The sequence below is a fragment of the Girardinichthys multiradiatus genome, chromosome 13, assembly GCF_021462225.1.
Source record: "Girardinichthys multiradiatus isolate DD_20200921_A chromosome 13, DD_fGirMul_XY1, whole genome shotgun sequence".
NCBI lineage: Eukaryota > Metazoa > Chordata > Actinopteri > Cyprinodontiformes > Goodeidae > Girardinichthys > Girardinichthys multiradiatus.
In genome coordinates, this window is record NC_061806.1 from 23,154,092 (window position 1) to 23,442,449 (window position 288,358).

Consider the following 288,358-nt stretch of genomic DNA (forward strand, 5'->3'; position numbering starts at 1 on the left):
TCTGTGGGATATTGTGAAGAGAACGTTGAGAGACTCAAGACCCAACACTCTGGATGAGCTAAAGGCCGCTATCGAAGCATCCTGGGCCTCCATAAGACCTCAGCAGTGCCACAGGCTGATTGCCTCCATGCCACGCCGCATTGAAGCAGTCATTTCTGCAAAAGGATTCCCGACCAAGTATTGAGTACACAACTGTACATAATTATTTGAAGGTTGACGTTTTTTGTATTAAAAACACTTTTCTTTTATTGGTCGGATGAAATATGCTAATTTTGTGAGATAGGAATTTTGGGTTTTCATGAGCTGTATGCCAAAATCATCCGTATTAAGACAATAAAAGGCTTGAAATATTTCAGTTAGTGTGCAATGAATCTAAAATATGACTGTTAAATTTTCATCATGACATTATGGAAAATAATGAACTTTATGACAATATGCTAATATTTTGAGAAGGACCTGTATATCTGGCCCTGTGGAATATGAGTAGATTTTGGTTTGAGGTGTTTCTGGCTTTAGCAGTTTGGTTAAATAGAAGGAGTTTTAAACACGCTGAGCCCTGAAAGTCTGGATGTTAAAATGAATTCTAAAATTAACAGGCAACCTTTGCAAAGATATTACCACAGTATTGGTGAGAGCTCTTCTGTTTCTTCCAGTTAAGAGTCTTGTTGCAGAGTTTTTTGTTGATAAATGTGAAAAGAGCATCACAATAGTCTAGATGACAAGGAATAAAAGCATGAATAACCATCTCAAGATCCTGTTTTGACACTAACTTATAGTTTGGAATTATTTTTGGCACTAAAGTAATTCAGACATTTTAAAGAACTGAGCATTTTGAAGGGGAGTACAGCTGAAATCTGCATAAATGTGATAAGAGATTTTATGAAATTAATTAATGCTCTGACCAGGGGGGGTGTATACACAGTCAAAAAGAAAGTGGGCCCAAAACAGAGCCTTGGGCTACCACACATATGAGATCAGTAGAACTTGTCATGACATGGTTTATACAGCTTCTGTTTGAATTTTAAGATCTGAATCATTCAAACCAATTTCAGATATCCACACCAAACAATGAAGTCTATTAATTATGATGGTGTGCCTGACTGTGCCAGAGATGACAAAAAGTGTAACAAAACTTCTATGTATGTGGCCATGATGATGCCACACATGCATAACCTTAACATGTCTACCTGATGTACACTACCGGTCAAAGGTTTTAAAAACACTTTAACTTGATGGGTCTCTTTAACTTCATGACTTTTTACATTCTAGATTCTCACCAAAGGCAAGAAAACTATGAATGAGCTCACATGGAATTATGTAGTAAACAAAAAGTGTGAAATAACTCTAAACATTTTTATATTTAACATTTTTCAAAATAGCCACCCAATGCTTTGATTACTGCTTTGCACCCTTAGCCTTCTCTCCATGAGCTTCATGAGGTGGTCATCAGAAATGGTTTTCCAAAGAGTCTAGAAAGAACTTCCCAGAGGTACACTTGGAGGTACACACAGTCATAGTGGGCACATTAAACAACATTTATATATTTTATTTTTACACCACCTCAAGGCATTGGAAATGGTAAGAGACTTATCTAATGCAGGTAAGATATTTGTTGATCATGTTTTCCCACTTCAAAAATCTGAAATAGCCTTTACAATACAGAATTATCCAATAATTGCTGTTCCAAATTTACTTCCACAAGGAACAGTCTTTGTCCAATACCATGATGCAAATCTTTTATTGCTGATAAAGTTATTGGTAGCAGTATTGTGCAACTTAAAAACCCTCACCAACAATGGAAAAAAATTCTGTCAGAATTTTAAGTCTGAGGAAACAATCTTTTTCTGCACTAAGAACTGCACAATAATACAACATTTTGGCAGTTAATTAAAGATATTTGATTTTTTAAAATTATATATCATAGATTGCTCCTCTAGATAAATATCTGCTTTTGATATTTTAAATAGTATGAGTAAGGGGTTCTCACAACAAACGTATTGTCCATGTTTTTTTTATTATTATCTCAGTTTCTGGAAGTTGGCAGCCACAGTGAAGAGCTTATTGCCATTGGGATGTCAAAGAGTTTCCATGGTGCTTCCTCTGTTCTTCCCAAATATGAATCACTACATTGATGAAGAATGTATTAAAAACTACCTTTTGAAGACTAATTCTTATTCCACTTGCATGGGAGGAAAACTGTGGGCGCCTGAACATTTGCATGTCACTTTACGTATGATGTCACTTACATCATTAGTGTTTAAAGAAACTAATGATGTGAGTGTGGATTGCATGAGTGTGGATTGCATAAGCTGTGGATTGCATGAAGGAGTGATTGCAGATGGTTTCCATTTTGCCTTATTTCAGATATAAAACCTTTCATTGATTAAGGTGACTTCAGAATAAATCAGATGCTCCAACATGTCCCATTCACTGAAAAGACTAAAATAAAACTGTATCCACATAAACAGTGGCACATCTTGCTTGTCAAAGGGAAATAGGCCTCTTTAAAAAGAGCTGGAATAAATATTGCTCCATTTTTTTTTTTTTTCTGCCATGTGTTCACCTAAAACATTGCCAGAAAAGTTGATGGGCTAAGACCCTGTTAAAAATTGCCTCCTTCAAAACACATAAATTGTTGCATTTTGACTCACACTTAAATACAGTTTATCCTCTCTTGTTTTTACAAGTATGCAAGAAATCTCTTGTTTTTGGTTTGTTTTCAAGTATTTTCCCTAAAAAACAAAAGGACCTATTCAAGTTCAATAGACTGAAAGCTCCTTCGTATGCATGCTCCTAAAGCTACGCTCTCTGCAATAAATCACTGCTGGAATGTTCTTCATGTTAATGGTTGTCTTTCTGATGACACTTACGCCACCGTAGCTCTAAGCAATGTTTTAGTATATTTTAAGAAAAAGTCACTTTGAACGCAGTTGTGTGAGACTGATGAGCTTGTACAAGCTCCAGGTCTTCACAAGCAGGATGTGGGCCTCTGGGCTAGAGACAGTTTTGGTGCCCTACCCAAATACATTTATTTTACACATGCAAAATCATCTAGACTGATATGAAGTACACATCCCATGTAGGTCTTTAGAATCAATCAATTATTTTGAATAGAGCCAGTCCAACCTGTGTGGCAACAGGAAGAAGGGTATAACATCTGAAAAAGCAACATATCATGCCCTGATCTAAAGAAATTCAAGGACAGATGAGAAAAATTCATTCACATCTAAGCCTTCGGGATCCCAGCAACCAAAGTGACAACCATTATCCACAAATAGAGAAACCATGATGGCCGGCAAAATTATTCCAAAAGCAGATTGAGGACTCTTCCAGGAGGTCACAAAATAACCAAGAACAACAACTAAAGCACTGCAGCCTCATTGTCCTCGGTTAAGGTCAGCGTTCATGATTCAACAATAAGAGACTGGGCAAAAATGGCATCCATGGGAGAAATCCCAGGTTAAAACCACTGATGACCAAAGAAAATGCAAAGACCAGACTCACCTTAGCTGAATGACCTACATGGTGGTGGTGATGCTTTGGGGCTGCTTTTCTCTCTACTAGAAAATCCTGAAGGAGAATGTCCAGCCATCAGACAATATCTTAAGCTCAGGGGACATAAACATAGCAGTAAGTCCACTTCTGACTGACTAAGAACAAATAAATTAAGTTTTTGGAAGAGCCTGTTGAAATCCAAACACAAATGCAATTGAGAAGCTGTTATTTGACCCCAAAGAGGCTTTTCATGCCAAAAATACTCCAATGTGGCTGTCAAGAAGAGGCTGCCAAAAACCTATTCACACTGATATAAAGGACGCTTTATGGTAGTTGTTTTAAACACGGGTGGCGCAAAAAGTCATTAGGTTTAAGCAATTATTTTGTTAGCATGGGGACAGACTGGTTTGGATAGTTCTTTGGTTAATAAATGAAATCATACATTAAAACCAACTTTCTGTTTATACATGAAAATCCAATAAAGCTACACATATCACCTGACATGGGTATGTGAGTTTCTCTGGAAACCTTTAAAATGCAGTCACTCTTAAATAATTAGAAAATAAAAAGAACCCAAAAAAGGGCCCATAAACCTTGTGGTTACTTCCCCTTTAAGCCCTTTCTAAAGTCTGGCCCAGATAAGCACTGACCTGAAATGTGTGTGTGACAGCTGATAGTGTACCTACTTTAAATAATGGTACGCTATTCCTTTTCAGAGGTCAGAGGCTAGGTCACTGCTGCTCTCTCAACTTCCCATGACCCTCTTACTCTTTCTGCTTGTTTTTGTCTTTCAGCAGTTAAGTGAAGCCAAACTGGATGAATGAGCTCCATAGTATTTACTTCTGTGCTGCAGACACTCCAAAGTAAACGCCTCTGCCTAGTTATGGTCCACCCAGTCACTGCCTCCTGATTCTGCCAGCTGTCACAGCGGTCATTGTTATGATAATGAATTATGTTGCTTGATAGTTGTGAACATCTGTGTGTGGGATGTTCAATTCTCCTCAGGCTGCTGGAATTCAGACCTCCGCTGGCCCCTTAACTCCTTGGCTCCTTGGCTTCCCAGCACTTCACTCCCTCTTCTCTTGCAACTTTTGTCATCTTTCTCCTGTTAGCTCACAATACATCTTTGCTCTGCTCTCCACTCTATCTCTCATCGCATCATCAAATTCATGGCAGAGGAACATACAGGTATGAACATGTGTCAGCATTACAGAAGCTCAGCCTGGCATCCAGAGAATTTTTCTGCCTCTGCTTCACCTGGAGAGACAACAAAGGCAGACTGACCTGCATTTTGCCGTGCAAAAGTGAAACTTTGCTTGCTGCTCACTTTTAAAAGGATTGTAATAAGCTCCTAGCCTGAGCAGGCAGGATTTTTGACTTCTACATGCTGTATTTTATTCCAGATCGTAAAGCAAGCGTGATCATTGTTGAATTCAGCGAGTGACAGAAGTGAATGATGGAAAAAAGGATCTCAATAAACTAAAGGACAGAGTGAGTTGAAAACATAACTGCAGCAACCATGTGTTGGTTATTGTTTTCCACACATTAAAAGGTGCAGCTGCCATAAAGTTCCAATAACAAGAAAATAATTGTCATGCTTTGGCTTAATGTGAATTTAACAGTAATTATTGATCACTGTACATATGCAAATGTCTATTTATACATTTATATTTTGAAAAGACTAAAAGAAAATCCTACATTAGAAGCTTTCGGAGATGTACAGTTCAAAGCATTCATCCGAGGGAAACAAAACTGCACAAAGGTTGGCATTTCACCAGCTGAGCCAACATCTGTGCTGCTGCCTAAGGCTTCAGTACAAACATTATCTGTCCAGGGCAAGACATTTCAAAGCACCTAAGTAAGCCAAATTTAAAATTGTAAACACTCAGTTTCTTACTAAAGCACAGGTATTTATTGCTCCTACAGCACCAGACGGGATTTGTTATGACCCTGTGAGGTTTTCCAGCGCTGCAGGAGGCCACTGCATTGAGCATGGCATGGAGCAACAGATCAGTAAAAGAGAGGGGGGGAAGTTGGCTGTGAAGTAAATGGCACAGCAGGGTATTTAAGAGCAAACCGGAAGGCATAATGGCCATGCTGCTACCCACAGAGACACAATTGTGTTTCTGGAGCTCAGTGCTGCTGTCACTCTGGCTGAAACGGATATGATGGCTAACATGGGCTCCTTCGCTTAGATTTGTAACACTGTGTCTTGAAAAGCCTCCGTCTTTACAGTACACCCGTAGCAGAGATACATTCAGAGGTAGTTGAGAGATAATTACAGTGCCTTGCAAAAGTATTTGTACTCCTGCAACAATTCCACAGTTTGGCACATTACAGTGGTAAACCTAAATGTATTTTATTGGAATTGGATAGAATTTCCTCTAATTACCTCTAAAAAACACCACTATGTAACCAACTGCCTTCAAATGTCACCTAATTAGCAAACAGAAATGAATTTGTGGATAAACATCTAAAACAGGGTTAAATTGTAGAACAAAATCCTAAGTCTTCAACACCTCACAGAACATTGTTCAATCCATCATCAGACAAAGGAAAGAGTATGGCACCACTGTGAAAGTACCAAATCATGATCTACCTTCTAAATTGGCAGGCCTGTTAAGGAGAGCATTAATTACAGAAGCAGCCAAGAGGCCTATGGTAACTCTGGAGAAGCTGCTGAGATCCACAGCTCAGCTGGGAGAACTTGTTCAAAGGACAACTATTAGCTTTGTACTCCACAAATTTGGCCTATAGGTGGTAAGAAGAAAGCCGTTGTTGAAAGAAAGTCATAAGAACTCCTGTTTATAGTTTCCCACAAGATATTTTGGGGGTGTCTATGAATATGTGGAAGAAGATGCTCTGGTCAGATGAGAGCAAAATGTTTAGGAATACCTGCAAACAGCTATGTCTATTAAAAAACGATCACTGCACATCCCACCTGAACAAAACGTCGCCACAGTGAACATGGTGGTGCAGCATGGTATGGCAATGCTTTTCTTCAGCAGAGACAGGGAATCTTATTAATAATGATTGGAAGATGGACAGAGCTAAATCCTGGGCGATGCTGTGGGAAAATATCATGGACGCTTCAAAAGACTTCAGACTGGGGTGAGGTTTATCTTCATGAACTTACAGGCATAGCTGCAATTAAATATTTTACATCAAAGCATAATCATGTGTAAGAATGGTCTAGTCAAAGTAAAGATCTAAATCAAATTAGCGCTCTGTGACAATACTGGAGCCTGAGCTATTTTGCAAAGAAGAATAAGCAGAAATCTCAGCCTATATATCTGCAACGGCTGTTGAGACTTACCCCAAAAGCATCACAGTTGTATTTGCTTCAAAAGTGGTTTTACAAAGTATTCACTCAGCTGCCTCAATACAAATACCAAGTACAAATGTATAATATTTCATGTGTTCTCTTAAAAATTGTTGTAGGAGCTTTGGTCACAACACAGCCTTCTGCACTGAAATTTTCAATTAATATAAGGGCCATAAAACCAACTGTAACCTGGTTTACTGGGCTTTTTTCTGCCTCAGAGTTGTGTTTAAGGGCTGATCACACAGTCTGTTATGATTCCATTACCACATGTTGTAAGAGCACATTTTATATATTTAAAAAAGCTGTGTATAAAGCTGTGTATATTAGGCCTCAGTGGAAATGGCCACAGATTACAGCAAATAAGCTTTTTATTATTAAAAATAGCAAACTGACCATTTAAATGTGCCAGGACAGAGGTGTGAGCTAAAAAATCTGAGTGAGAGGAGCCCAGTTTCTGACATAATTGCATCACATAAATATAGTAAGCACAGTCACACTGTAAAAACTGAACTATAGTCATGAAATGTGGTGGTTTTCTTTTTGTGCCCTAATGTCTCCTGCTGCTTCAGAGCTCACTCTATTTCCCCGTTAATGAACTACTCCTTTCCCTTACCTGTGATAATACATTTTTCTCTAGGCAGCTGACATGTGGATGGCAAGGAAGTGGCATGAAATGACTGTGTGATGATGGATTTGTCCATTAAAGCAAGCTGAGCAAGAACCAGTGAAGTTCCTCTGGCTCTGCATCTCTATATGTACCTTTCCTTTTCACTTTTTCTCGTTCTCTTTTAAACAGTCTCACAAAACCATGCATGAAAAGCTCTATTCCATATTTCCCCTGCTGTGGCAGAACAGCTGTGACATTTGCAGGCTTTCAGCAAGAATATTACCTTTTAAGTAAACAAGAGTGATATTATTGTTAAAACAGTACATCATTTCAGGTTTGTATGGGCACTTTGTAACAGAATACTCACTTAGTCACCATGCCCACTCTAAAATCCCACACCTGTTGCTAAAAGCCCACATATGTTACAAGTTCTCATTGCTTCTTTGGGTCTTAATAATGCTTTGCTGCTGCAAATCCTTTAATGAGCTAAGAGGAAATAGTCCTAGTAAGAACATGTATACAGAGCATGAAACACAGAAATAACTGTCAGTATGCTGCACACCAGGGTCACAGCTGAGACACTCTGCTGAAGTCATATGTTTTCAATGGGCAGCACTGTAGCTTATTCAAACTCCTCTGTAAGCCAGACAGTGACGGTGATTCTTCCAGAAGTAACGTCAAAATGTCACTTTTTAAGAACAAAGTACAATCTGACCGTATTAGAGATTTTCCAGTTGGATTTCTTTTGTTTTTGTTTTTTTTTGCATCCGATGTTGCTTCAAGTCATTTAAGATTCAGCATTTGCCCACCTCAAGTCCCAGTCCAAAACTGTCCTGTCAACAACACTGTCCATAGGCTGTCTGGGTGTTTTCCCTTCCCATTCTGTCGCGGAGCGTGACCGGCAGGGGCAGCCTCCTGAGCTGCAGCTCATTATGCTCATCAGGAAGGCCTTCAAATGGAAAGCCAGAGCAGGAGAAAGACGCCAAAATCGTTGGCAGTAATCAGGAGCAGTAATCAGGCTCATTCTCACTTGCTTCCAGTTCTGTGATCCTCCTTCTCGTCTTTCCTTTGAACCTGATGTTTCCCCAGAGAACTCTCACTCAGAGATTGATCGGATCTTCCTCTGCTCCCAAGCATCTGAACTCCACCTGGATCCTCTCCCTTGCTTTCCTGGAGTAACCTTACCTGAACGGCTTTCTACCTGCTGCCCACCTACCTGTCCTCCCTCGCTTGCTCTGCATCTCCCCAGACTCCTCCTGGACGTAAAGGAACAGAACCTTCTTCATCAAGGTCTTGTTGTGCCTGCTCAAGGGTTTCATTGAAACCATCAAGACAAAAACTACACACAGTGAATGAAATCAATTCTGTGCATATGCATGAAATCTCTGTAGATCTGATATACAATAAAAAAACACCATATGTTTTTTTGTTTTACATAGTCTACATTGGTATGGTAATTGTGTGCCACACCCAACCCACTGACCAATGATGTTCAGGACGTCATTGTCTGTTTTTCATGACAGTAACAGAGCTAGTTCTGCTGAATTCCTATCATTAACCAGGAATTATCGTTTCTTTCTGTCATCATTTATTTAGAGGGAGGAACTGGCTAGCATATTTCATGCAATGTTTTGAGGTGAAAAACCTGAAAACAAGAACGGTACACGGCCTGCACTTGTATAACGCTTTAACAAGTTTGAGGACCCAAATAGCTTGACAAATCAGTCAAGACAAAAGAAAAACAACATATTACATAAGAAACACTGTGTAGAATACACATATTTGTTGTGTAAATATGTTAACGCATTCAGTCCTCAGTAATCTCAATAAATCATTAATTATTTACTGTACAGCAATAAACATAAATCCGAAATTATGGCATATCTTTAAAATCTTTCACGTGCTTCATAAGAATCTGTTTCCTTTTTTAACTGAAACAGAAAATTGTTCAGAAGAAATTCAATTCAAACTCAAATTCAAAAATACTTTATTAATCCCAAATGGATCCCTTTGGGATTAATAAAATAATTAATTAAAATCCTAAAAGGAAATGGAAAATTGAACCATTTAGAATAAGACTTAAACCAGTATTTCTAGTGAAAACAGACAAATTAAAAGCATTAATCACACTCCTAACCCTTTTCAAAACCAAGCAGTGCATGGTAATAATTATTTATCAGAATGGTATGGACTACCCCCTACTAGGCAATTATTCTGTGTATTAGCTGTGGCCATATACAGGAAACAATGTCCAGAACAGAATGTTATTTTTTAAGCTTGCTGGCTGCCTATATTTATAGGTGTTTCTTAGTTTTGCACAGATTCAGATATGATGAACTGGTACATGTTCCTCATAGACTGCTAAAGCTCATCACCTTTCTAGTCCCTGCACCAAAAGGTCATCACAGGGACAAACATGAGATTAACTCAGTAAAGAATGCTAATATATTGCAGCCTGAAATGTGTGTTACTTTATTTGTTTTTAAACATATACAGTCAGTTTTGATAAAGTTAATTTGTCTAATTAAAAGTACATATTAAAAATGACAACTCTTAAGCAGGTATTAAAAATGCTTTTTAAGCCCAAATTTCTGTATTAAAAATGTTGTTTATTGGTTGGAAGTAATATTCTAATCTTCAATGTTGTGTTTTCATTAGCTGCAAGCAGAAAACCACTATTATTAACAGAAATAAAAGCTTGAAAACATCAGTCTGTGTGTAATAAATCTATACAATGTGTTTCACTTAGTGAATTGTGTTACAGAAATCAATAAACATTAGCATGCTTACTCTTTGCTTTGATAATACTTGTTGATATTTCGGCTAGTAGCGTTTTGGTTTTTTTTCCAGCTAATCACATGTGGACTAAACTTCATTCGCTTTGAACACCATAAAATGTATTGACTAGACTTTCAGCCCTCGTGGACAGCTAACTGAGCTGAGCAAGTACAACAGGTCACATGACACAGAATGAAACAGTCATACATGGTCACTCTTTAATTCAGAATCTCATTGTAAAGGAGGAAAAACTGTTTTGATCAACAACATAACATGCTGAACCTTTTATAAATGTTTTGCAAGCCACACTTACTTAAATAGGCGATGAATTTCAAATATTTTGTGCACAGACTCCGGCTTAGCGGCTCACCGGCTAACATAAAAGGAACCTGACAAAGAATCACAGACACTGGAGCAACAACAGGTAGTTCAATCATGGACTCAGCTAATCATTGAAATCAAATCAGGACACCTCTACTGTATATTTCTCAAATAAAGTTCTGATATACAGTTCTGTAATCTTGTAACTGTAACAAGCAAATAATTTTTACAGGTAGACCAATTTTAATACAGTTGAATATTTTGGGATTTACAGGGTCATAAAAAAGTTTTTGTTTCTCATAAATTGCTTTTGTTTTACCTACCTGAGTAAATGCAAACTGCACTTTCAAATGATGATGTCTGTTTGTAAAGGAAAAAGCTATTCAAAACAACCTGGCATGCTTTGAAAAAGTAAGTAAGTGCTCCCTTGGTGGAAACAACTGCCACTAAGAATTTGCAAAACCTGGGAATGAGCGTTTTACAGCCCTGTGGAGGCCCATACTTCTTTGCAGAATTGTTGTATTTCAGCCACGGTGGTGGGTTTTTGAGCATGGACGGCCTTTTTAAGGTCTAACCACCACACCTCGATCAGATTTAAGAGGTTGACTTAGAGTGTTAAAGATCATTGTCTGGCATAACCCAAGATCACATGGGCTTAAAGTTACAAACTGGTGGCCATCTTCTTCTTCATTTCTTTCTTTCATTATCATTTTAGAGAGCAAATTTCATTATGCAACTAATCTAGATCCTGAAGCAGCCAAACAGCCCCAGACTTTCACAACACCCACACAAAGTTTGAAAAAGCCTACCCATATTTCCTGTTTTCATACTGCCAGCAAGTCATTATGTAATTTATATGTGTGTCTTTGGTTGTATGTTTCACTGTGATCGGTTGTAGTAAGGGATAGTACAGGAAAGCCCACCACTCCACACCCCTTGTGTGTATAAACATGAAGCACAAAGGGCATTCTTTATCTTCAAAAACAAGACAGAAACACGCAGCAAGACACTGTATGACTATAAGACTGTGTATCAGTCACTGTAAGACACGTCTTACAGTGACTGATACACTGGCTCACTAGCAGTGAATCTAATATGTCACATAAACAGAGTAATTGCACCCTCTGCTCAAAGGCTTTAATCACATTCTATGCTCTTCTGGTACCTACAGAGCATGGGCGAAAAATGACATTTTCTTACATATTTTAGACATATTTTAAGGACAATGGGGAAATAATAACTAGCTGTTCCCTCTCTTAATGTTTTATTACCCCTGTCTTTCTTTTTCATTTTATTTTCTTTGTATTCTTCAGTTAATTCTTTATACGAGTTGTACTGACCATAGTCTGTTTTATTGTCTTATATGTCTATTTAAAACAAGAAGACCTCTTGTCTAAAATAGATTTACCTGTATAACTAAAGGTGAAATAAAAAAAGAATGCTATTGTTAATACTGCTACAAAAATTACAATAGCAATACCAGTAAGACTGTGTTATTACCTAAGTGTTACAGGAAACATTTCTCCCCTGTTTGGTAAAGTATGACTTACGCCTGAGAAATCCTTTTTATGCATATCACAAGACCAACAGAATAAAATAAACACACACACTTTACTGCATTTACATTAAATTGGCACCACCAGGTATGTGGAGATTTTTCAAATATGGGAGGGGGAGAAGACCCTGGCTGGCTGGGGGAGATTATGCAAACTTCATGAACCTTCTAGGTGAGCTAACCACCCTGGACTGGCATGCTGCCCAGCCCAAGTTTAAATGAGCAACAATAAAATGCACTGCAGTAAAACAAAATTTAGCATGTACAGTAAAAAAATTATGTGGGTTAGACGTTTGTAATTGGAAATTCCAGACTTTCATATAAAATTTACTGTAAATTTCAGTCGATAATCTAATTCTATAAATAGCTGGAACATGCTGTTTTACATTTAAACAAAGAAGAAATGCATGTTATATAACTGTTGAGTAGAGAATGGTGTTAAACATATTTGACCATATTTGACATCTTACCAAATCTGACCTTTTTGTTTATACAAAAAGAAAAATAATAAAAACTGGAATAAATATCACGGTGCCAGTCAACTGGTATGGACATGCTCTTTGATGCTTATGCACACTGGAAACGTAGCTGTTGGGAAATGCAAAAAGAGTGCAACTTTTTTTTGTGCCTTGCCAGAAGCAAGTCATGCCATGTTTGACTTTTACTTTTGAATTCAAAGAAATCTCAGACCATTTTGCATTGTAAGGTAATGCAATATTTACATAATGTTTACTGAGCTAAAGCTTAGATAGGATTCGGTAATTGATGCTTATAAACTGGGGATGACTTTAATAGGAAAAGCCGTGTAAACACATGAACACACAGGGATTGATGATTTAGGCTGGCTGTCAAAAGCAGGACAGGAATGTAAATTTTTAAAGAGAGTTTCAAAAGACAAACTAGGGAAATTAAAATACCCTTTCATCTAGACAGTGTAATCTTAGCCTGAACGGGCCTCGAGAGGTTTAGAAAAATCTCAAGGAACATGACTGAAAATGCTGCCTGTCAGTGGGCTCCAAGATAAACACAGTTATCTGCACTCTACACAGCACTCTACAGAGTAACTCTTATCTACAGAACTCAATTATAAATATTAATTTTGGTGGGTCAGAGTGAGCCTGAACCTAGATGAGCGTCAACCCAATTAGCATTTTTATAGATATCTACTCATAATCTACAATCTTTAAGATTATTACGCCCTCAGTTCCTGGAAGTGCATAAGTCCTGTGTGGTTTGTTTGCTTCGTTGATAGACAGGAAAGGGTGGTAAAGGGATAAATTGAGACACCCAGAATTATAATTAGATAATTTAATTGCAGAGCGGTTGTGCAATTTTTAGATTCAAACAAATAGGGAATACTAAGTAAAAGATGGTTATGGAAGCCAATATTTGCCACTTAAAAGAAAAATAATAAAGTCATTATTATGAGAATTAAAAACAAATAAAAAGTCATACCTTTGACTTTTTAACCTCATAATTATGACGTTCATAATCTTTTGAGTCATATATCTTTGAATGTCATAAAAATGACTGAACTCATTATGACAAACGCTTGCAGTCTTGAAATCGAAATTATGACATGAAAATAAACATTATTACTTTGAATTTCAAAATTTTAGCTTTCACAATCAAAATTATTCCTTTTAATCTCATAATTATTGTTTTTAGTCGTATAATAATGACTTTAAAAGTCAAATTTCTGACTTTGAAAATCAACTTTACTATTTCGAATTTCATAACTTAAAATACTGAATTTAAAAGTCAAAATTCTACTTTAAAATGTGAAAATTTCGAGTTTCTCACTCAGAATTATGACTTTAAAAGTCAGATATAGCCATGCAAAGATTAACGGGGGACGGGAGTTAAATGGGTATGTGCGATTTCAAGGGGGGAAATTGACTTCCAGACAAGGATGGGGTTCATTTTTCTGACATTAGCGACATCTAGCGAACAATCCATTCACCTCAAGGGAGGAAGTTACGTCATGTCAAATTCCACCAATCAGCAGTCGCGGCTCTCAATTCGAACGCTAACCTTCCGAAGAAGTTAAAACAGTTGTTCTTTTGCTGCCTTGTTTTCCTAATTTAGTCAAGTACTTCATTGTAGAGAAAGAAAGTAAAAATTATCGTGAATTATATGCTCTGGTAGGTTCAACGTGGCTTTCTTTCATACATAAATATTGCCAGGCCGCTCATGCTAACACTAGCCTTGGATTTTAGTAAACGGCAATGATTACTGAGCTCGGTTTTTAAGCTAGCGGGGCCTCTAGCCCCGAGTTATCATTATGTTTAACTGCTAAGGACTTAACTAAAATGACTGTACTTTGAAAATTCATATTAGATCTTGAGCCATGAGAGAGCGAGAGAGAGTCCAGAAGAAGTCCTTCCAGGAGAGTCTGGAGGACATCAAGGAGAGGATGAAGGAGAAGAGGAACAAACGGCTGGCTAATGCTGCAGCTCCAAGCAGGGGGCGGTCAAGAATTATAAACAAAACCACCGGTAAGTGTTTGAACTTCAATATTCAATAATACTTAGATTTTCATATGCTGAAGGGATTTATTAAAGCTTCCTGTTGTATAAAATCACGACATGGACAGATAGAGAAGTGCAGGGGGCGTGGAACTGATAAATTGTTTTGTTTATGATAAACAAATCCATACACGAAAGTGGAAATGCAGACAAAGAAGTTGTAAAAATATCTAACTTAAAATATAAATACACTAAATGTACACGTGATAAACTAAGATTTCAATATCACAGTTCCTATAAAATATTAGTTTTAAATGTAGCTTTATCAGCCATTAATAATAGCTTTAGCTCTGTGTTGTATTTCTCTAGTCCAACCGCTTAAGTTGCATTATTCGCTCCATATTCCCATTCAACAAGGTTGTTTTTAAAAAGTTGTTCCATAAATAAAAAGAAATACATTTACATTAAGGATACTTTCTGTTCTGTCTAATCCTGTTGCTTCAAAAGAAACAGAATTTCCCTTTGTGGTTTTAATGCTCTTTACTTTAGGGGTCATCATATGATCCATTCTACCACTGATTTGAATAAGAATAATAAAGCGTTTCTAAAAGAAGGATCTACTAAATCAAACCACCATTTCCTGTTTGTTTTGTACCTCTTTATAAATCAACTTTCTGACCCAAATCCTGTCGAGGACCAAAATTCCTACATTAGATAAATAAAAAACTTAAAATATTAATGTGTAAATGATTTATTGCATAAACTGTTAAACACTTTATTAATGAATAGAATAAATACAAACTTTAGTTTCTTATGTGTTGAATATATGTTGAATAATTAATTTAGCAGAGTATTTATTTTTTTTATTGAATTGTGGTCCTTTTGCTGCTTGATAAAATCCAACCAGTGGGATTACTCAGGATATGTGCAAACAATGATTAGCTAAATCTAAAAAATAATTAAAACCAGTCAGACAGAAGCAAAACAAACATTTAACAAAACTGATTCTGTTTTTTCCATCATAAAGTTTAGTCAATCATGATTCATTACAACAAAAACACTAAAATGGCCATTGGCCACTAATTAGTCGTACTAGATGCCAAATGTCATTTAATGGTAAGCACCTTTTTTGTTTTTTTGTTCGAAGATTTAGATTCAAGTTGCATTTAAATTGCACTTTTAGTTAGATATTTGTGAGGTCTTGTTCAGCTGGTCTGTGCTCTGATTTCCAGTTATCATTGTCACTACCTTTTTTTTCTCTTGATTGTTTACTTCATACAAATGTATAAAGTAAGTACCTTCGTTGTTAATACGGTTTCTCAAAGTTTCTCAGTTTAGTGGAGCTACAGTTGTGTTTTTCAAAAGCGTTTGAGATTCATGAGATGCAATTTTTTTTTTATTTCTCTGTTCTATTTAGTTTGAATATCTGTTTTATGTCTTGGTTTTGTATCTTTTGTTTATCTTATTTTTGTACAGCACTTATGGCATACTTGCTGCTTTTAAAAAAAAAAAGTTCTTTATACATTAATTGGATTTGAACAAATATATTTTTTGTTAAAGTTGTACCCAAACTTTCCCCCAGCACCCAGTTCTGCACAAACCATCCTTAAAGGTGTGCAGCAGAACAATAAGGCGCTAGCCGTGGCCCTGCAAACTGAGAAGGAGAAAGTGAGGCAGGCCAACGCAGTGATCCTGCAGCTGAAGAGGGAGCAGCAAGCCATGTTCCTTCACCTGCTTCTGCTCAAGAGGAAGCTCAAAGAACAGGAAGCCTTAGCAATAAGTGCTTCACAGGTACACTGTCACATTCTGACGCCTGATCCCTGTTTTTCAACCACAGTGTCCAGATATTACAGTACATCCTATATGTTTAAATTATTACATTATTTGTTTGCAATGCTGCATTTATTTGTGTGTTCATCTAGACTAAACCAGCAGGGATCCAAGAGGAAACCCCAAACGTTCAGAATTTACCAAGGTGAATTTGAAAGAAATAGGTTTTGCTTGATCTGTCGATCAGCAGACGTTAACTTCTCAATCACTTGTTTATGGATTGTTGTATCGCTTGACATCATTTATCCTGTGTTTATTTTTGGTATTTGTTTCATTTTGATTCCCAGGAGGAAGGGAAGCAGCCATCAGCTCATTACGTGTGATGCTTCACCAATTTGTGCAGGTAATTTATTTGTTGTCATTGCCGATATTGATTGTTTATCAGTAGTCCAAATATTGTACAGTTATTACAGGTATAAATATTTTTTCTTTATATATTTTTGTGTTGTGTTTGGACTTTTGATATTGAGAACAAAGGGAAAATATAGATGAAACACCTGCTAAATCTAGTGCTTGTTGTGTAGAATATTTGATATTTTTGCAATTTTATTCTTTAAAGAGTAACACAAGTATAGTGTAAGTGATATTAGCTGGTAAATTAGTCCAGATCACCAGCCTTCCGTCACCTGTAGTTTTAAAACAGTTTCTTTAGAGTGTTGAAAGATGCTTCTTTAGTTTTGACACTATGACTACTATTGTTTTTAGTAACCAAAAATATTAGTCTTTCTTGCAAGTTAGTTAAAAGTGTGGTAACTTTCTATCAGCTTGCTGACTGCCAGTACACAGCAAGAGGTGGAGGGGAAGTAAGAGTACAGTGTTACCAACAGCTCCATACAGCCTGAAGTGTCTCCAGTGGAACAGTATGACAGAAATTATTATTATTGATAATTATAATTAGAAAATTGAGTAGGTTTGGAACTGTAGGTTTTTAAAACTGTGGGATACCTTCATAGAAACTGGGCCATGCCTATGATGATTAAAGTCAGTTTGTTTATCTGGTCATTTTTTAGAATTAGAAGAAATATGATCTCTGAGGCTAAATTAAGTTGAATTTTAACGTTTGGCAAAATATCACCAATGTTATCTTAGTTAACTTATTTTTTTTTACATATTTAACAAAAATTTGCCATGATCAAAAGTAAAACCTTATATTAAGCACAACAATAGCTGTATTTTTATCTAAAATTATGTTACCGGCACAGAAATGGCTATTAATAAAAAAATAACACAACATGAATGTTAATATTTCTACCTCTAAAACTAGTCTGTTAGTCAGATCTTCATTGGCTTTTTATGGCGGCAGTTGTTTTCCATATTAGTTAAAGTAGCTGATAATCCAACTATCATAACTAGTTGTATTTATTTTTAAACGGTTTCTCCGTAGATTCCCCCCATTTTAAAAAGAATGGACTCATTCACTGTGACGAAGAGGTTATTTTGCCATCCACGGTGGGTGTGAGGCGTCGGAACGCCGACAGAAGAAGCAGGAGGCAGCCTGAGCGTGTGCAAGAACAACGGTTGTTGAGCAACGCAGACCCAGTTGCTGTTCTCAGAGCTATAATACCAAGCCCTATTCGCAGTGACAGTGGAGATCCGAATCAAAACCACCAAGGAGCTGAACCAGAGGCAGGAGATGTCAGTGACACCGAGGAGTTGCACCACTCTACTCCTGAGCCAGTCCGTCCTAAAAAAACACAACCGCAGCCTGGTAGGAAACAAACCCAGCCACAGCCTCGCTCCAATCGAGAACCAGCTTCACGGAAACCCGACAGAGGCCGCAAACCCGATCGTGTCCTGTTAAAGAAACCCTGGGAGAATCCCAAACCCAGAGCCCGCTCCAAGAGTCGGGACCGCTCGGCCACACGGAGCAAAGCAGCTCCTCCTCCGCAGAGCAACAAGCTTAACACCTCGCTGGGATTCAATGACACGTTTGACTTTGACTGTGAAGAAACGGTCCACATTACGCCGTTTAAGGCAAAAGCTGAGGAGAATCAGCCTGCCACATCCATTAATGAAGAGAACCAAGCAGAAGTCTCTGGGGCTGTTCCCAAACAGAGCAAATCCAGCTCATCATCACCATCCTCAGAATCAGAGGACAGCTTGTATGTCCCTCAGAAGACGAGGCGGAGACGGTCTTCTCCCGTTAAAACCAAAGTCATCGCCACTCGCAGAGGTCGGCATTCACAGGTTGTCAGGAAAAAGGAAAACATTCCTCCAACTCCAGAGATCTCTGGTGAGTTTTTACAGTCAATATCAAGTGGTTTCCTCCTTGCTTCATTGGTGCGACTTAAAACATTTCATATACAACTTTTGTATTGTTTAGTCTTCAGGGATGAAGAGTCGAACTTCAAGGTGGCAGATTCTGGAAAGGGTGAACATAGTCTTCATCTATCTCCTGGTTCTAGCTTTTCAAACTGTCAAGACCCTGTTGGGCTGGAAAATCACGTTCATCTATACGTTCGTTTTCAATAAACGTAGCCAGGGTTTCTTCTAGTGTGGAAAAATGGTGAAGAGTCTAATTGACTGGAATATTCTCCATGCCTGGATGTGTATGGAAACAATAAATTAGAGTTATAAGTCGTAACATTCTCTCCACCCATCCTTTCTTCTCACCTTCTTCTTCCTCTTAGTCTGTGCTTTTTTTTTGGTTCTGTATTCAAAGTTTGACCTCTATAAAAATGTGTGCTTTCATTTCTTACGGCATCTTTGCATTTTTAGTAAAAAAATGAGCTGGGAAAAAAACAAAAAACTGGACTTTTGACCCAAACTTGTGGAGGGATCCTGGAGGAGCACATGCATTTATTCTGATCTGATCTACATTTTAGCTGTTGAGCATTTTACATCATAACATTTCTACTCCAGCCAGTTAATCTAATACATTTTATATTTTTAACCTTATTTACTTGATGTTTATTGTTTTACATGTAGTTTATGGGGCAGATTGTGCGGATTATACCAATCTAAACATTGTTTCTTTCAGATCCTCCGAGGGACGACATTGAGGGTTTCCCTACTGTGAGCCCTCTGTTTGAGGCCGAGATGATGAGAATAGACACCGTCCTGTCCAATTTTGGAGAACCCTCTTGTGAAGGTTCTTCTCTTTCATCAAGCCAAAAACTAAGTCTTAAAACATGCCAGAAACGTAAGTCATAATCAGTTCTCTCTGGAAAATAAAAATAAAATCACCTTTTTTTTTCTATTTTCTTTGGCAGCATTTGCCATTGAAACTGTCATCATGTCACATAATTTGCACTTTTCTGTGGGTTTATTGAGCTCTGGGCTTTTGTTTCTGCACCATTTTATTTATTTTTTCCTTTCCTGTGCATCACACCTTTCCTCACATTTCTACAGGTGGGGCTGGTGTAAGGTCAGCAGGGCGGGGCTTGAGTCTGTGTGATGTGACCAATATGTCCCCCGCAGCCTACCGTAATTTCTCCTGCAGTGGTCCACGCCGCTCTGATGCTAACGCTCGCAAACGCCGCTGCACCATGACGGTAGACTATAAGGAGCCCTCATTAAATGCGTAAGTTCACTAATCATTTGTCTTATTATGTTACTAAAACAATATGAAACAGTGGCGTTTTTTATTACTTCCTTACAGAAAACTTCGCCGCGGGGACAAGTTTACAGACCTGCAGTTCCTCCGCTCTCCTGTTTTCAAACAGAAGTCTGGCAGGAGGTCTGTGCAGAAATCCAGGAAGTCTTGCAGCCAGCAGCCGTTTGAGAAATATAATGAGTCTTTTGTTGGATGCCACTGAAAGCATCTTGTTTGACATTTGTTTCCTTAGAGGATCCTCATTTTTAAATCTCTGAAGGAGAGGAAGTGTGATGGAATTTTTTATTGTAAATTTCTCTTTTCTTGTATTTGTCTCGCCTTAAATGTATTTGGATATTCTCCAAAGATGGTGAGATTATCATCATTTTAATCTATAATTAGATCCAACATCAGTGTAACGTTAATTTTTAATTGTGCTCTATGTGACAATAAACTTTTAAAATTAATTTTCTTTGCTACTTAATTAGTTTGACTAAACAAAAAGGCACAAAACAAAAACTTAGCCTCACATTGGTTTTATTTAGTCTACAAAATAGGCTAATTCTAGGTCAATAAAACCAATTGTACAAAGGGCATGAAATATATATTTTTACAGACATTTTACAAAATGTTATTTTTCCTAAAGATTGGAAAGTACAAACACCTTTTTTACAAAACAGAAAAACTACATCGTATTGCACAATCGTCATTTATCTCCAAAGTATAAAGTTATCAATCTCCATCTGTGGGACAAAAATAAGATAATAAATTAAGACCTTGTCTTAAACATAAACATTCTGAATTAAAGCACATAAATAAGAATAAACTCTAGATGATTAAAGTATTTCTGAGTTGACAGTGTAATCTATAGGAATTAAGAAAGAAAAGAGGCTAAAATTCATGTTAATACTTGGGGGTGGGGGGGGGTGCGTTTGATAGTCAAACTGCCCTTTGTAGGTTAATGGGGAAAATGTACTCTAGGTATACTTATTTAAAATATACATTGGGCGTAAGTGCTTCTAAATGATTAAAATATGTACAAAATTTAAAAGTTATATTCCTCTTTTGGCAGGATGAACTCCTCAGAGACTTGAACCTCTGCGCGGTACATGCTCATAACTACAGAGTTAGACAGGAAAGCTTCAGCTTGTTTTACTCACAGGTGACACTTTTTATAAAGACTCAATCCATCGAACATTTGGCTCCTTCACATGACAAACCGAGTCAAATGGGAGGAAAAGGCAGTGTGGAAAAACGGAGGAGATAAGGTTAGATCTGTGGTAAAATATTCAATCAGCTGTCTAAGTTTGATAATTTCCTAGAACGACTAGCGGAAACTTGCAGTTTTTTGGGATGGACAAAGAAATTAAGAGACACCATTCTTTTTTTTTTTTTTTTTGTCTCAATTCTTCAGTGTCACTTTGGGCCAATCTTCAGGATGCGGTCCAGTATGCATTAAACATAAGATATGGTTCTGAAACGAACTCCACAATCAATAATCCTTTTTCTTGTCATTACCAGCTAACTGAACCTTTGCCAGGTTCCTTGAAAGGAAAACCTCTCATCTTACATCTACTTCTCGATGAGGCCTGCCTCTTTGATCTTGGTGTAGAAGAATTTCTCCAGTATGTTGGCACACTTGAAGTATTCGCTCTCCGGAGCGTTGTATTCCCGGCAGTTGGTGAAAATCCGCTGCATGTCGGCCATGAAAAGCTTCCGTGTCGTGTAGTACCTGCTCTTCAGGCGCTCGCTCATTGTCTTAAGATCTGTGGGTAAAAACAAAATGAAACAAGCGCCACACAGCTTACAGATCGCCTTGTATCGTTGTTGAATAACAGCACCAGTAAAGGTCTTTTTGAAAGTAAGACCAAAATCTGTTTATGTACAAAGCCTAAAGAACTACCTCTTACATATTTCAGATCATCAAGTTACACGAAAATAACCTGAGCAAATACAAAACAGCCGGTTCCAAATAATTTGGTTTATAGAGTGAAAAAAAGAGCTATCCATACCAACCTAGCGTTGAGTGAAATAGTAATTCTCCCCAAGTCAAAAAATGGATTAAAATGCGATTAACTACATTTTTGGAAAGCTGAGTTCAGATTAACTAGCCACACCCCAGGCCTAATTACTGCCAGACCAGTGGATTAAAGTAATCACTCAAACAGAACCTGTCTGACCACATAAGCTGGAGCAAAATATCTCAAAAAGCAACACATCACACTCCGATCTAAAGAAATTTAAGAACAGATGATAAAGACACTGGCATGTAGCAGCCCAAAAAGGGTTACAAATCCATTTCTAAGGCTTTGGGACTCTAACAAACTACATAGAAAGCTATTATTCACATATTGAGAAAACATGTAACAGTGGTGAACCTTTCTAGTATTCGCCAGTTTACCCAAATCACTTCATGAGCACATTTCCAACTTGTCAAGGAGGTCAAAAAAGCCTCGAACAAAATGTAAAGCACTGCAGGTTTTAAGGGGTCGCTGTGGATAGCTGGAACAGCAGTCATCTGGATAAGCAGTCATCAGAGGCTTTTGGCTTGGATTCTAGCTACCTCCACTTATGTCAGTACCCCTTTGGGCGAGGCACTTAAGCCCAAGTTGCCTTCTGAGCTGCACAATGTTGTACAAATGTGCTTGTGTGTGTAGCTGGGCGAAAGCTGAAAGCTTATTTATAGTCTTATGACTTGAAAAGCACTATATAAGTTGAGTTTATATACCACTTGCTGAGGATCCTAAAGGTTCTTGGAAAACTTTTCTGTGGACTGATAGGACAAAAAATAAACTTTTTGAAAGTGTGTATTGCATTACGTCTGGCATCGAAATTAACACAGCATTTCAGAAAATCAAACAAAACATATCTATATTCATGGTGGTGGTAGTGTGATGGTCTGGGGCTGCTTTGCTTCTTCGGGACCTGGAGAGCTTGATGGATGAAACCATGATTCTGCTCTCTACCAGAAAATCCTGAAGGAATGTTTGACCAGTTTGTGACTTTAAGCTTAAGCTTAAAGCACACTTGTTATGCAGCAGGGTAATTACCTGAAAAAACACCACCTCTAAATGCCTCAAAAAGAGAAGGTGGTTTTGGAGTGGCCAGGTCAAAGTCCAGACTTAAATCTGACAGAGATCTGATGGTGTGACAGAGCATTCATGCTTGAAATACTACAAATGGTTGAAATCAAGAAGCTCTCCAAAGAAGAATGAGTCAAAATCTCCCCACAGTCAAAGATTCATTGTCAGTTGTTGGAGATTTTTTATGGCAGTTGTTGCTGAGATGGGTACCAAAGCCAGTCATTAGGTTTAGGGAGTGATTACTTTGTCACAGGAAGCCAGATTGCTTAGCATAGCTTCTGCCCTTACTAAATTAAATCATCATTTGGAAACAGCTTTTTGTGTTTGCGGAGGTTATCTCCGTCAGATATTAAAATCTGTTTCATGGTTTGAAACATTTAAGTGTGAAAAAAGCAAAAACAGGGTTAGAGGGAAAAACATCCTAATGTGACTGCACACCACTTAACTTTAAACAAACTTATCAAGATCATACACACCCATGGGGAATCGAATGACTTGGTAGTAACCGGGTGCTTCGGTTTTCTTCACAGGCTCCATGAAAGGCCAGGCGTTCTGGTGACTCTAAAACACACACAGAACAATAATAGGTTTTCTTTGCATCCTTCTGATCATTCCTAAGTAAAACCCAGACTTTTCATGTAAATATTTTCTGTGCTCTTCTCATGTATCTTTTGCTAACACTTCTCGTCCAAAGTAATATGTATTATGCTTACGTTAAGAGTTGCATACATGCAGAATCAAAAGATTTTGTTTTCCAAAACCCACATAATTCCCAGATTTAGATTGAATCTTCAATCACATGGAGACAACATGGATGGAGCAAAACAAAGAGGTGTTTAAACCATCTCTGGTCTTGGTCATCAATGGGAAATGAGATTGCATTTATACTTTGAAATGAGCTGAAAAATGAAATTTGAGGTTAGAACAGTGTAGGAACCATGCTGCAGGCCCACCTTCACATGCTGCAGGATGGTTTTCAGAGAGCTGTAAAGTTGGTCGGGGTCCTTCAATTCCTTCCTACAGCAACAAAATAAAAAGAGAGCACAAATAGAACGAAGTGTTTCTTCTATCTTTGTTTAGTTATGTTTTAACCTATTTATGCAAACTGCAAACCAAAGACAAGACCAGACTAAGTTGTTTCATGTATTTTTGTTCTAGATCAAAAGTCCTCCATCTAACAAATCATTAGTTGAAGGAGTAAAAAGGTGAAATCTTAGACTCCTACCCCTTGCCTGCAGGCTTCCAGCCAGTGTCACCTGTTGATACAACCAGAAAACATTCAGAGTCATCAAAGCAATCAGAACCGATCAGTACGAGCTTGTTTTTTCTATGACGCGTGCTGTGTAGTTTACAGTAACGTACGTATGCCGGGAATGCTCTCGATGGGAATCTGCCGGACCCCGTCCTTAAAACAGGACAGCCCCGGGTAGACCTTTCGGATCTGGGCCTGCTTCCTTTCTATCAGTTTCTTGATGATCTGACGGAGACACAGGGGACGCTGAGTGTGCAGACAGGAAGCGAGGCATGCAAAACTTCCATTAAAAATGCACCCGGGTACCTCCTTCTGCTTTTTGATGATAACGGAGAACTCTGTGTAGGGGATGCTGGGGTTGAGTTCGCAGCCCATCAGCGTTGCTCCCTCGTAGTCCTTGATGTAGCCCACATACTTGGTCTTGGGAACCTTAATGTCCTTTGAGAAACCCTGAGGAGGATAATAGTAATAAAACCAATTCTAATTAAAGTAGAAAGATTTATGTTGTATAATTAAAGCTAATTTAATGCCATTCGCATCTATTCACCCAGACAGACTCTTACTTGTTTCTTGAAGTACCCAATTGCATACTCATCAGCATAAGTGAGGAAGTTGAGTATTTCGTGTTTTATGTGATATTCCTTTAGGTGGTTCATTAAATGAGTTCCATAACCCTGCAACCAACAGGCAAAGATCAGAATCAGATGTAACAGCAGTGGTGTGAAAAAGGATTCTTGTTCAGATTTTCTGTTTTTATTCTTTTGCCACACTTGAATGTTTAGATTATCAAACAGATGTTAAAATCAGAAAAGATAACCTGAGTAAATACAAAAAGCAGTTTTAGATTGATAATTTCATTTTTTAATGGAAGAAAACTATTCAAACAGCCCTGTGTGATATGATAACTGCCCCCTAAACCAAAAATTGGTTGACCACCCTTGGCAGCAACAACTTCCCTCAAGCATTTGTAATAATTGATGTTTTACATCACGGTGGAGGACATTTGGGCCACTTTTCTATATGAAATAGTTTTAATGCAGGCACATTGGAGGGTTTGTAAGCATAACATCATACCACAGCACTTTTTAATCAGATTTAAGTCTGGACTTTGACTAGGCTAAAACCTTTCCTTTGTTATTTTATTTTTTTGAGGCTTTAGATGTTGATCTGGGTTAGTTGTCTGAGGTGGGTAGTAACGAGCTACATTTACTGACTAGAGTAATATTTTAGGGAAAACAAGTACTGTAAGAGTAGTTTTACTGCACCAAACGTTTTACTTTACTTACTACCTTAGTAATATTTGAAGTCCTACTCTTATATGATATGTCCAAACAAAAACAGACAAACAGTTTATGGTAAAACCGGACTTTTCTGAAGAAGACATATATATAAACAAGCTGTCTTGTTCTAGTGTTATCTTTTATCTGCTGAGCCTGCTGTGCCATTCGGAGGTCAAGTAAAGTTTCAAATGCTTCATGTTGTGACAAAATTGGATTTGATTTTTTTTTTTTTTTTTTGCTTTAATTTGTCAATTTAGGAAAACATAAAATTTATTTTTCTTAATTTGTAATTTTATTATTTGAAAATACTAGAATTCCACATAATTATATATGTGTGCCTGTATGATTACATCGTTTCTTAAAAATAAAACAAATCAGACATTAAAGGTGTTACTCACCACTTGAGATACCTTTTTACTCTTGCGAATTTCCTTATCACTACTTTTTTCTTATTTTTATATTATTTTTGAAGTAACACTATTCTTACTTGAGTACAAATGTCTGGCTAATCTACCCACCTCCATTTGTTTGTGACCCCCTGGAAGAGTCGCTGAAGTGCTGCTGGAGTAATTTCAGTAGTTTGGCCGCTCCTGGGAAGCTTCACGGTTCCATGTTTAATTCATTTGTGGAAAATGCTTCTCACTGTGGTTTGCGAGAGTCCCAAACCTTAGAACTGGCTTGGTAACCCTTCCAGCCGGTCAATTGACTGTTTCTCATCTATTCTTGAATGTCATTATATTGGTGCAGAGTGTGTTGCTTTTTAGAACTTTTAGACTACTTCATGTTAAGAAACAGGTTCTATAATAGTGATTTATTTATCTTACAGGCCAGGCATAGTAAATGAAACTATCACTTAAAAACCTTATAATGTATTTATTCAGGTTATCTTTGTCTGATATTAAAATTACTTTGATGATCTACGAAATTTGAGTGAGACCAAAACGCAGAAATAGAAAAACATCTACACGGGAGCGCATACTTTTTAATAGCACTTTAAGTACACGCCAGCCAGTGAAATAAGGGACTGTTCCCACCTTGACTTGCTCGTTGGATGTGACCGCACAAAATACGATCTCTGTGAAGCCCTGTGATGGGAACATTCTGAAACAGATCCCTCCAATGACGCGACCATCTTTTATCAAAGACAGCGTTTTATGTTTCCTGCCAGAAAACGGACACTGGTGTCCTGATTGTGCCTTGTACATTTCTGAACAGTGGTAAGGATAATAAAGCACAGTTAGAAGTACTCACGGGTCAAAGACCAGTCGGGTGATGTATTCCTTGGGCATCCGGGGAAGCTGGTGGGAGAAGACGTTCTGAAGGCCGACGAGCCACATCAAGATCCTCTTGTTTGGCTTCTGATTGAGCGAATTCCCGATGACGTGGAATTCGATCACCCCTCTCCGCTCTTCGAGGCGTGCGGCTTCATCACGCGCAGAATGAGCAGACAGCAGACTGGTCTGACCAGGAAAGATGCGTGTAAAATATTAGTAATCATCCCGTTATCATAAACTCTTCAAATGTTTTAAATGACTGTTCCTTTTGATTAAGGACAAAACACACCTTAACATTATCATATGATGCTTTAAACTAGTTCATAGAGGAGCCCTAAAGGAACTGACATGTGAGGCAAATACAGGTATTTGTACCCCAGGGAAAGATGAGTATAAGGAAAAAGTTAAAAATAAATGTATCTGTGATTGATGTAGCAAATCCCACTAAACATACTGAAGTGATCGGCTCATAAAGCAGAAAAGCTTCAGCTCAGTCTGTTCCTCGTTACATTTTACTGGGTACAACAAGAACCTAAGAAGTGTGAAGGAGGCAGATACATCATCACATTTTAAGACAATGCTGAACTGAAGACCCTCTTTAAAAATGTAAATAAAGCTAAGTTTTTTATAAGGGCAAATGTATACAAGCTGGGATTTCTGTAATATTAGGAACAATACATTTAAAGCACAGCAGAAAGCAGTATCAAGTCTAGAGTATTATGATGAAAAATTATTAAGATTTTCCTCATGTTTAATCTAAACACCAGCTGTGAATTATTAAATACTCTATAATATTTTTTTTTAAAATAAATCCTCTGTGTTTTACATAATGTATTTAAAGGTTACCTCTGGAATGGTGGCTGGGTCACTGATGGTCGCCATGACTTCATTGATGAGGTCCATGGGGATGTCGCCCACCACCCTGGGTCTCTTGTTCTCTTCATGGTGAAGTGGCTCTGAGGCTTTACGCTTTTCTCCAACTGTGAAACCAGTTCGAACACAGTACCACAGTCCAAATTTTACTTTATTATTGTTTTCTTCACAGAAAACATCAACCAGCTTTTAAAGACAGCTGACTGGGAGCTCGGCTTCAGCAGCCATTTTATATTATTTGCTTGGTTTTTTCCCATGTTTTGTCACCCTGAAGCAACTGACCACCACTCGAATACGTAAAGTGAGCAAAATGTTCAGTTTATGGGAATCCATTTGTATGTAATCAGCAACTTCTTTTTATTATATGGCTTTAAAGTCGGCAGAGGGAGACAGTCATAGCAATTATTGGCATTAAGTTGATGTTTTATTATTTAAAGTTACAACTTAAGTAATTGCAGGTTTAACTGTGATACCTGGGTTTGACTCCAGAACAGAGGCAGGTTTCCTGGCAGGGCTGACACTACCGCAGGTGGACGGGTCCACTGACACAGGACTGGTGCTGTAGTATATGGGCCTGGCTACTGGGGGAGCACTTATCACTGAAAAGACAAAGTCAAGACATTAATAGGGTAAAACTTAACATATATATTGTGCTGTATTATGCCACGTTTTTCCAGATACCACATACATTAGTATTATATTAGTAACAAATGTGTGAGGGTTTTCGTTACCTGTGTGGATAGGAATCTGACCTCCTGTTGCTCCCACCAAGAAGTCTTGGCTCCAGATGGGAGAGCTGTGACTGTAAACTTCCTCTTCCAGCATCGACAAGAATCTGAGAGAGGAAAACACAACTAGAACAATTAATTATAATTACTATATTTAGAATATAAATCAAATGTTGAACTGTGAAAGTATTTCTAAATTGCATCAGATAAAATCGTTTTTGTTGCTTTTATTTTTTTTATGCGGATTTTTTAAATGCAATTCTGTTTACCACTAGACAAAATCATTGACTGAGATATTTCAGACCTCTGTTTAATTGTGTCTCTTTCTTGGAAGAAGCCATTCACAGAGCTATTCCGGACATTGACTTTAAGTGCTCTCTTTATTTTGCTTTTACTTAGAAACTACTCCTGCCTAGTACAGCAGTAAAAAGCTGTTTCATTCCTTAACAAACCATTGGTGTGTTCTTTGTCTCTCTTTCCATTTAAAGTAGTTCTAATCCAGTGGGTCTGTGTTTTTTTTCTTTGTTTTGGTCTTGTCCTCCAAACCTCAGGTTGGTTGCGGCAGACGGTTGCTTGTACCGTCCCAGGTTAAGCTAAAGAAGGCTGGAGGTTGCTTTATGTTAAAAGTGAGAGGTTTCTTGCCACTATTTCACACGCTTACTCAGGAAGAGGGATTGTCAGTCAGCTGCATTGATTCAACAAATCAATGCAGCTGACTGGGGTTCCCTAAGATACAGTGCCTTGCGAAAGTACTCGGCCCCCTTGAACTGGTCAACTTCTTGCCACATTTCAGGCTTCAAACATAAAGATATAAAATTCTGAGTTTTTGTGAAGAATCAACAACAAGTGGGACACAATCGTGAAGTGGAATGACATTTATTGGATGTGTCAAACTTGTTTAACAAATAAAAAACTGAAAAGTGGGGCATGCAATATTATTCGGCAACTTTACTTTCAGTGCAGCAAACTCACTCCAGAAGTTCAGTGAGGATCTCTGAATGATCCAATGTTGTCCCAAATGACTGATGATGATAAATAGAATCCACCTGTGTGTAATCAAGTCTCCGTATAAATGCACCTGCTCTGTGATAGTCTCAGGGTTCTGTTCAAAGCGCAGAGAGCATCATGAAGACCAAGGAACACACCAGGCAGGTCCGAGATACTGTTGTGGAGAAGTTTAAAACCGGATTTGGATACAAAAAGATTTCCCAAGCTTTAAACATCCCAAGGAGCACTGTGCAAGCAATCATATTGAAATGGAAGGAGTATCAGAACACTGCAAATCTACCAAGACCCGGCCGTCCCTCTAAACTTTCATCTCGAACAAGAAGAAAACTGATCAGAGATGCAGCCAAGAGGCCCATGATCACTCTGGATGAACTGCAGAGATCTACAGCTGAGGTGTGATAGTCTGTCCATAGGACAACAATCAGTCGTACACTGCACAAATCTGGCCTTTATGGAAGAGTGGCAAGAAGAAAACCATTTCTCAAAGATATCCATAAAAAGTCTTGTTTAAAGTTTGCCACAAGCCACCTGGGAGACACACCAAACATGTGGAAGAAGGTGCTCTGGTCAGATGAAATCAAAATCCAACTGTTTGGCCACAATGCAAAACAATATGTTTGGTGTAAAAGCAACACAGCTCATCACCCTGAACACACCATCCCCACTGTCAAACATGGTGGTGGCAGCATCATGGTTTGGGCCTGCTTTTCATCAGCACGGACAGGGAAGATGGTCAAAATTGATGGGAAGATGGATGGGGCCAAATACAGGACCATTCTGGAAGACAACCTGTTGGAGTCTGCAAGAGACCTGAGACTGGGATGGAGATTTATCTTCTAACAAGACAATGATCCAAAACATAAAGCCAAATCTACAATGGAATGGTTCACAAATAAACGTATCCAGGTGTTGGAATGGCCAAGTCAAAGTCCAGACCTGAATCCAATCGAGAATCTGTGGGAAGAGCTGAAGACTGCTGTTCATGAATGCTATCCATCCAACCTCACTGAGCTCCAGCTGTTTTGCAAGGAAGAAGGGGCAAGAATTTCAGTCTCTCGATGTGCAAAACTGATAGAGACAAACCCCAAGCGACTTGGAGCTGTAATTGCAGCAAAGGGAGGCGCTACAAAGTATTAACGCAAGGAGGCTGAATAATATTGCACGCCCCACTTTTCAGTTTTTTATTAGTTAAAAAAGTTTGACACATCCAATAAATTTCATTCCACTTCAAGATTGTGTCCCACTTGTTGTTGATTCTTCACAAAAAATTAGAATTTTATATCTTTATGTTTGAAGCCTGAAATGTGGCAAGAGGTTGACCAGTTCAAGGGGGCCGAATACTTTTGCAAGGCACTGTATATTTCTTTTACCATTGACCACTGGATTTCACTGTACTGTACTACACTACAGGACTGGATTCAAGGGCGGTGCCCTAAGCGCATGCTTTGTGATGCCCAAATAAAGTAAGATGAATGAAGTTGACTTATTTTTTAAGACTTATTTTAACAGCACTTTATAGGATGTTATTAGAATAAGACTTTTTGTGCTGTATTTGTTTGATGGAAACCCCTTAAAAGATCCAACAGGTCTGACATTAAAGAGGAAACTGACCAGTATGATCATAACAAGTTTTGTCTTCCTGACTCTCCGACTTTTTAAGAAACGGGACAAACAGCTTAAACAGAAAACAAAATAACGTTCAAACTACAGCGCAAACAAGGCCTAAAAAGTAACGAAGCATGTGCGTCAATTGTGCATTAAAACTAATTAACGGCGACTCTTGATGCCTTTTCGAGGCCATCTCCAAACACAGTACTGAGGCATAATCGAACAACCCACTGGGAGGTGGGGAAGGGGGGCACCATAGGAGAGACTGTGGTCCATCACCATGACTGTTATTTTTCTGTGTGCGCTCTCAGATATTTTTACTTACTTGGGAAAGTGTGTGAGAATGAGAGTGCGTTTCTCCGGAGGAAGCTTGTCCTTCTCCTGTCTGGCCTGCTCCAGCAGTTGCTTTCTCATCACAGTGAACACGGAGCGCAGCAATGTCCTGCCGAAGATCTGCGTGGTCTCGTAGCGGGGTAAGGTGTCGCAGAACTGCGGCACATTGCAGTAGCAGAGCCATCTACAAAGTGCATACGAAAATATTTTAGAATGTGCCTAGTGCATTGCTCTGAGACAGGTTCAATTTATATCTGCTTGGCTCAACCTGGTGTAGTTGACTTTGTAACCGACCACATCATCACTGGGCACCCTTTGGCGTCTCTGAGAGGGCGTTTCCAGCTGCCAGTAGTTGATCTGGTTCAGGAACATCTCGGCCAGTTCCATGATAGTTTGTCGTTCCTTTGATGGTAGGTGGCTGAATTTGTACTGGACAAAATTGTTTACTCCCTTTTCAGTAAACACAGAATGAGAGATCAATGTGGTGACGCCACAGTGCAAATAAAATGCTGGGGTTTTTTTTTTCCAGTTAGAGACGTAATTTACCTGTTCAATGCTGGGCTTTTCAAACGGAGGACTCTCTTGTGCCTCTAACATTGGCTTACCCATCTGTAGGATAGATTTTCTCAACAGCTGTAGGGAGACAGATAATGTATTTGCCTCTGTGCAATGAAATCCTGAAAATCATGTGTTCAAAGGATGAAGGAGGCAGGAGATTACTTTAAAGAGGGAGAAGTAGACTTGTTTGGTGTCAGCATCCTCCTCTTTGTGAACACAGGTGTATAGATACTCCACATCCAAAACGATGCCGAGTAGTCTGTTCATTTCCTCCTCTGAAACATTTTCAAGATGGGTCACATGATCACCTGGGAGAAACAAAAGCTATTAGCAATGAACAACCTGAATCTTACATCAACACATATCTACTGAGTGCTGTAAATATTTTTTTTTAGTACCTAAAGTGTGAGAACAGCTCCGACAAGGCTCCTGCAGGTTTACTGTGTTGGACTGCTGGTCTGTTTGAGGAGGTGTTGGAGGTGGGTTCTGATTTTTCCAACCATTACACTTACAGGCTCCTTCAGCCTACAGAAAACATGGCTGAAATTAGGACGAGCAGGGACAGATACAGAAGCAGGAATCAGGTACATTTATATAAATGACAGAAATCATTCATTCTTATGCTTTTTTTCTGTATTTTAATTTAAAAAAAGCGAAACTTGTATATTACATAGTTTCATTACACTGTGAGATTAATGTGGCATCTATTTCTATTACTTTTTATGGTTTACAGCTTATGAAAATTCTGTTTCTCAAAAAAACCTGAATGTTATATGAAAATATCACAGAAATATCAGCCTTGTGAAAAGTATGTCCATTTACTGTAAGCATCCAGCATTTGGCCAGGGCTCTTTTTGCATGAATCCCTGCATCAGTGCAGAGTGCATGAAGGCCATCGGCATAGAAAGCTCTGCTGAAGAGTTAAGGAAGAGTAGGGTGCTTGAACAGCGGCTTTCAGCTCATCTTCTTCTCGACAATAAACCATAGAGGGGTTTAGGTCAGGTCACTTTAATGGCCAATCAAACGCAGTGGTACCATAGTCATTAAACATGCTGGATATTTTCCTGCTGGAAAATTAAATCCAAAGCATCTCCATAAAGCTAGTCGACAAAAGGGAGCATAAAGTGCTCTAATATTTCCTGGACGGCTGTGTTTTGGATTTGGCTTTGGCAATACTGCCTGTGGAAACATCATACTGGACCTAAGGCAACTCTGATCCACTTCATCCAAACCAGGGTTTGCCAGATGTGCCGCTTCATAACTTTGCTCAAAAACGATATAGAACTGAGCAGTGTTTTTAAATATTAATGTAATTTTTTATTTTTTGAAGTTTTTATTTAATTTCACTGGTATTTTACCATGCATTGACTCCTTCCAATTTTCTGAGTAACTTAACTTTGTGTTTTCATTAGCTGCAAGCCGTAATCATCAAAACTAACCAATATGTCGCTGTGTGAGATGAATCTGTATAATATATGAGTTTCACTTTATAAACATAATCACTTCTTATTCTCATTCACTGAGACGCACCTGTACACTGAAACATAAACTTGCTATGACTCTATTGGCACGGAAACACAGGGCTGTGCAGTCGAGGAATCTCACAACGTTCAGCTGGGTTGGGCTGTTCTGAGCATGCGCTCTGGAACGACAACAAACTCCGCCCACCCCAGCAGCTGTCACCCTGTCAAAACAAAGACCCCAGTCCGTCTTTGCGGATCATAGCTGCATAAACCTGACAAACTCCTGTGTATAACTACAGATCTACCCTGACAGACGGCCGTGGCTCGGTGAAATGCCCCGGTGAAAGCGAACAACGCCTCTGCTCAGTCAGCGACTCCAAAAAAGCAGCGCTGAGCCAGTGTTTACGCTCACCCACCCCCCACCTTGACAGAAACAGGGTAGCGCTGTAAAAACACGTAGGTTGCAGCTACAGGGCCGCTGACGAAGAACCCGAGTGCAATATTTACACTTCATTATATAGCATAGGTCGTTTTATAAACTGCTTTGTGCATGCACATTAAGAAAAGACAGAAACAACTGATGCGGCAATGGCTTCCTTTGCTGCGCTTGCATTTAAGAAACTATTGCAACCAACCCAAACACGCTCTTCATAAGGACCAAACAGTAAAAACTGCAGTGCTTTCAAAGTCTACCGTCTGTAAACTGTGCATACTTTGCAGGATGAATACACCCCGAGTTTTTCCAGTTTCTTCGGCCGAGGTGAGGAGCGGAGTTGCGCCTTCTTCGCGGCAATACGTGCAGATCCTCCAGCGGCGCCGGAGCCCTCCGTCCCCGCGGCTCCAGGAGCAGCCGGAATCAGACCAGCGGCTCCGACGGCCGGTGAACCTAGTTGAATCCCCGTGCTGTCGGCCATAACTGTACATCGAAACCCCGAAGGGACCGCAGGCCCGGGGAACACGATCGCTCCGCTCTATTCCACAGGCGGAGGATCAGACATGGCGCTCATCCTTATGCTCAAGTTCTCGCTGTAGGCCCATTTTCCTCCGCTAGGGGACTCAGAGTGGAAGGGCCAGCTGAACCGGCTGCAACTTTGAGAGGAGAGGTCACTAAACGCAGGTAATCATGGGGAAATTTCAAGGTCAAATCTGGTGGAAGGGAAAACGAATGTGGAGCTAGATCACAGGTATCCAAAGCAGCTGAAAAGATGAACAAAATCCTCCCAATTCAATTACAAGGACCATTAAATTATTTAGCAATTTGTTCATGGAAACTATTACAGTGCCTTCGACTGTATTACTACCCTGGACGTTTTTCATATTTTCACTCAAAATACTTGTGAAATAAAAATAAAATGATACATGGTTTAAAATTTTTGACAAATGAAAATCAGATAATTGTTGTCCCTTCTTTACACCGCTACCCCTAAATAAAAGCCAGTGCAACAAATAACCTTCCAAAGTCACCTAATTAATACACACAAACATCCTCATCTAGACCAATGAACATGCAAGACAGGTCTGGGGAAAGGTTGTGAAGGTGTTGAAAACAGTTATAAAACAAGAAACATGGTAGAGACAAGGGAGACAAATGCTTTTCTTCAGCAGGAACAGGAAAATTACAGTTGATGGAAAGATGAAAAGAGACCTGGGAAAAAAATAACCTGTTAGAGGGTGCTAAAGACTTAAGACTGGGCCTGAAGGTCACCTTGCAGCTGGAAATACAGCCTCAGCTACAATGAAAAGATTTAGTTCAAAGCATATTCATGTGTAAGAATATCCTAGTCAAAGTCCAGACCTAAACCCAATTAAGAATCTGTAACTATCAAATCTCAATGAGCTTGAGGTATATTGTAAAGGAAAAAATGGCAGAAATTTAAGTCTGTAGATCTAGAATGTGAAAAAAGGTTAAAACAGCACATCATCTTTTTTTGCTCTTCACAATTATGCACTAATGTGAGTGGGTCTGTCACATAAAATACATAAATGTTTGTGGTTGTAGCCTGACAAAATTGGACAACAGCTTAATATGATGACAAGATATGTATATATTCTCATTACACCCCATATAAAGCTCTCAGAAACTGCAACTAAGAACATGCAGACACAAACTACAATGACAAATGACCAAATTTATTTCAGTATTTCATCATAACAGTACTGTAAAATGCTTGCATTTAAATGTGTTCTCTTGCAAAGAAGTGCTGACAAAAAAAAAAAAAAAACTGAAAACACCATTTATCTATTAAAGTTACCCGACATCTGTTCCATCATTTCTGCATTACTGGAACAATGCTAGTTGAGATGTTGTGGATTGTCAGACCATCTAATTAATCAGATTTTAAATTTTGCAACCAGTGCCTCTGGATGTGGAAGTTTGAGTCTAGTGTGGACCTTAAGGAACCATACAAACAAACAAAAAAGCAACCACAAAAGGCAACAAAAAGGTAGACTTAAAAAACCATAATATAATATACTTGGGTAAAACATTTTAGAAGTGTAAATAACTGCAATTTTATTTTTTCCTTTTGTTAACAACACTACATACATTATTACAGACCACCACTGATTATAGTTTACCGTAATCATTTTTGTGATAAGCAACAGCAAAACTCCAAACCTAAACTGTAACTGTTTGCCTGCCATCTGTACATCTTCTTTATTACACCTAATGATTATCCAGATAACTCCCTAGCAAGCATTAGTCACTAGAAAAATCAGGAAAAAAGTAGACTACACCGCAACACCATATTTACAGTATATTATTTATATATTTATATTATGTATATATTTATAACACACTGACTGAAATTAGGACAAGATAAATTCATGAGCATCATTAGTGCAAGGCATGAGTAAGACAAACCAGTAAAAAGTTATTGACAAGAAATAGTCTATATAACGAATGTGTCTGTGCAAATGTGTGTATGTAACAACATGTGGGGGGGACATAGAAAAACACAAATAATGTGCTTAACATTGGTGTGGATGAGGTGCAACAGACTGTCTGTGGGCTGATCTGGTGTTTGTGGGAACGTGTGCTTCATTGTGCTAATGTGTGTAATGTGCATGTGAGTCCACAGATGAAATCAGTCACCAGCCAGCCAACCCAGGCAAAGTTCGAATATACCGACACATCAATGTGTCTAAAGCACTTCCTAATCAAAATGTGAAATAATTAGAATTCCACTATGAACATGAAGAGACCTTACATATTGCAGCACCCCACTTACAACAACCACTACCTTTGTTTTTTTTTTGTTTTTTTTACCCTGTGCAAACCCTGCAAGCAACACTGACATAATGGGGAAAAAAAAGTATTTGCATAAACTAAATCATCCAACCCTAGTTTGAGCAGGATGGCCGACACAGGATTCTTGAAGGGATGCAACGTTTAGGAGATGAATGGTTGCTGATGCGTACCTTAGAGGCCACTGTGTCTTGCTGAGGGGAGGGAAGGGGCTTCTGCAATGTTGCAATGGTTCTTGCAGATACTCAAATCATTGAGGAATACTGCAAAAATGTGACACAATGCCACTATGGACAAAAACGAGCGGGCGCAAGTCCTTAGAGGTCGGAAACATATACACATGCTCTAATTTTAATTCAATAAAGGGAAAGCCGGGACACAGATCTCAGGGTTCCTCTTTGACTTTCTAACCTCTTCTCAAAGCCACAAGAAATGGCTCTTCTCATCGTTGCTTTGTTTGTGCTACTATAGACCGTTTTTGATTTTCTTCTTTTTTTTACCCACGTAAATACACATTTTCGGGCATCTGTAATTGAAACAAAATGTTGTAAATAATAAACCAAAAATATTCAAAAGCAAAAGAATGGTGAAAATAAGAGCAGTAGTTCCCAGAAAATAGAAGTGATCCCTTCCTCAAAATGAAACTCCTATCAAAGATGTTAGATGGGAGGTGAAGCTGATGTATCTAATATCTGTGATCACTGATCCATCAAAAACAAGTGACCGATATAATCAGCTGGATGTAAAACAGAGTTGTTAGGAGGCTTCTTCAGGTACCAGCAGAACCTTAATGGAAGAGGCAAAGCCCCCACCCCAAAAAAAAAATCATCAGTGAGATGGCACTGACTTTGCTACCGTGATAAACAAAAACAAGAGCGAGGGAGGATACAGGGCATCTTGTTTTGTTTCAAACAGAGGGGGACACGTTGCATTAGTAGCTGCGGTGGCATCTGGGGGCGTCGGCCAACATTAGGTACTAGTTTACAGGTCAGGGAGGGAAAATTGTGTTCTTCATTTTAGGTAGAGCAGCACGGAGCCTTGGCTGGCTGAGCAGCTTCTGTCAGGTCCACTCCCCGGGTCCGACCGCTGTTGGCTCCTGGAGCTTGAGGCTCATTTTTTGGCAATTTCTTTGCTAAAGAGAAAAAACAAACACACAAAAGAAAAAAAAACAGTAAATTCCCATTTTTAGGCACTGAAGTCATTAGCGATGAAATATTTTTTTTCATAAATCATTTTATATTTTAATTAACAGCACTTAAGAAGCTGAGTCACATTATCAGTGTACAAATCAATAGGTAAAACGTCCAGAATCACTTACCAATAGCCATAAACATCTCGTTCACATTCATAGATGTCTTGGCTGATGTCTCCATAAAAAGTAGGCTGTTGTCATCTGCGTATGACTGAGCCTCCTGTTAACATAAAGTAAACAACATGAATATTCAACGCATTTTGAGAAATTTCAGAAAAGGACAGAACATTGCAGTGGACCCGTCGGGTCCAAACTCTTTGCCACGAGGGCCACAGTTGTCAAGTGGAAAGCACTTGGGAGCCACAAACATTCCTATGCCCAGGACGGCTTTGAGTAGATGCTGTTGGGTGTTTGTGGTTCTATTTACCATGTAGTTAAGATGAATGTAGAAACTTGGCAAACGAATGACAAACATTTGTTTTTCTGAAAATGTCGCCCTAAAACTAGAAGTCATATCCTGGAGAGAAAGTATTTATACGCCGTGAACTGAACTTTTTCTCATGTCGTAACCACAAACTTTAAGTTAATTTATTATCATGCAATAAGTAGGCCTGTACAATATATCATTAATTCAATATCAATGTACACAAAACACATATCACAAATAAATGTGTGCCAATTATTTAAGTACCATGCATTAATGCCCTTTATGCCTGTAATATATTTATTGACACTTGTTTTTTTATTGCAGCATAAAAGGTTTTGGAGGGTAAAGAGGGGGTAAAATGCGTAAGTCAAAAAGAACTTCAATGCCACAAAGGCAGATGCCAGCAAGATGCAACTTTTTCAATAAAAACTCGCTGAGATAGAAACTTTCAATTTTAAGTTTTTTTTCCCCAGCACGACTCATTATATAGGGTCTCTGCTTGCTATGAACATAAGTAGAAAGATATTAACACTTTTCAACTGTTTATTCATTACAAGCCGTAGTGCTATGGTGGCATTCACCAATATTATCATGTCACATGCTTTCTATTATCATGCAGCCCTAGATAAAAACCAACACAAACTGGTGGATAACTCGTGTGAAAAGAAAATATTTATAAATAAAAATCTGAAATGTGTGGAGTACATTTATTCCCTAATTCAATACTGTTGGGACAACATTACAACATTAAAGGCCAGTAAGAACTTTTCTGGAACTTTCAAAATAAATCACATTAACCTACTTCCAGCACAGCCAGGAACAGGGAATAAAAGCGGACGTCCCGTGACGTTGGAATAAAAAACCCTGCTTTTGCAACAAACTGACCTCTTCCACGCAGGTCCCGAGCAGAACTGGACGGAGGGACACAGCGCGCTAATGTCTCTTTGCTGGCAAACAGACATAACTCTTCAAACGGGATCCAAGAGTGTCATACGATCATGCGATCATATGTGCTAAGTAGGAATAAATTGCTGTTTGTGTATCCGGTATTCATTCATGAACAGGGTAATTAACGTACAAGCGTTGCTTGACTTTTCTCTCTGAAGTCGACAGAAGCAAACTGTGTTCCAGAGAGTTCCCAGCAGAGACCCTGTCTCTACGACGCCGAGTGGAGCAGTTTTCCCGGTCTGAAGGAAGGACAACGGGACCACATCACCGTGGTTACAGCAGTAACGTGCAGTTCAGCCGGCCTGGCAGAACGAGCTGCCCCACCCCACAGCTACGGAGGTTAGCAAGTTAACTCTTTGTTCACTGTGGAAGCTTTCCTCAACTTTGCCGCCCCGGACAACTTTTCCTCAGCATGGTTCACGTAAGAAGTTGTGTTTTGGGCAGAGAGAAGTAGTTTAGAAGGAAATAATCTAAACATTTTTCGTTTTATGACATTTGGTTTTGTTTGTGTTGAAAACTCAGCCATCTTAGTGCTAGCAGATTATCTGTTCAGCACATGTGCTCAGTTTATGTGTTCTGTGTTTGTTTTTAAAGTTAAGACAAACTTTATTTAAAGGGTGATTTTAAACACAGAAGATCAACTATAACGCACCATCTATGCTTTTGCATTTTAACCCTTTTATTAATGGTATTTTAAAGGTATGTCTTTGATTCTGATGATAAGCTATAAGCTTCTTTTGTTAGCTTCAACCGCTAACAGCTAAGAACTTGTGCTCGCCTGCTAAAGATCATTTACCCAAAAAGGTTGTTAGTTTTCAATCTAGTAAAATAATATTTCTCTAAATATTGTTTTACTAAACTTAATAACTAAGTTACACAATTAAGCCCCATTTAACAAAGATTTGGTTCTTATTTAAAATATTTCCTTAAATATTTTACTATTTCCTTAATATTTTCTATTATTTTAATAAATAAAGGCAGCTAATTAAACACCGTTGAGAATTGGTCATCCAGAAGGTTGGTTTTATTCAGCAAATCATTCTTAAAACATTATTTTATTAAAATAATATTTTATCTGATCTTGCATTGTGAAGGGTTATCTAAATGTTTGCTGATTATTGCCTAAGGTAAGGTAAGGTAAGGTAAGTTTATTTATGTAGCGTTTTCAGTAACGAGACACTGAAAGCGCTGTACATACAATTACAATACAATCACAAAGAACACAGAAAAACAAATCAAATGCTAAGAAATCTAAAAATCTATGAATCCTTCTGAGAAATCTAAAAATCTCTGGTCAATATTAAAATGATACAGATAACATTAATAATCCTTTGGGTTTTACTGGTAAGAGCTGGTTCTAAACCAATCTTTCTAAAGAGGTAATTATATCATTAAGTCCTCTATGTAGGGGAAAGCATCTTGTGCTAAGAAGTCTCATCATTCCACTAAATTATAACTAGTGAAGCTGAGTCACTGGTACAAAACAGCTTTAATCCACATTTTCAGGTGCTAATAATATATTGCTTTTACTGGTGCTGTTGAACTAAGTAATCTAATTAAGAAAGCTGGGTCATTGGTGTAAGAGCAGCTAAAGTACAAGTTACTAATAATGTTTGGTTTTCGCTGGTAAAATCTATAAAAAGTAATAAAATCACACATTTAGGTAAAGTAAGATAGGAGGAAAAAAAAAATCTTATTTCAGTGTGAAACAGTACAAAAAACCCCCCACAAAACTCAGCAGGGGTGAGCAACACACACATAAGTAAAGATTCAGCAAGGGTACGGTGGAATCTTGAGGGTGTGAATATATAAGTCTGAGTGTGTTTGCAAGAATTAGACTGTCAACACTGATAGAAGCACCATTGTCCTTGAGAAGAAAGGTGGAAGTTTTATCTATCGGCCGCATAGTCCTATCAGCACACAGCTGGTAGGGGAGTGCTGGGGAAGAGCGTCGTGTTTATATAACATCCAGGAGATATTTTGTCGATAGCCAGTTAGCAGAAGTTGCCAAGGCCACATTGGGGAGCCAGATTTAGAAAAACAGTAAATGTTGTGGTTCAGGCAGTTGTGAATTTCCAACTACCTTAAGAGTTTTACTGGTATGTCTCAATTGTGAGTTCCAAGACTAACTTAACTTAATTTCCAGATTCTTCAAGATAATCCTTGGTTCTCAAACATAAACATTGAATGGTAATGTTGCATCACTCTTTCAGTCATGGTTTTCAACCATCTTTAATCAACTTGTTTATATTGTACATAGCCCATTAGTCTTTCTTATTCTTTCATTCTGCTTGGTAGTTTAGTTGGATTGTTTTAGCATAGTAAAGAGTTTGTTGATTGAAATATGTTTGACTTTGAGTTGACTTATTTTTGTTAATGAATTCTTGTATTTTTAGAAATTGTGTGAATTCATTCCATGTGTGTGCAGAGTTTTTGCTGTTCAATAATTTCACAGCTTGGCTCATCCCTTTCAATTTTGTCCTAATACCATCGTCTTACTGGGCTGGTTTTCACAGGACAACCCTTAACAGGGTTGGGTCCCACCCTGGAGCCAGGCCTGGGGTTGGGACTCGTTGGAGAGCGCCTAGTGGCTGGATTGCTCCTCGCGGGACCTGGCCGGGCCAAGCCCGAACGAGAGACGTGAGGCCATCCCCCAGTGGGCCCACCACCCGCAGGGGGAACCGTGAGGGACCGCTGCAAAGAGGATTGGGCGGCGGACGAAGTTGGAGACCTCGGCGGCCCAATCCCCGGATGCTTAGGCTGGCTCTACGGACGTGGAATGTCACCTCGCTGGGGGGGAAGGAGCCTGACCTTGTGCGGGAGGTCGAGAGATATCGACTAGAAATAGTCGGGCTCGCCTCCACGCACAGCGTGGGCTCTGGAACCCATCTCCTCGAGAGGTGCTGGACTCTCTTCTACTCTGGAGTGGCCCACGGGGATAGGTGGGGCGCTGGGGTGGGTTTGCTTGTCGCCCCCAGCTCAGCCGTCTAGTGTTGGGATTTACCCCAGTGGATGAGAGGGTCGCATCCCTGCGCCTTCGGGTTGGGGAGAGGTCTCTGACTATCATTTCAGCCTACGGGCCGAGTGGTAGTGCGGAGTACCCGGCCTTCTTGACGTCCCTGTCAGGGGTGATGGATAGTGCCCCCCATGTGGACTCCATTATTCTGCTGGGGGACTTCAACGCCCACGTGGGAAACGACAGTGACACCTAGAGAGGCGTGATCGGGAGGAATGGCCTCCCCAAACTGAATCCGAGCAGTGTTTTGTTATTGGACTTCTGTGCTAGTCACGGATTGTCCATAATGAACACCATGTTCAAACATAAGGGTGTCCATCAGTGCACTTGGCACCAGGACACCTTAGGCAGGAGGTCAATGATCGACTTTGTTGTCGTATCATCAGACCTTCGGCCGCATGTTTTGGACACTCGGGTGCAGAGAGGGGCTGAGCTGTGCACTGATCACCACCTGGTGGTGAGTTGGATCTGTTGAGGGAGGAGGAAGCCAGACAGACTTGGCAGGCCCAAACGCATAGTGAGGGTCTGCTGGGAACGTCTGGCGGACCCCTTGGCCAGGGATGTATTCAACTCTCACCTCCGGGAGAGCTTTGACCACATTCCAAGGGATGTTGGAGACATAGAGTGTGAGTGGACCACGTTCTCCGCATCGTTGCTGCCGCCCGTAGCTGCGGCCGTAAGGTCTGCGGTGCCTGTCGCAGCGGCAATCCCCGAACCCGGTGGTGGACACCGGCAGTAAGGGACGCTGTCAAGCTGAAGGAGTCCTATCGGCTGTGGTTGGCTTGTGGGACTCCGAGGCGGCTGACGGGTACCGTGGGGCCAAGCGTGCCGCGGCCCGGGCGGTGGCAGAGGCAAAAACCCGGACCTGGGAGGAGTTCGGTGAGGCCATGGAGAAGGACTACCGGTTGGCCCCGAAGCGATTCTGGCAAACTGTCCGGCGACTCGGGAGGGGGAAGCAGTGCTTCGCCAACACTGTTTACAGTGGGGTGGGGAGCTGCTGACCTCGACTGGGGACATTATCGGGTGGTGGAAGGAGTACTTCGAGGATCTCCTCAATCCTGCCATCACGCATTCCCTGGTGGAAACAGAGGCTGGGGACTCGGGGTTGGACTCTTTCATCACCCGGGCTGAAGTCACCGAGGTGGTTAAAAAGCTCCGCGTGGCAGGGCTTCGGGGTTGGATGAGTACCTCAAGTCTTTGGATGTTGTGGGGCTGTCATGGTTGACACGCCTCTTCAACATTGCGTGGCGGACGGGGACAGTGCCTTTGGATTGGCAGACTGGGGTGGTGGTCCCCCTTGATAAGAAGGGTGACCAGAGGGTGTGTTCCAACTACAGGGGGATCACACTCCTCAGCCTCCTTGGTAAGGCCAACGCCAGGGTATTGGAGAGGAGAGTCCAGCCGATAGTCGAACCCCGTCTTCAGGAGGAGAAGTGTGGTTTTCATCCGGCCGTGGAACACTGGACCGTACTCGAGGGCTCATGGGAGTTTGCCCAACCGGTCCACATGTGTTTTGTGGACCTGGTGAAAGCATTTGACTGTGTCCCTCGTGATGCCTTGTGGGGGGTTCTCCAGGAGTATGGAATTGGGGGCCCTTTACTAGGGGCCATCCGGTCTCTGTACAAGCGGAGCAGGAATTTGGTTCGCATTGCCAGCACTAAGTCAGACCTGTTCCCGGTGCATGTTGGACTCCGGCAGGGCTGCCCTTTGTCACCGGTCCTGTTAATAACTTTTATGGACAGGACTTCTAGGCGCAGCCAAGGGCCGGAGGGGGTCTGGTTTGGGGGCCAGAGGATTTTGACTCTTCTTTTTGCAGATGAGGTGGTCCTGCTGGCCCCATCTAGCCAAGACCTACAGCATGCACTGGGGCGGTTCGCAGCCGAGTGTGAAGCGGCTGGGGTGAAGATCAGCTCCTCCAAGTCCGAGGCCATAGTTCTCGACCGGAAAAGGGTGGCTTGTCCTCTTCAGGTTGGTGGGGAGTTCCTGCCTCAAATGGAGGACTTTAAATATCTCGGGGTCTTGTTCACAAGTGAGGGAAGAATGGAGCGGGAGATCGACAGACGGATCGGTGCGGCTGCCACAGTAATGGGGGCGCTGTGCTGGTCCGTTGTGGTGAAGAGATAGCTGAGCCGAAAAGCGAAGCTCTCGATTTACCGGTCGGTCTACGTTCCTACCCTCACCTATGGCCATGAACTTTGGGTCGTGACCGAAAGAACAAGATCCCAGATACAAGCGGCTGAAATGAGCTTCCTCCGTAGGGTGGCCGGGCACTCCCTTAGAGAAAGGGTGAGGAGCTCGGCCATTCGGGAGGGGCTCGGAGTAGAGCCGCTGCTCCTCCACATCGAGAGGAGCCAGTTGAGGTGGCTCGGGCATCTATACCAGATGCCTCCTGGACGCATTCCTCGGGAGGTGTTCCAGGCACGTCCCACCGGGAGGAGGCCCAGGGGACGGCCCAGGACACGCTGGAGGGACTATGTCTCTCGGCTGGCCCGGGAACGCCTTGGGCTCCCCCTGGAGGAGCTGGAGGAGGTGTCTGGAGAGAGGGACATCTGGGCGTCTGCTGAGTCTGCTGCCCCCGCGACCCGGTCCCGGATAAAGCGGAAGACGACGAACCATCGCCTTACTGGGCTGGTATTCACAGAACAACCCTTAACAGACCGGAATATTATTTAATAAAGTTTTAATGTATTAATATTATATATTAACGAATATATTCGTAATTACAACAATACTTTGTAGAAACTCCACCTTACCATCTGCTCTAACGAGTTTTCCTGTCCCCGCTAAAGAAAAGCATTCCTAAAGCATTATGTTGCCAAACTTCCATACAGGACAGATTTGTAAAGTAGCTAATAGAATATAAAACCCCATCCTCTGTCTCTAGTTGTCTGCTTCTAATGGGTCTTCTTCCAGCAATGCCCTGTATTTAACTCCGTACACCTTCCCATCATCTCTGACCAGGTTCCCTGTGCCGGCTGAAGAAATGGTTTAACTGGTTTTGGTCTATCAGATAATTTCCTATTTAAACACCTTGGTGTGAGGTTGTGAATCGAATCAAAACAAAACAAAAACCAGACAACTGAATGCAGAACTGTTAAATGGGTAACAGTGTGACCTGGAAATCCACAGCTCTCTTGTTGGCCAGGTCGGCTTTATTTCCTGACAGAGCGATGACTATATTAGGACTAGCTTGTCTCTGTAGCTCCTTCACCCAGTTCTTTGCCCGCGCAAAGGACTCCTGCAAAACACAGACAATGTGCCACATATTAATACTATTGTTTTACTTCATGCCGCAACTTATTAAACAAGTGATCTGCTTGCATCTTGCCCTCCTGAATACATGCAAGTATCATTAGTGCAACTTTTTAAACTGACCTATGTAAGATAACAGCAATAGAAATGTTGTGACTGACATATGTACCTCGTTTGTGATGTCGTAGACCACAATGGCGGCTTGTGCTCCTCTGTAATACATGGGCGCCAAACTGTGGTACCGCTCCTGACCTGCAGTGTCCCAGATTTCAAACTTCACCGTTGTGTCATCTAGACACACTGTCTGGGTGAGAAAAGCCGCTGAGAGGATAGAATAAGGTGAGAGGCTCAGTCAACATTACATGATCAAAATCCAAAACACACAACCATCACTCCTAAGCTGTATACACAAACATGGTCACGCCTCCTGAATGCCAAACCTTAGAATAGTTGGTTTGCATGTACCCTTAATCACTAACCTCCTATTGTGCTTTCTTGGAATTCATGGAACTGGCCTTTTACGAAGCGAAGCACTAAGCTGGACTTCCCAACGGCCGATTCCCCCAACAGCACCAGCTTAAACTGACAGATCTTGTTCCCTGCGTTGGGTCCATTGGGTCTTGTAGCTCCTCCTCTGTTGGCCATGGCCTAATCAGATCCTCTGCTATTCTGCGGGCCAAACGTTACGACTTGGGCGTCTGCTGCAGGAAACAAGAACACAGATGCTTCTTTACTGCAGAGTAATAAACATACTGAGACGCACCTGTACACCATACAGTTATACTATAGAACTGATTGCATCTCCATCTATTTTATATCAAGAAGAGGCTAAATAAGAAAAATTAACTGATCCCAGTCCAGTCATCAAAAGAAGGCCCTATGTAAAGTGTAGCATCCTCACTCAACGGTCCAACCACCAGGTACTGTCACTAGAGCCCAAATAAACTTTTTGTACCTTTTTAGTTTTGGGCATTTCGTACTCAGCTTTTTTGTGCATGAAACTGGGCCGTTTACCACAGGACCAATTAGTACCTTTCACAACTGATTTAAGGAAAAGTTTCTATATTCCATGTGTGGTCTTTACCACTTAAATACATTACATGACTAATATCTATATCAACGGAGGGGTCAATTATAGTTATTTTCAATTAAGCATAATCATTTTTCACGAGTCAACAGGCAAAAGACAGATCAGCACCGGAATTCATGGATATGGGGTATAAAATAAAGATTATACAAAATAATACAAAACTAAATAATAGATTCAACATTTTTATTACCGTATTTTCCGTACTATAAGGCGCACTTAAAAACCTTTAATTTTTTCAAAAAATGACAGTGTGCCTTGTAATCTGGAGCGCCTTAAATATGGATCAATTGGTTAATTGGTTGATCCATACTGGTTGTACACGGTGCTCTGTCAAAATGTTTCAGTACGACTGGTAAACTACAAAGCCGCACCGCTTGCAGCATTACGGCTACCGTAGTCAGGGGCGTCGCCGAAGTAATAGCGGTAAACACCTGTACTGTGCTTACTCCTAGTCCAACACCACTTGTGTGTGTATAATGTTTGAATGTACTGTTGCAGGAATTGCCTGAACTATATGTGATTAGAAGCTCAGTGTGTGGGGTGTATGTTTCGTGTGTGTGTATGGAAGATGTTGACATTACTCCTCCGGACAGAAGTGGCGCTGTGTGCTGCCGTAGCTGAGAATCAAGAGTGAAGGAGTGACGTCGGTATTATTGTGTGTGTGGGGTGGGTAGAGACGGCGTCCGGAGCAGCGGTGTATGAGTCTGTAAGCCCTGTGTTTTTACGTGCTGCAAAGTCATTAAAAAGAACCCCGAATCTCGTCAACAACTCAGTGTTTTGATGCTGTTTCTTCATGCTCAACTCAGCAACGTATGAGTGAGGGAGTTAACCTCGAGGAAACTAGTAACTTCGGCCCTGGAGAAAGCGTCTCCCCTGTGTCATCAGACTACGGTCAGGGGACAGAAACAGGAAAGGTTAACAGCACTAACGTTTGATTTAGTGCATCAAACTGTTTCTTTTACATGTTTACTGAATCAGGGAAAAGTTCCCTTTCACGTTTTAACTAACGTTTGATTTCAACTTCAACTTCATAGACTCCAATGCATTCCTAACGTGCGGTTGGTTCTATTCAATAGAATTCTATGTAGAGGAGACCTTAACATGAGAGTGAATGGAGTTATCAGAACGCTGGTTTGTAGTGTATTAATAAAGTTTGACTGACTGACTTATCTGACTGTTTTGTTGACATTCTCGTTAGCTCCATCTAGTGGATGCATAACGCAACCCCAGTCAAACGTTTGACTGCAGTAGCTTCTATTCTATGCGCCTTATAATCCGATGCGCCCTATATATGAAAAAAGTTCTAAAATAGGCCATTCATTGAAGGTGCGCCTTATAATCCGGTGCGCCTTATAGTGCAGAAAATATGGTAATATGCATCTACACATCATTTTAGAAATACCTCACAAAAACAATAAGCCAACTTAGAATGGTTTAAGACCCACATTTACCACAATCAGCAACAACTACCTACAGTATATATTGTTTTTTATTATTTATAAGTAGTTTTTTTACAGCATCAATATCATTTTACAATAAAACTTTTTTGTTACTTTGTTTTTATGTCTGAAGTGAACCTCAATACCTTACACTTGATTTTTCATATGGAGACCCCAATCTAATGATTCATAAATATGTTTCAAAGCCTCTGTCATCAAACTGCATCACAAGGTGGAGCTGGAGTGATACCGGATAGCTGTGTGGACTTCACCTAAACAAATTAATGTGTTTTTTGGATAATTGGTACAGGCACACAAATCACTAATGTTATGACAATTTCTTCTGTCTGCATGTCTGACATTCCTCTCAAAGCAGAGAATGTTGCATTTCACTTGACCTCCCCATTAACCTCTCCTAACTCTATTAAGATCCCTAAAGAATTGAACACCAAATAAGCACCTAGTGGTAAACAGCAGCAAGTACAGCCCCTTGGGTTGACAGAAACTTTGTTTTTCAAACCTGCCTTATTTATTGTGCTTGTTGACCAACTTAAATCTTTGAGTTGCCTTTCAATGCAGCATGAGTGGAAATGAGACATTTAGAGAAAGAAAAGTTATTAATGGAACAGTTGCAAGATGAAAGTTAAATTCATACAACAAAATAACTCACTAAACGTACACAGAGCCCTATAACAAGCTGGATCAGTGTCAAATTTTATGTTAAAGTTCATTTTCAGCTACATTTGCACTGAATGAAAAGAAAAGCTTTAGGTTATATTTTAGCATAATTTCACTGATTGGCATCTAGACATCGTCTGTTTATAAATCCATCTCTCAAAAGTCTCTTAAAACAGCAAAATAAGAAAAAAAGCAAACAAATAAACACAGACGTAGGTGCCTCTCCAGAGAAACGGGCGTTGATTTTTTAAACATGTTTTACCTGTTCATATCTCATTGACTCATAAGCTCATAAACTGAAATCAAAGCTGCAAGAAGCAAAGTCTTGCCAACTGTCAAGAATTTAAGTCACAATCAAAGTAGAGAGGAAAGCTAATCACAACCAGATTGGAGCAACAGAAAGCAACGCAAGTCCTGTAATGAAACACAGCCATATTTTATAACCGGACAGAAAGAGGAGGAGAACATCCCACCCACAATATTTAAGCCTGTTTCCACTCTGAGAGCTACTGTTTAGATGCATACCATGCATTACTGACTAACTTATTTAGGGATAAATGTGGAACACGTGGCTGTTGTCAGGAAGGAAGTCGTGTTTGAGCAACATGCAGAGCACAGTTTTTGACCTCTTTTGTAATCGTACAGGGGAAAATATGGTCAGTATTCATTTATTTATATGAGCATTTTTTTAAATCACAGGAAATGTTCCAAGAATATTATTCACTGGCTAAAGAAACCTTTAGATTTCGACAACTTAAGAATGGAGTTCAAGAACTTCAAAAATCGACTGACCACAGAATGTGGTCGAAATATAATATAATATAATATATGTATGTAAAATATACATACAGCAACAATCACTGTGATAAACTGGCCATTTTTCGTCTGTACACATACACTTTTATCTTTTGGGAATTTACCTTTAAATTAAAATAAGGTTTTAAGAAGTGTATTTCAAGCCTTCAGTAATAAACAGACATGTCTTTTTGTGTTACATTTTTTTCTTTAAGGGCGACTGTTCTATGCAGGGAAATTAGGATACAAATCATCGTAATTTTTCTGTTAAAAATGGTCATAGGATATTTTTGTCCGTGAAGTGAACTACAACCTGATTTTTACTTTATATTTTACTATACTATCATGGGTGGATCAGAATCTTGTGGCCGATTGTCGATTTGCAGTTTTTGTAAAGCTTTGACCCATGGATATCGATTTTAGACAATTCCGGTTTTCTCTTAAGAATAATAGAAAAATATAAGACCAGTATTCAACATATTTTTGCTAGACTTCCTTCCATGATCAGTCATTAATTATTTATGTTAGGAGCTGCTGGGTGTAGGAGTGCAGTCGCTAAAAAACAGACTTTTACTATTACTCTAAAAAACAAAGACAAAATGATTGAGTCAAGACTGGCTTTATACTAAAAATTTGTGAAAAAACAGCTAGGGCCGCAACTAACGATTATTTGGCAAACCGATTAATCCGCCCACTTTTTTTTTTGATTAATCGATTAATGATCAGATAGCCACAAGGTGCTCAAAAGGCTAAAACTATGCCACTTAAGGAGTTCAAGATGGAGCATATTTACAGAAAAATTGGGTTTTTTCATCTTAAATGCAAAATGTTTTGTACAATTTGGCATAATTACTGCTCTGAGTGGCTTGTTCTTTCAGTCTCTTTGTGTATTCCCTAGAGAGTGTAAATTGTTACCCTAACTCTGAATTTTCAGAAAGGTTGTCAACATTTCCAACTCCAGCACGTTTCATGAGAGAGGCTGAAATATAAAAAATGATAAAACAGAGCAGCTTTGCTGTATTCTGTTGACCTTCCTGTTATCTGCTGAAAGTCTTGGTTTCTTCTGCCACAATGAATGAACTGCAGCCATTTCTTGACATGTCGTGTAGCTTTTAGTCACTGCTTGATTTCTTGACACATTTCTATAAAAATACCACAGCTTATTGTCTTTTATGCTGTATTTATAGGAAATATTAAAATGACAAAGATTTTATTCTTAGGCAAAGCCAAATTCAGCTATTATGGGATTGTGAACCGTTGTTTTTAGTAGCTTTGTTTTCTAATGAATAAAACTAGAAGATATTGGCATATTTCGTCACTTAAAAGACATTCAGTAAGAGTCCTGATTTGGAGGTCAGAATTAAAAGTCAGAATGGCCAACAAACAGAGAGATCATGCTTCAGTATTTTCATACACAGCCTCATTATCTGTGGGAATATGTTCAAAGGGAATTTAAGGTTCATTTTCAAAGAGCAATTTTAGGACTGTTGGCAAACACAGGCATGGGACAACATTAACACACATGAAGCAGCAGCAAGAACAGACTCTGTTTATCCAGACCTTATGACAGGGTCAGTAAACAGACACTGCACGGCTGCAGTGCTCACACATTATACAAATTTAGCTGTCATTCGTTGACTATAAACACTCCGTCTCATGCTAGCAGCGACCCTGAGTCTGTTTTGATATTGGATAGGGACGCCTTCCCCAAACGCAGAATGGTTGTGTAGCTGGTTAGCTTAGTGCTCTGAATGCTAACTGGACAATTTTTTTTTTTACTTCTGACAACTGTAAAAAATATGCAAAAACCTACATAAGAGTAATAACAAAATGCTAATTTTAAAATAATATTATGTAAACTAGACAGCTAAAGCTGTTATTACACTTAAAAGGGAGTTGCCAAACCCCTAGCACTAGCATGTTAGCACTTGTCCACCCACCTGGACAGTTTGCCTTAAAACTAACTAAACAACGCTTCTGTAGTCCTTTACGAAGGCACCAGACAATGACACACGATGAGCAACAACGCTCAGTGGAAACTGACAAAGGTTTACAACTCTATATGCCCCGTGGATATCAAACATTACATATCTTTAGCTGGGGTCGGCTAATGGAGGCACTGGCACAACAGAGAGAACGTTAGCGCTAATCACACTCAACCAGCAGCTACCGACGTGCCTGCTACCTGAGAGCCAGACGATGGGGAGGACTTTTACTTCCACCACGTCGGTGTGTATTCACACAGGATCCGGGGCACTGCGGTGAGATTGGTATGGGGAGCCGAGAAAAACGATTTCAACAATCCCGTCACGTCTCCTCCTTTCTTTCTTCTCGCAACTTCCCCTTAGAACCAAAACACACAACGATGTCTTCCGCTCTGCGCCACGTCACACGGTGCGTCCGCCCAGCGACACCAGCAAAAACCACTCATACAGCCAGGGACACATTTTATCTGAGAAAAATTACTATTGTACAACCGTATTATATTGTTAAAATATAGGCTTTATACAGTTTTTTAGACATACAAACTGCTGTTTAATTTTTCATCTATAATGCATTTGTTGTTTTTTAGGCAAAATATTCTGCTTATCTGTTTTTAAAGAGCTCAGCGCCGATATTATTAATTTAAGACATAAAATGTGCATAACTGAAAGGATGGGCGAGCAAAAATCTAAATTGCACCTTAAGTCACTTTACTTCTAACAGCCTGTCACAAAAAAACAGCAGTGTTACAAGAAACATCACTGTACATAGTGCCATTCAAGGTAAAAATCTACAAAAAGCCTTAAACAAATTTCTTCCATTAAAATTGCATCACAATTTATACAAGTTATCTTTTTGTATTTATATACAATTTAATAATGATGATGACAGTTATAACAACAAAATATTTCTTCTTCTTCTTCTATTATTATTAGTATTATTGCTATATTATTATTAAACAGATCCATTAAAAAGACAAATTAAAAGTATGTATGGCTCTATATTTCCAGAACCACATGTTTACTCTTAAATAAATAAAAAATAATCTTTTTTTTAAAGCATGCATTCCTATCTTATGGTATTGAAATCGTTTCTGAATGTTTATGCAGCCAATACATGAAAACATTTAACGTGAAGCTCTTTTTTTTTTAAAGAAAAAACGATGAAAATATTAGTTGCAAGTCTGCAACGTGCTTTTAAGGACCCATTCATCAAACATCTTTATGGGATATGAATTAAATGTCACATCTGGTTGTTTGAGGCTGAATGCGCAGTACATGATACAGCCAACAGATGGCGGTTTAACTACACTTTTTGTTTTTGCCAAACAGAAGAAGAATTCTGACGCCCATCTTCATAATAGCTTCCGTAGGGCCCATTGTACCATGTTTTATTCGTCATTGGCTGGCTACTTTTTAAACCTTTTGACTGTAATGGGTTTTATATCATAAGAAGGACATTTTAATTTGTGCGGTGGGGTTCTTACATTTAATGAAACCCTACTGAACCAGCTGAACAGCAGCGGAAACCTTCTTAAGACAGGCATGGAGGAGACACCAGAGGAGCTACTGATTAAGCAGCACCGTAAAGAGAAGAAAGACCTGCAGGGTATTAACACTCACCTGCTGTTATCTTGCTGCATCAACGATCTGATAATGCGGTGTATCTGGGTTTGCGTTTTCTGTGATTTAGAACACTAAAAAGTGTAGTTTGTTTTTAATTTGTATCCAACTAACGTCTCACAGTAGAAAACAACAGACACACGTAGCTTCCACCTGAAAAGAAGCATGTTCTGAACAGGCTTAGTTCTTTTTAACGTACAGTGGCGTTCAAAGGCTTTACGCATCTATTTCAAAATGTCAGGTTTGGATAAAGGATTTCCGATTTTTCTTCCATATTCTGTCTCCTGTACAAATTTTAACTTGGCAAATTCAGAGTGCGATCGTTTACAAAAGGATAGAAGCGGATAAAAAGACCGAAAACCACAAAATGACATAAAATATGTCCCAAACTGAATAAAGAGCAGCAAACAAAAATACTCCCACGAGGATATGAAAGTAATCAATAAAGCTATATAAATAACTAGATAGACAATTGCAAGGAGACAAGACTGCGACAAAAAACACAGGAGAGACAAAAGCCTGCAGTTGGTTGCTAAATGTCATGAAAGCACACAATCAAGCCGACCAATAGAAGGCATAAAAAATAACCTAATAACTCAGAAAACATTGAGCCTGAGGTAAAACTAGTGAAGACACAGAAAGATACAAGAGAAAATGGGAATCTAGAGGCTCAAAACAATTCCGAAGGGAGTCAAAATACATCAAGATAAGTAGACAGTATAGTATAATGGTGTTTTCTTCATTGCTATCTATACTCTGGTCTCAAAAAATTAGATTTTTACCCGTTTCTATTCACTGATCGCCAGCTTTGTATCGCTGCAATCTCCATCTGGATGCTTCTTTCTGATTTTTGTTAGCCACTCCTATAAATATTTTATGTTACTTGGTGCAACTTGTATGTCATAAAGTGATATATAAATAAAATTGACATAATTTATATTTAGTTTAAACTCCTAACAACTGTGTGCTTCATTTTCAGCCAAGATCCAGGGTATGAAAAATGCTGTTCCCAAAAACGATAAGAAAAGGAGGAAACAGCTGACGGAGGAGGTTGCGAAATTAGAGTCAGATCTTAGTCGGAAGCATGAGGAGGAACTCAAGCAGCTGAAATCTGCAGATGAAGAAAAGGTGACTGCTTTTATTCACAATAACTGGCTTATCAAAAACTGTTGAAATGTGCTCTGAATATTGTAATATATCTCGGACATGACTTTTTTAAAAATATTCTCTTTCTTATAGAAATAATCAGTAAATTTCCTTTTACAACTTCTAAATGTGAGGTCTTAACATAATATTTGAACACACAAAAAATAAAGTAATTCAGGTTATAGTGTCACACTGAAATATAAACACACCTGTTGTTTTGGAGGACAAATACTCATCACTTGCATCGTTTCTGTGAAACAGAGGACACTAATAAAATGTACCAGTGACCGACCTCAATAAAATCACGTTTGCTACCCTTCTTCACTCTTACTAGGTGGAGGAGGTGGTGAACGGAGTGGAGACCCTAAAGGTGGAAGGTGGAGAACAAGAAGAAGCCAAACAGGCACGAGTAACTAAAGCACAGAAGAGAAGGGTGAGACGCATTTTATAATGCTTTCAACTATTACTGTGTTATAACCGACATATGACTGGTATACAGGGATGTTTACACTATATGCAAATCAATTTTGCAACCCAATGTACTAAACTCCAATTCATCTTTAATTTGAAAAACACTTAAGCTCTCACTACCTTGAATACTTATTTATTTCTTATGTTTGAACTATAGCTGGCAATAAATCCATTGTTATTAAATGAACAATACTCTCCAGGACAAGAAGGCTGCACAGGAGAAGGAGAGGGAGAGCAGGATAGCAGAGGCAGAGGTGCAGAACCTGCAGGGCGTGAGGCACCAGGAGGGCCTAAAGCTGGCTCAGAAACTTGCCCAGCAACACCTTCAGATAAAGGAGATTTCATCTGATGGACACTGCATGTACCGCGCCATTGAAGACCAACTAGCACAGCGATTAAAGGTGGCTTATTTTACTAGAGCATTGTAATCTTTTTGAAAATCTGCAACCCTAATTCCAATGAAGTCTAAAATGTAAATAAAAACAGAATACAATGATTTGCAAATTCTGTTCAACTTATATGCAATTGAATACACCACAAAGACAAGATAGTTAATGTTCAAATTGATAAACTGTATTGTTTTTCTTGCCAGCATCTGTGATGGTATGGGGTTGTGTTAGTGCCCATGGCATGGGTAACTTGCACATCTGTGAGGGCACCATTAATACTGAAAGGTACATACAAGTTTTGGAGGAACATCTGCTGCCATCCAAGCAATGTCTTTTCTAGGGTAGTTCCTGCTTTTTTCAGCAAGACAATCCCATCTACGTCTCTGCATGTGTTGCAACAGCGTGGCTTCGTAGTAAAAGAGTGTGGGTAGTAGACTGGCCTGTCTGCAGTCCAGACTGGTCTCCCATTGAAAATGTGTGGCGCATTATGAAGAACAACGGAGACCCTGGACTGTTGAGCCACTGAAGTTGTTCATCAAGCAAGAATAGGAAAGAATTCCACCAACAAAGCTTCAGCAATTAGTCCTCAGCTCCTAAACGTTTATTGAGTGTTGTTAAAAGGAAAGGTGATGAAACACAGTGGTAAACATGCCCCTGTCCCAGCTTTTTAGGAACGTGTTGCCAGCTTCAAATTTAGAATAAGTGAATATTTAAAAACAAATAAACAATAAAGCTGATCATTTTGAACATTAAAAATCTTGTCTTTGTAGTATATCCAATTGCATTTAGGTTGAACAGGATTTGCAAATCATTGTAATCTTTTTTTTGTTAAGTTTTATACAATGTTCCGACTTCATTGTAAGTGGGGTTGTAAACAGAAATGCGATAAATGAAACTTTTTTTTTTTTTTACGTGTTTTAATAGAAAAATGGATTTGCTCAGAGCACATATTCTTCTGTGTTCTCTCTTAGCTTGGGTCAAACATGAGTGTGAAGCAGCTCCGGTCCCGCACTGCTGAGCACATGAGAAACAATGCTGACGACTTCCTGCCTTTTCTCACCAACCCCGACACAGGGGACATGTTCACAACAGGTAAAACTGACTTTGTTTTGGGTTTACATGAACTAACTGGCATAGCAACAGGTAAACAACTGAGTTGATGTTTTACAATATGTTACTGAATTGTGAATAAACATGACACAGTGTGCATGTGTGTGCGTGCGCACATATGTTTATTTGTATTTGTTTGCAGTTGAGTTTGAAAAATACTGCAATGACGTGGAGCACACAGCAGCTTGGGGTGGACAGTTGGAAGTGAGTTGCTTTCTCTGCAACGTTATCTGTCAATTATTAGGAATATATATGTATTTACTGAAGTTTTTTTTCCTTTTTTCAGTAATTATTATGTTACTTTGGTTCACAGCTTAGAGCTTTGACTAAGGTGCTAAATTTGCCAATAGAAGTGATCCAGGCTGACTCCCCAACAATCAGGATTGGAGAGGAATATGATGGTGAACACCTCACTCTTGTGTAAGATCATTGCTTTATACTTTTATAAGGGAAACGTTAAATTGGAGATGTCAGTGTGGTCAGAAATGCTTCATGTATATTTAAAACAGTGCGACTGGATTTGAATCCGTTGTTGGTAAGGCCTTCATTAAAGGTCTCAAGTCTTTTCAATGTAATCTTTTTATGCAAAACTAGTCTTTATGATAATGTTTAGCTATAGTGATATTCCAACAGTGTGCTTTTGTTGTTGCCATTGGATGATTCACCTGGATGTAAATGTGAAAAACTGATAGCATAATGATTATCTAATAGTCTGTTAAGCATGTGAAGGCAATAAAGCTATACAACTGATCTTTTCAGTCAAAGAATATATTTTGTTTTGTTTACAGATATATGCGTCATGCCTATGGTCTAGGAGAGCACTACAACAGTGTGGAGCGGCTAAAGGATCCGACCACTGTTGAAGACAACTGAGATACAGTCTCACCTCTGTGACAGAAATAAATGTCTTTATTGAAGAGAGAGCAAAACAAAATGCCTCTTACATAAAGTTGGCATTATTGCATGTCTATATGGAGGTTGTACATGTGGAGTACAACCTCCATAAGACATAGATTTAAAAAACATTTTCTTTTTTTTTTAAACTAAAAGTTTAAAAGGTAAAAAACTAAAAATCATAGATTTTTCTTTCACAGTTTAAAAAAGAGAGAAGGAAGCACTAAATTACGGTCCAATTTCTCAATTATTAGATACAGAATCACTGTGTTCTTAAAAAGCAGCAAAGAAAGAAAACAAAAGAGCTGTTGAGTTTTACATCAAACGCCTTTTGAGCTGTCCTGATGACCCCTATGTTTCCTCTGTTTTATTACTGGGCATAAATCTATGTGAAAAGCGAAGAGTGTGGACAACCTGTTAAATAGTTGTGAATAATAATCAAAACTTGTGAATCACTGGTCTCAGCAAAGAATTTCAATAAATTACTATTAAACAAATACATTTTATTGACTTTTATAATTCCATACATAAGCTCCCACACATATCACACTCACACCTAAGAGCAATTTAACCAATTAACGTAACATGCATGATTTTGGACGGTGGGAAGAAGCTGTAGTACCTTGGAGATGAGCCGTGCATGCACAAGGAGAACATGCAAACTCCATGCAGAAAGGACATCGCCAGGATTTTGTTGCCAGGCACCTGTGGTAATAACTCCACTACAATACAACCTAGTCCTAAATTGCAAAAAATACATTCTTTTATTAAAATCACATAGAGCATAAAAATTAAAACAAGAATCCTGAATTCCAGTGTTCCAAAATGATTTGCTGGTAATGTGCATTCTACCACGCCCTGATCATTTCTTTTTGTTTGTTTTTTGATAAGCGTTGTTGTGGCAGCAGAAGGAATCTATGCAATATCACCCAAAATGATATGGCTTTTTGTGTATCTTTTGTGGAACATCTGATTACAGTCTGAGCCAGTACACAGTATAGTCAACTTTAAAATGTCAGTTCTGTGCACAAGCTACATTTGAATAAAATAGTTTGCTCCACAATGCTCAAAAAGACATGGACAAATAAAGACGTAAAAAAAGAAGACAAGAAAATATGAAAATACATCTCAATATGGGGAATATGGAACGTAAGAACATATTGGAGGTATATGGATGTGAGGACTGCACAGAATGTAACAGGTTAAGGTAATTTAAAAATGTCAAATATGGGGGGGGGGGGGGCGGTGGCTCAGGCGCCCGCTCTGTCCATCTCAGTCATTGTGTCCTTGGGCAAGATACTTCACTGCCTTGCCTGCTGATTGTGGTCAGAAGGCTCGGTGGCGCCGAGTGTATGGCAGCCTCACTTCTGTCAGTCTGCCCCAGGGCAGCTGTAGCTATAATGTAGCCCACCACTCTCAGTATGTGAATGTATGAATGGTTGTACTGTAAAACATTTTAGAGTCCTCTGAGCTGTTAAGGCACTATATAGTGCAGGTAATTTACCATTTTATGGTGTGCATTTTGGTTATAAAACAAAAACTAGTACACTAGGTGACAAAAGTTAGAGCTATCCATGAGTTGTGGATAAGAATTCAAGTAATCAGCATAATGTATACTATTAATACTATCAGTATCTATATTCCTTGGCTACATTTGTAGAGAATGGATACACACTTAAATGGTGGCTCACTAAATGTAGCAATTGACAAGGCTACCTAATTATATTTATATAAAATCTCAGATTTTAACCCAGTTGACCCAGGTTTACTTAATCTGACTAGATTAGTTCGGATGGTGCCGTTCTGTTAGTGGGACATCCTATCATCCCATCGATCCTGTCTCTGTTCTTCTGACTCAACACTAGCACACACTCAATCACCCCATCATGATGTCTTCAGGTAAAGAGCACAAAAAGAGTATGTTTGTAGCACATTACAATGCCTTACATTTCAGAAAAAAAGGGTTCCAAAACAAAGCCTACATAAGAATATCATCGCCTGGAAGTAGCATCTATTTTAAGTATTAAACATGGACGAAGAGCAGAATGAGATTAGTCACCCCAAAAGTACTATTTGTCATGTTTTACATGCATCTAAACATATTAATTATTAAAGCGTAGTTTAAAAGTTGCAAAGTTATAAACATTGCATTTGGATGCAGTTTAATTCAACTCAAAACTACTTAAATAATCCCAAAGAAAATATAAATGTGCTAATAATTCAAACAATCCACGTTTTTTCAAGTTATTGCAGTTTGTTATGGCTGTGGCCAGGAAGGATCTCTTGAGTGATCTGTACTGAAATTTATTTGAAGAAGCCTGACTGAAAAACCCTACTGTTGTATTGATGTTCTGGGTTGTCCATTATGTTCATTTAATGAAACATCTTTATTTGCAGATGCATTAACAATTACAGGATCATATTGCAAAGAAGGAATAATGATGATCTTCAATGACGACAATCGAATATTGCATGATCATCATCTACAGGATGAAAGGTTTTTCTAGCTCATCTTAATGTCATGGTCAAGATATCTCTTATGATACTCTGTCTTAAACAGTGTTCATCCAGAACAAGCTTTTGGGATTTAAACAGCTGCTAGCAATGATCCGTGTGCACAGAATCTGGTTTCATTTCTCAGCACTCTAAATTTAACTCAGGTTTTGAATTAATAGATATTATTTGCATTTATGGAGTTTGCATGTTCTCCCCATGCATGCGTGGGTTCTCACCAGGTACTCTGGCTTCCTCCCACAGTCCAAAGACATGCCTGTTAGGTTAATTGGTAACTCTAAATTGCCCTTAGGTTTATGAATGAGTGTGTGCATGGTTGTTTGTGTGTTGCCCTGCGATGGACTGGCGATCTGTCCAGGGTGTACCCTGCCTCTCGCCCATAGACTGCTGGAGATAGGCACCAGCTCCCCCGTGACCCACTATGGAATAAGCGGTAGAAAATGACTGACTTTATTTGCATTTAGTTAAAGTTTGAAAACATCAGAAGCTACCTCTGGCAGGAGGCTTAGAGATATTAAGTTATTTGCATGCTATGTTTGATAACTATAATTGAAGCCGATAAAGTTAAAATGACACTGCCTAATTCGTTACATATTCTGAGTCTCAGCATGTGAGTATATAACTCTGTCTAATGATTGTACTCCTTTATGAGAGAACCTGATTTAACTTTGTAAAGACATCTTATTTCTTGATTGCAGAAATTATTACTGAGATGAGTTACAATACCTTGACTTTATATTTTTTAACCAAATTTAAAACAGACACATGTATATCTTTATTTGATAACATGGCATCACTAAAAGTGGGGTTTTCTACTGCATAGAAGGAAAACATGGAGCTCTTGATTTCTCTTTGCTGGATGCTGTCTGTGGAATCAATGATGGTGAGAGCGAAATTTTATATCTTTGTTAATGAACGTTGATCAGGGTCCGTATTTATCAAACTTCTTAGAAATACTCTTTCTGTTATTAATGGACTTAAGTGTAAAAGCTGTCCTTAAAAGTTAGTTATCAAGCATCGGCGTCTCACTTAAAGCGTAGTGCAAGACCAAATCTTAAGTGTCAGTCTCAGACCTGATGTATGACATGTTGCTGATCAGATGATGTATTTAGAAAACCCCAGGCCAGGACCAATCACTGAATTGGTTTTCTTAACCTCTTAAACCCAAAGAGGTTTTGTGAAGTTTGAGTTTTAAATAATGTACAAATCTAACAGAATTTACCTGAGAATTAACATACTTTATCTAAACAATCATCATGTTAATTATGTTTTTCAAATGGGAATTATAACTCTGGCCATCCTTTGCTGCTGGTAGAGTAAAACCTGGGTGGATTGCAACAAAATGTATTTTTTGGAATCTGTGAGCTATCTGTCTACAGCAGACATACTGGTTGTGAGTGTAGACGCTGTGTGGTGAGCAGCTGAGACCGAGTTTTGCGGTTACGTCATTTTGTGGAGTTTGTTTATTTTCTGATTCAACTGCCTTTAGTTTTAACTGTTTTTGGTGTTTGTAGAAATGGTTTATATCAGCTTATAGACAAGATTCTACTATTTCTGTGGATACCACATATGTTTATGTTTAACTGATGGAACTTGCATTAAACAAGGTAGAAGAAAACAAAAGTTAAATTCTGCCCCGAGTACTGGGGGTTGGGCTTAGAATGTTCTCAGAGAAAAGCAAGAATAAATTGTGAAAATCTAAGTTAAGTTCACATTCAACACAATAACAATTTATTTATTTTATTTTTTCGTATGAAGAATGTCTGAAATAATCCAATATAGCCATGTAGTAAATTAAGACAAGCAGATTCCTATTTGTTCTGATCATTTCTTGGTGACAAAACAGGTGGTGGTTGACTGAGTTGTGTATATACACCCTAAATCTGATGAATGTTATAACTGCATTTGTGGATTCTAAGACGTAACCTAACTGGAAAGAGGATTAACATTTTCAAATAATTTCATCCTTCCTGGAAGGTTTGCTCTGTATTCCCAGTGCTATTACAGTTGTCTAGTGGCAGCTCGTAACCACTTGAGAAACATCTGGAGCTGTCTTAAATAACCAGGAGAGTGGGAATGCTTCTTAGCCTTAAGAATTTTGATAACTTGCATTTACACTTAAGTCTGAAAGTAGGAGTACATTTCTGAATTTCTGAACACTTAACACTAATATTCAACTTTGAGAAGTTTGATAAATATGGGCCCAGTTTTTTTTTTCTAAATGTGTTATTTCAAACTTCAAGTCAAACACTAATTGAGAAAATGAATTATTTTAGCTTATTTTTTGTGGTCATGTATGGGCATTTTGTATGGCATCTTGATAAAATGTGATTCCTATCTTTTCTTTAAATTACAGATTTAGTATATTTGCTCACATTTTATCTCCTTGCCATTTTTGTGTGTCATGCTGTTATTTTCTTTGTTTAATTGCTTAAGTTTGATTTAGCATCAACTTAAAGTTCTTTGGTAAGCTTGCTTGACCAAAAGTATGACAACCACTGATAAATATGGTGTATAAAATGCAAATTAAAATGTAATTGCAAACATGATCGCAATTAAATTAGATTGCCAGTGTTATGGCATTAAAACACCCAAACTACTTAATTTCAATAACCCTTAAATGTCTGTTCAATATATTAAACTACTCAATTCTTGTAAAACAAAAAAATCTAAACTATGTCAGTTAGGGAGTTTTTTTCCTTTTACTTTCATATTCTTAAGCTGCAGATTTATAGATTATTTACATAGGATTTTCAAATTTGACTTGTGATCTGAATCCGTATTCTGACTCACCCAGAGGAACATATTTTTAAGCAGACACAACCCATATTAAACACAAATGTTAAAAGTGTGTCTTTAAAACCCTTTGTTGAAATGTGTCTCTAACTTTGTCAATTTTTTAGGTGACTTTCGCTGACCAGGCTATGGCTGAAGATTCAGTTGATGACATGTATTTTGGCTGTGAGAACAAAATGAAACAAATTCTCGACCAGAGGTTTTCCAAAGAACTACAGAGTCAGAACTGGAATTGTAATCCATTCTCTTTTTGGAAGAAACTCCTGCAATATTTTAAAATTTTTGACTGTCTGACAAATGATCACATTAAAGCCATCTGCGTATACACTGATAATAGTCTGTACAAAGAATTTAATCAACAAGTGAGAGAAAATGGCACAAACTATGGAAAATCATTCCAGTTCCATCATTTACATTTCCTACTGACATAGGCCCTACAGGTCATAAAAAGCTCTGAAGGTTGTCAAACTACCTACAGATGCACCAATGTTAAATTTATTGGCAATGTCAATGACAGAATTCGACTAGGTTCCTTTGCCTCCAGCTCTAAAAAAGTGACCTGAAAGCCGCTGGTTTAGAATGCTAAGTAATTTTTCATGTCTTGTCTTACTGTTTTGTAATCAGAATTTTCAGAATACAGCAGAATAATATACAATGCAAGGTTCTGATGATCTAAAACAGTGTTTTTCAACCCTGGTCCTCAAGGCACACTGCCCTGCATGTTTTAGAGGTAAGTTTGCTTCCTTTTCCTCAAGTAACAGTACAACCCCAATTCCAATGATGGGATGTTGTGTAAAACATAAATATAAACAGGCTACAGTGATTTACAAATCTTGTTCAACCTACAGGGGTTGGACAATGAAACTGAAACACCTGGTTTTAGACCACAATAATTTATTAGTATGGTGTAGGGCCTCCTTTTGCGGCCAATACAGCGTCAATTCATCTTGGGAATGACATATACAAGTCCTGCACAGTGGTCAGAGGGATTTTAAGCCATTCTTCTTGCAGGATAGAGGCCGGGTCACTACGTGATACTGGTGGAGGAAAACGTTTCGTGACTCGCTCCTCCAAAACACCCCAAAGTGGCTCAATAATATTTAGATCTGGTGACTGTGCAGGCCATGGGAGATGTTCAACTTCACTTTCATGCTCATCAAACCAATCTTTCACCAGTCTTGCTGTGTGTATTGGTGCATTGTCATCCTGATACACGGCACCACCTTAAGGATACAATGTTTGAACCATTGGATGCACATGGTCCTCAAGAATGGTTCGGTAGTCCTTGGCAGTGACGCGCCCATGTAGCACAAGTATTGGGCCAAGGGAATGCCATGATATGGCAGCCCAAACCATCACTGATCCACCCCCATGCTTCACTCTGGGCATGCAACAGTCTGGGTGGTACGCTTCTTTGGGGCTTCTCCACACCGTAACTCTCCTGGATGTGGGGAAAACAGTAAAGGTGGACTCATCAGAGAACAATACATGTTTCACATTGTCCACAGCCCAAGATTTGCGCTCCTTGCACCATTGAAACCGACGTTTGGCATTGGCATGAATGACCAAAGGTTTGGTTATAGCAGCCCGGCCGTGTATATTGACCCTGTGGAGCTCCTGACGGACAGTTCTGGTGGAAACAGGAGAGTTGAGGTGCACATTTAATTCTGCTGTGATTTGGGCAGCCGTGGTTTTATGTTTTTTAGATACAATCCGGGTTAGCACCCAAACATCCCTTTCAGACAGCTTCCTCTTGCGTCCACAGTTAATCCTGTTGGATGTGGTTCGTCCTTCTTGGTGGTATGCTGACATTACCCTTGATACTGTGGCTCTTGATACATCACAAAGACTTGCTGTCTTGGTCACAGATGTGCCAGCAAGACGTGCACCAACAATTTGTCCTCTTTTGAACTCTGGTATGTCACCCATAATGTTGTGTGCATTTCAATATTTTTTTTGCAAAACTGTGCTCTTACCCTGCTAATTGAACCTTCACACTCTGCTCTTACTGGTGCAATGTGCAATCAATGAAGACTGGCTACCAGGCTGGTCCAATTTAGCCATGAAACCTCCCACACTAAAATGACAGGTGTTTCAGTTTCATTGTCCAACCCCTGTATATGTAATTGAATGCACTACAAAGGCAAGATATTTAATGTTCAAATGGTTAAACTTTATTGTTTTTTGCAAATATTCAATCATTTTGAATGTTATGCTTGGAACATGATCCTAAAAAGCTGGGACAGGGGCATGTTTATCACTGTGTTTCAGCACCTTTCCTTTTAACAACACTTAATAAAAGTTTGGGAGCTGAGGACTAATTGTTGAAGCTTGTAGGTAGAATTCTTTCCCATTCTTGCTTGATGAACAACTTTAGTTGTTCAACAGTCCAGGTTCTCCATCGTGTTTAGCGCTTCATAATGCGCCACAGATTTTAAATGGGAAACAGGTCTGGACGGCAGGCAGGCCAGTCTAGTACATGCACTCTTTTACTAGGAAGGCACGCTGTTGTAAAACATGCAGAATGTGGCTTGGTATTGTCTTGCTGAAATAAGAGGGAAGTCCCTGAAAAAGACATTGCTTGGATGGCAGCATATGTTGCTCCAAAACCTGTTTGTACCTTTCAGCATTCTGGGTATTGTTGATTTATGGCCTCTGTTTTACATGGTAGAGTTTAACTTGCACTTCTAATGGCATTTATGTGGAGCATGTGATCTGTACGTGATCGTATTTATATGTGGAGTCTCTTAATAGGCTCGTGTGGGCTGGGCAACAAAGGTGCACGACACTTAAATAAAACAAACAAACAATCAATCAATCAATCAATCAATCAATCAATCAATCGACTGCAGAAAAGAAAAGTGGAGTTTCAGATATGTATAATATACACTGCTCAAAAAAATAATGGGAACACTTAAACAACACAATATAACTCCAAGTAAATCAAACTTCTGTGAAATCAAACTGTCCACTTAGGAAGCAACACTGATTGACAATCAATTTCACATCCTGTTGTTCAAATGAAATAGACAACAGGGGGAAATCTTTGGCGATTAGCAACACACTCAATAAAGGAGTGGTTCTGCAGGTGGGGACCACAGACCACTTCACAGTACCTATGCTTTCTGGCTGATTTTTTGGTCACTTTTGAATGTTGGTGTTGCTTTCACACTCGTGGTAGCATGAGACGGACTCTACAACCCACACAAGTGGCTCAGGTAGTGCAGCTCATCCAGGATGGCACATCAATGCGAGCTGTGGCAAGAAGGTTTGCTGTGTCTGTCAGCGTAGTGTCCAGAGCCTGGAGGCGCTACCAAGAGACAGGCCAGTACACCAGGAGACGTGGAGGAAGCCGTAGGAGGGCAACAACCCAGCAGCAGGACCGCTACCTCCGTCTTTGTGCGAGGAGGAACAGGAGGAGCACTGCCAGAGCCCTGCAAAATGACCTCCAGCAGGCCACAAATGTGCATGTGTCTGCACAAATGGTTAGAAACCGACTCCATGAGGATGGTATGAGGGGCAGACGTCCACAAATGGGTGTTGTGCTCACAGCCCAACACCGTGCAGGACGCTTGGCATTTGCCAAAGAACACCAGGATTGGAAAATTCGGCATTGGCGCCCTGTGCTCTTCACAGATGAAAGCAGGTTCACACTGAGCACATGTGACAGACGTGACACAGTCTGGAGACACCGTGGAGAGTGATCTGCTGCCTGCAACATCCTTCAGCATGACCGGTTTGACAGTGGGTCAGTAATGGTGTGGGGTGGCATTTCTTTGGAGGGCTGCATGGCCCTCCATGAGCTCTCCAGAGGTAGCCTGACTGCCATTAGGTACCGAGATGAGATCCTCAGACCCTTTGTGAGACCATATGTTGGTGCTGTTGGCCCTGGGTTCCTCCTAATGCAGGACAATGCTAGACCTCATGTGGTTGGAGTGTGTCAGAAGTTCCTGGAAGATGAAGACATTGAAGCTATGGACTGGCCCGCCCGTTCCCCAGACCTGAATCCAATTGAGCACATCTGGGACATCATGTCTCGCTCCATCCACCAACGTCACGTTGCACCACAGACTGTCCAGGAGTTGACGGATGCTTTAGTCCAGGTCTGGGAGGAGATCCCTCAGGAGACCATCCACCATCTCATCAGGAGCATGCCCAGGTGTTGTAGGGAGGTCATACAGGCAGGTGGAGGCCACACACAATACTGAGCCTCATTTTGACTTGTTTTAAGGAAATTACATCAAAGTTGGATCAGCCTGTAGTGTGTTTTTCCACTTTAATTTTGTGTGTGACTCCAAATCCAGGCCTCCATTGGTTAATAAATTTGATTTCCATTGATGATTTTTGTGTGATTTTGTTATCAGCACATTCAACTTTGTACAGAACAAAGTATTCAATGAGAATATTTCATTCATTCAGATCTAGGATGTGTTATTTGAGTGTTCCCTTTATTCTTCTGAGCAATAGAGAGAGAGAGGTAAGGAAACCGAAAACTTGCTATATCGAACTTTGACCACTAGAGGTCGCACTATTTTAAAGCCAAAGCTTCACTCAGCTATATGTCACCATGGAAACTCAACCAGCCTGACGTCAATATGTGTGCTAAGGAGAATGGCTTATAGATCTTTAACAATCAGAGGAGCCAAGGCCAGAGCTTTAAATGGCAAAAGAACCTCTTTAAATCTGAATTCGAAGAAACTAAACAGTGTTCCTGAGTTTGTCTCCAGATTCCCAAACCTCTCAGCCCTTCTGTTGTGCAACAACTCCATCACTGTCCTTCCAACCCAACTCCAGTCTCTACAACAAGTAGGTCTTTACTGTAAGCCTTTAATCTGCATAAAAAATCATAAAGATTTCAATTAAACATGCTATTTCTGTATTATCTGCAAGCTGGTAGAGCTGAATTTGGGAAATAATGCCTTGAAAGAGGTTCCTGTAGTTCTCAGCCGACTGGAGTCACTGAGAAAACTGTACCTCTACAGCAACAACATTGATGTTGTGCCACCTGATGTGATAGGTAGGTCTGTACTGTTTGGGGAAAGTATCACTGATTGTAAATCAACTCAGTCACTGTGTCATTATGTTTCAAAGGTTGCTTAAGAAACCTTGTTGTCCTCAATCTCAACCACAACAACATTCAAAGGTTACCACCAGAGATCGGAAGGTAAATAAATCTCCCCACACTGGCTAAAATTGGTCGTTTTTTCTTTACTTGTAGTGTTCTACACATTTATCTGCATATGTGTAAAAAGCCTTTCAACGAATGTCTTTTCTTAGTGTAGAATCATCTCTCAGTAAACAACATGGAAAAATTCAACCTTTGATCTGAGTACAGTTAGTACTTTCACCCCTCTGCTGTTATTACTTTATACAATCCTACTTTTACCAATGGAGCAGCCCTTGTTCTTCTTTAACATTTTAAGAGGTTGGGGCACACGGAGATTGCCTCTCTTGATTGCCTGATTCTCTTTTATGCTCTCTTCTCTTCAGCTCACTCCACAGGTTTTAAAAAGGATTTAGGTCTGGTTACTGGGATGGCCATGGAATAAAGTTGGTTTTGGCTCTGGTGAATCACTTCTTAGTTGATTTGGACATACAGTATGTCTTGGTTGGTTAAATGATGAAAGCCCAAAACATGAACATTTCTCAGTTTTCTGACTGACGCAACCAGATTTTTTTATAAATAAATAATTTTCCCCCTTTAACCACCTCACTATAAGTCATGGAAGATAAAACTGATTTTATCCGGTTGTTTTAAAAGGTTTCTTGTTTTCCCTACTGATTAAATGTACTCAGATTTAAAGTTTGAATTTGCAATAATTTTCAGTGTGAGATTATGCAATCTGAAATAGGAGAGGAAATTATTTCAAGGCATTAAACACATTTATCAGCAGCCACTGATATTATGTTAGTGCTCAAAAGCTACTTAAATGATACATTTATTTTGTCATCAGTGTAGTGAGATGAGAATATGAGAAATAATGTCTTTCTATGTCAGAGACTATGAAAATCTGTTTATTCACACAGGTTGAGGAAGCTTCAACACCTCAGTGTGTTGGACAACAAGCTGGAGGAGCTTCCTGATGAAATTGGTTATCTTACAGAACTTTCTGAGATCAACCTTACCTTCAACGAGCTGTCATGGCTACCTCAGCAGCTGTACCAATGCAGAGAGCTCAAAACGCTGCATGCAGCCAGAAACAGGCTGACAAGTCTGCCAGAGGTAGGTGTGCAACTAATTATTTTGTCAAAGCATGCATAATTCATCACAGCTTGTAACTTGTAACAGCTGGAGCTACCAAATTGAACTCTGCCTCCTTTTAAAAGTACATGGTGACAAAAACTTTACCCCTCTGGCATCTCCTGCAGGGAATAACGGCTCTTTCTAAACTTCGAGTTCTGGATGTGGCTGGGAACATGTTGTCCATGTTTCCTGTTGGGGTACATTGTACAGTTATATCCACAATAATAAAGTGTCATTGAAAAATCCAAAAATGTCATCACATATGTGTATATTGGTGATGTTTAGTTCCACCTGCTGCCCCTAAATGAACTGTACTGTGAGGGGAACGGACTGATTCAGTGTAAGCCAGTGCCACTGCTGCATAACACTGAGATCCTTTCACTAAAGGTCAAGTTATTTTTCATATATTCTCATTATTTGCTCCTCAAACTGTTGTTTTGGTATAACTGTGACTCAGGTGTGTCTCTATAGGAGCTGGTTGGCAGGTTTGTTTTGCTAGAAGACAGAAAGAAGTTCTCTCTGATCCACCTGATACTTCCACTCTACCCAGACCTGAGGAACCTGTTGGCCAGCAGCAGCTGTTGTTCAGTTTGCCAGGGTCCTTTCCTCACAACGTGGCTGGAGTGCGTGCATTTTATAAGCCTGAAGAAGGTCAGAATGCTCCTTTATAAAACATATTAAGTATCTTCTTGTATGTTATGTGATGTGATGAAAACCACAACAATGGCAGATTATTTATCCTCTTTGTTCTTCACCAAACATTTAACCTAAAATATACATTTTTGAATGCCTGTAAAAATTGGCAGAGGACCAAGCACATTAGACAAAGATCTGATTTTAAATTCTTGATTAATTAGTTATTGAGTAAAATGTTAAACTTGTTCAACAGAAGCTTTGTCTCTATAAATCAGCCCTACAGGAAGAGGAATTTCAGTTTATAATTTAATGATAACCAGCTTCAGCTGTGTAGATGTTTGTGGGTTTCTATCTTCAGACTCATCTTCGATTTTGAGTTAAATCATTCTTTGGGCTGTTGCACATGTCTTCCGAATTTAACATCGGATCTATATTATTTATATTTTACAATTTGTAAAACGTCCTTTAGATTGTCTGTATCTTTTTATTTTTAAAAAGTGAGACTCATACTGATCTACAATTTTATGAAATCAGACACCATCAAGCACACTGTAAAGGTGAAAGTATTTGATGCAATAGTAAAATGTTGTTTGTCTGTTTTAGGACATGAACATGAGGAGTTTGCTCACTGTTCCAGTTCGGGCTCTTCTGTGTTCATACAGCTGCTTCAGATCAGATGGACGCTCCTACTATGGTGTTGCAACAAAATAAATAGAAGCGTTAAAGGGTGCTTGACTCTGTGGCCACTAGGTGGCAGCAAATGAGCATTGTATTTTTTTTAACACTCCCCAGTTTCATTGGCAGATCTGAGTTTAAACAGAAAGTTTTTGTGTCTGTGTCACCTATAGTTTTCATACAACTCAGATCAAGCAGACAAACATTAGAGTTAATAGATGAAGGAGGGTTTGTCCTGTAACCGGTGGGTTGCCGGTTCAAACCCCCACTCTGTCTGCCTCAGTCTTTGTGTCCTTGGGCAAGACACTTCACCCGCCTTGCCTGCTGATGGTGGTCAAATGGCTCAGTGGCACCAGTTGTATGCGTCACTAGCAGCTGTGGCTACAATGTAGCTCACCACTGACAGTGTGTGAATCTGTGTTTGAATGGGTGGATGACTGATTGTAGTGTAAAGCGCTTTGGGGTCTCTGGGGACTTGATAAAGCGATATACAAGTACGAGCCATTTACCATTTATACATGTATGCAGCTTATTTACTGGACATGGGTTGATTTTTTTTCTCTGCTCGAAATATAAGCCCCTTGTTCAGAGGCAACCTGTAATAAAGAGGACTGTGAGAAAATGGTCACAGGAAGCTGAAGAAGCTCTGCAAGGTTGCTTTGAGGCTACAGACTGGGCCACATGAAGAGGACAACAATGCCATGACTGACTGTGTAACCGACTATATAAACTTCTGTGTGGATAACATCATCCCCACCAGAACCGTGAGATGCTTCCCCAATAACAAACCTTGGATCACCAGTGACCTGAGGGACCTGCTTAACAAGAAAAAAGAGCCTTCAGAGAGGGAGACAGATAATTATTAAGGAGTTTACAGAAGCAACTTAAAGTCAAGATAAGAGACAGCAAGGAGGTGTACAAGAAGAAGATGTGTGGACAGGAATGAAAAAGATCACAGGCTTCAGGCAGAGGGATGATCAGACCAATGAAGGTCTGGACAGAACCAATGAACTGAACACATTCTTCAATAGGTTCAGTTCAGAAACAAGCTTCGCATCCTCCTCTCCTGCTCACAGCCAAACAGACATTCCATCTTCCTTTGACCCACAGGACCCACAGCTGTCCAGTAACACCTCAAATGTTTTATCTTCCACCTCAGCCCTAGACCCTTCTGCTTCTACATGTTTGCCTTCAACCATATCAGAAGATGCTGATGCTTCCTTTGCTTCCCCCTTCCACCTGTGTGTCTCAAGAAGTCAAGTGAAGATGCAACTGGAGAGACTGAATCGGAATAAGGCCGCAGGTCCAGATCATGTCAGCCCTAGAGTTCTGAAAGCCTGTGCAGAGCAGCTCTGTGGGATTCTGCAGCACCTCTTCAACCTTAGCCTGGCCCAGAAGAAGGTTCCGGTGTTGTGGAAGACCTCCTGTCTTGTTCCGGTACCAAAGAAAACTCACCCATCAGTCCTCAATGACTATAGACCTGTTGCCCTGACATCTCACATCATGAAGGTCCTAGAGAGACTCCTGTTTGCCCACCTGAGTAAGCAAACAGTAAACCATCAGGACCCCCTTCAGTTTGCTTATCGCTGTGGAGTTGGAGTTGAAGATGCCATCATACACCTGCTTCAACAAACCCACTGTCATCTGGACAAAGCCAGCAGCACTGTGAGGATCATGTTCTTTGATTTCTCCAGTGCATTTAATACAATCCAACCTGATTTACTTTGTCAGAAACTCCAGAAGACTCAGGTGGAGGCCTCAACAATCTCCTTGATCAAAGACTACTTGACAAACAGACCACAGTTTGTGAGACTGAAGGGTTGTGAGTCTAACCAGGTAGTCAGCAGCACAGGAGCACCACAGGGGACTGTACTCTCACCATTCCTTTTCACTCTGTACACCTCAGACTTCCAGTACAAGACAGACTCCTGTCATCTGCAGAAATACTCGGATGATTCTGCAGTCGTGAGGTGGATCAGAGATGGACAAGAAGCTGAGTACAGGAAGGTGGTGGACCGCTTTGTGGCATGGTGTGGAAACAATCATCTCATTTTGAACGTGACTAAAACAAAGGAGATGATTGTAGATTTTAAGAGAAACAGGAATAAGTCAAAAACTATTTCTATCATGGGAGAAGAAGTGGAGGTGGTGGAGGAGTACAAATACCTCGGTGTTCACCTGGACAACAGACTAGAGTGGAGATGCAACTGCGAAGCCATCTACAAGAAGGGACAGAGCAGACTGTACTTCTTGAGGAAGCTTAGGGCCTTTGGTGTTTGCAGCAAGATGCTGCATATCTTCTATAAGTCTCATGTGGAAAGTGTGATCTCTTCTACCATCATCTCCTGGGGAAGCAGCATCAGAGCCAAGGAGTTAAAGCTCAACAAGCTGATAAAGAAGGCTGGCTCTGTTCTGGGGACTCCTCTGGAACTTCTGGAGATCATTGTGGAAAGACGGATTCTTCATAAAATGAAGAACATTATGGAGAACCCTGAGCATCCTCTTCATGAGACTGTCCTACAACAACAGAGTGTCTTCAGTCAGAGGCTTCTTCAGATCTGCTGTAAGACGGAGCGCTACAGGAGATCCTTCCTGCCCACAGCCATCAGCATCTACATTGGCTCTTTGAAGAAACCCTCATAGTATAAGCTACAACAACATTTAATTTCCCTTTGGGATTAATAAAGTATTTTTGAATTTGAATTTGTGTATTTAAATGACCTCATATGTTTATGAAGGCCAATAAATATATAAGAGGCTATTCGTTTGACAATAGAGTGTCTTCCCCCTTACCTTGTCTTAGTAGAGATCTCCCATTTCTATCTCCATCTCCTCCTGGTGGCATCTGTTTCAACCTGCCAGACTGGAGAAAGCTAGAGAGAGAAAGAAAGGGATGGAGAGAACTTCACTGCAAGCAAATTAATTTCTCATCCACGCCTCCAGAGCCTAGCAGCCTGTTCACTTGATGCCGCGGTTGCCGCTGCTGCTGCTGAACGTGTGTCTGCTGAGTTGGAGCCTCATACATAATGCATCAGGTTTAATTGCAAACCCAGAAACTAATGACTTTGGACTGGTTAACAGCAGGGGAGCCATACATCTCGAGCAAACTGAATGAAAAATCAGCTCAGAGGAAAGAAAAAAAGGAGCCTAGCCCTTAATTGATGAATAATTGAAGCGGCGAGCTACAGGGCGTAATTGTGACATTTTGTTTCAATCAATTTCCAAGTGGTGTGGGCGAAAGTGCACTTAAAGCGAAAAGGCAGTGACAATGAATGTGAAAGAAAGGGAGAGATAGATAGAGAAAAGAATGGATGGTGATGGAAATGAACGTGTCTTCAGTCACTGAAATGACATTTGGTGGAGCTAAAGATGGGAACAAATGACTTTCCACCACGTCTACCTCTTAATTCTGCTCAAACTCTTTTTAAACTTACTATTGAGTCACTTTTTTCTTTCTGCTAGTAGATGTATTTTATGCTTTTTTTTAAAAGAAATTCACAAAGCTACTAACATTTTAATTGGTAATTCCCAACATCTTTCCAAATTTCCTTTAAGACTTTACATTATCCATTAATTAACACACTGGCTGATTTTAATACATTGATCTTCAATGTACAAAACATGTTAAAGTTTCCATAAAAAAGGGGGATTAATATGCATTTACCATTCTAAATCATTTTGAGCACTGAACATGGCTGATATATTAGTCATTCCATTATGCTGGCCACATACTAAGAGGTAAAGGGCCAACAGAAAGTCCTTTCTTGCAGGCAATAGATGTTGGGGTCTGCCACACCAGCTTACCTATGGAGAAGTCACTAGTTTGTTGTAAAGTTTTATGTGTGGAGTCAAAAATAGACTTCAACACACTGCAGAAGAGTAAACACACTATGCTTAAATTAGTGCTCATTTTATGTTACAACTACTAACTTCTTTGTTATTTTCTTAATATTTGCATAATGGTGAAGTGGAAGAAAAAATTATACTGAGTATGCTAATTATATTTTTTATCAATACTAATAATTTTTTTTTACAAGTGAAAAATCTGGTAAGTGTGGCTTGCATTTGTTTTCAAATGTCAGTACTTCACTTACCACTTTCCCCATTTCGCATCGACCATCATCATGATAAATATGCCCCTACTGCTCTGTTCTTATTATGTTGCCTCAGTACTCTCGTATTAGCCACACCCCTTTGCATATGCATTCACATTTTCTGTTTTCCTGCTAGATTGTTTTGTGCAGAATGCATTTTAAAACCACCCAGGGTGATTGACATCTATGGAAATAGGAAGGCTCCATCGTCAAAAGAGACACCATATGGATGGGAGCTCCAAAACGACGAAAGGCCCCCACAAAAAAGCCGCTTGTAAATTCCTGACATGCCTAACGTATGTTAATGAGCCTCTCTACCACTCTGATATAATTACTGTGAGGGGCATATTGCCTTTGGTGAAAATGTCTGTCTCGTGTGCCATGGGTACCTCATGGGGGGTGAGGGTGAGAGTAAAGAATGATAAAGTGGTGGATACATAAATTCTCATTTACAATGGTTAGAGGTAAAAGAGAGTGAAGTTGGCAAATTCACTCAGCATGATGTATTTATGCAAAGGCAGCTTGGGTTCATTATAATCCTCTTTTGTTCAAGTGCTTTCTGTGGTTTTGTATTGTTTCTGAGGGGATGTTTAGTTTGCCTTGTCAGTTAAAGCACTTCCACAACAACAAAGCAAAAGGTGCCTGTGGCTTCCTGAGCTCAGAAAGCATCCTAGGACTGTTCATTGTAACAACTCAGTTTTATCTCTACACTCTCCAAAACTTGATATCTTTTGCCTGTTTTTGTCAAATCTTAAGTATGGTGATGGTTATTTAAGCTTTTCAATATTTGTACTTTTGTACTGCAGTTTTGCTGTTTTTAGGCCCCGAGAAAATGAGCTTTTTATCTGCTTGTACTTTACATACATGCCGGGGTGGTTTTTGATCTGGGCAACATGGGCAGTTGCTCAGGGCGGCCTTAAGTGGGGGGACTTTAGCACTAGATTAAACTAGAGCCTATTTAGCTTTCAGTTGTGCAGTCAATGGGGAGTTGGCCCCTCTTGTGTTGAAGGACTGGGCTGCCTAGCATTTCAATCCTCCCCACACCTGAGAGAATTTCTTGGATTTTGATTGGTTTTCAGAAGGCATGGAGTCAATCAAACAAAAGAAGGAACTAGCAAAGAGTACTATTAATGCAGGAATTGCTGCTTAATCTCCTTGGGAATGTTTCATACCTGATTTGACAATCAAAAAGTAATTTTCTACAATCTACTCAAAGTCAGTTAAATGCAGGAGAAGGGCATTCAGAGCTACTCTGGTTTGATCAGGGATCATAAAAGATTATGTTTAAACAAGGATGAGACCCATAATTACTGGAAATAGGGATTGATTTGAAATCCTTAGAAAATAATGTACTGGTAAATCAGATTGTAATTGAGGTACAAGCATTTAGAATTATTTGTTTGTATTATAAATTTACCAAATACATTTTTCTTGATAGTTTATCGTTTTATTACAGGTGCGACATTGAAGTAGGTTATTTGGAAATGGCAATGTTTGGGTACCAAAATGGGGTACAAACTTGCAAAGGGGCGACATGACCTGAAGTCTCTCATTTAAATTGGCTCTTAGGTGCAAAACAAAGACAATAAATTCACAGAAAATGTTCAAAATGCAAAGAGAAAACAAAAAATAAAACAATGAAATAACAATTAAACAGAAACTGTAACAACTGTGTCATTTTAGATGTTTACTTGAAATGTCTAAATTTTTTCTTGTGAATTGACACATGCATTGTTTCATTAACGTATTTTATCTTTGCTTCAATATGTTTTCTTTTTTGCTTTGTTTTTTATTGGCTTGTGATCCTCAGTTGGATTTAGGTCTAGACTTTGAACCAGAAACTTCTTTTACAAAACAGTTCTGTCATAAATCCACGAAGACGAGTCACCTCTGAGCCCCTTCTGACCATTCATAAGTCTCAAGTGAAGAAAGAATTACCCCACACAGCTGTGAATTTTCAAAAAATATACCCAGCAGTGTGGGGCGACTGGACGGTACGGTATGTTGACATCTGTACTACGCATTAAATCTGCATCAGGAGTCTCCCCATACCAATTTTTTTAAAAACAATAATGGTGAATGGACTCAGTGCAGCAGTCCTGTGGTCAAGTGAGCAAATTTAAATTCTATTTCTCACCTTCTTTCTCTCCTCATCACAAATGATTTCTGAGTCTTGTTTTTGTTTGGAAATCCCGCTTCTGGTTGATCTCCGAAACCATACATAATCACTTCATCACTTCCTTGACCTGTGAAGCCTGCTTGCCCTGTGACTCAGGGGTGTAACAGAGGTGGGCTGACTTCCACGCACCTCGTTGCATCGGTCCTTTCACAAAACACGTGGTGACAGTGAAAAGGTGCCTTCCTGCTTGAAGTGTTTTGTGAAAGGGGCTAGTCTAACATGTGAATTTGTTCCTCTTTATATGTGTTTGTATGTTTAGAGTCGTTTTCCTGCTGGAAGGTAAACCTCCTTCCCAGTCTCAAGTATTTTGCAGCCTCAAAAAGGTTTCATTCCAGGCTTTTCCTGTATTTTCAGTAAACCAAAAATTATTCTTACCCCTGCCAGATTTAGATTTAGAATAATTTCTTATTCTCTTATGTTTTTGTCTCTTTACTTAATTCCACATCTAATGACACTTTAAACATATTGCAATATGGCCCCAATTTCAAATATGGTTCAATCTGACTAAATAACCCTCTTCTCTTTGTGGATCAGCAGCAGAGATTCCATTAAAACGAGTCCCATCGATTGCTAAAGTACAAGTTCTGTGACGGCAGTGAATGAGAGAGCAGTCTTATAGCCAGGATCAGAAGCACTGGTGCCCATGGCAGATTCTGGTATGGTGCAACTGGCAGACCACCAGGGTATTGTCTGCCTGAAAGCTGCACAATCAATTCTAATTTGTTGTTAATCACAATAGCCACTAGGGGGCAGTGTGATTCTCTGCTGGTTAAGCAGATGAATTGAGACGGACTGATACACAGCAAATTGATGAATCTAGGAGATTAAGCTGCTAATAAAAGCGAGAACAATAAGCTGTTATTAAAGTCAAAGCTTAATTGAAATCCAAGCATTAGTTCAAAGCTTTTCTAAGACTTGTTTGACTTTTGAATCTAATAAACGAGAGCGAAGATTTCTCGGTTTAAAAAAAATGGGAAGTTTTCTTGCAGTCATTGTTGCATATAAATTAAAAATAAGATGGGGAAAAGCACCAGGCATGTAAGACTGTGCGTCAGAATCAAAACAATGCAACAAAAGATTCTCCTCAACAGAAATTAGAAAGTTAAAAGAAACAATCCAGACAAGCTTAAATTAAAAGTGCGCCCAGCTATGCAGCAAAACAAAGCCACCCAGATGCAATAACCTAGCTTTCTCAACAGACCTTTTTGCTCTTGTTCGCATCACCACATATAAATAAAAAACAGTCTGAGTCCTTTGAGGTTATAAGGAAGTGATTCCATTACAGAAACATTCCTCGTTAGGGGAGTTCTGAGACAAGAGTGCGGTCGTCAGGCCTGCCCCCCTCCCTCTCTGGCAGTTCTGGGTCACCACCAACCACAATGCAAAAAAAAAAATACCATTACCACAGTGTATTTGCTGCAGAAATATGACAAAACGCTGCAGTAACTTCAAAAGAACAAATAAATCTTTCATCTTGGGTTGTCTTTGAATCACTTGGAAAGTTTCCCCGGGTTTGGTTATAACAGGGACCTTAGAGGGACGAGGATGAGAGTAGCTATTTATTTATTTGGGGAGCAGAACTGAAAGGCAGGAATGTCGAAGCTAGTTTTTGATGTGCCTTCATCGAGCTCGCTTAATTTGGTGTAATGTACAGGTTCATCTCCATAAATTAGAATATCATAGAAAAGTTAATTTATTTCAGTAATTTAATTTAAAAAAGTGAAACTCTCATTATGCACAGAGATATATATTTCATGACTTTATTTATGGTCATTTTAATTATTCTGGCGTACAGCCGGAAAACCCCCAAATTAAGTCTCTTAGATATTTTAATCATAACACAAGACCACTAAAAAAGGATTTAAATACAGAAATTTGTGTCACCTACAAAGTATGTCCATGTACTCTACGATACATACACCTAATTTCCACATATGTGGACAACAAAAATTAACTTAATGAATTCCTGCATCTGCCTGTGGTTCTGCTGAGGTGTTTAGGAAGTTTTTGATTGTGCTCCATAGATTCTGTATGGGGTTTAGGGTAGTTAAGCACAGCACAGTGATACCATGACACCAGATATTGATGCTTTTGGCAGAATGGGCAGGGGCAGGTCCTACTGGAAAATTATATTAGCATCTCCATAAAGCTTGTCAGCAGAGGGAAGTGAGCTGCACTGACTTTGGACTTGATAAAACACAGTGGACCAATACCAGCAGATGACATGACTGGTCAAATCATCATTGACTCTGGGAACTTCACATTGGACCTCAAGTAGCTTGAATTATTGGCCTCTCCACTCTCCTTACAGACTCTGAGCTTATTTTGAAATGAAACGCAATGTTTTTTTTGATCTGAGACACAATCTAGTCACTTTTATCTTCGGCCCAGGTAAGATGCTTCTTAACTCTCTGCTTCAGTGTCTTAACACACGGAATGCAACGGTTGTGACCAATGTCCTTAACTGGGTCTGTGTGTGTTGGCACGGACTTCAACTCCAGTTGAGTCTCGTGAATCTCCACAAAACTCTTGAATAGGCTTTGCTTCCTCTCAGAGCAGTCCTATTGCATGTGCACCTTCTTCTACCACATTTTTTCCTTCCACTCAATTTTCTATCAACATATTGTGGATACTGCAGTTTGTGAACAGCCAGCTCCTTTAGCAATGATTTTTTGTGGGCATAACATAGCAGTTGTGTATTCAAAAAATCATTTTGTATTGATCTTATTTAAAATTAATATTTTCTGAGAAATTGTAAGACATAATCTTCATAAATAAAAGTAAACACTTGAAATATATCATTCTGTGTGTCCTGAATCGTTGGATTAGATTTACAGTTTGAATTGAATTACTAAAATAAAAGACCTTTTTTATGATGTATGTAACTTTATGAGCTGAACCTGATATATTTTCCTTAATAAATTAATAGACTAGGAAATAATCAGATTTGCAGTAAATAACAGATTTGACTATATATAGTCCTCCAGTTTCAGTTCCATAATACTCTGTCATTTGTGACTGACAGCACACCATCCTGTAACCTGGTTTTGAGGTCATGCGATGGCCACTGGAGCATGTCGGCTATAGCTGCGCGCGGCAGGCGGGTGGGACACCAGGTAGCAGCATCTGGCCTGGGTTTTTCTAGAACACATGCTGCCTGTGGCGCTGCAGAACATCTGTCTATAGCATGCAGGCCGGCTGGATGAGCAGACCTACAACCCAGCCAACCAGCCGAGTGAACGTCCTGCACACATGGATGTCCTTCAGGAATATGTGGGTTAATGTCTCTGTTATCACAGCCAGACTTTACTCGCTCCTGTCAGCAATAGAGTTCTTCTCCCAAACTGTCGTCAGTGGAAATCCTTCAAGATAAAGACAGTGTTCTTCAAACGTATATTTTTGTTCATGCTTCTTTTCATGCAAGGAAATGTTATTCTTTCAACATAACTATTAAAAGTATTAGTCTGGTTAACCTGCCTGTTTTTCATGTTTGAGCTAATTTTTTTCCTTTTTTTACAGTAAGGTGCCACAATTTTTTTTATTAATCGGGAATTTTAAGAGGTCCTAAAAATCAGAGTTTGGCACCTAAGGTTTGTTCCAGCCTTCCTAACATGTTTATCTGTTACAACAAACTTGGTGGATAAAGATCTGTTTTTTACCTCAATGTGTACTTGAGTGACCTCTTGACTCATGTAGAAATGTGCAGAGATTTTAAATGTGTTATTGTTGCACGTTCATTTCGATTATATTCATTCTTGTCCAGATAAACGCTTATCAGTGTCATTTCTTTTTAAATCTGTCTGCAAGTTTACAGTTGTTATGCTCTTATCTAATTATGTACTGATAACATCCTTGCATGACACACAGTAGTATATGAGGATGACACAATGAGGTTCCCGAGCTAACAATCTCATGTCACTATCACTACCTGACATTGTTAACTTTAGGTTTTCTTAGATTGAAGGACACACTGTGATTGTTTGCAATGCCATAGGTTCTAAAGTTTTTTAAATAATGTTTTATGCATTAAAAAGGCAGCATAGAGATCTCTGGTTTTCCACTGAGAAGCATCATGTCAGAAACTAGGAGCCCTATGAGCTTTTGGGATTTGTTTTCCATCCTTACCCTGCTCTGGTGGGAAGATAATCTTAGGTCATCCTCCAACATTTCTTTTTGCCACAGTTTCAGTTGTTTTCAATTTTTTCAATTATTGCCCTGGCTTTAGATGTGGGTAGTAGGGGAGATAGGGCAGTAACTATCTCTGAGCTGTTTTCAGATTTATGAACGCCAGAAATCATCTGCCTTACAGGTCCTTCTAAAAAAATTAGCATATTGTGATAAAGTTCATTATTTTCTATAATGTAATGATGAAAATTTAATATTCATATATTTTAGATTCATTGCACACTAACTGAAATATTTCAGGTCTTTTATTGTCTTAATACGGATGATTGTGGCATACAGCTCATGAAAACCCAAAATTCCTATCTCACAAAATTAGCATATTTCATCCGACCAATAAAAGAAAAGTGTTTTTAATACAAAAAACGTCAACCTTCAAATAATCATGTACAGTTATGCACTCAATACTTGGTCGGGAATCCTTTTGCAGAAATGACTGCTTCAATGCGGCGTGGCATGGAGGCAATCAGTCTGTGGCACTGCTGAGGTCTTATGGAGGCCCAGGATGCTTCGATAGCGGCCTTTAGCTCATCCAGAGTGTTGGGTCTTGAGTCTCTCAACGTTCTCTTCACAATATCCCACAGATTCTCTATGGGGTTCAGGTCAGGAGAGTTGGCAGGCCAATTGAGCACAGTGATACCATGGTCAGTAAACCATTTACCAGTGGTTTTGGCACTGTGAGCAGGTGCCAGGTCGTGCTGAAAAATGAAATCTTCATCTCCATAAAGCTTTTCAGCAGATGGAAGCATGAAGTGCTCCAAAATCTCCTGATAGCTAGCTGCATTGACCCTGCCCTTGATAAAACACAGTGGACCAACACCAGCAGCTGACACGGCACCCCAGACCATCACTGACTGTGGGTACTTGACACTGGACTTCTGGCATTTTGGCATTTCCTTCTCCCCAGTCTTCCTCCAGACTCTGGCACCTTGATTTCCGAATGACATGCAGAATTTGCTTTCATCCGAAAAAAGTACTTTGGACCACTGAGCAACAGTCCAGTGCTGCTTCTCTGTAGCCCAGGTCTGGGGAATGCGGCACCTGTAGCCCATTTCCTGCACACGCCTGTGCACGGTGGCTCTGGATGTTTCTACTCCAGACTCAGTCCACTGCTTCCGCAGGTCCCCCAAGGTCTGGAATCGGCCCTTCTCCACAATCTTCCTCAGGGTCCGGTCACCTCTTCTCGTTGTGCAGCGTTTTCTGCCACACTTTTTCCTTCCCACAGACTTCCCACTGAGGTGCCTTGATACAGCACTCTGGGAACAGCCTATTCGTTCAGAAATTTCTTTCTGTGTCTTACCCTCTTGCTTGAGGGTGTCAATAGTGGCCTTCTGGACAGCAGTCAGGTCGGCAGTCTTACCCATGATTGGGGTTTTGAGTGATGAACCAGGCTGGGAGTTTTAAAGGCCTCAGGAATCTTTTGCAGGTGTTTAGAGTTAACTCGTTGATTCAGATGATTAGGTTCATAGCTCGTTTAGAGACCCTTTTAATGATATGCTAATTTTGTGAGATAGGAATTTTGGGTTTTCATGAGCTGTATGACAAAATCATCCGTATTAAGACAATAAAAGACCTGAAATATTTCAGTTAGTGTGCAATGAATCTAAAATATATGAATGTTACATTTTCATCATGACATTATGGAAAATAATGAACTTTATAACAATATGCTAATTTTTTTAGAAGGACCTGTACGTTCTCTTGTCCTTCCCATTTGAATAGTGGCAAGGAGAAATGAGCATCTGTGTCACATCATATTTATACCATAAGTGAACAGGATTTTCCTCCCACTTAAAAAAAGGTTTTTGTCTTTTTCACCTTATTCAGTGTGAGACTGTGCTACTGCAATAAAGATGCACTTATTTAAAACTTACCAAGGGAGCCAATTACTGTGATGGGAATTGCATCTTTAGAAAGCCTGGACTGTTTTAATCAGTTCTTACCTTTCTTCTACTTAAGGACGTTTACTTATTTTGGAGTGCCAGACTGATGCTGACACCAACATGACCTAGTGCATTACCAGAACAACAAGAACAACTCAGATTAAATGGAGGAAGCTGACTATTCTTGTTTATTTCAAGCACAACTCGTCTGACCTCCATATTTTTACACAGAAAAAAGGAGTTGGCTGCTAAATACACAGCTAAAGGTTTAAACGAACAAATAACAGACATTTAACCAGATTAAGAATAAAAAAAAGATTTGTAAAACATTTCTTTGATTTTTGTTTTTGTGATTGTGGCATTGTGTTGAAGTTTGACAAAGCAGTGATCCCTGATCTTCACAGACTCGGTATATATATTAAAAAAGATAATTTGATGGTTCTAGTTCTATATTATGCGATATTATAATTGATCGGATTGGGGTTGTTGGTAAGAAGCAGCACAACAATGTCAGCATCGAAGCGTTATTTGCTTTGTTTTTATTTTCAACCTTATAATTTCTTGCAAATACATAAATCAACTGTTTTAGTTCTAAAACAGTAAAAGTGAACTTTCCCGTTACCTGTATGACTACATAACAAAAAGATACATTGATACATGAGGATGCTTGTGCAATTATTTTGTTTTATTCATGATATTCATTTATCATTTTATTATCTTCTCAGGTGGTAGGGGTTTGTCCTGTAAACGTTGACGTCCTGTATCCTGCCTGCTGATGGTGGTCAGAGGGGCCGGTGGCACTGATTGTATGGCAGCCCCATTTCTGTCAGTCTGCCCCAGGGCAGCTGTGGCTACAATGTAGCTTACCACTGTCAGTGTATCGGTGCACTATACAAGTGCAGGACATTTACCATTTACACACAGGAGTTTGATCTGTGCAGTGTTTATATTGAAACATTTAAGTCTTTTTGACCACTTGTCCATTAAGCTACCGAAGTCAGCATACTAGCATACTAGTACAGCATACTAACACATGCTGATTAGTATATAGGACTTTAAATTATCACAAAAAGACTTAATATGTGGTAGGTTAGGCAGGAATAAAACACTTTTCTGATCGCCCTATGATCCTTCCTCTTTATGAGCCAGAGTCAGTGCCAATTAACCAATTAGCCATGATTTTTCAAAGAATCTTTAAGAAAGATGTTTTATAATCTATTATAATATATTCATTAATGCATTCATGCATGTTTTATTGTAAGGTGACTGACAACTTATAGGGAACACCTTTTAAAATTAATCTAACTTAGTTTTTTACAGAAATAAAACTAATTGATTTTAGAAACTAAATGTAAAAGTTAAAGATTTACATTTTCTGCACTCAAAATGCATTAGCGTGCTCTTTAACAAGTGATAGCATTATGAACACAGACAACTGAAGAAACCTTTCATAGATCATGTCTGTGCTGTCAGCCTGTAAGAAAAAAGCCTAAATGAGCCCAAAATCATTGGAAAAAGAATTTAGTCTGTGGACTTATTTTAATGAATACAAAACAGGATTTTTCCTATGTTTAACTATCTCGTTTATTAATACTTTGTGTGAAAACCCGCTGCTTTTTGTTTTGCATTAACAACAATGCAGTTTATTTACTGATTTCCACCATAAAATGTGCACATTTTTATTATATATGGAATTTAACACCGACTGAACAAAAACAGTTGAACACAACACCTCACACATCTCAGACCAACAGAAAAGAGCAGCGTGATGCATCGCACCCACTTGCCCCCTTCCAATCCATCCTAGCCAGTACCAGATGGCCGCCTCTCCCACAACGAAGCGCCGCCACAGATGTCAACAGAAGAGGTGACAAACACTCCGCAGGTGTCTGTCCCCTCTGTGTCCGCTGTGTGTGTCTGTGTTTGTGTTTGTGAGTGTGTACAACAGGGGGACAAAGAGCACCTTTCTTGCAGGGAGAGGAGTGTGTAATTGATAGCAGAGGACAACCTGCAGGAAGGAAGTGCCATCATATGGTAAATTGATAGAATGGTGCAGTCTGGCACAAACTGTAGGAACAGATGCAGAAAGAGACAAACTCTGCTCATTATGGATATTCAGATTTTTTAGAGCTATTAAAAGAGAAAATTTACTTCAAAAGCACAGAGAGCTATGGTGTGAAATTCACATGGCTGTAAATTTATCTCAAATATAAACATAAAAGACAATAGGAAATTCCTATTTCTCCATTCCAAGCAGGACCGCTTTTGAGTCTGCTGCATAATCCCTTTCCTTTCCATGCGTGCCAGCTTGGCCAGGTGCGCTTGTTGGCAGCGGCTTTCACAGCCAGGTGAGCAAACTGCTGGCCAGATGCCCTCCAGAGCTCACTCAACTGACCACATACCATGTGGTTTTGGAGCCAAGCATGCAGGCGAGTATCCACACCTGAGAACAACCACATTTAGTCGTAGTAGTAACAGAGTTTCTCACTAAAACGTCCTATGCACACACTGATATAAACACGACTGTGTGCAATAAAAATGAAAACATTTGGAAACATTGCAGCCCCCCAGTGAGTTCCAAAGTGAAAAGCTTAATGTGTTTTTACTGTATTTCTCTCCCAGCGGCCATAGTAGAACACATGCACAGTGCACATATACAACATTCTCCTAATTGGAGATCACATAAATGTCGTTCATACACTCAAGCTGGACAATAAACGATGAATTTCTACGTTTTCCTGTTTTAAACATAGCTCATACGCACTTTGCAAAGTACTCCTACCCCTTCATCTTCTACACAATTTGTCTAACCACAAACAACATTTTTTATTTGATTTCAATTTCACAAGAAAGACCAACATAAATTAGCACATAAGCTTTTTAGCCTTAGGTGTGGCAGAAAATTATGACTGGAGATCACCCTGAACAAAGCATCCCCAAGATGAAACACGGTGGTGGCAGAATCAGGCAGTTGGGATGCTTGACTTCAGCAGGGAAAGAGAACTGGTGAAAGTTGATGGGAACATGGATACAGCTAAAAACACTGTGATCCTGGGAGAAAACCTTTTGTGGCTGCTGAAGACTTGAGACTTGGGCGGAGGTTCACCTTTAAGCAGAAGAATGGCCTTAAAGATACAACCACAGCTCAATGTAATGGTTTAGATTAAAACATATGAATGTGTTAGAAAGGCCCAATCAAAGTCCAGATCTACATCCAACTAAGAATCTCTAGCAACAGTTAAATATTGCTGTTCACAGATGCTCCCAACTCAATCTGGCTAATCTGAGTTTGAGCTAATTTGCAAAGAGCTATTTACTGTTTTGAGTCTGTAACGTGACAAAATGTGAAAAAAGTTTAAAGGAATACTTTGGACTATATGAATCAAGCTGAAATGGGACTGTGTACACAGAGCAATACACCAGAAAGTATGATTTGATTGGGATTTGTGTTGTCTTTACACTCTCTTTACTGTATATACAGATTTATCCACAAATTAAGTCTTCAGCCTTATTGAACATTTATTCTGCATCTATGAAATAAAATTTCCATTAGTTTTAATGACATGACAGCTTTTTAAGAGGCTTTGGGGCTCCCCCATTTGGCTCCAGCATCAATAATGAACAGCATAAGGAAGAAAGGAAAGATATGACAGAGGAAGGAAGGAAGGAATGCTTTGTCTTCCACTAAATACAGCAAACATTCCTCACATCTCACATGCATCTCAACATCTTCTGAAGTCCACTAATTGTATTCTGATCTACTTCAGACAATCCATTAACCAATTACCCTGTCTTCACTCCTTTAACAAAACTTACATTATTATTATTTTTACTATTACTAATGTTGCATTAATCGATACTGCAGAGGCATCTTTCCTATCCTTAGCTTTATGATTCCAACGAGTTTAGGCTTTAGAGTTGCATATTTAAAACCTACAAACATGACATTATAGTTTATAAGATCTGTCAAATGTAATTTCTTATTCTTATTCGTCTGCGTTTTGCTTGAGGGCTACATTTTTGCTGGCTTTTATTAATGTTTAAAGCTTACAACTTTGCATACTTGTGCAAGTTCACACCACTGAAAGAATGTAAATAAACTCAGAATAAATTCCATTCACCACCTCTCATCTGATTGCATTCAGCCAGGCCTGAGGAGTTGTACTACATGAGGTGTATAAGATCAAGGCTCTGTAAGGAAACAATGACGGATGTATCTTTCGCGTTTACTGACGGTTCATAAATCATTCTCGCGGGCTCGGCATGGACAAGACGGATTGGCCATCTGTAAATATTTATTCAGCATCTCTATAATTAAACAGAGCAAATGCCTCATGTAAGCCAAACATCTCTAGTGGTGATATCGTCTCACTCACAGAGCTGAGTTGTACATTGAGGAAAAGCTTAGTCAAACATTCGCTGTTCAGTGAGGTGATGAACATTAGAAAAATGCAACATTGCATGCTGGATTGATAAATGCAAGACCTCTATTCAGTAGATGAAATCATAAATACTTACAGAGAAGAAAAAGGTTGGAAGGAAAAGTTTCATGGAGGTCCAGTTATTGCTCTATGTGGAGCAAAGTTGAAATGGACTGATGTGATCTGAAATAAAGATAAAACCATGAAAGAAGTGAACTTTAAAGAGTTTATTTTATGGCATTGTTTTTTGGAAGCATACTCCTTGGTTAGGTTTTACTTGTCTCTGAGATTTTGAGTCGTTCTTTGAAAAGATGAAGTACTATTTTCTTCTTGGTCTTCGAATTATGTTGTCTAATTGTTTGCCCAATAAGATTCTCAGTAATGACTTATTTTGAAGTAAATGGCCAGAGGTGTATTTCCTTGTAAACAGTAAAAATGTTATTTAAAAAAAAAAAAAACTACAGAATCCAAAAAATATACCAAAATACAAAGATTTTATAAAGCACCTGTATGATTTGTTGGCTTAAATTTATGCTATGCTAGACTTGGATTCTGGAGTGTTTTCATCCAGGCAGACGGACTTTGTCCCAGACAGAGCGTCCCAGCTGCAGGGAGTTCAGTCTTATATGATTAAGCAACAATATGACCACGACAATCCATAAGCCATGGTAGATGCTAGTATGGATGTAGAGGCTGAAGGAAGTGGTGAGGAGGGGAGGGTAATGAAAGTCTTCACGAGTTAAACTGATAAAAATCATGTTTTATTCCTAATTAATGTTCCTCATTCATAAACATTCTGCCTCAATTATGTGACCTGTCACAACAGCATTTATACTGCAGTAAAACAAATCCACTGTTATATACGTTAAACTCAAAGTGCATAAACAGAGCAGAGGAATTAAGACGTGGTGCATAACTGAATCAGGTGCAGCATTGTAAATATTCCTCTATTCAGTTGCAACAATGTGCCTTGTTCATGTTAATGAAAACAGACCTTGGATTATGCTTCATGTACAGGCATGGTGGGACCAACTAGTTGCACTGATTCCCAACCTTTTGCTGCATTTTTTCTAACCTTCTCTTATTCCCCGTTTTCTAAATACTGTGAATAGAGGTAACTAGAGCAAAATGTCTTTATAAAATAAGTAATATGTTCAGAGCTACATGGACAAGCATTAACAAATTAGCAAAGTGAATCGAAGAACTGACTGGGTAATGTTTTAGAGGTGATGGACTACAGTGAGTGGAATTTTCAGACTGTTTTCTTTTCCAAACATTTTGATAACATTTAATATTTTAGGAACCTTGTGTGATGCAGAAGCTTCATCAGATACCTAGCACCCAACCTATTACACCAAAAGATAGATTTTTCTATTTTATTGCATCAACAGTGCTGTTTCCCAGAGCGTATTCCTCCAATAGGTGTCTGTGCAGTTTGTTTATTAGTATGCTGCTTGTGTCTGGATTCAAATCCACCAGGGAGCTGCCATTTCTGTTCCGAGACGTTTCACGCAGATATAGGAGAATGTTGCAACCTTTCCTGGTCCCCTGACAGCTAGCCCAAGACAATCTTTATCCATCTTCCTTCACTCTAAAAAATAAATTTACTTTGTGCACCATGGGAGAGGACATGTATATTTCACCATTCTCACTCTGCCAATCAGCTTTGTGATGTTAAAGTGTAACATTTAATATGAATTAAACATCTTTTTGCATTTTTTAACAAATGTCAATGCTAGGACTTATTGGTCTGCTGAGACATCGTTTTACTAAAATTAAGGGACTGTCCATCTTCCTACAAACAGTGGCTGAATCCAGCCCTTTCTGTCTTTACAATTGTTAACTATGTTACTACCTTTTAATGTGTTCAGGATTTTTGAACATTTTTTTAAGACAATCAGCTTAAACATGAGTAAAATACCTCATGTAAGATTAATTTAACAGCATGCAATCACTGAAATATGCAGTTTTGCACAGAGTTTTTATAAGTGGGTTTGCCATGTGATACACACTTTAAAAGTAATCTCCTTGTAGAATTTGAATTAATATGCTCAACCTTATGCAAGTTCACTCTCCTCACAAACTGTATTTTATGATAGCTGGATTCCCAAAACAGCATTATTCACAAACATTATTTAATTAGACCACATTTGTAACCGTTGTCCCTTTTAATCACCTCATTACCATCAAGTCAGAGCAAATGGGATTTGGAATTACTTTTTTTTCCCCCTTAAACTCCTATTGCATAGTCAAAAGCCCATATTAATAGTGCAAAACTGACAAATACTGAAAGCTGAGGTTGTCATGGACAACAGCAATCCCTCGTTGCACATTTTCTTGATAATTCTTTAGCCATAAACCAAGGAAAATGTCATGGTAAATTTAACCGCTTTGACCCACATGCAGATAACACTCAGACAGGAAAAGGATTAACAGTTTATTTTCCTTTAACAGATAACTTCAGGTAACAGACCTAGGACTGGAAGCACACCAGCTGTATGGAGAGGGAGAACAGGTAAGTGGATGAGGGGTTCAGAGGTGAATTTAGAAGTTTGAAGATCTTGTTTGCTTACGGAGTGGAGCTGAAGGAAGTCTTCAGAGAGGGGAAAAGATGAAGTGGAGCATGGGAGGTTGGTGGATGTCTGTTGCACAGGTAGGACTTGAAATCCTCAGATGAATGGTTTGGAGGAACACATACTTGGATTGCCTTTCCAGGATAGACGACACCAGAGTGAGGTGAGTGCACTTGGTGGTGGATTCTGTACTCATGTTGGAGGGTAGAGTAGGTTCACTTGCAGGTTGTTTGGAGGTTTGGAGCTTGTAGTCAGCCAGCTGGAGCTTAGTAAGCGAGGGAGCTTGAAGTCAGGAATACTTGGGATCTTACCAGAGGAACGACACCTAGACTGGAGGTCAGGAAGACCTGAGGAAGAGTAGACACAAAAGGTAAGTTCTTGGGAGACAAAAAAAACAACTCAGTTTTAAGCAAGCTTAACTTGGCCAGTAAGTTACCACTATTTGCAAACACTAAGGCAATAAATTCTTCTTCTTCTTCTGTGTTGTTTTTTGGCAGTTGGCAAATAACTTGAAGATGTGCATTACCGCCACCAACTGGTATGGAGTGTGGTTCTTCATGGTTTTAAATCTTATTTACTATTACAACAATCAAATTTTATTTATTAATTTAGTGCTTTTGAAAAATCTAATTATAATTTGAATATGTTTGCTACCTAAACTTCTTTGCAAAGTATCTCTCAATATAAAATTTTCTTTAATACCTACAAATTCTCTCCTTAAAATTGTTCTTTCTTGTTCATATTTCTGACACTTCAATATTACATGTTCTATTGTTTCCTCCTCTCCACAATGATCACATTTTCCTGTATTATGTTTCTTTATCTTGAACAATGTAGAATTAAGTCCTGTATGTCCTAGTCTTAATCTTGTAATTAATCTTTCCTCTTTTCTACTCCTTCTTCCTGTTCTTACTTCTCCTACTATCTTGTTGATTCTGTAAAACCATCTTCCTTTCTTTTCTTCATCCCACCTTTTTTGCCACTCTTTCCTGATTCTCTGTTTAATTATATTTCTTGCCTCTGACCTACTAATATTTATTATAAAGCTAATGTTGTTTTGTGTTGCCTTCTTTGCTATCCTGTCCGCCTTCTCATTCCCTCCAACTCCTACATGTGCCGGTACCCATAAAAACACTAATATTAATCCCATTCTTTGTATTCTAAATAAAGTAAGTTTTATTTCCAACAAAATGTCTGGTCTACCCTCTGAATGATTATGTTTTAAACTTAATAATGCTGAACTTGAGTCTGAACAAATGATTGTTTTTAATGGTTTTATATCCTCCACCCACTGCACTGCTAACAATATTGCTAATAATTCTCCTGAATATACTGATAATCCATCTGTAATTCTTTTTCCTACTTTTATTTTAAATTCTGGTATTACAAATGCTACTCCTATTTTTTCATCTGTTTTTGATGCGTCTGTGTAAATCTGGACATAATGATAGTAATTGTTTATATATTCTTGTATTATACTTGAATCTAATCTACATTTTGGATCCTTTTTCTTTTCCATCAACGCCATATCCACCACTGCTTCTGGTAACAGCCACGGTGGTACTACTGGCAAAGGCAACATTAAACTTATTTCTTTTTCATATATTTGAAATTTTTCTGCTATATTATTGATAATCCAACCAAAACTCTTAACTTGTTTTTTTTCTTTTTCCCAGCATGGTTTTAAAATATCACGTGTGGGATGATCCGGATTATTGCTTTGTAAGTTTATCCAGTAATTTATTGCTAACTGTTTCCTTCTTAAATCTAATGGCATCTCTCCCATCTCTACCTGAAGTGCTGCTATTGGACTGGTTCTGATTGCTCCTGTACAAATTCTTAAAGCTTGATGTTGTATATTGTCTAATTTTATAAGATGAGTGTTTGCTGCTGATCCATAAATTATACTTCCATAATCAATATTTGATCTAATTAATCCTGTATAAATTCTTTTTAATGATGTTTGATCTGCTCCCCAATCAATACCAGCCATACATCTCATAATGTTTAATATTCTTTTGCATTTATCTATGATTTTTTCTATATGTACTTTCCATATAATTTTTTCATCAAACCATATACCTAAAAATTTTATATTTTTTACTTGTTCTAAAACTTGATTGTATAATTTTAGTTTGATATTTTCTCTTTTCCTTTTCTGTGTAAACACCATTACTTTTGTTTTTTCCACTGAGAATTTAAATCCCCATTGATTTGCCCATTGTTCTATTCTAATAATCTCATCCTGTATTTTCTTTTCAATAAATTTGATATTACGACCCCTTTTCCATATAGCTCCATCATCTGCAAATAGTGAGCAACCGACGTCCTTACCAATATTTTTAAATACATCATTTATCATTATAGAAAACAATAACGGACTTATAATACTTCCTTGAGGAGTACCATTATCTATTATATATTTATCTGACAATTCTTGACCAATTCTTACTTGTATTGTTCTTTTTGTTAAAAAATCTTTAATCCAGTTAAACATTTTTCCAGTAATACCCATTTTATTTAATTTAATTAATAATCCTTCAACCCACATCATGTCATATGCTTTTTCTATATCAAAAAATACAGCTACTACATTTTCTTTGTTTATTTGTGCTCTCCTAATTTCATATTCTAAACATAATGCAGAGTCATTTGTGCTTCTCCCTTTTCTAAACCCATTTTGATTTCTAGATATATATCCATTAATATTTAAATAATATGTTAATCTATTATTAATCATTTTTTCCATTATTTTACAAATATTTGATGTTAATGCGATTGGTCTATAATTTTCTGGTTTTGTGTTATCTTTTCCTGGTTTAGCTATTGGAATAATTATTGCTTCCTTCCAGCTCTGTGGCAGCTCTCCCTCCTCCCAGACTTTATTGTATAATTCTAATATTTTGTCTTTTGCTTTGTCATTAAGATGTTCTATCATCGTATAGTAAATTTGATCTTTTCCAGGTGATGTATTTTTTGTTTTCCTGGTTACAAAGTTCAATTCTCCTTGTGTAAATGGTTCATTTATTAATTTATTTGTATCTACATTATTTTGCATTAATTCTTCATATTTCATCTTTGTGATTTCCCTACCTTTCTTTCCCTCTTCACTAATATTATTTGAACTATGAATTTTACTAAATGTTTTAGCTAATATTTCTGCTTTTTCTTTATCTTCCGTTACAGTTATATTATCTATTTTTAATATAGGATATCCATATTCTTTTCTAATACCCTTCATTCTTTTAATCGTTTTCCAAATTTGATCAATTTTTGTTTCTCTCCCTACGGTATTACAAAAGTTTCTCCAATATTCTCTTTTTGTATGTTTAATGATCTTTCTTACCTTTGCCTGCTTTCTTTTGTACTCAATTAAATTCTGATAAATTGGGTTACTTTTTAACATTTTAAATGCTTTATTTCTTAATTTTATTACTTCACTACATTCTTTTGTCCACCATGGCACAATTTTTTTATCGTTCTTTCTTCCTCCTTTTTTTATTGATTCTTCTGCAGCCTGTAATATTTTTTTACAGATATTTATATTTAAACTATTTATATCAATTGACTCATCTATTTCTTCCAATTTCTTTTGACTTAAATATTTAAATTTTTCCCAATCAGCCTTATTAAAGTTCCATCTTTTATATAATCCTGTATTCCTGTTATTTATTAATATTCCTGTTATGATTTAAGGCAATAAATTGCTGACTGCTCGCTCCTTTTAAACCTCTGGACCTGATTGATGATGAGCGACACCTGTTGCACACCTCCACAAGGAGCTCCGGCGCCATCTGGTGAGTAAGCACAGTAAGCACCAGGCAACAAGTTTCCCAGACCCCGACAGAAAATGATGGTTCCCTATTTGTAATTTTGCTGGTAAGGGAGTTAACCCACTATAATGTTCCTCTTTAGTAAACTCTCAGTTCTGTTTAAGAACATTGCCTGACACTATCTTAAATTTATTAAATTAAACACCTCTCTGTTGCTCCATCTCTGTTTTTGCGCCATCTCTCTTTCTCTATGAACAACAAAAATGGGTTGCAAAAAACCTCTCAGTGTAACCTCATAGTTTTAAGACCTAGAGCTTAAACCTCCAGTTAATATCCTCACCTATAAAGCACAGCTGAAGGCAGCATAGTCAACTTTAGAGCGAAGTAAGATGCGCAGGCCTAAATAACCAATATAGCTGCCAACAAAACTGGTAGGTCTCTGTTGTCAACACACACACAGACACATCAGACAGGGGAATGCTGCAGCTCTTTCTCTGTGAAATATCCATGTTTTTTCAAGGTGCTCTCAGTGGATGTCGTGGTTAGTTAAGTTCTCTTGACCTTCCTCATGTAAAAAAACAGCACCTTTCAGTTCAAAGATCTCATAAATGTGAACTCCAGCGTTCATGCACAAATACTGAATTTACTTATGTAGGAGTCTTTATTGAATTTAAAAGTTTTAACTTATTAAACATTATTTTAATGGTTTTAACAAAGGAAATCAGATAATGCATTTATTTGAAACGCTCTTTGACAAATCCCATAAATAAATTCTGTTTAGAAATCAATGACTTTTTGTCTTCCTGACTAAAAAGGAGAGAATATGTTTTTTTTTTGTGAAGCACTTTGTGGCTTTTGACCTAGGGAGGTCTTACTTAATGACTCTGGTTCGGCATTGTCTTACTGAGATGGGCAAGGCCTCAACTGAGGGAAACTATCCCACAGTATGATGCAACCACTGCCATTTTTTACACCAAGCACGGTGTGTTCAGGGTGATGTGCAGGTTTATTGTTTTGCATGTGGGCTAAAACATTCTAATTTGATCTCATCTGACCAGAGCACCTTCATTCGTTTTTGCTGTGTCCCCTACATGGCTTGTGACAAACTGCCAAAGGGATTTCTTGTGGGTTTCTTTTAACAATTACTTTTTTCTTGCCTTTCTTCCATAAAAGCCAGATTTGTGAGGTGACATACTAGTAGCTCTTGCGTTTACTACAGCAGTTTGCTATTTCTGACCCTAACAAGCTAATAAATGAAGAGGTGATGAAAACATGTTGAAATGTTTAAACATTGCGTTGGTGTCAGGTTAAGAGAGAGCACACAAAAAAGCTGTGCTTTGTCAACTCCTAAATTTGTCATCTTGTATTTTTGAACAGCATAAGGGTTTGAAATGTATGCAAGTTATTGGGTTTCACATTTATACAGCCTCCAAACTCAGTTGTTTTTAAAAGCTAGGTTGCAATTCCCTGTGAAGCAGTCCTTGGTGGCTAACATTCTTGGGTGTCAAAACTTGTTAGTAGAAATTTCAGAGCTCTCTAACAAGATTATTGGATTTAAGACATAAAAAAGGCACTGGTCAATAAAGATTTATTCACCAGCATACAGCATTTGCTATGCTGGGTTAATATTTGAATCAATTTATCTCCATCTTTTGTTCACGTCAGCCCTCCCCCCTCTGGGACTGAAGGTAGGATTGAATCCTTTTTTGGGATTATCCTTCTGTTTCAGCAGATTGCTCATATTCAGAGGAACATGACATATAGTTTGTATTAAGGACCACCAATAAATGTAATGTGACCATCAAACAACACCAAACTAAAGCCCTGTCAGTTAGTTTTATCCACATCCCAACTCCACATGTCTTCAGTTGAAGCTCCAGGAACCCCCAGCACACACCTTTAGTCCACATGTGCTCGCTCAAGGAGATGGATGGCCTGTGTCTTTGTCTCTTTCCCATGCCAGCATCCAGGTGCATAACAGCTGGGGAGGGGGGCTGCTGTGGAAGAGGGGGAAGGGAGACAATGGACCAGCAATGAGAGGATGGAAGTAGGGCCAGATGATATAAAGGATGGTCAAAAACAAGCCATAAATTTCCTCAGGTGGTCTCTGGGTGCTTATGGTTTCTCCTGGTCTGTTCAGATGACATATCTAATATATGATGTTGCATCACAGATACATTTCAATAAGTTACAATTCTGAGCCCAGACACTGTTATTTGATGCTCATTGACCCTATTGATAGATATCAGTTGAAAAGATGAAGAGCTAACGCTCTAATGCTCTTGATATTGATAAAAAAAATAATTACTTTAGGAGCTATTGGCAACTGCTTTGGGATTATTACAATTGCAATGGTTGGGCAAATAGGAAATAGGGAGAGAAGGAAAAAAGAATTGAGGAGAAAAAAAGGAGAGAAGAAAATACAAGATAACACCCTAGAAGACTGCTTCTACACCTTCAGAAAGGCAAAAATATAACAACAGCAATGTTACTGAGAAGTGCACGGTACTAATGACTGCAAGATGTATTTAGTGGCAACTGCAGCTTAATACAGAACATATTTGTATCTGTTTTTACCTGAATCCAGTGTCACATAAACACACTAACATCCAACGTTAAGAGACGCAACAATGGACGTCGTACACTCACTCGCACTCCCCATACACAATCTATACTCCCAGGTCCAGGTATCGATACCCCAGAGGGGCAACCAGCCCCCTGGATCCAGGAGGTGGTTCCCGTTCCTTCCGGGGTGGAGACAGGTAGACCGCCCCAGCACCAGACCAGACTAGTGCTGGCACCGCCCAAACCCAAACGACCCCGGCCCAGACCCCGACCCCCAGCTCAAAACCCTAAGCTTCAACAACCCCTGTCCCCATTCAGAGAGAGGGCCACGAACAAAAGAGGAGTCCACATGGTCCAAACGAGCCAGGCAAACAGAGCTGTCCCAGGACGAAACAGTCCCAACCCCTCAGTGAATTCCGATCTCAACCCCATGAGCCTGCCACCCTCGACGAACCCCAACATGAATTTCCCCACAGGGCCACCCCCAACCAGGACACAGAGGTAAAACAAAGAACAACCCAACAGGGCAAGAACCAAAACAAAAACAGAGTTCAGGAGGACGACCGGAAGGACATCCCGGTGAAACCCAGAGTTCAGGAGGATGGCCAGGAGGACGTCCCGTGAAGACACAAAGTTCAGGCGGACGGCCTGGAGGTCGTCCCGTGAAGACCCAGAGTCCAGAAGGACGATGGCGGGACCAGAAACACTCCCGACCAATCTTGTCTGGAGGCCGGCCCAGCCGTGTAGAAGACCCTCGGAGGCAGTCTGGAGGACGGCCATGAGGACGCCGTTGGTGGAGCTCTGGAGACCTGGAACCACGGTGGATCCCTGGAGAGCGGTGCAGAAACCGCTGGGACCCTTGGCGAGGCCGTGAAGATCTGCGGCTGAGCCCTGTAGACCTGCGGCGGGGCTGTGGATATCTGTGGTAGAGCTGCTGAGGCACAGCAGATGGAGGAAGTGCGTCCTCTCACCCCTCATGGACAGGGACAGGAAGTGGAGGCAGCTCATCCTCAAGCTCCTCCAGAACAGCAACAGGGAGTGGAGGCAGCTCGTCCACGAACTCCTCCAGAACAGGAACAGGAAGTGGAGGCAGCTCATCCACGAACTTCTCCGGAGCGGGAACCAGAGATAGAGGGAGTTTGTCCTCGGAGCCCTCCAGGACAAGACCAGGAACAGGAACCGGATTTGGAAGCGGGGGCAGCTTGCTCTCAAACTCCTCCGACACAGGAACCGGAAGTTGAGGTAGTTCCGTCCCTGAACCCCTTACGGGCAGAAACAGGAAGTGATGGCAGTTCGTCTTCGGATCCCTCCAGAACAAGACCAGAAACGGGAACAGGAAGTGAAGGCAGTTCGTCTTCGAACCCCTCACGGACAGGAACAGAATGTGAAGGCTGTTCATCCACGGACCCCACCGGAACAGGACCATGAATAGGATCTGGATCAGGGAGTGAAGGCGGTTCATCCCTGAACCCCTCCAGAACAGGATCGGGAGCCGGCAGCAGCGACAATGGCTGAACAGGAACAAAGCCATGAGCCGAAACGTCATGCCGACCTTCAGTGGAGAGAGTAGTAGAGGAGGGAGCAGGAAGTCTCCGCATGGAAGCGACAATCTGTTCCAGAGCTTTCTGAGGCTCTCTTTTGATGGTATCGTGGGTCAGAGGATCATGGGAGAAAAGGCTGCCCTATTCCTCCAACCAGTCCTTCAGTCTATTTGTAGCCTCAAATCTCCACCATGGAGAACTGGTTGAAGTTAGGAGGTGCAAAAACAGTCTTGCAGTTACTTTACCTTTTTAAACTCCTTCTGTAACCTCTTCGCTTAGTCCATAGGGCTGATTCCTTCTGTCATGATTGCTGTTTTGAGGTAGGACCAAAGTGCTGAGAAGGACGCTGGGGGCCAGACGAATGAAAGTAAGTTGAGTTTTAATTCCTCTCACTCACAGTACTTGGACTAGGAGACCAGGAGTATGACATGCTCCAACCAGACCAGACTACTGAACACCAGACATCAGGGTAGGTTACATAGTACCAGACACGACAGAATGACAAGGAAGACAGGACTAGCAGAAGGAACCAGCGAGGAACAATGGAAACTAAAGAGCTTAAATACAAACAGGGAAAGCAGGATGGACGAATAGAGGGAGCAGGTAATCAGGGGAACTAGGAACTGGTGTGGGTCAGACTGCAGGGAGACAGAGGGAGTGAAACCAAAAACACAGAACTAAGGGTAAACTAAGAACCAGACCAGGAGAAATAAACAAAAACACAAACTCAAAACACAGTCACTGGCTGGTCACTTTGATAGGGACATACAGTGCTTAGCAAAATTATTCAGATGCATTTTTGACATTTTGCCATGTCACAACAACAAACTTCAATGTATTTTATGGGTATTTTTATGTGACAGAGTATTCCAAAGTAGCACATAATTGTGACATTGATTGAAAATGGTAAAGAGTTTTGTTTGTTGGAGAATATTAGGGAACAAATTGCATTATTAGAGTTGCTGCAGAGATCCACAGCTCAGGTGGGAGAATCTGTCAGCAGGACAACTATTAAGCATGCACTCAACAGATCTGACCTTTATGGAAAAGTGGCAAGAAGAAAGCCATTGTAGGAAGAATGTCTTGATTGCAGTTTACTGGATGTCATGTAAAACACACAGCAACCACATGGGACAAGGTGCCTCGGTAAGATAAGACTAAAATATGATGCCTTGGTTAGCAAGAATAATGCTATGTGTCCACAAAAAAACATGACGATGGAGGCAGTATCATGCTGTGGGAATGTGTTTATGCATTTCGTTCCTTAAATTACCTTAACAAATATTTGCTTTGCAGTTTCATACATCGGCTTCTGCTGTATTTGCTAACAAAGGAGCCTTGCTCTTGGTCACTATGCTGCATAGCGCCAAAGAAAAATGCTAAATTATTGTATTTATAATTAACTTATAATGTATTTATGGCAAATACATTACAAAAATATATATATTTCTCAAATTATTTTGTTTCCTTGGATACTTCAACTGATTATTAAAGGTTATTATACTCCATTAAGGTCATGTCATCACTGATCAGATGATCAGCCTTAGAGGGTAAAGCACAGTTTCCCAGCTATCCATATGCTGTGGAGTTTAAACGAGGCTTCTTGCTGTGACTATAGGAAAAGTTTGTGGGATATTTGGAAGGTGTGGGAGCGATCCAATAAGCAGGAAGACAGTTAGGTTCAAGGTGACTGATGGACTGGGATTTCCTGCTGTGAGTTATATCACAGCTTTCTTTGGAAGTGATTTGGCTTGATAGTGGTATAAATGTCTTACAGTGATACTTTCAGTCAAATTACACAAGGAAGGATACAACCCTGACCCCCCCCCACACACACATTTAAAACAGTATGGTGTGTATGTGTGTGGGCAGTGTTTCTCAGTACATCATCCATCATGCAGTAAAGCCACAGTAGGCAGAGCGCTGTGCGTTTGGCCTCGGCTCCTCGCTCAGGCCTCGTTAGCCATCAATCACTTCCTCCTTCCTGGCCGCCTGCTTGGGAAGAGACCTACTATCTTCAGATCTGAGCAAGATGTTCACTTTTGGCACTTCACCTACACACAAATGCACTTCCTCCGATGGCAAGACGTAATAAGACGTACTTACTTGCCCCATGACGTCGATGTCAAACGTGTTGCTTCAGAGAAACGCTTATGCTCTGAGAGGTTAGTCGCTGTGCAGGATACGAAGCTGCTAAACAGAGGTCTGCCAGTTCTTAAAGTTAAAAATCTATTCTTTTATCCTGAACAGCGCAATAGGGATTTTGAAATGCCATAGAGTTCTTAGTCAAAGCTGTAAGCATTACTAAAGGGCAATAGTTTCCATTTTAAAAGGATTTTTGAGCTACTTTAGATAAAGAGAGCTGTAGAGTGCAATCTGTCCACAAAAGTAATTATCTGCATTGTGAGATTTGAGTGTTAGTTTGAGCATTTGTCTGCACTTGAACGTTTCTGTATCTCCATGTGAACTTGAGTCCATGTGCTAAAGGATGCTGCCTATGCTAAAGGAGAAAGGTGGACTTATGCATAAAGAAAATGAGAAAGCCTTTTTCCGATGAATTCTTTTGCAGAGTTTTAGCTCTCTTTGTGTGGCTTAAAGCACCTTTCTGTGTCTGTGTGTTTCTTGTTTTCCATGTTACCTGATGGGCAGTGAAAAGAGCCCTCTGCTTGACACTGATTGCTGCACTGGATATTGTGTGTGGCTGGTACGATATGTCACAACTAAGTTTACTGTGTTGCTTCTAAGATAACATCACTTCTCACTGCAGATGAAACAAATTCACCAAGCAGAACTAAATATTACCTCTAATTATTATACCAACATGGACAATACTAGTATTGTTTCTTATTTTGTTCAACTCATTGCCATTTCATCCCTTTCCTCCTCAATTCAGTAGCTTAAACCATAAAGTATCAGTTTAATTTTAGTTGTAGATGAAGAGTTTCCTAAAATATTAGCATTAACTATCAGAAAAATGTTTAGCTCTCACATATAATTTATATCAATAGTATATTATTATTTTTGAAAACTTTTATTACATTCTATTCCCATTTTAATCCTAATCTTCATTTGGACAAGTTGACTTTAACAAAACATGACAGATTAGGACCTCAGATCAAACCATGATGTCTCCTGCTGCAGGAAGATTTTATTTTCTTGAAGTCATAAAATCTAATTTCTTTACAGTAGACAGTTGGTAGATTATAACTAATTACTTTAAATTATTAGTTGTCAAATCAGGTACAAAATGTTCCATTTTGTTGGCACAAATTGAATTATTGTTAGCATTAAATGTTTTCCGAGGTAGACAGCACCATTTCATACCCATAAAAGCTTTGGAGGAAACAAAGAAAACAAAATATACAAAAAGGTGAAGTGGCCAATTGACCAGACCTGATAATGTCATTTCTCAAAGCCAGTGGCATAACATTATGACCACCTCTCTAATAGTGTGTTGCCAAAATAGCCCTGGCCCTTAAAGCATGGATTCTTAGAAATCACTGAAGCTGTGCTGTTGTATCTGGCATCAAAGGTCCTTTAACTCCCAGAAGTTATAAGGTGGAGCCTCCATGGATTGGACTTGTTCGTCCAGCACATTCACACATTGATTGGACTTGCTGAGGGGGCCTATACATGTTCTGAATGAGCTGGTGAGTGTTGCAGAAAAGGGGGATGTCTGGGTTTCCATACTAGAAATGTTATCTTAATAAATCAATCAAGATGGATGGCTGGACAGATGGATTAAATGAGTGTTTAAACTTTATTTCCTTGTACGCTTGAGTTCTTTCTTGTTGCTCTATTTTGCTGGTTCTTTATCTCCCATCTCCCTGTAAAGTTCTTCAGCCCGTGTCCCTTTTTCAACATTTCTCTTGCTCTTTCCTGTTTTGCTCTGTGCCTCTAAAAAAAGAGGAAGAAAGAGCCAGAGAGACAGGGAGAGAGAAAGCCCTGACACATCGGCCCAGTTCCTTAATAATGTCATCCGTTGTGAACGCTATTAGAAGATTACTCTCGGCCCAGGGCAGCCTAACCATGTGCAGGAACTAGATAACCTTGTGTTCTATAATTTAATATCAACACTTCCCCTCTTCTTGCCATGCTTTACAACACACAAATACCCTCCTTGTCCCCTCTGGTCCTAAATGTCTTAAAGAGGAAAGTAAGAAGAGAGCAGGCTGTAAGAAGGGTGTGGGGATTACAAGATAGTAATGTCTTGAAGATGTCTTTCCTCTACCAGGTACTGTAGTACAGTGCTTCTTGTCAGTGAATGTGAGAAGTACATAAACAGGCTTCTTGTTAAGTTTTAATCACACTTAATGCAATAATTTTCCCTCAGTGCAACATCAAAGGAACCAACCTGTTTTTTTATTTAAGATCGAGTAATGTCATGCTCCTTCTGCCAGTTTTTCTTCTTGCGGGCTATCATAGATTGCATTTCGCAAGGGAAAAATCTCCTGTCACACAGTTTTATTATGAGCGGATGAAAGAGGCAGGGACAGACTGAAAAGGATTGAGACAGAGGGAGAAAGTGATATTTTACTTAAAGGAGCAAGCAGTTACAAAAGCAAATCCTACACTCTATTCCTCAGAAGATAAATCACAATCCTGAATTAGCCGCTGTATCGCGCTCCAACCTGCTACTGCAGCTCTTTCCCCTGAACGCCGTGAGCCAGGCGATGGTGACGTGAGGGCCAGGCGACGCAGCCCCTATCGCCCACCAGCACCCACTCACATAGCCATTACCACGCCTTTATCTCATCTCCAGCAGCCTGCCATGGACAGCCGCCTCTCGGTCCTCCAGGCTACTTTACTAATAACCTGCTCCTTATCAGCCACTGTGCACCTCTGCCTGTGATCAAAGAGCCAATTAATGGAGCAGGGAAAGGTGAAGCATTCAAATAATGGAGACAGCTGTTTTTCTCTGTTTGAGAAAATCCATTTTGTATTGTTATCAGCTTCATACAGCTCGCCCACCCTCTCTTTAAACTAGTGCCTAATTCAAGTCGGTGTCTGCTTCTGCCTGGCTTGATAAGAAAAAGAGAGAGGGAGAAAAGAAGGTAGAGCAAAAAGAAGATGAGGGTGAGAGGAAGAAAAGACCCTTGGTCACAATGAACTTTATGTAAAAGAATGTGGCAGGAATATCACAGCAGTCCAACTCATCCCCAGGCTTTATCAGCTCCAAAGTGGTTCAACACAGAGATAAGGATAGAGGAAGGAGGTCATATAAGGGGCTGCGCTTCCGCAGCTGACAAGCTGCTTTGTGGCCTTGCTGTCGCAGGTTCTGAAAAGGGAGCTGCTGATTCCAGCCCTTTGAGCTCCATTACAATCTTGTCAGGCAAAAAAGGTTATTTAGGAGGGTAATTGTTGTGGTCTCAGAACAGCACATAACTAGCTCCATCAAAGGCTCATATCTTTACTCCTTTGTTGCCATGTGTCACTGTTTAATTTTAGTTTTTGTCACTCTGTTTGGTAGCATGATTGCATAAGCTTAAATTGTTTCTTAAAATGCATCAGTAACCACAACAATCTTCAGGAGATATACATAAATAATGGGATGGTAAAATTACTTTGCCTCACCTTTGTCTTATAATAATATAATATTCTAATAAATTAGAATATGATGAAAAAATTACAGAAATGTAGGTCAGTAATTCAATTCAAAAGTAAGACATGTTTTGTTTTATTTGTTTCAAGCATGTTAATGTGGATGATTATATTATAGCTTACAGAAAATGAAAAGCAAAAATTTATTTTCCCTGCAAATTAAATTACGTAAGACAATAAAACATATTTTTATAAACAAATGTCTTCCTACTGAAATGTATGTCTATACTAGGTCAGTGCTCCTTTTACATGAATCACCACATTAAGATGGTTAACCCTTGGGTGACAACCCTTGACTAAACTGTAGAAGGAACGAGTTGTTCCTGCACAAGGTCCCTGGAAAATCCTCCAAGGTCCTTAATCACTTTAAAAGGAAACTGTAAAATACCTAAATATCAAGATAATGGTGTGTATAATCTAAGAAGGCATACAAAGGCTAAGGACATCCTGTTGTTTTAAAGGGATGATTAAGATATTTTGGGATTATTATTTTGCGTCAGTATCATGCCGGTTATAAACAATCCAGTTCAGTTAAATAGATTATTTTTTATTCAAGAGTTAAGCTAACTGTTAAAAAAGTAATATACCAACTTAGTGATGGCTACTGCAGCTAAGATCCTTAATGCTGAAAACCTTTCTCCAGAACCACACTTCTAAAAATCTGAACAATTATTTTTAACATTAAAACATAGAAATTTCGAATGCTTTTTGACTGTGTTTTCAATGCAAGCTACTTCATCCAATCAAAGAACACAAAGAAGTCTCAAGTCTATGGGCAAGAATTAACATATTTATTACACTGTAAAGAGAACAACAATACCAGAATTATACTGCAAAGTTTCACAGACTGACAGACCATAGTTCACAGCCCAAAAAAGAAACAAAATTAAGAAACCAAAAGAAATAAATCAACAAGAAACCACAGTTCTGACATAGTAGACTGGAAAGCTCTCTAGAAGAAGCTGACTAAGTGATGTAAAGACCACTCTGTGTCAGCCTACCACTAACCTGTGGTTTTTATATCTTAATAAAGTATTGCACAACAACTTCAAATTATTTGAACTTTTTTTTTCTTTTTACGGTTTGCCAACAGACCAGAAAAACCCTACCCCCCTTGAAGTCCAACTCATTGCCTCTGGTTAATGCTACGCAGTTTGCTGTTAGCCACTGCAATTTTTCTGTGTTTCCTAATATCTAGGAAATTTAAATGTTATGCAAGTCTAAATCAATGGCCTTTATTTTTTGTTTTGATTTATTTTATTTTTTACAAGATTTGCTTATTTGTATATATATCCCAGCTGACAGGTAGACAAGCACATCTGCATGTCTTCACAACAGACAAAAAGGAAAAAAGAGGGAAGAAAAACAAACAAGAGAGAAATTTCTCATCTGTGATCTTAATTTGTATCATAAACATAAGAAACATTTTTCTTTAAAATTTGCACACATTTTTAGATTTATTCAAACATTTGAAACTCTTGGTGTACTCATAGGCTTACAGGAACATAACAAAAGCTTTTTTCTGTTTTTTTTCATATTTCTATTCATTAATGTTTCATTTATTTATGAGGTCTGCATTGTTACCAAGTAGTGATATGGTTTTGCAGCTGTATGAGCTTCGACTTTGGGTTTTATTTTTCCTGTTCTCTTGTGCCCATTTGGTTTAGACTAGACCAGTATCAGCGCCACAACTGATGCTCTTATCGTGCTCTAAGAGGTAGAGTGAGACAAACTTTTTTGCCACCTAGAAATGTGTAGCAAAGCACAGCTAGAGAAGGGAATACAGGTAAAACAGAGCTTCTCTAAGAATTGTTGACTGATAGTTTATCTTAATTTTTTCTTTCTTATTTAACTCAGATTTTGCCCTGATAGAAAAATGAACACATTTGTTATTTGTTGTATTATTTTACATACAGTTGTGTTCCAACAGCTTGGCTGTCTCGTCAGCTTCTGAAAAGCCGGGAGGTGTCGGACACCTTTTTGGACTGTGTGACCCTTCAAATCCAAGAGTGCAGGTGTGAGTTTTTAATTCGGCATGAGGAAAGAAACAAGGAAGTCTACAGGGAGCAAAGTGCCCCAAACATTTGTGGGCCTCCTCTTGTTTCTTGAGGTCAGAATTTATTTATGTAACACGCTTCTGTATAGCACCAAGGTGTTTGGGGTGAGGAGCCTTTGAATATGTCAGGGTAAGTGCTCTCTAAATGCAAATGAGAGGTTTGTTTCATTTATATGGGGAAAACTGCAAATGATATTGGTCAAAACGTCAAGCTTGAAATTCACATTGGGGAAATTAAAAACATTAAAGCTGACATGGACAGTAAATCTAGAGATGCACCGAGAAATAGCCTGAAAATCAACTAGATTGGTCCCGTCTGCTGAATTTCTAAGAGCTGATCTCTTTCCCACTCACTGAATGCAACGAATCTGAACACTACCAGGTTTTGCCAATAAAAAACCCTCTTCGGTGTAGATGTCGTAACTGAGGAAAGAAGACTCAAAAATAGCTATTTTAAGTATCAGTAAGGTTAACAATGAAACAATGAAGTTATCGGAAGCACAGCTACAGTATTTAAAAGGAAACTGCATATTCTTCAACTAGTCATGACGTATCTGCAGTTCGTCCAGGCTTCAAGAGAATGAGAGGGAGCAAGGCATTCAGCAGATAACAAGAAGGCTCGACAGAATACAGAAAATTTTCTCCCCTTTTCAACTTTGAACCTTTGGCTATCCTTTGACATGCTGGATTTGGAAAGCCATTTAGAAATGTTAGTTTAGGTTTGGAGCTAACCATGCTATTCACTAATATAAGTTGCTGAATCCAGCTTAAAATGTGAGCTGCGTAATCACTTTATAGTCATTGGTAGGAAAGCTAGAAAAACTATTTTAAAAGCTGCTTATATTGTATTCTTGAAGAGAGATTGGAATTGGCTAAAATCAGTATTGGTACGTCAAAATTTGACAAAGACTAGAGAAATTAGCCAAGAGAATTCTGATCAGTGCATCTCTAACTAAATCTGACATTTGTGAGATGGGAAATGAAAAAACAAATAAAAAAACATGAAAAATAAAATGTTTACCATGCCCCTTTCTGTATTATTGCTCCAGGTAAAATGTAATACTGCAGTTTTTTGTTGTATTTCCAAATTTTTTTCTCTCATAATGGATATAGTTGAGATCCACAAAGGATTCAAATAAATGAAGTTTTTGACATTGAAATAAGTTTTGGTCTTGACAGCATGAACCAAACCTGTGAAAAAAAATCAAACATTTAAGTGGACAAACCTCTTGTTAAAACATGTTTACATCAGGATTTTGGTCCTTGGTGTCAGTCTTTGGCTGTTTTTGGTGTTTCATGTTACACTAGTGTAGTAAAACTGTGTGTGTGTGTGCATGTGTATGTGTGAGAGAGACCTGGTGCTTTGCAGTGTTAAAGCTGTCAATCGAAGTCTACACCTCTGCATTTGGAAAATCACTTTGTTAGAGTACTTTTTTTGTATTTTGTTTTTTTTTTTGGTTGTTTTGCAGTTTTTTTCTAAAAAACAAATATTTAACAAATTTTCAGTAATGTACATGCACAGCGTGTAGCTATTTAAATAAAAACATTTTGGGTGCTATTCTTAGAATGCTAAGTAGGAAAATGATTTTGATGTGTTTATGTTTTAAAACTGCATCAGTTCAAAATAATATAAAAAGCAATGATGATGCTAATACAGTATACAACATTGCTGATGGATTATGGCTCCAAGAAGGTTGAAAAGAAGCATGCCAAAAGAACTTTCATGACAGTGCAAATACATATATGTACAGTGCTGAGAAAAAGTGTTTGTCCCCTTACAGATTTCTCCAGTTTTTGCTTTTTTGTTTCTTTAAAATATTTCAGAACACCAAATACTAATACCAGACAAAGATATCCTGAGTAAATACAAAATGCAGTTTTTGGGAAATCTGAATTCTATCTCTATAGCCATTCCTAGGCCTGATTACTGCCAGACCAGGAATCACAAAAAGTACCTGTCTGACAACATGAAGTAGGCAAAAAGATCTCAAAAAGCAACCCATCATGATCTGAAACATTTAGATGTGACAAAAAACAAAACTGTAGAAATTCTTGTGGGGCAAATACCTTTCCCCAGCATTGTATGTCCCTTGTACAAAACATTTATCTTAGCATTCCACGCAACATGCTAGTTTTCAGAGGAGATCTGGGTCGAAATTAAGCAGCAGTGTCTTTTCTTGGGGTGAGGGGATAAAACTCATGAAGCTACGGAGAATCTACCACCTACACACAGAATAGAAAAGCAGCTTAAAAAAGGTAACGCTTCTTTTTTTTAATCTCTTTTTGCTCCAGTTAGAGATGGAATTATGAAGAGATTGAACTGTGACTTATTTCCAGCTACTATGCATTGTCACAAGTGTCCAACACATATTCAATAAATAACCATTGGTGACACCACAGGACAGAAAGCTTAACAGCATGACATCTACAGAAAATGAATAAAAAGCATGAAGAAAAGTTTAGAGAGGAGGAGAATGTCTGCACACTGTTGGCTTCCAGGTCTGAGCTGCCCAGCAGCTGCCATTGAAGATGTCTGACAGTCTCACCGGCAAGATGATAACCTAATTTTCTGGTTGTTAAAGCGCTATGTAACCCAGCAAGCATGCACGCGAGATGTTTCGCAGTACATCCTCCATGTGTGTGTGCATGCTGTAGGCAAAGTTTTTGCATTCTGTCCAAGAAGTCTTCCTTTTACGTCCTTTGGGGGTACTCGGATTCGGATTTCACAGCCCACTGACCTGGATATTATGACAAGTGAGAGGGAAATAATGCCGGCTGAACAGCTGGTTCTGCTTGCAATCTGCCACACATCTGCCCGTTTGTTGGCGGCTGGGTCTGCGAGCCAGAGGTTCAGTCCATTCCTTATTTATTCATCAGCCTGTATTGAAAACTAATCTCTTTATTTGCAGTGAGCATTGACCACTTCAGTCATTCTGCTTTGTACGTAAAGTTAACTTATTTGTAAGGTCTGGAACGGAGAGGAAATAAACCTTAGATGAAAGGTGAAAAATAAAACATTTGTAAAGTGGAGGTCTTGCGTTCCTCTGATCAGTCTTTTTATATTTACAAAGGAAAGTAAGATAAGCTACAATGACAACATTGACGACGACAGGAACAACAAATACACAAGAGTAGAGAAGTGTAACAATAAACTGATGTCAATTTTCAGTTCATTCATTCAAAACAAAGAATATCTTTGCGTTTCTTTAAAGTCATGGCAAGTCAATATGACCTGATTATGGACCTCGTCTTCCTCCTTCGACCACGTTGCAAGACAGACAAAAGCATTGCTGTCCCTATCCGTTAGTCTTGTTTTCTTGGAATCTTTGCAAGGCAATGTCAAGCTGGGGACAGTCATGCTGTTTGTGGGTTTTAGTGTTGCTTGTCGCACATAGGAAGCTTTTCTAGCGAGGTGTGACTTCGAGGGCAGATGAGGACGGGGTGCTGGGGGTGGACGAGCGTGGAGTAGCGGCAGGTGGGGTTGCCGCTGGGCTCCCAGTGCCACTGCTTGGAGTGCAGGCTGAGGAGCTGATGGGAGCAGGAGTCTCTGATCCCGGAACTCCTCCTTGCTGCTGGCTTGACTGCTGCTGCTGCTGCTGGGCCTGGAGGGTCTGACCACAGACATGGTGGTGCTTCTCCCAGTCCTTGTGCTGGCAGAAGGAGCCGCAGTAACGCGCAGTGTTACAGCCGCTGCACGTCTCGCTAGCCTTACGGCCACAGTTCCAGCAGCTCTGATAGACATATAGAGAAGACAGATAGCATTTTATCAGATACTCCTTATGTTCGGCACCCTGAATATACATTATTAAACTCAGGAAGAAGGCACAGAGTTTTCCTCTGTAAACACAACGGGTACAAACTTTCATCATCTGTTAAGCTCATTAATAAGTGTAAGATGAATAAACAGCCAGGAAACCAGTAAAGTCACACAGATAATTAATTCTTCAATAAGCAGTTTGGTTCTGTGATCGTGTAAGTAAGGGCGTAGGAGGAGCATGAGTTGCTTTAGCTTTCTTTTAACCAGGAGGACACTAATCTTGGCCCTTTTTTACAGTTTTTAATTTATCTTTTTAACCAACTGTTTTTAATGAAGTGTTTCAGTGATTTTTAATGAATTGCTGCTTTTTCGTAAGGAATAGTTTTATTTATTTATCTATGTGAAGTTACAGATGAGTGCAATGTGTGCTGCTGCAGTAAACCCCTCAGTCCAAAGGGAGAAAAATAAGGATACTACTTGAACAAAAATAACTAGCTGTTTTAAACATTTACAGTGATTTGCCAAAGTATTCCTAAACTTTTAACATTTTGTCACGTTACAGCCACAAACTTTGTGTGATAGACCAACAAAAACAATGAAATAATTGAAACAGTTATAAGCAACCTCTAAACGTTTTTGCCTGAGATGCTTCGCTTTCACAAGCATTACGCCACCAATTATCGTGAGATGTGAGCCATAATTCCCTCTCACTTAACTGATTAAAACCTCAAGGTCTCCAATGGTCATTAGCAAATGAGGGTCATTCTCCTTATTTCCTCTCAACTAATTTAGAAACACCCTCCTTTACATTCTGGCTACTGCGTATAAAACAAAGAAGCTACAGGGAACAGAAAGCAGTAGATACTTAAGTGTCCTTGCTTTTTTACTGTATTTCCTGCCTGCAAAGTAAGACATTTAAAAATGGGCATATTTTACCTTTGCAAAGAGGTTTCATTAAAGTATAGCAATAGAACCATGCAGGAAATTATTTATCTGTACCTAAGAACATCATGTTAGCCATCTCATTTGAAAGTCTCTAGAACAGCTATAGAAATGCATTGAAGCAGAATGCAATGCCATATCCACCAACAGCAGAAAGTAATGAAAGGCTTAGAGATGCTTTCATGATCTTACCTCGCTGGAGTCCTCCTGCTGGTTGATAATGGAGAGTGCATCCTCAGCTGCCTGACGTTTGGCCTCAGCTACAGTGCGCTCCATCTTTGCCCGCTCGCTGCTGATCATCTCATGGGCCTTTCGCTCTGCCTCTGACACAGCTTTCTGCAGCTCAGACATGGCCTGTCGCTTGACCTCATTCACCGCCTCTTCTGGAGGGAGTTTAGAAACAGAGAATGTCAACCCTCACATGCGTTTCATCCCACCATCTTTGGAGTTTTACTTTAAAAATTAAGGTGTGAGATAATAAAAATTGCAATTTATTAATGTTATCTACAGATTGCTGCAAAATGTTTCCTCTACTCAGTCTGTAAGTTACCTGGAAGAAATAATGCCGCCCATGTTTATTAGAAACTCTGGTAAAGATGCGAAAAAAGCCTTCAAATATCTAAATAACATCCCAACAGCACAATCTGAAACCTAAAATAAATCTAGAGAAACACATCACTTAAAATAGGATACCTGCAGCATTTCTTTCAAACCAGACAATGTCCTTCTGTGAGGCAAACTGCTTTTATTGTTTTTTTTTTACCTATTCTTGTGGTGTAGTTAAAGATGGACAGCTCATTCTAAAAGCAAACTAAACATGCGTCTTTTATGTTAAGGTGAAAAAAAACATGCCAAAGACAAAAGAATGCGTCATTTCATTCCAGATAATAACACAGTGCATTCAAGCTTCCAGTGTGTTATTTTACACTTGTTTAGAGCAAAGAATGACCTTGCGTGTGGATATTAAACGGCAGAATCATGTCAAAGCAAAAGGAGGGCTTTTTGTGTTTGCTCCCGTCATGCCTGTAACTTGACTAATTGTGTATGCAAATCGGCCAATTTACATTTAAATTATGTATTTCCATTGTGATCCCAGAGGCCCACGCGGTGAGGGGAAGTGGGAGAAGCAGTAGGAAATTGTGCAAGGTGCTTGAATATTTATCACCAACTGTAAACATTTTGCCCGTTTCAAACAGACGTATTCACGGCTGCTCTCTATTGTATTAAAAATCCTGTTTTGCAATCCTCCCTGGGTCACATTTCTATCAGTTTTTTTTCTCAGAAAAGCAGTGAATAAAAAACAACAAGCCTTGTTTTCTTTATACAGACCACAAATAAAAACAACTTTAAGTGTAATAAATTGGTTGACCGCCGTTTTTGTATACATTACAGCTATTATGTGTGCAAAACACGTCCTCTGTATGAGACAAAATGTGCGCTTTTCAAAGACATTTTTCTCCATTCTGACTGAGCAAAATATTTAAACCAGGGTGGTTTTGTCTCTAACCTACTGCGCTGACTGAAGCCATGGAAATTGCTCTGGTGCTTTGAGATAAAAGCCTTGTGCATTGGATTGTGATTACACGCTGTATGTCTGAGATGGAAGATCGATCAAAGCTGGAGAAGGAAAGGGAGAGTACTAGAGAGCAGTCGAGGCTCCAATGGTTTTACTCAATTCAATTTAAATGCATATTACTTGTTCTGAGTATCACACACATCATGCATGGTCAAGCAAGGGGGCAATTTCTTTTCTCTGGCAACTTTAAGAGGCACATATAATCTATCACTGACATTGAATACCAAGTGGATTCCTTCAGGACTGGACTCCTTCCACATCCTTAGGGCAGCCATACCTGTGAGTGTAAATACACTGACAGGTTTCAATTAGATACACCTTTATTACGTTTTTCCCCACAAGATGACACAATTTTGTCTATTTAGACCAAGTACAATATCCCATTGTTAAAATAAAGAAAATATTCTTGTACTACAGTTCTCCTCCTTAACCTCTCATTAGAGCAAATTTCTTTACTGTCAGTTTTATAGGATATAGTGACAGAAAAAACTTCATTTTACACTGCAACTTATCTATTTCTTATACTCATTCACCAGCTCTTTATTAGTATGACCAGTTCTATTGTTTACTAACTCAAATAGCGAATCAGCCAATCACATGCCAGCACCTCAAGGCATTTGGGCATCAAGTTGTGGCAAAAAGGTGTGGCAAAAACTGAGCACCAGAATGTGGAAGAAACAGATTTAAGGGAATCTGAACGCGGCAATGTTGCTGGTGTCAGACAGGCGTGGTCTGAGGATATCAGAAATGGTCCAAAAAAGAGAAAATATCCAATAGAAAAAAGTGCTTTGAGCAAAGTTCAAAGTTCAAAGGAAAATAAGCAGACTGTTTCAAGATGACTGAAAGGCAACAGTAGCTCAAATAACCACTCATCTGTCAAATACTTCCTCTGAACAAAGGACATGTTTAACCTTGAGGCAGATGAACTACAGCAGCAGACGACCACACTGGTTGCCACTGCTGTCACCTGATGACAACAAACATCCAAATTCCAACAAGTTGTTCTAGTTTTAGCTGACTTGTACACTAACCTCACAGAATCTATTTCTATACTTTTGTATGTTCACAAATACCATACAGACAAACTGCCTTAAGTATTCTAAGAACTTAAACCTCAAGAGTAATAATAATAAAATGCTTCACTGTCAATTTCATTGCCTCAGCTAACCTAATTCTGAATATTTTGTTTCATTTTTTATGTTGGCTAATTAAAATGTATTTGTCTTGGTCAACCTCCTATCACACTGGCATCATATTTAACAAATAATAGTAGAATAACAGACTGACAGTATATTATCAGATTCCTTAACTGAGATACTGAACATTACACAAAGTAATGGTTGAGCACTATCATTTCTGATTGAATGCGCAAATAGAACAAAGACAGGTATACACACAATTAGGGGAAATGGGAAACTGTTTTAAACCTTTCCACCAAAAAGGAAAATGCAAAAATGCACGTAGTAAAGACCAGAACTCTTTAAAGTGGAACTTAATCTGATATACAGACAGATTTAAAAAAGAGGCCACCAAAGTGGGCGTTGCCAAGAGACACAGAGATGCATAGCCTAGTGCAGGGATGAGAGGAGAGGGTTAAGCGGGGGTGTGGTCACATATTGGTGTTTTGAGGTGGAGGACCTTTCACCCCCCTTGTCATCGGATTTCGAGGAAGGCTTTGTGGAGCCCAGCGGGCCTGAGACTTATCAGTTCGAGCCGCTGGCTCAAGGCGCTGACTCAGCAATGCCCAAAGTCGGTGCTGCGCGGCAGTGGAGGAGAGAATGGGTCCAGTTTATGAGTTGTAAAGTGATGTTAGCAGCATCATTGCTAACATGGGCTAACGTTCAAAGCAGTTCCAAACCTTTAGAAAGTTTACATTACATGTAGATTTATATTATCTCAAATAAAACATATAAAGGTACAAAGTATAAAACACTATGATCAATGCTTGCAATACCAACTCCTGACTCGCTACGTGTGTCTGAGTGAGATGGTTTTATACCTGAACGCGGGAATGTGATGTAAACATGTACCAGGCTGTACTATTTGAGCCAATAGGAAATTCAACTGCAGTAGCCACCGTTTAACCCAAAGAGGGCAGCACTAAGACGGTTTTAGGACAAATATTGCAGAATTAAACGAGGTTACATGAAAATGTAAAAAAATGCACAGTAACATAAAGACAACACCCTCAAGGCCCAATTTATACAGTTGATCTGCAAAATAGCTGATTTGGGGCTTAGTTCCACTTTAAGATGTGATGTGTTAAAGAAATTAGAATATAAGTCTGTCGACCCATGTACTTATTATCTCCTTGAGCATTTGTAGATCTGGTACTGGCCAGTTCAATACATGGTTTGCAAAGAACCGTTGTCATACATACGGATAATTTCAGACTATCCATGGCTGAAGTGCAAATAAAGAAAATGTGAGTAGTATAATGCTGGTCAGCTTAGTTTTAACTTTTGATCTGTAAAGTTCTCTTCAAAGCTCTCATTATAGATTAAGGAACAATTTCTGGGAATGCAAGCATCTCTGAAGACACGTGCTCTGTGAAAGAAGAGCTAAATCTGACCACGTGCCTTCCGAATTCACTTGCAAAAAACATTACATGAAAAACAGGTCATATAACAAATGTAAGGAATGGTTTGGGTCAGTGATTCTTGTGCTTTGACCAATGCACATCACAGATATCCTCTTAAGAATTCAGGAATTTTGCTTAACTTGCATCAAAGAACACAAGTATGCTATATTTGAAGAACACAAGTATTGTCAGGACTGCTTGGACATTTAAAGCAACCGATATTATCAACCTCTATCCACTAGGCATTAAAATGGAAAAGAGACAGCCTTGATTTTGTCCAGTCCAAAGGTCTTGTAAAGGGTAATGAGTTATGCATAAGTGATGATCAGAGGGATGAAAATGCTGCTCACCTGCTTTTTTCCAGATCTCTTCGGGTACGTAACCGGACACAGGCCGGTGCAGCAGCTCCCTGTGAATTTCTGCAGAAGAAACAATGGAGATCGGCATGTTTTTTTAAACTTACATACTGCGAAAAAATTCAACAAACAAGCACAATATGGAGACATGTGGTTTTTGTTGTGGTCCTTCCACGCTTTGTTGCTCGATATTTAGTTGTTGACACAGGTTACAAACCAGATATGAAAAGATACCACTTTACCATCCACCTTACAAGACTGTCGATATATACAAAAGTTAAGACAAGTAGCTATTTTCTTGTAGATTTTTTGGAATCTTGTAAACATGATATATAATCTTACCTGACAAGCATGTTCTCTTTCCCATTTTGTAAAATAGGAAAGAGAAATGGGCCTCTGTCATGTCAAATTCATGTTTCTTACATTGGATTTATTGTGCTGAAATTAATCATGAGTTTGTTCAAGTGTGAGATTTTGCTACTGCAATGAAAGATTAATTCATTTCAGGAGGGCTGCTAATAAATGTAGATAGGTGATGTAAATTCCATTATGTTCATGGATTTAAGTAAACCAAAGTAGTTAGGTAAACAATTATAAGAGCTGCTGTGGGATTATTAAATTAATATAGCCTTGCGGATTAATGGAATAAGAGTGAGATTATTCCTGGAAATATGAAGGTTAAATAAAACACAAATACATACCTAAGATCATATGTAGTAAAGCAAGAAGAGCATGCGTTTGATGTAAAAGCACACGTAATGAGTAGCTTTGGTATCTGTGTTTCCTCAAAGATTTAGAACTCATGATTTTTTTACCTGAGGTTGCATTTTCCTGTGCCGCAGGGCTCTGCTGCCTCGACTGCCCACTAGAAGCCCCCTTCTTCAGCTCCTCAGCGTCGCTGTAACGCCTAATCCAGTAGTTGAGCTCCTCGCGGTCGGCCTCCTGGCACCTCCGCAGCACAGTCAGCGAGCGCCTCGTTTTCTCCACCATGTCCATGATGCAGTTCAGCAGCTGGGCGGGACACAAGGCAAGACACAGCGCTGGGTTAACACATAGAAACAAAGGTGTGGTTCATTTAAATTCAGCTAGGCCATAGTTTTGGAAAGGTACTTATGTTATGCTGTTTTATTATGTCATTGCGATGTGTGGTTGTGGAAATTAGGGTCCATATTTCACCGTATGTCAGGGTAGTTTTGCAGGTTTCCATGATGGACTGCAAAGTGTATCACAATGTCCAAAGCTTGGTATATTGTTTTGTAATCTAATACAAAAGTATAATAAATAAATAAATACATATTTACTATTTACTGCCTATGTAAATAGTTTGTGTTAGTCTGTCACATAAAATGTTTGAAATCTGTGATAATAATGTGACAATACATGAAAAAGTATTAGAAGTATCAACGTGTTTGCAAAACACTACATTAACAGGGATTATCAGCATATTTTCAGTACTTTTTAAAAATTTTCTGCTGGTTGCACTGCAAGAAAATAAACTAACATGATGAAATATAAACAATGTACACTATTTGCAAGCTGCAAATCTGCTTTATGAATCTGGACGCACCTGTAAAATCAATACTTTGCGTTGTCATTAGCAAACAAAAATATATTCACGACTCTTTTAAAGAATCTTTAGATGACTCTTTCATCAAAGGTTCCTAAATAATATTCCACTTTAATGCTCTGCATATTACATCTATCTGTTTTGAAGTGTTCCCTCATCAAAAGTGGCCAGTTTGTTTCGATTCGTTATCTATTTGCTCAAACGGTTAAACACGCACCAGACCTGTATTCAGGTAACATCTTTATCTTTACTTAAAAGAAGTAAAACCAACCAAAGAGGCATTTCAGACTGCTTAGAAATAATATAACAACCTAAACTGCAGTACAGTGGGATACATGCTTTACTATGACATGGCAAATACAATCAAATGTTTATTACAGAGAAAGAATAGTAATAAAAATGTTATTACTTTTCTTACATGGTCAAGGTGCTTCCACTCCTCAGCCCATTCCCTATCTGTCAGTCTGTGGTCGATCACCTCCTCCTGCCTGCTCCCTGCATGCATACCTGCAGTAAAAAGATGAAAAACAATGGAAACATAGAGAGAACGAATGAGGATGACACAGAGCAACAATTGATATCACGTTACCTCATCATTCTCTTACTATATCATTTCTCTATTTTTCATTTTGTCCCTCTTTTATGTCCCTGACTCTCCATCCATTTTCCATCTCTGCCCTCTTTCCTTTGCGGGCTCCATATCTCTCAAGCACCCTGAGGGCAAATGACTGAACTTCTCGTCCAGTTAACATCCATCACAGGGTGAGACATGGTAAGTGTCTCTTCTATATTTAGAAAAGAGCCCTTATAGCTTCATCACAACTTGGTATACGCAAACAAATGTCTCTCATATTAAAACACTATGCTAAAATGTCATATTAGTGGCTGCAGCAGTTTTTGTTCTCTAATAGACACAGTCTGAACATCTAGGATGTTTTTACATTCACTTTTCTGTTTTTGTTATCAAAGTATTAAAAAACTTTAAATGATGTGTATTTTGTTGTAAACACAGATGAAAACATGGCAAAGAAAGTGGCTTTACATAATGTATAAAGGAAGTACCACAACCTGGTTTCGAGATATTATTGATGACACAATTAAAGCTTTTATATGCACGTATTACAGTTATAAAATCCTGGACAGAAAGACTGTGAATGCTCTTTCAGACATCTACCAGACTTTCCCTTTCAAAGCTGGTTTTTCCCAGTTTATGCTCTTAAGCAGATCACGTGTTTTCTGTCTTTTTTATTCATGTCCTACTTCTTAGTGGAATAAAATTAGCAAAATTAGCTTAGGCATGAGATCATTAAGATATAGTCCAACAGGGCTAAAACTGGGGTCCCTAACCCTAGTCTTCAGGACCCGCTGTCCTGCATGTCTTTTAGAGATTTCCCTTTTAAATTTAAATTAAACCAAAACGGGTCAATAAGAGGTGTCTGCAGAGCATGATGGGATGCTGAGCAGGATGTGCAATCATTTGACTTGAGCAGGACACATATATAACATACAGGACAGTAAACCCTGAGGAACAGTAACATCTATTGCAGCCACCTTAAACCTTTTGGACCTGTCTGCTTGGATTTGTCCATTCATCAATTCTGTATTATCCATTCAAATTGTTCTTGCTTTATGGTAGAACAGTCTAGACAATTTTCTAAATTCTTTATAATTTTGTATTTAGATAACTTAACTTCTTAGGTAAATCAAAGGCCTTTTACAAAGCTCCGTAAAAAGCTTTCTAAACAGAGAAGAAATATATTTTATTTATGGTTTTTCAAAGCAGCAAAAACCTTGCTGTGTAAGGCTGTGGGAAACTTTAAAGAACAAAAACAAGAGGTGGTTTTTAAAACTATTTTGATCAGCACTAAAAATTTCTTCAAATTCATGATGTGTTGAGTCTAAAAATCTTCCAACGTCTAAATCCAATTACAGTTGTTTGATCAACACCCAGACACCCAGACAGTTGACCAGCGGAAAAGATGAGTCAACAGGGCATAAGAAGACAAGTGTGTGCAATCCACGTCAGACTTACTAAGGCCTCGGGTATACCTTTGTGTCCCTTTGATTCTTTTCCCCTCGCTTAAGGAGCACAGCATTCACTTCAGTTTCTATTTTATACAGTGGATGTCACTGAAGATCAAATCTGTCTGTATTCAATAATTGGTAGCAGAAGAAGAGTCTGTAGAGGAGGTGCACACAGTTTGACCTCATAAGTGTAACTTGTTAGCTGTTTTTTGAAGCCTATGTAACATTTGACAATAGTTATTTACTATTTGTGTGTATTCAACCATCCTAAAAACAAGTATGCTGTCAGACTACACCTTGCAGCTGAGCACCATTCACGCCCGATGTGGAAAGTTACAAAATAGGGATGTGAATGACTGCCCAAAAAAATAAAAATATGTCCCCTACTGACATTGTGCACTTGTGTGCTTCTGTCGTGAGCCGCAGTTGACAAGGGCATAAATGGCAGGTAAAAATCAAGTTTAACGGGTGACTTGGACCCCTTTAGTAACATTTTTGCAGTTTTAGTGAGATCCTAAATGTCCTGATGATCATGTTTTACATAAAACCCAGTGTCCTGGAAGCAGGAAAATAGCTGCACATGCAAAATTATCCAATAAACAACTTTATACACTGAATTGAATCTCTGTACATGACTGGATTGAATATACTATAGATTTATATTTATACATTGGAACTTTTTGGATCTGTTTATAGATGACTTCAGATGACATCTGTTGTCCAACAAACAGTGTCGTGAAAGACGATCACTTGTGGCGTATCAATGTACAGGTCCTTCTCAAAATATTAGCATATTGTGATAAAGTTCATTATTTTCCATAATGTCATGATGAAAATTTAACATTCATATATTTTAGATTCATTGCACACAACTGAAATATTTCAGGTCTTTTATTGTCTTAATACGGATGATTGTGTCATACAGCTCATGAAAACCCAAAATTCCTATCTCACAAAATTACCATATTTCATCCGACCAATAAAAGAAAAGTGTTTTTAATACAAAAAACATCAACCTTCAAATAATCATGTACAGTTATGCACTCAATACTTGGTCGGGAATCCTTTTGCAGAAATGACTGCTTCAATGCGGCGTGGCATGGAGGCAATCAGCCTGTGGCACTGCTGAGGTCTTATGGAGGCCCAGGATGCTTCGATAGCGGCCTTTAGCTCATCCAGAGTGTTGGGTCTTGAGTCTCTCAACGTTCTCTTCACAATATCCCACAGATTCTCTATGGGGTTCAGGTCAGGAGAGTTGGCAGGCCAATTGAGCACAGTGATACCATGGTCAGTAAACCATTTACCAGTGGTTTTGGCACTGTGAGCAGGTGCCAGGTCGTGCTGAAAAATGAAATCTTCATCTCCATAAAGCTTTTCAGCAGATGGAAGCATGAAGTGCTCCAAAATCTCCTGATAGCTAGCTGCATTGACCCTGCCCTTGATAAAACACAGTGGACCAACACCAGCAGCTGACACGGCACCCCAGACCATCACTGACTGTGGGTACTTGACACTGGACTTCTGGCATTTTGGCATTTCCTTCTCCCCAGTCTTCCTCCAGACTCTGGCACCTTGATTTCCGAATGACATGCAGAATTTGCTTTCATCCGAAAAAAGTACTTTGGACCACTGAGCAACAGTCCAGTGCTGCTTCTCTGTAGCCCAGGTCAGGCGCTTCTGCCGCTGTTTCTGGTTCAAAAGTGACTTGACCTGGGGAATGCGGCACCTGTAGCCCATTTCCTGCACACGCCTGTGCACGGTGGCTCTGGATGTTTCTACTCCAGACTAAGTCCACTGCTTCCGCAGGTCCACCAAGGTCTGGAATCGGCCCTTCTCCACAATCTTCCTCAGGGTCCGGTCACCTCTTCTCATTGTGCAGCGTTTTCTGCCACACTTTTTCCTTCCCACAGACTTCCCACTGAGGTGCCTTGATACAGCACTCTGGGAACAGCCTATTCGTTCAGAAATGTCTTTCTGTGTCTTACCCTCTTGCCTGAGGGTGTCAATAGTGGCCTTCTGGACAGCAGTCAGGTCTGCAGTCTTACCCATGATTGGGGTTTTGAGTGATGAACCAGGCTGGGAGTTTTAAAGGCCTCAGGAATCTTTTGCAGGTGTTTAGAGTTAACTTGTTGATTCAGATGATTAGGTTCATAGCTCGTTTAGAGACCCTTTTAATGATATGCTAATTTTGTGAGATTGGAATTTTGGGTTTTCATGAGCTGTATGCCAAATCATCCGTATTAAGACAATAAAAGACCTGAAATATTTCAGTTAGTGTGCAATGAATCTAAAATATATGAATGTTAAATTTTCATCATGACATTATGGAAAATAATGAACTTTATCACAATATGCTAATATTTTGAGAAGGACCTGTATATATCTATAATATAAAGTTCCATAACAAAAGAAAAAAAAAAATCTTCTAGAACAAATATCCTTACCAATTGGCCTGGCTCGCTCTCGGACTTCCCTGTGATTGGAGGCTGGGTGTCTGTATGTGTCACGGTAATGATGGGCGATGGCCATGTCATCTAGCCTATAGTGCTGTGCAGGGAGGGGACCTGGATGGGGCAGCCCATTGGGTTGGTAGGAGAGCCCATTAGATGGACTGAAACGCTGGGCGGGGCTCATGGTGCAAGGCCGTTTGCTTGGGTGGACATCTGGATGGATGGCACCGTCTCGCTCAAAGCCGTTCTCTTTGGTTCTGCGCAGAAACACAGTACAATGAACTTTAAGTCTTTTGGGTCTTGAAAATGCATCTGGAAAATAATGATAATTGGACTTGAAGAAAGAAAATTAGATAAAATATGTCTTCATTCTCCTGTACCAGAAAATAAGAGATGTTTTAAGTCACAATACATCAGGAGAGCTGAGATAATGATACAGGTACAAATGATGTTAAAATCGCACCACATTTGTGAAAATATGTGGTACAACACCTGCTTGTTAAATTTATTCTATAAAGGAGTGTAACAACTGGTGCATGCACTAGAGCTGTTGTTTCAGTATAAGTGCAACCTCCTACCAGATAAAGTAATTGCTATGAAAGGTTGTGTTACCAGGAATCATCAAGGGATTTTATTCCATTGAAAACAAGTCAATTTATACACAAACAATTAAACCTTGCTCACAAAAAGTAACACACACACACTCACAGAAGTAGTTTCTAGGGGATCAGGTGGATTTTTGTTTGTCTGCTTCTGAAGATTAATGTGGCCAGGTGTATTTGTGTGTGTGTGCATGCTTGCACATATGTGCCTACAATATGTTTTTGTGTGTGTTCTCAGCTTTGTCAGTTCGCAGTGAAAACCTGCCAACCTCCCCTGCTATCTATGGTCCCCTGGTTTCCTCTCTCCCCCTCTGTCTCGCTACTCTTCCTTCCCATTTCTCTCTCCCATGAACAGATTGAACTTCTTAATGAGCTGTTTTTATGGGCTCCTAATGCTCATCCACAGCTCTCCATATGCTCTTTTCTTCTATCCGTCCATCTCTCTGTCTCCCTCGACTCATCCATCCACCTCCTCCCACGTGCATCTCTCCGGCTTTCCTGCTGAAGCAATGTTTGTATCTTACAGACACCAGAGCATACACATGCAGCCACAGCCACACTGATGCACAGTTTACTCATGCAAGCAAGCACATCATTGTTTATAACTAAAAACGAGACATTTTTAATTGAGACGCACAGAGAAATTGGCTGGTGACTAGAGTCATATATTTTATCTTGACCATCCTTGGTCGGTGATGGGAAGGTCGGAAACTAAAAATAAAATTTATTTTCTTATCAGTAAGCACAGCATATCTTAGTATTAGCAGGGCCACATTGTTACTGATAGAAGAGGACTCAAACTTAACAGTTTTCTGTATCAGTGAGGTGCCAAAAATGAAGCCAGAGGAAGCACAAAATGTGTAACTAAACTGTATTTTCTTTGGAAGAATGATGGCTTTACATTCAAACTACTTTTAACCAGAGAACAAGATGTCAGCAGATACAAGTAAGGCTTAAGTTTTTGCAGCTAAGATGCTCTCTTTTGTCCTTTTTAATAGTCCATTTCTGTCACTGAACATGCTGGATTTGTAAATGTTGGGAGTTGTTTGGACATCTGAGATAAGGGTCTACTTACTATTCAGCAGGGGTCTCAAATTCCACATCTCAGGGGTTACTGCAGCTTTTAGATGCATCCTTGGTGCAATTGCATCTGACTGGTTGAATTACTTTCTCAGTATTCAGTCACATTCTACACAGTGATTCAGGCATGTTAAGGCTAATGCTGGCGCTAAATCGTAATAATGCTAAGTGTGCTAATCATTTATCATTGTTTTGAAATAATTAAGAGATCCTGTTTAACAGAGGAGCTTTGTGAATGCAAGGGTTCTCACGCACATAGAGAGATGTTGCCTCTGGTACTGATGAAAATAATTAATGATTGTTCACAACAGCAAGGCTGCCTAAGGTTCCCCTATAGTTACAGTGAGTGAATGCTGTAACAGTCTGACATAGTGGTGTTTCCCTTGTTGTAATTATGAATATGAATATATTATTTAATATTTCATGTTAATATTTTAATATTTTATAAAATAATATTTTGGTCTGTCAAGTGTTGTCCTGAGAATCCAGCCCAATAAGGCGGTGGTATTAGCCCAACCTCTTATGTGAACCGTAAGTTGTCCGGGCAACAAAGTTGGAGGAAGCATCCACAGTGAACAAAGGGTTAACTGCAGCTGAGCTCCGTAGGTGTGGGGTGGGGCGGCTCGCTCTGTCAACCGGCCAAACTGCACGTTACTGCTGTAACCATGGTGATGTGGTCCCGTTGTCCTTCCTTCAGACCGGGAAAACTGCTCCACTCGGCGTCGTAGAGACAGGGTCTCTGCTGGGAACTCTCTAGAACACAGTTTGCTTCTGTAGACCTCAGAGTGAAAGTCAAGCAACGCTTGTACCTTAATTACCCAGTTCATGAATGAATACCGGATACACAAACAGCAATTAATTCCTACTTAACTTAGTGCATATGATCGCATGATCGTATGACACTCTTGGATCCAGTTTGAAGAGTTATGTCTGTTTGCCAGCAAAGAGACATTAGCGCGCTGTGTCCCTCCGTCCAGTTCCTCTGGGAACCTGCGTGGAAGAGGTCAGTTTGTTGCAAAAGCGAGGTTTTTATTTGGACAGTGACGTCACGGGAAGTTAGATGTTACCCCGTTTCTGGCTGTGCTTGAAGTAGGTTAATGCGATTTATTTTGAAAGTTCCAGAAAAGCTCGTACTGGCACATCAAGTTATACCCATTGCTGGGGTCCCTTGTTGCCACAGTCCTGACTTAAATGAATGGTTTCTTAACAGGGTTCCGCAGCACAGGTAATACAATCAGTTGAATAGGGTGTTCTAGGGTGTATTCACACCAGGAGAGTCCTTTTTTCCGCTTGTTTGGTCCGGACAAAAAGCGAACTTTATTTTTTTCATTTGGTGCGGTTTGTTTTCACATTGTACTTTTTGAAAGTGAACTATTACTTGTAAACAAAGCCACGCGGGTGACGATCATTGTTCCCATTGGACAGATATGACGGGGGCGGGACAGAGCACAGACCCGGAAATTTAGGAAAACATCTGTAGACGTGCTGCGTGCAGCTCTTCTGTTCTGCATATTTGTGACGTTATTACAGCTGCAATATTATTGTGAGGGTGAAGAGCAGCTCATTCAACACAGACTCTGAGATGTTCCATTTATAATGTTGGAACCCCGTCCGAGAATGTGTGCTGAACGCCGACGTCCTCTACGTTCCTTGTCCCACAGCAAGCCAGTAGCGTTGCTAAGCAACACACAGCTTATCAGGTATGATTACCTTACAACACACACCTTTGCTACCGGCTACGGTGCCTTTTTATGTCCAAAGAGACGTACGCTTTTTGTAGTTGGTTCGGATCGAGGCCGGTTAGTATTCAGACCATAAACGAACCGCACCAGAGTCCTTTTGGAAGCGGACCGAGACCACCTCAAAAAGTGGGTCTCGGTCCGGTTGCTTGGTCCGGACCAGGGTTCGCTTGAGTGTATTCACACCTGCACAAAAGGTCTGGACCAAGGAGGGAAACGAATTCTGGTCCGTTTAAAGCGGACCAAAAGTGGCAAGTGTGAATACACCCCTAGAAAGAGACACCTCTAACAAAATGCAGGACAGCAGGCCCGGAGGACCAGGGTTTAGGACCACTGATCTTACACATTACAGCAAATAAGAGCTTTTTTCTCAAATATTAGCTTTGATACCACAGTCATTTATTTTTATTGATCTTGTCGTGGAACATCTAATGCCTTTTGATGCAGTGCACTTCAAAATTTTGAGGTGTTCAAAAAAGTTAGTGTGGTCCAATATCTCTTGTAAAGAAATAAATGTGATATGCTGTAATGGTTAGAAGTTAGAGTTATCAAGAAAGTAAAAACTGTATTTTGACTATTCTTCTTGCAGAGAAATTGGAATTGGCTAAAATTGGTATCGGTAGGTCAGAGCTTTACAAAATCGGTGATTGGAAATCAAGTACACAAATATCTGATTGGAGCATATATAATTTTAATACTCCATCTGTTTTTGTTTTGCATAAAACAGTGAACATTTGAATGGTGTCAGATTAGTCAAAAAATTCACTTAATGCACATAGGAATCAGCTTTCAGTAATTAGTTTTAGTTTTGATTTGTGGTGATTTGAATACACCGACATGCATAGAGTTTCTCCATCTGTAATCTGTCACTAAAAATATGTCAAACATTTTAACTAAGTTTACAGATGCATGCAAATAACATATCTTTAATGTTTTATGGATGATAGATTATTGTAATTATCATTATAAAGTTTAAAAATAACAAAACACTCAGCTCCCTGAATGGACAGTACACAGCCACTCTCCTTTTGGCAAGTATCACAGCTTGTCACAGCTTTTTCAACAGCTAAAAGTCCCTTAGTTTTCATTTGAGGGATTCACTTGTTCTTCCAGCAAAAGCACTAAAAACCTTTGAGGCTCAGTGTGGTACTTATGCCAGCTTGCATGCTTCGTGTCCAAAGATTTCTGGTGATGCTTAGATTAAAAGCCTTCAAGAGGAATGGTAAAACCTTCACCTTACATGATGATCATATGAAGATCTTCTTTGTATCTGCAGCCACTTGCTTGTACCAACTGTGTGGTGTGTGCTTCCAGAACTTTTATAATAATTTTACCTACAAGCAGACACGCTGGTTACTGTGTCATGACATTTAAACAAAATCTGATTTAAGTTTATCTTGCCACATCTAGGCCCGATTACTGGCAGATCTTTAGAATCAATAAATCAATTAAAAAGAACCTGTCTGACATAACATTGATCAGGAACAGAATTATCTATCAGACTGGAAAGGGCCAATTCTAAGGTTCTGGTACACCAGCAAACCACAAGAAGATAAAAATTGCAAGGCAACTGCTTATGAGTCCACAGGTTCAGATAGTTAGTGAAATATTTTAGGCATTATACTATTTTTAAGATTTGAAATTTCCATCACTCAAGCTATAGTTCTAGCTAGAGATAGAAAATATCCTATTGTTTACTTTATGCTGGGAGAGAAAAAGATAATTAGTCATTCCACGATGATAACAGCAAACACTGTTAACCCCAAAACCGAGGGTATAATTGGGATTGTTACTTTTACTCTTCAGACAACTTTTCAACTGGTAATTTTGTGAAACCATCAATATGTTTATGTTCCAAGATGTAACTGAATGTAGTTATTGCATAATGTTTAGCACCACACCTGTACTACTGAATGCAACTGGTGTAATAAAGTACTTTCTTTTGAGCAATATTTGTGTTAGGGAGGCTCTGACTGTTTGCAGAGATTGATTTCTTGCCAAAAAGGCTGAAAAGTTCTAAATCCATTCTACTAACCCCTTGTTAAAAGAAGTCAACAAGTCCAAGATGCTAGTAAAAGTTTGGTGTGAGGTCACAAATCAAAATCAATGTCTTCAAGTCTGACATGAATGCATTTTTTCCTGTTTCTTAAAGACAGATATTATTCATGTGGTGTAAATAGGTGTTTTAGACATTGCATTGTGTATTTTCCTCCACATGTCCACTTTTTCCAACTTTTTTTTACTATGTGTTGTCCGGCAGAGTAGCACTCAGAATTGTTTTCAAGAAGAAGTGCCAAGACGAAGCCCAACAGATTAACTTTCACAAGTGGAGCATTATGGCTAACACTATAACGCTAGGTTTGATATTTATAAAAGAAACTTTTTCAGAGACTGCTTTGGGATTATTTCAATTGCAATGGACCCGGAGATGGAAACGAAAAGGAAAAAAAAGACACAAGAAAGAGAGAGAGGTGGAGCAAAAAAGAGTGCACGGTACTAATTAATGCAAGATGTATTTAGTGGTAACTGCAGCTCAATATATAATATCTGTGTATGTATTGACACCTGAATCTAAACACCTGTGGGTGTAAGTGTGGGCCCTCTTGTGTATATAACATTTCTTTGTAAAAATATGCAATAGGGAGTGTGAGGAGCCACAGACTTGCCCCCCTGGACCCGAGACAGACACCGAGGAGATTTGAGCCACAGACAGCCAAAGGACCTCCAGAGCATGGGAACCCCGGGAGGACCACCGCCGGGACTACCGCAACCCCCTAGAGGATAGCAGAAAGTGTTGGCACCCTGAACCTGAGCGATCCCAGCCAAGACCCCGAATCCCTGCTCCTACCCCAGCCCCCAACGACCCCTGTCCCCATCTGGAGAGGGGGGCAAGTACAAAAGAGGAGTCTACCTGGTCCAAACGAGCCTGTCAACCAGAGCTGCCCCAGGATGAAACAGTCCCAACCCCCCAATAAATTCCGATCTTAACCCCATGAGCCCCCCACCCACCCCAAACCAATACACAGACATCGAGCACATGCCCCCGAACCCAAACGCCATAAACCTCCGCATCCTGCCCTCCAGCACACAACGCCATGACGTCCAGGCAAGGGCTCTGCACAACGCCACCCCAGCCTCCGCCCACAAGTGCAACAGAGCAGATACCACTGAGCACCGTGCTCACACCAATTGACCCTCAAGACCTGCCTCCCAACCCCAGCCCAGATCCCGACCAGAAGACGGCCTTCTTAATTTTTCCAACATAAAGCACAACATGACACCATAACCATATACAAGGGCTGGGCAGAAACTTTGTAAAAAAACCCCAAAAAAAACAAAAAACAAGAACCCAAAGAAGTATTAAGTCAGAATGCCTAAAGAACTAATAATCAAGATAACTTTAAACGATCCCTGCAATGGACTGGCAACCTGTCCAGGGTGTACCCCGCCTCTCGCCCGTAGACTGCTGGAGATAGGCACCAGCTCCCCCGTGACCCACTATGGAATAAGCGGTAGAAAATGACTGACTGACTGACTTTAAACGATCTTAAGAAAGTCTTGTAAAGAAATGTAAATGTAAAAAAATAAGGAATGTTTGGAGACCTTTACAAACAGCTCTATATTGACAATGGAAAAATCTGATTGACATCAATCACTTAACAAGCGAGAACAGTATTTAGTTACAACAAGAGGTTTACAGGAATAGACTGTTATGCTGTAACAACAACGAATGTCACAGATTCTCTGTTTCTAAATTAAACTGAGTTTGATTGGTTCAATCACTGAACCACTTTTGGCTTTTTCTAAAAAGTAAAATTACAATATCCTTCTGAGTACCCAGGACAATGTTTTTTGTTGTATGCATAAATTATATTCCTGATCTGATTTCTACATATTGTTACTGTTTTTGAAACTTTTCAGTTGTTATTTACCATAAAAACACAGACAAATATGAAGGGTGGACAACCCAAAAATGTAAATAAAAAATGCAATTCAAGGTTTTTGCCTGACAGAGATAGTATCATTTTATAATCAGTATAGTATTGACAGAGCAGTTTTCAAAATTAAGAAATTCCACTGAAATTCCAATACTCAAATTCCGGCTTCTGGGAAGGCAGAGTAAAGGTAAGCAGAAACTAGAGGTGCTTAGCCAGCCATAATAGTGCTGGAGCCTCATCTGTATGTGTTATCAGCCCATCTCCCCAGGCTCTCACACACATGTCTCAACTCACACTTTCACATTGGATATATACCCTCGCACACACACATTCACACACAGACACTGTTTGTTTCTCACTAAACACAGATACCGCCTTACTTTTTCACTCCTCTCATATTTTCACCTATTGCATTTACGAACACACCTTTTCTCCTAACCCCATTCCCCTGTGTGCCAGACGGCCTTGCAAATATGCAGGAGTTACAGGGAAAAAAAAAAAATCAGAGTATCCTGGTATTGAAGAGGGTTGGGGTGAATTTGGATGGGGAGGTGAGAATTTTTAATAACACATTCAGCAGTTTTGGCCCTCAGCAGATATAATATGCACATTTTCCTTTCACCTAGCCTGTCTCAATGTTTTTTTGGCCACTGGGACTTCATTTTAACATACAATGCTTACATTGTACTTGCAGCCTAGACAGAAATTTACAACAAACCACAATTCTATTCAAACCTATATCCAGAAACTTAAAAAAAATGCTTAATAATGACAAATGCAAGAACTTGTGCATGCGGCAGTATGCTTCTGTCTTGCTTCTGTTTTTATTCTAAGAAACACATCTCCATTCTACTACCAGCACCTTAACTTTATAAAGCTATTTAAATCTAAAATCACTATTTGCCTTAATAGGTTCAGTACCTTTCTTGTTTTTTTTATTTTTTCCAAGAGGTGAAGGCAATATTGAGTCACTTTTAAAGGCCAGCACAAGTGATGATACAACCTGTGTGCGATAGGTGGGTTCAATTTATTCTAAAAGAGAAACACACATCCCATTTGTACATACATGCATGGAAATAATTATGTCTGGAATTGGGGTTGCATTAAAATACAACCCATTTTCCAATAAAGTTGGGATTGGGGTTGTAATATCTTTTTTTTGTAGTGTATTCAATAGCATATACAGTGCCTTGCCAAAGTACTCGGCCTCCTTGAACTGGTCAACCTCTTGCCAGATTTCAGGCATCAAACATCAGTCAGTCAGTCAGACTTCGAACATAAAGATATAAAATTCAAATTTTCGCGGGTGCAGCAGACTCAGCAGAGACGTCCCTCTCCCCAGACACCTCTTTCAGCTCCTCCGGGGGGAGCCCAAGGCATTCCCAGGCCAGCCGAGAGACTTAGTCCCTCCAGCATGTCCTGGGCCGTCCCCTGGGCCTCCTCCCGGTGGGACGTGCCTGGAACACCTCCCGAGGAAGGCGTCCAGGAGGCATCCGGTATAGATGCCCAAGCCACCTCAACTGGCTCCTCTCAATGTGGAGAAGCAGCGGCTCTACTCCGAGCCCCTCCCGGATGGCGGAGCTCCTCACCCTATCTCTAAGGGAGTGCCCGGCCACCCTACGGAGGAAGCTCATTTCAGTCGCTTGTATCCGGGATCTCGTTCTTTCGGTCATGACCCAAAGTTCATGGCCATAGGTGAGGGTAGGAACGTAGACCGACCGGTAAATCGAGAGCTTCGCTTTTCGGCTCAGCTCTCTCTTCACCACAACGGACCGGCACAGCGCCCCCATTACTGTGGCAGCCGCACCGATCCGTCTGTCGATCTCCCGCTCCATTCTTCCTTCACTCGTGAACAAGACCCCGAGATACTTAAACTCCTCCACTTGAGGCAGGAACTCCCCTCTAACCTGAAGAGGACAAGCCACCCTTTTGCGGTCGAGAACCATGGCCTCGAACTTGGAGGAGCTGGTCTTCATCCCAGCTGCTTCCCACTCGGCTGCGAACCGCCCCAGTGCATGCTGTAGGTCTTGGCTAGAGGGTGCCAGCAGGACCACGTCATCTGCAAAAAGAAGAGACGAAATCCTCTGGTCCCCAAACCAGACCTCCTCCGGCCCTTGGCTATGCCTAGAAATCCTGTCCATAAAAGTTATGAACAGGACCGGTGACAAAGGGCAGCCCTGCCGGAGTCCAACATGCACCGGGAACAGGTCCGACTTAGTGCTGGATATGCGAACCAAACTCCTGCTCCGCTTGTACAGAGACTGGATGGCCCCTAGTAAAGAGCCACCGATTCCATACTCCTGGAGCACCCCCCACAGGGCATCATGAGGGACACAGTCGAATGCTTTCTCCAGGTCCACAAAACACATGTGGACCGGTTGGGCAAACTCTCATGAACCCTCGAGTACCCTGTAGAAGGTATAGAGCTGGTCCAGTGTCCCGCGGCCTGGACGAAAACCACACTGCTCCTCCTGAAGCCGGGGTTCGACTATCGGCCGGACTCTCCTCTTCAATACCCTGGCGTAGGCCTAACCAGGGAGGCTGAGGAGTGTGATCCCCCTGTAGTTGGAGCACACCCTCCGGTCACCCAGCCTGGGTGATGAAAGAGTCCAACCCCGAGTCCCCAGCCACTGTTTCCACCAGGGAATGCGTGATGGCAGGATTGAGGAGATCCTCGAAGTACTCCTTCCACCGGCCGATAATGTCCCCAGTCGAGGTCAGCAGCTCCCCACCCCCACTGTAAACAGTGTTGGCGAAGCACTGCTTCCCCCTCCTGAGGCGCCAGACGGTTTGCCAGAATCGCTTCGGGGCCAACCGGTAGTCCTTCTCCATGGCCTCACCGAACTCCTCCCGGGTCCGAGTTTTTGCCTCTGCCACCGCCCGGGCCGCGGCACGCTTGGCCCCACGGTACCCGTCAGCCGCCTCAGGAGTCCCACAAGCCAACCACAGTCGATAGGACTCCTTCTTCAGCTTGACAGTGTCCCTTACTACCGGTGTCCACCACCGGGTTCGGGGATTGCCGCCGTGACAGGCACCGCAGACCTTACGGCCGCAGCTATAGATGTGGAGAACATGGTCCATTCGGACTCTATGTCTCCAACATCCCTCGTAATCTGGTCAAAGCTCTCCCGGAGGTGAGAGTTGAATACATCCCTGGCCGAGGGCTCTGCCAGACGTTCCCAGCAGACCCTCACTATGCGCTTGGGCCTGCCAAGTCTGTCCGGCTTTCTCCTCCTCCAGCGGATCCAACTTACCACCAGGTGGTGATCAGTGGACAGCTCAGCCCCTCTCTTCACCCGAGTGTCCAAAACATGCGGCCAAAGGTCTGAAGATACGACAACAAAGTCGATCATTGACCTCCTACCTAGGGTATCCTGGTGCCAAGTGCAGTGATGGACACCCTTATGTTTGAACATGGTGTTCATTATGGACAATCCGTGACTAGCACAGAAGTCCAATAACAAAACACCGCTTGGATTCAGATCGGGGAGGCCATTCCTCCCAATCACGCCTCTCCAGGTGTCACTGTCGTTTCCCACGTGGGCGTTGAAGTCCCCCAGCAGAATAATGGAGTCCCCAAGAGAGGCACTATCCAGCACCCTCGACAGGGACGCCAAGAAGGCTGGGTACTCCGCACTACCACTCGGCCCGTAGGCCGAAATGATAGTCAGAGACCTCTCCCCAACCCGAAGGCGCAGAGATGCGACCCTCTCATCCACTGAGGTAAACACCAACACGAGACTGCTGAGCTGGGGGGCAACAAGCAAACCCACACCAGCCCGCCGCCTCTCCCCACGGGCCACTCCAGAGTAGAAGAGAGTCCAGCCCCTCTCAAGGAGATGGGTTCCAGAGCCCACGCTGTGCGTGGAGGCGAGCCCGACTATTTCTAGTCGATATCTCTTGACCTCCCGCACCAGCTCAGGTTCCTTCCCGCCCAGCCAGGTGACATTCCACGTCCCTAGAGCCAGCCTAAGCATCCGGGGATCGGGCCGCCGAGGTCTCCACCTTTGTCCGCCGCCCAATCCTCTTTGCACCGGTCCCTCATGGTTCCCCCTGCAGGTGGTGGGCCCACTGGCGGATGGCCTTTATGGAAGAGTGGCAAGAAGAAACCATTTCTCAAAGTTATCCATAAAAAGTCTTGTTTAAAGTTTGCCACAAGCCACCTGGGAGACACACCAAACATGTGGAAGAAGGTGCTTTGGTCAGATGAAACCAAAATCGAACTGTTTGGCCACAATGCAAAATGATATGTTTGGCGTAAAAGCAACACAGCTCATCACCCTGAACACACCATCCCCACTGTCAAACATGGCGGTGGCAGCATCATGGTTTGGGCCTGCTTTTCATCACCAGGGACAGGGAAGATGGTCAAAATTGATGGGAAGATGGATGGGGCCAAATACAGGACTATTCTGGAAGAAAACCTGTTGGAGTCTGCAAGAGACCTGAGACTGGGACGGAGATTTATCTTCCAACAAGACAATGATCCAAAACATAAAGACAAATCTACAATGGAATGGTTCACAAATAAACGTATCCAGGTGTTGGAATGGCCAAGTCAAAGTCCAGACCTGAATCCAATCGAGAATCTGTGGAAAGAGCTGAAGACTGCTGTTCACAAACGCTCTCCATCCAACCTCACTGAGCTCGAGCGGTTTTGCAAGGAAGAATGGGCCAGAATTTCAGTCTCTGCAAAACTGATAGAGACATACCCCAAGCGACTTGCAGCTCTAATTGCAGCAAAGGGTGGCGCTACAAAGTATTAACGCAAGGGGGCCGAATAATATTGCACGCCCCACTTTTCAAGTTTTACACATCCAATAAATTTGCCTGAAATGTGGCAAGAGGTTGACCAGTTCAAGGGGGCCGAGTACTTTCGCAAGGCACTGTAGGTTGAACAGGATTTGCAGATAAATGATTTTGTTTTTATTCACTTTTTACACAACGTCCCAACTTCATTGAAATTGGGGTTGTACATGTTATCTCTTGTTTAAGTGAAGTCTGACTTCCAGAGGGCTTTCTAGTTGCCATTAGCAGGTGTGGTAAGGTAAATTTAAAGCAGGGCTACCCAACTCCAATCCTCGATGAGCTACTATTGTGCAACTTTTGGATTCATTCCTGTTCCGACACACCTGAATCAAATGCCTGAATTCCCTCACTGACTTTTTATTCATCTCTGCAGAGGCCTGATAATGAGCCATTCGTTTGATAATACTTTAAATCCCTGGTTTACGGTGTTATTTTAAGCCTTGGATATGAAGATGCTTTAAGATTGGCAGTCCATATTTCTGTTAGAGACTCATTTTGAAGCAAGACAAAAAGTAGTTCTTGATTTGCCCTGCTTTGTTAACAGAATCAGCTAATAAAACATTCTTGTTGGGCTAGCTGACAATAGTCGGTTGCAGTGGCATTGAAGGAGCCTCCACCACCCACTTTGGGTACCTGGTAGCAAAATTAAACGACAGATACGTTTCACAGTATTTTTAAGCATTGTAAAAACACTGTGACTGGCTAACTGTAACAAGTTTGCATGTGCTTCATAGTTTCCTACCCGTGGCACACAGTGTTTTTTTTTTTACATTTTAATTAATCAGTAATGCATTTCAGTATCTCAATTCTTTTTAGCCAAATAATTTAGAGTTAGACATCAATAAAACCAGAAATAAATGGACAAGTCAAACTTGTACTCTACTGTGCCGATTTATTACAGATTCTTTCATCTGTAATCGGTTTGCGATTTATGAAACATTTTTGTGCGGAAACAAAATCATTTGGTTTGTTGGGTTTCCCAAAACATATTGTTAAAACTCCTATTGTCTCGTGAACCCAGTATGGTGTATCTTTTTACCTCCTTATGGCCTGGAAATAATGTCAAGGTATCAAAACCATACATATTTGAAGGATTCATCCAACTTCTGTTATCGTTTTGTATAAGTGTGTGTCTTGGTACAGCCAAGTGTAGGTTATTGGCTTCCTCTCCGCAGTTCCTGCTTATTAAAAGCAACAGTGAGAAGCCAAGACATCCAACGGAGCACATCAAGAAACGCAGTGGTGCACTTACAAACCCTTCCCATACATACACTTACACATCACACTATTGCCTTGTGTTGGCTCAGCCTGTGTTTGGGGAGTAATGCAACAGCTCATGGGGATGCAGAAAGCCTCAAAGGGATTTATACATGAGCTCAAATAATAGAGAGAGGAAAAGAAAGTATTGCCAGCTTTCAGAGATGAGCCTTGGCATTAAATCCTGAAATCATTTAACAGTCCTCTCACAAATGTTGGTGTTCAGAAAAACCACAAGAAAAACCACAAGACCCAGAGTGATTATTTATTATTTTTGATAAGCCCACCTGTCTGGCGTCCTTCTCTTGCCGTTCTCGTTGACGTCAAGCAACAGCTCGGAGGAGTCCACCGGGGATGTGGTGCTGGTATCCAGCAGTAGCTGCTCATGCTGGGCCAGATACTGAGCTGGGTTCTGCTTAGCAAGCCTGGCACAGTGCAGCAGCTCCCTCTGAAGCAATGGCAGGTTGGCCTAAAGAAAAATTATGTAAAAATATTAACAGCCTTGAAGCAGGAAATATTTTTTAGGGATTTTCCACCTGGGTGGATGCAGTTCTACTGCCAGAGCTGTAGGTAGAGCCAGTTCTTTACTGAACTGGTTCAAACAGAAGACGCAGTTTTGTTTCCACACCTGATATTACCCTAGAAGTCTTTTCATTATGTTACTTATATGACCTCTTGTTTGTTATATTTTAATCCTCCATTGTATTCAACATTTCTGTGGAGGGATGCAGTTTAGGGAGACAAGAAATTTACAAGAAACACTGTTTTAAACTGATGTTTTTTAATATTATCACTATCAAATAACACTCTTAGTTATGCTGCTAACTGTGGGTTAGATCTCTGATTGGTATTTGTAACGGCACGCCAAACAAGAGTTACACCTGTGATTTCAAAAGCTATTTAAAGAGAATGCTTGTTAACTGAAAGACAGCTGAACAAGGAGATGGTGAACACAGGTCTATGAGCTGATGGAGATAAGCTACAATGTTATTTAAGTGTTAGTATATGACTTTTTATTAATGCTAAAGCTTGGTGTTTTTTATTTTTTGTCCTAAATTATGAAAAAAGCTAAATTAACTTTTGAGATTAAAAGCAAAACACTCAGGATGTTTTATTTACTCGTTTTTCTTTATGAGTTTACCTTCAGCTCCAAATTAAAGTGTTTTATTACTCTAGTCATGAAAAGGGTTGGTGCCAATACATCTTTATAATTTTTTTCCTGTAATAAGGCGGTAGATACAGAAACATAAACCAACCGCCAAATAAAGATTGCATTTGTGTCTTTTGATTATTTTATATTTTTTTGGATTTTTATCTTGGAAGACGCTATTTCTTTGTTTTCTTACTGGTTCTGCTACCAGGAAAGAGAACTGTTGTCCCACTCATACATGTCAAGTCACTCTTATCATTCTAAGTTAGACTGCCCACAGATATTAAAAGCGTATAAAAAGAGGCGATATGTCACGTTATGTGTTGGTGTAGCACCCAAATGCAGGCACGAGATAGGCAGAATCACCAGGAAAATGAGGATTTAGTAAATTAAAGAGCCCAAAACCCACGTTAGCAAGATACAAAAGTGGCTAAGGAATCCAAATTAATAACCACAGGACCACGACTGGAAACAAAAGGATAATACTGTTAGGGTAAATGAAAGACACGTCTATGAAATGACACATAGTCTATGTAAACATTAAAAAGGAACACAGCAGAAACTATCTGAACAAGATGAGCACAGGAAAACAGTGTATTAGTAAAGTAATCATTAAACAGGACTTGAATAAATACAGGAATCTACTATATGCAAAATAAACTCAAAATGATACAGAACTCTTATCCAAAGGGACAGTACAGAACCAAAAACCAACAGTTTGTGATACACGTTTGACTGGAACTTAAAACACAGTTTTAAAAATTAAAGCACATAACAAGCTTCATCACATTAGTATGTTGATATACACAAAGCAGTGCTCACATATTTTCTTAAAACAAAATTATATTACATTTCTAACATTTTATTTTATTAGAGGGACAAATAATACAATTAAGTTTCCTAACAAAGTTAGTAAGTGGAAGACAGCAAGCTGTTGGAAGTTTATAAATTGTCTCTGCATCCATCTCCAAGATCAGAAAACATAAAGGTCCCAGTCTTTGACTCAAAACACTGATGACTAAACCTGTCTAGCTTTATATTACCACTTAACCATCACTGCTCTCTGTGACCCTGAGCACATTTACACCCATTCTCTGTGACGCATTCATTTTAAAAAATAAGAATACAACCTCTTTTCAATCTCGCTTTGCCCCACTGTAACAGAGGGAGTCTGCTTTCTTGTGAACTTACAGGGACATTCAGGTATGTGAGCATCCACTTCAAAGACATCAGATGATATGTGTTTTGAAGCAAGAAGATGAAAGCGTTGCGTCAGGAGGGTTCAGAACAAGAGCGGTGCTGCTTTAGCTGGGTGCATCACGCCTTAGGTGAGTTAATCTTTGGTTTGTCCTCAGAAAGTAAAATATTTCAGTCTTTTTCTTTTTTATAATTTTCTCCTCATCTAGCTTTAAAAAACCCAGCCATGATTTGTTTCACAGCAATGATGTTAAATCTATGAAAACCTCGTTCATGCAGTAAAAGAAAAACCAGGAGCCACACTTTGCTTTACCTCCCAGAGGTATTGGTTTGGTAATAGTCCACTGTCATAATTATCCTCAAATGAAAAAAAAGAGGCTAAAATAAATATCTCTGACCCCGGTGAATTGATCTTTTATTAATTAGATGTCATCCTAATTGCCAGTGAGATGTAGGAGGCATTAACAAGGAGTCAAAAAATGTACTGCTCTAAGAAGCTGAATAATTTTTTAAGTGCAATTATTTGCTTCTGTACAGCTGCCTGACATTTACACAAACACAAATACAAGAAACACAAAAAATTGTCAAGGAGTATTCTGCAACTGAAGCTTAAAATATGTTTGAAATTATTATATTTTTCTTTTGTTTAAATGACGATAAAGATGATGCCACAACAAATTTGGATAAGGTGCACTTTCAATTCAGTACAATTTACAATTGGAAGTAAAAAGTGACTTAAAGCGCCTTGCAAAGTATGAATAGGACACATTTGAAGGTATTCAATGTTTTTTTCACATAAAAACATACTTTAATGTTTTTAATGAGATTTCATGTGATAGACCAACACAAAATGCCTTTAACAAGTTATTTTCCATGATTCCCCTGATTTAGCTCCATCCATCTTCCCATAAGTTCTGATTTTCATTTCTGTCCTGCTGAAGAAAAGTCTCCCATCACCCTGATACTGCCACTCATTTTTCAGTTCTACTTTAATATGTGTTTGTCTATCACATACAGTCCCAATAAAGACATTAAATTATGTGGTTATGTGAAAAAAAACATTGAATACCTTCGCAAGACTATTGTAGCTTTGGATGTCTTTATTATTCCATTTCAATTATTTCCTCTTGTGGCCTATTCTCACTAGCAACTGTGTTTGTTCCTCTATGTCACGGCCTTGACACACGGAAAGTTTGACTGCAAGAGCACAATATAAACTCACTAAAACAAAGAAATGCTGTGGCAAACCTGTGGCAGGCACCTAGTTAGCATATCACATCACAGGCATTGTGTGGTTTTTGACGGCCACTTTCCAGTAAGAGCTCCAAACCAATTTGTGGTTTTAGCATTAAGAAAAGGGTACAATGAGTTCAGCGGGTTTGAGATGGAGCGTTCAACTTAATGTATGTCATAAGTGTAATGAAAAACCGCGATCCCTGATGCACACCTATAATCCCCCCCCCTCCACCCCACAGACAAACAAACCTCCAATGGCTCCATGATACCATATGGTAGCTAGCATTGAATGCCCAGCAGCATGAAAACGCTAAAATTAGACTGGAGAGAGACAGAGAGAGAGAGAAAGAGAGACATGCAGGAAAAAAGAAGAAAGTTGTATCTTTGATTCCTCAGCCATCCCAGCAATATACTCACCATCTGGCAAGGAGAGGAAAAGGGAATTGGGAGGATGGATGGATGGAGGTAGAACAGTAGCGTAAGGTCAAAAAGAACAGAAGGTGAAGAGATGAGATAAAAATGGGAAAATGCAAAAAAAGGAGAATATTGGGGAAAAGAATGTAAAAGCCATGCAAACATAGTGCAAAAGAGTGTGACAGAAACAAGTGAGCTTTACATTAAATGTTTCGCCTGTCCCTGCTCTTTCAATATGAAACTGATATTGATCTCATCTTCACGCAGACACCAGAACATGAGCTGGACTGCGACTGCACAGTGGATCCCTCAGAATAAACCCCAGACCCATTTTTCATGTTTGACTATCACAACAAATCATAGCACCGCTACCACCACAAACTTTCCCTCCAGCTCTGCAAACTGCAGAACGCCAGCATATGCAGCTATGTGACGCTAAATGCACCTAAATGACCACAACTCCGCTTGTAGACACAAACACAAGAAAAGCCATCACTCTTCATTTTTATGTGGTAAGCTGGAACAGAGATGGGGGGGGATGCTTAAAGGGACAGTTCAGGATTTCTAAAGCGAGGTTCTCTTACAAGGTTTAAAAGCATTTCACAGTTAACATTACCTGCAGTTGATAACTCTGGATTTATACTAAATAAAGTGGCTAACAGAGGTATCTACTGCAGATAATAACTGCTTAGAAGCTTTTAAAAGAACCCTTCTGAACCCTCCATTTAAGAAAGAGTCCATTCCTGGAGTTAATACAATACTAATAAATTAAACTGGGACATACCTACTAAACATGTACCTGGTGAAAAAATAGAAATGATGAAAAAAAAATAGAATAAGATGAAAAGTAGAAGTTTGGAGAGATATTCATAAGATAAAACTTTGTTTGTCTCCCACCTGAAGGCCAAAATACTCTCAGCAAATGATTGCTAGCTTTTAGAAAATCATCTTTCATGCTGAAATGACTTGTGCACAATTGAACCGGAGAAAAAATACAATAAGAAAGAAACAGTGCAAAGTAAGACAATTTGTGTTAAACAGCAGGAAATCAAGTAAGAAACAGGAATAAATCTGCGGAAAAATAGAGCATAATATATATGTAGAAAATGGGGATGAATATTTTGAACTCAAGTGGGCACATCTGTATCTCGAATGCCTAAATGCTTTCCAGATTCTGGTTTTGGAGACGTACAGGCAAGCAACCCCTTTGTAGTGATTATATATTTGAATATCTACCTTCAAAAAGGGGACGACAAAAGGTCGCAGGGGGAAGTTGGTGGCTTCTTGGAGCTTGGAGTGGAATTCCTCGATGGTTAAAGTGGAATTCTGTGGGAGGAGAAGAGAGAAAGAGAGGAAAAACACATGACTCCATGTGGAAGGCATTACGTGATAATATTACTTATTGGAAGCTAAGCTGTATCCTGGCCTGGAGTGAGTGTTTTGGCCTTTGTAATAGGAAGCATATGTGGTGGACCACAGTGAAAAGAACCTCACAAAACAAAGACACAAGCAGAAATCTCAAAATGTTTTTAGACATAGGCAGTAAAATTTTATGATTTACAGGCACATTTTAAAAGCATACTATATGTTTCTTCAAGGTGTAAGACTGTTCATATCATCCTTTGCACTCATTCATTTATTTAGCAGACTAGCAGCACAACATCTGTAACTTATTTTCACAGAACACTTAAGCTGATAGGTGCAACTTGTATTTATGTGCACAGTTAGGTGAAATTGTTTTTCAGTTTATTTTTATTTTACCGCAAGCCTCTCAAAACAATATGTGTATTTGAAATGACATCAATGGACAGAGCATGACTTTAACAGTGGGGACTATGCTGATTTACATGAAGAATCTAAGAAATAAATAAATTATAGTACTACAGATATTTTTTAGGAATCTCTCATAAGGGTTAGGGTTATGTCGTTAATGCCGCTTTAGTTTTTTTTTTTTTACAAACCTCCAGATCACACTGGCAGCACATATCACTTTATTATACTGGCTATAGTGCACACACACCTCAGATTATCTCCAGGTACTTTCAATTGTCCTTGCTGGACCACAGGTCTGGTTAAAATCACTTCTTATTTTTCTGGTAGTGCCCTGAAACATTGAAAACTAGCATATTTACAGTTTAGCCTTGCTGTTATACTATATCCTATTTAACCAGTTAATAACACATTTCATGCCCACAACTAACTCCCATCGCTTGATCAGGATGCTGCTTTACTGTGCAACTAAGAAGAACAGACAGAAGGCTATGAGCTCAAGTGTGGTGTTTATAGAGATGTTAAAAAATGAGCGCAACTGATCTCATTCAGGGCTTTTCCATTAAGTTAACAATAAAATCAAACGAATTACGAAAACAAGCAAGTGCAAATATGCCTGTAGTGGAAAACAATGACAGACAAGAAAGTGATATGAAGGCTCCTGTAGTTTAGCTCTCTATAAACCAGTTTGTATTTTTTGTCTTTAGCAAAATAAAAAATTAACAACTTATTTCTGAATAAACCTTTGTGTGTATTTAAGTGCCAAAAAACGTTTGGCCATTTAGATGTTTTATTATTTTTTCTAGCATTTTCTTCGACATCAGGTCCATCACAACACATTATCTGCATAAACATGCATACAAATCACTACCAGATATAAAGAGATTCGCCAGAGTAGCTTGAAATGCACAAGCAAGCACAAAAAGCTTTACACTCTGTTCAAATTTATCCAAAGTTGCAGTTCTCTTTTCTACTCCATTCACCTCTTTAATTCCTTGAATCCATCCATCCTTAATATCTGCTTATCCTTGTTTACTGCCAGTGGTCAGTGAGCGAGAGATGGGGAATTAAAATAAAGTTTCAAATTTTTTATATTTACATGATTTTCCCCTTACATTTTCCCACAAACTTTGGCCAATCAAGGAGTGTCTAATAGGTAAGGAAATCATTTATCAACTTTTAGAAACAGCCATAACCATTTTGTTAGCATCTCTGTTTATAAAAACAGTATTTCTTGTGGCTGCTTTATGTTTTAGAGGTTGCAGTTGCAGTTTCTGTTTTGTTCAGTTATTATGTACACTGACTGGAGCCCCTACAGCCTCCTACTGCAGAGCTGATCCTGTATGTCTAAAAAAATAAATGTGTAGCTTGCAGTGAAATTGAGTTTATATTATTAGGCATGTCCTTCTGTTTCATCACAGCTGCTAAATTCTTGTTCTTGTTCTTTCTTTTGCTTTGTATTGTTTAAAAGGTCTCAAATTCTCTCTTTAAACGTTTGTACTTGCATTGTTTTTGTAGTCTTACATGAGCAATCATACTGTATGTAACCCCCTTCAAGGCAACGCCTTAATATCAGTACAAATTCTGTATTTTATCTTCTTTTGTTCCCATATTAATGACTGATGATGCTCCTTTAAATTTTTGCATCAATTACAAAGTAGTCAAAGGACCTGAACATGCACACTGGAGAGTGCAAAATAGCAGTCAAACAAGGGAGAAGAAAACAAAATCAAGCAAGACAGAAAATGTCAAAAAAGCAGGCAATATTATTTTTCCTCCTCGCACGCTGAATTATTTCCCAGACCTGAGTTTTGTTACATTCAGCCTTACATCTGTTCGCCCAGATTGTGTCGGGGCTGTTCTTGACAGCTAGTGAAACCTCCTGAGCCTCCGTCTCTCCCTCTCCCCTGCACACAACCAGCTAATTAACAGTGTCACTCTTTTCAATAAGGCAGGAGGAGGTACACAGAGATGCTGATAGGACAGATGAAACAGGAGGAGAACAGAGAGATACAGCAGGGAGGTGTGCGAGGCAAAAGGACACAGGAGAGGCATATGCATATGCAGACGTTGAGAAAAATAAACAGAAAAGCCAAAAACAGGTTATACTCTGTGTGGCTAATTAAGAAAATATCCCTTTATCTATCTCTTCTGCCTCCTCCTCTTTTCTGCACAACATTCAATCACTATTTCTGTATCCCCCTGCTCATTAAGCTCAAATTTTCTCTGATCGCAGCTTTGATATATCCATGTCAACTAAGCTAGAAAACACATCTGTTTTATCTAATCTCAGTTGGATGAATGTGTTTTTATGTTAGCAGGCTTCATTGGTGCAGCTTTGGCTATGAGGTTGGATTAGCTGGAATACTATTTTAAAAGATTCATTTGAAGCAAGCTCTTCATAGATTTTACTCACTCTTTCAGTTATATATTTTCATTTTAATACACTATTCAGTTAACTTGATTTGTCTGATCATTAGGTTTGCAATTTTATTATTAGCAATCCTTTATGCATTAATAAAAGGGGTTTGAAATTAAGTAATATTCCATGATAAAAACTGTCGGATACATGTAGCTCCAATGGTAATCTCTGCTAAAGAAACAAATAATCTATAATTTATATAATAAGGTCTAAAATTAAATAAAACTGAACTGAACATGGAAGCTATTACAAATCAGTCATGCAACACATCAGACAAACCTGAAAGCATTGTTCTGCCAAAGATTTATCTTATGATGGATTTACAGTTTAATGCAATGTAAAGCAGAACTCAGTGAGGAAGAGGTTCACAGATCCTTCATTTTTGGAAATTTAAAATATGGTAAAAATTAAAAAATTTAACAGCAAAATGTGAATAGAATTTAAAAATTGTGTTGCTGGTTTGATCTTTCTGATACATCAAATCTGATTTCATTAGATGATAAACCATGATAGCACTGTTTTGGCTGCTACAGAAGAAGCAAGTACATAGAACCGATGAGCAATCTACTGATGAGATGGGTTTATCAATACCTATTAAATGTAAAATGTCAATACATCTACCATAAGAAAACCTTTGCAAGAATATTGGGTACAAAATACCAGCGATAAAAAGTTTTAGAACGCCTTTCCCATTTAATAGTTTTCTTTATGTTTATGACTATTTACATTGTATGCAGATTCTCACTGAAGGCATCAAAACTATGAATGAATACATGAAATTATGTAGCAAACAAAAAATTGTAGAAGAACTTTAATTACGTTTTATATTTTAGATTCCTGAAAGTAGCCGCCCTTTGTTGTAATGACAGAAATATTAACTTTTAGCCGTCTCTCAATGGGAAGTTCTTTAAAGTCTCTTTGGAAAACTATTTCAGGTTGACCATCTCAAGGGTGGCTTTTTGTTTACTATATAATTCCATGTGTGTTTATTAATAGTTTTTTTTGCCTTTGTTGAGAATCTACAATTTAAATAGTCATGAAAATAAAGAGACCCATTAAGTGAGAAAGTGTATCTAAAACGTTTGACCAGTAGTGTACATTGTTTGGTGAGATCTGAACCCAGCTGCATTATGCTTTTTTACGTCATGATTTATGTGAAACTGATTTACAAAAGTTGTCTACTAAAACACAGACAGAAGGCATTTACACATTTGAGAGCATTTAAAACGCTGCTTTACAACAGCGATTAAAGCCCTGCCTGCTGTAAATGACAAGTAACAAATGAACAACAGCACTTTCTTATTGACTTTTTTGTTCATTAAGAAATTCAAATCACATTATTGTTAAACAGCTATCAAATAAAGTTATTCTGTGCGTCCTTTCACCCTTTCAAGCTGCTTACCACTAGTCCCAGCACTAGTGTGCGGACTCGTTCGCCAATTTCGGGTGAGATATCGTTCCCAAACTGCTGTAGAGTTGTGAGGAAACGCTTGAGCTTGCTGAGCTGACGCGCGCCACAGGCCGGCGGCAGCTGCTGGTTGGCCAGTGAAGACGAGGATGATGAGCTGGGGCCGTTGCTGTAGCCGTTTGGAGGAGACGGTGCGCCGTTGAGGGCTGTTGGGGAGTGGCTACTGCCATTTGTCACTGCATAAAACAAAGACAAAGAATTTTTGACTTAATTTTGTTATTTTTGAAAGTTCACATCTCACATCAAACATAGCGAAAAATAAGATGTGTGTTCTCGAAGGAGCAGATGACCCGTCCACACTTTTATATTCTCCAATTGTGTCTAGGAGATAAGAGGAGTTACAATAAATAATGTAGAAAAAGATGTTATACAACTGTATTAATAAGCAGACAAATGTCTGAAACTCACTTTTTTAGTGTTATTAACACACAGTAACAGACACCAGTCTATCCAATACACAGAGATCTAGCGGCTGTAAGCTTTCTGTATACAACCTCAATTCTCCACATTTGTTTCCAATTTCTATGCTTTTTCTAAACCTTTGAGTCATCCCTAAAGAAAAGCACTTGGAGACATTTCACCTCCCTCCACCTCCTTACTTTCCCTTCTCCTCCGCAGTCTAAACAAGCAGGGACAGTGGGACCCCCAGTAGTGTGAGACTGGGAGTCGTGTGTCTTTGTTCATGTTGGGGGAGTTGATGTACAAAAACATACAAGGCAACATAAAGCTCTCTCTTTAATGAGATTAGTTTCTGGCTAGCGATGCACTCACTCCCTCTCTGGCCGCCGTCCAAGGTCGCCACTGTAAAGAGACGAGATACTCAAACTGCATCTGGTGACAATTATGGCGGATGGAAATCAAAGCGTACTGTTTTCTTAAAACCTTTGGCATGGGTAATGAGAGACCTTTCCTCCCTCATTGCACGGAAGCATCAACGTTAATTGTGGAGTGCAAGTATGTGCAGCAGTAAGAGACAGAAACCCAGAAAGAAAGATGGATAAATTAAGTTCCAGAGCTACAAGGAAAGTCTGAAGCTGGAGAAGAACAAAACATAGCCTCTGTTGCAGACTAGAAGAAGCATTGCTAAGACAGACTTGAGGGCTTTCTGAACCACACGGCCTCAGATTCCTTGATTCTAGTGCTCTTCATGAAAGTGGTTAAGTATCTACTTCTGAGACAATACAAGGGTGTAATTTGCTCATCACCAGCGATGTGCGTATCATGGCAAAGCTCCAACAGTTTGTAAGCGTGGGTGTTAATGAACTAGCTGAGGGAGCTCTTTGCTTTTCAGAAAAGACTCAATGCAACTTGATAAGAAGCTCTTAAGGTGCACTTAACCCCTTTTTATTATTTACATACTTTAGCTGTCTTCCCATATTTTGGCCCCTGTGGAGCTGCTCTGTTGAAGTGTGAGTTCATCTGTACATTTTCTTGTAAACGAAGGTGAAATTAAACCCGCCTGCAGTTAATTGAGGTTCAGTGCAGTTTCTGCCCAAAGATCTTAAAAAGACTTGCTTTGAAAGACCAAAAACTAGGCAAAAAGATGTCAAAAAGTTCAACTGAATAATATGGCATGCAGACACAGATCTGCTCCTTTGCCTTTGGATCCCCATTTTTTACCTAAATGCTGCCATTTAATCTCCTCCTGCTTCCATTTTGTACTTGTAAACAAACCATTTTGAGCTTATTTACCTAAACTACTGCAATTCAGATTATGTGTTTAGGCAGTAAAGTATGAACTCTGGAGATAAAGAGTCATAAAATACTCAAATCTTACATATAATTACATTTCATTGTACAGTCATATTCAATAAATTAGAATGTGTCCCGATGAGGCACGTTTGTCAGATTAAAAATACATTTTGAAAGTAACCTTTTAGCAGGTATTAAATATACTTCTCATTAAACCCACATTTCTTTACCAAACATATTTTTGTATTGGTCTAATGTGATATTCTAATCTTAAATGTGTTTTCATTAGCTATCAGAAGAAAACTACCATATTTACCAGAAATAAAGGCTTGAAAACCTCAGTCTGTGTAATTATTTTATATGATGCATAGAATAATTCTCTATAATTCATTACTGAAATAAATAAACTTTCCATTTAAATTCTAATTTATTGAATTTGACTGTATATTGATTTCAGAAGCTTTTATAATAGGCCCTGCTTGGAATAAATGTGGTTCTGATCCAGATTTGAGCCAGATCTATGTAATATTAGGGATTATGACCCCTGAACCTACAAAAACAATGCTAAGCAACATTCTCACTGTAGATATTAAGTTCTTTGAGTACTACTCATCCAGTACATTTTAAGAAGATTACACAAAATGGCTTTAAATCATTGGTGTTCAAAGCAGGTAAGAAAGGTCTCCAGACAACTATTTTTTCAAACTTGAAAGGTCAGGTACGAAATGAACTAGATTTCAAAGGAATGAAATTGCAACTCAGTCTGTTTGTCTTCTTATCATGGTAGAAATATTTGCTACTATCAAATAGCTTTACGTATTTTCACTGTTTCTTACATCTGACAACTTGGCAAAAAACAAAAGCATCAACACGTTTATGTAATGATAAATTCTCCAGTACTCACATGTGGTTGGCGTGTAGGAGCTGTTTCGGGGAGCCCCTTGTGTGCTGGGTGGAGGTGGCATGGTAGGGGGCGTCAACCTGGACTGTGCCTTGACATCCGCAGGTGAGTCGGGCATGGTGGAGCGCTTCCCAGTGCGATCTGACGAAAGACAAAATGCAGAAGTAGAGATCACAACACCGCTCAGTTAAGAAAACCAATTCTTCAACAGGTGAGACCAGGCTGATGATGATGAGGGCCGCAGGGTATGTTAGACAGACTCTGGATCTTACTATGTCCATGCAGTATGTGATTGGTTTGTGTCCTATTAAATTTGATACATGTATTGCACAACCAAAGATAGGGGTTCAACTCTTGCTCCAACAACATCTGTGCCACCCAAAACAATCAAACTGGGTCAGCTCTGCAAACACTTTTAAACAACCACCCCCAACAATCCCTACCCTCCACCCCAAGATCGCGGCATCACTCATCACAGTCAAGCACACTCGTTCCCACAGTTTATTTCGTGCATCTCTGGAAATTATATTCACATCTGCTCAGAGAGAAGACATTTCACAGATAAAATTCATTATCACAACCAAAACATTTTCTCTCATACCTTTATTTTCACTTAATTCAGTTGCTTGCTGTTTAGCAGATAACAAAACATATTGAATATATGAGAACAACAAGACCTTATCAGAGTCTTGCAGTGGGCTCAACGGTAGGGCCCTTATTGTGCAAGCGGAGATAATAAACTTCTTTCTCCAAAAAAAAAAAAAAACTACAACAGACTTATCAAATCATGTCTCTGTGTCACATTTTGGAAAGGAAATGATAAAAAAGCAGCTAAAAGAAAGAAGGTTGAAAGGAGACAAGAAAAGAAGAGGGAGTGAGCTGCAAAGTGAACCAAAAGTACTTTCTGTAACAAGGAGAACCTTGCTGTAGCCCTGGAGTGAATGCAACATGGAAGAAAAGTCAAAAAAACAGTCTGCCTAAAATCTGCTGATACATGTTTTACAAAAAGGGTTGAGCCCTGATGGACATGTTCTAATGGACCCTCCACTATGTTTAGGAATATGTGTGTTTTTCTCTGCTGGATTTCATTGGATTCATAGTATCATTCTGTCAAGCTTAGGTGAAATGAACTAGACAAGATATTCTAAGCCTATTAGCTCCAAGCCTTGCTGCAAGCAGCCAAGGTGCACTATAACTACAAATTTTAGTCACACTGACTTGGTTTTCCTCATTCAGCAAGACAAAAGATGGCGATGTCACAGGAAACTTTAAAAACTGCTTCACAGCCCAATTTACATTTAACCTTTAGGAGCATAATTATTTATTCTAAAGTACGCAACGACCTACTGCAAAGACAGCAGAACGAGAATGATGTAACTGTGTAAAAGACTTGAGATTATCAAGAAACCTACATGAGATGTGAACTCCAAGAATGAAGTGTTATATTCAGTCAGACAATCAGAAAACAAGGAACACAAATTATATGTGCTTTTTTTTAACTTATTAAACATTAATCTCTTTGAAAAGGCAAGAACATATAAAATGTTAAAATAGCCTGCACTTTATCAAGTCCGAGGACTCCAGAGCGCTTTACACTACAATCAATCATCCACCCATTCAAACACACATTCACACACTGATAGTGGTGGGCTTCATTGTATGCTGGGTCAGACTGACAGAACTGACCACCATCAGCAAGAAGGGCGGGTGAAGTGTCTTGCTCAAGGACACAACGACTTAGAGGGACGGAGGAGTTACTGGACGAACCCCTACCAGCTGAGCCACAGTCACCCCTATAAAGTCCTATAAATAGAGGCAGGATAACCAGTTTTCCCTGAAAAGGGCCTCCTGAGTTCTGTGATTGCTGCTGGGGGCCAAATTGTCGGCCAAACTCAGTTGTTCCAGAAGTAAAAGTGATAATAAACTTCATGATCTTTGTCAGCCGCTGGTAACAGTGGTCATTGCAATTGAACAGCAATAGATGACATGCCATGCTGACTACTGAAACATCATGTTATCTCAATGTATTATTTACATCTAACTGTTAATAATTATCCTACTGCAGGCCAATCTGGGATATATTAAAACCTGAATGGGACTTGCGGGCCACGACTGTAACAATACATCCAGCTCGTTAAAAAAAAGTGACAAACAAGATTTAAGCAATATTTTAAAAAAAACTAAAATCCCTCTCTTTTTTCACAAATAGAGTAAAGGCTTTACTAATCACAAACTGTTTTGAAGAATCTTTGTTTAGGGTAGCATACACTTCAGATTTGATATGTCTAAATTAATTGGATTTTAACTCTGAGATGATGAAACACAGTCCAAATTCATAAAACAATTGAAATTACACGAAAAACATGGAGCAAAAAGCACCACCAACCTGCACATTGTAACTTATACTGGATGATTTTTACTGTGATACAGTACGCACAGCCAACCCTTAACCAGAACCTAAAATCTTTCAGGCAAATGTAAACATGAGGTCACACTGTCGAAACTTGGTACAGCAGTGAAACAACAGGTGATGTACAAGTAGATATAAAGTAGGGATTAGAGGAAAAATGTGATGAAGGCATACAACCTTTGCCTATATTTGCCAACGAAGCCAGACAATGAAAGCTTTATCTCAATAAACAATAAACTTGTCTTGGGTATTTATTTATCCAAATTCAGCAGAAAAGGCAGAAAAAATAAATCTTGCCTCTGGTTGCCAACTATCACTGCTTACAAAATGATCTGTGAAAATACAAGGTCATTTAAAAAAGATGGTTGGGAGTCAGGAACCCAGGTAATTCATCATTTCCCCGTCAAGCAAGAAAGACCTCACGCTGAATATGCTTAACAGGCCAATTAAATTGAGCAAAGCCACCATTTCACACATGGTTGTGCTTATTCAGTTTCAATATAATGTTGAGCTCATGCTGTTAATTGTTCTGTGTATTGCTTTTTCTGATTGCATGGTCATTTTTGGACCAGTTCACAGTCTCCTTTTAAAAAGGGCAGAAAATCAGGGTTCAAAATATGAGTACAATTACTTTAATCTTCATCAGAAGATCTAAAAATGGAGGGACAAACTGGTTTAAATCACTGCCATTTAAATAACATTTGATGTCTCTAATAGGAGAAAAATTGCATTTTTCACAAGTTTGATTTTTTTCTTAAAAAATACAAAATGGTTTTTTTTTTCGTTATCAAAAATGAATGGGCACAAATGATGTCATTGCCCATATATGGTACTGCTGAGTGTTTAACATCAAGCACACGACAAAAAAATGCAACCAAGCTTTTAAAATACTTACGTATCATCCAAACCATAATAATTTTGATACCTATTTATTTTAGATTTTCCTTTTAATAAATGGAAAAGAATATGTCTGACAACAACTTTATACAGAGGAACTAATGCCTCCCACATTCAGAGTATACAGTCGTCATAGAATGGTCACAGCTTCCTGTTTCCGAATGTGAAAATAAACATATTTTTGTTATTCTGCTGGTTATGTTACTGTAAGCAAAATATTTAACCATACTTGAAGAATATTTTAAGCAGAATGCCTAAACTTTAAAATCCACCTGAACTCTTGTGTGGAGTTGCACACCTTGCAATTGGATGAAAAGATGAGTTTGGTTACAGGCTTGTAATTGAGGAATAACACCTGAGTCAGCATTATGGTTGGACTGAGATGAGAGAAACAAATCCTGCAAGCCTTTGAAACTCATCGGCAGTCCCTCGGGTGACGAAGATGGAGGATAAGGAATAAGGTAGTGTGCAAACCTGTGCGCACAAGCCTCCAGACAATAACATGTTCTCGCACACATGAACTGTATGATTTACAAACAGCACCGTCTCTGCAGCTAATTTGATCTGGTGCACTACACGGCACGTAAGTGGAATAAAATCAATGGCTTCATACTAACCAACAAGGCCTGTGGCATCCATTCGCTCTGCAATTGCCAGGCTTCTTCAATCAATAGCAATTCTCCATCTACAAAATAATTTGGAAAAATATCACACAACTCAAACCCATGATTGAAAACGACTCACAGTCCACCTGTTTGCAGCAATTTTTCATCCATAAATATGGCATATTTATTTTAAGACACGAGCAGACAAACAATCAGACAAGCTCTCATTTTATTATAGCAATAGAAAATGGCTGAACCACATGAAGCACTTGCCTCTGCATGCATAATTCAGAAGTAAAAAGCAACCTTAAACAACCTTGAAATGTGGGGCATCTTGTCCAACCTAATGCATCTGTTAAAAGTTAACGGCCGACGGCACTTCTATTGTCCATTTATTAGTCCCGTTACTGTCCCGCCTGCATAAAACCATAAAGAAAGCAAGATGCCGATCTGTGGTCAATCGATGGCAGTCCAGGACAGACGGGTATTGATGTGCGGAGCCTTAATGGAAGGGGGGGGGGGGGGGTCACTTTACCTAACTCACATTACGACTTCTCAGAAATGCTGTTGTCCTGCAGTTAATGGATTGAAGAGTAGGGGAACAGTTGTTGAAGAGGCAGCAATTAGATATGAGGGAACATAAGAGTCTCTTCAATGTGTTGATTCACTTGTGCAGACAGAAGTGCTAAACCTATCGATCATGCCTGGGGATGACGGAGATAAATGTCTCACATTAGCCTCTTCATTCGTGATTTTCTGTCTTCATCTTTTGCAGCATAAAATAGCTTATAGCGCAAATATTGGAAGACAAGGTGGTTTGAATGAGATATACTCAAGAGACTATAAATGCTGTGATGGTGTCTCATTGCATATTGTTTCCCATGTATCATAATAAGATAGAGTTACTTAGATTTTTCATTGAATCGCAGCAGGGTTACGCTTTGGGCTCCATATTTACAGCTTCACAGCGCTGTGCTTCATACTGTCACGGTTGCTAGACGACAGAAGTGATGCTGAGGTAAGAGCGGGAACAACTGGAGAAGGTTAGTCCGTCGGAATTCACAGCCGATCGGCTGATCTCGGCATTCATGGTTTTGTTGCCACCCGGTCTATGTAGACCAGTCCTTCAGTCCACCCCACCACAACCACCACTACATACACTCACACACACACCCCATCCCCACCCACCTACATTCCTCTGGAGCCAGGTCTGGTGACACTATGAAAGATTTGGGAAGTTCTGCCCTGGAGTGATGCCCAGGCACCATGTTTTGGCCTTTACTTTCTGTTACAAGAGAATAAAATGCTAACCTGTCTCCATTCTCCCCAACTATGATCACAAAAGTCTACTTCTTCGAAAAGATGAAAGTAAAAGTCGACCTGTTCGGGTTTTTAACTTCTTTAATCAATCCTAGAAACAAGGCAAAACCACGGACAGCTACCTGCCACTCACAGATATGTCTTCACACTTACATCAACCGGTTTGCGTCGTACGTGATTACATGATCCTCACTGTTTCTCGCCCGCTTTCTTTTTTCCTGGTCCTCTTTCTTTGCCTTTTTTTTCCTCCTTGTTGCTCGTGCTTCTCTTCCAGCCAAACTCAAAGAAAGAAGATTTCTATCCCCCCGCAGACTTGAGATGTATGCTTTTTCCAACATTACATGCAAGTTACATCACTTGCCTAAAACAAGGTTGTTGCAACGAACGATATCTAGGAGAGCATGGTCCCTGAGAAACAGTTCACTGTGTTATAGAGAGGACTTTACTAACCCACTACTCAAGGCAAAAATACAATGTTTTATCAAACTGGCATATATTTCATCATCGTGCTCAAAGCCAGGGGTCATTTTGTATTTAAATCACCTTGTGAAATGCGGACAACATTGTTTAACTTTCGCTGTTTTTAAAAAGAATACCACGAGATAACGTCAAACAAACTGCATTAAAGACTTCATGAGCCAGAATTGTCTATGTGTGTTTGCATACCATTGTCTTCGTGTGTGCTGTGATCATAACCATTGAAGACGCTAACAAAAATGTTAAAACATGCCACTTGAGAGTACTTAACACAAGCTAACACAATACAAAACAGACAGAGAAAATGACACTGGTGCCCGATAAGAGAAAGTTTGAGAGTTAGTGGTTGCAACATGAACAGTTTTACTGTCAGTTTACAGGTTTACAAATGCAGCACTTGCACAGATAATACAGCAGACCTTCAAACTTTGAATATCATGTTAGCAGAATCATGATTAAGAGGTGGTTTCTACATTATTACTTATTGCTTTTGTCTGGGTAATAAAACATTTTATGCACACCATAAATGCATATCAATAGATCATCAATAATATTTACACTGAATGGAGAAAATCCTAAAGAAAGTTTTATACAAGATGAATATTTTTCTGAATTAGGCCTAACAACAATTTTGGTTTTTAAGTCCATCAGGAATCTTGAACCTACCTTTCTAACCACTCAACAATGAAAAAGCAGAACTTTGATTTTGAAATGTTTCTGTGAGCTTTGTTTGAAAGGCCAACAGAAACATTCTTTTATCATTGGTTTAGGCCTGTAGGTATTGATGAGTCCTTAATTTGCAATTAAAAAGTTGAGCTTTTTATTTTGAAAAAGTGCATGGGCTTTATTTTAAAGGGCTAACAATCTTTGTTTTTATATTTTAGTAATGCAAAACCTGCATTTAAAAACATTAACTGCATTCAATCATACTTAGAACAACAACAGTTTATTCAAAATTACAAGGGTCTCCAAAATAAATTCTGCCCAGGCCCTCGTAAATTCTTGGTCCACCTCTGTAGACATGCCATGAACACACAGGCAGCCATGTAATCTTTACTTGTGCTGTGCGCACACTTATATGTAGGTGAAAGAGGCACCAACGCTGAAGAAATCTTGCACTAATGTTCACAGCATGGCAATGTTTGTGCAGAATGAAGCCTCGGGGTGTGCAATAACAACACACACACAGTACAGGATAATGTGTGAAGAGACAGAACGGGTAATGGAAAAGATGAAGCGATAGTGAGATGGTGTGATAGCAGAGGCTTGTGATTATGCTGTGTGTTGGCTGCTTGTGAAGAGAAGGAAGGGATGACAGACACACGACACAGATAACAGTGGAGAAAACCAAAGGCCAGATGTGTTAAAGAAGCACCGCAGAGGGAAAGGTGCACTGATTGAGATTCAGACTGCGTAAGCACAGAAACAGGAGAGATCTATCTGTATGCAAGAGGAGTAACAGACACACACACTTGCTCACACAAATACCCAGCCAGATGGAGCAGTATGCAAAGCATGTCCCATCAAACTCCACCCGCTTGTCAAGAAGATATATGGATGCAAGGCCCTACCGCAACCCCGCAAAACAACACACAAACACAGCTGAAAGTACACACACTGCTCACCAAACAGCAAAACTTTCTTTCTCCCCTCTCACGCACATAGATGTAATTGCCATCAAATTTTGTGTTTCCCTCCCTAGCAGATTCAGGATGCATGAGAGAAACACAAGCCTGAGTGCTCTCGCCTTCCTTTCATACTTCTTTTATTTCTATTTTTCCTCCTTTTCTGAGTTTACGAACACAGGCTGATGATCATGCCTTGTAAAATCTCATTTACGACTGCCGGGTCATCTCCTAGCAACGTTACACTGAATGATGCTCAATGATGATAGGCCACAAGATCATTTCCATTTGCACTTGGAGCCACAATGATGGTTTTTAATTTCAGTTTTATTAAATATTTGCTTTAGAAACTTGTTCAAGTCCTCACTAAATTAAACATTAATGTGTTTGTGTCCTCTAAGATGTTGCTCTCCCACGCACTTAAAGCAAAGATTAAAAATAAAAACTGAATAGATTTTTTTCTTGCTCACTTCTGAAAGATGAGAATTGGACTCCTATGTGGTAATAGATAATGGTAAATAATATACACCTTCACATAACTGTGTACATCATGGTCTCAAACCATGGTGTCACACCAAACATGCTGCCATTTTATCACCTTACAACCACCAACTTCAACGTATTTAATCAGAATTAAATGTGATGGACCACCGCAAACTGTGAAGTGGAAGAAAATTCATATTTGATTGATTGAAATTGATTGAACCATAATTGATTGCAAATACAGATACTTTTGACACTTGTAACCTTTGACACAAGATATTTAATGTTCTGATAAATATTTTTGGGGTTTTATTTGCAAATATGCACGCACTTTGAATTTGATGTTTGCAACACATTCCAAAAAAAGCTGAGACAGTTTACCACTAAGTCTCATGATCTTTCCTTTTAACAACACAAATAAGCATTTGGGAACTAAGTACCCTAACGCTCTTTTTCCACTGGCTCTATTTAGCTCGGCTCCACCCCACTGGGCCCACTTTGCGATGTTTTCCATTATCATTTGTTTCATACTAGTACCTGGTCTTTTTGTCCCTGCTCCTGAGCGGTATGGTTGGGGCTGAATAGGGATTACATGTGAGGTAAACAGACTGCTGTTCACTGATTGGCCATGGGGCGAGGAGGTTTTCGAAACGTTTTGCAGGGAAAATTAATAATGATAAAGTGACTACAATAATATTAACGGCCACAATGGTCAGAGCGGGCCAAACAGAGATATAGTTTTACTATTTACAAATCATAAACCATGCCTGAAGGCTGGAGGAAAAGAGACAGGACACAATGTCAGCTTTCTAAACTACACGTAGGCAGGGTGCTGTATTTAATAACATTCTAAACCAGCTGATCACACAGAAAATCAGCTGTTCAGATGCGCAAATATTTCCCCCAAAACACACAAAACAATATACCACCATGAAACAGTGTGTTTGGTGCCGGAATTTATTGACGGCCCTTAAGCGAACCACCGTCTGCAGGAGGGAACAGGCAGAGAGTCAAATAGGAGGAGTCCAATATCCAATCTAAAGTCCATGGTTTTGCGTTTTAAAGTTCTTGTCCTTGTTAATTCCATGGCTGAGACAGTAACTTCCTCATAAAGTCCAAAATTGTAACTTCTTTAGGCAAATTTTGGAGCATTTGGAGAATCTTCTCCGATGCCCCTGCATGCTCCTTACGTGCAGAGATTTCTCGAGATTCTCTGAATCTTTTGATGATATTATGGACTGTAGACATTGAAGTCCCTAAATTCCTTGCAATTGGACTATTTGCTCACAAAGTGGTGAACTCCACCCTATCCTTGCTTGTGAACGACTGGGCCTTTCAGGGATGCTCCTTTTATACCCAATAATGACACTCACCTGTTTACAATTAACCTGTTCACCTAAGGAATGTTGGAAAAAGGTGTTTAGAACATTCCAACTTCCCATTCTTTTGTTGCCCTTGTCCTAGCTTTTTTGGAAAGCAACCATAAAATTCAAAATGAGTGACTATTTGTAAAAATCAATATAGTCAGTCAGTCAGTCAGTCATTTTCTACTGCTTATTCCATAGTTTATCAGTTTAAACATTAAATATCTTGTTTTTGTAGTGTATTCAATTACATATAGGTTGAACAGGTGGATGGCCAAGTCTCTAAAGGTTTACAATTGTGCCCAAATGTTTCTATTTTCAGATAGTGGATTGAACAGCTCTTTGTGAGATCTTTAAACCTTGGAATATTGTTTTGCAACCTAACTGTGCTTTAAGCATCATCGTGTCCTCACCGTGATCCCTGATCTGTCTGCTGTACTCCTTGGTCTTCATAAAGCTGTTTGTTCACTAATGTTCTCTAACAAAACGTCTGAGGCCTTCAAAGAACAGCTGGATTTATACTGATAATGAATTACATACAGCTGGACATTGATTGCCTATTAAGGGACACCTGAAGCCAACTGATTGCACTTTATTTTATTTAGAAGTATCAGAGTAAAAGGGGATGAATAAAAATGCACTTTTTCCTAATTGAAAACCATATAGGTTTATCCCTGGATTTCATAATTATTTGCTACATTGTGTTGGCCTATTACATAAAATTCAAATAAAGTACATTGATGTTTGTAGTTGTAGCATGACAAAATGTGAAAAAAACATCAGGGTTATAATATCTTTTGAAAGGCACTGCTTCTACCTGAGACTGATGCTTCCGTTTGGATGCTAGTCTGCTTATCATATAACTTCTTATATCATGACTTAAGGTGACCTGAATCACATCCTAATGGTCTACGAGGAGAATAGATCTGCTGCTGATCAGTGCTGACTATCCTCTGCAGCTCCCACCTTATCTGCATTTTTGTTTCAGAAGAACATAAGGAGATTTCTCGATCGTACGCAGAGGTCTGAACACCATCTGTTCAGTCCCACAAACAATGACACACACATGGTTGCACACATGCACATCTTGCAAAATACATAACACATTCCCACAAACATACTGGACAGCAAAACACATGGTGAATAACACTCAAACCTCCACTTGATGGAAAAAACAGTTAAACAACAGATTTATAGTAATGCCTGTTTTACCCATCTGTTGAAATAAAGTCTATGTAGCAGAGAGAGAGGAAGCAAGCATTTAAGAACTACAAAAATTATTCTCATGGACCCTTCATGCATCCTCTCAAATCAAACATTCTCGTATCACATCACTTAAACTATGGAGTGTTAGGAAAGAAAGGACCGGCAATGGAAACGAAGGACAGATAAAACAGGTACAGAAAGAAGGTAAATAAAAGACAGAGAAAGGAAAAGAAAAAAGTAGACAAAGTGATCCAAAGAGCAAAATGGAGAAAATGAAAAATGCAAGTGGTATATAATGGGGCATGCTCTGTGTAAAGATTAAGTTATTTTAAATTACATAAAACAAAAGAAAACTGAACTTAAACAAGCCAGAGCAGTCAAATCTTGAGGAAATCAGAAAGTTAGCACACACATACTAACAAAGAAGTATCTAGTATATTCACCAGAGAACAAAGCATGGAACAGATTAAATTCCTCATTTTGTAATAGAAATCAATAATGATGTATTGTGTTACTCACAATATACAAGTGTGTTGTCCTTCAGTCATATGCACAAATATTAAAAACCCAGCGCTCATCGTGAAGCAGAGGTATATTCAAAACCCCAGGACAGGTATAAGATTCATTAAATCTTATACCCTTGTCACACTATTGTCTGTCTTGTGTTTCACTATCATTGGAAGACATTCAACATATGTAAATAGTACAACAGTACTGCCTTTCAAAGCATTTCACACTGTAGCATTAATAATTTAATCACCAGCTAAGCCAGGCTACCACACATTTTTTTGACGATAAAAAATTCTGCAGCCCGAGTGCCACAGCTCTTAAACATCAGCTGTATGGCAAATATGCACCACAGCTACAGCATTAAAACAACTGCTTCTCAAATCACAGCAATGAGCAGACAAGAACATTGTCTAATCCGATGCAACCCTATCCAAACGATTATTCTACACTAATGAAAATTTACTCACCTCTGGATGCCTGATGGTTAAACTGAAAGGAAAACTGACACTTTGACCCACGTGCTGCAAAAATTGTCTGACGACTTAAGGGGCACACATACGTAGAACATTAAAACTTTATTTACTGACTGTTAGTTAATCCTAAAAAACAAAAATGAGACCGTGATGCCATGGCAAGAGGAACATATAGTACCCCATTCTGATATAGTTGGGCACAATGAATTTCAAACTCTTGATCCAAAAACACATACAATATTCAAATCAGAGATGCATCAAAGGCAACACACATGCTTTAAAGATGTGATAGGATTTATTGCGTCACAAAACCAATTTCATTTCTTTAAATTTATATCTGCATAACACACATTTTTTAATACACCACCAAAACAAACACTCCATGAAACAATCCTTTTTATTCACTTTGTGTCATTAACTATTCTGACCCCACCTATTCGAGTAAAACCATTTGTTTAGAGAATCAAATCTTTTTGGTGTCTACAGGGCCAAAATCAACGCTAAAACACAGTAAACATGATGGCTGCACAATCTATGGAAAATGTGTCATTTTCAAAATATCACTGTACGCAACATGCATAACATGAAGAACTGCCTGGAGTGCATTAAGTATTACCAAATTATTTTTGCACTATGTATTCAGGCCCTCTATGCCTGTAATATCTTTGGTAACACTTATTGCTCAATGCGGCATAAAACACTTTAGAAGGTAAAGAGGTGGTAAGTGGTAAGATCACTAAGAGCCTACAACTTAGCTTTTTTCAGTACCAAAACAACAGATGTAACCCTGAGGCAACATTTTCAATAAAACCTTGTTGTTTAGATGGAAGTGTTGATTAATTTTTGTAGCTGGATAGACATCAACCCTTTAATTATTTATTTATCTATTACAAGTCATCATTATCGCAGCATTCACCTATGTTATCCCACATCGCATGTCTTTCTAATACTGTGCAGCTCTGCTAAAGATGATCCCTGCTTTGCATTTCGCAGAGTGAGAGGTAAGGATCGCTGCATTCTGGTTAATTAAGAGTGCATTTTATCTGTGTTTGATAACCAGACTGAGATGAGAGGCTAAAGGTCGGAAACAGACCTTTAGAAGAGTTCAGAAAAAGGGAAAGTGAGGATGCTGCAATAGGGGTTTTTTAGGATTTTAATTAGGATATAAAATTAAGTGTTCATGAGAAACAGATGTGGAGATCAAATGTGAGCAGTAGATGATGGGACCATCATCTATGCCAGATCGTCCGCCTGGACCGCGGTCATGTGTTAAAAATTACTGCTAGTTAACTATCTTCCCTCCAAAAGAAACGCTTTGAAAAAATATGTCGGCAATTTATGAAATGTGTTCCAAGGCCCTGCTAAGTAGAACCAGATTTGTACAACATAAAAACGGACTTAGCCCCTCACCCCTGTTCTCTGAAAAATGTTACTCCCTATTCTTTTTACACTGTTTTCTTCTCCACTGCCATTCTCCTGCCCCACAGGAGAACGGCAGTGGAGAAGGTGTTTAAAAAAACAACAGGGCCTGAGTCACATCTGGTGAGCAGAAAGCCAGAGACTGATGGTTGGTGACCTTGGATCAGGGCATTTCCAGACTTACAGAATGGGTGTGTATGCATACCTGTGTGTGTAACATCGAGACAGTAGTTTGCTAATGGCTCTGAGTGGCTGAGAGTGGAGTACAGCCAGAGGCAAAGGCAGCAGGGGATAGTACAGTCAGTACTGCCACAACCAATAACAGGTCACTTATGTGTTTTCGATTCCTTTTATCTCAAGTCTAAACACTTTCTTCCTGGCTCTTTCATTTTTAGCACATTTTCCTTTTATAGTATCATCACACATCAATCCGCTGCCATCCGAATCCTTTCACAAACAAAATCAAAAAAGATGAGAAGGTAAAAATCAAATTATTCAATCTACAGCTGCAGTATGTAGCTACTGTGGAAGTCACAAAAGTATGGAAATCATTTTATCTTTAAAAACGTGACTACTTAAGTGTAGAAGACTGTTTTAGCTTTAACATTAAAAAACAATTGTTAACTGGTAGGTGGTTCAAATCAGAATCAGAATCAGAATCAGAATCAGAATCAGAAAAGCTTTATTGCCAAGTACGTTTTTGGACATACAAGGAATTTGTTTTGGCGTAGTCGGTGCAATACAGTACAAGTTAAACAGTACAAACATATCTACAATATAATATAAATATAAGTGCACAGTTTTAAGTGAGTGAGAGTAAATATAGAGCAGTATAAGATGAGTCCAGTATAAGAGAGTCCAAGCTGAGCGTTAATGTAACGCATAGAGTTACAGGTTACAAGTGTCCTGTCAGCAAAAAAAGGGGGGGTGTGGGGGAAAGGGACAGTGTCAGGGTGGTTTCCGGGCTTTGTTAACCAGGCTGGTGGCAGATGGGAAAAAACTGTTCTTGTGGCGTGAGGTTTTGGTCCGGATGGACCGCAGCCTCCTGCCAGAGGGGAGAGTCTCAAAGAGTCTGTGACCGGGGTGGGAGGGATCAGCCAGAATCTTCCCTGCCCGCTTCAGGGTCCTGGAGGTGTACAGTTCCTGGAGCGACAGTAGACTGCAGCCAATCACCTTCTCAGCAGACCGAATGACACGCTGCAGCCTGCCCTTATCCTTGGCTGTAGCAGCGGCGTACCAGATGGTGATGGAGGAGGTGAGGATGGACTCAATGATGGCTGTGTAGAAGTGCACCATCATAGTCTTTGGCAGGTTGAATTTCTTCAGCTGCCGCAGGAAGAACATCCTCTGCTGGGCTTTCTTGATGAGGGAGCTGATGTTTGGCTCCCACTTGAGATCCTGGGAGATGATGGTTCCCAGGAAGCGGAAAGATTCCACAGTGTCAATTGTGGAGTCACAGAGGGTGATGGGGGCAGGTGGGGCTGGGTTCTGCCTGAAGTTCACAACCATCTCCACTGTCTTTAGAGCGTTGAGCTCAAGGCTGTTCTGGCTGCACCAGTCCAACAGATGGTCCACTTCCCATCTGTACGCGGACTCGTCACCATCAGAGATGAGTCCGATCAGGGTGGTGTCGTCCGCAAACTTCAGAAGCTTGACAGACTGGTGACTGGAGGTGCAGCTGTTGGTGTACAGGGAGAAGAGCAGAGGAGAGAGAACACAGCCTTGGGGGGAACCGGTGCTGATGGTCAGGGAGTCAGAGACATGCTTCCCCAGCCTCACGCGCTGCTTCCTGTCAGACAGGAAGTCAGTGATCCACCTGCAGGTGGAGTCGGGCACACTCAGCTGGGAGAGCTTCTCCTGGAGCAGAGCTGGGACGATGGTGTTGAAGGCAGAGCTGAAATCCACAAACAGGATCCTGGCATAGGTTCCTGTGGAGTCCAGGTGCCGGAGGATGAAGTGAAGGGCTAGGTTGACTGCATCATCTACAGACCTGTTGGCTCTGTAGGCAAACTGCAGGGGGTCCAGGAGGGGGTCGGTGATGTCTTTTAGGTGTGAGAGCACAAGGCGCTCAAAGGACTTCATCACCACAGAGGTCAGGGCGACGGGTCTGAAGTCATTAAGCCCTGTGGTCCTTGGCTTCTTGGGAACAGGGACGATGGTGGAGGACTTGAAGCAGGCTGGCACATGACATGTCTCCAGTGAGGTGTTAAAAATGTCTGTGAAGACTGGAGACAGCTGATCAGCGCAGTGCTTCAGGCTGGCTGGTGAGACAGAATCCGGACCAGCAGCTTTCCGGGGGTTCTGTCTCCTGAAGAGTTTGTTGACGTCCCTCTCCTGGATGGAAAGAGCCGTCCTCGGCGTGGGTAGGGGGCTGGTGGGGGGGAACTTCAGGGTGGGGGTTGGAGGTGCCAAGGCCCCTCTTGAGGTTGGGGAGGTGGGGGTGGTGGATTGTGGCTGCAGCTGTTGGGGGGCGTCGTGGGGGATTTTTGCAGGACTGTCCCTTTGTCTTTCAAAGCGGCAGTAGAACTCGTTCAGGTCGTTGGCGAGGCGTCGGTCGTTGATGGAGTGGGGGGCTTTCGGCTTGTAGTTGGTGATTTGCTTGAGCCCTTTCCAGACAGACGCAGAGTCGTTGGCTGAGAACTGGATTTGGAGCTTCTCAGAGTACAGTCGTTTGGCCTCTTTCACTGCCTTGCCAAACTTGTACTTAGCCTCTCTGTATATGTCTTTGTCCCCACTCCTGAAGGCCTCTTCCTTATCCAGTCTTAACCTTCTGAGTTTAGCTGTGAACCAGGGTTTGTCGTTGTTGTAACTCACCCTGGTGCATGATGGTACACAGCTGTCCTCACAGAAGCTGATGTAGGAAGTCACAGCCTCTGTGTACTCGTCCAGACTGTTGGTAGTAGTCCTGAACACATCCCAGTCTGTACAGCCTAAACACGCCTGGAGATTCTCCACAGCCTCACTGCTCCACTTCCTTGACGTCCTCACAACAGGTTTGCAGAGCTTTAGTTTCTGCCTGTATGCAGGAATCAGGTGGACCATGATGTGGTCGGATTGGCCCAGTGCAGCACGTGGGACGGCGTGATAAGCGTCTCTGATGGTGGTGTAACAGTGATCCAGAATGTTGTCCTCTCTGGTCGGACATTTTATAAACTGTCTATATTTGGGAAGTTCGTGGGTGAGATTACCTTTGTTAAAGTCACCAGCGACGATTACTAAGGAGTCCGGGTTGGTCCGCTCCACACTCAGTATCTGGTCGGCGAGCATGCGCTGTGCGACCTGCACGTTAGCATGCGGTGGGATGTAAACACCGACCAGGATGAACGAAGCGAACTCACGGGGGGAATCATGGTTCGAGTCACAATGTTGATCAGTCTACGTTGGGACCAATGCAATTATTGGGTTGTAATTATAGGAATCAAGCTCCATCTACATTGCTTTTTGAAAAAAACATTTTCAATGCATTTCTGAAAAAATCCGCATTCACGTGAACTTTAGGTGTCCCAGTCATAATTGCTGCAATACCAATGTCACGCCAAAGATGGCAATAATGCTGAAATTAACAACGTCAAAATCAAAAGTACAGCCTGACTAAAGCAGTGCTAGAGTACACCTCCCAGAGAAAAAGAGAAAACTGACTGCAGCTTTGCTGTCCCTTTTAATTCATATTTGTTAAAATTTTCAGCTTAGATTTGAACATTAATGTGGAAAAATAGCACGGATAAAGCATGACAGATGTAGAAAAACCTATAAAAAGAGCCCCAATTTTCTTGTGGATTTCAGTACAGGAAGCAAGAGTCGGTATGCATGAAATTGGCTTCTTTGTAATTATTCCTAAAAAAGTCTGACTCAATATGGCGTCTGTGTATGAGCCGAAAAATAATTCAGAGACTTGTCAAATTTATGTCTGAATTACTTTTTTTTTTTTTACAAATATGCTTCCTTTGATTGAAAATAATAAAAATAATATTAACATTTAGCCAGAGTCCTGACTTGAATCTGATAGAGTTTCTGCAGGGTAACCCAAAGGTTAGCATATTATTAAGAAGGACTCCCAACCTCAAAGCTCGTAAACATAGAAATCATCATAGTACCAGTAAAAATGCCGATAAAGATTTTTCCACTGATTATTGAAAAAAGTGCAAATAACTTTAACTGCAATTTTGTTTTTATAAAAAATGAATAAAAATATATAAATAATTTTATGTAAACAATTTATTTTCTTCAAAATGTATTTCCCACCAAGTTTATATATCTACATTTAAAATACCTGTACACTAAGAGCAAAATGGAACCAAGTCAGATTCCTTGTTTGGGTCCAAAAAGTTGGCAAATAAAGCTGATTCTGATTTACCTATGTTGCCATCAGAAAAGTGCATCAAGGCACTGCTGTTTTCTCCTTTTCTCACATGAAGACAGAGTAGACAACGTGCATAACCTCAGGTGCATTTCCATATCCAATAAGCTCTGTACATTAACTCTGCTGAGCTCTTCCTCTTGTACCTATTCTCTAACTCACTCAGTGAAGAAGCAAATGAGGAACCTGTGTACATCAATGTGAAACACAGCAAAAAATAAACAGCTCACAACTGTGACACGGTACCCATCATTCATGTTAAGGGGCTGGTAACTGAAATCTAATCTTGTTGTGTGGTTATGAACCTAATCTTGTGTGAGCTGAACCCTAACTGCAACAGTTATGGTTTGCCTTGTTAAGACTACACATATGTTATACCTGCTTATTACGTGCCACAATGAAATATTTAGCTAATCAAGGTAAAAAAGTAAATGCACCATTATTTACATGCAATTGACAAATGCACCTAAATGGCAGATAAACATCTGTTACTATTAAAAATAAATGGTAGTAGATTTAAGGATATTTTAAATAATGTTTCAGCTATATACATATTTCTTATATTTATTTTGAAGAGGCTCTTACAATATTTGCATGTAATACTTCTCAAGTATACTGTTTTGTGAATGAACATGATTAGCTTTTAGTGACAGTAGAAATCATGTTTTTAAATAACCATACCTCATTACATAAAACCTGGGTCTATAAAATGTAAACATCGTTATAACCTTATGTGAATGACAGATGTAAGAAACAGAATAACATACACCATTTAATAAATAAATGCAGAAGCTGAATGTCTTTGTTAGCTCAATAACATATGTATGATGTGCTGGTTAAACACATTCATGCCTCAAGGTCTTTGTCCTGCAGCAGGTGCTTTAGATCATTGTCTATCTGAGATCAACCTTCCCGCTGTCCATCAAATACCAGCAGCTTTTTCAGAAAACGCAACTCTGAATGGTGAGACGGCTAATGGCATCATCACAGATCTGCTGTTTTGTCTTCCCGTGGCATAAACACAAATACGCACCCACACCCTCTCTCTCTCTCTCACTCACACACACACACACACACACACACACACACACACACACACACACACACACACACACACACACACACACACACACACACACACACACACACACTCACCCTAATCGCTCTCCAGCTCTACAGATGGATGCCACCACTCTCTCTGGAGCTCTGCCAGCGCCAGCTAGTGAACAGCTTGCCTGGCACGACGCTAAGCGTGTGTGAGCCTATGAACGTAGTGCTATGTGTGTGTGTCTGCAGAAACAGTAGCGAAATAGCCGAGCACAGATGGGTGGCCAAATTCCCCACTCCCAGAAACCTCAGCAACCCCCCTCCCTCCTCCTTATATACAAGAACACAAACACATGCAAGCTTTGACACGCGTGCACACATATGCTCCAGAATAGAGACACACAAGAATATGAGCACATACTTGCACAGTGTCTTGGTTCTGCCTAAGTGTTCCCGACCTGGCGCACACTGCTCCAGCTCACGCAGCTGCTTCCTCAGAAGCTCACACACTTACAGACTCACTCACGCCAAAAAAAAAAAAAAAAAGGAAGTTTACACACAAACACATCTATCTGTGGATAGTTTACACTTTCTGACTATGGCATATGAAATTTAATGTCCACCAAAGTCCACACACACGCAGGTACATCTATTCCTGTGCATCTGCGCAAGGATGGATGTGTTCCTTATTCCTGGTAACTGCACTGAATCATATGTTTCTGCTTGTTCACTTCATGCACAGATGCACACACATAAAACAAAAACATCAAGGCGTTCAGATGGAAAGCCTCTGGTGTTGGTATCCTGCCAGCGGAGCCCTGTAGATCAGCCTGATCATAGCAGTGTGTATTTTCTGACAATGACATTAAGACATGAAAGCTCTTGCTGGAACAATAGAATGAACACAATTAATTACAAAGCAGCTGTGTGCAGCTGAAACCATTTAAAAGGGTGGAGACGTGATGTAAATGTTCGTGACAGACAACTGCATGTTGCTGCGTATCTTGTCTTTTGATTGAAGGCATTGACTGCTATTAAGGTATACGGAGGTTCCATGACACTATTATCCTTGTTTAAAGCCATTTTTATGACACACCAGAGAAAAAGCTGTGGTAACCTTAGTTTTATTTGCTTCATTGAAGCATACACTTATGCAGCGCTGTTTACCCTACACCTGTTGCTGTGTGATGCAGCTCAGCTGGCTAGAAAAAGGCTCTTGTGCTTTTCACACACTTAAAATAAAGAAACATTCAGCTGTTTGGGAATATTTTCAGTGCGGAAACTAAAGAAACATTGAGCCATCATTTATCCTACTGGTTTAGGCAAAAGTAACTGTTGAAAAGGTAATAATAAATATCCCAATTTTTTTTGCAACAGTAGGAATAATTGCTGCTTTTCTGTTTTAAAATAAATTACAAATTTAAAAGCATGTGCATTTTAAGGTTGAATTCTTTTGCATAAATCTCTAAAAATGCTCATTCATACTTAAACCACAAATTACAGCTCAAAAACAATGATGTTTTGTTCTCATACAGGGTCAAATACTAGGTTCAGTGGAATAAATCAGTATCTAGACTGTCAGTCAGTCAGTGGTCAGGAGGCTGGCAGCAGGTACTCTCACCCTGGTACATAGGAGAAAGTATGGTGGCTGGTAGTGCCAACTGTGCACCACGTAACTGTGCCAACTCTGCCAGCCTTGCAGTGTCTGTTTGCCAGTGCCATCTGGGTAGAACAGCTCTGCGCACATACAGTACCTCTCCTCAGCACAGAGGGCACAGACACACACACACATGCATGGATGCACACAAGAAAGCAAGGGCAGACGTGCACTCTGATTTCATGTAGCATTCACAAATATGAAGGGTATGAGCACCACACAGACAAACGCACAGTCGGCCGCTGACAGCTCACCATCTGTGCACTGCCTCTGACTTCTCCCTTTGCTTCATTCTCTGCCCTCGTTTTTGCTCTCTTAAACGCTTCGTCCTTTTCCTTACATCACCCCGTTAGATCACATCTTTTTGGAAGGAATTTCTAGGCAGCAGAACCCATCATTTTGTCATGAGCACCTCTGTGCTCAGGCTTCACATTTATCTTTTAAATGACAACATGTGCGATTAAAATCGGCTTGATTGGTTCCTTGGTCAGGCTACCGGAAATTAACAGGGCAAAGTCCACAGGTCCTCTCTGTATGTGTTAAGTGGTAAGTGAAAGTGGTAAGTGGTAAGTGAAAGATATTATTATGGGACCTTGCTCTAAATGTGTTTGCTTGAAGGTTCAAACCCAGTCCAGATTTTTCCAGTATATGCAAAACCACATCAATATTTAATTAAATTCCATTTTTCCAGGATGCTTCGAAAGCGGCCTTTAGCTCATCCAGAGTGTTGGGTCTTGAATCTCTCAACGTTCTCTTCACAATATCCCACAGATTCTCTATGGGGTTCAGGTCAGGAGAGTTGGCAGGCCAATTGAGCACAGTGATACCATGGTCAGTAAACCATTTACCAGTGGTTTTGGCACTGTGAGCAGGTTCCAGGTCATGCTGAAAAATGAAATCTTCATCTCTATAAAGCTTTTCAGCAGATGGAAGCATGAAGTGCTCCAAAATCTCCTGATAGCTAGCTGCATTGACCCTGCCCTTGATAAAACACAGTGGACCAACACCAGCAGCTGACACGGCACCCCATACCATCACTGACTGTGGGTACGTGACACTGGACTTCTGGCATTTTGGCATTTCCTTCTCCCCAGTCTTCCTCCAGACTCTGGCACCTTGATTTCCGAATGACATGCAGAATTTGCTTTCATCCGAAAAAAGTACTTTGGACCACTCAGCAACAGTCCAGTGCTGCTTCTCTGTAGCCCAGGTCAGGCGCTTCTGCCGCTGTTTCTGGTTCAAAAGGGGCTTGACCTGGGGAATGCGGCACCTGTAGCCCATTTCCTGCACACGCCTGTGCACGGTGGCTCTGGATGTTTCTACTCCAGACTCAGTCCACTGCTTCCGCGGGTCCCCCAAGGTCTGGAATCGGCCCTTCTCCACAATCTTCCTCAGGGTCCGGTCACCTCTTCTCGTTGTGCAGCGTTTTCTGCCACACTTTTTCCTTCCCACAGACTTCCTACTGAGGTGCCTTGATACAGCACTCTGGGAACAGCCTATTCGTTCAGAAATGTCTTTCTGTGTCTTACCCTCTTGCTTGAGGGTGTCAATAGTGGCCTTCTGGACAGCAGTCAGGTCGGCAGTCTTACCCATGATTGGGGTTTTGAGTGATGAACCAGGCTGGGAGTTTTAAAGGCCTCAGGAATCTTTTGCAGGTGTTTAGAGTTAACTCGTTGATTCAGATGATTAGGTTCATAGCTTGTTTAGAGACCCTTTTAATGATATGCTAATTTTGTGAGATAGGAATTTTGGGTTTTCATGAGCTGTATGCCAAAATCATCCGTATTAAGACAATAAAAGACCTGAAATATTTCAGTTAGTGTGCAATGAATCTAAAATATATGAATGTTAAATTTTCATCATGACATTATGGAAAATAATTAACTTTATCACAATATGCTAATATTTTGAGAAGGACCTGTATGTTGCATATTTGTGGACCAAAACACACTGAGCATATGAATCACATGAAAAAATTACTGGTGGAGAATTTAAAGATGTGGATATTAGTAAGAAGCTGGTCAGATTGTATCAGCATTTGTTGAGGACTTTTGGGGCTTCCTACTCCAGGGGGCTCATCAACATCCATTTGAAGTACTGGACGGTGGATCTTTTGGATCTTGAACTTCAGAGTTTATATTCTCCTTTGTGTAATTATCCAGCTAATATAAGCATGTTGTACCCCTGTTACTCTTTAACAAACTGATTTAGGTCATTTAATACATTTTAGGTTAAAAATGTACATTAAATTAAAGGAACTGTGGTATTTTTGCCCAAGACAATTATACTTTGAAAATGTAATACCTAATTGTTCCACCAGTATATTGGAAACCAAAGAAGAATCCTATCAGATTATTACACTGTGTAGCTCTTCAGCACAGAGAGAGTGAAAATGGACAAGAGTCAAAGCCAATGTAGAGAGTGAATTGGTGACAAAATAATTTTAACAAAATGGCAGTAAAGGGAACTGGAGAGGAAAATATAGAAGAAAAGAAGCAGGAAGGTAACCTGAGTACAGAACCACAGAGTTCAAATCAAAGTCAGGCTCAAACAGGTCACTGCCTTTTTACAGATTCCTCTTAGGATGAAGGTCTCCATCATGTGTTTCTCATTTAATTGCTCTGAGCTAAAAGTGAAGGCTGCAGAAAACCACAATCATACTGTTTTCCTTGTGTTCGAGCGACCTCACATGTGCCTCAAGCAACAGGTTTAAAAGATAAAGGTAAAAACAGGTAAATACCCCAGTATTTGTTAGATTAAAGTTTTTGGAATTTGACAAAGCTATTCTATATCTCATCAACACCAAGTGCAACATCTTGAGTCTAAAACCTTTTTGCCCTAAAATCTGTGTGCCATCTCAGATTTGACCACCTCTACCTGCACCATCCATCCTCTCCCCTTTCATCCCTCTGGCAACTGCAAAATAACATTTGAAAGATCTATGACCGAACACTTTTCCACTCCCATCTTTATTCTCATCACCCAGGATCTTACTTGTTTGCCTCCCTCCTCCTGGTTCTCCTGTCGTACTAAAACCATCCAACCATTTTCGCCACTTTTCTCTCTCTGTTCCCCTCTCCGTCCGTCTTTCTCTCTCCATTCAAGCACACTACATGCTCTGCAAGAAGCAGCCTCATTACAAACAAGGAAAATCCATTTGGAGCAGCCTTCTGCTGCTTCTGCGACCCCCTCTGAACTCTCTTGAGTGAAATGGCCCACATACCTCCTCTTCTCTCCTCTCCCTCCTGGATTCGTCCTCTCTTGACTCATTCTCTCTACTTCTTGTTTTCTCTGTGTTAGCCGTCGCCAGAGCCACTCGATTTTCTCCCTGTGTGTAACCTTCATAATTGCCGTTCAGGTCTGTACACATCAGGTTAGGGCTCGATATTACAAAGCTGAAAAAGAGTTTATGTGTTATTTTAAAAAACATCACAGTTGTCTAGTAATAATTTTTGATGTATTTTATGTTATGATATGATTTATTTTATTTTTTTAGTTTTGACTTTGACAAATAAAACCTGATTACATATTTATAAAAAAAAATGTTTTCAAATGTTATTTAATTTATTAATGAATAAGCTACCTAAAAAAGTAGAAAAAGTAATTACCCCCTAAACCTGATAACTGCAGGTGCCACTCTTTGGACTAGGCCACTCTAAAACCTCTATTAATGAAGCCACTCGGAGGTGGACTTGTTTGTGTACATCAGATCATTGACCTGCTGCATAACCTAAGTGTTCTTGAGCTTAACTGATGGCCAGATATTCTCTCAAGATCACCACACTACCAATGCCATGTTTAGCTAACAGTACGATGTTCTTTTTTTTAAATGGTTTGCTAGTTACTACAGACATAAAACTACACACCTTTCAGGAAGTTCCACTTCTGTCTCGTCAGTCCAAACTGTCTTTGAGTCATCAATAGGTCTTTGTGGAAATGTAAGACAGGCCTTTGCATGCTTTTTGGTTAGCAGTGGATTTGGTCTTGGAACTCTACCATAGATACCATTTTTGACCAGCCTTTTTCTTATTGTCACATTATGAGCACAGACCTTTACTGGGGTGAGACCTGCAACGGTTTTGATGTTGTTCTGGGTTCTTTTGTGACCTCCTGAATGAGTCGTAGATTTTCTCTTGGCATAATTTTCTTTTTTTGTGTAAGGGCTGAATGTAGATCTGAGTGGTTGACTTTAAAAAACCATTTAAGGAAAGCATTAGAAGGAATCTGCTGTGGAAATAAAAAGATAAAGCATTCAAATTGCTTCAGTGAGATGCCATCATGATAAAGAAAAACACAGCACACATTGCCCCTTTGCTCCTTTATAAATTTGTGTTTACTGTAAAAGCCTACGATCTCTTAGTCTCTATACACCTCAGAATTATTCCCAAGGAATTATTACCAATTTTGAGAAGATTTGTGCTCTCAGGGCTGTCAAGAAAAAATCACATTGTCACAATAAGGTCAAGAGAAGAGGTAAAAAAAATACTTTTAGTGACCAAGCCGCTACAGGTTTGGGGAAATTAGTGGGGTCATTGTGTTGATGGACAGAGTAGGGTGGAAGATGTAGATCACTTGCAATTGATGACTTAGTCGCAATATTCAAGAACAATTATGCAATGACATGTTTTCCTAAAATCATACAGCCCTAAAAAAAACTGTTAGACTCAGCAAAGTCAAGTTTAAACTCAAAAATGAACAGATTTTTGGTACTGTTTTCCCTTGATTTAAAATAAATCCCTGCAGCAGTTCCAGCCATTTCCTCTGTTCAACTCCTCAAATCTCCAATCCACATCCCTCTCCTTCCATGCTTTCTCACTTATCTCTTTTCTCTCACCCTGTCTGCTAAAATCTTTTCTTTTCACCCTCCGTTCCTCCCTCCAGTGCTCTATCTCATCCCACCCTACACCACCCAACCTCCCCGCTCGCTCCTTCTGCTCTGCCATCATCACAACATCTGATTAACATATGTCTGAGCTTTCACTCCCTGTCAGCTCGCAGGCATCTGCACACAGGCACACACGTTCGCACAATCCCATTTCTCAGGTTCAGGAGCCCAGAGAGAAGACAAAAAAAGGCAATAAAAATTCCCCTGATCCTCCTTTTAACTGCATTTATAACCCCCTTTCTCTGAGTGACAGTGTGTCTCGACCAAAGCGAGTACAAGAGGGTAAGGATCCTAACATTTCTGCAAGACAACACAGCTCCTGTTCCCTTGTGTATTGTTTAAAATGCCAGTAATAGAGAATGGAGAGTACCTGAAAGAAATACATTAAAAAAGATGAAAGGGAGACTTCATCAGCTTGTCTAGAATAGCTACTCTAAAATCACACACATGTAGAGTGCGTTTGAAAGCTTTATGAGCAGACATTGATTCGATTTCTTCTATTCAATGAACAGTTAGCAGCTTAACTTCATATCCCACTTTTCGGTTATTGTAATCAGATATCTGTTATTGATCATCTTCAGCAGAGATGCCAGGAACCCAAGAATTACCTTGGGATCTGTCGGGCTACATGATCTGTGAGCTTGATTGCACTCTCTGAACTCACGTCACATTCATGTTGCAGGATTTTTAGAATGCATTGTCCTTAGCTGACTTGTTCTCTGATTTCCTGGAATCTGTCTCATCCAAGGGAACAACGTGGAATAACGGCAACAGCTGCAGGTAACCAAACAAATACTTGACAGAGAGGCTTGCCAAAACATATAATCCAGCCCAACAATGACAAAAGCTTTGCAAAATGTAACTTCAAATAGTGGATGATTGTTTGCTTTGGTCGACATTTTGTAATACCTGTAATTTTGCCAGTTGGTTAGACAGGCATTCTCTGCTATTTGAACAATTTTGTAAAAAAGAAAAAGAGAAAAAAACACAGGAACAACTACAGCACAGGCACCAGCGTTGCAAATGCCACATTTGCAACTGTATGGGACATGAGTCATGCTGACTTAAAATTACTCTCTCTCAGTGTTTGAATGAGCACCGAGGGGCTTACTTTATTCAAGAATTAAACAAGTCAGCTTTTCAAGAAGCCAGTTTTTATGAAAGCTCCCAACAAACATGCTTGTGTTCAGATTCAAACAGACAAATAAAATGGATATCTTCATAAAAGACTTAATAACAAGCACACAATGCTAAAGAGGACGAAATGTTCTTGGTGAGGGGAAATCTCAAGCTTGCTTTGTGGGAATGCAGCCATCATCTTGTGTGTGGGGGGCTTTATAAGAGAGAATGGAGGAAGGTTTTTGTGGAAGGCTTGGTAAACTCAAAGGGGATTAAGAGGGTCAACTCAATAAAGAGTCAATGAGGTGCTCTTGAATAGCAGGGGTGATGGAGTGAAACACACACACACACACATACACACACAAACAAACACACACACCCTGAAGTCCCACAGGACATCCTTTGGCTGCTCTGCGTGTGCACTTTAAATGGTACAGAGTAGGTATGTGTGAGAGAAGAGGGTGAAAGGACTGTTACACATGGAACCCAAGCTAATGCATGTTTCCGTGTGGCCCAACGTTGCAGGGTACCATTTACAGCGCCATGCAAAAATATGCATTCCCCATGAAATTTTCCACATTTTGTTACCTCTCAACTTGAATGAATGATTTTATTGGGATTTTTTCTGAGAGGTCGACACAAAGTAGAGCAGAATTGTAAGTGGAGGGAAAATGATGCATGGTTTTACAAGTAAAATCATTTGCATTTAGCATCCCTGAATTAATGCTTTGTAGTACTACCAGTTATTTTGAGAAGTGTCTCTACCATCTTGCAATCTCACTAAAACTGACGTTTTGCACGTTCCTCTCCACAGAATAGCTGAAGCTAAGTCAGATTGGATGGAGAGTGTTTGTAAAAATAAATTTTTAGGTCATGCCAAAGATTGTTAAGACTGTTATTTTGAATTAAGTCTGGTCTTTGACTGGGCCATTGTGACATGAATATTCTATGACCTACACCAGTGCACTATAGCTCTCGCTGTGTGTTTAGGGTGGTTGTCTTGCTGGAAAGTGAATCTCCTCCTAAGTCTCAGGTCTTTCGTAGCTTTTAAGACATTTTCTTCCAGGATTTCTCTGTATTTGGCTCCATCCATCTTGCCAAGAACTCTGACTGGCTTCTCTCTTCCAGCTGAAGCGAGATTGTTCCCAGAGCACAATGCTGCCACCACCATGTTTCTGCTTGGGGATGGTGTATACAGGGATATGTGTGGTGTTAGTTTTCTGCCACACAAACTGTTCTGCATATATTGGATTTTTTGAAGTACATGCTTTGGATTTCATTTAGTTTCATTGGAGTGATGTGGACTACTTTGTGTTGGATTGTCCCCCAACGTCCCAGTATAATACATGGAAGTAGCATAAAACAGGAAACACAGAGACTACTTTTGCAAGGCACTCCAACAGCACATGTCAGCTTCCAATTCACTTTTATCTTGCAAACGTAGCCGTTCATAAGTCTTTGTGTGTGTATGTATGTGTGTACACAGCCTACACAAAACACAACCTCACAGAGTTTATGCCTCAGTGGAGACCATTAGTAATTCCCTACCGGGCATGCTGGGAAGGCATAGTTTGGGATAAATACAGGCAAAGAGGCAAAGTGTAGAGAAGAGCAGTGGAGGGGAAGGGTGGGGTGAGACATCAAGGGAGGACAGAATCAAGAGAAGATGGATGAGAGAAAGAGACAGTCAGTGACAGACTGGTATACATACACACACAGATGGAAAGATAAATGAGGAGATATTCTGGCAGCTCTACATAACATTGAGTGAAAGGAAAGGGAACATCAGGGCAAACGTCAGTACTCTTTCTTCCTTTTTGACTGACCAGAGATGGCCTCGACTTTGGTACAGTCTGATGCAACATGCCAGAAACTTTCTCCATGATGTGAAACAAACAGTCCTAGTTTAGTCATCAAGACAAAGGAGGGGGATAGGTTAAAACTATCCAAAACGGGCCTTGTTTTAAGGTGTGGGATAGTTGGTATTACACGTGAAATTTGAGCTGATGCAAATCAGGTAATCTTTAAATAGACAGAAAAGATCTGCCTAATGATAACATTAAGAACAGTGTTAGGGAACGATAACATTGATGAAAGAAACTGCAAAGTGACTCATGTTAACTCTGTCCACGGATTCTCCTAGAGAACCATTTGCACTTTACCACAAACCATGTTGGGGCACAACAAATATGTGCAATAAGGTGCTCTAGTACAATTTTCAGCCAGGGTGAAACATGGTGTTGGCAGCAAGTTGCTGTTGGGAAGCTTTTTTAGCAGGAACTGGGGAGCTGGTTAGAGATGAGGGAAAAATGGATGGAGCTAAATACAGGGCGATCTTTTAGGAAAACCTGTAAAAGGTCTCATAAGACTTAAAACTGAGGTGAAGTTTACTCTTCCATCAGGACACAGACCCTAGACATAGGCTTAGATCAAAGCAGGAGGAGGTCAGAAGAATACCACCTAATAAAAACATTAAGGTGGATGCATGAAGCAGTAGGTACAAAGCGAGAAGATGGAAGTGTCTGAAAGAGACAAGTAGGTGATAAGGATGTCTCCTAGAGGGCATTTGGTAAGTGCTATGTTGGGGTGCACCCACCTGTACTTTCCCCCCTAGTCACACATTATCTCTTTGAGTACATATGTGCGGCTGCAAGTGAACAACAGTTCTGGAGGAAATGGCGGCTGCACATGGACTTGGCCTTTTGTGTGTGTTGATGGGAGCGAGAGAAAGGAGACGGAGCTTGCGAAAGACAGCCAAGCGAGAGGGAGTGCATGTCGAAAAGGTGCAATAAGCAGAGGGAAAAAAAGCAAGGCAAGAGACTCCCTGTGTGTGCTGCAGGTCCCCAGCCATCTGGACCACTCCCTCCCCCCTCGTTCTCCTCTTCCCTCTCCTCCGCTCGGCCGACTGGTGTGCTATTCATGGCGGACCCATTTCACCTTTCAGCGTGTTACACCCTCTTGCCACAATACATGCTAATGAGGTAGAACAAATGAGTTTTCTGCTGCGGGTGCATGCATGTGTGATGGGCTTTCAGTATATGTGTGTGCGTGTGTGTGTGTGTGAGTGGGAGGATTGGTTGTTGAAAATGGTTTCCAATCTCTGCTTCCACGGCACTCGCTTGAATGTTGTGCGAACTGTTAATGTTTGTGCAAAAACTGTTTTTGCTTTCTCACGTGAGAAAGACTAGCAGGTGTTCACCAGCAGGTAAATTTATGCGCGTTTTGACAGATGCTTGATTTATTTTAGGTTTTTTCTTGCCCAGAACTGCACCTCCGTCATCAGACACATCCACTGATAAAAAACAACAAGAAATAGTTTTATTCCACTCCAGCTGGTGCAATGTTGACATATTGATGGTAAAGTGGACAGGAGACAGGACAGAGAAGAGGAATGAGTGTGCATTTATGGTTATCTGAAACGAAGATGACAATAAATGAATAGGGTGATTGATTGGTCACAACAATACACAAGACACCACATCTGACACTGGCAAGACAAGAGTCGACAGAAATAAATAAAAATGGAGAAATTGAAATGGAGAGTGCCATTCTTAGGGAGCAACACAATCACCGCTGAGAGAGGAAAGGGAAGCAGAGAGGAGACATTTAAGAACAAATGAAAGCAAGGACAGAGATGTGTAGCAATGTAGAAGGATTTTCTCCAAATGAACCCCTCTCCTTGTGAGGATCAGCCATCTCTACGTCAGTTGGTGGCGCTAGCGATACATCTGTAGCCCTGCCAGCTCCCTACTTCCCCTCCCTCTCTCCACTCTTCCTCCTTCCATAGTGAATCATTGTGACAGCCTGGCTTGGTAGTCATAATTAACTGAGAGCACCAGCTAGTGTAGCGCTCCGCAGCGAGCCCAGCTCAGAGTGGACTGCTCACGGGGAGAGCTGCCACCAGGCACAACAGTCACTCTCACACACGTCTGATTTGTCGTGTGTGTTCCTTCATAACCAGACACTCCGTGTAGTCACTCTGAAACACATGATGAATCAGGTGCTTTCATCAGTTCCTTATAAAGATAACATGTGGCAAACAGGATTCATTTTAGCTTATTTTTGAAGAATCATTCTCATCTTTGAAGCTGGCTACTGATCTGTGATTAACGTTGGGATCTGTTTTTCATACCTGTCTTAAACTGAGTGAGTTTTACTGTATAAAGAAGTTTGTTTTTATTTGTTTAAAGGAAGATGTAAATATTATATCGCAACTAGGCATGGATATAGAGTTATACAAAGGCTTAAGAAAGTTAAACATTAAAAGCCCGCAACATTTTCCTACATTTGATTCCTATAGTTTAGTCAAAAATAAAGGAGCACACTGTTATAAAAGTCATGTAGGATAAAGTATGATAAAACTTCGGCTAAATATAGCAGATGTTTATTCTATATTTTTTTCTTGGTATCTATTAAAAAGAGAAATAAATTAATGTAGTTCAAATTATTTTACCTGGATATAATTAAAAAAGAGTAGAAATAATTGTTGCTTTGTATTTTAAATAAAAGCAGCTGGTTCATAATTTTTTTGTGTCTGGCACTTTTGATCAACGCTACAGCATAGTGAGAATCTCATAGTAGACATCCGTTCTTATGTAACATAATAGATACTCATTATTTCCCCCAGATTTACATATAAATATTTTATAGTCTATCATTTTTCCTATTGCTCTTTTCCATCACATTCTGAACTAGAAGAATATCCCCTTAATGTTTCCATGTAAAACTCAATTTGTGTTATTAAGTTATTTGAACACCCGATGCATCCAGTTAATGGACCCAGTTCCCTTTATCAAACGCCATGTTCCTCCAAAACGAAGGAAGTCGCTTACAATCTACTAAAAAAATCTGTTTCACAGCAGTTACTAATGGAAATGATGCCACAGCTCCTTTAACTAGCACAGTAACAGGAACCAGGTCATTCCTGGCTCCCCTCCCGGCCCCCGGGGCCAAGGGCCCTGCCCAAGTCAGCACACAATGGGCCTGGAGAATGAGAGGAACCACTGGCCATTCAGAGATAGCCCTGCTGGTCAGGAACCAGAAAGGGAACCAGAAGGAACCTGACAAGGGGGGGGCAGAGAGGATGGGACCCCAGATGGGTGGGGTTGGATGGTTGGCTGCTCAGGGTCAGGATGTGTGTGTTGGGGACAGTGCTTGTGTCTGTATGGAAGAGCAGACTAAACTTTCCAGATAATTGTCTCGTTCCCATGCAGGAACATGTTATGACTTGTTCACACAGCCACACGCACGCACGCACGCATGCACGCCACTCACACACACACACACACACACACACACAGACACACACACATTTTAAAACCTTTTAAAATGAATCCCTCCAGAGCCAGGATGTTGTTCCTTGCTTTTGGGCAATTAAAGTTGTAACTGTGCATTTAGGATGGATGGCAGATGAAGGATGTCTGACACAAGAGGGAAGCAGGACTGAAAGTTGGTGGTACTAGTCCCCTTGGACCTTATGCCAATTTTCTTGGCTCCCGCAGTGATTGAATGATTGAATGGTTACTTGTTTTGTCCCTGCCTTGAGCAGCAAACCAAGACCCAACAACAGAGGTAGGGCATGAAAAAAATGTAAAAATGTAATTATTTGAAAAAGACTAAAGGGAAATCTGGTCCACAGGGGTCCACTCCTGCTTTTGGATCTGTTTTAAGGGCCTCTGGTACAACACAGGCATATACAGGTCCTTCTCAAAATATTAGCATATTGTGATAAAGTTAATTATTTTCCATAATGTCATGATACAAATTTAACATTCATATATTTTAGATTCATTGCACACTAACTGAAATATTTCAGGTCTTTTATTGTCTTAATACGGATGATTTTGGCATACAGCTCATGAAAACCCAAAATTCCTATCTCACAAAATTAGCATATTTCATCCGACCAATAAAAGAAAAGTGTTTTTAATACAAAAAACGTCAACCTTCAAATAATCATGTACAGTTATTCACTGAATACTTGGTCAGGAATCCTTTTGTTGAAATGACTGCTTCAGTGCGGCGTGGCATGGAGGCAATCAGCCTGTGGCACTGCTGAGGTCTTATGGAGGCCCAGGATGCTTCGATAGCGGCCTTTAGCTCATCCAGAGTGTTGGGTCTTGAGTCTCTCAACGTTCTCTTCACAATATCCCACAGATTCTCTATGGGGTTCAGGTCAGGAGAGTTGGCAGGCCAATTGAGCACAGTGATACCATGGTCAGTAAACCATTTACCAGTGGTTTTGGCACTGTGAGCAGGTGCCACGTCGTGCTGAAAAATGAAATCTTCATCTCCATAAATCTTTTCAGCAGATGGAAGCATGAAGTGCTCCAAAATCTCCTGATAGCTAGCTGCATTGACCCTGCCCTTGATAAAACACAGTGGACCAACACCAGCAGCTGACACGGCACCCCAGACCATCACTGACTGTGGGTACTTGACACTGGACTTCTGGCATTTTGGCATTTCCTTCTCCCCAGTCTTCCTCCAGACTCTGGCACCTTGATTTCCGACAAGACATGCAGAATTTGCTTTCATCCGAAAAAAGTACTTTGGACCACTGAGCAACAGTCCAGTGCTGCTTCTCTGTAGCCCAGGTCAGGCGTTTCTGCCGCTGTTTCTGGTTCAAAAGTGGCTTGACCTGGGGAATGCGGCACCTGTAGCCCATTTCCTGCACACGCCTGTGCACGGTGGCTCTGGATGTTTCTACTCCAGACTCAGTCCACTGCTTCTGCAGGTCCACCAAGGTCTGGAATCGGCCCTTCTCCACAATCTTCCTCAGGGTCCGGTCACCTCTTCTCGATGTGCAGCGTTTTCTGCCACACTTTTTCCTTCCCACAGACTTCCCACTGAGGTGCCTTGATACAGCACTCTGGGAACAGCCTATTCGTTCAGAAATTTCTTTCTGTGTCTTACCCTCTTGCTTGAGGGTGTCAATAGTGGCCTTCTGGACAGCAGTCAGGTCGGCAGTCTTACCCATGATTGGGGTTTTGAGTGATGAACCAGGCTGGGAGTTTTAAAGGCCTCAGGAATCTTTTGCAGGTGTTTAGAGTTAACTCGTCGATTCAGATGATTAGGTTCATAGCTCGTTTAGAGACCCTTTTAATGATATGCTAATTTTGTGAGATAAGAATTTTGGGTTTTCATGAGCTGTATGCCAAAATCATCCGTATTAAGACAATAAAAGACCTGAAATATTTCAGTTAGTGTGCAATGAATCTAAAATATATGAATGTTAAATTTTCATCATTACATTATGGAAAATAATTAACTTTATCACAATATGCTATTATTTTGAGAAGGACCTGTACATGTGGTCCGTTGTTCCTATGACAACTTGTATAGGCCATAGTTTTAAAACACATGTCCGTTTCTCCATACTATACATGTGCAACTGATGCACACACACAGTGCAAAGGTACAAGAACTGAATTTTGATGTTATGCTTAGAAGACTTACAAATGTCCAAAAAGCCCTAAAAATGCATTGTTTTAAATTACTATTGATGCCAAAACTGGACTTAATGTAGAAAAAAGAAAACACTTCCTTCCTCCCTCAACCAAAGACATGAGTCACATTACATACAGTTCCCCAAAGCGTTTGGTGATTGAAAATAGAGGGTGAAGTGAGGTGGAAATGAAGGGGTATGAGCAGCTCTTGCAAAATAGCTATTTTCTCAGAAACAGTGTCTCAGCCACAGTGACATTTATGTTGATATATTGCAATTGGTCTAATTGCAAATTAACTTTATGAAACATAAAAAAGTAACCTCATATGCAATTGTCCCCTCTAAAAACATTTTACCACTGGAGCAAGCACTGTAATGTCTCACTTGATTTATCTTAGAGCATGAGATCTTGCAATAACACAACAGTTTTTCTGGTCAAAGACTGAGGAAGCGCTATCTAGTCTCTTTGAGCTTGTGACTTCATCTGGTGAAGTAAGTATAAACTGTTATTTTGAGCTCTGAATATTAAGTTTTGAGCTATAAGTTTGACACCCTGTATCTATGTTTAGGGAAAAAAGGAAGTCGTTCTTGAGTTGTCCTGTTTCATTAACAAAGAAAATTGATAAAAACTTTCCTTGGGGCTGGTTGAAATCACCTGTATGCCAAAGAAACTGTGACAAGTTATGAACGCTTGGTAAGAAGTGATCATGCCACATCTGGCTAACCATTTGCCCCTGATGACACTAAATGTGGCATCTGCTTCAGAACTTTTTAATGAGTCTGGGATGCATTTGTTCATGTCTATGTCAGTTTCTGCAATTCTTCAACGATTGAAACTTGAACTGGATTCTACAATAATAAAAAGATTGTTTCTTATGAAACCTACATTCACACCAAAAAACACAAAAAATCCAAATGGATAGATTTTGCCAAAACAGTGCTAAAATCTGAAGGCTAAAAAAGGTCAACATTTTAACTGATTTTTAACTCTTTAACTTTTTATCTTTTTCAACTAACTAACAAAAAAAAAAAAAAGATGTTTTAGGGTTGTCTAGAAGCAAACTGGTGACATAACCCCTTCTTCAAGGAGTATTTCATTTTACAGTGTAATAGTTTTTCTGCTCAATTGTTTTACCTCAAATTTAAATCCAATGTGTCAGATTAGGCACAGGGGCAAGGCTGAGGAATGGGATTAAGGTTCTTACACTTATAGCAGATAGAGGTAAATAAATTTGTGACGTGAGAGACTGCGTGATTCAGTGTTTCAGTAGTAATGTAAACAGACGTTTCAAATGAAATAATGCAACTAGTTCATGCACATGTAGGAGCTCTTTTATTTTATTCAATATAAAAACAAAAATATGGCTTTTATTACTGGAACTGTACTTTTCTGTTATTTGATGAAGTGCAAAATACCTAGTATTTTACAACCTTTTGCTCCAGACAGTATAAGTACAGAATGCTTTCCAACCCCACAATACCCTGTTGTAGTGCAATTTTTCTATTACAGTGGAGCAGCTATAGAGTATATTGTGGCTCTCATATATGAGCTCTGGCTAAGACCTGCAGTGTAAACTCCTTGACAGAGACTGGACTATATGTTACATTTTCCTAAACACCAAAATACTTCCTGCAAAGATACAGTTTAGCAATATAGTCTGTCTGAAAGCAGAATCCTAAAAAAGCATAAGCTGCAACAGCATCTGAGATCTTATTTTTTTAAATTAATGATGTATTCCGGGGATTTCCATCTGCTTCTCTTTTTGTTGTCTGTCACTACTCCCTTCTCCCCTGGCTGCTCGACTCCATGGCTTCTGGCATCAGTCCTCAGCCGTTTAGAGTCACTCACAAATGTACAAGCTTTAGTCCTGATTTCTCCTTTCCAGGGTCGAGTTCTCCAGCTGGCACCGGCAAACAGGCTGACATCAGAGCCGCGTAATCACATAGACCTCTCTCACCCCATGTAATAATGTGGTTTTTTCAAACTGGAACACAGCAATTCCACCTTGGATTGCTCCCAACGGCCTGTCTGGGCACTGCTACATAAAGTCTTTCATGCAGAAGTTTGTAGTCCACAACAGCTAGGGGCAATGAAAAGCAGATCTCAATTACAGATGAATTCACATGGAAGTGTTTAAATCTTTAAAAAAAAACACGATGGACTTATCATAACAATGGCTTTAGCATATAGTCCTTTGCAAAGGTATTCATAACTGTTGAACTTTTTTTCATTTTGTCACATTACAACCACAAACATTAATGTATTTTGGGGGAATTTTATGTCATAGAGCAACACTAAGCATTGCATGCTTATATCTGAAATATGTGACATGAATATGCTTTCATCTAAACAATTTATATCTAGCTCTGGTTGCATGAAGGTAAACCACCGCCGCCGTCGATTTTAGCCTCTAGCAGGTTTTCTTGCAGAATTGCTCTTTATTTAGCTCCATCCATCTTACCAACTTTGACCAACTTCTCTGTCTATGCTGAAGAAAAGCATCTCCACACCATGAAGCTGCCACCCCTGTGTTTCACAATAGAAATGGTGTATTCAGGGTTTTCCTGCACACATAGCATTTTGCAGGTCTAAAGGTACCTTCTTCCACATGTTTGCTGTGCACCCTACGTGGCTTGTGGTGAATGGGACTTCCTATGACTTTCTTTTAACAATGTGTTTTTTTTCCATAAAGGTCAGATTTATGGTGTTCATGACTAATAGGTATTTTGTCAACTGATTTTACTACCTGAGTGGTGGACCTCTGCAGCTGTAAAAAGTTAACATGGACCTCTATTGACAAAATGTGAAAAGGTCCAGTATGTATGAAAACTTTGCAAGGCACTGTAGCCTACACCTACGTTTTTCAAATGATGGGTATCTTATTTTCCGAGTCTCCTCTCCCCAATCCACCTTGCCACACTTTGTCACCTTTTTCCCACTCTCCGATCTCTACTTCTGCTCCCCACCCCCGGCGTAATCACAATCTAATCCTTTGCAATCAGTTCCCCATGAAGACACCACCCGCTTTCAACAACAACAACAACATCAATAACACACACATACACACTCATTCAAGCAAACAGAGGTCTGCAAAACACCAAAAAACACCATGCAGGGATAATCATCTAAGTGGCTGGATCAGATAAGTAGCAAACCTCTGCTAATTCACTTCAACTTAAACCACCTAAATGAGTTGTGTATTCAAACAGGAAATACACTGGAGCAGGAAGGCAGCAGGTAATATTTGAGAGGGGAAATTCTCAAAAGAACGTGACTAAATATAGATTTAATCCTCCTTGTAGGATAATGAGAAATAAACGTGGGATCAGGACAAACGGAGGCATGTAACTGGTTGTAAATATATGTGTATGTCTTCCAACCTCAATCAGCTGATGACTCGGTTTTGTTGTTGTCCTACAAGGCAAAAGCCCGGGGCGGTGCACGACTAATGCATTAGCCTCTTTAGCAATTAGGGGCATCTGCCATGACTTGGTGCATGCTTTTGTGTGAGTGCATCTTGTAGCCTTGGGCATGGAGGCAAATACAAAGACTCTTATTTTAGCAAAATACACCAGGCTGTATCCCAGACACTGAGACTTTGGTGCAGATGCTCATAGTCTGCAGCTGAATTTAGAACAGCCTTTTACAAACTGCAATGCTTTTTTTACTACTGTCTGAACTGAATGCTGGTTGCATATAGCTGTCAAAAGCTCAACCTTTGCTAATACTATTACACCTATTTAAAAAAGTGTTTTTCACTGTGACGTGGTAAAAATTGTTGCATGCTATGATTCTTAAAATGCATTTGTCAATTCTGCAGGACTGTGTTAACAGAACATAATTGGCAGTGGCAACGAGCTCAGCACGCGTTTGTTAAGTGTCTAAATTACAAAAAAAGGAGGACATGGCTATGTGGTGGAGTAGGGGTGTATATCCTGCATTCAAGCATACAAGAAACAGCAGCAAATGTAGCTGGTGACTTATGCCCGTTTGTGTGTGTGTGTGTGTGTGTGTACATTTGCGCGCATGTGTGGGTACAGCCCGTCTGTTAATATGACATTCCACACAATTCTTATAATACTGTTCACCCCATCAAACACACAGCGTTGTACACCACCTTCACGGTAGCACTCAAAGCACGCTCGGCATGGCTTCATTCGTGATTGACAGCTCTGCCATATGGTGCTGGGCTGCGTAGCTTTGTTTGCACATCCTACTTCTGTATATGAGCAAGCGAGAGAGCAATTTGGTGAGTGCACAACTGTGTATCCATAATATGTGTGCGTATGAGCTGTAAGTTGGTCTATAGTGTGAGATAGTTACATTTGCAGAAATCACAGATACACCACAATACGCAATCTCCACACAACTGTGAATTATTTTGTGGACTAGACAATAGCCTGGTTACCATCATGAAGGTACTCAAAGGATTTAAAAATTTACAGTTTCAAACAGCTAATATTGTCATTGACAACACTTTTGCAAGGGAGGTCTTGTTCAAGCATCTAACGACACCAAGTCTGACATGTATGCTTGAAAATGCAGTAGAATTAAAGTGCATCAATATTACATGGTTTACATTAGTATTCTGATTGTGTCCAAAGAATAATTCATTTAATGACTTGGCGGAACCTGTAGCATCTCTTTTTCTTGAAAGCAAGTGCAGTTTTTAACATGGCCAATATGGGTTTTTACTTAGGGTGCCAGAGCCTGGTTGTTGCCATTAGCCCTCTGATGAAGAAGGAATGTTAGGTACTTGGAGTTCTCCACTGCTTGTGTGAATGTCCAGTCAATGGGGAGTGGCACCTCCCACTATTTTGCAATGTGTAAGCACTGTGAAAAGATATAGCTGCACACTGCAGCTGGCTAATTGTGCAGAAGCTAATGTCTGATTCATAGCATTAGTTGGCAATAACTTAAAGGGGTAGTTCACAATTAAAGAATCTAGATCATTGGTTGCTCTAAATACAGACTTCTTAGACTGGTCAAACTTTAAACTAAATTGTTCCACACTGAACAGATATTCTTTAAGCACAGTTTAGGATTCATCAAACCTTTGTTTCTTTAAATGTCTTCCAATGCAGGCAAAAAATATTTTTTGCAATGTCTTGTGTTTTAGGGTCACTGTAGATTGACATAAAGATACAGCACAAATACACTAAATAGTGAGACTATCTATGAATTAGATGGAATAGCAACTCAAACACATCAGTTACTTCTTAATATTTCTGATAAATTAAATGATAAATATTACTTCATTTCAGAAGGGGGTTTGACTGTTGGTGTGCTTGGTTATGTGTGGGGGACTGTAGAAGGTTGGGGGTACAGAACGAAGAACCTGTCCAGGGCTACTTCAATGCAAGAACCTATACTTATTGACATCCGATATTTTGTTCCAGCAGGACTTTCTGCAGGATAGCTTTTTGCTTCATATGCTTGCTGGCAATGTTCCAGCAGGAGTATGTATGCCATATCATGGCATTCATTTGTTAAAATGTTAGTGTAAATAAAGTGGTACTGCAAAACTAGTATTTAAGTGAAGACTACCTTAAGGTGAGAATATCATATTGTGGAAAACCTAATAGAGCCAGATTGGAAATAGGGGTTTGTGTTATGTTTTGCTGTCTGTTTTAAAAATCTGAATGTATTTTTCTTTCTTAAATTTGTACCAGAAAAAAGGGGTAAAAACGTGAGTGATTCAAAAAATGCTTAGGGAATAGGGGATTTCCTCTTACTGAAGCATCCTCAAACTAACATCTAGGCAGTAATTTGTTCTCTCACAAGGGAGACATAAAAACCAGAACTTCGAACTCTGCAGTTCTGGAAAAAGTGAAGAATGAAAAAAAAGCTGAAATACTTTATCTCTTTCTAACTGAAAGTTATTACATTTTCTGAATGGTATGACTTCCTAATAGTTAGCATATGTGAGTATGTGCACACAGAGAAAGTGCAGTAGTTGAGGTTAAGCTAATAACACAAGCAGAGGAGATACTGGGAACCCGTGGCTTATAAAGGATACTTGTTTCCCTGCAGCACTGAAAACCAGATGTTGATAAAGAGACATTGGGGGGAGTGAAGAGAGGACAGATGGGCAGAAAATGACCATCTCCTGGGCCAAACATCTTAAAATATCTGCCAAAACGTCCAGAACCTTACAGGACATGATGGATTCATGCTCTCCTTTTTTTTTTTTTTCACGGCTCCATGATTGCCTTTTTCAGTCATCTGCACAATGCCTGCTCTCTGTGCTAACAAGCCTCAAAAAGTTACACCAAAATCTGGAGCTGTTTAGCTTTCAGAAAAAGACAGTTTCTTCCACAAATGGCTTTATCGCAGCAGAGAGGACCAAACATGGCTGTGGACTGTAGGAGTCTTGAAACTTCAGACAATGGCTCGATCGAGGCGATACAAATTCTCATCATGCCAACAAAGTCAGTACGAAACACAGTCAATGTCTAAGTAAGCAACTACAGTGCCTTGCAAAAGTTTTCATGCCTTTTGTTTTTTTTTTTTAGAGACGCTTCAATACTTGAAAACTGAAAGGAAGATGACGATTTTTTGTTCAAAATTGTAAATACAAATCTGAAACTTGTGGCAAGGACTTGAATTAAGCCCTCTTTATTCTGACACCCTAAATAAACTCTAGTGGTCCCAGTTCCGTTCAGAAAGCACCTTACTTGTTAATAGAGAACAACCGCACCATAAAGACCAAGGGAGAGAATCTGTTGACAGGACAGCTTTTAGTCGTGAACTACAAAACCCTGACCTTCATGTAACAGTGGCAAGAAAAAAAGCCATTGTTATAATAAACCATAAAAGTCCCGTTTAAAGTTTGTGGGGGACACAGCAAACATGGGTGCTCTGGCCATTTGAGACCAACATTTTTTTGCCTATGCTCAACTCCTCAATAATGCGGAAATTACAACAGATGTTTTATTTTTAACTTCGTCACCTTCTGAATGGGGAACTCTCTGTTAGAGGCTGGAGCCGTCACATTACCTGTGTTGATCTGTCACATAAAATCCAATGTAAAATGCATAGAAGTTTGTGGTTCCAATATAAAATGTGTAGCAAAGCAAGTGGATACTTTGCAAGGCACTGAGTGTAGACAAATGCATGTTTCATATGAAAATGGACCTACTGTGAAAGACATGTGCATATGGTTAAAATTCAGCTGAGTCAAGAAACAGATGCTTTGATTAAAGGGTTGGCAATTGCAAACCCATAAGAGCAGCGGGGGCTATGAAGATATATCAAATGACGCAGCAGATTCAAACCCAGCAAGATACCATATAAAGATATATGTTTTTCATGCTACAGACCGACAGACCAGTAAATAGATGGTCTGTGTGTCTGTTTCACATATACAGATTTACACACTGACTGAGAGGCAGCTCTTGAGATCTATATTCATCAGTACAAACCCACAGATTCCCACCTTTCGAGTTTTTAGTAGAAACATTTGGTCTTTTTCCTATTTTGAGGTAAAAAAACAAATATATAAAATAAAAGAACTGTTGTTTTTAACAGTGAAAATGCCTTCAAATATCTATTTTGTTGAGTATAAAATGGACTGTAATTTTGCAGCTTTTACAGACTACATTGAGTATGAGGGAACAAATACTTAGGCTGGATGGTAATGATTCAGACTCGTGAACGGTGGATGGGAATAGCAGGGTCCATGTGGGAACAGGATGCGCTATAAGTTAAACAAAATGAGGCTGTTACTTGGCCCCATTTTGAGAAAATGGAGCAGCTCTTTTCATATCTTTATTTAACCCCCACTGTCCCCTTTCCCCGCTCTCCCTCTTTATCTTACAGCCAATTTTCAAAATGGCTCTTCCTTGACATAATTGACGCTCGCCGTTTATCGTTCAAAGCACCTGCTGTCGGTTTGACAACAAGACAATCAGATGGAGTGGGCGACGGTCGTCCCAATGTCCCGGCTCCTGGTTTGTCTGTGACACTAAGTAACAACAGCTGGAAGCCCTCTCTCTTCTGACAACACCCATCATGCAAGTCAAATTCAGGCACAAAAGAAAAGGGCTTCATTATAGTGGCTATAGTGGTGCGATTTTTACCAACAAGAAGAGGAAACAAGGATTTAATTGTGTCTGCTGGATGTGGATGAAACTGCTCTTTTCTCTGATCTGGCTTTGAACATGTTTGTTAAAACAACACAATGTTAACTGCACTACTATCTGCAGATGCTGCCACAGATTTCTGAATGCGAAGTCTCACATCTCTCCTCTTCTTCTCTCTCTCGACGTAATTGACTGAACATGTCAATACTTGGAGGGATAAAAACAGAGCCTCCACTGTCTGCATCTATTGATCCATACTTCTCTCTTTTTTTCTCCTTCTCCCTGTCTGCTGATCTTAATTACACTTCTTTTTACCAGGCTGACCAGGCAACCTGCCCTTTTCATAAATCTTACTGTTCATCATAGCCTACACATCAAAATTAAAGAGACAACTCCGAGCCACAAAGAAAAACATCCAATATGGAGTGGCAACTGTAAATCATATCCTTTGTGTAAGACGGATAGAAAGGAATTAAAAGCGGATTATTTACCTGTGCTCACACACATTAACCCTGAACAATGTGCGTTCATGCAGAGAGCAGCTTCAGTATGGCTGAAACTAGAGATGCAGGGATCAGAATTTTTTTTTGGCCGATTTAGGTTCCTTGGGATCTTTAAATAATTAGGATATCGGATGATCATTAAAAGTATTTTTTGTTGGCCTTCCTGATGTTATGAGCCAAGGTGATGTGACATAAACTTGTAAAAATGCAGTCACTGAAAAATTGCCTTTTACTATTTTGAAACAAAAAGAAAATGATTCAGAATTCATCTTGTCCATACAACATTCGCGATTAGTGTGATTAACATGGCTAGCTTTACCCATTAGCTGTCACTGTTTATACATCCTTGAGAATGTGGTTTTGAGATTTCCAAAAGGCTGTCATTATTTCTAAATCTGGGATGTTTCATTATAGATGTTGAAGGCTCAAATTACTGAAACAAGGCAACTAATACAGTGGTTGGACAATGAAACTGAAACACCTGGTTTTAGACCACAATAATTTATTAGTATGGTGTAGGGCCTCCTTTTGCGGCCAATACAACGTCAATGTTTCTTGGGAATGACATATACAAGTCCTGCACAGTGGTCAGAGGGATTTTAAGCCATTCTTCTTGCAGGATAGTGGCCTGCTGGAGGAAAACGTTTCCTGACTCGCTCCTCCAAAACACCCCAAAGTGGCTCAATAATATTTAGATCTGGTGACTGTGCAGGCCATGGGAGATGTTCAACTTCACTTTCATGTTCATCAAACCAATCTTTCACCAGTCTTGCTGTGTGTATTGGTGCATTGTCATCCTGATACACAGCACCACCTTAAGGATACAATGTTTGAACCATTGAATGCACATGGTCCTCAAGAATGGTTTGGTAGTCCTTGGCAGTGACGCGCCCATCTAGCACAAGTATTGGGCCAAGGGAATGCCATGATATGGCAGCCCAAACCATCACTGATCCACCCCCATGCTTCACTCTGGGCATACAACAGTCTGGGTGGTACGCTTCTTTGGGGCTTCTCCACACTGTAACTCTCCCGGATGTGGGGATACTCAGATGATTCTGCAGTCGTGGGGTGGATCAGAGATGGACAAGAAGCTGAGTATAGGAAGGCGGTGGACCGCTTTGTGGCATGGTGTGGAAACAATCATCTCATTTTGAATGTGACTAAAACAAAGGAGATGATTGTAGATTTTAAGAGAAACAGGAATAAGTCAAAAACTATTTCTATCATGGGAGAAGAAGTGGAGGTGGTGGAGGAGTATAAATACCTCGGTGTTTACCTGGACAACAGACTAGAGTGGAGATGCAACTGTGAAGCCATCTACAAGAAGGGACAGAGCAGACTGTACTTCTTGAGGAAGCTTAGGTCCTTTGGTGTTTGCAGCAAGATGCTGCATATCTTCTATAAGTCTGTTGTGGAAAGTGTGATTTCTTCTGCCATCATCTGCTGGGGAAGCAGCATCAGAGCCAGGGACTTAAAAAAGCTCAACAAGCTGATAAAAAAGGCTGGCTCTGTTCTGGGGACTCCTCTGGAACCTCTGGAGATCATTGTGGAAAGACGGATTCTTTATAAAATGAAGAACATTATGGAGAACCCTGAGCATCCTCTTCATGAGACTGTCCTACAACAACAGTGTCTTCAGTCAGAGGCTTCTTCAGATCTGCTGTAAGACGGAGCGCTACAGGAGATCCTTCCTGCCCACAGCCATCAGCATCTACAACGGCTCTTTGAGGAAACCTTCATAATATGAGCTATAACAACATTTAATTTCCCTTTGGGATTAATAAAGTATTTTTGAATTGAATTGAATTGAATTGAAAACAGTAAAGGTGGACTCATCAGAGAACAATACATGTTTCACATTGTCCACAGCCCAAGATTTGCGCTCCTTGCACCATTGAAACCGACGTTCGGCATTGGCATGAGTGACCAAAGGTTTGGCTATAGCAGCCCGGCCGTGTATATTGACCCTGTGGAGCTCCCGACGGACAGTTCTGGTGGAAACAGGAGAGTTGAGGTGCACATTTAATTCTGCCGTGATTTGGGCAGTCGTGGTTTTATGTTTTTTAGATACAATCCGGGTTAGCACCCGAACATCCCTTTCAGACAGCTTCCTCTTGCGTCCACAGTTAATCCTGTTGGATGTGGTTCGTCCTTCTTGGTGGTATGCTGACATTACCCTGGATACCGTGGCTCTTGATACATCACAAAGACTTGCTGTCTTGGTCACAGATGTGCCAGCAAGACGTGCACCAACAATTTGTCCTCTTTTGAACTCTGGTATGTCACCCATAATGTTGTGTGCATTTCAATATTTTGAGCAACACTGTGCTCTTACCTTGCTAATTGAACCTTCACACTCTGCTCTTACTGGTGCAATGTGCAATCAATGAAGACTGGCTACCAGGCTGGTCAATTTAGCCATGAAACCTCCCACAGTAAAATGACAGGTGTTTCAGTTTCACTGTCCAAACCCTGTATGTACAGCCTTCCTGTTATCTTTAAAAGTCTTGCTCTCTCTGAGGCGCGGAGTATGGCGAAATGGTAGAGCGTGCAACCCATATAAAGAGGCTTCAGTCCTTGACGCAGCTGTTCCGAGCTCGAGTCCTGACCCTGGAGACCAGTGCTGCATGTCTTCCCCCTCTCTCCTCTCCATTTCCCGACACCTACTTACAAAAAACAAGAATAAATGCCACTAGTGCCGCAAAAAAAACCCTTAAAAAATGTATTGCTCTCTCTTACGCTCTTGCACCCTGAAGGGTTATCGGTCAGGATTGATCAAACTGAAAATCGACAAATTCTAACCAAACACTTTCCTCGTGAATCTCTATTATAGTAAAATGAGCCTAAATTTTTGTGTTCAGACTTTTCTTTTTCTTCTTTATTATTTTTCTTTCTTTACCAATGTGTCTGTTTTTTCTCCTCCTTAGTTAGAACAGCTTTGGAGTGTGCCCACTCCTCCACCTCTCACACAAGCTCACAAAGAAGCACAAAAACAACTTATAAAATCATGTTTATGGAGTGATGGCAAGGCGACCCTGTCCATTCTACAATTGTTCTCCCATGAACAAGTTAAATAAAAAAGGGTTCCTAATCACCCAGTTTCACAGCTCACGTCTCCCATCAATCATGGCTGTCCTTGGCATTTATGTGAGCCTTCACGTTCCCTCCGTCTGAGCTCTAAACGTCTGCAGAATCAGAAAACAAAAGCCACAGACTGCAGAATGGCAATTTGCTTTCCACATGCTCTAGCATCCTTTTCTTTTCAAACAAATCCCTTTCAAAATATGCAAACAGACACTTTTCCTCCCCAACCACCCCTGGATCCCCGTCCCATTTACGCATGCCTAATCTTTAAACGTAAGTCTTATGACAGGTGAATATTGAGGAGCCTAGCGATAACGGGTAACATCTTCACATCGCTATGAACGCCTATTCAATATCACCTTTGGATAAGTGCGGGAAGGAACACACTGATGTGTCTTTGTGTCCTTTTGTATTCTACAGACGTATTGCATAGACACCTAGGTGTGAACTTAAATCTCACACACTCGCAAACACACACATATGCAATCACATCCAGTGGCTTATCTCTTGGAATAAGAAAAGGGGCTTGTCAGGATGGCACATGGTATGGGCGGGTGTTTGTGTGCGAATATGTGTGAGTGTGAAAGGCAATGTGCATTAGGGCGATTACAATATCAGCCGACTCCAGATGGAGGCAGGAAAATAAACAGTGGATGAGAGCGCGAGCGAGCTAAGGGACAGACATCGTGCAAAGGAGGCTAAGGGAGAGATTCTGGATGTGTTTGTGTGTGTATGGGGGGGGGGGGGGTGATACAGTTAGAGAAAGTAAAGTTAATTAGTGCCTCAGTTCCAGTCTATATGCAGTGGACTAAGTGAGGAGTAAATGTGAGACAACATGGATGTTTACATGCTCCTGCACACATCAATCAGTGTGTATTTAGCACTGAGTGAGGTATTGTTAGCAGTGTAACTAAAAGCGAGAGTTATTATTATTAAGTAAGTTATTATTAAACTAAGCAGCTGCTTTCGGGGTCCCGAACAAATAAGGGCTCTAGAACTGCCACACAAGTTAGATAGAAATGTAAATATTTTTTGTAAATAAATATGACTTTAAGATTTAAAGTTATGACTAGTTAGGAAGCATAGAGATGTACTTCAAAGGAAACTGCATTTTCTACGATATGTTGAGGCATGTCTGCATTCTTTCGGGCTGCAAGAGAGTGAGTGAAAGCAAAACTTAAAATAAATAGAGATGGACATATTTCAGGAAAGTTGCTTTGGTTTATCCTTTTGGGCTTTCGAGAAAACTTGGTACACGTGGTAATTTAAACAGTATGTCTAAGTCAGTTCTCTCAGAAAGTAATTCTGAGTAGAATATTTTGTTGCTGAACAGGTTAATACTTTATAAGGTAGCTTAGCCGTTTTTACGCTCTACCTTTCTAAACTGTTCAATCAACCTAAACTGTAGAAGTAAAAACAAACTACTTAAAACTATGTTGACATCAGAAAAATATATTGAATTACTATTTCTTCAAACGATTTATAGAGATTAAAGTACCGTACATTCTGTACACTTTAAACATGCACACTTTCATCATGTGAATCACATGAACTAAATGTTAGTCAATCATCAAACATTTGGTTATTGTGTGACTGGTTTTTATTTGTAATTGTAAACTATAATAATAGTAATGTTGGACTTAAAATCTATAAATGTTGATAAACAAGCTAGTTGAGCTATGGAAATTAATAATAGCAAGTCCTCCACAAATCAAATTCTAATTGGTCCTCACACATCTTGGTCCACACCAGCTCTGTCCAGAAAAAAACAGACCTCCAAACTGTCTGTCAAAGCAAGAGAGATCAGGACTTTCACTTCATAACAGGAAGGCTAAATCTACAGGTCCTTCTCAAAATATTAGCATATTTTGATAAAGGTCATTATTTTCCTTAATGTCATGATGAAAATTTAACATTCATATATTTTAGATTCATTGCACACTAACTGAAATATTTCAGGTCTTTTATTGTCTTAATACGGATGATTTTGGCATACAGCTCATGAAAACCCAAAATTCCTATCTCACAAAATTAGCATATTTCATCCGACCAATAAAAGAAAAGCGTTTTTAATACAAAAAACGTCAACCTTCAAATAATCATGTACAGTTATGCACTCAATACTTGGTCGGGAATCCTTTGGCAGAAATGACTGCTTCAATGCGGCGTGGCATGGAGGCAATCAGCCTGTGGCACTGCTGAGGTCTTATGGAGGCCCAGGATGCTTCGATAGCGACCTTTAGCTCATCCAGTGTTGGGTCTTGAGTCTCTCAACGTTCTCTTCACAATATCCCACAGATTCTCTATGGGGTTCAGGTCAGGAGAGTTGGCAGGCCAATTGAGCACAGTGATACCATGGTCAGTAAACCATTTACCAGTGGTTTTGGCACTGTGAGCAGGTGCCAGGTCGTGCTGAAAAATGAAATCTTCATCTCCATAAAGCTTTTCAGCAGATGGAAGCATGAAGTGCTCCAAAATCTCCTGATAGCTAGCTGCATTGACCCTGCCCTTGATAAAACACAGTGGACCAACACCAGCAGCTGACACGGCACCCCAGACCATCACTGACTGTGGGTACTTGACACTGGACTTCTGGCATTTCCTTCTCCCCAGTCTTCCTCCAGACTCTGGCACCTTGATTTCCGAATGACATGCAGAATTTGCTTTCATCCGAAAAAAGTACTTTGGACCACTGAGCAACAGTACAGTGCTGCTTCTCTGTAGCCCAGGTCAGGCGCTTCTGCCGCTGTTTCTGGTTCAAAAGTGGCTTGACCTGGGGAATGCGGCACCTGTAGCCCATTTCCTGCACACGCCTGTGCACGGTGGCTCTGGATGTTTCTACTCCAGACTCAGTCCACTGCTTCCGCAGGTCCCCCAAGGTCTGGAATCGGCCCTTCTCCACAATCTTCCTCAGGGTCCGGTCACCTCTTCTCGTTGTGCAGCGTTTTCTGCCACACTTTTTCCTTCCCACAGACTTCCCACTGAGGTGCCTTGATACAGCACTCTGGGAACAGCCTATTCGTTCAGAAATGTCTTTCTGTGTCTTACCCTCTTGCTTGAGGGTGTCAATAGTGGCCTTCTGGACAGCAGTCAGGTCGGCAGTCTTACCCATGATTGGGGTTTTGAGTGATGAACCAGGCTGGGAGTTTTAAAGGCCCCAGGAATCTTTTGCAGGTGTTTAGAGTTAACTTGTTGATTCAGATGATTAGGTTCATAGCTCGTTTAGAGACCCTTTTAATGATATGCTAATTTTGTGAGATAGGAATTTTGGGTTTTCATGAGCTGTATGCCAAAATCATCCGTATTAAGACAATAAAAGACCTGAAATATTTCAGTTAGTGTGCAATGAATCTAAAATATATGAATGTTAAATTTTCATCATGACATTATGGAAAATAATGAACTTTATCACAATATGCTAATATTTTGAGAAGGACCTGTATATTAGAGCATGGTTTCCTTTTTTTTCTTCTTTTGACGATTCAACCTGTGTCTGTCATAGGACATGATGAATTTGGAAAGACTGGCAGCATTTTGTAACTCTCAAAGTTAGGATCTACATTCTTTCGCAAAACTACAATGAGATTGCTGTTTTAGTAATGTTAAGCGGTCTAACTCAATTACATGATAAAATAAGAGGCTAAAGACAACTCTAAAATCATTCTGTCCTTTGTTTTTTGTTTTAAAATAGTAAATCCATGTTTTACAGCAAATCCTCTCTCTCAAACAATGTGATGTCACCTTCACACCTACTATGAATAAATAATGTCCTCTCATGGCAGGAAGGTTTGAAAGATATATATTTTGATCTTCAGCAGGTCAAAGCTTTAAAAAAAAACAGATACAAAAATAAAGTCCTCTGATATTTTCTGTCTTTGCCCCTCTCTGGCCTCTTCTTCCCTTGCCCTATAAGTCTCACGTAATATGGAGTGAAAACCCGAACGAGGTCAATAAAATCAGCTGGTAGTGCTCGCCGTTGACATTGGCAGCAAATAAGACACCGTAAATGGCCAACTTACAGCTACAATAAAACAGACAGGAAGGTGCTCTCTGCATTTCACAAATACCACTTCCACAAGCACACGTACACACACATTCTTACGTGAAACTCCTTTTTTATACCACTGCTGCTCTTTCACAGGTGATGAAATTCAATAAGCAGAGAGGAGAAGTGCCCTCTCGCTGATAACCATCAATGGGCTTATTGATCCACAATGGCATGGGGTGTGTATGGGAGCGTGTGCCATGATTACATCTACAATTCACTCTGGGGCCTGGTAACAGACGGCTCCGAATAATAACAGATCTATACATCTCGAAGGAGTGCAGAGAACAGTGGTTTTAGTATCCAGTTCAGCAGCTGACATTTGGCTCTCCGAAGGCGCTCCCATCACTAAGGTCTTTAATGCTTCATCTGCTTCAGATACTTTAATACTATTAAAATTTTTGTGTTAATTTAACAATGAAATTTAAATTTATCTTGATTTTTGTTGAGATATGCAGCTGCTAACCTGCCAGACTGGGATAGAGATGACAAAAAAATGATGCAACATCTCAACAACCAACTGGATTCAAGAACACCAATTTGCTCTTGCATTTGTGAGTATTACTGCAAAGGATATACTTTGTGTTTCTGCATGATAGAATCTGAAACCAAATCCTAAAACAAAAGACGATCACACAAGCAGAAGAACGTGTGGTGCAATCCCAGCTGATGGAGAAAAGCTCACAGGCTTCAAGATCGACTGAGTCAACATCCCTTATTCACCATGCAGCAAACCTGGACCGCATCCAAATGTCTGTGTGTCACACTTAAAAGAAGTGCTTTGTAATTACATCACAGTACTGGAGCTTCAATGCGACTGTGCTGGAGGGAAAAATATGTGTGTTTTTTTTTTTTCACATTTTGAAATAATAGTAATTCATTGTTTGTTGCTGTGATCTGAAAGCCTTGTTTGGATTCAGCGTAAACCGCTAGAAATCTATTAGCTGTGGGTAACATCAGAAAGCGCCAAACAAATAAGGCAAGGGGGAGGGAATGTGAATAATCAAAGCGAAGTGGGTGTTTGGGGGGGAGTGTGTCATCTGCACAGCACATTGAGTGAGAGTGCAGGCAACGGCCCAGTCTTTTTTGGCATTGCATTGCCAGCCAGGGTTTGTATTTGCATTTCAGTGCGACTTTCTGGTCATGTGTGTGAAGGCGAGAATAAAATGGCTTCCATCATTCTTTTTTTTCCATGGCCATCCATGTATGCGAGCAGTGGTCTGATGCGGTTGACCCTGCAGCCTCAGAGTTGGAGGAAGAAGAGGAGGAGGGAGGAAGAGGGAGGGAAAACAGGTGTGAGCCAGGCTGGTGGCTGGGCAGATGGTCCCTAGAAGATGCTGCAGAAGCTGGACCACAGAGCAGCATGACTTTAATGCAAGCGTGTTCCTGGGTGTAAACACACTCGCTTTCACATGTGTAATCACAGCATTTCTCATTTACTCTCCCGAACATCACCGGCTCTGTTTACCTTTCATTTACTGGTTCTTTCTCTCTGTATTTTGCTGTCATTCTCTTTGCCAAGACACACACACACACACACACACACACATGCACACTACAGGCAGTGGTCCCTTCTTTCAAGTCACAATTATAATTCAAGACCCAGTAGTCGCACACCTTACTTTCCTAGCCTCAAATTTTCAGTTTTTGGCAATTTTAACAACAATTTATAAGTATAAATACAAGTTTAACATGAATTTATACCAGGTTTTTGTAAAGTGGGGCTGGACCAAGGTCTTTCTAAAGGAGTGTGGGTTCTCTCTGTATTCCTTCCACAGCCAAAAAACAGGACTGTTAGGTTAACTGGTTGCTCCAAATTTTCTCTAGGTATGAGGTGTCATTGTTGCCTTGTACCAGGCAGGGATCTGTTTAGGAAGGACCCATCCTATCACCAATGGCAACTGGAGATAGGCACCAGCTCACACCATGGATGGATGGATGGATGGGTAGTTGGATAGATAGATGCATTCAGCATTTAGACTTTCTTCGCATGCTTTTCTTCTTGGCCAGACGTGGAAAACGCTCAAATCAAATTCCAGACTTTTCCACAGTGCGCTGGGAACCTTTTAGTAAAATGAATTTAAACGCTAATGAACATCTTTCTCTGCGCATTTAGGCCGACATTAAATTAAATTAGCTAAATATAACCTGCTTAATAACACGCGCGTATTGGATTAACAGATGACTAAATATGTATTATTCAGTAAAAATTGCTCAAACATTTGTAACTCTTTTATACAATTAGGCTGAGTTGAACGCTTTACTGGAGTCTTTCTGTCGCGCACTTTAAAAAGAAAAAAAAATCCCCGGCTGTCTGGTTCTCCAGCAGATATTTTCCTCCCTCTCTAATCTGAGCCGTGAGAACCGTCTGCTTTATCTGCAGCAGGTTGAGCCAGAGTCGCTTCACGCCCTGTAAACCCGCATGTCTGTGCTTTTCCCAGCCGGAGCAAAATGATTCCCACTGGAGGAAAATATAGAGTGCAGCCTTTAATTTCAGGACTGCACTACTTTGTAATAAATAAAAAAAAAGAAAAGAAAAAGCGGCGGTGAGATGGAGGCCAATAGAAATAGAAGGAGCGCCTTTTCCGCGCTCTTTGGATGACAAAGCTACAGAAGGGTGATGATTAAAAAGTTCATATGGCTAATTAAAAAAGATGCGCTCCGAGGAGAAATTATGAGAAAAACAAGTTTCACTCCTAAAGCAAAGAGCAAAATATTTTATTAATTTTCTAAACACAATATTCGCCGAATAGATTTATTGCTGAAGTGAAATCAATCAAAAATGTAAAGAAATCAAACCTATATTATCGGAGATTCATTGGAATAAAAATAACCCCCAAACTGAATGCCTTGAAGGTTGCTGCCAACAAACATAAACATGTTTACATGAAAGCTGATGTCACGATTTCAACAATCTGTAATTTATGGAAATCCAAAAACCTCTGTTGTATGACTTACGCCTATTCGGTTTCCCTAATCTTAATGAAATTTACCCTGTGACCAGAAACTCTTTGTTCGCATGTGCACCAACAAAATCAGACAAACATCCGTTTTTTTATTATATACAACAGATGTAAGCAAGACTAGAACAGGCAAGGAATTCACTACAAAAGGTCATTAAACAGAACATAATGAATCGGATATCAACATTCCATGCATAATTGTGTTTATGTTTCAGTAATTTGGCACCATCATAATAAAAAGAGCGCTGACTTACACTGAAAGGAGGCAGAAATTCCCACCATGCGGTACGGAGGTGTGTGCGGGATTAATAATTTCCAGTCCTTTTCACGCGGTGATCCGCCGCCTGTGTCGGGAAGACGAAAACTACAACGTCCAGCCAGCGCTCGAGATCTTCTTCGGTTTCCTTCCAGCAGCTCAGAAATGGGGTTGAAACTCCCACGAAAGACAGAAAATATCAGGCGCTTCTCACTTATAGACGGTGGGAACAACCACTGAGATCTTCAGGGTGGGAGTCTTCTCGAGAGGTGAGGAGGAGATGCGAAGGGAGGATGCAGAAGATAAACGTCTTTCTTTCTGTGTTTGGTTTTCTGTCCTCCTTTCTGTCAAATTCCTATATGCGTCTATTGCGGAATTCCAACCAAAAGTAGTTGTTTTAAGGATGAGAAAGAAACCCTCGGGCTCAGCGCTCAGGTTTGTTGTATTCTGCGTCTCCCTCAGCGTGGGGAAGAGGAGTAGCGACGCTCTGCCTCCAGTCGGCGGTGCGCAGCAGAGCCAGGTGGCAAGGGGTGGGACTGAGGAGCTGCTGAGGAGGAGGAGGAAGAGGAGGAGGAGGAGGAGGAGGAGAGAGGCCAGCAGTCTGCGTGTGTGTGTCCTAAAACAGGTTGGAAAAAAGCAGGGTCAGAGGAAGTCAAGGTGTTCATCATGTGGACTACCTGAGGTTCTGTTCTCATCTTAGAAGGAGCATTTTTGTTGATTCAAGGTAATCTGTCCTCAAATGGTAGTTATGGAGTTAATACACGTTTTTTAAATCTACCAGTACTAGGCATATAGAGACTGAACATTTCCCCATTCGTCTTTGCAAAATAGCTCAAGCTCAGTCAGATTGGATGGATAGTTACTGTGAACATATGTTTTTAAATCATACCACAGATTCCCAATGGCATTTAGATCTGGAATTTTACTGTCCCACTCATATAATCTGAACCATTCCAGTCCACAAGGTTTTCATCTTCTCCAAACTGAACAAGAATTCAAAGATTAAATTAATAGGAATAAATGGTACAGTAAAAAAAAAGTTGGATTTTATTCCAGACATTATTCAGAGGTGTTGTTTTTGCTGTTTTTGACTCACGTCAATCTCTAGTGATCCTTGGGTCTTTCTCAGGATTACTTGCACGCACATATGGACCAGAACATACCAGCCAAAAGTCTGAGTTCACTGCCATGTGTGAGTGTGTGGAGAAAAAAAATAAAAGACTGGGCTGCATGATGTATGCCTGCATTTCACACACACACACACACACACACACACACACACACACACACACACACACACACACACACACACACACACACACACACACACACACACATCTTTCCCTGCACTGGAAAAGGCCCAGGCAGACTGGCCCACTGTAACCCAAGGCAAACACTTTCCCTAGACCATCTGGAAGTCATCTCACCCGCAGAGCCAGTGAAAGCACAGAGCAGAAGGTAAGTTTACAACTCAGTGACAACAACCGGTCCTCTTGAACTGCATGGCTGAACAAGTCATGCACCACTGTCTGTTCACAACATGTCATCAAACATTTATCGTGCTCATTTTAGTTGTGTTGACCAGTTCATTGGCCGTATAAACGTCATCCTCTCTGCTAGAAGAAAGGACCATCTCAAAAAATGAATCCCATCATTAATAAAGTTCTCTGGATTATAAAGCAACATAAAACAGATTTTATTTTACTGTGTACAGTATGAAAAAAATACTTTTTGGTGCACAACTGATATTGAGCACACTGTTTCCACAGTGCATTAATGGCAATTAATGGTAATTGTTTGCAACTGTGGTGCCTTTCTTTCTATTTTGTATTTCTCCTTTCTTAATTTCTCCTTGTTCGTTTTAAAAAGCTTAGCTGTAAGGTTACTTTAAAAGCAGCATTGACAGATAGTTTCTAAATCTATGCCTTTACTTATATGTTCATGTCTGCCTCCTTTTGCCAATTCCTAACAAAGGCAGTGTGCTACAGTGCCTTCCAAAAACATTATACTTATTTCCTTATCATATACTTCACATTTATCTGCATTGCAACCAAAAACCTCAGGTTTTTGGGATTTTACGCGACAGACTAACACAAAGTAGTGCATAATTGTGAAACAGAAGGAAAATGAGACACTGATTTAAAAATGTTGGTAGGTATATTCATTCATCTCCATGGTTTAATAGTTTCACTGCGATTACAGGTGCAAGTCCTTTGGATATACTGTGTCTCTACCAGCTTTGCAGATCTACAGACTGAAATTCTGCTTTTTGGAATAGCTTAAGATTGGTCAGATCTGAAAGTGTCTGAAAGTGTGAGCATAGATGTGCCAAACGTTTCTTTGCTGAAATTAGGTTCATGCCATTGTAACCCAATGGAAAACCATTCTTTAGTATTCTCCAGCCTCTAGCATGTTTTCAGGAATAATGACGGTTTTTGATTGTGTCCTTTTGTTTCGAGATTTTATTTTTCATGTATGTTGTCCAGAGAAGATGCGGGTGAAGGTCTTTCTTAGTCTCATTGACTGTCTTAACTCGGTGCAGTGGGTGACTAGTCCCACACACAAACATGGACACACATTAGACCCTTCACTGTCCACTTTTAAAACTTTTTTAAAAACACATCTCTATTTTTTGCTTTTGACACAATCTGGGACATCTTTTTAAAAATCTGTCTTATTTGTTTTATTGATTTCATTCTTGCTTTTAACTTTTTATTTTTTTGGTTCTTTTCTTGTTTTATTTTTTAAATTGTTCCTGATTTTAAATGTTCAGCACTTTGTTGCAGCTGTGGCTGTTGTAATTGCTTTGTAAATAAAGTAAAGTAGGTATGTTTTCTTCCATTATTTCTCCATCTATCCTCCCTCTCTGAGCAGTTTCCCTGTGTGGCTGAAGAAAAACATCCCCACAGCATAATGCTGCCACCACTATCATTCATTATGGGAAAGGTGTGTTCAGGGTGTTTTGGTCTTGTCTGACCACACCTTCTTCCACATCTTTGCTGTGCTTCCTTGTGCGCAAAAGGGAATTTGTTTGCCTTTCTTTTAACAAGTAAACAGTCTTGTCTCTCTTCCATTGGGCCAGATTTATAAAGTGCAGATTTGACAGCAATTGGTTGTACTGGGTTTTATTTAGGAGTAGAAATATAAAAGGGTGTCACATGTTTCAGATATATGTGCGTTTAAAAGTTCGAAAGGCACTTTGTGTTGGCAAATCACATAAATACCAATAAAATTCATTGAAGTTTGAGGTTATTTTGTGACAAAAGTGAAAGGATCAGTATATACAATCACAAAGTTGAACAGGAGTGGAGTCAGAGGTAAAACAGAATGACAAGACTGGGAAAGTAAATGAGACACAACACAGGAAGAATTGCAGTGATTAGGTATGTGAGAAATATCACTTCTAAACACATGAGAAGTTGAAAAAGGTGCTGAAACAATGTGGCCCACTCAAAGCGAGCCACCAAATGTAGTCAGAGAAAGCAAAGTAGTCTGTGAGGATGCCGTCACTCCTCACCTATTTGTGTCCTCTGCTCCGCTCCCAGAGAGCAAGTCTCATGACAATCGCAGCGAAACATCTTGACAGCTGGAGGCACAAGGATAGGCGTTGAGGAAACCTGCAAGGGGAAAAAGAATAGGCCAATGGTCTGTGTACATGTCTGTGTGTGTGTCCTGTGATAATGGTGTGTGAGAGCAGGAAACACACAGTGCCTGTTTTTGCTGCAGGGGTTCCTGGAAGTCAGCCGCCCAATGTGATTGGCGGCTCTGACACACACATGCAAACACACCCACACACATGCACGCACAGGATACCTCGCCTCTGAAAGGGAAAAACATGCTGTGTCTGATACATGTGGAACTAGACAAGCAGACTTCCTGCATTTTCCCACCTACTGGGCGGCCACCTGTAACACATTCATAAACACATGTGCAAACACACACATACACACACAAAAGACAAATATAAGTTGAGAGTTGACAGTAAACAAGTGCCAATTGAATCCCTGTAATTATCTGTCATTTAATCAGCATTGCTAGAGGCTCAGCAGCCCATCATCAACATCATCAACACTGCTGCTGACAAAAGCTGGAGGTTAAAAGGAAGAGAAACAAATAAATCCAACCTTACCTGGTGCTGAGTGTCACTGCGCTCTCTGACCTGTGTAGTACATGAGCATGCTTGAACCTATTTTTGTATTGCATATTAGGGAACTGACTATTCATGCAAAATACAGCCAGTTACAAAGAGCAAAAAGGTGTTTGTTATTTTAGTCACCCAAAAGGTCAGAGTACCATACTCAGAGAGTTATCTGTGTTGTCTATTATTGCTTGTTAGGTTCTTGCCATAAAAGTTAATTCAGTTGTGTTTAGTTTCTTACTTATTTCTTGTGTCCTTTCTTCTCTCTATATTGGCTTGTTCTCTTATGTTAGTGTTTTTCACTTTTGATTTATAGATCATGTCTGTTCATTAAAGTTAAACTCTGTTTGTGGTTCTTATGCAACATTCAAACAGCAGGCAAATGCAATTTTTTTGCCCCTATGCGACCCATATACAACTTTTCGATGGCAGTCTGAATTCAGATTTTAACACCTCCAAACAATTTTTACTACTTCCACATGTCTAAATCGGATACATATCCAATGGTTTTCAAGGGGTCCGCAGTTAGATAGGACATGCCGCATTTCCTCCGACATTTAAGTCATTGTCGTGTCTCCTACTACACATCCATGCAGACTTCTCTACAGATGTACCCAGTGCTCCACAAAAGGCCACTGTAATTAGTTATGCTCTCTTTTTTCTTACCTTTCATCGTCTTGTTATGATGCCATCATAATATTGTCGGCTCCCATTGCCCAACAACTTAGAAATGATACACAGACACCAACATTCATTTTTACGTCTGTAAACAGTGTACTGCTGTGCCCCGTCAATATACTCTTTCTGCGCATGCAGAAGGTCATGAACCACCCAGACTGATGTCTAATGATGTTTGCAATTAAATAGCAGCTTGAATAACCATGCAAAAAAAGTATTTCAGCAAAAAATAGAATTGAACATCAAGACCTGCTGTGTGAACAAATCCTTGGACTCCTTTCCTCAGTTTTCTGCTCAGTACTCTCCCTCAACTGTTCTGCATTCCCCTGATTAGACTCACCTGGTTTCCATGTCACTCATCAGACCTCTGTATTTAGGTTCCCTTCTTGCTGGACTCTTCTGTTACACTCACCCCGATTGATGTCCTGTTCTGTCTGTGCCATTTCTGTCATGATCCACAGATGTTTGGGTTTTGGTTTTCTTTTAGGTCTGTGTTTTGACATGTCCTGTGCTGTCTTATGTTTTTTTTGGTATTGTATTATTCAGTTCAATTCCCTGTGTTCATTCTTGTTAGTAAATTGTTGGCTTTTAAGTGCATTATTTTGTGTATCAGTTTCTTAGTTTATTCTTGTGTTCTGTTCTCTTTACATTTGGATGTATTTCTCTAAGATCTCTGTTTATCTTCCTCTGTAGTTTAAAAGTTTCTTTGTGTCTCAGCTAAGCTCCATCTGTGTTAATTAGTCTCTCTCCCTCTGCTTCCCCATTTACAATCCATTACAGCTGCTCTCCTCTGATTTCTCTTTTTGGTTGGCTCATTTCAACACCACTGCTTCAGTATGTAAACTCCTGTTTTCTCTCTGTTCATTGCTGAATTCTTTCATTGACTACCCGTTATTCTGTCATGACTACTACGTAACTCCATTACCCCGTCTTTTATTCTTCCTATGCTCCATGACCTGCTTCTCCTGCGATCCCCCTTGTAAATTTGCTTTATTTTTTTGTTCCTTTAAAACTTTGTTTTGCCACAGCTACACTCTGCACTTGGGTCTTTTGCCAACCACACCATGAACATCTATTTAAGTCTGTGTTCATAATTAAACCCTTTTTCATTCATTTGATGCTTTAGTTCTTCCTGCATTTGGGTCCCACCAAACAAACATGCTTTTCATATTTTACTGATATGATCTTGAAATGCTTTTCTAATATTGTGCAGCCCTTATACTATACTATACTATACTATACTATACTATACTATACTATACTATACTATACTATACTATACTATACTATACTATACTATACTATACTATACTATACTATACTATACTATACTATGCTATGCTATGCTATGCTATGCTATGCTATGCTATGCTATGCTATGCTATGCTATGCTATGCTATGCAATGCTATACTATACTATACTATACTATACTATACTATACTATGCTATGCTATGCTATGCTATGCTATGCTATGCAATGCTATACTATCTTATTCAATGCTTTGTAATCCAAAGCAATGCCATGCTATACTGCTGTGTTGTAGCCTAGTATTTTTTTCTCTATGGTAAAGTCTACTGGTTAGGAGAGGCACTGCAGAGAGTAAAGTGCAAAGGTAAAACAGCAGAAGTATATTAATTAAATGTCTGGTCTCTAATGTAAAGTATTCATGTAAAATATTTTAGAAACATTTAAAATGCGCTAAAGTAGACTGAGTAAGTAAACAACATAACAAGCATTTCTCACAACACAGCAATACAGTATAATCCAGCATAACTGACAAAACCATTTTTATCAAATAGTCAGTGCTGCTTATCACCATAAATTTGTGCACAAAATGTTAATGAAGTTATGAATTTGACCAATTGGTTGTTGTGTAAACACTGGTATTTATTTTGTGTGGGCATAATGATCGGTTGTAATGTGAAATAGATGATGAACTATTGTAAAAGGACATATTACCTTCAAATGGAGCATAAATGCCAACCAGTGTTTTAGATAGTTACTCATACATTAGTATTAAATCAGTTTAGTATAACACTGTAAGAATACCTTTTGACCTTGACCAGGTGACTGTTTAACTGCACAAAATAGGAACAGATGCTGGGATTATGGCACAAAAGGACATTGAGGAATGTTGTTCTGCATGAAAAACAGATAAAAAATTCCACTAGTGAATAAGGTGCTCCGTTCCAAACAACAACAGCAACAACCAGAGTAACACATGTTTGGAATTGAAGACATTTATTTGAGAGCATTCCTGAAAGGCTAAATTCCTCAGCACATTGAATTGGTCAGAAAACTCATTATCAGCAAAATTGAGGTTACACCACGAAGTAGATCCTTTTTCTGAGAGCCACGTCCAAGGTAACATCAGCTTTCTGAGATTTCCCCAAATGATTTAGACAGTAAAATTCTCATGAATCTGTAATAGAAAAGAAAGAAAAATGGCATTGAGCCACACACTGAATACCCTCATCGGGTTAATTAGTTTCATTGAACAGGTCAGGGATTGTGTTAACTCCCACAAAGTTTGAATCAGTCATTTCAGGATATTTTGTTTGACCTTTCCTGCAAACAATATATTTTTGAACAAAACTATTGTAAAACAATTACATATTTACAAATGAAATAAAAGAAAAATTACAGCTTGCAAAACAAAAAATCTTACTTAAATTTGATCATTTAAAAATAAGCAATGTGGTTTTTTTCTTTCTCCCACAGCTTCTATCTAGATGGAAAGGATTAGTGGAGAGAATGTTAAAAAAGTCTGAGATGCATACAGGGATAGCAACTGCAGTGCAGCATCATATACAGGTCCTTCTCAAAACATTAGCATATTGTGATAAAGTTCATTATTTTCTATAATGTAATGATGAAAATTTAATATTCATATATTTTAGATTCATTGCACACTAACTGAAATATTTCAGGTCTTTTATTGTCTTAATACGGATGATTGTGGCATACAGCTCATGAAAACCCAAAATTCCTATCTCACAAAATTACCATATTTCATCCGACCAATAAAAGAAAAGTGTTTTTAATACAAAAAACATCAACCTTCAAATAATCATGTACAGTTATGCACTCAATACTTGGTCGGGAATCCTTTTGCAGAAATGACTGCTTCAATGCGGCGTGGCATGGAGGCAATCAGCCTGTGGCACTGCTGAGGTCTTATGGAGGCCCAGGATGCTTCGATAGCAGCCTTTAGCTCATCCAGAGTGTTGGGTCTTGAGTCTCTCAACGTTCTCTTCACAATATCCCACAGATTCTCTATGGGGTTCAGGTCAGGAGAGTTGGCAGGCCAATTGAGCACAGTGATACCATGGTCAGTAAACCATTTACCAGTGGTTTTGGCACTGTGTGCAGGTGCCAGGTCGTGCTGAAAAATGAAATCTTCATCTCCATAAAGCTTTTCAGCAGATGGAAGCATGAAGTGTTCCAAAATCTCCTGATAGCTAGCTGCATTGACCCTGCCCTTGATAAAACACAGTGGACCAACACCAGCAGCTGACACGGCACCCCAGACCATCACTGACTGTGGGTTCTTGACACTGGACTTCTGGCATTTTGGCATTTCCTTCTCCCCAGTCTTCCTCCAGACTCTGGCACCTTGATTTCTGAATGACATGCAGAATTTGCTTTCATCCGAAAAAAGTACTTTGGACCACTGAGCAACAGTCCAGTGCTGCTTCTCTGTAGCCCAGGTCAGGCGCTTCTGCCGCTGTTTCTGGTTCAAAAGTGGCTTGACCTGGGGAATGCGGCACCTGTAGCCCATTTCCTGCACACGCCTGGGCACGGTGGCTCTGGATGTTTCTACTCCAGACTCAGTCCACTGCTTCTGCAGGTCCACCAAGGTCTGGAATCGGCCCTTCTCCACAATCTTCCTCAGGGTCCGGTCACCTCTTCTCGTTGTGCAGCGTTTTCTGCCACACTTTTTCCTTCCCACAGACTTCCCACTGAGGTGCCTTGATACAGCACTCTGGGAACAGCCTATTCGTTCAGAAATTTCTTTCTGTGTCTTACCCTCTTGATTGAGGGTGTCAATAGTGGCCTTCTGGACAGCAGTCAGGTCGGCAGTCTTACCCATGATTGGGGTTTTGAGTGATGAACCAGGCTGGGAGTTTTAAAGGCCTCAGGAATCGTTTGCAGGTGTTTAGAGTTAACTCGTTGATTCAGATGATTAGGTTCATAGCTCGTTTAGAGACCCTTTTAATGATATGCTAATTTTGTGAGATAGGAATTTTGGGTTTTCATGAGCTGTATGCCAAAATCATCCGTATTAAGACAATAAAAGACCTGAAATATTTCAGTTAGTGTGCAATGAATCTAAAATATATGAATGTTAAATTTTCATCATTACATTATGGAAAATAATGAACTTTATCACAATATGCTAATTTTTTGAGAAGGACCTGTACAGGTACCGGTTCTAGAGAGGTATCTTATTCACTGAGGTATTGCAGAATCCAGCCCACACTCTGGCTTGTTGCAAAGGAGAGGTAAGTGGGCGAAAACTGACAGCCTCACCTTATTCCTGGAGAATAAAAATTTGAATTTCCAACTTGCACAGACTGCATTTCAAGCATCTTGACAGCATGCAGTAACTTAAAATCAGAATGCAGAAAATAATACACCAGCAAGTTACAGTGCATATATAACTCCACGTACATTGTGGAATAGACTGCATTTTCAACTCATTTAGACTGAACACGTTCTTTGGATTTTTGTTGTTTGTTTGTTTTAATTCTTGACTTTCTGCTCAGTTTGGGTTGCATATTGAAAAGGAAATGTTAACATACTGGTTAAAGAGATTTTTTGGTTTGTTCTATCAGTCAGACTGGCAGAAATAATTTTTGGTTCCAGATTATTAAAATTATTTACCAAACATAATCATTTTTTTATTGTGCCTAATCTATAGGCTCTTTTACTACAAAATCAATTTGGAGGAAGGCTCGGGTGGAGGCTTGAAGAAAGAGACATAATATACATCTCACATGGGATTCAGTATCTCTAACCATTTTAGCTTTTCTTGTAAAACAAACAAAAAAGTGACAACCTAAAAAACCTCATATAACCCAAATACAAAAGAAAAAAAAAGAATAAAAAAACAACAGCTGGTCTTTTTAAGGTGTGGCTTGATGAAGAACTGTGAATAGTCCATGCTTAGGGAGGGTGGGGTCATTGAGGATTGTGGTGGCTCCAGTGTTGCCAGGTGTACGATAATTATTGTATTTGTACGATAATTTTTCTCTCTGTATGATGTACGATCAACATTCCTAAAAAAGGCCAAATGTACGATAATTTGACCATTCTGTGAATGTGTGGTTGTAATCAGTCGTCATCAGCCTATCGTCTGTCGGAGTTTTTTGTGAACCTTGAAGGCATCTGTGTCCGGATTCGGAAACAAATGCTGGAAATTCCAGGTAATCGCGCTTTTCTAAATGTGACCTATGTGTGACGTGATGCGTTGTCCTCAGAACAACAGCCATGATTGGCTGAATAGTCCACTGCGCCCGCCCATGATTGAGGAAAAGAAAAAAAAGAAAAGAAGAAGAAGCAGCTGTTGATAAATCCATTCCGTACTGACGCCACAAAACTGCGAGTGCCTGTTAGATGCTATTCAACACATCAACAGTGTACGATAATTTCCCTCAAAATACGATAATTGTATGTCTCTAGTACGATAATCCTACATTTCTCACCTGGTAACACTGGGCGGCTCCTTTGTGGACCCTGGAGTGATCTGCCCACAGGACTCTGCAGTCCTGCTGATCATTTCCGCTGTCTTCCTTACTCTCTGTAGGAGTCTACAATCTGTAGATTACAATTATTAAAGTCACCAGCGACAATAAAGGCTCCAGCAAGGTGAGCCGTTTACACTTTGCACTTTGCTGAGGGCTGCCATGGAGCTAACCCTGGAGGTATGTAAACGGTAACAAAAAACACAGCATTAAATTTCCTTGATACATAATAGGGACGGCACTTCAACATTAAAAACTTTTAATCTGGGAAACAGTGCTAACAAACAATTCATGTGTCCCCACACCTGAGATGCTGATTAATACAAACACACCTCCTCCTTTAGCCTTAGGCTTTGGTCCTGTCCGCTCAGTGTACTAAGTGGGTTTGAAGCTGCATGCCGCATTCCAGGAACTTATCTAAGAGCCATGCCTTGGAGAAAGTTGGAGGGCAGCCCTCTCTCATCTCTCACTGTGTTGTAAGCATGGCTCTTAGTTCGTCCAGTTTATTCTCAAGAAACAAGAAACAACGTTTTGCTAGCAGGAGGCTGGGTAGTGGTGGATGGCTAGCTCAAGCTTTTAGACTAGCATTCAGGCCTGCCCTCTTGCCTTGCTTGTAACGCTGTCTTCATAGTGCCCTTCTGGGGTCAGCCTGTTCACTGGAGCTCGGTCCCTTCCTGGAGGTGGTGGTGGCAGTGTGAGCAAACGTTCCATTGTTGCTCCGGTGTAGAACCAGTAAAATCAAAGTGACTGTGCAAGATGGCAATGTCCAGCAATAGCTGCCTGTCATATGTTAGCAGTGCACAGGATCTGTCAGCTGCTGAAAAGCAGAGAACACAGAAAACATACAAAAATGAAGAAAAACCTAACTTTTGAGAGTGGAGCAAGCAAACAAGTCAGCCAGGGGGTGCCATGGTAACAAAAAATAAAAATCCCAAACAGATCAGTAAGACTTTTGCCTATTTAAACAAACGTCACATAAACATAATATTTAGTCATCACTGCATAGTAGCCTAAGTAAAAAGTTGTGAATTGTTTTAACACAGAAACTATATGAAGACAAGGCTTCGGGAAAAAGAAATCAATTTAAAGGACCGGATTATAGATTCTAGTTTATTGATTACAGGGAAATATCAGCAAAAAAATAATCAATAACAAATTCACATGTTCCTAAAACTGTCATTGTGACTTAAGACAGCCTCCTCTGTTTGCTGTTTGTGTTGCAGCTTTGATAAACAGCTCAGAGTTTCAAAGTCTTTCCAGCTTTACAAAGCCTTCTCGGTCCAGAGATTTCTTTCAGTTGCATTTATAACCTCTTGAACCAAATTGTACCTACGTCTGTGAGCTGAGTTCGTCCTTTCTAGGTGCTAACAAGAAAACAAATTACAAATTCAGTACATATGTTACTTTTTTAAAAACACATATCTTTTATGCATCTAGAAAATAAAAAAAAATAATAACACTTAACAATTTCAATGCAATTTAAATTCTAGAGCCTCAACCACTAGCAACAGGTTAATCTCCATCAAAATTCATTACTAGGCCAGCTAAAGGACCCCTTAATCAGCACAGAGAGCTACCGTTGACTGCAAATCAAAATGTCAATAGCTGATCAACAGAGACTATAAAAATTGATCATATTATTAAGTTTAAAGTTGAACGTATTCAAATTAAGAATCAGCATAAATACAGAATAGACAACTATGACTACTGACTGCTGTAACCGCTTTATCACAGTTACCCATTCCAGGCAAAGAGCTTCCAATTTCCCTTTTTAGCTTTAAATAGGTTACTACAATTCCATAGGTAAGTTTGAATTATGTTACATAATTACTGCAGAAAAATAGCACAACACGGTACTGGAGCTCAGTCCTCTCCTCACGTGGACAAAGTAGGTGGAACACCTCGAACAAAGAACACTCATCATTATATACTCTAGGCTCCGCCTTGTTACAGGAAACAGAGCACCAATCTCAGTGTATCAGTAAATGTATGCGTCAGCCTGGAGCGACTTTAACTGGATTGAGCAGTGTGGTCAGTAGGTGTGATGAAACCTAATCTAGTGTGTGTGCAGCAATAAATCTTCTAATAAGGCCTTTAATGGGCAGGTCACATATTTTTCTTCCAATGTTCTTATAAGGAGACAGGTAACTTTAAGAAAACTCTAACACTGCAAACACAAATTTCTGATTGGCTGAATTTGTCCACAGTATAAAATGTCTTCAAAGCACAGATATTGGTCAGAAACCTGAAATCAAATTCTTTTTGAATGAGAAGTATGTGGCTGCTAGCATCATTCTCTGACCTCACAACTCTCGTTCCTTTTAGGTTCACATATTCACCAAAATTCTAAAACCTGAAGTGTAAAGTACCTTTTCTTTCTTTCCTCCAAGTTTTATCTGGGCAATCCCATTAATGTTTTTACTGAGGGTCTGGTCCCATATGACTTGGCATTCAACTTCCCATAGTGGTCTGGTACACTTCTGTTTTGTGGACTGAGTTAGCAGCTTTTTTTTTTAAACTTGTTGTTGTTTTTGCTGTTTGCTGTTCTTTTGTATTTGCAACATTTCCTCGTTAGCTTCTGTCTATTTTCTGTGATTGCAGCAATTTTCTTTTGCAGCATTTTTCTGTTGCATTGTTTGTTTGTGTTTGTGTGTTTTGGAGTTCGCATCATTCACAAATTATGGAGTTATCATCATTAGCACGTTTTTGGTGTTTGCTGCGCGTTTGCATCTGTCGCCCACTGTACCTTCCAACCTTCAAAACTCAAACCTAATTTTTTACTCATTGAATTATAAATTATTTATTATCCTATGTGTAGTCATGAACCAATGGAAAGTTAGACCAGTTACCTGTTGCTAATGCACCAACCAGAGGAAACATCATGCAATAACCTGAAGAGGTTTCCAGTTGTGGGAGCACATAATAACATTAAAAGTCTATAGTTATATATTATTGGTACCATAGGTTTGTACACTCAGAAGGTGCCCAAACAAGTCAACGGTAACAGGGGGAGGTCACAATGAAAGATTGCAGTCCAACGTGGGGTAAAATTCTCTGCAGAGGCAGGTGTTGGCAATAATCTCTTATTTCCTAAGATATTAAGTTCCCAGCCCTTACATATCTGTGCTGTTTACTGTTAACAAGATGATTGCAATTGTTTTTCAAGGTATTGCTTCTTGGAGAACCAAATAAGGAGCCAAGGTTGTTTGACTGACAGGATAGTAGGGGAAAAATTAACAAATACTTAAATGACATACAGGTAATGCACTTATTTTTATCTTTAGAATCAGGGTTGTGAAGTTGGGTTAAACAGAGGTAGAGACCCAACATCAAGTGTTTAGCAGTACGTGCAAACATCTGGCTTTCGGTAACTTACACTGTATATACAGTCACTGCCAAACATTGCTGTGACTGGCAGTGATGTCCCTGGTCCCATCCATCATCATCTCCCGGCTTGCTATACCTTACTTGCAGGCCTTGCTTCCGACTTCCCCGAATCATCAGCCAGATGGCCCTCACCAATGTACGCTCGCATTACACACCTGATATGAAGCTATCCGTCATCTGATAATGACCAAGCTGTGGCGGTCCCCCAGCTGGGGCCTATACTGAAGCACTGGGCACTGGAGGGTATCAGAGATAGGTGGTGGCGGGGCGTTGCACAGCCTGACTGCCCCTCTGATGGATTAATGCCAGGTCGTGATGATGGGGAGGGGGTGTGAGGGTGCTGAGGGGTGTCCCCTAATAGGATTCAGAGTTGCCCAGTGGAGCATGAAACAGGTGGAATCACAGAAAAGGACTGGGTAAAGGAAGAGGTGTGTGTCTGCAATGTCCAGCCAAACAAGACGGCTTAAGACAAGATCTCTTAAAGTGTTGTCCCTTTGTACCTGAGGTTTTAGAATGAGTGTAGAAACACAAACTAAAAAAATAGAAGATTTTTTATATAAAGTTAGTAAAGTACCTTAGTAAAGTTTTTGTAGCGCTTGAAACGTTTCTCATTTTGTCACAGTACAAAGAAAACATTGAACAAATTTTATAGACCTACACAAAGTCGTGCATCATTCTGAAGTGGAAAGAAGAGAAACATATTTTGTTTCCAATTTTTTTACATCTAAAAATCTTAATAGAGTACTGTGTTTTTGTATTCCACCCCCTTTACTCTGATTCCCCTAAAAAAATCCTGTGAATCCAATTTCCATTAGAAGTCATATAATTAGTAAAAAGAGTCCACCTGTGCTTAATTTATTCTCAGTTTAAATCCAGCTGTTTCTGAGTAGGCATAAGATGTTTGTTAGAGAACTATAATGAGAAAACAGCATCATGAAGGTCAGTGGACGTAGCAGAATGGTCAGGTTGTGGAGAAGTTTAAAGCAGGGTGAGGTTATACACAGTCCCCACAGTCTAACATGGCTGTGTCAGGCTGTAGGCATTTTCTTCAGCCAGGACAGGATAGCTGGTAAGAACTGTTGGAAGATTGGAGGCAAGTAAATACAATGTCATTTTGAAAAACAAAGAAATCCCTAAAAAATGCTAAGAGGATGCAAAAAAACTTATATTACATTAAATTTGTGATTGTGTTGTAACACAATTTCAGGAAGTTCAAAGGGTATGAATATTTTTGAATAGTATTTTATTTATATTTTTGTAATGGAGTTTATACGAAAATTCAACATGGAAGACTCACCACCCCCGCCACGTCCAATCACTCCTCTCTGGCTGCTCCAATCAACGGCAGGTCTGCACTCCTCCTCAGCCAATCATCTCCCAGGGCATCACTTTTAAAGACCCTCTGCATGGAAAACACCGCTCTTCTGCTGTGCTTCGACCCTCCTCCACCCCTTCTCCACCATGGGCTCCCAACTCCTTCCATACCAAGGCCTACACCACCACCAGGATCGGATCCAAGGGGGGGAAGACGTACCTAATCATAATCCTAAGATGTTTATTCAAACCTACTTCATCCTCAGCGTTTACGTCTCCCTCAGGGGTCAGAGCGCCAAAGAAATAATCTTTAATTAATAAATTCTTTAACCGTCTTCTTGTTGTTTCTCCTTTATGTGAGTCTTTCCAGGTTGTATTAACACCGCATATGGAAAAATTGCACTGAACAAGTGCAAATGAAAGAAAGAAACTGCTTTTTTTAACCTAAATTATTGCCATCCACACGTTTGAATTAAATATGCTCAAATGTGATGACCTATTCAATACAATACTTTACTTGTTAAAAATATCTTGGTGTCAGGTTGATTGACAACAGAAAAATGCCTTAATGGCATATGCTGAGTGTAATGTAGTAGTGTTTCCGACTTTCTGCATGCTGCTGGACAGTGAAGAAAACTGGCAGTGGCACCACAGATACATTACACACAGATGCATGAGCTTGTGTGCACATACAGACACGCAGTTAAACTACAGCTCTCATACACACACAGAAAGACACACATTTACTTATCGCCAGTTCTCATTAGTAAAGTTGGCGTGTTCAAGCTACGCGGGGGCGCCTGCAGCAGTCTTTGGGAGTTGGAAGAGCCATTTGTCAGTGGAAAACAATTAGTGGAGAATGATCCGTCCCATTGGTTTTAATGAGTACAGTCGGGTCACTCCACTCACAGCAGCAACACGAAGAGGTCATCAAAGGCTGAAAACAACACACACCCATATCACACTCACACAGAAGTGAAGAAACATACACACACGGGCATTATATGCATATTTAAGCACACATTTCCACAAAACGTGGTGCAATCCACCCTAAGCCACATGCCTCTATTTCTCATCCCTTTCAAATAATTAATCTTCTTCTACATCAGTCATTTAGAAGTCATCATGGTAAGTGGAGAATTATGAATGGAAGGTTTCTGTACAAAAATATATGGCCTTGGACAGTAATCATAGTGTAATGGTTGAGTACGCTACAGTAGCATAAATAGTAGCCTCAATACTATGGCTATGTTAGCACAATGAAAGGGTCTTTTGACATGTTTCCCATCTGCAGTTTGCAATTTGATTGTTCAACTGCTGCTATAAAAACATAATTTGCATGTATTTACCTTCGGTATTTGTGTGAAGAGTGCTACCTAGTACTGCTTTACATTACATTAATTGTCCTTGCTTTTCTGTGTTACTTATAGCACAATTAAAACATGCACACACATGCTAAGAGGTGTTTACGTATTTTGTTTTTATTCCTGATGGTTGTGAGTTTTATGAAATTGGTTTTGTTGCAAGTTTCTGTAATAATTGGACAGACATGGACCAAGAAAAATGACAATATGTATAGCAGGCATAGGGTGTATGTGAAGGCTTTAAAAAGGTAACACTTCAAAATTGTTTAAAATTTCTATACCATTCCTACGATTTAAATATTTTTTAAAATAAGATAACAGAAGAAAATATGCTTCCTCCTCCCCTGCATATTGCTGCACACTGCTGGTTGCCTCAGCACCTTTCCCTGGCTTACAACAAAGGTAATGGTTAGTGTTTGGAAACTAAAGGAGCTTCACCCATCACTCATATTAAGGAAACAATGTTTTAAAAGTACAGTGAGCAAGCTATGAGCTGGATGTCTGTTAAACAGCCGACTGCAGGCCCTAACTGGGCAGATCCACAAAGGTCAGGTTGTTTTACTACCAGTGTCACTCTATACATCGCAGTACCATTAAAATGTATAATGTGTAATATATTTGACTCATTTAACAAATTTAGCTAAAAACTGCCGGCTAACTTTGGTGATTGTTTTTTTTGCTTGCATCATTCACACATGCATACATTTGAAAAACATAAAACCCTAAAACTATGCTGACTTTAAACTTCATTTCACTACTCATGACTGAAGTAGGTTTTGATCCTTGGCTTTCCAAGTATCTTTAGCTGACGGAGAGTGATCATAACTCAATTAGTCACGCTCCCTTTGTCTGTTTTTTTATTGTAACTGCAACATTCAAGTTTTATTTTATTTTAGCAGTAATACGAACAATAGACCCTTTTTTTGTTTGAAAGAAAAGTGATCATATCATGACAAACACTGTTTAAAATGCTGTTTAAAATACTTGTGTTAATACCATGACACTGTGAAACCTTTTTACTCAAAAGTTATTATAATGAGAAAATCTTATACTAACTCTTGCAATGTGTACATACTATATATTTGGAAATACTTTCTGATTTCTGATAGAGCTTACAAGCTCAGAGCAGCAAATAAAATGGGCAGTTTATTTGGTCTGTATTGGAATATGTCAAAGTTATTTTTCATGTCAGCTCAGCTAACAATTTTCATTAGTAGGAAAAATAGACTCATGCAAAAATAACAATCCTAAATTTGATTATCCCCAGGTCATAAATAGCTGCCAAAGTAAACTGGGCTGCCTACATATTTAGATCAATTACTAGCCCTGAAGCACATAAACCAAAGCTGACAGGGTCATTTTAATTAAACATGGCATACAGTAGATTTATGGTGCAAGCTGTTATCATGCTACTTGTGGTATTTGTTACATTACAATGATTTTTGTCCACTTATTTCATATAGATTAGAACAGTGGATCTCAAAACAGTTTATAACAAGTATCACCTAAATAGATTTTAGGAATTAGCACACGGGTAAAGATTTGATGGCCTATGGTATATTTGGAGTTTTTCATGTTGTTGTGTTATGTTTTAAAAATGAAAGACTAAAAGCATTTAACAAAGAGGGCATGTGAAGTCTTAATTGCAAGTGGTAAAATCAGAGGTTTCTCCCCAACTGCAAAATCCAATCTGTCTCCCTTGCATACAGTATAAAACATTGCAATAAATAAAGTTTATTCAAACCTCTGATAATGGGCCTATTTCACAAAATAGAAACCCTGACCAGATGTAGGGGAAAAACAACTTCCGCTTTCTGTTCCGTGTTAGTTGAAGTGTCACGGTCTCAGCTTGTAGCATACATTTTTCACATATTTTCAAAAGAAGAACTATTTATTTTTGTCATTTAATCATTTCCAGGTGATTAAAAATCTTAAAAGGGTTGGATTTAGGCCATTAGGTGTCATTTTCAACACAGTTCTGAGCCACATACAGAAAACGCTCAGAAGTAAAGTTTAACGTGTTTTTATTGTCAGCAAAGTAATCAGGGACGAGAACTGGAAACACCAACTGTACGGGAAGAAAGGACAAGGGACTGGTGAATAAACAGACAATGTATAGCAACTGCTTAAAGAGATCTGAGAATTGGCTTACTAAATTGCTGTTGCTTGAACCACCAGGGGTAGAGAGATTCAGAGTTTTAGCTTGCGAAGTGAGGTTGCTCAGTTGTCTTCTCAGTTGCTGGTTTGGTGCAAACCAGATGAAGCACAAGTGCCGATGCTTGGGATGGAGGGTGGAACAGGGTACGCTTATGCCTTGGTCCTGGAGTTGAAGGAAGCGGGAAGCCGCCAGCTTGGTCCGTGTCCGAAAAGTACAAACGGTTGGGAGAGAAATCCACAAGAAGGTAGATCCAATACTCAGTAGATGATTATCCAGATTGCTCAGAGTACGTCTGGAACGAAGTCGGGCCTCAGCAAGGTAAACAAAGCCTCAGGTAAAAACCTGCGAGGCAGCAAATACAAAAGTTACTAGAAGCACATGAACGAAGCAAAAATCAGTAGAGGCTGAGCTTGTTACCACTAAAGCAAACACTCTGGCATCGAAGTGCCGGCAGCCTCCCGCTTACACACACACACAACCACAAACACACAGACAGACTCTGACATACGGACCATATTGGTTGCGATTGCCAGCTTATTTTGCATTGATTTACATGACAGACAGAAAATATGTGTTCTCTTTGTCACAAAAAATCTGACAATATCATGTTGAACAACAGCTGCCAATTTTATATCCCAAATTTTGTTATTGAGGAGAACAATATACCAATCTATCCCAATAAATATTTAATACACACAATACTATTCACCAACATGTTGTTGCAGTGGTGGAATGTACAGAATGCAGAATGCAGAGATAACTAATTGCTATTAGCTTGTTTTGTTAACAGCAGTTAACCTGGTGACTGGCAACATAGCTTATGCAGGCACCATTATTTTTGTCTGATTAACTGTCATCTGCCTTTTCGTTAAGGGATTTCTTAAATTCTTTTCACCGCATTTCACTTTTGAGAAGTTTCTGTTGAAGGAAACATTTACTTAAGCAATTTATCTTTTTGATGGCGCTTATGAGCTTTGTACTATAATACTTTTTTTTAATTTTAGCTGACTTAATAAATGTTGACCAAGGTAAGTTCAGTACAACTGTACAAATTTTATATCTTGCAATTTATGTAACAAGAACTTTATATTTTAGCATCAGATGAACTGTCAGTCAGTCAGTCATTTTCTACCGCTTATTCCATAGTGGGTCGCAGGGGAGCTGGTGTACACCCTGGACAGGTCACCAGTCCATCACAGGGCAACACACAAACAACCACACACACACTCATTCATACACCTAAGGGCAATTTAGAGAGACCAATTAACCTAACAGGCTGTGGGAGGAAGCCGAAGTACCCGGTGAGAACCCACGCATGCACGGGGAGAACATGCAAACTCCATGCAGAAAGAGCCCCGGTTGGGAATCGGACCCAGGACCTTCTTGCTGCAAGGCAACAGTGCTACCAACAGCGCCACTGTGCAGCCCTCAGATGAACTGGCCTGACAAAAAGAAAACAGGGATTTTTTCTCCTCTAGATTTCTTACCAAAAATATTTACTCATTTTAATTAGTTTTTAGTTCAAACCATAGTTTTCACTGAGTAAACATGAAAAAAGTAAAATATCAGCCCATTATTTTTATATACTCTTCCTTTAATATCTCCTCTGCTTTCTGTCAAATAAAACAACCACAGTTTGCTCTCCAATGGTTCTTCAAACCCTTTCAAACTGCAAAGTGCTGACATATCAGGTAACAGGATACTCAGTGTCAGTATGTAATAGCTTGGGTTTGAGAAAAGGAGAATGATAAAGCGAAAATGGAGGCCACCAACGGTTCAAACAACATTCATGCCAAAAAGGGAAAATGTCCAACAACATCACCACCTCACCACCAACTCCATAATGGGCTGCTGATGGGAATTAAGCTGTTTAAAATGGGAACACCCAGAGGTACCATTCTGTTGTTTGTATGAAACCATACACTGAACATGACCCCCAGGTTAAGTTAAACAGTAAACAAGATCATTTTTTTATTAACAGGAAAGGCCTCACTAACTATGTGAGAATTCATTAATCAAAGTCAGTGGATTTGAATTAGCGCAGTTTATAGTTTATTCTTTGCAGTGTGGGGAAGCTGACAGACATATTGCAGCCAAGGTAAATCTAATCCTGGATTTGACAGCTGGAACATTATTGAGCTTTGAAAAGTTATGACGCTTCTTTCTCTAACTTTGGAAGCAACAAAGTTTTGATTTAACTACAGTACAGAGGGACCCCAGCTCAAACTAAACGTCTAATAAATTTTCTATAATAACTGATCACCTACCTATTGTATAAAAAGAGTTTGATCAAACCCACATCAAAATGTTCTGTCGTGCCAGTTTTCTAACTATGTGAACCCACTGTTGCACCATTGTATTTATGCAGCAATAACAGTCGATAACAATCTGTGTTATTTTGTCCGACTTTAGGTAAAATACAGAAAACTGTATAGGAGAACTGCCATACCTGGCTTCTGACCTTTACACACATGCATGTGGAATTTAATTATTAAGTAACAGGAAGTAACCAGATTTTTTTATTTTAGAACACGATTTTAATATTTTTTCCCTTGTTGTCATGGTTCAACCATAAACTTCAATGTAATTTTTGAGGCTTGGTTTGATGTATAAACACAAAGAAGTGCATATTTGCAATGAAGAAAAAAATATGTACATAGTTTTCAAACCTTTTTACAAATAGAAAATGTTCACAGGAATTTGTATTCATCTGCCTTTACTTTGATAACTCTATCTAATTCAAGTAAAATCTATTTTTTTCAGAACGTCGTTAATTAGTAGAACGGATCTATATGTGTGCAATTTAATCTCAGTATAAATGCAGCCGTTCTGCGAAGGCCTCAGAGGTTGGTTAGAGAACGTTAGTGAACCAACAGCATCAGGATGACGACAGCAGGCAGGTCAGAAATAAAGTTGCAGAGAAGTTTAAAGTAGGGTTGGTTTATAAAACATTTGTTAAAAACAATATTAAGCTCTTAAGTGATTCTTACATTACTTGTCATGCACAGCTGTCTATAACCACAGGCAAATGATCTCCTTCAGATAACAAAATCTCTTCACCAGACTGCACCCATCTTCTTTCCATCATTCTCAATAAAGCACCCATGCACATATCGATACTCTTATTTGTTTGTGTTTTCAGCATCAAATTATTAATTTGGTGTGTTTATGGCTTCTCAACATTCATGAAAACAGACACACACTTGAAATGTCCAGTAATTTTTTTTTCTCCTGCCAGTGAGATCTACTGTACTGATAACTGAAGCAGGATGCTATGAAAAACGTATTTAAATGTGTGTCATAATATGTATGACATGACATTTTAAAAGAACCAGAGAAAATAATAATTGAAGCTAAGAAAATTATACACACACAGTTTCAGTACTCTGTTGTTTTGCAGGCAGTTTCTTTTTTGTATCTTGAATGCTACAGGTGAAACTTAGTCCTTACATTAAATGTCATTCCTTTGACAAACAACTGTTGGTTAAATGTTAAAATCAGTTATAATGTTTCTTCAGTGAAAACCAATTGCTACTCTTCTTTTATTCTTTTTGCCCTTTTGCTCGAATAAGCTTGTAAAGTATATCAGCGGCTAAAATTATATGTCAGAGCAATCGGAACCACATAATTAGAATAGTGACAGAGGTACTTTATGCTGATAATGTGGCACAGTAATTAACAGGAAACCTCATGACCTAAGTGCCAACGGCATTTAAAAAAAAAGAGTCCTTAAAGTAAGAGATTATGCAGAAAAAGTTTAATAAATGAAAGAGGTGAGAACAGTTGTTGATAAGAAAGCCAAATTTCTATGTTTTGGTGCAAAAGTCTTAAGTCATACTTTGTGTATTTCTCGTGATTCTGGGGTGGTTGTGTGAGTTCTGTGCTCTAGTCTGTCATGTCTTTTTGTTTGCTGTCCCTCTGTGCTGACAATTACCTGCTAAGCTGTTAATGTCCTTGCAAAACACTGAGTACTCAATCCTGTTATAGGATGGCCAGTGGTGCTCCTATTTGGTGGAAGATTGTCTGTGTTTATTTTGGTATTCTAGCCATCTTATTTGCAACATTCTAGGTGAATCCAAGTTAATTGCCTGTTGTTTCATTATACCGTAAAGTAAGGACTAGTAATGTGACGTTCACGAACAATCCGATTCTTTTGATTTACCTTGAACGATGGGACTCAAGTCTTAGCTAGTGAGAGCTGTTCCTTGTTTTTTACTACTTGCCTTACTTATAATGCTGCTTTTTCAATTTAATTATATTTAAAGTTATACAAAATTACTTAGAATATTAAATATAGAAACCAAAATGGGGGTAAGTATTAGCATAAGGCACACATGCTCATTGCTCACTGTTTGTTTTTGTCACGTTATGGCGGCAGGGTATGTGGCACTGTGTGTAACCTGGCTGCTACGCTGACGCAGGCTGCACGCAGCGGGAGAGAGAAGGTGGACGGTAACAGTGTGCGCCTTCCTTGAAGACAAAACAGTAAGTGCTGCACACTTTATTTGGTTAATGTTTATATTATTTACTATTTGTGTGTTGCCTTAATTGTTATATTTTGTAGTGCAGGTGGGGATTTTTATTTCTGCCAAAGCAGCTCAAGTGCACTTTTTCTCTTCTGTTTTGTTACATTTTGCTTATATATATAACATTAAATAGACAGTTGCTTTATTTAATATGAAAAGTTTGAAAAATTTATCATTGCAATGGCTCTTTTGAATGGCTCTTTGAACTGAATGGATCCTGAAGATTCGGTTCTCCTCAAAGAGCCATAAATCCCACCACTAAGTATTTAAAGCTTGGGTAGTGTAGAGTCACTATGGATCAGTAAAAGAGTAGTTGTCTGGCAAACCAAAGGTTGTTGGTTTGATATTTTCTCTCTGTCTTTCCTTTGATGTCCTTTAAAGCACCTTGGATTGAGGTTTGAATGGTGCTATATATTTAAACTTGCCTTGCCTTGATTCCAGCTTCCCTCATAACTGAACCGTCTGACTAGAAGTTGCCTACTTATTAGTGCATTAGGCTATGCTCACAATGCAAGTCTTAATGCTGAATACCAATATTTGCTGAGCTTTTTTTGCATAGTTGTAATGTGCAAGGTGACCACAATCAGACTCCAGCACGAACAGTCAATACCACTGAGGTAAACTACATGTGCAGACGAAGATGTCACATGTAGCATGCTGTGTTTAATAAGGTAAATTTGGATGTCACAGGTCACTGTGTATGTTATAAATCTGTTATTGTTATGCCACCAGACCTGACAAAATTGTGACTAGTTTGATCAACAGTGTCATTGTTTCTTCCATTGTTCAAATTAGATCTTGTTGCTTCCTGCTTCTTTGCAAAATATTGATGTCTGTCCAATTTATCAAAAAATCAGATTAAGGACTACATATAGGCAAAGAACCCCCTCAGATTTCAGTCACATTTTCCTGCAAGAAAAACGTAGCCATAGTTATGTCTCTTTCGCAAATGAACTTACTCGTTGCAGTGGATGAGAAGAACTGTTGGGGAGAACAGAATTTTCTTTAGGCTTTGAATCCTTACAGGCCAGGAAAAACAGACAAGGATCATACCATTATCTGAAGGAAGCTGATTATCTGAAGACAGCAAGTGTAGTGGTATAGGTGTTATGATTTGGGGTTGTTTGGTTTTTGGTTTCTGGTTTTTTCCTTATGTTTTTCACTGCTCCAGTCTTTAATCATGCCTCTGTTTATTATTTTTCTAGTCATGCTTTAGATTTTGTCTTCTAGTTCATGTGCGGTCAAGTTAAGTTTTTGGATCTGGTTATGCTTTCGTTTCATGTTTTTCTAGTTATGTTTCTATTAGTTTGTTTCCTTGGATTTGCGTTCTGTTCAAACCATGTTTTGCTCCAGTCACGTTTTGTTCTGTCAATTAAGTTTATTCGGTTCACCTGCACCATGTTAATCAGTTTTGTGTTCCACCTGTATCATGCTCCATTTAAACACACCTTGTTCAGTTAGTCGGCGCGGAAACATTTTTCATTTTCATGCTCATGTCCTGCTGTTCACACGAAGCCTGTCTTGCCAAGCCTGCCCATGTCTGTTTTTGCCGTCACCTCCTGTGAGTGAGTTTTTTTGTTATTAAATATTTTTCCATTTAACATCATGCTGCCTGCTAGTCTGCATTCTGGGTTCGTCCATTGCTCAAGGCGTAACATAGGTCAGGTACACAGAGCAACAGAGTAATGGGGAGCTGTCTTAAATGCAATGAATTGGGATTAAAATATTTAATATAATATAATATAATATAATATAATATAATATAATATAATATAATATAATATAATATAATATAATATAATGTAATGTAATATAATGTAATATAATGTAATATAATATAATATAATATAATATAATATAATATAATATATATTTTTGTTGCCATTGTCCACTTATTTGGAACCAGGTTACAGTAGGCAGCAGTCTCAGCAGACACCCATCTTCCCAGACATCTCCTCCAGCTCCTTTCAGTGAAGCCTGAGGCTTTCCTAGGCCTGCCAAAAGTCATAGTCCCATAGTCACCATGAGGGACATGCTCAAATACGTTCTCCTGGCACATGCTGACCGCTTGGGCAAATTCCCATGAACCCTCGAGCACCCTGTAGAGGGTGTAGCGCATTGTCCAGTGTTCCACAGTCAGGACAAAAAACACACTGCTCCTCCTGAAACCAAGGCTTTGGTTGGCAAGACTGTTCTCTCCAGGACCCTAACATAGGCCCTCCTGGGGAGGCTGATCCCCTGTAATTGGAATGCAGCAACCCGGTCTGCCAGTCCAAGGGCACTGTCCCCGACCACCATGCAATGTTGAAGAGGCGCATCAGCCACTGTGGAGCTTTCCGGTGACTTCAGCCTGGGTGATGAGCGAGTCCAACTCTGAGTGCCCAGGTTCTGATTCCATCAGGAAAGGCGTGACAGTGGGATTGAGGAGATCTTCAAAGGACTCCTTCCCTGGTTGAGGACAGCAGATCCCCACCCCAACAGTGTTGGTCGAAGAACTGCTTTCTCCTCCTGAGGCACCGGATGGTTTGCTAAAATCGCTTCAAGGCCGACCGATAGTCCTTTTACATAGCCTCAGTGTTGAGTTTTTTATATAATATAGCCTCAAACCTTTATATAATATATCCCCAAACTGTCTCTTTGAAAACTGGGAAAAAATCCAGCAAATGATGACACAGGGCCTAAGAGATACATCATCTTTCAGTTATTTCTTCAGTTATTCCCTCTATTTTAGCCTGAAACTGTTTTTCAAAATACACTACTGGTCAAAAGGTTTAGAAACACTTTCTCGCTTAATGGGTCTTGTTATTTTCATGATAATTTAAATTATAGATTCTTACCAAAGGCAGCATAGCTATGAATGAACACACATTGTATTGTAAACATAAAGTGTGAAATAACTCCAATCATTTTTATATTTTAATCTTCAAAATAGCCGCCCTTTGCTTTGATTACTGCTTTGCTCTCTTGACATTCTCTCCATGATCTTCATGAGGTGGTCACCTAAAACAGTTTTCCAAAGAGTCTTGAAAGAACTTCCCAGAGGTTCATTGAGAGTGGCCAAAGGTTAATATTTCAGTCATCACAGCAATTTTTTGTTTGCTACATAATTGCATATGGGTTCATTCACTGTTTTGATGCCTTCAGTGAGAATCTACGTACAATGTAAATAGTCAAAAACATAAATAAAACCATTAAATTAGAAAGATATTCTAAAACATTTGACCGGTTATGTTATTGTTTGTGTAAGAAAAAAATAAGAAGTGGAATCACTCCATGTTTCTTCCACAAAGAGGCTAAAATTAAAAATAAGTTGAGTTTTTTTGCTACACTGTCTGCTTTTTGTGAATTTGACAGGCTCCATGCCAGGAAAAATGTTCAGGTGCAAAAACTAGTCTGAAAAAACAAACCTGGCTAAGAAGACCACTGAGTGGGCATAAATGCTTTTAACAATTGTTCTTATAATATGCGAAGACAGTGTACCAGCGTTCTGTGTGGGACCTGGCTGTATCTGGAGACAGTCTGGCTGTCTCTTAAACAAAAGGAGAGGGGAAAAGACTAAGACAAAGAGAAAATAGAAAGGGAAAAATCTTGGTAATGACAAGCACTTCACAGCCAGATCCAACCTCCCTCCGCCCACACACCCTGATGAGATAATTCTTCCTCCAAATTGCAATCAAAGCTCAGAAAAACACTTGAAGAGTAGGAGCCCTTTTAGCCATTAACTCGCCAGGTTCCGGGGTGCGGCTTTCTGAATTTTATGATATCCGATTGTTGTTTTGTTGTTTTTTTTTTTGTTACTTGCTTAACCATTATTCTTACTTGTCTTTGTCTTCAGAGCACATTCCTTAAATCCAATAATGTTGGAAGATGGATGGATGTATGGATTCAATGACTGATAGACAGATTAATATAACTTGACACTAAGGTGTGGAAGTACTTTATATTTCCTTACTTATCCAGGTCTGAAAAACCTAAATCAAATTCTACTGTTTACAGACATTTTCCAGGCACAACATGAACCCCGTAACTGTGTAAAACATAATAATGTGTGCAAATTAGACTTTCAAGATAAAATCTGTGCATAAATGTCAGAAGATTTAGATGTTTCACATTTTTGCCTCTTTGTTTTGCATGTTAAGGCAAAGACCGAGTGAAAATCTAGCAAGTATTCGTTAATTGAGATGGTCACCCATTTCTGCAGAGCCTGTGGGTGTAATGATGAGGAACATCATAAAATGGAACAAGTACGATTTGCTCCGAGACTTCAAACGGGAGGTGGGGGGTGTTTGAATCAAGCCGCTGTGTGGGTAGAGGTAATGGCTGATATAATGTTTTCATAAAAAGGTTTGGTTAAAATGAGAACAACAGGTCAGAAGCCTTAACTGACTGTATAAATAAACATCATGCCTCGAGAATAATGCTGTGTCCCATTTTGACATTTCGCTTACCCGCCCTACGCAAGGACTTGAAAGACCCTGACAGAGAAAACGAAAGCCTAGTCCTCTGCATTTGGTGTCAAGTGGCTCCATTTGTCATAATTATGTGGCTGTAAAGAGAAAGTCTTGAAAAGGTCTAATCAATCTGATTTAATTAAGTGCAGTCAGTCATTTGAAATGAACAGAATAGATTTAATAGGCACATTGTAAATTTGCATTTAAACCCATGCAATTATACCAATTCAGTGGCCTAACAAGAACACTAATTTTCTTTCAGAAGAACAGAAAAAAGAAACGGATACAGCCTCTCTCTGTCAAATCAACAGGGCTATGTACAGGTTAATGTGTGTGTGTTTGTTTGTGTGTGTGTGTGTGTGTGTGTGTGACACTACCTACCCTGATTGCAGGGTGGGACTGGCAGGTGTGTCCTCATAGCTGGAGCTCGTCAACCCCAATCAGAAGGAGCTTAAAGAGGAGCGGATTCCCTGAGGCCGATGCCAAATTGTTTGCTCCAACCAGGCCAACAACTTCCTAGTTCCTGAACTCTTTGACATTGAATTCTTACCTCTTGTTGTCTCCATTTTCCCAGTTCATGCTTTTTTCCTAGATTTCAGTGTTCTGCCTTCTTGCTCTCACCTTAAGACTCCCTACGTGAATCTCTCTATCGCTACCCTGGCTACCACCCTGGTTCATGCTGTCAGGCCATATTACAACCATCCACCGTTACTCGCCGGCCTGTCCACCCTAAATAATGCTTGGACTACAGAATAACAATTTGCTTTAAATTACTTGCCATACTTTATGAGTAATACATTTTATTTTAGAAAATGTTTTTCTAACCTTCATTTCTAATAATTTCTAAGAGAAACAACACACTGCTATCTCTCTTATGTATCACTGAACTGGCATACTGGCCTTTTCAGGTCTAACATGATCCTGTGGACAAAATCTTTCCTCTTGGCGAAGACCCTTGCTGAAATATTTTTTTTCTTTCTTTACTGCAAGTTACTTTAGTTAAACATAGACATTTGACAGAACCATTCGAATTTTGGCTAATAGCTTATATAAACCATTTCTACAAACACCAAATAGAGTTAAATATACCTAGCAGTTGAATCAGAAAGTAAACAAACTCCACAAAATGGCTTCTACCTACACAACCAGCATGTCTGCTCAAAGCAGAGATCTCACACATACCAAAAATCTAAGTTTTTTCACAGTTCACCCTGGATTTACTCAACCAAACATAATAATTATTTAAATAGAGTTTGTAATTTCTGAGAAAACTCAATAAGATTTGAGCATGTTATTTAGAGCACAAAACCCCTTGGGGCTTAGGTTAACATTCCACAAATAGTTTGCATCTCCTATTCAGACTGTTTGATGACACCTGGACTGTCAAGAAAACTTGCAATTGCAACATGTTCTTGTTTTCACTGATTTTGGCATTATTATTTATCAAATAGGCTTAGCAATGTCCAGCAGGATTTACAAACAGGTAAATTGTGGCATCAATATGGTGGAGTTCCTGTACACTACAAGAACAGAACCAGATATCCTATAAGAAATACACTCAAACCGTTTAAACCGCACATGGGAATGGGGAATATAGGGAATTTAAGTGAATACCATCAGACTCCAGTGAGAACACTCCAAGCCACTGAAGCAGCCTGCATGTGTGGACGAAAATGTGAAGTCAGACTTTGAATGTAGCATGGTTATTGGTGCCAAGCCAATTGGTTTGCATTATTCAGAAAATGGTAAACTTCTGTGATTTTCATGCACATCCATCTCTTGGGTTACAGAGAATGGTCAAAAAAGCAGATAATATCCAGTGAGAGGCAGTTGTGTGGATGAGTTGTTCATGTCAGAGGTCGAACAGAATGAGCCAACTGGTTCAAAGTTATAGAAAGAAAGAGTATCTCAAATAACCATTTGTTACATCTAAGTTTCGCAGAAAACCATCTCTGAACACAAAACCCACCAAATCTTGAAGCCAATGGGCTACAGCTGCACCGGGTGCTGCTACCTTCAGCTAAGAACAGGAAAATGAGGTTATGGCTTGCATAGCCTCACCAAAAATTAACCAATAACTAGTTGGGGAAACATTGCTGGTGCAATAAACCTTGATTTCAGCTGCCATTCTCTCCCATTGCTATGGGTTGTGGTTTAACGGTGTAGGGGTGTTTTCTTGCCACACTTTGGGCCCCTTAGCACCAACTGAACATTTAAATGAAACAGCCTACCCGAGAACTGTTGCTGACCATGTCCATTCCTTTAAGACTAATGTAATAAACCACCTTTGCAAAGTGGTGAAACTGGAGAACCTCATCATGGATCTGCAAGCGACATATCTGCAGAAACTGTGGGATGCTAACTAGTCAATATTGAGAAAAATCTCTGTTGATTGTAACATTCTGTTGAACCTACACCTTAAGAATTGAGGCAGCTCTGAAGGGAAAAATGAGTCTAAAATGATACCAACCAAATGGCAACCAAAGGGTTGTACAGGTGTATTGGGTTTGAACTGGCTTGTGGATCAATCAACAGACTGGTTGAGATAGGGACAGACAAGGTGGCTGGGTATGAGTGGGGTTTCGCATATGTGAAACCCCTTTGAGGCAGAGAAATATCTCCTCTTAAGATAGTCGCTGACTTTCCCTCTGACCTGATTAAACTGAAACACACTCTCTTGTAAACATTCACACATTTTCCCTCATGGCAGACAACATTCACCTGTTTAAATTAAAATTAAACTGTTAGAATGTTAAGTTTTTTTTGTTGATTTCTTTGTGCATATGATTAAAGCAGTCAAAAGCATTTCAAACATAATTTCAGCGGTGTCAATGTCAAATAACAGCCTTTCAAAGACTTACATGCCGCTGGAAAAACTAAACTAAACCACATTAAATAAACAGAACAATCTATTTATGACAGATTTCATTCATGTTTCCAATTGTAGCCTGCCAAGCAAAAAACGTCTAAAAAGAAAAGATGAAAGAATTGATTGATTTTTAAACATTTATATTTAGAACAACACATCCACTCAACTGTATGGTTGCCAAGAGAGTTTTCTGTGTTTAATGGTTTATTTGAACTGTTCTTTTTTAAGGTTGGATAAAAATAATATTATGATATAACATACACCTTTAATGAATGTTAAAAGACAGAATTGGGTGTAGAAGATTAAACTTACTGTCTTTTCCCTCTCATACACACAGACTTGAAATTATAGATCCAGGCTGAATTATATACATTCACCCTCGCAAGCTGCAGAGAAAGAAAAAGCACCCTAGGACCATTGGCAGTGAAGCTGGCCCTCGGCATAATGCTGCCACCACCATGCTTGACAGTACAGTTTAGTGTTCCTAGGTTTGAAAGCCTCACCTTTTCATCGTGGCTGAATTGTTTGTAACTTTTACTAGAAGGCATTTAACTTTTTGGTTTAACTACAAATTTCCGTCAAGCTTAAAGTGTTGTTTACTTTCATGGCCAGCATCCTCAGTCTGTGGCGATTTAAAACACGTCTAAAGAAGTTGGAACAGAGTGGCTACTTACTGCAATTTGCAATTTATGAAAATTTTGAGCCATGGTGGCTTAGGGTTAGTCTTATAGATCCTAACCACTTTTCTTTCTTCTAAAAGTAACAGTTTGGGTCAGGTGATTGGATTTAGACGCAACTAGCATCTGACAGCGCAATGATCCAAACACAAAAACAAAACTGGTTTTGAAACTGATAAATTAACCTAACACAATAGTCCTGATTACAAACTTACTGGAAATGTATGGACTGTATATAACTATATCATGAGACTGTTGGTGGCTACAAAAGTGTACAATTTCTCTGCACGTTGTTAAGGGACATGCATCCAAATATTAAATGAAACTATATATGGTGTCATATTTATTTGCTTTATTCTTGACATCATAATGAAGGTGTCTTTGAGTCATTTCCTGGGAGCTTGCCAAATCTTGCAACCAATCAACAAAGTTAATTTGTTTCTCCAATTATTTTTTCATATAAATCCTCAAGCTGCAAGATTCAGGGTTTCCACACTTCAACCATACATTTATCTGACTAACTGGCCAAAAGCTCTCTTTATTTGTCTGATCCACACAACCAGCTTATTACAAGAGCCCTCTTATCTGTCATATTTTCTTCTAGTAGCGCTGCGGTGGTAAAAATGGGACTTAGTCTATCTGGCTTGGAGCTGATGAGGGGGGAAATGAAATTATAGCGATTAAATCTGACCCATATGTTGGTGTTCTTTGAATGTGTATTGGTGCGTGCATGTGTGTAGTTTTGGTGACAGGACTGTTTTGTTGTGCATGTGTGTCTCCGTAATGTGGAAGATGACAGCAGCAAGCAGCAAAGTTAACCCATTAGAAAGTGTCTGCACTTCTAAAGGTGGGCTAGAGGAAGAAGATCTTTTTTTTTTTTATATATATATTTTTTCAGCACTAATGGCCTTTTTTTTTTTTTTTTTGACAGTAGGCAGACAGGAAAGAGGGGTAGAGAGAGGGGGAGACATTTGGCAAATGTTGCCAGGTCTGGGACTTGAACCCAGGACAGCTGCTTTGAGGACTGTAGCCTCTGCACATGGTTGCGCGCTTAACCCCTATACCATCAGTCCGCGCCCCAGAAGATCTTTTTACTTGTTAATATTAGGTGATAGTTTTTACAGCTTTTGAACTATTCCATTTGACTTCTTCGTAATTTTCACAAACACTGACACGCTTTTGGGCTTTTTTCTTGCTGTTTCAGTGAATCACTGAACAGCTAACCCCAGCCCAGGTTCAGCACTATCCTCCAACCGACAGCTAGTCAGAAAACAACAGAAAAGAAACAGGACCTGACTAATACAAGCCAACTGGCAGCATTCCAAATCCTAAATTAACAGGATAATCAGTGTGCAGCTATCTGTAGATATATGACCACAATGTGAGAAATTTATTGTGTTATTATTTCTAATAAAAACATAGATATGAACAATTTATCTCTATTTCTCCAGGGGAGGGACATATTTTTTCTTTAAAAAACAAACTGTAATCATTCTTGCTCTCAGGCAAGGACACATTTCTGTGACTGAATAGTGGTGCTTGAATGTAGTGCTTCTAGATTCTGGGCTTCAGAGCAGCAGCACAAATTCATACCTGTCAAACCAGGCTATCTGTGGAATTTTCCTTTGATGCAAATAAAAAAAATGGGAACAAATGGCTGTCCTTTCAAAGAAACGTACTCACAGAATTTCAAACAGTTTTTGTAACAACTTGTTTGCTACATGTAGACATATGCAGCACCCTCCACACCTGTTGGAACCCTTGATAAAGATGTGTTACCCTAAAAAAATCAATTGTTTATAGCTGTAGTGTAATTTTACGCTGAAATTGTAAGGAAATCCAGGGTTAAATTAGAGTACATTTATTCATTGAGTAAATGATTCTATGCAATTAAAAGATTTTCCAAAATTATGCCACAGTTGTGAGGAACCCTGCTTTTAAAAAGCAACCCCTTTTTAGTGATAGGAATGTCCGTTTTGTAATTTTACAACATTTCACGAGGTTGGAGCAAACGGAGAGATGAATCTTTGACCATCCCTCTTTGCACAATCTCTTTAGATCATTTAGTCATGGGTCCTCATACTCTCCAGCTCACCTCACAAGTTTTCTATAAGATTTAGGTGTCAGGGCTGAGATGGCCGTAGAAGAATGTTGGTTTTGTGTCTCGTGAATCATTTCTGTTTTGATATGGCCATATATTTTAGGTCAGTGTCCTGCTGAAAGATTTAATGACAATTCTTTACTTTTTAGACGGAAGCCACCAGATTTTTGCTATGCACTTTGCCATATATGCTATTAACTATATTAGATTTACAATGGAAAAAGTTACCTAATTACATTATTGGCAGGTATTATATTATTGGTTGCTACACACACAGTTACAGTTTAAAATCCCAGTAGCATTCAGCAGACTCCACACATTTACGTTTGTGACGGTAGCACAGAAAAAAATATGTTTCTGCTTTCCAAACAATAAATGGGCATATAACATCTATGGTTGGTATAAAGACTTGGTGACAATAATCTGCCACTCTTTGCCGCAGTTCTCTAACAATGAACTTTGGGGGGTTTAGCATGGTTGCAATGCAAACTTGGATCCTCATCAAGCTTTGCTCTTCACAATTCCAGTTGTTAATATTTTTGATCATTTGTCTAGATATGGGCACCTTTAGGTAAATAACTATTTTCTTGTAGCCATTTCCTGATTTATGAAGTTCAACACACATACATATGCGTTACTAATATTATGTTCCCATTCTTTCCCAATTAGTATCAAAAGAATTGTGTCTCTTTTTTACATCATATTTATACCCTAGGGAAACAACAAGTTGTAGATTACTAATTAAAAAGTTTCCAGACTTAAAAATCAACTTTAAAAAGGACATTATAAATCACAAAAAGCGTCAGTTACATTTAGTTTAATGGATCATTAAATAATGCAGACAAATTTGTTTAGTCTAATATGCTCCAGCAATAAAATGCTTTTATTATTTTGTAGCATGAATGACACCGTAAGTACATTTTAGATGCCATTAAGAGTATTTTTTATTAATTATGTGTAATTATACTTCAATTCATCAACTAATAATAGCAAAATAATCCAAAATAAAAGCCAGAAACTGGCTTGTTTGTTACATTTGTGTCCTCATAAGTGTTTTAGTGCTGTTCAATGCTGCCATGTGCTACTTGTTCCATAAGCATTAAATCTTTGTTTGAAGACAGCCAAGGTCACTCAAATGCAGCTGTTTTTTTTAAAATAATGGACTTTGAGGCATGCAAGTGGTTGACAGAGAAAACATTAATATTTTAAGCCATTTTGAGAACCATTAGGCATGTCCTGTGTTTGTGCCTGTTTTATTCTTGCCTGAAAGAAGTGTGCAGTTAGTGACTGTTAAGTGAATGAAATGCAGTGGGGAGTAATTGTACAAAAAAACAAAATCATTAATGCACTGGGAACAAGGTGCTTTCATGTCTTATTGTTTGTCTGGTTGTCTCAGTAGTCTTTTCAGGAGTTTTTACAAACCCAAATACAGCCTTGTGTCGATTAATGTGCTATTCTTTTTCAAGTTATGAGTTCTTGTAAATTGTTCAAGCTGTGCATGGATTTGTGAGCACGACAAAGCAAGTAAGGGTTTCTTGGCCTGTACTTAAGCACATCTGTAGCGAGAGCCTAACATCTGGATCTCACGTTTTCTTCGACTGAAAATATGAGTGCACAGGAGAGGAAATAAGAGAGAGGGCAAAAGAGCAGTAAGCTTCACTCCAGCAGAGAGATGACATGTCTTATTTTTACAACCTCTTTCTAACCTTCAACTCTTCTTTTCTACCATTTATCACGCATCTTGTTTTACAATCAAACTGGGGCTAAATTTAATGAACTTCACACTATATCCTGTTAGATGTTAGCCGATGCTTAGTCTCATGTGAGACTTGTTTCCTGGAAAGGAAGCAAGCTACACATTTTGTGGACAGTTCTTATCAGAATCAGAATTAGAAAAACTTTATTGCGATGTAATGTTTCACATGTACGAGAAATTTGCTTTGGTGGTAAGGTGCTACACATTGCCAAACATATAGTTGACAATTCTGATATTGTAATAAATACGAACAAAAAAACTTAAACACACACAGTTCAGTGTAGGTGACAGGTTCTTAACTGTTCTGACACGTCAAAGAGTCCGATTATTCCGATACAACACACACACACACACACATACACACACACAGAGAGAGAGAAAGAAAGGGAGAGAGAATATTTTGATGCAACACAAACAAAACCAATAATCTGTAATTTGCAACCATTGGCAGTTACATGTTTTGTGCAGAACAGCACTGGATTCTATCCCACCCAGGATCTCAGATGATTTCCTGCTCTTTTATAGGCTGAATACTTGGGGCACACAGAGGGGCTTGCCCAGGGTGCCATTTATGCAGAAGCTGCCACTGTAGGTGGATACATTGGATGGATGGATGGATGGATGGATGGATGGATGGATGGATGGATGGATGGATGGATGGATGGATGGATGGGTAAAGGACATATAATACAATAAAGAAGGTTAAAACCCCCTTCTGTGTTGGGAATTGGTAAATGTGTTTTTAGATAAAAACAATCAATATTCTGTACGTCTTTAAAAATTAAGACATAATCCATATAACAATACACCGGACTACATTACTTGTTCTATTAAAGTGTCAAAGATATTAATAAACATTGGCATTTATTTGGTTTTTACATATTTTAATTATTTTATAGCATTAATTTGTAAGTATAGCTGTATGTGTACAGTAGGCTTTGTCAATGCCTTTGCTATTCATGAAGCATATTGACCTGTGCTTTAATTTAAAATACATTCGATTGTGTGTTAGTTTGGACAAATCTCAAATGTTTCAATATGTGAATCTACGAGGCAGGAAAAGCATGGTCATGCTTTTCACACAGAAGTACTGATCCATGTCTAACCTCAAATTCAGCCAGCAATCTTCTTCAGAGAGAAGGAGCCAAATCCATAAATGTTTTAATGTTTACCTCCATAGAAACAGAAAACAAAATGTCAATAAGGTGCCAAATGTCCCCAAAAATGAACTAACTTACAGCAGCATGTAATATTGCAACATTAGGAAAAAACCTTCCTTCATTTAAGCCCTGCCACTTTTCCTCAGATCTGAGTGGTCTAGTTACAAATCATACACTTAATTAGACTCATTCTTTACTGCTGTCAGTTCCGTTGAATATAATCTATAAATTTGAAGCTTTGCACAACTATGGGTAAAAGCATCCGCAACAACCCACACTTTTCTTTATGTTTTACTTTCACACTACAGTTTTCTCTTTGTGATCCTCTTCCAACTGTTAAAGTGCATGTGAGACAGGGTAACATTAAGGCTATCCTTTGTTATAAACATTTACATCAGCATTCTTCCTTACACCAGATGTCTATTCATAAAGCCTCCAAAATGGCATTAACTAGGAAACAATTCAGAGGTTACTTTTCACAAAAATGTACTCATCATGGGCATGAAAATCATATTTCTTTTGGGCTCAGAGTTTTTCATGTGATCAATCTGTTCTTTTTTATGCTAGAATGTGTTTAGGCTAAAAATGTGTTTTATTTTTTTCTAAAAGCAACAGATTTAAAATGCATTATTGTGCATACAAATTCAAACATGTAAAAAAAACCCTTCTAGTATTTGGTCTGTTCCTTAGCAAGTTACAGCTCAGCCAAATGCTTGACTGGTTGTTTGACCACGCTTCACGTCAGAGTTGATTGGGCTCATTTAATTTTATCCATTCATCCATTTTCTAAACCCGTTTCCTACATACATGGTCGTGGGGAGCAGGTGCCTATCTCCAGCAGTCTTTGGACGAGAGGCGAGTTACACCCTGGACAGGTCGCCAGTGTATCGCAGGGCAACGCAGAGACACACAGGATAAACAACCATGCACACACCCATTCACACCTAAGGGCAATGTAGAGAGACCAACCTAACAGTGATGTTTCTGGAGTGTGGGAGGAAGCTGGAGTACCTGGGTAGAACCCACGCATGCACAGGGAGAGCATGCAAACATTTGACTTGCAGTTATCCATCTTGGAAGCTTAAGGATCTTTAAAAGCAACCTGCATTTTTTTCATTATGACTTTGCAATAATTACATCACAAATGAGCCGTATAAAAACAGGTACAATAGGCTTGAAAAAGGGCATCTTTAACGTCATCTGTGCACATGTAAAATGTACATGCTAACACATTAGCTTGCATGTATAACTTGCAGCACTGTTGCTTTACATCAATATCATCACAACAATCACTTCTTAAGCTATGACCTAAGTAATTTACTTTGGTCATTACATGAAATATTTGGCCTGCTAAATAAAAAGATGGAAAATTTAGCTTCTGATCCTCTTTAGTTGTAGCAATGACAACAGCACTTTTTTAGGGTTAAGCAAAATGTCATGCAGGGCACCATAGCTAGCACAAACTCCCTAGTAGCTGCTGCAGACCAGAACCTTAGGGGGAAAGAACGAGCAAATCATCCGCATATATTAATTGAATAACAAGAAGATTACCCACCATACAACCAGTTCTACAATCCTTTAGCTTGACAGAAAGATCATCAAGGGTGGTGTTTGATTGTTCCTCCTTGAAAAAAAACCCAAAACTGTTTCAATAAAAATTTGTTTACCATTCATGCTGATGATGATCTGTCAGTTCTAAAAACTATTTTAAAGAATAAATCACCTTCTATGGAAACCAGACTTTAGGCTCTTTCTTGTTCCCCATTTTTTTCTGTGTGCTATTTACTCTTTTTGTCACATTCATATCATACCTTTGACTCTGACTTATTCACTGTTAACCTCACACTATGCACAGCATAAACTCATGACCACTGTCAGCATGAAGAGAGAAAAGCCAAAACAAGACAGATGACTGCTTTGGAGGAAATGACACAGAGCAGTTACCTTCTCCTTATATTTCCTTTTAAGGTTCTGGTGGCTATGAGTGATGTGGGTAAGTATAAATTCATTCCATTCTTGGTCCCGTTCTCAGGCTGGGATCCTGGCAACATATTTAATGGTGACAAGAACATTTCTGGCCTGCAAAGGGGTGGATTGAGGAAGACAAATTGGTTATGTCTGCAACAGGAATAAGTGAACTTTGGAAAAAAAAAAAAAAACAATTCAAGTATCAGTTTCTGAGCATTAAGTATTAAATGTATTTACTCCATGTCGAAATAGACAAGCATAAACTAGTGCATAATTGTGAAGTACAAGGAAGTAAAAGGTTTGATGGTCTTCAAAGATCTTTATCAATGAAAATCTGAAAAGTCAGGCGTGAATTTGTATTCAGCTTCCCAATAATGCACTACTTTATGTTGGTCTATTACAGAAAATCCCAATAAAAAACACCAAAGTTTATGTTTTCAAAGTCAATTTTAATTTTCAAAAAAGCTGTAAGAATACTTTTATAAGACACCAAAGAGCTAGGCATGAATTCAGCTTTCCCTTACCGGGCTCAGACACGACTGCAAGACATCTTCCATCAGTGTGCAGACAGTTCTGCAGAACATTCTCTTGACACAGTGGCAAAATCAGACACAGTGACCTTTCAAGTTGCCTAAGCCACCGCAGTTTCTCAAAGATGTGGGAATTACTTGTCAAATCAGACAGGTAGAAAGGATGCTGACAAGCAGCAAGGTAAAGACGCAGGGGAGCCAAGACCAGCAATTAGTACAGATTGATTTAGGTTGAGGAGCCACCCACGTCCGTCTTGGCGGGAGCAAAGTCGATGTCGGCAGCTGTGAGGAGTACCAGGTTAATTGGCAGTGTGCAAATCCACTGAAGTGTGTGCCCTGCCTGCTAATATATCTCTCTTCTTCTTTTATGGTCTACATACATATGACCAGATGTGGGCTAAATCACAAACATTACTGATGTCACTCAACTACTAGCCACCCTGAAATGATCTTTTTTTATTAGAAAACGTATTAGGAAATACATCTAAACAAATTAAAATATAATACAAAAGTGTATTTTAAACTTATATATAGACCCATTAAACTAACTGATACATTTCAAATGTTTATCTCAATTAACTTTGATAATTATAGCTTACTGCTCATGAAACCCAGAAAATTACATATTACAGAGAATATAGAATATTAAAGTACACATCTGAAAATATTTCTTCATACAGAAATGTTCACAATCATGGAGAAAACCACTGACTTGACAGTTATCCAGCAAACAGTCATTGACACCCCACACAAGGAGGGTGAGTCAAAAAAGGTCTGTGTCACAGAAGCTGGCTGTTCACAGACTACTGTTCCCATGCATATCAATAGAAGTTAAGTGGAAGGTAGAAATGCGGAAGAAAAGGTGGTCACAATTTGGTAGAATATGTAGGGTACGTTAAATAAATTCAGTTACACACTTAAAACTTGGCCAATTCTCTTTTTGCATAAGCTACTGGCTCAATGGACAGTGGCATGAAGGTGATCAGTCAGTGACACTGCTGAAGTGTTAATAAAGCCATAGTTGATTAACTTAAATCAACACCTCATCTGCACTCAAATAATATCTTTTTGTGTGTAAAGAATTTACATATGTCATGATCCAGAGGTATTTGGGTTTTGATTTTCCTGTGTTTGTTTTGATAATTTTCTTGTTATGTTGTTAAGATCATTTTTTATTCAGTTGTTATTTTTGCCATTAGGGTTTTACCATATTAGTTCATTGTGTTTAGTTTCTTCGCTTAGTTTTTTGGATTTTATTTCTCTCAGATATCTGTTTATCTTTTTTTCTCTTGGTTTACAGTTCTTTGTGTCTCAGTTCAGTTTCCTCTGTGCTAATTAGTCTCCCTCCCTCAGCTTCTCTGCTTTCCTTCTGCTACCGCTGCTCCACATTTCCTCTGCTGAGCTCATCTGGTTCCTTTGTCATCTTCCAACCCTGCCTCAGTATTTAAGTTCCTGATTTCTCTCTGTTCACCGCTGGATACTTTCCGTTGCTCTCTCTTTTACCCTGCCCGTTTCACCGCCTCTTATTCTGTGTGTACCTCATGACCTGTTCCTCACACGATTTCCTTTGTAAGTTTTCCTATTTTTTTTATTGTTAAAAACACAGTCACACTCTGCACTTGGGTCTTTACTACCACAAACATGACAGAAGAATCCTGCCACCAGCACCCTTCAGAAGTCTTTTCAGAAGAAGCTTTCGTTAAGTTAAAAGAGACAGTTAAACTGTATGTAGATACTGTGACTAAGCCCTGCTTTCTCTCTCTTAAGCATTTCAATGGATTGTAAGTGTTTGCTGAGGGAGTGGCATCTTCTGCTTCCATCTCTGGGTCTTGTGGAGCTGTTAGAGGAGGTGCAGTGGGACCACCACGCTGCTTTGGTGGAGTTATTCCACAAGCCACCACCACTTCACCCAGAGCTGTAGTCCATCTCAACCTCATCTGTTTTCACTTCTGTTTCAGAGGGTCTGGCCAACACTTCCACTTTCCCTGTAACAACCTCACCTGATTGCAGATGACATTGTCCCAAGACCTCCATTACTATTCCGGAGGGTCTGGCAGATGCCTTCACCTCTGTCAAGTGGGTTCAGGTTAACGTTTTCACTCCTGTCCATAGCAGGAGAGCCCGCACCTCGCCACCTCAGGGCACCAGAGCCCACTCCTTACCACCTCAGAGCACCAGAACCCCAGAATCCAGGCTTCTTCCAAACCACCTGCTGCATCCCCAGCATCGGAAGCTGCAGCAGATCCCGCAGCAGGATCAATGGTTCCCACATCCGCGTCAGCTTCCATGTCCATCGCAGCCCTAGCAGTCGAAGACCTAACCCAACACAAGGCTTTTGCTGGACGTTGTAGACACCTTAGATGCCGGTGCTGGTAACCTTCAGCATCACTCACACTGGTACAGCCTCGAGAGAATTTTCCAGAGATGCAGCCCTCATCATCATCGTTGTCATCTGCATCTCCTGCTCTCTTCTACGGCTCCCCTTACGCCTCTCGTTCCTGATCCCTGATTCCCCAAGGTGGTTGCAGATGACCCGCCTCACGTTCCAGATCCTGGGTTCTCCATTGAGGTTGAGGACAACCCAACTTGTGTTCCTGATCCCAAGGTCTCGAGGGGTCACAGTAGGGTGTTTCTCATGTTCCTGATCCTGTGTTCTCTGAGGGGGCCCAAGAGTATCCACTTCGTGTTCCTTTTCCCAAGTTGTCAGACGAGGGGGTCCTGGTGTGGTCACCTCTGTCTCACATTCCTGTCCCCAAGTTGCGTCGAGGTTTCTCCACGCCGCTCTCCCAAGCTCGGTGAAGAAATCTTCAGGCTTCCACGCCACTTTTCCAAGCTATGTTGAGGTTTTCCCCTGGTGCCACAGCCACGCTCTGCACATAGCTTTTTACTACCAGAAACAAGACAATATAATAATTTAGTTTTCATGTATTGAATAGAATTACTTAAATTTACTTTTGAAAGATATCTTAAATTATTAAGATGTACAAGAACACACTGAGTCACATCTGAACTCAACCACATGCATCTCTAAATATGTTTAAATGCTCCAAGTTGTGTATTCATGCACAAAAAAAATTAAAAATAACACAAGGACCATGAGCACCACACACCACTATGTAGGTCAAACTTAAATTTTCTTCCTCTGTGAGTGGTTTGAGAGAACCCCCAGGTGAAGAAAAGGGGGTTCAAGGGGGAGTGCAAGAAGAGGGACAGCTGGAGGGACAAACAGCAAGTGTTTCAAGTTCTTTAACAACAGAGTGACTAAAATGAAACAAGATGTTTTTCCTTTAAAGGACTAAACTCTGCAAAACAGATGTGGCAACGAAACCAACAAGAAAAGAAGCAACAACAGAAGATTTGGCATTTTGCTGAAATCCAGTTGTAACTCTGTTTAATGACTAACGCTGACTGACACACAGATGACCAATGAAACAAACTCTGACATCCTCCATGAAATAAACCTTACTGTGTTTTCATCTCATCTTTTAAGGACAGACACATAAACCTGCATAATTTTATTTTGCACCATAAACAAATGTTTGTGGAACACAAACAGAAGTTCTAACATATGACTTAAATTCAGCAGTTAGTTTGAAGGCCAAGTGATATAATTGCCACCAGCTGTATTGAGCCTGTCCAGTTTAGGTTTCAAAATAAACATGCTTTTATGACTCATAGCGTCATTGCAGTGACAGAGCTTTGGTTTCCCCTGTTCGAACACAAATAAATATTCAAGAATCCCCCTCAATGTTTCACCATTACTGCTTTGTTCTTGGTAAGCTAGAGGAGAGTCCGGTTCAAATTAGTCTGGACCAAGAAAGTGAATTTTACATCTCTTTTACTTAAAGATTTTTCATTTAATTTACTTTTTCCTGAGCCTAAACTTGGAAATGTAATAAAACAAATAGGACCACATGACTCAATCCCACATGCATCAGTGTGTAGCACATTAACCATAACGACAAAGGGTCTCCAGTTTAGTTGTCTTTTTTACACTAACAATGTGCACATAGTGCAATATCATTTGCCTGCATGACTGACTGATGAGGTGGTGGACCAGCTGGCCAAGTGAGAATGCACCGTATATATACAAGCTGTGTCAGGAGACATAGGCTCGGCAGCAAAGCTGTAAGTCAAACATGACTAAGAGCTGACCTCCAGAAAACAACTACACCTGGTAGTGGTACATCCATGTATGCCACCTTGGATAAACACATCTTTATGTGCCCTGTCAATTTAGAATAACTTGAGTCCAGGTTCGACCAATTTACAAACTGCAATTTTCACTCTTCTCTCAATCTGAGGTTTGACCTGTTGCCACAAAAAAACTTTTTTGAGTCTTTACAAAAAGAATAAAAGTTTCATTAATCTCAAACTGCATTTTAAAGAATATGTTTTCAATCCATAGTAATCCAGTTCATGTTTGATTAAAGCTGCACTGTGGTATTTGGTATGACTGTTGCCCTGCACTAGGAAGGTGTTGGGTTCAAATCTCAGCCTAGAAAAAGAGTGAGTATAGCAAACATTTAAAAAAATTCAATAGCTAAGAAATAAGATTTCTTTTTTTTTTCCCAGTATATGTGCAAATTACATTTCAACATATGAAAAGGTAGATGATCAATCATAGAAGGATCAATACTGGACAATCAAATCTCTACATATATAAATTGCTATAATTTCCACCTACAAGCAACATGAATTTATTCTTTTAGGAGAATAGCTAGCTGGTGCACTGTTTTTTCTTGTGCTTTTATCAGTGACTGTTAGCATCTTTGTTCACATACAAATACTACAAAATCTCTTTAGTGCACAAAGTACGTTATGTAAAATAACACAACTAGTTTTATTGGTTTATGGTAACAATATTCATGCAGTTAAGCAAACACAAACCCTTCAATCGTACCCACCCCTCTCGTCACATGTACAATTATTGACTCAGGACTCTAGGGCCAGTGTCAAACCTGTGTTGAATGCCGTGCCTCACATTGGCCTGTGTGCATTTGCAGCCAATCCTTTTGGCATCCAGGGTGAATGCTGGGGACCTTTCTCTCTCCTCATCATAGCAGGTAGAAATTTGAGAAGCTGATGGCCAAATTATAGCGATTCTGCACCAAGCAGACAGGTTAATAGCTTGAGTAGATGACATGAGATTGAGTGTGTTGCAAAAGTACATGCAGAGGGATCAGTGTGTGAGTGAAAACGTAAAGAAATATCAGCTGTCTGTAGGCAAAAAAGGTGCATAAAACAAAACATCCAAGTCAGTCAGTCATTTTCTACCGCTTATTCCATAGTGGGTCGCGGGGGAGCTGGTGCCTATCTCCAGCAGTCTATAGGCGGGAAGCAGGGTACACCCTGGACAGGACAAAACATCCAAGTGTTATTGCTTAATGCTATTAACTCAATTATTTTCTTCATAAAAGAGCTCGCTCTTTTCATTATTCTAATCATGAAATTTTGGTTGTACGATACAATGGTGAGGCGCATAGATGGAGCATTTAGTGTCTATGCATCAAAGCATCTTGTTGAACTGACAACTTATAATAAAGTAGTGATAGACTAGTGAGAGACAGTTGTTTTTGTCTGAGACCTCAGTGCTCCATCATCCGTTACCAATCATGTTCAATGTGAAGCAGGTTTTGCAAAACATTACGGTGCTAATTTTAACCACACAGAGCTATGTGGTGTAAAAGCCAGACCGTGCAAAAATATACTGTTTTCTTAAACTGCAATACAATTTACTATTTTACACCATATTACTATTATATTAGATTGTTACTCTACTTAGTCAAGTTGTGCACATCTTGCTGTGCAAGACATCTTTCACATTGAACACTGATGATTATATATGATGATACATATCAAGCTGGACACAGGAATGTTTTTCTCAAAGAAAAAAAAAACTTTTGATTGGGGCTAGTGATTTAGACTGTCTCCTTTTGGTGTATCTGAGGTTCACAGGAACTTACAGCAGTTAGATCCTTATATAGGCAACAGTGCAAACAATAGCAACAACAAAACAGTATGTTTCTCCAAACACAAATGACCCTGACTGCTGGATACAACTCCAGATAACCCCACTTTGAAGTACCTGACCTATCCCACTAATGCTAAGTATGTGTTTTTACATGTCAGCAAGATGCACCACTGATGCAGAAATATGTAAAATTATAATTTCACAACTCGAATATTATACATAAATTATGGCCAATCATTTAGAATTCATTTATTTCACAAGTAATTTGTTCTTAAAAAAAGCTTTTTAGCTCTATATATTCCCTTGATTTAGATTGTTTTATTTTTCACTGAATGTTAGTAGAAGCACAAAAACATAAAGATGACAAATACTGAAATGCTACAGAAAAGGTTGGAAACAAATGATTTTTTTTTTCGAAGAACAAACTACTGCAATCATACTAGACTGTAATCATTTCTAGTATTGAGAGATTCCAAAGCATGTTTAAAGTACTTACAGTCATTTTTGCTTTGTTTGCATTGAGTGGAATGCAGTGGCATTTTCTATGCATAGATAACAGCCAAAAGGCAATATTTACTGATGTTCTCCTTGCATAATATTTAAAGAAAGGATTTTTGTCAACAATGTTTGATAGAAATCGGCAAGATTCTGGCTGGTGCTGAAAATAAGTTGAACAGCAACTCGTGTAACAGTAGGTGCTGTGGATGCAGATACACATAGAGCATAATTTATATGTTGGGATTTGTTGCTGTGACCTATAAAAGAAAGTGCTCATGTAGACCTATGACCAGCTGAAGATGCTGTCTTATATTATCATGTTTGTGCTCGCAGATGTGCCTTCTGCAGTTGCTGCACCATTCTTTTCTCCTTCAAGTCTACTCAGATTTGTAAATTGCTTCATTTTAACCTTTTGACTATAAAATGAAGCGTCTGAAATAAATTGCCTCTTCACAAGGAAAGCTTGGTTTTTGATCCTGACACATGCAATCACGGTAAGAGTGCACTATACTATCCACTCGCTCAGTCCATATTCAAGCTTGTCAATTTGGCCAATTTGACAGGCCCGCTGATTTCAGCCTCAGAAGCATTTTCTCCTTCAAATGGCCTCCTGCAGTACCCATCAGGCAAACCTAAAAAGTAGTTAAAAACACACAAAAAAAGATTCACGAAAATCACATTTCCCTGCTTGTAAAAGGAACCAGACACATAAAAGTGTTAAAAATTGAACAAGGACATAATGTAAAAAGTGTGATGGAACTCGGTCTTGGTCACATTTGTTGTATTTATAACTTTAAATATGGTCTCACTCAAAGCATGTGACAAAAGAGCTCTTTTTAAAGATCCTGTTGTAAGATTTCAGGTGGACTGTCAAACATCTTGTACTTTTATATATGCTAGGGTAATGTAAGATGCCTTTATTTATATGTTAATATGGAATCTTTACCGCACTCTCATCTTTATTCCGCACTGTAGTCTTTGAGATATGTCTCCACCAGATTTGCACGGAACGTTTTGTCTGTTCTTTGTAAAATAGCTCAATCCCAGTCAGATAGAGAGCATCTGTGAACATAATTCTTCATATTATAGTCTCGCCACAGATCCTCAGTCAGATTTACATCTAGACTTTAACTGGGCCATTCTAACACATCATTTTGCTTTGAACTAAAATATTCCATCATAGTGCTGGCTGAATGTTAATGGCCATTGTCCTACTGGAACGTTTTTTGCAACTTCTAATAGGTTTTCTTCCCATTGCCCTGTATGTGGCTCCATTCACTTCCAATCAACTCTGTCCTGCTTCCCTGTTCCAGCTGAAGAAAACATTCACCACAACATGACCCTGTCACAATCATGTTTCACAGTGGGGATGGTGTGTGGTGATATGCAATAGAGAGACATAAAGGACATCCTTCAATCAAACGAGGTGTGAAAATTTTGACAGGTGGGCGGGACTTCCGGTGGCTGGGACATCCTAGGGCGGGACTTCCGGTGGCTGGGGCTTCCTGTGACGTAACCGGATATCATCATTAATCGGATGTTGTCATTAGCCGGATATCATCATTAATCGGATGTTGTCATTAGCCGGATATCATCATTAATCGGATGTTGTCATTAACCGGAAGTTGTCATTACAAGGAAGCGAATCTTTCTAATTGTATGTTTTTTAGATGTTTTTTACATCTAAAAACAAAACATGTAGTTTCTCCACTTTAAAAGGTCACTCAATTTAATGCAGGCACATCACACGAAATTCTGATAAGAAGAGAGAATCTGACAGATTGTAAATTAATTTTGTTTTAACACAGGGGGTTATTTAGATGCTATTTAGAAAAGAAGGATGAATTGGCTTCTGTTGTAGAGATGATCTAAAACAGAGAAACCAATGAACTGAAAACAAAAAAATGGTATGAGTGCTCAGCATCCTGTTTCCAAATTAGAAATGGATTCTACAGCTAAAAGACTTTGTTTGGAATCATGAGAGACTCCATTTGGTAAAATGGATGATAATTTTACTTACCTTAAGCTTTTCTTTTTTTTCATCTTAGAGATCTTGATGATTTAGAGAAAACAGTTTTCTCCTCATTCCACGTGGGAGCCAGAGGTTGTAACCAGTATGTCTATGTAAAACGTAACAAGAAACTGAAAAAATAAAAAATAAAGGTTATAAAATCCTCAGACATGTCACTGTTTATTGAATTAAAGCAGACAACTTGTGTATTGTCTCAGACAGTCTTCACACCAACTGTAGTCAAAAGTAATTAAGAGGAAAATGGCTAACTAAGCGCGCTGAAGGTTGAGCAGTCATCCCTGGTTCTATCGAGAGATACAGCGCAATCTTTACTGGGAGATCGGCTTCAACTCTGGTAGCTAAAAGTTTATTTTTAACCAGTTACACTGAAATATTTTTAGAACACTTGTAAGGAGAAGCTGAAAAACAAATGTCGGAAAATATTTCAGGAAACGAAGAAGGTGAACATTCTGCTTCTATCGAAAGATACAACGCAATCTTCAGTAGTAAGTATTCATCTTTAAGAATTCTTTAAGTGCTTGTGAATGCTCGTTGGATAATAATAATGTTTAACTTATATTCTTTAGAACCCACGAGTGATGAGCTGGATGGTATCGTTTTTACACAGTCTGACTATGGTAATTATTAACTGCAACAACAACATCTAGTTTAGTCAACTGGTGAATGCTATTTTGTGATTTAAAAAATAAATGAGATAAATTCTACTTACAGATTTAACAAGAGAGGTCAGCGTTTGTAACCGTCTGCCTCCGAAAAAATCAAAGTTGAGACGGAAACTTGTCTTTAAAAAAGACAATCCGATCCCAGCTAAACATGAAATAGAGGGCGAAACCATTCATGCGCCACAGTCACCTGACCATGTGCCGGAAAAATTAACAGCTCCGGAAGAGGAGAGTAAGTAAAAAAAAAAAATATATATATATATATATATATATATTTCTAAGCATATGTTTTCACAAGTCTATGCGATATTGCAGACTTGTTTTAACCCCTGATAAAATATTTTACAGATATATCGAATGATTTAATCCAGAACCCAAGCCTGGATAACATTCAGCAGAACTGTACCAGTTCAGTGCAGGAAGAGTTGGAACCGCCCGGAACCGTTCAAATACCCCGTGTACGGAGTAAGTTATAGTTATATTCAAATCTTCACAGAAACAAGATTTTTTTTTCAAAAGACCTGCATTGTAAGGTAACTTTATTTTGTTTCACAGAATATCTTAAATTGAGGAAAAGACAGCGACTCTGTGCTCTTTATACCAGGGCAAGGCTTGTTAAAGGTTTATTGAATGGTAAGTTTAATTCTTCTTATACTCATTTACCTACTGAATTAATTCGCATATTTCATTAATTTATTTTTTTTCTTTATCTTTCCAGAGGCAACGTTGATGGTGGAGCAGATTTCATCGAGACCTGGACAGCAACAGCGCAGACAGAGAGTTCCCCTATCCTTACGTGACCGTTGTAATAAAGCATCATGTTTAACGCTTCTGGCTGCATGTCAGACATTGTTACTGAAACATTGCGCTGATATCAAGGTAATTTAAACTGATCCCTGGGTCTTCTTCTTCTTCTTCTTCTGATGTTAATATGGAAAGCCAGATCACACATGCGCTGAATGAGATAAGGAATGTTGTTGCTCATCTTAATGAAATTCCTGTTAATGCTGATGTGGCAGATAACATCGGGTTAAATGCATCTCCTGCTAACAGTGAAAATGTAATAAATCAAAATCTGTACGGTGACTTTTTAAGCTCATTAGAACAGGCTGTTGACGATTTAAATAGAACACCATCTCCAACCAGCCTTCAGCAAAATGAATCAGCTGACTTACAAATTCCTTCAACGTCACACGCCGCTGATCATACTGGGCAGCATGGCGGCAATTTAAATCCAGAGGTTGCAGTCAACCCTGATCAGATTGAGGGAGATCCTCCTGTGACTGTTGAACGTGAACGTTTTAATAACATTGAAATAAGGAGACCTTTTACCATCCCGCCTCCCTGCCCTGGTCATGTTCCTGATCTTGCTACAATCTATATAAACATCATGCATATTCTCACTGAATTAGCCGATACTGCAAGATCGTTAGCCAGACGTAACGATGTTGTGCAGCTAGAATTAGTCGGGGAAAATCTGAACCGTAACGTCACGTTTACCATTAACGATAATGGGAATATGATTCTGTCTGCTTTTGAGAATTTTCTGGATGAGTTAGTACAGGCCAACGCTGAAATGCCTGCAGATAATAACCTGGAATTTGTTCTACAGGTAGTCAATGACCCTGCAGGAGGGTCAAAACGTAAGGTTAAAGGAATGTTAGACTGTGAATTGATTAATAAGAAAAAGCGTCACCTGTATATTGTAGATAATACCAGTAATCAGTTATGCTTTGCCATAAGTCTTGCACACGTCTCTGACTCTAACCTTACTGATAATCAGGCTTTAGAGCTGGGGAGGGAGTGGCAACACAGGGCTGGTTTAGATGATCAGACAGTAGTAACTTTCAGCGACATTGGTAAATTTGAAAACATTCTAAAGAGAAAAATTGTAGTGTTTCACAGAACCGTTACAGACTCTGCAGCTCTGTGTAAATTTGAGACCAGTTTCCCTGATCGATCAAACCCTCTCTTTCTGCTGTTATTTCAAGGTCACTACTATGGGATAAAAAATCTCAAGGGTTTTATAGGATCGAGATACATCTGTGCATATTGTTACGGGAGCTATGAAAAGCCAGACACACACCATTGTGAAGGCTATTGTCCGGTGTGTCACTCATACCAGTGTATGCGTGAAATTAACGAACCTGTCGCCTGTGCAGGTTGTCACAGAATCTGTCGTAACTCTTCTTGTTTCAGTAGACACAGGGAACCTCGCAAAAGACCTAGTGCTGACAGGCCCATGAGTGACTGTGAGTTGGTAAAACTGTGCAAGGTGTGCAAAAGGATATACGTTATTCCAATCAGCAAGCAGGATAAACCACACGTGTGTAATATAAAATGCTGTATTTGTGGTGAGAATATACCTCCTGATTTAGATGTGACGTGCGATGGTCATCTGTGTTACATTCAAACCGCCCAAGCCTGTAATCAGTTAGATGATAAACTGGTTTTTTATGATTTTGAATGCTTCATCGACGAGAACGGTGTGCACATCCCCTATCTGGTCTGTGTTAAAACGCTGAAAGGTGAGGAATGGCATGCTTATGGATTGAATTGCACCCAAAAATTACTTCTCCATTTCAGGAGACCGATGTACAGAGGCTTTACCTTAATAGCTCATAACGCACGTGGGTATGATAGCTACCTGATTATCACAGCTATGCTGCAGTTAGGCATTAAACCTCATCTCATCATGCAGGGAAGTAAAGTTCTCTGTTTAACCGACCCTGATTACAGGTTAAAATACATTGATAGTCTGTCCTTCATGTGTATGAAGCTTAGTGCGATGCCGAAAGCATTAGGTTTTAGTGATAAGACCAAAGGTTTTTTCCCCCACCTATTCTCGTCTGAGCAACATCTCCAGTATGTGGGGTCTTTTCCTCCTCCATCCTCCTACGCTGTAGAACGCATGAGCCTTCAAGAACAACAGGTGTTTAGCAGCTGGTACAGAGAAGCGAGCAAAGGGGTCTTTGACTTTGAGAAGGAAGCTCTTCGTTATTGTAAAAATGATGTGGACATTCTTTATCAAGGTTGTGTTAAATTCAGGGATGAGTTCTTTAAGGAGACAAGTGTGGATCCGCTTAAATGCGTCACGATAGCCTCAGCCTGCATGAAGGTTTTTGTAACCAATTTCCTTCCTCCTAAAACCTTGGCCATCCCCTCACCTCTGGACTACAGGCATAGTAGTAAGACGTTTTCCAGCACGTCCATTCAATGGCTTGGCTGGATTTCAGACAGCAGAAAAATTGACATCGAACATGCATTAAACATGGGGGAAAAGAAAATTGGTCCATATTCTGTGGATGGGTATGCAGAGATTAACGGTGTCAAAGTTGCGTTTGAATTTTACGGCTGTTTTTTCCACGGCTGTAAAAAGTGTTACATGCCTCATGACAAATGTCCGTTGAGAGGGGTCGCATTTGAACAGTTTTACGCAGCCACTGTTGAGAGAAGCAAGGTGCTCCAAACTGTGTACGGTCTTCGTCTCGAGGTTATCTGGGAGCATGAGTGGACTGAAATGAAAAAATCAGACCCAGGGGTGATCAGCTTTCTTGAGAAAGTTAATGCACCCGAACCGCTATCACCCCGAGATGCTCTGTATGGTGGACGCACCTGTCCTATGAGGTTGAGGTACACAGCGGGGGCAGGTGAAACTGTACACTATGTAGATTACACATCTCTGTACCCCTATGTAAATGCTAGCTGCGTCTTTCCCCTCGGGCACCCTACCATCATTTACAAAGATTTTGATGACCCCAGCAGCTACTTTGGCCTCATCAGAGCTGTGGTCTACCCACCACGTAACCTGTTGTTCCCTGTTTTACCTTACAGAACATCCCAAGGTAAACTGGTGTTTACTCTCTGCCGCACATGTGCTGAAATAAATAACCAGTCAGGTCCCTGCAGGCATAATGATGAGGACAGAGCTCTGACAGGTGTGTGGGTGAGTGTAGAGTTTTGTAAAGCGTTACAGTGTGGTTATAGCCTAGCTAAAATCACTGAAGTTTGGCATTTTGAGAAGACCAGCGACACAATCTTTAAAGGTTACATTCACTGCTTTTTAAAGGGTAAGCAGGAGGCTTCAGGCTACCCATCTGAAGCGGTGGATGAGGAGAGCAGGTCAAAGTATGTCGCAGACTTCAAACTTCACCAGGGTATCCAATTAGACGCAGGCAAAATCGAGGTGAACCCTGCCAAAAGACAGGTAGCGAAACTGTGCTTAAACAGCTTTTGGGGAAAGTTTGCGCAGCGAAGTGATCTGTCTCAGACCACAGTCATCACTAACCCTGATGGGTTTTTCAGCTTCATGTTCTCGAGTAAATACAGGGTTAACTACTTCCATTTCTTCAACCCTGAAATGTGTGTAGTGCAGTGGAACTACAGCAAACGTGTCATCTCTCCCCCAAGCAAGGTAAACAATGTCTTTATTGCAGCATTCACCACCGCTTATGCGTGTTTAAAACTTCTCAGCAGCATGGAGCAATTGCAGGACAGATTGATTTATATTGACACAGACAGTTTGATTTATGTGACAAAAAGTGGTGAAACTCCTCTGGAGTTGGGGAATTATCTGGGTGATCTTACTGACGAGCTCGCAGGAGACAGCATTTCGGAGTTTGCATCAACAGGACCCAAGAGTTATGCATATCAAACCAAAAACCAGAAAAAGCTAGTGATACGTGCTAAGGGTATCACTCAGATGCATGAATGCAGCGAGAGGGTCAATTTGAACAGCATCAAAGGGCTGGTCCAGGGCTACTTACAGGGGTCAACTGAAGGTGTCATTGAAATCCCTCAGCACACAATCAGGAGGGATAAAAAGAGATTCCTCTTAAGAAATGCTGCATTTGTTAAAAGGTTTCGGTTGGTGTATGACAAGAGATGCCTTTTTTCTGACCGGACAACTCTGCCTTTCGGTTATTAGAGCATAAGAAGAAGAAGAAGAAAGATAAAATAAAAATGTTGCAATCTGCCAATTTACAGGAGGTTGATTTTGATCCTAGATTTAGAGCACCTTTCTCATGTATGATAATAGGACCCAGTGGTTGTGGAAAAACCTTTTTTGTAAAAAGTGTTTTGCAGAACTGTAACCATGTCATGGATGTTGTTCCAGAAAATATTGTGTGGATTTACACTTCTTTTCAACCCATGTATGCTGAATTGCAGAAGATGAATAAAAATATAAAATTTGTGGAAGGATTGCCTCATTCTTTTGAAGATGAAAACCTGTTTCCTCCTGATCAAAATCATCTGATTATTCTAGACGATGTTATCGCTCAAGCCTCAGATGATGAAAACGTGATGAAGGTCTTTACCCAGTTTCGTCACCATCGTAATATGAGTGTTATGATGTTGACTCAGAATGTTTTTCATCAAGGAAAGTTCAGTTGCACTATTAGTTTGAACTGTAATTATATGGTGTTGTTTAAGAACCCGAGAGATAAGCTGCAGCTGAATATACTGGCCCGCCAAATGTTTCCATCTCAAAAGGGTCTCTTCTTGGAGAGTTTTGAAGATGCGACGAGAGAAACTCATGGATATTTAATCATCCATTTTACGCCTACCTGCCCAGAACATTTCAGATTGAGAACAGGCATACTTCGTCACCAGTGGCCTGCTGTGTATGTGCCCAGAACAAAGTAAGTCCTCATGTCTGCACGTATAAAAAGGAATGTACCATTATTCAGAGCCTTGTTTGAGGCCACCCCGCAGAAGCGCAAAGATATTCTTGCACACTGCTCTCCCAACTTTCCTCAGGCTCTGTGCGAGATTGCTCTGAATATCCTAAAAGGTAACATTAAACTATCTCCATCTCAACACCGGAAATTGAAGAAGCAAAGAAAAATCATCAGATTGTTGGGTGATAAAAAAACCGGAATAAAAACTAAACAGCTGGCTCTCAAAAGGCAACGAGGTGATTTTATTCTCCCCATCTTAACGGCTCTTGCTCCCTTGATCGGTGATCTAGTGGGTGGTATAATCAGGAGATAATGTCTCTCAGAACATCGCAGAAGATGTTTCTCATTTCCCCTCATCAATTCAAGCGTCTGACCCAGTCAGACACGTCCATGAGACAGACGGCGGAGGAGAATTTGGATGCTGAAATGAGAGCGATAATAAATGAGCCCGGTTTGACTTCTTATGAAAAAATCAAGAAATATGATGCACTTTTCCAGAGGTATCTGACTCTACTCAAGCAAGGTGTGAAAGAAGAACAGCGGGTAAGTTTAACGCTGCAGCGTGACACAGAGGTTCCTGAACATGAGCGGTCCCAAGAAAAACAAGGCCCAGGGCAGGACGAGGCCCCTAAGGATCAGGTTGTTACGGATGTACTGAAAAGCCTTCCTAAACACAATCGTAAAAATGCTGAGTACATTTTGATGAAACTATCCGAAAGAAGTGAGAGTTGGACTTCGCGAGGTGAATTTGTATATAAAGGGAATGTTGTAAAGGGGTCCCACATGATTGACTTGTTGAAAAATCTCATCCTTCCGTTTAAAAAATCTGGAGCATGGCTACCCCAAGGGTGGTCAGACTTTCTACATAACTTGTCAGAGGTAAACATCCCCATATCTTCAGTCATTAACCCTTATGCTCGTGAAGAATATAGACAGTTCAAAACAGGGGGTACATCTATTGAAAATGGGGGTACACCACCCAGCATTAAGCAGAGAAGAACAAGAAGAAGAAGGCAGATAACTCATTTTCCCCATTGGTCGAGATCCGAGCTGGAAGATCCAAAAAATGCTGATGGGAAGTCAAAAAAGTCTCTTCGTAAGACGACACTACCACCCCGATGGATTACATTTTCACCATAAACCGTTATAAGAAAATGAAACATGTAGCCTATTTCTTTTATTCAATAAAATATTTATTGATTATATTTTCAAGTCTAGCTTCGTTCTCTACTTCACACACTAACATATGATGTCATTACACAAATATTATATCATAAGAAAAAACAAACAATGGAAAAAAAAAAAGACAATTTAAATTCCATAACAATCCATAAATATCTCCAAAGAGCATGTTCCGTGAGTAAAAAATGTACAACTTTGATTAATGACACATTTCTGATATTTTTTCACAAAGTTAGATACCATTAAATCATTCTTAATCACATCTCCGGTGTATTTTGACAACACTTGCTGCAGTGATAATCCGCACGCTCTATGACATAGATAAAAAATGCAATGGTGACCGCACACAGTGGACATAGTGTTTTGAAGCTGATTATTATGATACAATATTTTTGAGGATCTGTCTTCTAAAAATGTTACGATGCTTGACGGGTAGAACTCGAAATCCGAAGAGAATCCATAAGAGTCAAAAAAGCTGGATTGACCATTCTCATCCAATGTCAGAGCTAGCCAGTGTTCTCCAGGCATGTGTGAAGGATGTGTGTTCACAATAAAGTAGGCCGGCCCTGGGAATTTGTCAGCTAGCAGCGGGAGATGGTCGCACGGCCATACACCGCAAAACAAATCTCCCAGCAGATGATGCAGTATGTTCTCAATTTCATGATTATTCATGTCTGATTAGATTAATAATAATCCACCAGCACACGCCTCTTTGAATCAATCTCTAAAATAGAGTCATAACAAGCGTAGATGATCAGCGTGGTGGTATGAGGCAACGGGTTTCTGAAACGCATTTCCAGTCTTAAATTCCCACTGGAAACTGGAGATAGAGCATCTGTGTCCTCACCCGGGTTAAGATTAAATGCGAATAGAGAGTATCCTTGATTAAATTCCTGACGTGTTATACTCAGCGGAAGATCTTTTAGATGTCGTCCTGTAGCCGTAAACAAGTTGTAATACTCTCTCACTGAATTACCTTGGTTAAAATTGGGCTGGAAGGCCTTAGCTGGAATTTGTCTGCCATCCTTACACAAAGCTAAATATTCCATATCAAAATGATTAAAGTCAAACGGATTGAGATTGCGTGTTCCTGTAAAAGCGTCATGATCCAGTAATGCAATCACCACATACTTGGGAAAGATGCCTAAGAAAAGATTCTCTTGGTTGCATACCCTTGAATTTTCAGGGATGGAATATGTTTTTACATTCACACGTGAAAGTGGATACAGAGCATTTGCTTTCATTAAAGCTGTAGTGTGACCCAGTCGTACAGCTGGAGAGACAGTAACTTTTTTGATAAAAAGAGATGCTCCTAATATCCTGAGTTTGAAAGTAGAGTCTCTTGCGGCCATGAGACAAAAGGCATCGTTGGCTCTTGTAAGTTTAATTTTGAGGTCAACAGAGTTTAAAAGAAGTCTTTCACAGAAAAATATGTCTGCATGCAGGGGGCCTAGGAGATGTACCTCCCTGGAATTTTCCGTAAAGCCTGCTCTGTTGTTAAGACCTTGGTTAGGGCCATTAGTTGTAACAATAGAGTTCAGAGCCCCTGCAGTGTCTTTATAAAAAAGACCAGAGCTAAACTGGCTTTTTAAAGAATCCTCAGAAAAGTTTAACAATGTCTCAATCATGGCTCTGTATGGATGTGTAGCGCTGGATTGTGAAATCAATCGATCTCCGAGAGTGATGTCACACTGACTGAAGATGGTGTTTAACGGGTAGTTGATGAGCCCTACAGGTGCATCATCCGGCAGGTTTGTTCCATCCTCGTTAGTAATTTTCACTCTGAGATGCAACAGCGTATCGTTGAGATCCAGATACTTTTCTCCATCTCCCGGAATGAAAAACTCGATCGGGCCTCCATCGGTGATTGCTGATAAAGGCTGGATCTCGGTGTAAATTTTATCTTCAATCGATAGCTGCGTCATTGGGGCAGAAAATAAGTCCAACTCTGCCAGCGTGCACTCTGATGATTTGTTATGTAAAAGAACCATTATTTAAATATATCAAAACTTGCGGATGACTTCCTTCCTCTTCGTTTGTCAGCTCCAACTGATCTCCTTTTTCGCGTTTGTCGTTGTTTTTTAACTGTCCTTAAACGATCACCAGGGGGTCTTGTTCTGGGTCTTTTGGATAAAACCATAATTCCTGAACCTTCTTGACCTTCGGTGCGTGTAGAACCACTCATTTTACTCACGGCTCTACCGATGACATCCGAAGCGATATTTGATGCAGCCATTTTAAGATGGGGTTTTGCAATAGCAAATCCTTTTTTAACCAGAGGGGATACGAAGCGGAATAATTTTAAAATAATGATCCGATTCCGCGTCCGTACATGACCGGGGCCCCATAAAACCCTGGCAGATTACCGCCTGATTGACTTACATAGTAATTTACAAAGCGATTTGGATCACGTCTCAGACTTAGATGTGCCATGTTCTCTCTTGCCTGCTTGATGCAGTGTTGAAGGACCAGGGTAATATGAATGATAATCAATCAGTCTTAGAGGTTATATATATCTCTGTTTATACAAATAAAATTTATCTCAGGCTACGTTGTGATATCACCGGTTTGAAGTGTAGTCTTACAATGGTCTTACCATAGATGAAATTTACAGGAACATTTTGGTCCGATTTAATTTCTATATGGATATTTTCAATATGTCTTCTGGAAACTGGAAGGTAGTGGGCAGGGTTAAACGTCAGAGTAACCATATCACTGAAGTCGCCTTGTACTTTGACGGTCCGCAGTAAAGGCGCAAAAGTGTCGCCTACTATTTGCGGGCTGACCACGTCGCTGTAACAGTATAGGTGATAGAAACCAGCCTTTATATCTGCCGGAAAAGGAGCCAGTTTTGGTTCAGATACATGAATCCATTCCCCTGGTTTCACGCCCATCATATAAGCCAGAGTGTTGAAGAAGCGTATTTCATACGGACTGCTTGCTTGAAATGCAAATCTCTTTTGAACTTTGATGAATTTAATGCGGATACCCGAGTTCATTTTTTTTGAAAAACAGTTCCATCTCTGTCTCGAGTGTAATAGCGCTGTTATAGTAGCCACTTCTGATCCTTTGCGTATTGATCTCCACATCGCCAACCTTCCTCCATTCAAAGTAGGCATCAAAATCCGGTAAATTATGCCATGTATGAAGGTATGAAATCTCTACTAATGCAACCATCCATTGGCCTTCTAAATCAATATGTTGAGCTAAATTTACACGGAAACTCGAACTGGTATTATTTTTAAACACTTCCATGCTAGCATTAGAGGGAAGGGTAACGTAAAAGCCATCATCCTCTGCCTTGCGTTCCATGATGCTGTATGAATCGTTAGGTTTTAGTACACACCTATTTTATACGTTTCGTAGTTCATCAAACTTGATCCAACTGTTGAATTTCTCAGGCCAATTTTTCCAGCGTACAAAAACCTGTTTGACACCCTTGATGGTGCGTTGATTTAATATTTTCTCCACTTGATACATCTTGTCCTTAAATATTTTTACTTTTTGAAGTTCCTCAGCGTAAAAAGATCCCTCAATTGGTTCTCCATCCAAATCTTTGAGTTTGTATACAGGAGGAGATCGAGGTATCCGCTCATACACTGTAAACACTTCATCCGTAAAACTCTGTTTGTATTTTTTGTCAAACACTCCACGTACCTTGGATATTCTGACAAGATCCCCCTGTTTAAACATTGTCACTGAGTCCCTGCAATATCTGTTGGAGGTAACATCGTACAGATTCTGAAACACTTGAAAGGCATTTTCTGAGGTCACTTCCATTGGGCTCATCTTAATGCTGGTGTGGTAGCTGTGGTTGTAGCTTCTAGTTAAATTTTGCAGGACGTCAATGTACCGCCGGTTGTTGTTAGCAGTAAAATATCTCCACATCCTTGTTTTTAACGTACGGTTAAACCTCTCAACCACAGAGGCTTTTGCGTCACTTGCTGTGGCAAAATGTTCAATACCGTGTTTCTCCATTAGAAGCTTAAATTTCTTGTTAAAAAATTATTTCCCTGCATCAGTCTGAAGTTTTTTTGGGACCTGACTTTCTTTAAAAACTGATTCAAAAGCCTTTAGCACCTCTGCAGCAGTTTTCCTCTTCAAAACACGTACATACGCCCTCTTTGAAAAGATGTCAATGACTGTTAATAAATAATTGTAACCGTCATTTTCCTTGGCCAGAGCTTGCATGTCACAGAGATCGGCTTGGAACTGTCTCAATGGTCTGGTGACAAAAACTCTGTTTCTCGGGAACTTTATTCTTGCAGGTTTATGTAGAGCATAGGTATCTTCTCCCGATAAAAAATCTTTAACTTTTTCAACCGCTACCTTCTTCCCCGTTTCATCTTGTATAACCCTCCTCAACCTTTCTAAACCCCCTAAACTTCCAAGATTTGATGGGTTGTAATATACATTTTTCATGATCCTTCTTTCAGACATCCCAGTTTTATGCTCACTCTGACGACTACTTGTTAAATAATGAATAAAACAAACACCTGAGGGTATATTTATACTTCTTTTTTTATTTTATACCCGTATTTAATAGAGAAACAGAAAAAAAAACACATTCAGATAATAAAGATCAATTCAAACATTGCAATCTTTAAAAAAAAAAAACCAAAACTGTTATATATGTATACCAGTAGAAAGCTGAGAGAGAATACAGAAAAGACAAAACAAGTCATCAATCATCTGAGATTGGATCGTAGCACTCTGAGACAGAGTTAAGCTGCTTGAGACAATCATTACCACTCATCTTATCGTACATATCAGTGATTGCACTATGGAAGCCTTGTACCGATTTCAGTTCATATAAAACCGTCTCAGCAATCGTTTTCACTCTGAAGTCATCTGCTTGTATGCGTCGAAGTGTCAGAAGTTTCCGAATAGCAGGAAGGAGCTTGGGGTTTACGAGTCGTCGCACGATGCGTTGAAAGTTGACTTGGTAATACTCCTCCTCCAATATCTCCAGGCACTGATGCTGTCATTGGCTCGGGTGGTTCGTAATGCACCCATAACAGGTTTCTTTGACATAGTTCAAACAGGTTATGTTGAATAAATGAAGTACTGCTGTTTTCACCATATTGATGAGAGCGCTTGAGATCCAGCCGTCAATTTCATCACCCTGATTACTCTCCTCCTCCTCTGGTGAAGGCTGAGGGGCAGGTATCGGGTCTGGAGTTGGTGTGGAGGGTGAGTAGCTGATGGTTGCCTTGTCCTCCACGATCACCCTCTTGTCTTCAGGTTGGATATCTGTGTGTACAGACTCAGCCACGCATAGTGGTGAATAGAGGCCGGGTGAAGGCGGATGATACGATCTGAGGTTGTATCCTGTCGGTGTCCCTGAACTGAATAGGGTCTCAAAGAGCTGCGACGATGAGGCGACTGGTGAGTAGAGGTCTGGAGAAGGTGGATGATATGGCCCGGTGTTGAAGCTTTTATCATCATGATCAGGAGAGAAGACGGTCTCTTCTTGCTGGCTGTAGAGGTCCCAGTATGGTGTTTTCCCGTACGCTCCATACATTCTCAAGGTCTGCCGCCCGCCGTTATGAAGAAGAAGAGTCTGTGAGCTCGCAGTTAGACCCTGATATATAGCGCAGGAAGGTGGGAGGGTCCTCAAGAAGGGGAGTGGGTCCTCAAAAGAGGGTGGGTCCTCAAAAGAGGGTGGGCTTTAGATCCACAACAGGGAACATCAGGATTCTTTTCACTGACATAACGCTGTCCAATTTCATTCATCTTCTCAACCCAAGCATCATACGGTAGAGCCAGCACAGTCTTGAATACACCGCAGTTCTGATTGAATGCCTCCAACACAAACAGATCTGAGGGGGTCGTCTGGTTATTCTTGCGTTTGCTTGCCTGAAAAGACCAGCGGCCATTTGCTGTGGTTTTTGACACCCACACTGCACTAAAGAGAGGTTCTCTCGCAGCTATTTCGACATCAGAAGGACACATTCTCATCCTTTTTGCTGGTCGAGGAGAGCTTTCATCTTCATCCTCCCTTTCGTACACTGAGACTGATTCAGGGTTATCGTTAAGGTGTGGGATTGCCAGCCGTAACACAGCCCAGTCGTTGTGGGTGAGAGTACACAGAGCCAATGATCCATTAAATACCTCGTCTTGATCCAATTGATACAGGCAGAGCTCTCCTATTTCGTACATGAAAATATACCCCCAGCTACCGCTCAGTCCATATGGTTCCAAAGACCACTCTTCCTGCAGAGTGTCGAACGGAGGCCTTTGTACCTTGCATAGGTAATATGTTGATTTCTTGTAGCCAGGAAAGTGCCATTTTCCTCTTAATTACTTTGTGAGTACAGTTGGTGTGAAGACTGTCTGAGACAATACACAAGTTGTCTGCTTTAATTCAATAAACAGTGACATGTCTGAGGATTTTATAACCTTTATTTTTTATTTTTTCAGTTTCTTGTTACGTTTTACATAGACATACTGGTTACAACCTCTGGCTCCCACGTGGAATGAGGAGAAAACTGTTTTCTCTAAATCATCAAGATCTCTAAGATGAAAAAAAAGAAAAGCTTAAGGTAAGTAAAATTATCATCCATTTTACCAAATGGAGTCTCTCATGATTCCAAACAAAGTCTTTTAGCTGTAGAATCCATTTCTAATTTGAAAACAGGATGCTGAGCACTCATAACATTTTTTTGTTTTCAGTTCATTGGTTTCTCTGTTTTAGATCATCTCTACAACAGAAGCCAATTCATCCTTCTTTTCTAAATAGCATCTAAATAACCCCCTGTGTTAAAACAAAATGAATTTACAATCTGTCAGGTTCTCTCTTCTTATCAGAATTTCGTGTGATGTGCCTGCATTAAATTGAGTGACCTTTTAAAGTGGAGAAACTACATGTTTTGTTTTTAGATGTAAAAAACATCTAAAAAACATACAATTAGAAAGATTCGCTTCCTTGTAATGACAACTTCCGGTTAATGACAACATCCGATTAATGATGATATCCGGCTAATGACAACATCCGATTAATGATGATATCCGGCTAATGACAACATCCGATTAATGATGATATCCGGTTACGTCACAGGAAGCCCCAGCCACCGGAAGTCCCGCCCACCTGTCAAAATTTTCACACCTCGTTTGATTGAAGGATGTCCTTTATGTCTCTTGCAATGTTAGTTTCCTCTTGTAGGTAGTTTTACATGCAGGCTAAAAAGTTTATTTGTGGCCTCCTCTGATCTGTGCACCTCCTCCCACACCTTCTGTGCCCCGTGTGGCAAACTTGAAACTTGACTTATGGCTTTTTTTTTTTTTCAAAAGTGGCTTTCTTTTTACCAATCTTCCATAAAAGCCAGGTTTTAGAATCACACTGTTATCTGTCGCTTGTGATCACATTCTTCCCTATCAATGATCATTCTGACTTGAGAAATGTGTTTTCAAAGTGTATGGAGAAAGGTACCAGTCCCCATAATGTCTGTATTTAGAATTTTGTGCCAAACCTTTGCATTCAGAGTTTAAAGATAGGGAGTGAGAGAAATTGATTAAGCTTTTGGAAAAGTAAGACCTTTTATGAGAAAGCATTACTCTTAACATTCGTTCCCAGTTCATTTTGGAATTTATCTTTAAATGGTGCTTGTTTCAAGTTTTTCTGTTTGTTTATGCTTCTTTACTTCATTGACCATTGAAATATATTAGCATCATTACTAGCCGGTTAATACTTCATTCTATCAGGGACTAGTTCTTATATTATCTTTCAATTTCAATTGAAGTGTCAGTAGATTATATTGTCATATGAAATGTCTTTTTAAATCAAATTTTTTATGGATTGCATCAGTGAAATCTGATCTAGACAAATAGTTGTCTATGCTACCACTTTTATAGAATTATTTTAATATATTGACTAGTCTGGAAAAACTAGATCCATACACTAACTTTGCAGCATTTGAAATGCGCATATTGGGTGGTTTGTAAATCAAATTTAGTTAAAAGAATGAAATAATAGTCATGGGTATAGCTCCACTTCTGTGTCCTGACTATCACCTGTAGGATTTATGTAACCACCCTTCTGTCACAAGACTCCCTGTCACCCTCCTTCTTGCTCTCCTGTGTTCTTTTCCTTCTGCCCAAAACATAAATAGTGAAACAGCTAGATGTCCAATGCCTTTTCCAGGTTTGGACATCCATCAACTTTTTCTGTGATGTTTTAAAATTTTCCCTCCGCTCAGTTTAATAGTAAGTGTATCACATGCTGACAGATGTTTTAATTGCAAGTCCTACTCCCCATCCTCCTCTATGTTTGACTCTGTTGCTCGTTGCTTTCTGTTTTATTTGTAAAATATTATGCAACAGCAACTGACACAGATGTTTGATGTTGTTCACTGGGTTAAATTCTCTCTCATCCATTCACTTACCCCAACCGTGCCTCAGTCTGCACCTGTGCAGATTCAGTGCCAAGCTCCTTATTGGGAGGTCCAAACATTCCTGGAATTTAGCTCATGAAGGTAAATCTCCTGTTATTATTTGCTGTGTTATTGGCTGGGGTGACCCTGTTTGGAGAGTCATCAGCACGTTAATGATGCAAGAAGACATGAATGCAATAGCTGCTCACTACAAATTTACTACTGTGTATAACACAAACTGCACAAGCACGGCATTACTCAACAGTCGCCGTAATGATAACCTGAAGAAGAAATGGTTTCCCAACAAATTTATTATGACACAAAAAAAGGTTGGGCTGCACGGTGGTGCAGTTGGTAGCACTGTTGCCTTGCAGCAAGAAGGTCCTGGGTTCGATTCCCAGCCAGGGGTCTTTCTGCATGGAGTTTGCATGTTCTCCCCGTGCATGCGTGGGTTCTCACCGGGTACTCCGGCTTCCTCCCACAGTCCAAAGACATGCCTGTTAGGTTAATTGGTAACTCTAAATTGCCCTTAGGTGTATGAATGAGTGTGTGCATGGTTGTTTGTTTGTGTGTTGCCCTGCGATGGACTGGCGACCTGTCCAGGGTGTACCCTGCCTCTCGCCCATAGACTGCTGGAGATAGGCACCAGCTCCCCCGTGACCCACTATGGAATAAGCGGTAGACAATGACTGACTGACTGACAAAAAAAGGTATTACATTATACAATTCTTGAAAAAAAACAAAAAACTGAAATGCAACTAGTGTTGATTTTAAATTGGGAACAGCTTTAGATTTTTTGAAGATGCGATAGAAACTGTAATTCAACCTAAAGTATCGAAATCAAATGTACAGTCAGTGTCTGGTAAAACACAGGCTGAATTTTATTGTAGTTTAAAATATTATAGTTTTGCTGCTGTTTGCTAACAAGGTATAAAAGCTGGACTTTAGCTTGTTTTTTAGCCATACTATCTCACTTGATTGTCAGGCTAGGGGTGGCTGTTAATTTTATATATGTGCGTACTCTCATAGTTTGTTAATAACTTTTGTTTTAAAAGAAAACAACATTCCTATGCATAGAATAAGAACCAAAATGCCTGTCTCACATTTACCAAAACATCTTGATGATCCCCATGACCTTCGGGAAAATATGCTCTTAAAGCTGTTGTAAAATTAATACATCTATTAAGAAATTTAACATTATACCTACAGTCACACATGGTGGTGGTAGTGTATTGGTCTGGGGTTGGTTTGCTGCTTCAGGACGTGGATATCTTGATAGAACCATGACGTCTGCTCTATAGCAGAAAATCCTGAAGGAGAATGTCCAACAATCCGCTTGTGACATTAAACTCAAGCGCACCAGCAAAGCAACCTCTGCATCACATAAACAAATGAATAAAATAAAGGTTTTGCAGAGGTCTATTCCAAGTTGAGACTATATTTCAAATTAATTTCATGTTTAAACCCCTCTCTGTGCCGCTGAATAGAAACTATTCTGCAAAGAGCAATATCTCATATTTCAATATTTCATATCCACAAGAAGTCCAGGGAAAACACATGGCAATAAATGTTGTGTGACTGACTTTGGATATTTGGTTATCAGTTTTGTATTCAGAAATGAGAATTTCTGAGCTCCAAGTCAGAACACCAGAGTTGAGGAGTTGCAGGACTAAACTATTTGTTTGCACTTCTTGTAGTTTGCAGCACATTCGGAAGGAAAATATTACTCTACAACTTCTATTTGGGGCATATTTCTTTAGCGTTTGAATACATAAAATGTAGAGAAAAACACTTTTTTTCTTGTATTGTTAATAGTAGTTAGCTCTTCAAATCGTACAGGTTTTCTGACTTAGAACTAGAATGCCATCCATCCATCCATCCATCCATCCATCCTCCATCCGTCCATCCATCCATCCATCCATCCATCCATCCATCCTCCATCCATCCATCCATCCATCCATCCATCCATCCATCCATCCATCCATCCATCCATCCAATCCATCCAATCCATCCATCCATCCATCCAATCCATCCAATCCATCCATCCATCCATCCATCCATCCATCCTAAGCAGTCTAAGCAAAGAAACCCAGACTTCCCTCTCCCCACGGCATTCCCAGGCCAGCCGAGAAACATAGTGTCTCCAGCATGTCCTGGGTCTTCCGCTGGGCCTCCTCCCGGTGGGACGTGTCCAGAATACCTCACCAGGGAGGCGTCCAGGAGGCATCCTAACCAGATGCCCGAGCCACTTTAACTGGCCCCTCTCGATGTGGAGAAGCAGGGGCTCTACTATGAGTCCCTCCCGGATGACCGAGCTTCTCGTCCTATCTCTAAGGGAGAGCCCAGACACCCTGTGGAGGAAACTCATTTCGGCCGGTTGTATCCATGATCTCATTCTTTCAGTAATGACGCAAAGCTCATGACCATAGATGAGGGTAGGAATGTAGATCAACCAGTAAATCGAGAGCTTCAGTTTTTGACTCAGCACTCTCTTCACAACGACAGAACGGTACAGCGCCCGCATCACTGCTGACGTAGCACCAATCTGTCTATCGATCTCCCGCTCCATTTTTCTCTCATTTGTGAACAAGACCCCAAGATACTTGAACTTCTTCACTTGAGGCAGGACCTCCCCCCTGACCCGGAGAAGACACTCTACCCTTTTCCGGGTCAAGACCATGGCCTCAGACTGATTCTCATCCCGGCCGCTTCACACTTGGCTGCGAACTGCTCTAGTAAAAGCTGATGAAGCCAATAAGACCACATCATCTGCAAAAAGCAGAGACGCAATCCTACGGCCACCAAAACGGATTCCCTTAACACCTTGGCTGCGCCTGGAAATTCTGTCCATAAACGTTATGAACAGAATTGGTGACAAAGGGCAACCTTGGCGAAATCCAACCTTCACCGGAAACGAGTCCGACTTACTGCCGGCAATGCGGACCAAGCTCTGACATTAAAGCACATGTAGACTGGTTGGGTGAACTCCCATGAACCCTCCAGGAGGGTGTAGAGCTGGTCCAGTGTTCCACGGCCAGGATGAAAACCACACTGGTCTACAGTTGCTGGCTCTTGGAACTAGAATGCATTCAAACAAAATTTGACATCATTCTCAAATTTGAGTTCCAACACAACTTGAACGCAGCTTGAAGGTTTTTTCCTTTATCAATCCTATATGGAGCTGTCACACTTTGCCTATATGTACCTCAGTCCTAATGTTAAGTTCTTGTATTTTGCAATGAAGAATAAGTCATCATGTGCACTCAACAAATTAGCACTAAACGGGATGTGTTAACAGAGGTGAATTGTGCAAAAATAAAAATAACTAATGATCTAGGGAGATCTGCAGGAAATATAGCATACTGTGATATCCATTTATCTACAGGTCCTTCTCAAAATATTAGCATATTGTGATAAAGTTAATTATTTTCCATAATGTCATGATGAAAATTTAATATTCATATATTTTAGATTCATTGCACACTAACTGAAATATTTCAGGTCTTTTATTGTCTTAATACGGATAATTTTGGCATACAGCTCATGAAAACCCAAAATTCCTATCTCACAAAATTAGCATATTTCATCCGACCAATAAAAGAAAAGTGTTTTTAATACAAAAAACGTCAACCTTCAAATAATCATGTACAGTTATTCACTGAATACTTGGTCAGGAATCCTTTGGCAGAAATGACTGCTTCAATGCGGCGTGGCATGGAGGCAATCAGCCTGTGGCACTGCTGAGGTCTTATGGAGGCCCAGGATGCTTCGATAGCGGCCTTTAACTCATCCAGAGTGTTGGGTCTTGAGTCTCTCAACGTTCTCTTCACAATATCCCACAGATTCTCTATGAGGTTCAGGTCAGGAAAGTTGGCAGGCCAATTGAGCACAGTGATACCATGGTCAGTAAACCATTTACCAGTGGTTTTGGCACTGTGAGCAGGTGCCAGGTCGTGCTGAAAAATGAAATCTTCATCTCCATAAAGCTTTTCAGCAGATGGAAGCATGAAGTGCTCCAAAATCTCCTGATAGCTAGCTGCATTGACCCTGCCCTTGATAAAACACAGTGGACCAACACCAGCAGCTGACACGGCACCCCAGACCATCACTGACTGTGGGTACTTGACACTGGACTTCTGGCATTTTGGCATTTCCTTCTCCCCAGTCTTCCTCCAGATTCTGGCACCTTGATTTCCGAATGACATGCAGAATTTGCTTTCATCCGAAAAAAGTACTTTGGACCACTGAGCAACAGTCCAGTGCTGCTTCTCTGTAGCCCAGGTCAGGCGCTTCTGCCGCTGTTTCTGGTTCAAAAGTGGCTTGACCTGGGGAATGCGGCACCTGTAGCCCATTTCCTGCACACGCCTGTGCACGGTGGCTCTGGATGTTTCTACTCCAGACTCAGTCCACTGCTTCCGCAGGTCCCCCAAGGTCTGGAATCGGCCCTTCTCCACAATCTTCCTCAGGGTCCGGTCACCTCTTCTCGTTGTGCAGCGTTTTCTGCCACACATTTTCCTTCCCACAGACTTCCCACTGAGGTGCCTTGATACAGCACTCTGGGAACAGCCTATTCGTTCAGAAATTTCTTTCTGTGTCTTACCCTCTTGCTTGAGGGTGTCAATAGTGGCCTTCTGGACAGCAGTCAGGTCGGCAGTCTTACCCATGATTGGGGTTTTGAGTGATGAACCAGGCTGGGAGTTTTAAAGGCCTCAGGAATCTTTTGCAGGTGTTTAGAGTTAACTCGTTGATTCAGATGATTAGGTTCATAGGTCGTTTAGAGACCCTTTTAATGATATGCTAATTTTGTGAGATAGGAATTTTGGGTTTTCATGAGCTGTATGCCAAAATCATCTGTATTAAGACAATAAAAGACCTGAAAAATTTCAGTTAGTGTGCAATGAATCTAAAATATATGAATGTTAAATTTTCATCATTACATTATGGAAAATAATGAACTTTATCACAATATGCTAATATTTTGAGAAGGACCTGTATTTTCTTGTCCTGCTTCATCTTTGTAGGGTCACGAGGTGTCTATTGACTATCTGAACAGGTCAGTAATGAATCACAAAGCAAATTGTCAAATGCTAATTATATTCTGTATGTTTCTTTGCTCCTTACTCTAAAATTAAACAAGGATTATATCGGAAATAATACTGCAGGAATAAAAACAGATTAAACAAAGATAAGTGAAATTACATGAAGTAGGTAAATGTGACTATACAAATAGCTAAACATAGGTAAGACGAGGAAATAATCTAATATTAGATATTTTCAATGTTTTACTCATAATTGCTGGTAATTGTCGCTCATGTGCAGACAAATCATGGGCAGAAAAAGATAACAATATTGGAAAGGCCAACAAGGTGGGACAAATAGGAGCAATCAGGAGCTGGTGAGGAGAAAGAGAGATGGAGGAAAAGATGGAGTGAAGTGAGAGCTAAAAATTAGTGTGAAACAGATCACAGCCTGTGTGCAGAAACAGCAGATGGTTAGGAGAGTAGCAGAGCAAAACGGAGGAGCACAGCCTTTGTCTTCAGAAATTTCTGGGTTCCTATCTTTTTCTTCCGTATTTCTCCTTTTCTCCTTACCTAGAAATACCAGCTTTTGCTATTTTATTCTTATCTCTCATAGATTTGGTGAACGTGCACCATCGTCCTCCTATAGCTGCACAGCACTTAAAGCCCCCAGAGAACTAGTAGACCAGCTTTTGTTCCTGGTTTCTCTATTTCATTGGGTTTTTTTTCTCCCCTCTTAGCTTAGATGCCACTGCACATGCCAGTACATCGCCACACCATTAACCCTAATAACCCACTTGAGTGAGACTACGCACATGGCAGAGCTCATCTGTGGCATCCTAACTCAAACGGTAACAAACATGCACACACAGAGCAGAATAAAGATGTAACATTGCTGAAAGTCTTTATATTTTCTCTTTAATTTATTACATTAATGAACAAAATGTAGAAAGCGATAAAAAATTCAAACATTTCTTGAAACTGGACACATTTTGCTGAAAGCTGCAATCACACCTCAAATTTCTGTATTTCTGCTCTTGAATTTCTGTATGCGTTCACCCTCCAAAGATCGCCTTAGCTCTCCTCTCAGCAGGCGACCGCAGCACCATGTTGTGAACAAAGGATTAGAAGACCGTGTGTGTGTTTGTGCATGTGACAGCACATATCCTCAGGGCCGACTGCTGCCGAACCTCCATTCTCTCCACATCCATCTTTTGCTGCCCAGCGTGCATGTGAGCATGTGTGCATGCGTGCGCACCGATCCTATCATCATATTAACATAGATGACAATCTGGCGTGAAGGTGCTGATCAAAGATAAATTTCCCTCCCCGGCTCGCCTCCTGTTAATTATGCCATCTGTGTAGGAACGTGGCATCCTGAGCGTGGGGGAGACCGATCCGTCAAAGCGCTCTCGCTCTGCGGCACTGACAGGAATTCCCTCGAGACTGATTGCCTCCAACTCTTAGATAGGTTATGCACACATGGCCTTAAGGGCATCCATGTTTGGTGCTCAGCGAGTCCACAAAATCTGCCTCATTCAAACTTCTCTTAACAAAAGGCCAGATCTATACTGCACCATACATTATTAAATTACATAAAACCCTGCTCTCCCCAGCAATCACAAACCTTTCACTACCTGTCCAACAGCTGAGCAGTTTTGTAAAAAAGAATTCTTTAAGGATTGATTAAGATTTGTAGACGTCCGGTTCTATTAGGAGGTTATATGCTGGATATATTTGACCTGTGGTAGCATCTTCATTTTTTAACAGGATAAATTAGTGATGTGAAATATTTGCCCTGTTTACAGATTTATTTTGTTTTTGCTTATCATCAGACTTAAATGTCTTACATCATCAAACTAATTTTATAGCAGACAAAGATGAACCGGGTAAAGACAAAAAGCTGTTCAAAAATTATTTCATTCCAATCCAGCCTGTCAATTTAAACCATTAATTAACTGCTATATACTGTGGCATAGATTGACTTCCAAAGCAAGTCACTGCTGACCAAAATGAACATAAAGCCCATCTCATATTTTGCAAAAACACATCTTGCTGATCCCCGAGACTTTGGGGAAAATATTGTATGGACTGACAAGACAAAACTGGAACTTTTGGGAGAGGACACCATGACATCTGGCATAAAACTAACACAGCATTACAGAAAGGGGAATATCACAATGGTATCAAACCTGGTGGTGGTAGTGTGATGGCCAAGGGCTGCTTTCCTTCCATCCATCATCTTTCTCATTCTGAATTGGGTCATGGGGGCAGACATTCCCAGACATCCCACTCCCGACAACATCCTCCTATTCTGGGAGATCATAAGGTGTTCCCAGGTCAGATGGGATGTATAGTCCCTCCAGCGGGTTCTGGGACTTCCCTGGGGTCTCCTCTGTGATGCTCGTACCACCTCAACTGACTCCTTTGAATGTGGAGAAGCAGCGGCTCTTTGACCCCCCCAGTCACCCTCTGTAGGAAGCTCATTTCGGCCTCATTTATTCAGGATCTTATTCTTTCGGTCATGATCCACTTCTCATGATCATAGGTGAGGATCAGAACATAAACAAACAGTAAATGGAGAGCTTTACTTTTTGGCTTAGCTTTACCACAACAGACCAAAGTTACTTCCACATTACTACAGACAAAATGGCAGTCCATCTGTCCATCTCCCATTCCACCCTACCATCACTTACTTAAACTAAAATGCTTTAGGCAAAGACTTACCCCACAACCCATGGGGAGCTGTCTCCCTTTTTCGAGTTGAGAAACCATGGACTCACAGTTTGAGAAGCTGACTCGTATCACGTCCGCTTCACACTCAGCTGTGAACAACTCCAGTGCATTCTGGATTAAGCCAGCACAACCACATCATCTGCAAAAAGAAAAGCTGAAATCCTGAAGTTCCCACCTTAAATCTTGACCATGAACACCACAAATAGAATCAGTGACAGGGAACAGGCTCGACTTTGTGCTTAGAATGTGGACACAGATATTGCTTTGGGCATACAAGGATAGAATAACCCTTAAAAGCCACCCAGATACCCCATGCCCCTGCAATCCCCCCACAAATCCCTCTGGGAAAACGATTGTAGGACCTTTACCATGACCCCCTCAGCAATTTTGCGAGGGTAAAGATTTGGTCCACTGTCCCACGGTCAAGGCAAAGCAAGATTGCTCCTCTTGGACAATTCAAGGACAAATCTTACAGACACAAGAGAACACAATCTAAAATGCACCATGAACAGAATACAAGAATCATAGGAAACCAAACTCAAGGAAATAACTAAAGCGCCACCTGGAAAACAATGATCAGAAGCAGGACCCCAAAACACAACCTGGAGAACACAACAGAGAAAAAAAAATAAGACAAAAACGCAAACACCCTCAAATCATAACAAATATAAAAACTTATAAAATTAGAAAATTATAATAAACTTATAAAATTACAAACAGATAACATCAATATTAAATTGTTATGTCCTACTAACTATGTAACTATGTTAAAGGCTGAAAACTTTTCAATAGAACCCCACTTCAGAAAAATATATATAAAGGGACAACATGGTTATTTACCGTAAATCCCAGACTACAGAGCGCACCTGATTAAAAGCCGCATGCTCTAATTTTAGAAAGAAAACCAATTTTATACTTGTACAGGCCGCACCTGATTTTAAGCCGCGGGTGTTCCACTTTGTAATATGTGATATATCTTCTAACTGGTATACACTGCAGCCTACCAGGTCAAAAGCCATTGATCACCTTCTTCATCTTCTTCCTGCGCACTGAAACCATCAAAGTCCTGTTCTTCAGTGTTGAATTGAACAGCCTCAGGATCTCGTCACTCACTTTAGCCTCTTCGTTGATGCTCTCACTTGAGCGCATCCGGTCCCCTTAATCACGCAGCAGTCCAGCCTTTCGGAACCCGTTGGTGATTTTCCATGTTGATGAGGGTGAATATAAATGTCTGATTTACAATACCGGTAATTGAATTGTGAAAGTGCTCTTGATTTATCGCACAATTTCATTGGACCTCTGTGAACTACTCATCAATTTGATTGGTCTACAGTTACCAGGCAAAATGTTTTTGGCGGCATAAAAAAAAAAACATGCATTAGCCGCATCGTTGTATAGGCCGCAGTGTACAAAATGTGGGAAAAAAGTAGCGACTTATAGTCCGAAATGTATCATAAAAACATTTGAAAAAGTTTATATTTTAAATTTCCAGGTCATGTTCATGTTCCCACCCGTGATCCAGAACCAGTAAAGCAATAAAAAAAATCTTATGTGTGAATGCAATTTATCTGTGGAAAATCTGATGAAGTCCAGAAATTTACACGTTAACTTGTGAAAAATGTTATTTGTCAAGAAACACTGTACAACTGAACATACTGAATTATCATTCAGGCAGAAGCCAAAGTGGTGATTTTCTTTGTTCTTGAATTAGATTTATTGAATTAAAACAATTTTCTGTTTCAAATACTCAATTGAAAAAGAATAATCCCTTGTTTACTTACTTATTGTCCACTTTGCATTCTTAGCATGCCTATTTAATGGATATTTTCCTCAACACCTTAATATTATGTCAATGTAAGAATAAATTTCGTATATTGTCTTAACGCCTGAATGCACCAGTTGTCTGTTTACTTTAAGAAAACCTCATTCATGTAAAATCACTGAATTACTGTGCAAGCATTATAATAGATTCCATTAAGAAGATATAAAATAGCTGATTGAGGAAAGGGAGAGAAATGGACAAAAATGGAACAGGCTCCCAGGCTCTGGGGAGCCTTTGGATGTCTGTGACTCCAATCTCCTCTGTGTCCACCTTGGGTCCAGGGGGACAGGTCTGTGGCTCCTCACACCCGCTATTGAATATTCTCATTGAGAAACCTTACTCAAGTACATTCACGCTTACACCCACAGGTGTTTGGATTCAGGTTTTTACAGATACACAGATGTACAGATAAACTCTATATTGAGCTGCAGTTGCCAGTAAATACATCCTGTATTAATTAGTACAGGGTTTCTTTCTTTCTCTCTTTCTCTCTTTCTGCAAGCATAGAAGCAGACATCTAGTTGTACTGTATTGCACCGACTACGCCAAAACAAATTCCTTGTATGTCCAAAAACGTACTTGGCAATAAAGCTTTTCTGATTCTGATTCTGATTCTGATAGGGTGTCATCTTGTATTTTCTCTATCCTTTTATCCTTCTTTCTCTCCACTACTCATCTCCTCTTGCTTTTAACTTTTTGCCCCCCCTCTTTCCCTTTCCTTCTTCTATTCTTCCCTTTTGTTTCCGTCTCCGTGTTCATTACATTGAAATAATTCCAAAGCAATTACTAAGAACGTTTTTTATATAAATTCAATTCAGAGTGCTACTCTGCCAGACAAGACACGTTAAAAAAGAAAAAGACAATAAGGGAACGTAAATTAAATTGATTTAAAGTTAGGATAAAAGAGCTAGAGCAGCAATTTCCAAACTTTGGAGCTGCACACAGGCAGTAACTTGTAATACCTACTGCCACACAAGGGCTGCAAAAATAACTTCAGTTTTTACCTTGAGTAACAATTATGGTAAAAATGTGCTGTAAGCAAGAAATTTTCAAGATGGATGGATGGATGGAAAGCAAATAGGTTATTTTACTTTAGCTTGTTTTTAACGTTAACACAGTGAAACCACACACTAATACCTGTTCACCAAAGTTTCAATTTGAACCCCTATCATTTCTTCAAAGGTCTAATATTTCCATGATACATTTTTGCCTAATTTACGTTTATTTTCCAGTATGCTTTTTGTTTTACTTTTTTATGATGTTTTTCACAGCTTCAGAAAACACTTTCCTGACAGATTCAACCAAAGCATATTACTGAAGCAAATTAGTGGAACCCTAGTAATGGAGTAATACAAGTTCATCCAAAGTAACAAAGTAAAAGCATGGAACACAAATCATTGTTAGACAAACCATCAATATAAAAATATATATTTTTGGAATATTCGCTCCAAACACTAGATGTCTGAGGGCATCGGTTTTTGGAATGATGTGTCTTAATTAAAGGATGTTGATCTTTAAACACTACAAAAAGCATTGTTACAACATAGCACTACTATAATGCCTTTCCAGCTACATTGTACATTTTGTCATAATACAACCAAAACCCTTTATGTATTTTATTTGATTTGTTATATGATAAACAAACAAATGAAATTTAAACATGTTTTTTAATTTTGTTTGGCAAATAAAAATCTCAAAGGTGAGGCATACGCTTTGTTCTCATCCTTCTTTAGCGAATACTTTAGAACCACATTCCCTGCCTTTGATGAAAAAAATATATCCCCACAGCATAATGATGTCATCACCATGTATTAGGGTGATGTACAGTGTTTAAACTAGGTTTCTTATGGCTTTCTTTCAACAATCACTGTGCCTTTGCAAATGCAATACATTTTAAATACAGGGGTTGGACAATGAAACTGAAACACCTGTCATTTTAGTGTGGGAGGTTTCATGGCTAAATTGGACCAGCCTGGTAGCCAGTCTTCATTGATTGCACATTGCCCCAGTAAGAGCAGAGTGTGAAGGTTCAATTAGCAGGGTAAGAGCACAGTTTTGCTCAAAATATTGAAATGCACTCAACATTATGGGTGACGTTCCAGAGTTCAATAGAGGACAAATTGTTGGTGCACGTCTTGCTGGCGCATCTGTGACCAAGACAGCAAGTCTTTGTGATGTATCAAGAGCCACGGTCTCCAGGGTAATGTCAGCATACCACCAAGAAGGACGAACCACATCCAACAGGATTAACTGTGGACGCAAGAGGAAGCTGTCTGAAAGGGATGTTCGGGTGCTAACCCGGATTGTATCCAAAAAACATAAAACCACGGCTGCCCAAATCACGGCAGAATTAAATGTTCACCTCAACTCTCCTGTTTCCACCAGAACTGTCCGTTGGGAGCTCCACAGGGTCAATATACACGGCCAGGCTGCTATAGCCAAACCTTTGGTCACTCATGCCAATGCCAAACGTCGGTTTCAATGGTGCAAGGAGCGCAAATCTTGGGCTGTGGACAATGTGAAACATGTATTGTTCTCTGATGAGTCCACCTTTACTGTTTTCCCCACATCCAGGAGAGTTACGGTGTGGAGAAGCCCCAAAGAAGCGTACCACCCAGACTGTTGTATGCCCAGAGTGAAGCATGGGGGTGGATCAGTGATGGTATGGGCTGCCATATCATGGCATTCCCTTGGCCCAATACTTGTGCTAGATGGGCACGTCACTGCCAAGGACTACCGAACCATTCTTGAGGACCATGTGCATCCAATGGTTCAAACATTGTATCCTGAAGGTGGTGCCGTGTATCAGGATGACAATGCACAAATACACACAGCACGACTGGTGAAAGATTGGTTTGATGAACATGAAAGTGAATTTGAACATCTCCCATGGCCTGCACAGTCACCAGATCTAAATATAATTGAGCCACTTTGGAGTGTTTTGGAGGAGCGAGTCAGGAAACGTTTTCCTTCACCAGTATCACGTAGTGACCCGGCCTCTATCCTGCAAGAAGAATGGCTTAAAATCCCTCTGACCACTGTGCAGGACTTGTATATGTCATTCCCAAGACGAATTGATGCTGTATTGGCCGCAAAAGTACAACATACTAATAAATTATTGTGGTCTAAAACCAGGTGTTTCAGTTTCATTGTCCAACCCCTGTAAATACATTTAAGGCAATCTTTATGTTTTCTGAAAGCACCTTAATTATACAACAATGTTTAGGAGCTACATTCCTCCAAAAAGAAAGTGAAAGAGAAAGATATTAGTGACCCACACTGGTGCCAAATGTGTGGGGTATTCTTTATGGGGGTTCACCCTGCAAAGTGCCACACAGCAGAGATGCACATACCATTATTCTTTTTCTCTGAGACGTCTGGACATCACTTTGTGATAGGAATCCTGTATCCCCTCTTTTCCGCCATGTTTCTGTCATTATTGCCTTCTCTCTTTCCCATCATTCCATCAAACCTCCCATCTGTTATGCTGTAAACCAGAGTTTTGTCTATTCCTTTACATATTTGTAAAATTAACTCTTAAGCTTTCAAGCATGCAGACATTTACTTAATCACTTCTCCCTCTATTCAGCATGCATTGATCTGTACATACATAAATATAAATTTCTGCATAATCTATTTTCAATGAGATCTCGCTAGTATTTCATATATTTCTGCTTATCCACCAGTCAAATAAGGATGTCACAGCTGCACAGCTATTTCACAGGGGCCTGCACTGATAACACCATTACGATTACTGACTGCGTTAAAAAAAAGAGCGGGGAGGGGAGTACTATAGGCTTGGGTCAAATTGTATCATCTTGTCTGAGCAATATAGCATGTGAGAAAGCAGTAAAGATGGGAGAAAAGATTTAAGATAAAAAAAACAAAAAAAAAAACATAATGCAACTATTGGACTGAAGTATGTTTTCTATGTCTTTGATATTGGTTTGAATTGAAAGTGAAGTAAATCCAGACAGCTGTAGCCCTTTAGGCAACCTGTTCAACTTGTAAAAAATATTTTTCTCTTCACAGAGTAATTAATCACTGCATTTACCAAGCAACAATGTCCTTGGAGAGGCCAAACCTTTGGCATAAACCCAAGGAGAGGGCCTTTCACCATCAGCAAGAAAAATTGATGTGCACTCTGCATGCTTCTGAAGCATTTGATCTGCATTAGAATCAAGGTCATTATTAAAATTTAAAAGACTTCAAAGCAGCATAGTGATAAGCACTGCCTGAATTGACTCTTAAGAGAAAAAATAGTTTTAATAATTCTCTTTTATAATTTGAATCATTTTCCTGAGCTAAACCTATTGAGGGAAGGTTTTCTGAGGAGAAAGCTGTGAAGTAAACACACAGAAAGGACTCTGGGAATCTGAGATGTGCCAGGAGTGTAAATTCTGTTGTGTGGTGTATTAACTTTATTTATTGAAGCAGTATTTTATACATCTTTAGGTTCTGAATATGTCTGAGATTATAAAGTATTCTATGTGCCTGTGCTTATTGGTGCTTGCAGCGTTATGAGACAATCATAGGTCTTGAATCTCTCTGATGAGCACCAGGCTCTCCCAGGATCTTCCTGGAGCTTTCCCAGATGGCTTGCAGAACTTCCAGCCAGCTCCACACTGACAGCACTGCCAGGCTGATGCTCGCTTGCAGGGCACACAGACTGAGGACTTGGCACATCACACTCTCTCAGGACAAACGAGCAACTTTTAGAGGTCATGTTGGTGTTCTTGAACTTCGCCAAGCTGGGAAACAGCTATGGCAAAACAAAAGGAAATCAAAAGACATATGATTCTAAGGAAACTTTAAAGAAATAAAAATGTGCATTTTGTTATTGGTTCCTTCAAAGTGTAAAAACAAAAGAAAAGAGTCAGAGTCAAATTTCTTATTATATCGGAGATCGATTATAAGGAGCTGCTTGTTTAAAATGTACCAATAAAGGGTTGTAATTTGACATTTGACATAATATCTAACTCAAAATTATAATTTATAATTACGATCTAAATTTTATATTTTATTTATTATTCTTAAACATGTTGTTGTTTTATTTAAACAATTTTGACACACTCAAAGACGTTTTTGGTGTAAGGTTTTGGACCAATATGCAACACTTTGAGGAGTTCTAGCATTTATTTAAGAAGAAGAAAATTATTTCCATCATGTCTCATAATTATCTTATTTAGGATGTTTTTTTACTTATTTTGTTTGCAAGTCAGTCATGGTTGCTTACATTTTTTTTATTTGATTTTTGCATTTTATTTAAAGCCTAAATATTAACTGGTTTAAAAAATATCAAATCGAGTGTAAAAGCCTTTCTGATGTGAAACTGACTTGGTTTGATTGCTGTCATTGAGCAGCTGTCCCACCAAAGCCAAGCCAATATTTGATATTAAGGACCCATTTTTAATTAAGCCCAGCATAAACTCCAGCCTATAATGTTCATTTCAACATATCTATTTTAAAATCTCAAAGTTTGCTTGTTTGTGTGTGGTGCATCCAGTAGAGCCACAGGGCCAGCCTGAAATAGAAGCAAAATTTAAAACCTAATAAAAATGTGACAAATGCGCAAAAGATAAAGTAGTTCCCTTATCAGTTGTTATAAAGTTTCAACCCTCTTCACTTTTCTCATCCACCTCACTGTATGGGTTAAGATACGTTACTTAAACTGTCAACAGCAGAGAAAATTTACCTTACCCAAAATGTCCTCAATTCCCTTTATACATTTAGTAGTTTTAAGAGAGAAATGAATATCTTGTTTGTTCATTTGCACCCTGTGTAACCTTTGAGTTCAGAAATCTTATATATAATTATTTAATACATTATTAAGCAAAACACATTATTCTGAAGTCAACTTAATTTATTATAGGTACACTAGGTAATTGTACAAGTTTTGTTCAATAAAAAATGTAACAAAAAAGATCAAGCGAGGATCACAAGATAATTATGAGCCATGCAAAAAAATATTTTATTCGTTATTCAGTTTCAGTTTCAGTTCATTTATATAGCGCCAATTCACAACACATGTTGTCTCAAGGCACTTCACAACAATCAGGTTCATACATTCCAATTAGTCCTAATCACTGAACAGTGCAGTCAAAGTTAGTTATTTATTCAAATTGGATAAAAAGTTTTTCTATCTAAGGAAACCCAGCAGATTGCATCCAGTCAGTGACTTGCAGCATTCACTCCTCCCAGATGAGCATGTAGAGACAGTGGACAGTGACTGGCGTTGACTTTGCAGCAATCCCTCATACTGAGCATGCATGTAGCGACAGTGGAGAGGAAAAACTCCTTTTTAACAGGAAGAAACCTCCAGCAGAACCAGGCTCAGTGTGAGCGGCCATCTGCCACGACCGACTGGGGGTTTGAGAGAACAGAGCAGAGACACAAAAAGAACACAGAAGCACTGATCCAGGAGTCCTTTCTATGGGAAGGAAAAGTAAATGTTAATGGATGTAGCTCCTTTAGTTGTTTCACCTAGAAAGGAAGAACAGATAAACTGAGCCAGTTTTCAAAGTTAGAGTCTGAAAGAGAGCACATATAATTAGTTACAGTAAAAGCTCAGTCAATTGCCATGTCTAGGAGAGAGAAAGGGTTAAACACTAAAAGACAGGGCTATGTGGATCATCTGTAGAGGGTGAGCATTAAGTTGTTGCCAGCAGAAGCTCGGACGATGCCCCTCTCCAGAAAGGTGTCACAGGTAGACACAGAGTAGCTTCTAGGAAGAGAAAAAAGAGAACAAGGTTAAAGGCTGAAATAACAGCAAATAATGCAGAATTAGAGAGTAGTGTGAGAATGTAGCGAAGAGGGTGAAAGTGGTCATTATGTCCTCCAGCAGCCTAAGCCTATAGCAGCATAACTACAGAGATAGCTCAGGATAACCTAAGCCACTCTAACTATAAGCTTTATCAAAAAGGAAAATTTTAAGCCTAGCCTTAAAAGTTGACAGTTTGTCCATCTAGAGCCCACTGATGGCCATTGTTATACTAAAAACCACAATGATTGGGATACCTCTCTCTAGAGACTAGGAACCACCGGTAAACCTGCAGTCTGAGAACGAAGTGCTCTGTTAGGAACATATGGAACAATCAGGTCTCTGATGTATGATGGAGCTAGATCATTAAGGGCTTTATATGTGAGGAGGAGAATTTTAAATTCTATTCTGGATTTAACAGGGAGCCAATGAAGGGAAGCTAAAGTAGGGGAAATATGATCTCTCTTTTTAATTTTCATCAGAACTCTTGCTGCTGCATTTTGAATCAGCTGAAGGCTTTTAACTGCATTTTGTGGACATCCTGATAGTAACGAATTAGTTATTCATGCCTATTGTTATGTAAATCCTAGCACTCCTCATATACTCCTCATTTACTATATGTATAATACACTGCCTGGCCAAAAAAAAAAGTCACTACATGGATTGAACTAAGCAAATAGGTACGAGCCACCTATTTGATAATTACTGCATGGGGGATTATGTTATCTGAATGATTGTGATCGGCGATCACTTAAACATTTGGTGAAAAAAATCAAAGAAAAACAACAGTAGAACTCCAGGTTATGTTTAATAGTGAAAGTAAGAGCATTTCCACATGTATAATGCGAAGGGAACTCAAGGGATTGGGACTGAACAGCTGTGTAGCCTTAAGAAAACCACTAATCAGTGAGGCTAGCCAGTAAAAAGGTTTCAGTTTGCTAGGGAGCATAAAGATTGGACTCTAGAGCAATGGAAGAAGGTCATATGGTCTGATGAGTCCAGATTTACCCTGTTCCAGAGTGATGGGCGCATCAGGGTAAGAAGAGAAGCAGGTGTAGTGATGCACCCATCATGCCTAGTGCCTACTTTACAGGCCTATGGGGGCAGTGCTATGATCTGGGGTTGCTGCAGTTGGTCAGGTCTGGGTTCAGCAACAGTATATGTTCAAAGAATGAGGTCACCTGACTACCTGAATATACTGAACGACCAGGTTATTCCATCAATGGATATTTTCTTCCCTGATGGCACGGGCATATTCCAAGATGACAATGCTAGGATTCATCGAGCTCGAATTGTGAAAGAGTGGTTCAGGGAGCATGAGACATCATTCTCACACATGGTTTGGCCACTACAGAGTCCAGACCTTAACCCCATTGAGAATCTTTGGGATGTGCTGGAGAAGGCTTTGCGCAGCAGTCAGACTCTACCATCATCAATGCAAGATCTTGGTGAAAAATGAATGCAACACTGGGTGGAAATAAATCTTGTGACATTGCAGAAGCTTATCAAAACAATGGCACAGCGAATGCATGCTGTAATCAAAGCTAAAGGCGGTCCAACGAAATTAAAATTAGAGTGTGTGACCTTTTTTTTCGGTGGCGACGTTTTTTTGGCCAGGCAGTGTATATTGTCTGTCTATCTTTACACGTACATGAACTTTGATGACGCCCTATTCTTTACCTATAAGGTCCAATTTGTTGCCGTTGCCAGCAATTACAACTCTAACTGTTCTGTAACCACATGTTTTAGGAGTGTGTTCATAGTAAGATGAGAAAACCAGAATTGCAAACTCCACTCTAATTCATTTTAAAGGTTGTCAAGAAGGGTGAGGTCAGGACTCTGTGCAGGGCAGTAACGTTTCCCCACACCAAACTGTATACATCTGCAGCCATGAAGGTGATTAGAACACCAGAATTCATTGATTGGTGGTGTGACCAATTTGATTTGATGAGAAAATGCCTCTTTCATTAATTAGAGACGTGAGACTTGCCTTAGACTTGCCCCTCAAAGACTTGAGACTTGACTTGAACATGAAAAATAACTTGTGATGCTAATGCAGCAAGACTTTTTGACATGTCCAAAAAAATCTGAGGCCGTCTGGCTTATATGATTATATAAGCCCCTATAAGCTTCAGCATCAGATGTGTAGTAAGGCAATGTCAGAGCATGACATTCATGTATTGTCTGTATCCATTGCAACAAAAGGCAGATGTGAAATAATGTGATGGGGTATAAGATTTTAATATTATTTACTACCTTAAGGATAAAATTAACAATCACAACAAATTGGATTGGAAGAAAGATTCCACCAGATTAATTTAACAAGTATTATAATAGAACACCTGCAGCAGCCCATATAGAAGAAGACTAGATTTTTAATTTCCTGAACACACCCTTATACCATTAAAGATCATTAATTGGCTAATCATTCGGATTTTCTCTTCTACCGTTTAAAACAGACAACCAAGAAATATTTGATGCATATAAAATGTTATCACTCTGTTGGACTCCTTTCCTGTTCTGGGAAAACAGTTGGGAGGGAAATTTCCTAACTATATCCTGTAATTATTGCTTGGCCACTATCACCATTATTAATGGATGAATTTTATTATTAGTCAATATGTTACCTCACATCTGTCTTGTTTTTTGTTCTGGTTACCCACTTTATATTTTTTTGACCACTTTTTTTCCCCTTCACCCCATAGTTAGCAACAAAAACGTTTTCTGGAATGCAGCAAAAAGATAAATTGTTTAGTTATTCATTTGAAACTATATTAACTGATTTTCAGTTTTTTCTTGCCAGACAATGTAAACTGCTTTAACTAGAATTTATTTAATGTTGATTTTGATGTTTGAAACAAATTAATTAATGTCAGCAAAGTGCCATCCTCCCATCACATTTCATTAGCCTTCCTTTTAAATTTTTAATCACTGAGTGAACCCATGATTGCATTTTTTGTATATAATCTTCTTCATTTCAAATGCTTTTAAAGCACCCCACGTGGAAAAGTCTATGGCCATGGCTATTTACATTCTCATCTTCCAAATGGGTCAAACTGTCTTTTATAGAAAACAGTCAGGCACATTTAGCTGAATTTCGTTTGTATGATTCCCTTCCTAAAAACAAAGTTGTGCAGGAAACTGTTGGTTCCTTTTCATCGGGCTAATACACACTTTTGTTTACAGCATTTTTGATGAAATAATCTGAATAATTAATTGTTTACCTATCTGAAGTGTAAATATAAATTTAAAATTAAACTGCAATCCAAAGTTGGATTTAAATTTGCCTTTTATACCTGTTTTTTCACATCAGTTTGTGCCATGCTTTTACTTTTAGGCTTTGTTCTTTCTTTTTCTTTTCTATTATGTCCTGTAAAGCACTTTGGATTGCCTTGTGTAAGAAATATGCTACATCAGTAAACGTACCTTACTTGCCCTTGCTCTCCTTGGGAGAGTCTGTTACAAAATGATAATTACAAACAAATCCTTCCTTCTAAAGATTAAGCCTTGGTAGGTGTTTCTTCTACTCCTCCTAAAATGAAATCTAATCAAACAATTCACAATGCCTAACCTAAAAGCAAGTTAAAAAGTGAGTTTAATATTTCGCTTGGTTAGTTTAAATTACTTCTTTCCCTTCTTTCCTGCTAATACTTTTATTAGATTAGGCCTAAATTTGATTTATATGCAAAATCCTGACATTTTAAATGTGAAAAATCCTTCCCATCTGGGTAGCAGGGAGTATCCCAGCATGACTTCATCTAAATCAAATACCCTGCACTGTCTCCTGGTGAGCATTTTAAAAAGAGTGGCACAGTGCTTTTGGTTCTGTCACAAACTTTTAAACTTGAACACAATCCTGCTTTTGTTTCCAAGGTCAACATTCTCTTATGCTGGGGAAGATGTCATGTTTTATGGATGAAAAGAATAGTTTGTCACATAAAATTTTTTTCTGAAGCAAAATGCTCACTATGAAACTGGGTTTGGGTTGCTTTTGTCTTGTCAGTCAGGATGAAACAGAGACAATATAAACGGTGAATACAAACATTAACTTCCAAAGCTCTTTCCTGACATCCTTAGTCAAAAACACAACAGGGAAACAAAACAGAGCTCAAACCTCTGTCTGGTCACCTATCTCATCATTACAACATCTCCCTATCTTATTTATGTAAGAATAACACATTTGTTAGACAAACATCCATGAAGATGTTTGGGTGCTCATTTGCAGCAACTTCTCGTTAGGGAACTCATTATGGAAAGCGCCCAATGCACCAGGGTGTAATGACACAGGCAACGCTTGCTGTAAAACAGTGGCATATGGCTAAACTACACAACATTAAACATTTTGGAGACTGTGCTTCCCTGGTGTCTAAATAGCATAGCGCTTTGGCAAATAAACCACCATGCAGTGTGAATGACTTATGGACATGAGTGCCAACTGAGGCTCCCTCATTCTGTTTCAGTGGGACTGACCAAACAGGAGAAAACAGTCTGCACTATAGATTTTTGTGAAAATACACACACAATAACATGAAAATAATAAAATAACTTATAAGTTCTTAAACATACATACACATTTAATTTTACATTCAACATTAATCTAAGGATTGCTATGGTAACATCTACTGATTGGTAAAAAGAATAGGGCAATAATAAATCTAAATGTAGAAAGACCACATGGTTCTTTAAGGCTCTGTTTGAGGCCTCTGATTATTAATATCTAAATGCTTGCCCTACCCCAAATTGTTGAATTTTACATCTCTCACCATACATATGCTGTTGGCACGTAGCTTTATATTAGTGTCACCACATGACCACAGTCCCTTATAGTCACTTAGTGAGTGCGTCCCTATTCGCCCTTCCCCTTCCTTCTCAGGCCTGACCCTACGTTTAGCAAACTGGGGGATTGTGCAGCTCAGTTCCTTAGTTGGTGTAGGTGGAGGGCGAAGGGGCATATCTCTTTAGCCCTTAAATGAAGGGATAGGAGCTGTGCCCCTCAAGCCACAGTAGGGTTATGGTGGTGTGCTGACATCACAGGTCTGATACTGCAAGAATAACAGTTATTTATGTCACAGCTCGCCTCCAAGCTCTTCCTTGATGTCTAAACCTCCTGTAATCTGGTGCCTGAGGATGAGCCTCCTCCTGACCCTGCAAAAGTGCTTGTCATCAAACATCCTTTTGGTAATTACCTTTAAGGTCCTGTCGTCCTTTGATCACTGCTCTGTGAAGCCAGAAGTTACACATTCAGCCTCTGCCATTTCTTTACCATGTCAGCTTTGGAAAACAGGCATATAATTCCATTGTCACACTCCTGATGGAGCCATCTTACCCTAACTCTCATGTTTTACCCCAATGCAGTGAGATAAATTACCAAGGCTTATGATTTAATGACAAAAAACAGATGTCTAACCAATCTTGAATTCTTTAAAAGAGAAAGGTGAAAGCCTAAAAGCATGTTCCAGTTATAAATTCTTTAATCAACATAATGATTATGCTTGTTCTTAAAACACCTTTAGGGGATAATGAAGACAGAAATCTACCTCCTCCAAGTCCTTCATATTGGATCTACGTGTTGCAAAACTCAGCCTAACCTATCTTTTAGTCCCTTTATAAGAGTGCTTTGATGGCTTTGATTACCTTAACACAAAGCTTCTTACAAGATAATGTGGAATTCTAGACAGGGCCAGTGCCCCTGTAGAACTGGTCCTGGCCCCTATTATGGTCCCTGTACTGAAGACATAACACTAAATATATTTCTTATGATATATGCTGGCACAGAAACCGTAACTGATTAGTCCCTTGGACCATTTTTTTTTTTTTTTACCTTTACAGTGTTACTTTAACAATAAATAAAAAAATGAAGGTGTTGCACTTTTAGCTTCAGCCGTAGGATAGGATCATGGTTTTCATCTGCTACATCAGGGGTCTGCAACGTGCAGCTCCAGAGCTCTGTGGCTCACTTATTATATTAAACAATGAAATATTGCCCTGTTTTTTTGTTTCATTCATTTGTTCTGAGCCCCTATGAAAAAACACCGGCCTCACCATGGGCTCCCCTGGTAAATTGGTTTAGAACTGCCACCAAATATATATATATATATATATATATATACAGGTCCTTCTCAAAATATTAGCATATTGTGATAAAGTTAATTATTTTCCATAATGTCATGATGAAAATTTAACATTAATATATTTTAGATTAATTTCACACTAACTGAAATATTCACACAGACTTCCCACTGAGGTGTCTTGATACAGCCCTCTGGGAACAACCTATTCGTTCAGAAATTTGTTTCTGTGTCTTACCCTCTTGCTTGAGGGTGTCAATAGTGGCCTTCTGGACAGCAGTCAGGTCGGCAGTCTTACCCATGATTGGGGTTTTGAGTGATGAACCAGGCTGGGAGTTTTAAAGGCCTCAGGAATCTTTTGCAGGTGTTTAGAGTTAACTCGTTGATTCAGATGATTAGGTTCATAGCTCGTTTAGAGACCCTTTTAATGATATGCTAATTTTGTGAGATAGGAATTTTGGGTTTTCATGAGCTGTATGCCAAAATCATCCGTATTAAGACAATAAAAGACCTGAAATATTTCAGTTAGTGTGCAATGAATCTAAAATATATGAATGTTAAATTTTCATCATGACATTATGGAAAATAATTAACTTTATCACAATATGCTAATATTTTGAGAAGGACCTGTATATATGCTTTCAATAAATGAAAGGAAAGCATACTTGGATGAGTCAAGATGAGACTTTCAAACTTAAGAACACTATGGCCAACTTTCAACATGGTTGATATTTGATCGTACTGAGGGTCTGTTTTGCTGCCAGTGGTGATGAATTTCACAAACTGGGGGGAGGGGGGGGTATTATTCAACATGGATCTACATCTTATATTTCTTTTTTAAGACCCTGTGGATAGCTGCAGTGCTAACTCAAGTTATCTATTTAAAATGAAGCTACTTGATAAGAAATATGCAGTGACAAAGACTGATGCAATCATTCCTCAGCATCATAACGGCATAGTTTGTTATAAGTGTGTGTAACCATACAGGAGCTTTCTCTTCTGCTCTCGGTGGGGTCAGACGCACTCTCTCCTTGATCCGCCCCCATTTTTTGCCCTGCTTCAGCTTTTTGTCTATGTTTTTCTTATAGCCTCTGTTCGCATATTTTCCTAATTTTCAGTATGGATTTGATCAGCTGGTCTCTCAACGCAATCGTTCAAATTTTCTTGATGGGAAGACAGGGTAAAGGGGAACCCTCTTGTCCAGACGGGACGTTCTTCTCCAGATACGCAATACAGGTCCTTCTCAAAAAATTAGCATATTGTGATAAAGTTCATTATTTTCTATAATGTAATGATGAAAATTTAACATTCATATATTTTAGATTCATTGCACACTAACTGAAATATTTCAGGTCTTTTATTGTCTTAATATGGATGATTTTGGCATACAGCTCATGAAAACCCAAAATTCCTATCTCACAAAATTAGCATATTTCATCCTCTTCACAATATCCCACAGATTCTCTATGGGGTTCAGGTCAGGAGAGTTGGCAGGCCAATTGAGCACAGTGATACCATGGTCAGTAAACCATTTACCAGTGGTTTTGGCACTGTGAGCAGGTGCCAGGTCGTGCTGAAAAATGAAATCTTCATCTCCATAAAGCTTTTCATCAGATGGAAGCATGAAGTGCTCCAAAATCTCCTGATAGCTAGCTGCATTGACCCTGCCCTTGATAAAACACAGTGGACCAACACCAGCAGCTGACACGGCACCCCAGACCATCACTGACTGTGGGTACTTGACACTGGACTTCTGGCATTTTGGCATTTCCTTCTCCCCAGTCTTCCTCCAGACTCTGGCACCTTGATTTCCGAATGACATGCAGAATTTGCTTTCATCCGAAAAAAGTACTTTGGACCACTGAGCAACAGTCCAGTGCTGCTTCTCTGTAGCCCAGGTCAGGCGCTTCTGCCGCTGTTTCTGGTTCAAAAGTGGCTCGACCTGGGGAATGCGGCACCTGTAGCCCATTTCCTGCACACGCCTGTGCACGGTGGCTCTGGATGTTTCTACTCCAGACTCAGTCCACTGCTTCCGCAGGTCCCCCAAGGTCTGGAATCGGCCCTTCTCCACAATCTTCCTCAGGGTCCGGTCACCTCTTCTCGTTGTGCAGCGTTTTCTGCCACACTTTTTCCTTCCCACAGACTTCCCACTGAGGTGTCTTGATACAGCACTCTGGGAACAACCTATTCGTTCAGAAATTTGTTTCTGTGTCTTACCCTCTTGCTTGAGGGTGTCAATAGTGGCCTTCTGGACAGCAGTCAGGTCGGCAGTCTTACCCATGATTGGGGTTTTGAGTGATGAACCAGGCTGGGAGTTTTAAAGGCCTCAGGAATCTTTTGCAGGTGTTTAGAGTTAACTCGTTGATTCAGATGATTAGGTTCATAGCTCGTTTAGAGACCCTTTTAATGATATGCTAATTTTGTGAGATAGGAATTTTGGGTTTTCATGAGCTGTATGCCAAAATCATCCGTATTAAGACAATAAAAGACCTGAAATATTTCAGTTAGTGTGCAATGAATCTAAAATATATGATGGTTACATTTTCATCATGACATTATGGAAAATAATGAACTTTATCACAATATGCTAATATTTTGAGAAGGACCTGTAGAGTCCTGGCAGCAGAGGAAGATTGTGTGCCTGACAACAATGTCAGTCGAGGACGTGGAAGATTTGTACATAATTGGATTTCTGATTACAGGATTTCTGCTTTTTGGAGTAGGTGGTTACCTGGCTTATCGAAAGATTTATAAAACATCGGCAGCTGTTCAAAGCACTCCAAAGCTGCCTGGATGTTTGAAGGGATCTTTAGAGCTCTCAGCATTCAGACTGATATGTTAAGAGAGCAGAATTGCAAGCTGGACGCGATCCTTGAACAGAATCGCAGGCTGGCTGCGTTTCCCGGACTCAAAGGTGATATGATTTAATCTTGGAGAAAGTTGTTTGCTCAGGATCTACTGAAAGTACCAGAAATTTGGCTATTTGGATTTGAAATTGAGAAATACCAGTAAGACTTTGAAGCCAGGTGGAAAATCACAGCCAGCCAGAACCAAAACATTTATTGTTTGTCTAATTCAGGTGCGCCGATACAGCCTTCACAGGCTTCTTATGAAAACGTTTCTCCTGGATGTTCTGTAAATACTACGCTCTGCCCCAGCAACCCCCTCATCTGTGAATTGAACTGTATGGTCGTTTGATAAAACTTCCATCTTTTCTTCAAGGACAATGGCACCTTCGTCAGTGTTGACAGTCTAATTCTTTGCACACATGATCATACTTAAAGACTGGCACCCTCAAGAGTCCACCATGCCCCTGCACAATCTTTGCTTATGTGTGTTGCTTTCCCATGCTCCTTTTTTTTTTTCATTTCTTCATTTCTTCTCTTTTTCATAGATTTTTAGATTTACCAGTAAAAGGAAAATAATACTAGTTTCTTAAAAATTTGAACAATAGCAGTTTTTACACCAGTGACTCAGCTTCCTTAGTCAGAACTCAATGATTGCTTAGTTAAATTTCAATGGATGCAAATGACTACAACTGCATTATACCAGCGAACCCAAGGATTATTCTCTCTTATCACAAGATGCTTTCCCCTACATAGAGGACTTAATGATATAATTAACTCTTTAGAAAGATTGGTCTAGAACCAGCTCTTACCAGTAAAACCCAAAGGATTATTAATGTTATCTGTATCATTGTAATGTTGGCCAGAGATTTTTAGATTTCTCAGAAGGATTTATAGATTTTTAGATTTCTTAGAAGGATTGTAGTATCATTTGATTTGTTTTTCTGTGTCTGTATCTGTGTTTATTTTCTTTGTGATTGTATTGTAATTGTATGTACAGCGCTTTGAGTGTCTCATTACTGAAAAGCGCTACATAAATAAACTTACCTTACCTTACAGTAAAGCTTCAGCTCTTTGCCAAGTATGTAAACCCCTTCAGCCATGCAGGTCCAGCCATTTTCATATGATTGATGTGAGTGCTTAGTGGGGCGACAGAGGTCACGCAGCTTGGGAGATTGTTTTAGCCCTACCTGCTCCTCTTTTCCACATTTATTTCTTTTCTCTCGCTCTCTCACTGTATCTCTGTGCCTGTCCCCACCTGGAGTGTCATGAACCCTCTCCACACTCCAGCACCTAATTATATCCTGGACGTGTAAATGTATTCATATTCATGGAGGCACAGATGCTAAATTAACTGTGGCAGGGACACATCGCACTGTGCCGACTGCACAATCTGCTTCTTCCACTTACAGAAGGAAGTGAAAGGAAAGAGAGGTGCGGTGAACACTGGGGGAAAACAGAGTTAAACAAATAAGCTAAGAAGAAGAGCAATATAGAAATGAAATAAATTATTTCAGAGACTGACAAATAAGGGGAGAATGTTTATGGAAGTTTCTGCATCCCGATGAGTTAAAATGTGCTACCAGGCTCATCCTAGACTCTATACCATGAAATGTTCAGATTGGCCTAGCTAGTGAGGAGTGACAAATCAAAAAGCCGGTGAGCATAAAAGCTGGTGGTAGCAGAATGGCGCACGGGGAACTCAGGGGCAGATGGAGGGAGGTGCAGCGGTGCGCAGCGAACAGATGGCTGCTCCGAACTTGATATATGAAATTAATAACGTTTCTCAAATAGTATTCAGAAACCGGAATACATTATCTGAATTTTAATAACAGATTTTTTTTTTCTTATTTTGGAGGAGTGGGGGCAAAGAGGGACATTTGCATTCCAATATGTGTGGGTAAAC

At 39.7% G+C, this 288,358-nt stretch overlaps 7 protein-coding genes and 1 long non-coding RNA gene across 17 annotated transcripts; 4 read left to right on the forward strand and 4 right to left on the reverse strand.

Moving 5' to 3' along the window:
- The first annotated feature begins 14,064 nt into the window (after positions 1-14,064).
- Positions 14,065-20,381, forward strand: sgo1 (shugoshin 1). 3 transcript variants are annotated; one of them, XM_047384567.1, is made up of 10 exons: positions 14,065-14,225; positions 14,422-14,579; positions 16,132-16,340; positions 16,472-16,524; positions 16,667-16,722; positions 17,764-18,612; positions 18,703-18,750; positions 19,360-19,521; positions 19,731-19,902; positions 19,981-20,381. In XM_047384567.1, exons 2-10 carry the CDS (start codon positions 14,432-14,434, stop codon positions 20,135-20,137), a joined length of 1,854 nt encoding a protein of 617 aa, XP_047240523.1. In that variant the 5' UTR covers positions 14,065-14,225; positions 14,422-14,431; the 3' UTR covers positions 20,138-20,381. The 3 variants fall into 3 exon arrangements, with proteins under 3 accessions (XP_047240523.1, XP_047240525.1, XP_047240524.1); XM_047384569.1 differs by having other exon boundaries at positions 19,800-19,902; XM_047384568.1 differs by lacking the exon at positions 18,703-18,750.
- A 53-nt stretch (positions 20,382-20,434) lies between these two features.
- Positions 20,435-34,533, reverse strand: kat2b (K(lysine) acetyltransferase 2B). 2 transcript variants are annotated; one of them, XM_047384564.1, is made up of 18 exons: positions 34,088-34,533; positions 32,310-32,436; positions 32,074-32,219; positions 31,900-31,986; positions 31,622-31,803; positions 31,346-31,537; positions 28,408-28,511; positions 28,150-28,275; positions 27,650-27,792; positions 26,781-26,989; positions 26,564-26,690; positions 24,813-24,923; positions 24,556-24,699; positions 24,360-24,474; positions 24,223-24,253; positions 23,951-24,014; positions 23,474-23,558; positions 20,435-21,680 (listed from the first exon to the last, which is right to left on the reverse strand). In XM_047384564.1, exons 1-18 carry the CDS (start codon positions 34,286-34,288, stop codon positions 21,487-21,489), a joined length of 2,388 nt encoding a protein of 795 aa, XP_047240520.1. In that variant the 5' UTR covers positions 34,289-34,533; the 3' UTR covers positions 20,435-21,486. The 2 variants fall into 2 exon arrangements, with proteins under 2 accessions (XP_047240520.1, XP_047240522.1); XM_047384566.1 differs by having other exon boundaries at positions 27,650-27,783; positions 34,088-34,523.
- Positions 34,534-35,483: 950 nt separating this feature from the next.
- On the reverse strand, positions 35,484-51,837 carry rab5aa (RAB5A, member RAS oncogene family, a). The gene is made up of 6 exons (XM_047384571.1): positions 51,644-51,837; positions 45,936-46,157; positions 45,626-45,777; positions 45,320-45,442; positions 37,940-38,033; positions 35,484-37,753 (listed from the first exon to the last, which is right to left on the reverse strand). Exons 2-6 carry the CDS (start codon positions 46,099-46,101, stop codon positions 37,638-37,640), a joined length of 651 nt encoding a protein of 216 aa, XP_047240527.1. The 5' UTR covers positions 46,102-46,157; positions 51,644-51,837; the 3' UTR covers positions 35,484-37,637.
- A 938-nt stretch (positions 51,838-52,775) lies between these two features.
- otud6b (OTU deubiquitinase 6B) lies at positions 52,776-57,570 on the forward strand. Its single transcript, XM_047384570.1, has 8 exons — positions 52,776-53,049; positions 54,043-54,191; positions 54,544-54,642; positions 54,881-55,081; positions 56,041-56,161; positions 56,322-56,383; positions 56,493-56,599; positions 56,968-57,570. The coding sequence occupies exons 1-8, from the start codon at positions 52,986-52,988 to the stop codon at positions 57,050-57,052; spliced, it is 888 nt and encodes a 295-aa protein (XP_047240526.1). The 5' UTR covers positions 52,776-52,985; the 3' UTR covers positions 57,053-57,570.
- Positions 57,571-62,511: 4,941 nt separating this feature from the next.
- LOC124879393 (T-cell ecto-ADP-ribosyltransferase 1-like) lies at positions 62,512-62,946 on the forward strand. The gene is given in 2 exon segments (XM_047383938.1): positions 62,512-62,602; positions 62,696-62,946. Coding segments are annotated over 2 exon segments (342 nt in total).
- Positions 62,947-66,963: 4,017 nt separating this feature from the next.
- lrrc69 (leucine rich repeat containing 69) lies at positions 66,964-70,528 on the forward strand. Its single transcript, XM_047384576.1, has 8 exons — positions 66,964-67,189; positions 67,274-67,400; positions 67,475-67,547; positions 68,411-68,606; positions 68,753-68,824; positions 68,913-69,014; positions 69,099-69,278; positions 69,867-70,528. The coding sequence occupies exons 1-8, from the start codon at positions 66,995-66,997 to the stop codon at positions 69,972-69,974; spliced, it is 1,053 nt and encodes a 350-aa protein (XP_047240532.1). The 5' UTR covers positions 66,964-66,994; the 3' UTR covers positions 69,975-70,528.
- Positions 70,529-89,121: 18,593 nt separating this feature from the next.
- LOC124879887 lies at positions 89,122-89,728 on the reverse strand. Its single transcript, XR_007041151.1, has 2 exons — positions 89,271-89,728; positions 89,122-89,191 (listed from the first exon to the last, which is right to left on the reverse strand). It is a non-coding gene; the product is annotated as an uncharacterized LOC124879887 (long non-coding RNA).
- Positions 89,729-103,518: 13,790 nt separating this feature from the next.
- runx1t1 (RUNX1 partner transcriptional co-repressor 1) lies at positions 103,519-203,099 on the reverse strand. 7 transcript variants are annotated; one of them, XM_047383773.1, is made up of 15 exons: positions 202,780-203,019; positions 202,105-202,134; positions 201,682-201,795; positions 201,493-201,592; positions 197,974-198,591; positions 145,739-145,876; positions 143,077-143,318; positions 138,719-138,808; positions 133,773-133,954; positions 120,055-120,317; positions 115,995-116,092; positions 114,834-115,029; positions 114,013-114,081; positions 109,698-109,888; positions 103,519-108,537 (listed from the first exon to the last, which is right to left on the reverse strand). In XM_047383773.1, exons 5-15 carry the CDS (start codon positions 197,999-198,001, stop codon positions 108,211-108,213), a joined length of 1,824 nt encoding a protein of 607 aa, XP_047239729.1. In that variant the 5' UTR covers positions 198,002-198,591; positions 201,493-201,592; positions 201,682-201,795; positions 202,105-202,134; positions 202,780-203,019; the 3' UTR covers positions 103,519-108,210. The 7 variants fall into 7 exon arrangements, with proteins under 7 accessions (XP_047239729.1, XP_047239728.1, XP_047239734.1 ...); XM_047383772.1 differs by lacking the exons at positions 201,682-201,795; positions 202,780-203,019 and adding an exon at positions 203,041-203,099; XM_047383778.1 differs by lacking the exon at positions 201,682-201,795 and having other exon boundaries at positions 116,004-116,092.
- Positions 203,100-288,358: the final 85,259 nt, after the last annotated feature.

Coding starts and splice junctions, on each gene's coding strand:
- otud6b (XM_047384570.1), top strand. CDS start 52,986: ATGGAGGAGACACCAGAGGAGCTACTGATTAAGCAGCACCGTAAAGAG. Junction 54,643..54,880: donor CTAAAGCACAGAAGAGAAGG/GTGAGACGCATT, acceptor AATACTCTCCAG/GACAAGAAGGCTGCACAGGA. Junction 56,600..56,967: donor GGTGAACACCTCACTCTTGT/GTAAGATCATTG, acceptor TTTTGTTTACAG/ATATATGCGTCATGCCTATG.
- lrrc69 (XM_047384576.1), top strand. CDS start 66,995: ATGGCTTATAGATCTTTAACAATCAGAGGAGCCAAGGCCAGAGCTTTA. Junction 67,548..68,410: donor TTACCACCAGAGATCGGAAG/GTAAATAAATCT, acceptor TTATTCACACAG/GTTGAGGAAGCTTCAACACC. Junction 69,015..69,098: donor CTGAGATCCTTTCACTAAAG/GTCAAGTTATTT, acceptor GTGTCTCTATAG/GAGCTGGTTGGCAGGTTTGT.
- runx1t1 (XM_047383772.1), bottom strand. CDS start 198,001: ATGGTGGGAATTTCTGCCTCCTTTCAGT. Junction 109,889..114,012: donor AGAGATCTGGAAAAAAGCAG/GTGAGCAGCATT, acceptor AACTCCCTCCAG/AAGAGGCGGTGAATGAGGTC. Junction 108,538..109,697: donor AGCAGGAGGACTCCAGCGAG/GTAAGATCATGA, acceptor TATGTCTATCAG/AGCTGCTGGAACTGTGGCCG.
- sgo1 (XM_047384567.1), top strand. CDS start 14,432: ATGAGAGAGCGAGAGAGAGTCCAGAAGAAGTCCTTCCAGGAGAGTCTG. Junction 16,723..17,763: donor TGCTTCACCAATTTGTGCAG/GTAATTTATTTG, acceptor GTTTCTCCGTAG/ATTCCCCCCATTTTAAAAAG. Junction 18,613..18,702: donor TCCAACTCCAGAGATCTCTG/GTGAGTTTTTAC, acceptor TGTATTGTTTAG/TCTTCAGGGATGAAGAGTCG.
- kat2b (XM_047384564.1), bottom strand. CDS start 34,288: ATGGCCGACAGCACGGGGATTCAACTAGGTTCACCGGCCGTCGGAGCC. Junction 27,793..28,149: donor TGTTCTGGAGTCAAACCCAG/GTATCACAGTTA, acceptor GTGTTCGAACTG/GTTTCACAGTTGGAGAAAAG. Junction 24,015..24,222: donor TGGAAGCCTGCAGGCAAGGG/GTAGGAGTCTAA, acceptor TTGTTGCTGTAG/GAAGGAATTGAAGGACCCCG.
- rab5aa (XM_047384571.1), bottom strand. CDS start 46,101: ATGGCCAACAGAGGAGGAGCTACAAGACCCAATGGACCCAACGCAGGG. Junction 38,034..45,319: donor AGAGAGCTGTGGATTTCCAG/GTCACACTGTTA, acceptor TTATGTTAACAG/GAGGCTCAGTCATACGCAGA. Junction 37,754..37,939: donor CGAGATGTTTATGGCTATTG/GTAAGTGATTCT, acceptor TTTTCTCTTTAG/CAAAGAAATTGCCAAAAAAT.